Below are 288,358 nucleotides of genomic sequence, written 5' to 3'. Positions count from 1 at the left end.
AAGGCGTGGGCTCATAACAATGCCAGAGATTTATTGTTGCTTAGTTTTAGAATATTTACATATATACACATATGCATGTATACATGCATGTATGTATGTCATACACGTGTTTTCTATGTCACCTGAAGTTAACTGTATGTAATGTTTTAAACAACTATATGCTGAATCAGCACATCGTAGTATGGAACATTCCGTTGTGGCAGCTCTTGCTTTTTTGCACAAAAATTGGAACATTTTAGATTCCAGACTGTTGGGTAAAAGTCATTCATTCAACCTCTATTTACGAAAGTTACTTTTTCCCCCTACAACCATCCCCAAGCACTGTACATCACCTCCCACAAAAATACTAACCATATGTGGCTGGAAATGTTTCTCCTTTGTGAATCATGTTTGAATTTGGAAGGTCTGAACTCCCTTTAGACTTTAGTTAACCTATCAGTTGAGGAATGGCTATATACTGGCAGGTCTGGCTAGCAATCAAATAAATAAATAAATAAATAAATAAATAAATAAATAAATAAATAAAACTGTAACAGCTAAGAAGTTAAACATTAGACATTACAAAATTATTTCCCATGCTTCTCTGCAGAGCTCCTGAAAACCTCTTCTTCCTGGTGAGTACTAGTCAAAACCCAGAGCTGGGCTGGCATCTAGCTCATCCTTCTTATGTATGCTGCCAGACTCCATAGCTACAGAGCCTGGCTGGCTATTCTGCCAACCCCTGGGCTGGCACTGTGAATGGTTCAACTGGACACAGAATAGTAGGTAAAAATGAAGCTCGGCTACATTAGATCATTAGGAAAAATGCACTGCTTTTCAAACTCAGCTGCCTTCAGTTCTCCTCTTCTGAAAACAAGCAGGAAGCAAGCGTGTCCCTAAATAATGCAATCAGACTAGCCCTGCCCCCATGACAGTAGGGTGACAATCTATCCTACAGCTCCTGACTCTCCCCTGAAAGCTTATTTTCAGAAAAACACCACCTGGCTGCCCCTGCCCCACCCCTCTGAACTTACAAGTCACTGCCTGGAAGAAAAAGAAATTCACCTTGGACTGCAACAGACTGACATCCTGATGTACTATCAACTGCCTGGTCACTAGTGAAGAATAAATCCAGGCTAGCCTATGTTTAACAGTTCATCTATCTATCAATAGACAGAGGAGGCAGGCAGGGGGATGCTAGGTAGTTACCATACATGACATTCCTGCTATGATAAATCAAGAGCGGAAACATTCACCGGGTTAGAAATGACAAACCAGGGGAGAAAGCCATCTGCTTATTATCATTTCAAAAACTGACCAGGGTTTGAGCCAGAAACATAGGAAGCAGGATGAGAAAGAACACGGGGAGACACGTCTTTCCCTTGAGAGCTTGACAGAGGGAAATAAATGAGCCTCACTGAAGGCACACCACAGCACTGGAGGGCCAAGGAGGGAGGACCGTATTTGTTCTTTCCAAGGTCTCTGAAACATCTTTGAGATTAGCCAATGGTAGGAGCACTCAGATGAAAGATGAGCAGGCCAACAGTGGCCTCTGGGAACTTCGAGGAAGTCTGCTGTATGTGGAGTACTGGCCAAGCTCCACCAGTGCGGTGCACTCCAGGGCCAGGCAGGAGATCCCAAATCCCAGGTCTAGGCACATCACCTTGCTTGAAAGTGGATTAGGAGAGTAAATGATCTGGATGCTACTAAAAGCCAGCTTCCCTCTGGGAGAGTCACCATGCACAGTGAGCAGATAGGAACAATGAACGAAGGGGAAGCACAGAGTGGAGGTCTGCCAAGCAGCCATCAGCCGTCCTGGGTCGTGATGGACAGGGTGACTCTGGGGCTTATTATATGTACAGAGACACTTCATATTCATGATTATCTCTCTATCTGTGAAGCCAACTGGGAAACTTGAGTGGAGGGGGGAATCATCTTAACTATGGACAATTTCTAGAGAGAGAAAGAGAAAATGGGAAGAGAGGGAGAGTGGTCTCCTTTTATTCTTTCTCTTCCCCCCAAATGTCTATGTTTACATCTCCATCCAATTCAGAAGTCTGGAAGAGTAATAGTAAATCCTGCTCCAAGTTCAGACCCAGAAAGACTAAGGATCCTCTACTAATAGTGTAATGCTACACAGTCAAATGGGGACAGGGAGTGGTTATGTGGTCAGATGGACCAAGTTTGGGATCTAAACTCTGGTACTTGAGTAACCTCTCTGAACCCTGCTTTTCTGGAATCTGAATGAGGCACCATTGTCATGAGGTCTCAGTGTATCAAACATCAGGTGTTGTAATCACACAGATTTACCCCTATCTCTTTCAAGTCTAAGTATCTAGCATAGAAAGAGTGACTAATTGATTCTAGTAGCCAACTGGCATATTTGTCCTTTTCTCTTTCTTTTATGGCTTATGATTTGAACTAGTATAAGAAACTAGAAGAGAGGCTGGGGGGGGGATGTCTCAGCCATTAAGAAACTAGAATAGTACAACCATGATCCATATACCACCACAGTTGCTTCACTGTCTTGTGACCAAAATATTTCATAACCAAATTTGGAAATGTAGACTCCACTAAGTAATGTAAATAATAATATAAGCTATTTTGGGGGAAATAAGGCACACGAATAAAGTCCACAGGGTGAAAATCACAGGGTCAATCTTCTTTAGAAGATTGCAAGGGAGGGAGGGTCACAAAGAGGAAGAAAAAGCTGTCTACTGCATCCTGAGCCCTGCAAGCAGTGATGTTAGGAGTTCACCAATGAATCAGAAGAACAGGAGTGCATATCCTGACCCAGCAAGGACATAGCATTCTTCAGGATTCTGGGAAAAGATGGAAGAGGAGGGGGAAAGAGGGAAAGAAATGGAGCTGAGAACAACCTCAAGGAGAAGTTCTTGTAGACGGCAGTGGTGTACCACCAAAGGCTTGATAACAATCTTCTCAATGCATATTTATTAGTGCTTGCCATGGGCTCCTCCAGGCACCAAATGTTTGAATTTAATAAAGAGTAATGAAAAGCCATTGGAGAGTTTCAAGTGACAAACAAGCTGAAAGCATGATTTATTTACATTTTGGAAGTATTATTCTCACTGCCAGTGGCCAAAGAGGAGTTGGGAGTACCAAACAGGACACTCTCCCTGTAGTTTAGGAATGAGTAAAAGGCAACTTGAACTAATACAGTCTCCATGAATGGGGAAAAATAAATTGAGGGGATATTTGGAGATGGTGCTGATGGCAGTGGGGGTACTAGCTGTGGGCAGAAATACAGGATGGTATGAGGATAATTCTACTCTAAGATATGGATTCTGGGGTTCCGGGAAGTAGCTCTTCCGCGGCCGACCATCGTGTCCTTAGAGCTTCCCCGGCCGCCTGGCGCAGTGCAATGTAGCTGGACGGATTTGCTGACTTGTCAAAATAAAGGCTATGGGTCAGCTCGGAGCATTGTTCGTATTATTGGGAGAACGCTGCCTTTAGGGTCTTGCCGAAGACCTCGTTTTGAGTTGATCCCGCACAGGAACTCTAAGGAGTCTGATGATAATGAATTTACGGTTCCATCTTTTGCTGATGTTTTGTCTGTTGCAAATGAAGAAGAAGCCAGTTGTCTCCGCTTTCGACACAGCCTATGGAAAAAGAAGGCAGAAGGGAAAATTGCTCCTTTTCATCCTTCAAAACTAATTTGGGATCGGTCATCACCTGCTCTAAGACAGAACAAAACAGAGTCAGATGATCTGCCTGTAAGTGAAGCTGCAATTAAGAAGATAGCTGCCCTCGAAGATGAGCTGACTCTTCTCCGGTCTCAGATCGCTGCGATTGTGGCAATGCAGGACCTCAGAGAGAGCAGAGGGACTGGCTTCATCGACTTGAGTGATGAGCAAGTGGAGGCCATCATCAGTGACCCCCAGGCTGAGTGTGGAACCAGAGCACGTTCCGGGTGTGGTGCTCCCTCCTCCTCCTCCCCCCCCCCCAATCTCTTCCTCCCCCTCCCCCATCTCTTCCTCCTGAGTTTTCTCTGCAGCCCCCAAGTTCTCTTCCCATGCAACCCGGATCTGCTAATACACGTGACAGAGAGATTCCGGCTACTGAAATGAAAAGGCAGCTCTCTGGTGATAAGGCCGATGACAGCCATCATTCAAAAAGACAGAGAGTTAGTGATGTCCCAAACATGCTGGATGTTCTAAAGGACATGAAGAAGGTCAAACTTCGGCCTGTGGAAAGGTCACCAGGTGGCAGACCCATTCAGAAGAGGAAAAGACAGAGCTCAGAATGGGATCCGGTGTCTTTAATATCTAAGGCACTGAGGCAGAAGTTTGCATTTCAAGATGATTCCTTTGACGAAGAAAATAGGTCCTGGGAGTGTTCTCCGTTTTCTAGTCCTGAAGCTTCAAGGTTTTGATGTTACATTTCTCCAACAGAAAATCAGCGACCTAAGGGAAGGACTGATAATACAAATGCAGGGTATTATCCAGGGTATCAGAAGCAAGAGCTGTGCTCACACTGGGAAGGACGGATCCAGATGTGTGGTGTCCTTCCCTGCCTGTCAGAGAATTACCACGTCTGTCAGGGTGATCAAGCTCTACTCTGGGACCTGTCTCCACCCAGCCTGAGGAAGACACTTGAGAATGCTGTCCCTGCTTTTGGAAGATGTGGCATTTAACTGCCTACTGAAGAGAGTTGGCTGTATAGATTCCCCCACTTTCTGTGACTGCTACTGAAAATGAAATGCATGGTTTAGTGAGTTTCCTAAAATTATGGCTTCCTATTGAGGCCCCTTTCAGTCTTGTGAGTTGCTGTTTGTTTGGCCTTCAACAGCTTGTAGATTTTCAGTGAGCAGAAGATGATGAATGTTTTTCATTCAGATAGTCACAGCTATGAAAACACAGGATCACCTGAGAAACTGAAGGAAAAGAAAAGTCAGAATTTTAGTCATGTAGGGTTGAACTTTGTACTACACATCGAAGCAGACCCTTGATGAGTTCCAATCACTGGCTTTGCGCATATACGGCTGGCGTGGTCCCTGGATAAGTTTCATGTGCACTGACATTGAGCACACAGATGACTGGCATGGTCCCTTTGTTATCTATTATGTTTGCACCCTATATTTTTTTAAGTAGATTTTATAATAAATGGATCTTTTGGGGGAAAAAAAAAGATATGGACTCTGAGCTCATCAAAGCCTGAGAAATAGACCAGAGCTGAGAGGAAAGACTAAGAGTTATTTGGATACATGAGGTTTTAGATATTTGTCAAGGAATGAAGTAGAAAGACCCAAGAGTATATAAGCCTGAAAAGCAATACAAAGAAAAGATTCAGCATACATTCTGGGGAGTAACATTGAATGTTCATGTTAAAGGAGACACTAGATGCAAATGTACAGAAACTATGAGGAAAGAAAGGAATGTGTTAAGACCACCCTCATTCCCTCATTCCCTTAGTGATCCTAAGAATCATACATGATTATAACACAAACCTGTTCTTTGTGCCACAAAGAACATACTTTGCATATTGTATGGCCTGCCTGTGTCAAGTCCATCTCTGCATTTACATTAAAATATTATCATTTAAAATTAATTTTGAGTGCCCTTTATAGTTAAAGGGTAGGGTAACATTTCTGTGTACATAGCAAACAGTATCACTCATCCTTAAAAATTCCAGATAAGATTGGGTTTCTTTCTTTCTTTCTTTCTCTCTCTCTCTCTCTCTCTCTCTCTCTCTCTCTCTCTCTCTCTCTCTCTCTCGCTCTCTCTCTCTCTCTGCCATGATTTTCTATCTAGTAGAATTTATTAATTTTTTTTAATTTGATCTTTGGTACAGTGTTCAGAAAGTTCTTTTCCATTGCTAAGATTTTAGGACAAAATATAGCCAACCAGAACCTTATGACAGCATTGAATATGATAGTATGTATTTATTTTGTGTGTAGAAATATATGTGTGTTACGTGTAGACATGTGTGTACCAGTTTATCTGTGGCAGTGAGACGATAACTTTGAGGAGTCGGTTCTCACCTTTTACCTTGTTTTGAGGTAGGATCTCCTCTGTTGTTTCTGCAATTGCACAATGTTCCCCGCTAGCTGGCTGGCCCTGGGGCTTCCAGATGATTCTCTTATCTACGCCTCCTATCTTGCTGTAGGAGTTCTCAGAAACAAATTTGTGCCACAACATTCAGATTTTAATGTGTGGTCTGGGGATCAAACTCTGATCAGTGAGCTTGTTGTAATAAACATGTTACCTGCCAAACTATGGCTCCAGCTCACAAAATAGTAATTTTAAAATAAAACTAGAAATCGCCTAAAGACGTAGCAATAATTGACTGCTAAGATATGTGACTTTACAGCTTAGAATGATTTTCAGCCATTAAAAGTGATATATGACCCTATTTTCTGACATTGAACTATAACTATTATGTATTTAGTAAAAAATAAAGGAGAGTAATGGAAAATATAAGTACAAGATGACTCCCTTTTGACCAAGTGTTTTACATTAACAACCTACAGTTTTTGTGTTTCTAAAAACAAAGTGAGGCTTGACTGTTGTCTTTCTATGTTACCTACTTAAAAAGTGACTCAGTTGAATTTCATTCACAATGTCACTTATGTCTTTTATAAAATGCATACTTGTGCTAAAGATGGCTGACACTTATTTAGTACACACTATGTGCCGGGACTCTGTCACATTCATGCATGAGTTGAAAAAAGCAGAGAACTGGCATGAAATATTTCCGCAAACACATAATGAAGTTATCATTGCCTTTTACCTAATTGAGAAGTCAGAAAGCTGGCTGCCGCCTGCCTCTCCTATAGCTGCTGCAGTTCTTTTCCTGGACGCCACAGGGCCCAGAGCTTTCCTGTCTTTCATGACCAGGGGCAAATGTGAAACAATCCAGTATTAACTCTGACAGCCTCCCACCTGTCTTTTTGCTTTATTTCCACATCTCGGCTCAGCAGAACCAGCAATCTACCTCCAGCCTCGGATTCTGTTACTCCTAAATTTCCTTTGCCCCTTCCCACTCCATCTGCCCCAAGTTCTCATCAAGAAATGCCATCTCCTTCAGCAACAAGACATTTCATTTCCTTTGAATAGTGGTACTAATGAGGAACTGTGGGAAAGGCAATAGAAGTCAACTAATTATTCTCTGAAGCATTGGTAGCTAATCATTTCTTTTTTTTACCTTTCTGGAGTTGAATGAAAACTAATGAAAATAAAATTAATGATAAAGGGAGTGAGGTTCTACTACTGGAACAATTCTGATGGGTACAATGTTAATAATATGGCCAAATGAAATGAAGAAATCCTGAGGCCAGTCCTGCTCTGCCAACTGGTCTACCTGAAGATGGCTACATGAAGATAGGTAAATAGGGGTCCAGAGATCAGAAGGAGGTCATCGTCTTTCATGGTGCTCTTAACTTTCACCATTTCTTCACTGTCCTTATCTTGAAAACTCTCAATGTTTTGCTTCTTCAAGACCCCTTTCTCCATGTCTGCAGTTACAGAGGTTTGGAAGGAGAAGAGTGCATGTCTTATGTCAGAAAATGCTTCTCCACAGGAAGTCCAAGACAAAATACAGCATAAGGCAGCCCCAAACCAGTTTGCTCACTTGTATTTTACATCAACCTCACATTTCCTGTCTCCAAAGAGTCTCACCAGATCCTAAGTTGGCCAGGACTTGAGAAAACTGAGAAACCACACTGTCTTGGTCCAGAGAAATAGACACACAGGGCTTACATTTTTCTCTTCCATTAGCGTTCAAGTATTTTAATGAATACCAGATTTTACTATTTGTTCCTAGGGGAGGGTATTTGAGTTTTCTGTGGCTCATTTTATTTTTAATATTTAAAACTTTCCCTCAGTGAGGCATAGCCATAATTACATTTGTAAGAATTCGGCTGTGTTTGGTGTCTGGAACTATTTTCTAAATGTAGTGACAAAAATTAACTACATATTCCTTTTGCAAGGTGCTTCCCCTACTAGTCTCCCCATTTTTTTTTTCAATTTATGAAGACCTTAAGGTTCTGAAGCTAACCTGAATCCTGTCATGTGTGAATGCGGACGCAGAACAGCTTATACTAAACCATTTAAGCAGATACGTACAAAGAAAAACTCATGTACGATATAAAGAGCATTCAAATTGTTCCATCTAACCACAGGGAAGAGCAAATTGTCCTCCAAGTACAAAGTTGCTTAAAGACAGAGACTTGAGAACTAAATTGGAAGCTGACATCTTGACGGGCTCATGACCTAGTTTCAGACACAGAGCTGTGGAAGAGTGACAAACGAGGCAAAATGGGGGAGAGGTAAGCTGTGGCAACCAGGGAGACAGAAAAGCAAGAGGAAGAGGATGCACTGGAAATGAGGAGCAGAGTCAATGCCATGAAGAATAAGATACTGAGCCAAAACAGCATCGCCAGACTGGCTACCTGAAAAACCATTCTTTGGTAGATGAGAAGTCCATGAAATAAATACTGAAAAATTAGGCACTATTGTGATTATGCACATTTTTGATGAGAGACTGATCACTTTGTTGTTTACCAAATTAATAATTGTGATAGTTAATATTGATTATCAACAGGATCTGGAATCATCAAGGGACATATATCTTTAGGCTCATCTGTAGGGGATTTCTAAGATTAGGTTAATTGAAATGGAAAGGCTCTCCTAGATCTGGGTGAAACCATTCCATGGGCTGGGATCCTGGGCTCAATATAAAAGAAGACAGTGGGCTGAGCATCAATACACAATACACATCTCTGACTCCTGCTTATGGTTGTAATGAGACAGGTAGCTCAGGCTCTAACCACTGTGACTCCCTTGACATGGTGGACTGTGTGCCCTCATCTTGAGAGCCAAAATAAGCCTCCTTTCTTTAAGTTGCTTTGTTGAATATTTTATCATGGGAATGAGAAAAGTAACCAATACAAAAATCTCTTGAAGATTGATAAAGAGCAGGCGTGTTTTGTGTGTCTTCCCCCACTGTTTAATATCAGGCTCTGCAGATATCCGAAGATTTAATTTCTGCAACCCTGTGTGTATATAGACACCCACTAGAGCAGATGAACTTTCAGGAAATGGTTCTGAGTCTGTGGTCAACAGATCTTAAATCCACAGTTTTCTTTCAACAAGGGCGGGGGGAGCAAAAAAAAAACATCAAAACACACACACACACACACACACACACAAGTTGGCCTCTTTAATCTCAGTGTCTCTGCCTTTAAAAAAGATAAAAGAAAAATAAATAAGTAACTGGCTTATAAACAAAGCAAACAAAAGGAAACAAATGATCAAACAGATTATGGTGTAAACCAGCCAGGAGCGGAACCTTTGGCACATCCAGATCCTCCATCTTCATCCTAGAAGATGGTTCTCCAGAAAATGTCATTTTGTCTTGTTTTGTTTCATTTTTTCCTAGGCAATCTTTCTATATGGGTGAGTGCTTACTGTGTCTTTATAGAGCTCCAATCAGTTGAAATGACGAATGTAGTTGTTGGAGGTATTTGTTTTTTAGAGCTAAGTGTTTATTTAAATATGTGATATATGTGATATTGGACTTCCATTTAAGATACTCTGCTGTTGGTGTAAACATTAAAGGAATTCTGGAGAATACCACTTACAGCCAACTAAAAACTGACTGAAAGAGTTAGGTTCATCTTATAGGACTGACTCTGCAAGTTTCTAGCAAACATATTCAGGTATAGAATTGTGGCTAGCATTTAGATAGTTCTACCATGTAATCTTTTTAATATTAAAATTTCTCTTTCATAGATTCCTGCCTGAGTTATCGAGGAACATGGAAGAAATTGGTATTTTTAGAACGCCAAGACTTTTCTGGGACTACATTTCTGAATTGTCCTCAGTTTTGATATTTGTGAACATTCACGTACGAACTTCGAAAATAGGGTTTTCCTGCCTCTATTTTGTATAATTCATCTACATTATCATTACTTCAGTTATTCTTCAGGGACGAAGCTATGGGGCTAAAACGCAACACCTTCTTCAAAGAACCCGTTGGCATTTGAAGCTCACTTTAGGATAATAGTAGGGCCAATTGGATCTCCCCGTCTGTGGATCTAATTACTTCTAGTTGACACAAGTGCAAAGGAGTCCTGCTTCATTCCCATAAGGAATTCCTTTATTTAATTTTATTATTTATTTTACATTAAGAATTTGACTGAAGGTATGGTGGTACTCACCTCTGATCCTAGCACTGAGGAAGCAGAAGCAGGCAGATCTCTGTGAGTTGAAGGCCAGCCTGGTCTTCATAGCCAGGACTAGCTAGAGAGACCATGCCTCAAAATAATAATTAATAATAATAATAATAATAATAATAGATCCTGATAGCGGCTGGACTATAGGAAAAACCAGAGTAACCCTAGGAATGAACTCACCACAAGAATAGCCATATAACAAACACCAGGATCTAAGAAGAACATGGGGAAAGAACAGAAATGTTCCTGGTACAGTGCAGAGTTGGTCTGGGATCCTAGCCTGGCACAGCTATGCCTGGTGCATGCACTGACTGTCCCTCTCCTATAAACAGCAATGTCTCCAACTGGAGACAGGAATGGAGATATTCTAACGGGACACTTGTGTCTCCTACTATCAGACTATTAAGACAAGTGTCCTCAAGGAATTGGAATTTCCCCTAGAGTCCTATGCTAGGGGAAGGAAAATGCTGGGGCCTCATAGCAACCAGAGAGGGAAGCTTGTCTCCAAGAAGAGATTATGTACAGTTCTGACAACTTGTCAGACTCCTCACCCGATAGCCTCGAACCGACACAATGGTTTCAAAGGACCACACCTTGACCAGGACTGCTTAGGTATCCATACGTCTTGTTCTATATTTGGAGCTGAAGCTCATTTCAGGATGCTGAAGACGGACATGGTGGAGAGAGGACTGGACCGTTTTGTTCCTCTTCCTAATAGGAGGACATCAAGTAAATCTCCTTTTTCTGCTTTACTCTACGACTTGTTTAACACACCAGGCTCGTTAGGGTTGCCAGAGTCCAGGCACTGACACTAACCACTCCAGTGCCCCAAGGCAACCAGAGGCAAGTCCTGCCTCAAAGGTCATACTACAAGGAATTAGCATTGGATAGTGTACCTTCCAGGACAGCTCCACCCAGGATTAATGTACAGACTCCATAAACAAGCCAGGGGAGCACAGAAACATTAGAGGAACAGGGCTGCAGATTTAGCCACCTACAACAACCAGGAAAGGTCTTAAAGGCCGTGAAAATAGATAGCAAATCAGTGTAAGACATTTACTTTCCCAAATAAAAACTGGACACCACCTATATTGTTTTTCCTTGCTAGTTTTTCCACTAATCCACTCAACTGGAAATTCTGAATACTTTTCTGCTCTTAGTAGCCTCTGAATGTCACAACTCTTTTGTCAATATTCTCCAGATCAGGCCTTCCTCTGAGATGATTTTTTTTTAAGCTATCCTGGGGTTTAGTATAAAAAAAAAATCATATGCCTCCCCCAGATCTAATGTCACCTGGCAGGCTGTCCTTATTACCCGAGGGCCTGTTCTGTGGTTATGTTTTTCTTGCCCCTTCAACAAGGTGTGGAAGAGCAGGGGGCTTTGATGTTTAACGGCTGTGAAATACTACACGTGGGTTTCATTGTGGAGTCCCAGCCTTGGCCCTTCCGTATCCGGTAAAGCAGCATCCTTATTGGCTGTCCAGTGCTTAATTTCCAGTTGCACTTCGTGCCCCTCAAGGGCTTCTCCGCCTGAATGAACTGAAATTTCATTTAAACACAACTCAAGCTCAAGGTTTACGATAAAGTTTGTCCTTTGAAAACTGAAGCCCTAGGGATGGCATATTTTCTCAGCAAAGAAGAAAATTAGGAGAGCTGGTCTCCTTTTGGGTGTGTCTATACTGCATCCACAGAAAACAGAAGCACCCATGCACTCAGCTGAATATTTACATAAATAGCACTGAAACAAAGGGGCATAGATGTGTTACAATAAAACTTTATCTACAAAATCAGGCTGCTGGGACATGGCTTATAATTTATGTTGTCATGTTCTAGTATCTTATATTCTGCATCAGTTGACTTTCGTCTGTCATGTACTTTTTTACAGTAATAACTCTATGAACTGACAGATCCTTCATGAGCAGAGAAAAAATAAATATTGGTATATATAACCTTTAGAACTGTAAAACAGATGTTTTTTTTTTCCTTTATTGCAAGCCAGAGTGGATTGCTAAGTAGAGAGACAAAATAAGGAACTATAAAAACTTTGGTGGGAAAAGCCAGAAGTGATGGTCCAGTATTTAGGATGCAGATAGAATGATGTACCTGAAGCCAGTTTTGACTACACAGTAAGTTTAAGGCCAGCCTGAGATACATGAACTCCTGTCTTAAAAAACAAAACACGCACACACACAAACCCAAAAAACGAAAACTAAAAGAGGCCTGGTGAGATGGCTCAGTAGGTAAGAGAATTTGTGCCAAGTCTTACCACCTGAGTTCAATTTCTAGGAGTCACACAGTAGAAGGAAGAGTGTCAGCTCTCTCTCAGATTGTCCTCTGACTTCCCCAGGCACACAGACAGACAGATGGATGTAATTTAAAAACAAATTTTGAGATGTATATAAACTTTGGGTCTGATAATATCACTGCATGATTTTTTTTTATTTGCAAGTTTTTTTTTTTAATGAGAGAGTCTTATTCAATTTTTTAATAACTGTCCTGAATGTCAAAGATCTCAAATGAGGAAAACAAAACAAGATCTCAGAGTTAAAGTCTTATCATTAAACATTTAAAAATAAAGACATTGTAAGTTCTAAAAAGCCCATGAGTATACACTTTGGAAAGGATGAGTCTGGGCAGACATGATAAAAGAGATGTCCTTACGCTGTGCACTGATGGGAATCTGAAGCACAGACCTACATAAAGCCACATGTCCCAATGTTAGTGGCAGAGCCACATCTTCTGAAAAGGAGTGGGGGTTAGGGGGCTGACAGGCATGAGGAGTCAAAGCCAAAGGAAGAAACAAAACAAATGGCGACCTTTGCTCTACTTCCCTGTAGCCGTAAAATAGGGAAGGAAAACTTCCTGACTTAAGCCACTGGCTTCTCATTAGCAAATATCAGGTCCAAAGATAATACATTAATTTAAACTTTAAACTTTCCTCAGGAAATATTTTTTATGGGCTCACATTTTAGTCAAGACTTTGTTTAAAACTCGCACTAAAAACATGATTTTATTTTTTCATTCCTATCAGGCTAGACTCATGGTTCTATATATAATTTTCCATTTTCAATATAAGAAAATTAGTTTCATTGGAACTTGAAAAGACAAACTGGTAAATTCCTAGTCACTTATATGAAACTAAAATGACTCGGAAGAAGCCCTTTTTGGAGTTAAGTTTGGTGGCTCACTCTTCTAATCCCAGCATTGGAAGAGGACCCTGACTCTAGGTCAGTCTGGGCCCCACAGAGAGGCTGAGACCAGTCTAAACTATGCAGAAAATTCCAGTCCAGCTAGGGATACAGGACAAGACTTTGTTTCAAGAAATCAGAAGAATGGGGTGGGACACAACCTTCAGGACCATTTTGAACACTTTGCTATTTACCTCTTCAGGAAAAAAATAATTGTGTGTGTGTGTGTGTGTGTGTGTGTGTGTGTGTGTGTGTATGTGTGTGTGTGTGTGTGTGTGTGTGTGTGTGTGTGTGTGTGTGTGTGTGTGTACACGCATGCGCAGGCCAGGGAACAGCTTGAATGTCATCCAAGTGAAAGCCGTCTATCCCCTTGGGCCTAAAACTCACTAATCAGGCTTACCATCCCAGGAGCCCCAGGGATCCACCGGCCTCCTCCACCACATTCAGCAGCTGTTACTGGGTTCTAGGGATCAAACTCAAGTCTTCATACTTACGCAGCAAGCAGTTTAACCACAGACCCAGCCTCTCAGTCTTCATCGTAGTTTTCCCTCCAATCTGTATAGTCCCATCTCAACCAAATTCAGTCTTACCATCTTAATTTGATATAACTTTTCTTTCTCCTGCACCACTTTCTTCCTTACTGTACAAGGAATGATTAGGTTTCTAAAGAAGAATGCGACAGTGGAATTAGACATAGAAATGTAAGTCTCTACCAAAGTCTTGGCTTGGGGGGATACATATGATGGCACACTAGTCAGCATGAGCACACATAAACTTGATGAGAGGTATATTTGTTGATATATAGTCACATCTACACTTAGTTAAAGTTCAAGGGGACATTTTCAACAGAGTCTTCTGAGTGGCTGTCACGGATGATTTTCCATCTACCTCTATTTTCTACTGCTGATTAACCAGAAATAAAACAAGGAGAGAAACAGTAGGGGTGCATCTTGGAGTGACCTTATCTTAATGAAGACTTGCTTAATTACATCTAAATTTTTTAAACCCACCCCCGACCAAAACAAAACAAAACAGATAGTATCTACATTTTCAGTATGGCTAGAAAGCGCCCACCTCACCCATTCAACGACTTCATCAATCAATAAATTAGTTCTTCTACGTTTTCTGAAACATTTGTCCTGTGCTATTGATCAAAATCCAAGAAACTAAACTTGTTATTTTAGTATGTAGTAAGAAATGTGGCAGGCTGCTTTTTCACTGTATCATTTTGGAAGTAGAATTGCCCGCCTCACTCTCCTCCCCATTTTGAAATAAAACTATGTCAGATAAAAATAAGATACTATGGTAGGGGAAAGGTCACATGCATCCACATCTGATCTCACTACCTCAGGTAGAGATTTCAGAGCTGTGCTTACATACAACACACCAGAACCCAGACGACATTGCCTATACCCCTCATGTTGATCACAATTATTTAGTTTCCTGACTTAATAGGGAGTACATTTTTAATTGGCTGAGTGTTTTCCCTTTGTCTATGTTAAGCTCTAACATCATCTCTGTTGTACCAACAAGACTGAAGAAAACAAATAAAAGATTCTCCAAAGAAGATTACATTGTTTCTCATTATGATTCCATGTTCAGAATCAGAGTTGTAAAGCTCAGAATGGTTCCCCAGAATGATACCAAGTCCCCTTTTCTTTATCCCATTGCTCTCACTTAATTACATATATTTCTATAACTCTGGGACAGAAAGATTATGAAACAGACCCCGGGGGAAACTAAGGTAATTGCACTTTTAGAAATAGTCCTAATCGTTGTGTCTCCAGTTATGGGTCCACTTGCTCCTCTTGTTTGTGTAAAGAGCTAATGCATCTCCGAGGTTACCAGCCACTTTTCCCCCAGCAGCCATAGCCTAGGAGCCTTGTAAGTCACCAGTCAACCTTTACATGTTTAACAGCAATTCAAGACAGTTTCATGGCCCCATCCTCCCACTCAGTGCTCTGGATCTTGGGGTCCCTGCATAGTTTCTCAACCATAAAATGACTTCTAAACCCCATGCTTAGCTCTTTGAGGCTGTGGAATGGAATGCATCCCTTTCCTTCCCTCCACTTCCATCGAATAACCTCAAGACCAGTCAGGAGGGCTGTGTTAAATCACTCAGGCTGCAGGGCTCTGGGCTGGGGGGATATTAGCCACTGTTTATTTGTAAGCTTTGCTGTCGTCTGTTTTAACGCCTGTCTTGTATACTCCATCTTTATTTCTCTACTGGTCACTGTGACAGAAGTTTCAGCCCAAGTAAAGGTTGTTTTCCTTTATGTTGTTGCATTGAACACATTCTTGCTGAATAATGGCTGCTTTGGATGACAAGTAAAGAACTCCAGAAGCTCATGCCCAGTCAGCCCATGGTTTTGATTCAATTTAGTGTGAATTTTAGTGGTTTCTGTTCACAACCACTGCTTTGTGGGGTGCAGCTCCGGAAGATATTACAATATTCAGGGAGTACTTTTACTATCAGATACAGTGAATGAGTATGAAAATTGGGTCCAGTTTTTAATCTTGTCATTCCACCCAAGCCTTTGCTACGCTGAGAGGAAACTATAGTGCCCTATTCAAAGAGTTTTCAGAGGGAGAGGGCAGCATCCTAGTCAAGGAGCTCCTGGGAGACCTGGAGGCTGCTGAGCGGAAGGATTCATTTGCATACAGGAGAAATAGAGTCTTGTTCAAGGTTGCAATAAGTAGTCAATAAAGAAGGTGTCGTGTCCGCCAGCAGATATTTGGAAAGATGACCTTCAAGAAGGCTCAGTCAAAAGTATTTACTATACAATCATGAGAACCAGAGTTCAGATCCTAGCAAACACAGAGCAAGATGGGCATCCTGCAGAAACCTACAACCCTAGCTCTAAGATGGGTAGAGGCCTGGGGATGGAGAGAAAGAGGGGTCCTGAATATTACATAAAAGCATACATATATTTCTAAGCTGTAGGCCACTGTTGTTTCCTTGTTTAGTTCTCAGTAGGGCTAGTTACCCTACTAGTACCCATTCCTACCCATGACCCCATGATTAGAAAAAGCACTCGTACAAAAGCTGAGGGGCTTTCTATTCGTTCTGCCCAAGTTATTTAAAAGGAGGTTTTCCCTCCCTACATCCTAGCTGAACAACAGCCAGTTGGTAGTGGTTCCCTTCATCCTTGCAGACAGCCTCAGCTGCAGCCCAGGAATTCAAACACAAGTGGAACCGGGAACTTGGCTTGTCTCAGTATCAATAAACTTGTCTTTATAATGAAAGACAAGAATTGCTAGCCAGACCTATAAGGAAAACATATCTGTTTTGTGTACTGCAGACCCCTGGTCCATGGACAATGTCACTGAATGAAGGCAGAGGCCCTCAATGCCGGAAAGGAAAACCCTGGCCTGAGCAGAGGACCGCCTGGTTTTACCAAGTGCTCTCAGATGCCTGCCTTCAAAAGACTGGCTGGTTTTTATCCACCGGTGATTGCTCTTAGCCATGCTGAAGCCCGTGTAAGCTTTACCAGTCACATCACTAGGATCCGAGAGCCAATCAAGACAGCATGATTGATGCTGATTTGCAGTTTACACAAAGCAGGAAGAGTGCATAATTTTCCATGTGATTTCTTTTCTTTTTTCTTATTTTTTTATTTTTTTTTTACAAAGCACATCTGACCCTGGATAAGTTCATTTATCAAGGTTTATTTACTTGTGCTGGCCAGTTTCTTAAAAAAAAAAAAAAAAGAACTCAGTCTTTGTTGTAGAGTTCCAGAAAATCCGCTTTAAAATGGAGCAAGATAGATCTTTAAAAAGAAAAAGAAAAAAGTCCAGATCCTTATACTATCTTAGTAACTTAATTGATTTGTATAAGAGGAAAACAATATAGGAAAGAAACCAAAAAAATCACATTAATGTAGTGATGTAAGTATGAAATTTAAAGTTTAAAAATGTCAGGAAGGCAGATACATTTTAGCTCATGAAAAGCACTGTTCTCTACCTCTCCCCCTCTATTCTTTGTCTGTCTCTTTGTTTCTTTCTGTCTGTCCTTTTTATTTGTTGTTTACTTGTCTTGTTTGTTAAGACAGAGTCTCATGTAGCCCAGGCTGCCCCTGAACATACTATGTAGCTAAGGGTGCCCTTGAGTTTTTAATGCTCTCCTCTCTGTCTCCCAAGTGCTAGGAATACATCATGTAGCCACTGTACATGATTTTATGAGGTGCTGAGGTTGAACCCAGGGCTTATGCATACCAGGCAGGCATTCTGCCAACTCAACTACATCCTCAGTTCCCTGCTCCTCACAAGGTATCATTTTCCCATCTCCTCTCTGAGGATCTGGAGAGGCAACAGGAGCTAAAAAGGAAGGGTTGGCCTTGTTGGAGAACCTGTGCTGGAACACCCTGAGAAGCAGATTCTCCTTCCCCAGTGCTTTACACAACCTTGACTCTCCAGCATTTCATCTCCCTCACTAGAGGCATGAAAAACAGACACCAGAGCTCTAGACTTTAGATTAGCAATCATTTGGCTGGCCCATCTTGTGAGCAAAAGAACTCCAGTTGGCTGGTGCTGCTGAGACCTTGAGCCTAAGAAATGTTCCCCCTTCCCCCCACCCTGAGCATCCTTCTCTCCCTCCCCCACACCACACCCTCCTTGAATTTAATCCTCAACTCAGGCTTTACTCTGGGTAAACTAGAGGGAAAATTGCCAGTTGAAAAATGGAAACAATGACTCCTATCTCAGAAGCCGGTTGAGAAGGCTCAAACCACTGTAGTCCCTACTCAAGCTATTACAAGGTCTTGGTCTTAGCACACAAGATTTTTCTTCAGGCTCTGACTTTGGTATGTTACTCTTAGAGACAAGAGTACATACCAAGTTACAGAATCTGCCTTTGTCCCCTTCTCGATAAAACAAGTTGTGAGGGTGGGCCTTGCCTTTTCAGATACTTGCTTAGAGACAGGGTTTTTGCACTGATTTTTAAAAAAGGGAGAATAGTTCTCATTCCCAGGAGGCACCTGGAAGAAGCCACAGCACACAATAAAGCCTTTTCTGGACTGAAATTAAAAGAAATCAAAGTAAGAAGAGTTGAAGTTTTCTCAGACAAATTTCTCACCAAGACAATGATACTCAGGTTTCTCACCACTACTCCAGACTCCACCTAAGTCAATATTGACTTCCAAACCTGGTTTTAGATGGTTCCCCCACGACCAGACCCCCAAAGTCCTCAGTACAGTGTAAACTCCAAGCCAACACCAGGACCAGCCTCCAAGCAAGTCCTCTCTAGACTCTCTCATCTCTCTGCTCCTCTTCCAATCTCCCATCACAGTTTGAATGTGGAGTTCGGAATCTGACAAGCAAAACAAAAGAAAGCAAGCCACCAGCCACCATCTGATTAACTGGTAAAATCCTTGGACTCCGCAAACATTGAAAGTTGGCTTATGCTCCCGCTGGGCATAACAGTAAATCACCCCAGAATATTTCTTGCCCGACTCTATGGCATGATTTCAAAACATTCTGATTGACAAATAGCACGCTCACAGAACAGTCCGCACTGTGTGTCTGAGGGATTGCAAGCTGAAGCCCCTTTGTCGCCCTTGCTCACATTTGACTGAGGATCGTGATTGCCATCATGACGAACTTCCCCAGAAAGCTCCCCCTGCACTGTCATTTATCTCTTCATTTTTCATTCCCAAAACCTCAGACCAGTTGAAATGACAAAATAAACATTTGTACACACTTTCGTTTAGTTCTTCAGTCATTAACCTTTGGCCACATTAGGACTCCCCGGCTCCCCCATTCAGCCATTTGAAACACATACTATGCACTATAATAATAATAAATAATAATAATAATAATAATAAATGCTTGCAATTCCACAGAACAGGATATTCATTGTCCTGTGTCCCCATTACCACAATCACTTCAGTAACAAGGCAGTGACACTGTGTAAATATCAGGTCCATATTTAAAGTTCCCAAATTATCCCATTTGAAGAATTCCTTCCCGGGGAGGGGTATGTTAAAAAAAAAAAAAACCAAACAAAACAAAATACAAAAACAAAAATATCTGTGCTCCCATCCCCTATAGGAGGTCCTACTGAAAAACCAAAGGGAGCAAAGATCCCCTTAAGGAGCCCGTGAGTTTATTAGGCTTGTGTGCAGTGCATGGGTGACCCCAAAGAAACTTCACAGCAAAGTTTTCACCCAGCACAATGATGGCTTCACCACAGCCACACAGATGATGCCCATTCAGTTAATGCTCCACAGCCCGAACCCTCTCATACCGGCCAAGACACGCCACAAAGGCCATGCGCAATTAGGGCAGAATTGCATGCACATGGCACGGAGGAGCTGCAGGAATCCGTGGTGAGGGTTCAACAACCCTCCTAACCCTTCTTTCATTAATAGTCAACAGGCCTGCTCCCCCCCGCCCCGCACCCCTGCAGCCCTTCGCAAAGAGGCATAACAGCCCCAAATGTTTACTTTATCCTTTTGTCTATGCCCAGGATAGAGTCAAGGTTTCTGCATTATTTCTAGTTTTTACAGCTCTTTTGACATTCCACATTCTGGAACGACTTCTCAGCTTTTAACCTCCAGAACATTAAGAGCACACACTGGCTTACAGAATATCCCAGGGCTATTTGTTATTCGTGCGCGAACGTATGTGTGTATATGTGTGCATCGACAGGGTCTCATATTATCCAGGTTGACCTTGCACTCCCTTGATTCATGGACAAAGGTGACCTGAAACTTTTGATCCACCCTCCCCCACCTCTCTCGTGCTGGGATTACAGACAAGAATCACCACGTCTAGATGCTTTGTGTGTATTTCAAGTGCCTCTTTGTGTATTATTTTATTGTATCTTCAATGACAAAGAAACATAAGTCTTCACATTATTTCCTTGTTCACAGTCGGCTCAACTAGGGCTTCATTTGAAGCTCGTTTTAAAAAAAATATATTAAATGTTATTTTTAAGGTTGTTTTGTTCTTTGCTTTGTTGTTGTTTGCTAGAATGTTACTATGAATCCCCAGTTGATCTTAAATCATTATCCTCCTGCCTCTTCCTCTCTAGTGCTGGGGAACACCTATTCAATTTCTATTTTTAAAGCTGTGGTAATCTAAACTCTGTGAAGAACTCCGAGAACTGCTTAATTCAGTTTGAGCTGCTACAGCAAAGTAATTGTGACTAAGGTTTATAAACAGCAGACATTTCTCACAGCTCCTGAGCTGGAGGTCTAAAATTCGACAAGGTCAGATTCAAGTTCAGGTGAGAGCCTGCTTCCCTGTGACAGACTGCTGGCAATGTATTGCATCCTCATGAAGGTACCCGAGCTCCCTGGGACCTCTGATGAAGACACTAATCCCTTGTATAAATGATAACAGGTAAACAAGATGCTCAGACTCATTTTCTAATCATTAAGGAGATATTGCCCCATGCCTGTTAATATGGGAAGTAGTAAAAACATTTAAAAAAAATCACTTTCCTATTTAAAAAAATACAGAACATAAAACATTCACTGAAAGGTTTGAAACAGCAATCAAAACATATATGTAGATTAAATTCAGGCTGAGTGCCCCTGGTTTATAGATCTCCCACAAAGAAATTATGCTAAATTAGAGGCAGCTCACACTTAAGACACCTTAATGTTTAAAACTCTGCTGGGAAATCGGGTCAAAGATGTAATTCAAATAAAGTCATAGCCGGTGGAAGTTCGCCGGCATTACTTATTCTGTTAGATAAAATTGCTGTTAATTTCCCCTGGAATATAGTAAGAAACAAAGCTGAGAGGAACTCGAGGTACCTTCAGAGTTACACTATCAAATTAAAAGGAAAACGTAGTGCACAAATTAGGTAAAAGAATTTCCCACTGTGGGTAAATGCTACGAGGCCAAATTGAGATGTGGTCTTGGCCTTATTTTCATTGGAAATTCAGAGTGTCTTCCTTCTCTTAGCCATCTCTCTCTGAAGCCTTTTTCCCTCAGAGTTCCCTTCAGCACAAATACTGTACAACTGGCTGCAGGAGTTTACTATTCAACAGCTATAATTAGGATGGGGGAAAGCAATGGAGGCATATTCCCCACAAAGTGAAAAAAACTACAGCTGAATTCATTTTACTTAGCGGCAATTAAAACACATTTGTGAATTTATAAATATTTTGCAGCGTGGTTCTACAAGTGTTTCTAATTTGAGCAATGACAGGTGTTTGTTGTTTAAAATAAATAGCAATCCTGGGGTCTTTTACTTAGGAATCAAAATATGTCTGTGTGGAAGGGCTGAGTTGAATGCCAGCTAAATTTCCTTCAGAAACAAAGAGATCTGCTTATGGCGTATGTCCACAAGTCAGAGTGATGCACAAAGAAGAACCTACTAAGTGCCAGGTGTTAGTATGCCTGCTTGCATTTAATCTTAACAAAATTTTAATAATCCCATGGTGTAGATAAGAAAGCAGAAGTCAGAAAGGATAGATGGGGGGTGGGGGGGGGGGGACTTGAGATGGCTCAGAGGATAAAGGTACTTGCTGTCCAGCCCAAGGACCCGAGTTTGAAACCCAAGACTCTCAAAGTGAAACCAAATTCTGCAAGTTCATTTCTGACCACTACAGACATGTTATGACATAACCTACCCACACACACACACACATACACACTATGTAAATTTTTTTTTTTTTAAGAAAGGATAAATGACCTAGCAAAGACATGGCATCAGTCAGTGGTTATGGTGCAGTTTATACCTAAACCTGACTCTTCCTTGAGATGGTAGTTGGTAACAATCCTTGTCTCTCCCAAGCATGGCTTAGCCATGCGCCTGCAGAGTGACTTGCCACAGCATAGCTTTGCCAGTCTTGCATGCATAGCTTGGAAGCAAGAGAAGTAGGTTTCTACTGACTAGGGCCCAAACACACTCCTGTATTCATGCTAGAAGAGAGTTAAAAGATTTGATTCTAACTTCTGGGTTAGTGTTTATTGTCTGTGACAAATTCTTGAGAAAATTGTGTAGAGAAAGAAAGAGGATTTGGGCTCTGGCTTTATAGGTGTCAGTTCATGGTCACAGGCTTTGTGGTTTCTGGTGAGGCAGAAAATTGTGGTGGGGAGCCTAGGGCAGAGCCCAGTTTGCCCACCTTGTGGCAACTGGGAAGCAGACTGTAAGAGAAAAGACCTGGTTCCTCCACATTTAGCCCACCTCCACATTTTTATCATGTGCCAATAATGCTATCAATTATGACTCCAGTGATTGATAATCCATCTAAGTCAGAGGCCTCAGGAGCTAATAATCACTTCCCCAAAGTCCTATTAGCTGGCAACTTCAAAACACACATTCCCTAGGGTAGAAGTTCTCAACCTTCCTAATGCTATGACCCTTTAACACAGTACCTCGCATTGTGATGACAACAACCCCCCCCCCAATAAACTTACTTCCATTGCTAGTTCACAACTAATTTTGCTACTGTCATGAATCATAATGTAAAATATCTGTTTTCTACTGGTCATAGGCCACTCCTGTGAAAAGGTTAGACCACCCCCAAAGGGGTCATGACCCATAGGATGAGAACTACTTCCCTATGGAGATCTTTCAGACCACAACAGTTTACATTCAAACCCATCACAGCCACTTTGTAGTTCATGAACTCTGTAGGTTTCTACTGGTACACAAAGCCTCAGCACCTCCTCTCCAGGATGAGAATGAGTATGTCTACCCCCATAGGACCACAGTGAGGCTAAAATCGCAGAATCACTATAATTCCCCAGCATAAGATCCAGATTCACCTTAGGAAAGAAAGAGAGAGAGAGAGAGAGAGAGAGAGAGCACAAATGAGCTGGAGAGGATCTGCGTTCAGTTCACAATACCCATCTAGAAGTCTATAACCACTTGTACTGAAAGTTCTAAAAGATCAAAGCCTCTTCTGGCCTCTGTGGGCAGCAGGCAGGCACAGGGGCACACAAACATATATACAGGCACTCATAATTTTTTTAAAAAATCATTTAAATAATCTTGAATATCAAGAACTTTTGGTGAAGCCTTCTGCCTCAAATATCTCTACCTAAATCGACATTGGAACACATTCAGTCCCAGAGTTTAGCGAGCTCTAGTCCTCTTTGAAGAGCTGTCTTAAAGGCTGGAGAGACGGTTCAGTGGGAAAGTATGTTGTGCAGCCATGAGGAACTATAGACACACACACACACAACTGGAGCCATGCAAAGCACATTCCAACACACAGAGGGAACCCCAGTGCTCCTGCTCCAAGATGCAAGGTAGAGATAGGGACATGAAGGCCAGCTGGCCTGACGTATGCAAAGGCAAGTAAGAGAGCCCTCTCTGAATACAGTAGAAGTTGAGGCCTCCCAGTCAAACTTGTTAGACTTCCACACATGAGGCAGGGCACCCACATACATGGATGTGTGCATGCACAGAGATACACAAATTTCTAAATAGTTCCTGCACCAGTCTCCCGTCTGTTATAGTGTTTATCAAATTATGCACGATATTAAAGTCAATTCTCTTGGTTTTGATAGCTGCCCTTGCTTAGGCCGTATGCTGTCAGAAGACAGAGGCTCTGGAGGCTTCCTAAAAGTGCTAGTTCTTATCCTAACCTGCTGAGATAGGGCCTATGTCTGCAAAGCATCTCTACCTGTAAGTCTCTCTGGAAAACCTGAGTGCAGTGGCTACCCATCAGGTGAGGGCCCTGCTAAGCTTGTGGGACACACTTGCCTCTCTTACTGTTATGGAGATCACTGTACTCTTCATCCAGGCACAGAAAGAACATTGGGTATCAATAGCACACACTCCCCATCAGTTCTTAACAATCTGACTGCAGTTATCATTCAACTTTTAATAACAACAAAAATCAACAAAAACTAAAATTAACATAAGCATCAAATAATCAAATTTTGTAATTTCTCCTTTAATACACATGGTCTATGAATATCTACATTGGAGATATTCAAAGAACATCTATACATCTGCTATTGGCCTCCAAACACAGGCACAGCTATAGAATTTCCTTCAAGGAATTAGGGATGTTCTTCAGTTAGTCCAGTTCATTTGGGTACAGTTTATGTTTACAGGGTCAGCCCCCAGAATCCTGCATAGGTAGACAGTAGATTAAAAATAAGAACAAGCTTATCAAAAAGACAAGGGAAAAAACCATACTCCTTCAATTCTGTCACTCTGTCTCCTCCTTGGAAATCTGGTATCAGATATCTATAAACTGTAAAGCATAATGTGAGCCCTGAGTTCACCCAGAGAGTGCACATTTCAGTTTCTATATCAAATACCGAACAGGATTTTAATAGCAACATGACATTGGAATGTATTTGATTTACCTTGTTTTCACAAGAGAAAGAATCAAGAAAATGGTGGTTGCTATTACTTCATATTTGTCCCTGAAATCATCTGGTGGGGGAGGAGAGAACATTGTGAGGAGTCTGTTGTATTGGTCACATGTGTTAGGGAACCCAGGACAAGCTCACTTGCTCTTTGGACCACATTGTTATACAGATTCAGAAAGACTGCACAGATACTAAAAACTCTGGTTGTAATGATTAATTTTATGTGTTTACTGGATAATAAGGATGACAGATGGCTGGTAAAGCACGATTTCGGGGTGTGTCTGTCACAGGGCTCTACAAGAGTCTGGCATTTGAATCAGTACAGAGTAAAGATGGAGGGTGGGCATGGTTCAATCTGGTGAGGACTCTGACAGGAACCTGAGGGAGGAGGATCGACTCTCTGTTGCTACTTCAGCTGGAATACACATCCTCTGTGCTTGGATGCAGAAGTTCTAAGGTCCCAGGCTTTCTACTATACCAGTGACTCATTACATGGTATTCCTGAACCAGAATGGGAAGAGGAAAAACCCTTGTGCCTGGGTCAAACCTACCCCACTCCTCCTCTTCCACTATTCCTAAGAACTCTCAGTCCCTGAACAAAAATTCCTAGGGAGCTAACCCTGCCAATCCCCACCCCTGGCACGCACACACACACACACATACACACACACACTCATTCCTAGACACTGGGCCCATGGCCATTCCTATTAGGAGCTCTCCAAGCTGGTGCATAAAGTCAAGTACAAACAGCAAAGATGTACAGCAAGAGCTAAGTAAACTAAAACTGAAATGCAAAAATGAAGTTACAATGGTATGGTAGTGTTTAATACAATGTTTTCCTCTGGGCTGAAGAATGAAGGAAAGATGGGTGAGGCCATATCAAGGAGTTGGCATCAGGAATGGGTATCAGGGACCTAGCAATAAAGTCACGGCTAGGAGATAAGCAGGCTCCTTTACCCATTGCTTAACCTTCCTGGATCAGAACAGGAATCTCTATTCAACCCAGAGAGAGAGAGAGAGAGAGAGAGAGAGAGAGAGAGAGAGAGAGAGAGAGAGAGAGAGAGAGAGTGTGTGTCTAAGACTTTCCAAGTTCTGGAGTTGACGAGGAGAATTATTTCTTGTTTTTATGTTTTCCTAGCACTGGGTTTGATGCTTTGCAAGCCTTAGGTTAGTCTTCAAGGCCCTCTGGAGAGCTCGTGCAGACTTAGAAGCATATGGAACAAGACCAAGTGCTAGGCTAAACTGCCAGCCCCTCAATAGGGCCAAGGCTGGCCTGACTGAGTTTCCACTGTGGTGCATAGATCTATATGGTCCTTTTGGTACCATTTTTACATAGGTAAAAGCTTACTTATTCTCTGGCTTCAGGGGTCATCAGAGTCTGTATGACAGGACTCACACTGAACTTCAAGGAGGCCATGATACGTCATGTCCCTCTCCAATCTTGTACCACCATTACCTAACCTACCTATAAACTGGCCTAGGACAAACCCAAGTGAGCACTATGGACGAATTATTATGAGCCACCACCTAAAAGGCCACTTCAGCTCACGTGATCATGACCTAATACCCATGCTTACCTCAGCCACTTTCAGACAGTTTAAGACATCTACATTCCCCATAATGTCAGTCTTCTATCCTTGTGTGACTCTATAAACTCCCAGTGTGGCCCTAGAGTCTCCCAATTTGGAAACCACACTCTTGTCATCTCCCTAACCTTTCTACTCTTCCATCTAGAATTCAGTGTGCTATCCAAAGTCTTGAACATCACTATCTTCTGCAAGTACATCTTTCTTCTCACCTCTACTACAAGCTACCCATTATCTGACAGCACGATTTTCCGTACATGCTTTGCTATTGTTCTCACATACCTTGGAGCCTGAACACTGTCATCTCCCTTGTTCCTGTCCCCCTCCCCCTCCCCCAGTATTGACACACTTTCTGGAAGCACATCTTTCAGGCAGCTCTATTGTGTTTAAATAGCAAGGGTCTATTACCCAGCTCTGTTGTGTTTAAATAGCAAGGGTCCATTACCCAGCTCTGTTGTGTTTAAATAGCAAGGGTCCTGTCAAGCCTCCCCAAGCACTGACAATGTTACATCCTAGACTCAGCCAAAATGCATCTTGTCCTTTATTTTAACTCTAGGTTATTGTGCAAGCCAATCACATCTGATTGTTCTCTCCAGTTCATCTTGGCCCTTGGTTCTTTCTCCTGGTCTTAGCAACTGAGATCTCATAATCACGCAGAACAGCGTTACTTCTGTGGCCTTGACTCGGGCGCTGTGCTTTCTGAGCAGTAGCCCTGCTCACTATTCGAGCATCCTTCCTTTTGCACCAAGTCTTTGCTTTCCCCTTTGGACTTTGAACCTATTTCCATTTACATCATTCTCAGCCTTGTTAGCATGCTCAACCTAGATTCAATGAGTCACACAGATTTGCAGGCTCAGAAACCAGAGAGAGGCTGGATTTTCCTAACACATGGCTCCTAGAGTGGGTATCAAGATGCTATAGAGGACTATAACCACCAGAGATCTTGATTGGGACTGGAAGCCTTTTTTTTTTTTTTTTTTTTTTTTTTTTTTTTTTTTTTTAGCATGACACAATGATTCAACGAAATGCACTTGGTGGCAGGAGACTTCATGGGCACATGATGTGGACACCTCCATGATGTATTTTGAGTGTTTTTACAAAATGACAGTGTCATTCACCAAGAACCAATGGCCCAAGAATATGAGAAAGAAATTATAATTATCTTTTAAAAGACATAATTTTATTTAAAGCCACACACCAACACTTCTACCATATAGTTATAAACTGAAGTAGAAGGTGTCAGTCAGTGACAGACGTCACAGAGGAGGGCATTCCTGCAAGAATGGGTCCTCCTGGTGATGTCATACTCATCTTATTTTGTCTGAGCACAGTGCACCGCATGCCTGTGCGACGATGAAATCCCCTGATGACCCTTCTATCAGCATCTACCCATCATGCTGTTTGTTTAAAGGCCAGTTCCCGAGTCCAGAGTAAAACTGAGAAAAGGAAAATTCATTTGAAAGACAGAGTGCCAAATGCTATGTACATATTTCAGAATCACTGTAGCATCTTGTATATGAAGACATTGATGTAGACATGGATCAAATAACGCTTTTGTCTCTTGCTTATATAAAGTACTAATTACTGTATTCTTCTCCAGTTGAGAACTCAAGAACCCAGTGTGCCTTCCTGCTGCAGGCCTGCCATCAGATATACAAAACTTCCAAGGACACATCAAGCCTTGGAAGAGAAAATAATATAGAGCAGTCCTCTGCTTCCTTGATGCTGCAACCTTTTAACACAGTTCCTCAGATTGTCATGACCCCTGACTATAAAATTATTTTTGATGCTACTTCATGACTTTAATTTTGTTACTGTTATCAGTCGTAATGTAAATAGATTTGGAGATAGAAGTTTGACGAAGGGGTCATGGCCCACAGACAAAGAACCACTGGCATAAAGAATGAAACATTCTAGGTTTCTATTAGACCCTCTTTTATCTTTTTGAAGTTCTGGGGATTGAACCTAGGGCTCTGTGTATGGTAGGTAAGCCCTTTACCAGAGTTATAACTCCAATCTGCTCTTTACTTTGTGTTTAAATATTGATATAGGTTCATACTAAGATGCTCAAACTATCCTGAAACTCACTCTATAGCCTAGATGGACCTTTAACTCATAATCCTCCTGCCTCTAAATCTTGAGTAGCTAGTATTTCAGGCCTATGCCACCAGGTCCATACTTTTTCAGATAGACTTAAGGGTTACTTAGTATTATCTCTACTCTAATTCCTTTGCCTAAAACTCATCTCATGGTTTAAGAAATGCAGGGAAATGTAGTCTCAAGTGTGGCTTGATGCCTCACCCCTGCAACCAAAGCATTTTGGAGACTGAGGCAGGAGGATTACAGTTTGAGCCCAAAAAAGAGAAGGGAGGTGAGTTTGGTAAGAAAGTTACCCATTTCTACAAATCCTCTGTTCATGAGTGTAGCAACTGAGGTGTAGAACTATACATATATGTCATTAGTAGGGCAAGACTGTTGGAGAGAAAAGCAAAGCCTGCTGCTTTGGAGATTGGCAAAATACAGCATGTATTGCCAGACGACTTCTGCATTGTTCTTATTCTGAATTGTTTGTTCACCTGTTTACTGAGACTACACACAGGCGCACATACAGTGACTTATTGACACCAATAGGATATTAGATTGTAGAACATATGCAGGAGCTTACACTGTGCATATATAACTCAGCTTGGTCTATTGCTCTCCTGAGTTTGCTATGAGGACACATCTGGATGCACCTCATGTAGCACATGGCCCAGGAAAGGTAAAAGACACTTCATATATACCTGGACCCCTCTGCAAAGTTAACCAGAGAAGTCAATGCTAGGTGAGTAAAACTCCAGCCAAGCACCAGGGAAATGAAAGAGAAACAAATGCTATGCACTCCCTAGACCAGTGGTTCTCAACTTTCCTAATACTGTGATCCTTTAATACAGTTCGTTCTTCATGTTGTGGTGACCCCCCCCCAACCATAAAATCATTTTCATTGTGCTTCATAATTATAATTTTGCTACTCTTAGAACTCATGATATAAACATCTGCTAGAGAGGCTATATGGTAGGTGACCTCTATGAAAGGGTTTTTGACCCCCCAAAGGGGTCGTAACCCACAGATTGAGAACCACTGTTCTAAATAGTTTGTGTGACATTTTTTTATATGGCGATTGCTGATATATCCCTTTTTAGCATTAAACTCCATACTGAGCCAGGGGATAGAACTTTATCTGCATAATTTCAATGCTTTTTCCTCCTCAAGGTCTACCTCAGATGCTCTGTGGACCACAATGAAGTAAGTCTGAGTCCAGTAGCTGAGACAGTGTGATATATCTGATTATGAGCCATCAGCCTAAGCTCCCCGTGAGTCAACTGTAGCATTTCTCTAAAATGTCATTTAGAGGAGCTGGCTCTGGGTAGCTACTGTGCTCAGCATGCCCAAGGCCTGGACGCCATCCCAAGCTCCCTTCCCCACTGAAAAAGAAGGAAAAAAAAAGAAAGAAAGAAAAAGAGAAGGTATTTGGAGATAGAGTTTCAGAAAAGATTTTCATTACCACCTTAAAATTGTAGACTCAACATTTCCTGTTAGAGAGAGGTTTGCTCAAGTTTTCTCTAATTAGGCTCCCATGAATCATAGATCTTTCACATAAGTGAGCTGGCCCCTCGGGGCAAGTGGTATCTTTGCTGGCAAATATTTTACAAAGAAGGCATTTGTTTCAGAAATAAACATTTAATTTGGATAAATTTTAATAGGCACCACACTTGATTCTGATGAAAATGTTTACCAGCGGTGTTTCTGCCTGGGAACCATTTGTTTCTATTATTTTGACAGAAACGGAATTTGGTTGGTAGCTGTTTGGGATTTGAAATGGTTCTGTAAGCATTTCAGCTAGATGCCCAAGCAGGCAGCCACAACCGTTCTACTTCAAATAAATGGAAAGCACTGTTTTGCTATTCATTACTTCAATGAGAAAAGTTTAACCAGGGAAAAGATTTGCAACAGACCAACTCACATAAACCCCAAACAAAAGGAAACAGAAGTAAGCACACTGTAAATATTTCTACAAAAGTTTGGACAATCTTTTCATTCTCAAAATACTTTGTCTGTGCACCGAAAGAACGCAAAAAGTTACAGGGGAAAGCAGAACAAAACAAAAAATCAGGCTTTTCTCAGTGATGACTTGGAACAACAAATACCACTGAGCCATCCTGTGTGCTTCATGACTTATACATCATTGGAAAAGTGAAGTAGTTTCCTGCAAACATATTAAGAAACCCAGAAGTGACTTCTGCAATTATGTCATTTTTCAAATCATCAAAATTGAAAATAAGAGAAAACAACTTCTGAAGAAGTCCAGGGTCAATCAACTAAATAAACTCAAGTCATTTAGCCAACTAGCATTGATTGGATTTGAGCAGGATGGAATTGACTTCCCTCCAACTCCACCCACTCCACAAACTAATTAAAAAAGCACATCACTTACATCTCCAATCAGCTGAGGAAGATAAGTGGGCTTCAAAGTAATCAACTACACAACTGTCAAGAATAGCAATAGATTCTCAGATAACTTTAGGAAGCTGGCTGGAAGTTAGGGATGTCAATCAGAGGAGAGCACCCAGAACTTATAAGTTAGGGACATCTTCTTGAACAAGGATGTTTAAAAGAAAGGGAACTATGCACAGTAGCACACACATCCATCCATTCATACTTATTGACAGACAGCATCTCACTCAACTTCAGGATTCCAAAAATACTCATGTGAGACAAGAAAACCATGCCAGGACCAGAAGGACTAGAAAGGACACTGGGCAAAATATTTCAAATGTCTAGAAATTTATAAGCTCCTAGAGTCCTTAAATTGAGTAGAGAATATCTTAGTTACTGCTCTATTGCTGAGAGGAGACAGTATGACCAAAGCAACTCTTAAAGAAGACAACATCTAATTGAGGAATTGATTACAGTTTTAGAGAGTTAGTCCATAATGATCATGGTGGGAAGCAGACAGGCATAGTGTTGGAGGAGGAGTAAAAGCTTTACAACCTGATTCATAGGCAGCACAGAGAGGGAGGGATGGATGGAGGGAGGGATGGAGGGAGGAATGGGGGAGAGAGGGAGAGAGGGGGGACAGAGAGGGGGAGAGAGAGGGGGAGGGAGAGGGAAAGGGAAGGGGAAAAGGGAGAGGGAAAAAGGGAAAGGGAGAGGGAGAAGAAGAAAAGAAGAAAGGAAGAAGAAAAAGAAGAAGAAAAAGAAGAAAAAGAAGAAGAAAAAGAAGAATAAAAAGTAGACGAAGAAAAAGAAGACGAAGAAGAAGAAAAAGAAGACGATGACGAAGAAGACGACGATGACTACTACTACTACTACTACTACTACGAAGACGACGAAGACAATGAAGACGAAGACAATGATAATGATGCAGGAAGACATACTGCCCATAGGTAGTGAGGCTATTCATGTTGGCCAATAACCTTCCCAATAACAGACAGATATCATTTTCTGTTTCTTTTTCTGCTTCTTCTTCCTCTTCATCATCTTCTCCTCTTTCTCTTCTCCCTCCCCCTTATCTCCCTCCTCTCTCTCTGTTCCTTTCTTCCTGTCTCCCTTCCTTTCCCTCTCATTTGCTCACTTTCCTCATTGCCTCTCTTAAGTTTATTCAAGATTATAGTTACCACATAGATGTCAAAACTTCCTTTAAGTCTCAAAGGAAAAAAGAAACTAATAATCTTCTATGAAATGCCTTATCTCAGCAATGGTGATTGGGGAGTGGATAACACAACTGGCCAGGGGCCCACTGATGCTGCTATGGGACAATGGCCATTTACCAACCACCATGGAAGAATTAAAACCCAGCAATAGCGCTCCAGAACCCCCACATGCATCTGCTGCACACGACTGACTATATATGACCTCCTGTTTCTATTCTGTGTCCTTGGCCCAAGCATTCTTGTATTTAGAAATTCATACCTAGGAATTTAAAGAACACAGAATTTCAGAGTTGAAAGGACTTATGGAGCTGAGGAGGCGACTTAGTGGCTAACAAGCTTGCCATGCAAGTGTGAGCACTTGAGTCTGAATCCCCAGGACAGACATAAAGCCAGGCAAGTGAAACATATCTATCATCCCAGGACCCCTAAAGAGAGATAGGAAGCAGACAGGAGAATCCCAGAAGCTCAGACAGCCTGCCTAGCATATGCAGAAGAGTATAGCAAAGGGACTGCCTTGGATAAAGAGGAAGATGGAAACAGATTGCTAAAGATAACCTCTGACCTCTGAACACATATTCTATTATGTCCATACACACCACTCCCACAACACAAACACACACACACACAGACACACACACACACAGAGGAAGAAAGGAAGAAGGGAGGGAGGGAGAGAAGGAAGGAAGGAAGGAAGGAAGGAAGGAAGGAAGGAAGGAAGGAAGGAAGGAAGGAAGGAAGGAAGGAAGGAAGGAAGGAGCCAGCTACAGATGGTGAAGGTGAAGTCCTATTTTCAGAATACAAATTATGTCACAGCCTCTTGGTCAGCAGGCTCTGTTGGCTGGGTTCAGGCCAGGCTGTCTTCTAAACTGTACTATTTTTTTTTCCCAAAGATATCAAGTGAAGTGCCTATTACACTAAGTAGGTTTTCTATCACTCTAGTCTATAGCTAGGGGAAAATCAATTTCAGGACATCTACCAGGGAATTAAAAATCCTAAGATGTGAAATGTTGGCTCACACACACACATACACACACACACACACACACACACACAAATCAAACACACACATCTCTCCTCCTATCTCACTCCTCCATCAAGGCATTTGGACAGATAGCAATAACGACAACTTATATGGAAATAACAGTTCACATATAATATACATCACCAGATCCATTTTCTGGAAAAGGTATAGGAAGTGAAGGAGGAGACCCATTTGTCTCTAGGTCTGTGTTTGTTCGGAAGACTCCTGGTAGGAAACCTCTATCATGTCAGCAGCTGACAAATCCCACACAGGTCTCCCTATCATTGTTTCACAAGCAATTACAACTTGGGCTAGAGATTAACCCATCCAATTCCTATTTTGTACAATGGAAAAATAGAAGTGATAATGCTATCACCTGGTTGCTGAGAATTGAGTAATTGCCCTCGGACCTCTAGACACAACTTGTGTATGCCCATCCACTCTGCTCTCACACATGAATGCCACACACAGCTCAGAGTAGGACAAGAAACTTAGAACCACTAGATAGTAAATGACATTGAGTGGAGAGAGAGAGAGAGAGCCTGGAGGACCTGGGGGGCGGGCCAGATTTGGAAGGCTAATCAGACTTATGTAGAGGATTTGGCAGTGATCTCCAGAGCCATGGTCATTGTCATGTTTAGGGACAGGCAAGGGGTCATTGTACTCATGAAGGTAAAGATGAGGCCAAGAAGTGGACCCCTCAACTTGGATCAAGTTGAGTCACATGGTTCAGGTCATGAAGATCAAGTCCCCGACTGGGTAAAATGGTGTACACTTTTAATCCCAGAACTCTGAGAGCACAGCAGGAGGATCTCTGTGAGTTCAAGGCCAGTCTGGTCTACATAGTAATATCCAGGACAGCAAAGGCTATAGAAAGACCTTGTCAAATGGACAAACATCACCATCCCTTTAAAGAATATGAAAAATATGAGGCTTTCCCGGGAACATCCCTTATGGGAAAGATTTTAAAGATCATTTCAGTGAAGTAGACTTGGACAGCCAGCCAAGCAAGTTGAACACTTTTTTTTTTTAACCATTGGTGACAATGGCCATATTGATCTTGGTCTGTGCTGGATAGTTTTTGTTGTTGTTGTTGTTGTTGTTGTTTTGGTTTGGTTTTGTCAACTAGACCCAAGCTAGAATCACATGTGAAGACAATGTCAATTGAGAATATGTCTTCATCAGATTTGCCTGTGGACAAAGCACTCATGGAAGGACCTATACCACCACTGGGGGGTGTCATCCCTGGAAGAGTGGTCTTAGGTTGTATAAAAGAGCAGCCGAGAGAACCCTAAGGAAGTAGGAAGTATTCCCCTGGAGTCACTGCTTCAGTTTTTGTCTCCAGGTTTCTGCCGGGAGTTCTTGCTTTTGATGATGGGATGTGCTAAAATAAGCCTTTTCCCTCCCCCAAAGTTGTTTTGGTTAGTGTTTTGTCATAGCAGCAGAGAAACAAACTAGAAGAAAAAGCTAAATGCTATTAGGAGGTAGCCACTGCTGTCTAAGGGGCCATCATATCGGGCAAGCTTTTCATTATCCCTGCACAACGTGCCTACTGAGGAAGCAGGACGAGTAAGATGACATATCACTGAAGTTCTGTGCTATTTCACCTCATCCCTGACTCCAGAGGCACTTGCATTATCCCTATTACTCTGTCCAAGAAGCTGCTGGCTGGCTGGCATTGTAGATATCACCTGGCTAATTTTGCCAAGGCCACCTTTGATGCCATCTCTAAGACTAGCAGCTATCTCTAGTCTAGAAGACTCTCAACCTCTGGAAAGAGACTGTATTCACCAAGTCTCCCCATCAGGAGGTCATGGACCATCTTGGGAAAATCCACACCAGCATCAGGGAGATGACTCAGCAGGTCACAGCACCCACACAGGGTAAGGAGAGAACAAGCTTCCACAAGTTGTTTTCTGCCTTTCATGAGAACCATGGCATAAATTCATGATGCAGAAAATAAACAGATAAATTCAAAAATACCTAAAAATCATTTTAATTTAAAGAAAAGAAAGAAAACTCACACCAGAGTCTCCATGCAGAGGACCCAGGCTCCAGTAGTGGCTACCACATAGGGTTTTTATACCAGAAAACATAAAGTGAATTAAGTCTGTTAAAAACAAACTAAAAAGCTGATATGCAGCTAGCTCATTGGTCAACTTCTGCTTTGGCTGAAAAAATGATGTCACATTTTCTTTTCATGACCTAACTATCTTTCACCAAGTTTCCACATTTTGCAGCCTCCCAGGTGGTCCAACACAAATATGTCTGTCTTCTCTGGACTATATAGCTAATTCCCACTGTCTTAGTCAGGATTTCTATTCCTGCACAAACATCATGACCAAGAAGCAAGTTGGGGAAGAAAGGGTTTATTCAGCTTACACTTCCACATTGCTGTCGATCACCAAAGGAAGTCAGGACTGGAACTCAAGCAGGTCAGGAAGCAGGAGCTGATGCAGAGGCCATGGAGGGATGTTTCTTTCTGGCTTGCTTCCCCTGGCTTGCTCAGTTTGCTCTCTTATAGAACCCAAGACTACCAGCCCAGGGATGGCACCACCTACAAGGAGCCCTACCCCCTTGATCACTAATTGAGAAAATGCCCCACAGCTGGATCTCTTGGAGGCACTTCCCCATCTGAAGCTCCTTTCTCTGTGATAACTCCTGCCTGTGTCAAATTGACACAAAACTAGCCAGTACAATTGACCCCTTGTCAACCTGGCACACAAACAAAGCACTATTAAGTCTCAACCCTTACTTTCTTATTCATCCCCAAGATCTAAATAACTTTAAAAGTCCCACAGTATTTATATATTAAAAAATGCTATCTCTTTAAAATACCCAATTGAAAGGGGCTTAAAAAGAGAGAGAGGAAGAAAAAAGAGAGAGAGGAAGAGAAAAAGAGAGAGAGGAAGAAAAAAGAGAGAGAGGAAGAAAAAAGAGAGAGAGGAAGAAAAAAAAGAGCCATCCTAGATGGCTCACCAAAATGTTGGTTTTTCCAAGCAGCCGGCAGTGCAGGTCACCTGTCCGCCGGCCCGCCCCCACGGGCCAGTGGGGATGCGGCGGAAATGGGCCACAGTGAGGTCACACCAGGCCAAACAGTTCCATCTGGGGCTTTATTTAAGATGGGGTAAAGGAGCAGCAGGCAGGAAGGAAGGAAGGAAAAGAGAGAGAGGAGAAGCGCTACCCAATTATATATGGATGATGACATAAATTACAGATAAAGGTAGGCCCGTTGAATTCTGGGTATATTGCAGCTGTTGCCTTGGCCAAGAGGCCTATAGTCACACTGTGCTAATTGTCGCCTATATGACATCACAGGTCTCGATACTAACACCCATATCTTTTAAAATTCAAAGTCTTTTAAAAATTCAAAGTCTCTTAACTGTGAGCTCCACTAAAATGCCTTCTTACTTCAAGAGGGAAAAATATCAGGGCACAATCACAATCAAAAGCAAAAGCAAACTCCAACTGTCCAATGTCTGGGATCCAATCACGATCTTCTGGGCTCCTCCAAGGGTCTGGGTCACTTCTTCAGCTCTGCCCTTTGTAGCACACACCTTGTCTTCCAGGCTCCAGCTACCTGTAGTCCACTGCCGCTGCTGTTCTTGGTGGTCATCTCATGGTACTGGCACCTCCAAAAACACCACTGTCTTACGCTGTAACTAAGCTTCACCAATAGCCTCTCATGGGCTCTCTTCCTGGGGCCAAGCCTCAGTTCCTTTGCATGACCCCTTCAATCCTGGGCCATCAGTTGCAATTAAAGCTGCACCTTCACCATGGCCTTCCCCGGCCTCTTATAGTGCTGAGCCTCAGCTGCTCTTCATGGTCCCTTCATACCTTCAAAACCAGTACCACCTGGGTGACTTTTACACATTTCCAAGTCCAGCTGCAGCACAAGGTACAACCTTGGATATCTCTGGAACACAGCCTCCGTGCTCTCAGAAAACACTTCCCAGAAGATTTTACCTCAATGATGCTGGTCTCTTCTTAATCACCACTAATTTCTTAGCTCCAGCTAACCAGCATCCATAGTCCCAGTAATGCAAACCTTTGCTTTAGTAGTTCTGGTATCTTGTTAATGACAGCTGATTCTTCAACCCCAGCTAACAAAAACCACAGACTCTTCACAATCAAAATAGCAATGGCCCTGATAAGAGTCTTTAATTTTCCCTTTAAATTTCACAAGTCAGGCCTCCATCTTCTGCACTGTTCTCAACATTGTCTTCCAAGATCCTACACAACATCCCGCAGAGTTCTTAACACCAAATGGATCTTCTATCCCAAAGTTTCAAAGTCCTTCCACAATCCTCCCCAAAACATGGTCAGGTTGTCACAGGAATACTCTACTATGCTGGTACCAATTTGTCTTAGAGTTTCTATTCCTGCACAAACATCATGACCAAGAAGCAAGTTGGGGAGGAAAGGGTTTATTCAGCTTACATTTCCACATTGCTGTTCATCACCAAAGAAGTCAGGACTGGAACTCAAGCAGGTCAGGAAGCAGGAACTGATGCAGAGGCCATGGAGGGAGGATATTTACTGGCTTGCATCCACTGGCTTGCTCAGATTGCTTTTTTATAGAATCCAAGAACACCAGTCCAGAGAAAATGCCCCACAGCTGGAACTTATGGAGGCATTCTTCCAACTGAAGCGTCTTTCTCTTTGATAACTCCAGCTGTGTCAAGTTGATACACAAAACCAATCAGTACACCCACCGTAGCTGCATGCCCAGGCAACTATATTCCATGTCAATCCCTCATTGAAAATACAGCATTCTGCTCGATTTGACTTCCCAAGTCACAACTGGGACAGGATTAGAAAAGTTGTAGTTTACCCCCAACTTAACTGGTGTTTATAGGCTCCAGCAATAATTTAACAAGTTTTACCTTCTTGTGAACAGCAGTCCTGCATGCTAGATCATTGCCCTGTCCACACCCTAGCTTCCTCCTGAGGAAAGGCTGCAAACTCTCACCACTAAAGCAACCTGAATACTCTTGTTACAGAGTTTCACACTATCAGATCTGCTCCATCTTTAACCTCTTTAACCTAAATGAGACACACACACACACACAATTTCCTTCTCTACAATAATGCAAAAGTCACTTAAGGTCTTGCCCTGGGATCTCCTACCTCTGAGGTGACTGACAAGATTTAACTTATCATTCAGAATAATATCATCAACCATCAGGTACAAACTAGCCTGATGGCCCAACCATGACATTCTCAGGCATCAAAGAGTGTTTTCCAATGTCTCTTATTTAGTTGTAATACCATTAAAGACAGGGGTGACTCAGTCCAAGTCACTACAACCCACTCTCTTTCCCCATCTCCCTCTCAGTGTTTCACTTTGCCTAGGATGAGATTCAAAAACACACATGGCTTTTATTTAGGTTTCATGTTTGAAGCTTAGTTTCCCTGTTCCCTCTTCTTTCCAATGGGAAAGTGTGCATGCATGTGTAGGCACACACTTGTACACACATCTGCATGGGTACACACACACACCCATGCGCTGACTGCACAAGGTCAGAATGAAAATATGGAAGGGATTGGTTATAATCAGAAACCTACAAATGCAAGCGAGAGCTTTCCTTTCACACAGCTTGCTGACTTGTATCTGCCATGGAACGTGCTAACCATTGTGCTTTCTCATGTTCACTTTTCACTGCCCTTAGGACTAGTAGGATACAACTGGAGTCATTTGTCACATATGAGCTATGTGAATGAAGATCAGACCCGTGGTGATAGTTGTTTCAGGTTGTGGTGGGGCCAGAGCACAAGGTGGCTGATGATGGCCTAAAAAGTATCTTAAAGGTCTTACACCAAGCTCTTTGGCCAGTTGCAAATGATTGACACTCAGTTGTCAAGTTTCAGTGTTAGAAATAATCACCAAACAATTAGTCTGAAATGTCAGAGCTAGTGCATCCTACAACCAGAATTCATGAACAATCCATTGAGCACTAAAGCCAGTAATCTCCCCAACAGCTTGCAACATGTTCTTCCCTCTGCTGGATATATGATCAGTTCTTACTTGACTTTGAAGATGATGATGGTGGTGGTGGTGGTGGTGGTGGTGATTAATGATGATGATGAGTGGGAGAAAATGAAGTAAGGCAAGGGATTTTGATAGTTTCCTAATGATTTGTATCCATGGGAATATGTTATTAACAAGACAGGGCGCCATTGCAGAGGACCTTGTGGGGCTCCTCCCTTCCTTGCTATATTGTTACCTACAATAAATTCTGGGTTAAGGGCCTAGAAAGATGGCTCAGCATTTAAGAGCACTGTCTGGTCTTCAATTCCCAGCACTCCCATGCAGCTAACAAATATCTATAGCTCTGAACTCTGATTCTCTGCAAGAGTAGCAAGTGCTCTTATCTGCTGAGCTATCTCTCCAGCCCTTGAGGATTTGTTTTGATTCTATAAGCTCATCACCATTTAGAGGAGGGAGGGAGGGAGGGGGAAGGAGAGAGAGAGAGAGAGAGAGAGAGAGAGAGAGAGAGAGAGAGGATGAACTCAATTAAACCTTAATAAAATGGTAAATGAGGTAGCAGTTCTATTATGTCATTCACAAGATAATGCAAAAGCAAGAAAAGCTACAGGCTAATTAGCCTCCTGAGAGAGGCTCTAATATTTCAATAAGTCACAGAGGTAAATCCTGAGCTATTGAAACAAGAAGAAAACTATGAATTGCCATGTTCACCTGCTCATGTTGTTTAAAAGAAAGAAAGAATGTTGCTCGGGGATGGCCTCTTGCCTTTTTCTATCAAGTATTTCTTAAACTTCCTTGCAACTTTTCAGCCCCTCACATTTGCCCTCTGGCTGATTTTAAATTATGCTAATTGGAAGAAGGAAAAATGCTGGTAATAGAATAAAATGGAAAGCCATTTCTTATAGCATCTGGTGCAATCTGAGCCATTTAAAAGTGCATCTTATGGAATAGAGATATGAATGAGCAATGCCAGTCTGATTGCAAACAACATGGGTCTCATTAGGATATGTCAATCTGATTACTAGGTAGTAAGACTCTGCAGATTAGTACAGTAGGCCTTAATTGCATCTTACATATTATGTGTGTAATAGATAGTTTCTCTGGGTCTACATTTAAGCCACTTTCTCGCATGGCTATCTTTTCCAGCTCTGCACAAAGCTGTGTCTGTCTTCTGCTAAGTTGATTTCAGCTGTGCTCTTGGGTCTTAATTCTATTTTCTCCCAAGTAGTCATCAAGTTTTCTCCAGCAGTGCTATAAACAAAAAAACATATCCAGGGTGATTGCCAGAAATCAGATATGTCAGTGGTCTATTACCTATTCAACTGGGAGCTGTCAGTGGCTAGGGGCACTTCCTCCAGAGGGAAAGGGTAAAATAACTGAGGCCTCAGCGCCCCCACTCAGCAATGGGTCTTAATTGGGTCATTGATGTAAATGGGTGGTACAGTTTTTCCATTGTCAAAATCCATTTGGTTCTTTTGTATGCCTGGAAGAATTCAGATATCTTAGCCCAGGTCTTGACTTTGGTGCACACTATAAAGTTTGTGGCTTATAACATCTTAGTATGCTATTGAGGCGAAAACTTCAACAGTCACATTCTGAGGTATCACAATCTCCCTAACCCATGATCCAAATCTCAGATCCTCTGTGGCTTCCAGTACTATAGCTACTTGACCATCAACACAGAACAAAAACACTCCAATTAGCTGAAAATTGGGGTTTGTACTTGGGCATGCCTTGAGATGTGCCTAGAGAATAACAATGCAACCAAGTAGCTCCTATTCAGATCCCAGAGTTCAGTTCCACATCATGTAAGTTCCTTGCATCTCTGCTTACTTCTCCTTGGGTTTTTGTTTTGCTTTGTTGTTTTGTATCTCAAACTCCAGAGAACAGACACTGAAAATGTGCTTGAAAATAGCCTCATGATCCAGAGATATTAAAAGGATTCAAGTTTCAAATATGGTTTAAATTTTCTAGGTTAAAATGGAAAAACCTGTTTAAGAGAGGCCTTCCCATAAGTCGTTGGGTTGGTTAAGTCAAATAAATGGAAGGGGGACTTGTAGGGTATATTGTATGTTGTCTGTTCTTATTCAGCACAGAACCCTGTACTTCCCAGCCCTAGCTGACACCCCTGTCCCAATCATACTCATCAGCATCTTTCCAACTAACCTTTCATCTCAGTGCTAACCTATCTCTTCTGAGCTGTGTTTGGCATCCGTAGCATCCGATTGGCCTCTAAATACATCCACTTGGCACAGCAGGTTTGCATTGATTACTCTGATCTTTCATACCAAATGGACAATACCAGGAGAGTTCACTCTTATTTTATAATCGGAAAAGGGGGAAAGGGACTCTCAGGGAGGTGAAGTGATCCACCTACGGTTCACACAGCTAGAAAGTGGCTGGGTGTTCATATGAAATCTTTTATTCAATGATGTTCCACCTATGCCTCAGTTAATTTTCCTATTATCATGGGACCCATCTCGTGTTTCTGTTTGGGTAATGACTTGCCTCACTGTGTCACAGGCCATCACTGTGAAGAGTGGCATTTGAGATGTGTTGCCTGTGGCTTTTATCCTCAGAACATGAAAATGGTAATTAAAGAGAATCACCACCCCATTCCACCCTACCCTCACTCCATATCAGATGACAGCATCTTAGCTATAGAAGATTATACCTAAACAAAAGGTAGAATGCAGAGACTAATTCTTGCAAAGCCCTGTCTTAGAGAAATATTGCACTTAATCATTTGTTTCATGAAAGCAGAGGGAGGGCAGGAGGGCGGGACAGAGATAGAAAGAGGGAAAGGGGAGAGAGGTATGGGATGGAGAGATGGGGGAGAATGAGCAGAGGGAGGCAAGGAGGGAGGGAGGGAAGGAGGGAGGGAGGGAGAGAGAGAGAGAGAGAGAGAGAGAGAGAGAGAGAGAGAGAGAGAGAAACAGAATGACAACTCAATTTAAAAAATAGCCTACCCAGCAACAGAATAGCCAGGCAGTAACACAGTCAACAGACACTGCCAACAATGGTGTGTTAATGTTGTTGACAGTACTCATCTGGAACCTACTCACATGACAGTATAATCATATTGGGTGGAGCAACTTGGGTACCTCACATAGGGTGGTGAAGAGCCACTTTTAGATCACTGGTTCTCAACCTTCCTAATGTTGCCACCCTTTAATACAGTTCCCCATGGGTGATCCCCAGCCATCGAATTATTTTTGCTGCTACTTCCTATGTGTAGTTTTGCTACTGTTATGAATCATAATGTAAATATGTTTTCTGATGATCTTAGGTGACCCCTCTGAAAGGGTTATTTTAACACCCAAAGGAGTCGTGACCTACAGGTTGAGAACCACTTTTGCATCTTAATTTTCCAATTCAATACTTATCAACAAGATGTCTTAGGACTGGTTATCTAACCACAACACATAGCATTCACACTTACTGATGGGTGTAAAAAGATTTCCTCTTTTTGCTTGTTTCACTTTTGTGGGCTGTTGTGAATATTACAGAAACAGAGCTTAGCACCATGTCTGATAAATAGTGCTCAGAACACTCAAATAAATGAAAGACTGGTGACGGGCTCCACACCAATGCTTTGGGAGACATAGATTAAGGCTTTAAAGCCTTACTCATCAAAAATAAAAGAGTACATGCTGGTAGGACTTTTCATATTCTAGCTGTATCTTTTATTTTTAAGAGAACACTCTTCAAATCAATTGCCAGGGATTAAGGTTTAATTGTGAACTCCCCACCCTTTAATGGAATGGTTAAGACCCTTAAAACTCTACAAAGCAGGCACTTATGTGTAGAAGAGGGTTGTGCTTAGAGATGTGTAGACATCTATTCTGCTAGAAACCTAGTAACATGTGACAGACAGGGGCAAGAATGTGAATGTTCTTGCCAACCTGAGCTGGGCTCAACTTCAGCGACTATGAACTAAAAGTAAAACCCAAAGTTTACATGGCTGTGTTCACTTCAAGGGGAAGTCTTCCCTGAGCTCCTCAGATGCATCGTCCTCCTGTGCTCGCAGGAAGACTCACTGGCCCAATCCTCAAGTTGCAGCTACTCTCCCTGTGCATTTAAGAGTAGATTTCCCAGTGTCCTAGCACCCACATTTGGAACATGCTGAGTTCTGGGTGAGAAAACAGAATCCAGGTAAGTTGTCTTCCAAGGATAGCTGTGGATCTCTGAACATGATTTTCCGTATCCCCTTCCCCTTCTCTCATGATCTTTGTTTGCATAGCAAACCGGGCTGCATCAAGAGAGGACTGGACCCATCACTCAGTGCTGGGAAGAGTTGCCATGGCAACTACATACCCTTCTTGAAATCAGCTCTTGCTCGCAAGGTCTTCTTGCCTGAGATACTTTATAGCTTTTAAGTCTGATATTTTGTGTAATTTTGTCATGGAGCTGGAGAACATCGTACTAAGTGAGGTAACCCAGTCTCAAAAGATCAATCAAGGTATGCACTCACTAATAAGTGGATATTAGCCTAGAAAATTGGAATACCCAAACATAATCCACACATCAAATGATGTCCAAGAAGAACGGAGGAGTGGCTCCTGGTTATGGAAAGACTCAGTGTAGCAGTATAGGGCAATACCAGGACAGGGAAGTGGGAAGGGGTGGATGGGAGAACAGGGGGAGGGAAGAGGGCTTATGGGACTTTCGGGGAGTAGGTAGCCAGAAAAGGGGAAATCATTTGAAATGTAAATAAAAAATACATAGAATAAAAAAAAAAGTGTCATGAAGACAGCACTTCCCTGACAACTAGGTCTTCATGATTTGGTGTCTCCAAACCAATTTAGAACTTGACATTTACAGGACTCCCCTTTCAAAACATATGTATACAAGTAAAAGTAACAATTACATAGCTGGGGGTGGGGTAGTGGGCTGTCTTGAACCTTGTTGAATGTCACTGTCAGGAAAGGACCCATGGATCTTAGATTCAAAGCACAGAACATGCTGCTTGCAGTCCATGGAATCATCTGACTGGGGCTCATGGGGCTCACAGAGACTGGGGAGCCTGTAGGAACCTGACCTATATGTCCTTTGTATATATGAATGGCTGAGTAGTTTGATGTTCTTGTAGGAATCCTGACAGTTGGGGAAGGGGCTGTCCCTGACTCTTTTGCCTACTTGTGGGACGACTTTCCTTCTATTCAGTTTCTTTGTCCAGTCTTGATATGATAGTACATGCCTGATCTTACTGTAGTTTGTTAAGCTGTGTGTGTCCCTAGGAGGCCTGTTCTTTCAGAGGGGAGTTGTGGAGAAACTAGGGGAGCTGGGAGTAGTGGGGATGTGACTACGAAAACAAGAAACAAAATAATGTCTGGTGCTTGGTATCTTGGGTCAGTAACAAGGACGTAAGAGAGGCTTGAAGGTGAGGGGACTGAAGAAGTTGGTGCTATCTGACTGAGAGCTATCATGATCCTACACACTGTCGCAAACATGGCAAAATATTTAACTTTTATAAAAACTCATAGCACTATGATTACCAGTGGTACAAATAAGGAAACAGACCTAAGGCAGGTAAGAATCTTATTCTGTATTGTGTAATTCATAGGCAGGGGATCCTGGACTCTTAAAGTCCACAATCTAAAATGGAATATAGGATCTCAAAATCAGATTTTTTGATGCATGGTTTTCAATGGCAAGTGTAAGAAGCCGACTGTATACATATCAAATTACACTGTACTCTAGAAACATGCACAATTAAACTGACAATTAGTAAATTGGGCATAGCAGCAAATGCCTGTTATCCTATACTCAGGAGGCTGAGATCTTTGAGGCTAAGCTGAGTTATAAACATGGTGAATTTTTTTTCAAACAAAAAAAAAAACACAAAAAAAGTTTTAATTCAAGAATTGATCAAATATTTGAAATCCTCCAAACAAATGCATTTAATTAGGAGTTAAGATTCTGTGTTTACTCAAATGACAAACAAATTATCTACCAAGACCATACAAATGGAACATATCAAAAAGATATAACCAAAGCCAATCAAAGAAGAGTGGTACAAGCTTGTAATCTCAGCTACTAGGGAGGCAGAAGCCAAATGATTCCAAGTTCAAGGGTAGCATGGACTTTATTTAATGTGAGTATCAGGCCATGTTCAGCATTGTACTAAGAGCTCGTCTTGATGTAAAAAGAGGCTGGCTTTAGCTCTTTGTTGAAACATTTGCCCAGCATGTGTTCCCAACACTGAAGAAAAATGAAACAGAACAAAGACAGATTTCAAGTTTGTATACGGCAACTACTTTATTACTTTCAAATGCAAACTTTTTGCATTTAGTTTGCTATTTTACAACTTTACAAACTAGGTATAAAAGACCATAAATAAATGACATAAGTTATGTGTACCTAAAGTTCATGAAGGGAAGAAAAATACCTTGACAAATAAAAACAAAATAGAAAAATCTATGGCTAACTCAAAAGATTGCTCAAAATTTGGAACATGTATGAACCAAGAGATGTTTGGCTAACTTCTTTTTCAGAATGAACTAAATTATAATATGCCTTATACATTCTAATTATAACCACAGTCCTTGCATATTCCAACAGACTTGGAGTAATACAAAATAAATACACTCTTCAGCGTTTATTAATACTTGATGTTATTTGGACAATGCTAAAGGAGTGAAAATATTGCTTCTAGAACTTTCCTTTACTGGTCAAAATTTAAGTGTCTTCAGACAAATAGTTGAGGCTATAGGGTGTATGGATTAATACACGTACCCTTCACAGATGAATACAAGAGGTCTCAGAACACACACAGTAATCATGTTGTGAACACAACCTTTCCTCTATTCTTCAAAACACACCAGAACATTTCATTTATAAGATTGCCAAAAATAACTCAGAGCCTGCAGACACGTGGTGAAACAGCTTGATTTGGTGCAGGGAACAGCTCATGGCTGCTTAGTAGATTTGAATAGATTTTACCCTTCCAGCTCACGAGGCCAGCACTTGCTCCTGGGCTGGACACAGACCCGGAAGTTGACCTCATCCCACCTGACCTCCGGAAAGATGATCCACTCAGAGGTTCACCTTCATCTTTTTTTACACATGTTTTTCAGGCATCAATGCATAGGCACATCCCTTTAAAAATATATTAAGGTCCCCCCCAAAAGGGGTGAATTAACTTTGTCACTCTGGCATAGTTATGAGAATACAATGCCACACACCCTGTCAGAATGCAATAAATATTTATTGGTGATTTTCTTTACTTATTCACAATATATGGTTCAGAATCTTTTTTTCCCCCGTTTTTTTTTTTTAATTATTATTCCCTGATTTGATGTTATAGCTTATATAAATGGCCACAGTATCTGTGACCATAGCTCAGAATAAGCAAGGCAGCCACTCAGGTTAAATAAAATGGCAGTATGCTGGCTGGAGTTTGGTGTACATATCCTGTCAATACTGAATCTTCATACACCAGAACTCCGATTCTAGAAGACTGATGTACTTTCAAGGGCAAAAGTAGTTAGCTGCATATTAATTACCAGAACTTTCCACATGTAATTGGGGAACCTGGAATTGCTAGAGGCCATTTCATCCCAACTACATTAACCTCAAGAGCCACTGGCATGTATGTATTTTTCTGTGACACTGGGACAAAGTATTACTCCAGACACATCATCTCAAGGCTGACACACATATCTAAGTTCATCTCCAAAAAGTATATGAATTGCATATATTTGTTCGCATCCAACAAGTTCATTTATGCAGGGAAACAAAGGCGACTTATACTCCATCTGGGGTCACAATTCGGATTCCATCCCCTTCTCTCTCCATTGTGGAATCGGTGAGTCAGGCTTCTATCTAAAAATCATTCCACCATCGAGGTGAAAACATCTGTCCAAAGAACTGCTTCTTAGGATGAATGTGACAGACACATTACCCTTACAGAGAACATGAAGCATTTCCAAGCATCTTCCCAAGGGAACGGACATGGTTTCCAGGTCTCCGGATAGCATGTGACTCTTTATCTTTGAACTGGTAATAAACCAGAACTCTCCAGGAATAGCATTCCACAACATTCACAGGCAGTTCTAAGCATGAGGTTACAACCCCACCCACACGCACGCACGCGTACACGTACACACATACACGCACACACACATACACACACACACACCACACTCACACACCTATGTACACACATCAAAAGAGATATTCAGGTCATACATATTTTAGTCTAGGAAAAAAAATATATTTATATCACTGCAATGGCACACCCTGGGTAAAATGTCACTTCAGCAATGCGTGATCGGAGGCAGCTTACGGAACTGGCTTTGTTCTGCGTGGTGGCGCCTGACCTGGCGTCCATAGTAAAACCTGTAGCATTTGGTCACTTGCTGCCACACGGATGCAGCAGGGACGTACAGGAATGAAATATGGAAATACGTATAAATAAAACCACAAGGAGTTTGGGAGCAAGGGCTCTGCAGAGCTGGTGCCTGGAGAGAGCACATTCCTCAGTGTAGCTGGAAAGCAGATGCCAACGCTGGGTGTTGTTTTCCTGGGTGAAAGGGGACTTGACACATTTCTTCTGCTGTTCAGGTACAGGTGTTTTGTCGTGTCTTTGCCTCAAAACTGGCAGAGGAGATGCCAAAGGAAAACATTCAGAAGGAACGGGGGAGGGTGTGTTCTAATTTCTTCCAAGGGCTTATGCAATCAACAGGAAGGGCTGTGAGGCTGAGATACCAGAATCTATTCCCTGTAGAGAAAAGAAAGACAAAAATGTCAGCCAGTATTTCCAGCCAGCAGTCAACCAATCAGTTTCGCATCACATTTCTATCAAAACTAGCAGGACGTACACCACTTTGGGTTCACAGAAAGTGACAAGGCTTGGCGAATACTGAGTCCCACTAACATGTGCCTTAAATACAAACTAGTAAGAACAACTCCCTTGTCCATACAGAAGCCGATTATAATTACCCCAACTATTACTGTTGTTATTATTTGAGACAGGGTATCACTATGACACTCTGGCTGGCATTGAACTCCAAGAGATTCACCTGCCTCTGCCACCTGAGTGCTAGGATTAAAGGTGTGAGCCACTACACTTGGCTAATCAAACTATTATTTAAAAATAGAGTGAGCTGGGCATAGCAGAACAACCTTTTAATTTCAGCACTCAGGAGACAGAGGCAGTTGGATCTGTAGGAGTTTGAGGCTACCCTAGTCTACATAACAAGTTTCAGGCCAGGGTAGGCTACATAGTAAGACTGTCTCATAAAGAAAACCAAACAAGACCTAACTAATTAACTAAAACTAACTAACTAAATAAATAAGGAAAAGAAAGGAGCAGGATCTAACATATTGTCTAACACTTCCTTTGTGGGAAGTAATAAGCCGTAGTTTCTGAAACCCGACCAGACACAGACTTCATCAGGCAGACACAGGCTCACATGAAGGACAAGGAGAATATGAACTTGACCTTAAAACTCAATATGCAAGCACACCATATGCATAGGCAACATTTGGATAAAAAGTTTCTTTTGCTATGCCTGTCCCCTTCAGGCTGCAAACCCCCCTCTTCATCTGACGTGGAACTATAAATACCTCTTATGCAAATATATTCACAGTACTGAGTGGATATTGGGGAGGGGGAAATGGTTTAGGTGAAGATGGATATTTAAGGTGAGAAGGAAGAGGTTCTAGTCAACATCAGAGTAAGAATCCAAGCAGCTAGTTCCTTTGTCAAGGGGGTTCTAGAATTGAAGCCAAGGAAGCCATGTGGTCTGTGAAGGGCCTGTGGTACAAAAAATACCATGCAATGTACTTCAATACACAAAACCGCTGCTCTTTTGAGTCAGTCATAGGACATGCAAATATATTTACAAGTGTGTTCTTTAATATTGATTCCTATTGCCTCACAACCTCCCATAAACCAAAGCAAAAAAAACTCCGTCTGCCTGTTGCTCGGCACCTGAATGGCCCTCTGAGCACCAGGTCACAAGCAGAGAACACGTGGTGAGCGCCTGCAGGAGGTGACAGAAGGCACCTGTCCCCCTAGGGAGCTCTGTGCAAGCATAGTTCTCACATGCACACACGTCATGTCGGGAAAGCTATGATTAGGAAGGTATCATTATCTCTCTAATTTACAGGTGGAGGAACAGAGTTAGGAAGCAAAGCGGGGCGAGTTTCCAGTGTCAACGTTTCGGTTGGCTTTAGACGGCATAGCTGTCGGGATGCCAGAGTCTGGCTCGGCGCCCTGGGAAACAGTGTGGCTTTCCGATTGTTCTCATGGCTTACTGCTCAAACTTGAAGAGGCAGTAAACACTTTTACTGCTCCTTGGGTATTACTGCAGACACCTGGGATGCTCTTTACGGGCCTTTCCATGGGCTTTGGCTCTACCATAGGCATACAGTTAAGACTAAGAAAGACTCGGAAGGTGGCCTTTGAATGACATAACTTTCCAAATTATTCCATTTGCAAAGATAACTGCAAAGGATCAGGAAAGGGACCTCAGCACTGTAAACAACGTAACTTGTTAGAATACTTCAGTGAGGCTGGGCTTGGAACACATTCCGTGTTTAGAAAAACATGTCAGACCTCAAGTTGGTGACTTTAAAAAAGGAAACCTTTTAATCATTCAGTACTGGCTGTGAGGTGATACTCTGTTCTCACTTATAAGAGTATGATTCCATCGTGCTTTCTTATTGGAATAGGACTGCAGAGGTTAAAAACAAAGCACTTGGACCAGTGAGACGGCTTAGTGGATAAGAGTGCCTGACGTGCAGAACTAACTTTTGTATGTTCTTGTCCTTTAACCTCCAGATACAGGACAGACAGACAGACAGACAGACATACACCAAAATTCAATGTACCCCCAAACTTCCACAGATTCTTAAAACTTTTTTTGTAAATCAAAACAAGCCGAAAGAAAGAAAGAAAGAAAGAAAGAAAGAAAGAAAGAAAGAAAGAAAGAAAGAAAGAAAGAAAGAAAGACAGCACACACATACCCCCAACCCATATTTGTCAACTTTTAGCATGGAAAAATAGCAAGAACTCCTAGACTTCAGCAAAAGCAGAGATAAAACAAAAATTGTTGGGGTACTTAAAAAAATATATCCCTTGGGAAGAGAAAAGCTTTTTACAACTAATATTGTAAGAAAAGTTTTTACTAAACTGTCATAATTTGACAGCATTAAAGCATTCCTTACTCTGTAAGAAATGGCTTTCAGGGGGAGGGAGGGGGGGAGAGAAAGAGAAGGGGGGGGTGTTTGCCAGAAAATCATTGCTCATTCTTTCAACTTACCTTGTAAATTTGGGAGTTGCCTCTTTAAAGGTGTGTGTGTGTGTGTGTGTGTGTGTGTGTGTGTGTGTGTGTGAAAAATTTCTCCATTCAGGATTGTCTCAGCCCACTATCCATAAGGTAGTTATGATAAGTTTGTAGCATTCCCAAACAAGACTTTATATGGCACAGCCTCAGCCCAAAGAGGCCTCATTTGTCCAGTGAGGGGTAATAGGGCTGGGGAGTTTGCATTTTTTTAAAATCCATTTCCTTTTCTTTCTAGCCCCCACTATGTCATTAAAATCCACTAGGTGTCCTGGGCACTACAGAGGCAGCATCAATGGGCCGAGTGGCTTTCTCCTGGATTTTCTTCTGTGGTATGAACCAAACCCTGACAGGCACCATGAGTCCTTTAACAATGCTCCTGGGCCTCAGCCGGTCTTCATTCTGGTAAGGAGTGATGACTGTAGTTAATGCCACAGATGAAATCCTTCCATTGAAATTCCAGACAGAGAAAGGATTAGGGTGACTTGAAAAGCCGCATATCTGACGGGAAATACAGCATCGAAACTCGGAGGCAGAGTTTTATTTATATAAGTACATGTATTTTACACACCAGCGATGGACAGAGAGTTCTTCTGAGAAATTACTGGCTCCGGGTTTAATTCTGATGATCAAGGTCATTCATTATAAGCCCCACGGTTACAGCAAATCTCTTACACCAAGCAACGCTGCAGATATTTTTGTCTTTTTTGTTTGTTGGTTTTCCTTTAATTTCAGAGGGCGAAGACGAAGTAAAAAAAAGTGCAGTTCTTCGATTAAAGTGCATGGATGAGGTAAACTATTCGAGAGTTTTGAGTCTATTCGGTACTGGCTCAGACAGGGACCATCCTGCCATGCATCTGCTGCATTTGGGTTCGCATCGCCTGGACGCTGCTCAAAATCTTATTCTGGTGCGTAATTGCGGTGATGCCAATTCTTGCCAGGTCACTGCAGGTGGGGCCAAAAGAGAGGGAAAGAAAGTCATGAGGGGTACAGAGAACCTTTTCCTCAAGGCTTCATGCAGACACACATTTGAATCAGCCACAATTAGTACAGTACAAGGCAGGTATATAAATGCTTCATTAAGCCACCCAATACAACAATGTAGGTTATATATATATATATATATATATATATATATATATATATATATATGTATAAATTATACTCAACCAAAATGAGAGCATTCCATGTAGTGGGCTTGGCCTAATGTTTGTATTTTAATGTTAATTTGGGTCCTAAAATTGTTTACACGAAAGAGCCCACACATATGGACTTAAGACACTGAGGGAACCTGCCCCCAGTTGATTCTGATTGGTTAATAAAGACACCGGCAGCCAATGGTTGAACAGGGCAAACAAAGCTGAGACTTTTAGGATTCCTGGGCTTGGGCACTGGAGGGGACAGAGTGCGGCCCAGGGTGAAGCCCAGTGCGCAGCCCAGCTGAGCACCCTCTGGGCCCAGAACAGCCAAGATAAAACACAAAATTTAGTAAGTTGTAGCTCAGAATTCTCAGCGGGAGGTAGATTCTCTCAGTAGTAGAGGTTAGGCAATAGCCCAGCTATTATGCTGATTAAGACATATCAAAACATAAATGTGTGTGTGTTTCATTCAGGAATGTCAAACACTAAGGCGGGTAGTGAACCTGCCGCAGAGATTTTTTTTATTATTAATTTTTAATACAGTAATTCCAGGTATGAGTAGGGAATGATTATGAAGCTCAAAGCACAACAGGCAAATACTATGAAATCTCGATTTACCCTTTGGTGTTACATCGCTGAGTACTTACTCCTGGCTCATGTGAACCACAGCTTCTAGTGTCGTGTACCCGGCGGCCGTGAAGTTGTCTTTATACCGGTCCATCTTGATGGCCTGCAGCCAGTCGCCCACTGACACCACGGCAGAGAATTCAGGGGAGCTGGGGTCTAACAAGGCTGTGTTTGGTCTGAAAAGAAAATGATGAGAGTGTGAAAACAGCTGTAAGTCCGATTGCTTAGGACAGACGGGCGGGAAAACAAAGGTCCAACATTTTAAGCGGAATAGCTGTCATTCAAAATTAACGCGCCTTTTTCTCTCTCTCTCATGACCCTCATTTTAGGTGGACCACTCAGGGGATTGGGTCTCATAGCAGGTCCCTGACCATCCTAACTTGGTAGAGAATGGGGGAGACCTTGTGACTTATCCCTGAACAGTCTTTAGAGAAAGAATCCATTTTCCATCAGGACTATATACCACCGACATTAGTTCAGAAACTATGGACACTTCAGTGAAGCAAAGGGAAGAGAATTGGGAGCTTGCTAGCTGCCAGGCATCATGGAAGGCGATGGAGCAGGGAGAGTTCCGGTCAGGCATGCCCTCGGGGAGCTGTGTGAGACATGCGCAGTGCGCATCCCCACAAAGCCAAGCTAGGGGGAGTTAATCCTCTTTTGAAGCAACCTAGGCCTGACCAGCACACGCAAAGACGGTGTGTGTGTGGGGGGGGGGGGGGGGGGGGGGGCGTGATTGCTCAATGAATTGGCTCCTCAGATTCCTCTGCTAATTACCAAGCCGTCTCTCCAGCCCTAATTTGTTCATTCTTAAAACAGGAGTTCAGCCGGGCAGTGGTGGCACACGCCTGTAATCCCAGCACTCTAGGAGGCAGAGGCAGGCAGATTTTTGAGTTCGAGGCCAGCCTGGTCTACAGAGTGAGTTCCAGGACAGCCAGGGCTATACAGAGAAATCCTGTCTCGAAAAAAACCAAATCCAAAAAAAAAAGACAGGAGTTCCCTGTCAGATCGATAGGTAAGACTGATTGCTGCCTTTCCTCATGATAGAGATCCGCGAGAAATCTCCCATCTGTGTAAATCTTCAAGAGACTTAGAGTCATCTTCATCTTTCTACTGAATGACCACAGGCTAGCCCTTCAAACAGGCATTTTATAACACCTCTATTGTAATTTCCCGCACAGAAACATGGTCTTCTTAAACTTCCCTTTCCCCTTAAAACTACAGAAATTCTGTGTCTGATTTTAACATTTTAGCCTGATTGTGCACAAATATTTAGGTTGGAATAATGTCCTCAAATTAGGGCAAAAACATTTTCTTAAAAAAAAAAAAAATCCAGAAGGAAGTGATTGTGATGTCTAGATTTGCTTTTCTATACAAAATCAATCCAATCCTTGAAAAGCTTTCATTTTTTACCTTGATTATTTTCATTTGCATTATTTTCCTTTTTAAATAAAAACTAATTTTACAGCAATCAATTTTGTGTTTCAATAACTTGTCTCTCTGACCTTCCTCTTATATCTGTCAGTTCAGTTGTCTAATTTTTCTGAGTTAAATTCAGCAACTGTTTACAGTAAAAATCCGCAAGGTCAAATTCTTCCAATTTTGAGTTAATAACATTACCAAGTAGAATTTTATAACTGTCATTAAGTGTGTGTGGGTAGGGTGGGGGAGGAGCCACAGCATTTGTTGTTAAACAAAAACCAAATCATTTGTATTTATTTGTAATTTTAGTCTAGGCTCATGAACAGGGTTCCAATTGACTGACAAGGTCAGAAAACCTCAAGGTGAAAATATCTCCACTGAGTGTCAGTTAGTCACCACCCAGCTTGTTCTGAAGTCTCTTTCCTCTTTGTAGAACACCGCATTTGCCTAATTTAATGCTCAGTCATGTCCCATATTCTATTATATCCTATTATCATCAACAGTGACAGGCATTATTTAAGTACTATTATCAAGAAAAAGTTCAAAACTGAGAAAAACAGATGCTGTAACTCAACCTGCTCTATGCTTTGGTGCAAGACAGGCATTAGGCAGTACTAGTGGCTGAAGAGCTTTTCATATCTTTCTAAATGCTAAGAGAAGTACCAAATACTTTAAAAAAAAAAAAGACCTTAAAAATACCTCCCCCTTGCCTCTCCCCACAAAAGGAAACTAATGAAGGCAAAAAGGTAAGACAGATTCACCCTGGGAACTGAAGAAACTGCTTGACGTGGAAAGAAGGCTTGGGAGCCATTGTAATCTTTCCAAGAATAGGACAAGAAGATGGTTAAAGAGGTCTTTCTTCAAATAATAAAGTTATACACAGTCCCAGCTAAGATTTAGAGTTTAGCCACATTTAGTGCTTTTCCAGAGATTGATACTCACCCGAAGCAAGCCCGAGTCTTATCATTTTGACTTAATCGTCTAACCAACATGCCTTTCTAGCCTGATCTACACCAGATGAGTCTTGTGTCTAGGTGTTCTGCATCTGTTGATAGGAAAGCCCATTCTTTAAGAAAACTTCCTGGGGAACCATGGCCCTGGGACCTTTGTTTTGTTTTGTTTTGTTTTTCACGGACCAATCAGCTTCTTCCAGCTCAAAGTAATCGAAGCAACCACCCAGGTTGCAGATCTCAGAGGTGGCCCGTGACTTTGCAAGGCAGGAATTAGGATGCACTGCGTTCAGTTGTCACAGATGATGTGGTCCCTCATATATCATTATTAGTAAGCATGGCAAACCTGGAACTCTCCGGCCCTGTCCTCTTCAGGCTGTTGGGGTTGCGGATGAGTTTGTCCAACATGTTGACGATCTGCCCAAATTTAGGCCTGTCGCTTCTCTCTTTCTGCCAGCAGTCCAGCATTAACTGATGGAGGGCAATGGGACAGTCCATTGGAGGGGGTAGCCGGTACCCTTCCTCGATGGCTTTGATCACCTAGAGCAGACAAAAGGATGCTGTGGTGAGCTGCCAGCAGCAGGCTAAGCATGGGCACAGCTCCAACTTCTTTACAGAAGCCAAAGCTAGGTATTGCTGGCAACAGGGGAGAGAAGCCAGCTGTTAAATGGAAGTGATGCCAATCTGAAACTTGAACGAAAGACTCATTGATATTCCAAAGTGATTAGGACCCAATTAGATCACAGCATGGTGTCAGAGCTTTGGTGACAGCCTTCCAACATCACAGGGTCCTGTCTGCACTTCACTTTTCAGCCTCAGCACATCTACACACTCCAGTGAAAGCTACCCAGGGCCAGGCATCCTTGAGAAGAAATTCCAATTGCAAGTCCCTAAGCCACCCTGTGTCCCCTTCACTCGGTAGCTACTTTGTCAGCATCAGTGCCCACTTCTAGACACCTCGCCTTCTCTATAGGAGAGCTACACTCTTATAGGTCTGTCTTGGCCACAGTCCTCTGCTGATCAACTCTATTCAAAGTGTTAATAAGTCAATTCTTAAAAAAAATTCTAATCCATTCATATTAAAGGCATATCCTCATGCATAAAAGGAAGTTTCAATGGTAGGTGTTTATTATCTTATTGCTCAAGACCATTTTTCATGGTTTGTCTCCCTGCTAAATTAGATAAAGGAACTGTTCCACTCTGCTAATTTAGTCCTGCTCATGTGTCTTCACAGACAACACATTGGTTTTCTTCCAGTCCCCCCCCCCATCTCTTCTAACCACGTAGTTCAGTTGGCTAGCCCCCCACTCGACATCCTCCTGCCTCAGCCACTATGCTTGGCTCATACTACCTTCTCATTGGCTTTGTCTAAAATCCCATTCCAACTGGGACCTGAGTCCAGTATAGGTGATTTGGCGGGGAAAGACTCCTGCCAACTTCAGGATGGGGAACTCTTGACACAGTGTCTCGGTCACAAGCCTTGTTCATGAGCAGCCTCAGATGTTGGAAGCAGTTTTGTTTGCTACTTTAAGCCTTTTGATTTCTCATTTCCTTTTTCTTTGCCCCTCCCCAAAATGATTGCTGCCAAGGCGACAAAGGACTGCAGCCATCCCATAACCACGCTGGCTCTAATCCCTCAGGGGGCTACTGACCGCTGAGAAATTGGCCCGCTGCAGAAAATAGTCAGTTCGAGTAGATCTAGATTCTAGGCACAAATCTGATGGCTGTCTTTTCAGCCAGCACACTGCTTCAATCTAGCAATCATCTTTTGATGGAAGACCACCTCCCAACTGTATCAGCATTATCTGCTTCCTAAAAGAGATTGTTTCTGCTCTACCTCTTGTAAGGTCTTTGCATTTAATTTTAATTTTGGTAAGCACATTAGGTCAGTTCAAGCCTTTTATTCCTTTTATCTTTCCAAGCACATGGTATTGACTTTGGGGTTGAAGAAAGCATTCTCTGGTGATGAGGATGCAAGGAGCACGGGGCTGATGCCTGGAGAACTCAAACTGATGAGCGTGTTCTCTCCCGGGCTCCTTACCCATGCACGGCCAGCTGGAAAGATGGCTTTTAGGTTAACAAAGCATGTTTTTCAGCTCAATGCTCAGTCTCCTGGGTAGGGGACCACTTCTATTCTTTTTTTTTTTTTAATTACTAAGTTTTGTGTTTTTTCCCTGGTTCTGCCATTGCATCTACCATATGCCCAGTGACGTCATTTACATTTCCTAATGATTCCTCAAATCCAGACAGACAATATGGGAATAATATTATCAATATTATTTGTGAGCAAGAAACGGCCTCAAAGCCACCCAGATGCAAAGTATTGCTCTACAGAAATACAGAAACTGTTAAAATTATTAAGTCCGAAATGGGTAGGGCAGAAATATTGTTCTCTTTCATAGACACGTATTTATCTGGGACTCTCAACTGAAATAAAGGAAACGTAATGGCAAACAACTCAGCATGTGAATTCATGCACACCATGCTTCCTCTGAGGGACTGAATCCAAACATTGTTGAAAGAGAATACTTGAAGACATCTATAAGCTATAATCCCTTTACACCATGGACTCCACAGCATTCACCCCCCTCCCTCCCCCCAGTTTTTATCCATCTTGTAATGGCCCATCATTCTAGCTGTCGCCTTTCATCCTGTCCACTCTGGATCCCTTTTTATGAATGGTAGACGCACAATGCCAGCGCTACAATTTTTTTTTTTTTAAACTGGATAGGCTCAGCAGAGCAATCCCCGTTTGGCCACTTAGATGTGAACACAAGCCCTCCTTCCCCCACCTGCCCCCCATTGCTCTGATCTACCTTCTGCTTGTAGGAACCTGTGGCTCTATTCAATTCATTTGGCCCTTTAACTGTGAGGGTTTTGTAATTTCCTATTGTGTTAGGTAGATGAGGCCAATGGACAAAGTACCACATCAGAATCAAGTTTTAAAAGAAAAGCTATGCGAAACGTAATTTTAAGGTCTCAGCTTGCTCAGTTTACAGCACAGCATGACATTCTCAAAAGCATCATTTTCATTAATATATTAAGTATAACATCGTAAACTCTCTTCTATAATACCCTACCATGAGTAAATACTAGTAGAGTTTGAAAGGTATGGGAATGGGGTGGGGGGTGGGGGGTCACTTCATTTCTAATCCTAAAAATTTTTACCAAAACTAACTAAACCATGTTGTAGGAAATCCCTGATCTGGGACTTACTGTGTTTTGCATTTGTTTTTCCCTTCCTTGCTGGAGATGTCTGTAATTAAATTCTATTAGCCTGGAATCTTATTAGTGTCATTATTGAATGCGTCTCTGAAATTGCATGCAGCCTAGATAATCCCTCCCGAACCAGTCCAGATGGTATGTTTAAAGGGATGTGCAGAATTTACAAAGGGTCATTTAGCGAAGCTTTATTTAAGAGTCCTTGAGGGCCAAGGTCTAATTATAACTATAGGAGCTTTAAAATATTCACAAGGTTTCTTTCAACAAAACTTTTGTGTTGATTTTACCACGTGTGAAATAGGTCTCCTTACAAACTTTGCATTGTTTATCTATAAATCCACAAATTTATTTCTTCCCCTACATTAAACATTAGAAACAATTTAAATTTGGTCTTGAAACCAAGCCACTGATGGGTTATAATGTGGAATGAGGTTATTAGGTATATTTACTTATTCTATTAAGAACACTGACTTTCATGTATTATTTCAAACTCAATGCTTACTTAACCATAGGGTAATATACAACTTCCTGAGGCTCAGGGTAAAAACTCACGTCTTGATTGGACATATCCCAGTAAGGTCTTTCTCCGTATGACATCACTTCCCACATAACAATTCCGTAGCTCCAGACATCACTGGCTGAGGTAAATTTACGATAGGCAATTGCTTCTGGCGCAGTCCACCGGATAGGAATCTTGCCACCCTGTGAACATGTCATTTATCAGTCATTTTCTTATTTTCCCACAGATGGGATAGCCATTTTTGTTTCTGAATGCAGGGACAACTTGACAAGAGAGAGGAGGGCAGGCCTTCCTGAGGTAATGCTCAACAGCAGACTTGTTTATTCGAGCTGAAGCCTTTTAGGTTGAAGCAGTTCTCCCTAACTAACTGTGTTTGCTAACCACAGGGAAGTCAAGGAGTAAGCTGTCTAATTATTCTGAGTGCTGCTTGGGGCAATATTATAGAGAGGAAATCTCAGGTTTTACATAAATACATATGTTATTTGGGGTATATCAAAGGATATGTAGCTTATGTTTGTTTTGCCTTCTTCCTGCCTTTCCCTCATGCGGCCTTGCACAAGGCTGTGCTTAAACGCTGTGATAGAAAACAACAAACAAGAACAAGGAAGGCCAACAGGGACATTTCTATCCACCATACTGTCTCCCTAGTCTTCTGCAGGATGACAAAACATTACTCAATATAAATCTAAAAGGTGATAGGCCCCTGGAAAAAGGCAGTATATTTTTATGAGGGAAAGACCATTATTTAACTAAATTTATTTTTAAAAAAATTAAAAATCACAGAAAATGATAAACTAAGAAATTGTCATCCAAAGAGGAAATGTTTTCCAAAAACAAATCTAAACTACACTAAACACCTTCAAATGTTTCTTGCTTCATTGTGCTTTTTACTTTTCTACTTGGTTCTTCTTGTTAAAAAAAAAAAAAAAGGGGGGGGGTTGTTTGTTTGTTTGTTTTGTTTTGTTTTAGTTAAGTTTCAAATTTCCTAATGTTCTCCAGGGAGAAAGGAACTTGAATTTAGATCCACACATGGTTCCATCGGTCACCGTTTAAAATTTGCCTTATAAATTACTTGGAATTATTTTCCCATTCTGTGGTTCACTATGAAAACCCAGCCTGCTTTGTCCACATGTCTTATCCATGGATGGACATATTCCCTTCCCTTAAATATTTTGCTAAGAGATTTATCTATGTGCATGTATTCTTCTAGAAGCCTCTGTAACTTTTATTCTATTCCAATATTGAAAACAGCAATAAAAAAAAAAAATCTCTTAGTCTAACAGTATAGGGCAAAACCAGAACAGGGAAGTGGGAAGCGGTGGAGGGGAGAACAGGGGGAGGGAAGGGGGCTTATGTGACTTTTGGGGAGTGGGGAGCCTGAAAAGGGGAAATCATTTGAAATGTAAATAAGAAAATATATTAGGGGGGGGGGGAATCTCTTGAGCTCAGCAAAGATATCCTCAGGATTTAGAAGAGGATCCGTATGCATATCAGAATTGCTTGAGGGTGGGGCCTTTATTCCTTTCTAATGTCCTTTTCTGATGGCCAGTCTATGACAGCACACACTCTATCCCTACCCTGAGTCTTCCTTACTATATCCTAGTTCCTGTTTATCAGTACTAACGTGAAAGCCATCAGATACTGGGAAATACATTCTGCACGTAGATTATCAAATTCACTAGCTAATGAGTAGAAATATCATCGCTTTGGCTTATCTAGAGGAAGAAATTTTGCCCTCCAAAGATTGGAAAAGAACCAAGTAGAAAAGCTCAGAAAGGAAAAGGAATACAGAAGGAAAAGGGGAAAAAAAATCAGAAAATCAAGAGAACTTTAGCATTACATAGATATATATTTGGTATATAGAATATATATGCACACATACACAATAAGTCATCCAACCTCCTGATTTTCATAATAATGTATCATTTGTTGAGTAAATTGTCCTTGATACTGGCTTCTGATTTGGCTCAATTTTAAAGATACCCTCTCATTGTTCATGAACACTGTGCCCAAGAAAATTCAGAGGAAAGAGAATTCATTTTGCTTGTAATTTGTGGCTCTATAAAATGGTTACCCATTAGAGTTGGCTTCAAATCCTCTTTTTTTTTTAAGTCATGCTTTTAAAATGAATACAGAAATATGGAGGGGCCTGAGGGATAAGTCAACTTGAAGAAAAAAAAATTAGGAAGAGGTCCAACCTCAAGATGACAAGAGAGGATCAGTTTTATCGGAGTGAATGCCAAGCCAGAGGTGGCAAATGGTCCTTACCCTGGTAGTATAGGCTGCTTCGGGGTCATCCTCAAGCACCCTGGACATGCCAAAATCAGACACCTTGCAGACCAAGTTGCTGTTTACCAGGATGTTCCTGGCAGCCAGGTCTCGATGCACGTAGCTCATATCGGATAAATACTTCATTCCCGAGCCAATGCCACGGAGCATGCCCACCAGCTGAATGACTGTAAACCGGCCGTCATTCTTCTGCATAGGAAGAGAGTGGGAACAATCCCATTAACATTAGGGCAAATCAATTACCACCAAGCATTTATTCCCGGGGTCTTTTTGAATATCTGTATCCGGCGAGCAATGAAACTCAGCATTATTTCCGGGCCTTTCTGAGCAAAGTCACTAATTCAACGAGTAGAGTGTGCTCAAGGAGCTGGGTTGGCTTCCTGTGATGGATGGAAATTGTCCAAGTGCAATGAATCCATGGCTCAAAGAGCGCTGCGGTGTGAGAATAAATCACATACTACCTTCATTGCCCATGGATTATTCAATAGCCTTAAGAATCACATCAGATTCCATTTCTCCTCCTTCTGAACCCTACTGGATAAAGCCCACAAACGCAACTGGACAGAGCATATACAAGGAATCTGCTAGTGGCTGGATACTAGTGTTCCATGGTTTAGTAGAAAGTAGACACATACCCTGAGGAAAGCATCCAGGGAGCCGTTCTCCATGTACTCCGTTATGATCATTACTGGTTTACCTAGAATTTCCAAAAGAAAAACAAAAAACGCTCCATGAGCAGTGCCGTTAATGAGATAAAAATGGGCTGCGCGGAATTTTTACTGCCAAGACACCTGTCTTATGCGATCTAATTTAATTAAAACAAGCCAAGCTTCTGCCTCAGCTGTGGGGAGGGAGGAATGAAATATTCAAAGGACACATAGGCTTACATTCCATCTGGAAGGTTAACCCTTCGGATGGCTTGTTGACAGGGTCCTTAACCAAAGTGGCCTTTGGTATCCAGGGATCACATGAATGGATAATTGCTCTCTTAAACAACAGGGGGAAAAGATAAATGAGCAGGCCTGTTGAAAAGCATGCAGGTGGGGGGTGGGGGATGGGGGAGCGGTTCTTTAGAATTATTCATTGATTTTTATCCCCAGAAGAGCAACTTGTGTGATGTGGAAGTCTGTGGACACAGAAAGCTTCTTCTTTAGGGAAACTCAAGTTTTGTACGAATACTCCATTAATCGTATAACCTGAAGAATACACTACAGAGAACCCTGCTCGCTTCTCCTGCTCTTGTCCTGGGCTCTGGGAGTTCCCGTACTTTCTCACACCACAGGTCTGTTCTATGTGCTTCTGTTAACAACTTATCTTAAAAGACAAACAAATCCTTTTTGGAGAGTTAGTTTGTTTTGATTTTCCATTTTTGTTTGTTTTTTTTCCCTCGAGACAAGTGAACATGAAGTCAAATCAATAGGGAGCTGAGGAAAAGGGGACAGAATAACACCAAATATATTGTCTATATTTTTAATAAATAAATAATAAAATCTTCACAAATAACTTCATCTGAGACAGGAGCTTGAATTCACTGTTGGAGCAAAAGAGAGGTCTATGGGGATTTGGGGGAAATCAACCTTTTCCTTTTGTTTTAGTTCTCCCGGGGACCTTTGGAAAAAAAACCTTTCTTTAATTTCTTACAGGCAAAGAATTAAATTAGGGTCTGAAATTTTCTTTTCAAGGAGTAATGTTACAGGGTGGGCAAGGGAGGGAGTTAGCAAACGTTATAACCCTGCTCTTTTTCCACTAACAAAAAGTGTGGATGGAGCTACTGATTCTCCTTGAGGAAAAAGTAACCCATAAGCTGACGAAAATACTGTTCTTGATGACTGGACTTAGTGATTTAGTCAGAAAATAGGTCGGGCTCTCTCACTGCTGAAAAGCACCTCATTTTTGAAATCTGTGTATTCCCAATCCAAAGACAGAGTGCAGAAAAGAGAGGCACTTCAGAAGCAAGAAGAAATTTTAAGTTTTAATTTCAACAGTCCAATTTATTCTTGGTTGACTGTGTGTGTGTGTGTGTGTGTGTGTGTGTGTACATGGGACTCTCATGTCTAAACCATATTTCATAGGCAAGCACTTTGAACTTTGAACTTAGAGAATGAAGCACCATTCAGACTTCCAGTGAGGAACCAAAGTCAGAACTGTGGCATAGACACAAGGCCACTAAGAACTCCCTAGCCTTCCTTGCTGGAAGGGGTCCTCAGGAGCTCCCTTCTGACCTTGCTCAGTTCAGTCTAAGTGGGAAGAGCCTCATTCTCAGAGCATTTGCCCTCCCCAAGTCCTTGGACACAACAAAATCACCTGTGTGAGTCTTAATCATCCTGCCTCAATCAAAAGATACTTTGTCAACTAATGAGGAAAAGTCTGTTCTCTCAGCCAAGTGCTAACACCTAATTCCGTTTTACCAGTTTCCTCTGGAGCTCTCCAGAAGAGAAGATCCAAGAGAGGGGAGTGGGAAGAATTTATGGTCTCTCCCTCCCACCCCCCTGCCCTCCCATTCCTCTCTCCCAAAATCTAGATAGTTTCTCCAGGGAGCTGGTTGGTTATGAAACAACAGGCTTTGATTGGGCCCTTTTACCCTCACAGTTCCCTGGCCTGACTCCTCCCATTCTACTCAAGATTCCCTTATTCTCTTGTCTGTTTATTAAAAGTATCCATTTGTCAGAATCCTGAAGAGCTCTACAAAGGTGAGAAAAATCAGGCAGGAGTGGGTTTGGGATGGAGATGGCTGCTTCCCTTCAAGAGACAGGGATTCCGAGGAGAGGGGACAGAACGGGAGGGGACCCCAACAACTTCTCTGGTGGAAAATTTAAATCATTTTAATTCAGTGACAACTGCATTATGCAAATGAACCCAGTCGTTTGTAACAGTTACAGCTGTAATAGCTACGGGTTTTTAAAGGCACTGTGGGACTTTAACACAAAGATCCCCTGTTTCTTCTCTCTTCCGCAGAGGTGCTAGGAAAATCACTGTCTGCAGCAGGAAAAACACCCTGAGTTGAACAGAGCCCCTTTTCTAGAAAAGGGACCTGCAGAAGTATTTAAAGGGGATGTTATCTTTTAATTAAAGTAGTGAGGGGCTTGGGCAGCTTCGAAGGCCACAGGCAACAGAAAAATATCCTGTCTGTAAAACCAATCTTAAAAAGCAAATAGAACTATTCTATGCTAATTATAACCTTCACCTGAGGTAGAAAATTATATGTCCCTAGCATCAAATTTCCTTTTTTGAAGAATTCTCAATGTGAGAGATGCACTCCTTCAGACATAATAATACCCGTTAACACTTAAAAAGGAGTGTGTGTGTTTGTGTGTGTGCAATTTGCCACCGTGCAATACAACCAGTTTAAATATTTTTATTTCCTTCCCTAAATAACCTTGCAAGGCAAGAATTATTTATCTCCATTTTTATAGATGAGAACAGTAAAACACGAGCTTGACCAAACCATCAAAGCTATCACCAGCCTCTGATAGAGCTGTCAGCAAACACTTTATCAGAAGGTCAGCTACTCTCCAAATGGATCGTGGACCTGTAACGTTAGCCTCACCTTTTCTGAGTCACTCATAGGAATGAAAACTCAGGTGGTTCTTCCTACCCCACCTGGCATTCAAACTGCTTTAGAGGCCCAGAAAGCGTTTAAAAGCTAAAAGAACACATTTAATTACAACAATGTACTCAGTGCCGTGGGGTGGGGGTGGGGAGTATGTATGCCACAAGGTACTTGTCCTAAGGTCAGAGGAGACAAGCTTCAGGAGTTAAGTTCTCTCCTTCCAGCCAAGCTGGTTCCTGAGCCTGAACTCAGGCCATGGGGCTTGGCAGCAAGCACCTTCACATGCTGAACCATCTAGCCGGCCCCCCTAAGCAGTATTAGAAGACTCCCATGTAGGCTTATTTGTTTAAAGTAACCTTCTGGTTTCTTCTTCCTAAAGATCGTATACGTTTAACTCACTACAAATGTAAGCCGTTCATTCCCCTCCCCTCTCTGTGTCTGGTCCACTGAAGCAACCATTCTGACCCTCCATACGTGTTGATTGACAAGCTTTTCACAGACAGACACCTTAAATCAAGTAAGAGACGGCTTGGCCTCATTGAAGACAGAGCCCCAGGCTTACAAGGTCCTTGACTTGTACTAATTGTAGTTAGGTACCAGGGCTCCTGGACCAGAGCCACCTTAAACACACCCCACTTTGGTGCCCCATCCATGTGGTACTTTATAAGTCTTAGCCAGCCTTACAGATGTACACAGGAGTTGCTTCACAAAAACGCGTCTGTTGAGCTGTGTCGTATTTTTAACTGAAGCATGGTTCACAAGCTCAGTGAATGCTAATGGACTAAAAAAGGAAGGTTCAACCAGGTGTTACTGTAAATAGGTGCTGAATGGCCACAGTCATAAATCAGGCAGAGCAGACAAGCGAATCCCCCATGATAATAAAGATTCCCAAGTTTCCCTCCCTGCATCTGGAACCCAAGTTTCCAATACAAGGTGTGGCGAGGTTTTGCTTTGCTTTATATAAAACTGATTTTGTTTACCATCTGCTCATGCCCACCCCGTGACAATCAGTTTGGTCTAGCAAGGATTTCAAAGATAGAATAGTGTACCCAAAACTCTGCAATATTAATTTCCCCAATATCTCACAGAAGTCGCCTTGGAGACAGGGCATCAGCTGCAGTCATAGACCCATTTAGAGCTGACTGAAAGATTAATGACTTGTCCTGCACTGATTTCCTCTTATTAGTAATCAGTAGGCCTGTCCCATCTGTCATTTCCCTAGAAAGAAAATGTGTATTTAATCTCTCTGTTAACTCTCAACTTAGCTTCCTGAAGGGGAGGGGTATGTGCACGTACATTTGGTGACAACGCCTTCCAGGTGGATTATGTTTGGGTGGTCAAACTGTCCCATGATACTGGCTTCACTCAGGAAGTCTCTCCTCTGCTTGTCAGTATAACCAGCCTTCAGAGTCTTGATGGCCACACAGATTTCTCTTTTGCCCGGCACTTTGAGACGCCCACTGCAGACTTCTCCAAATTCGCCTGTGGGAGAAGGATTCAAGATGCATCAGAAATGCATTTAAGACAAAATAACCTTCGTCGCATGCTTATTGTAGGACAGGTGCCTAGCTAGGGAACCACAGTGACTGGTTTCACTTAGTCCTTCCCAAAGGCTTGTAGGAGGCACTGCTCTCAGAGGCCCCATTTTATCACAGGAAACCCAAGCTTAAGGTAAAGCTCACCAAAGTCTCCCGGCTTTGGAGAATCAGAGCATCCTGAACCCACCCCGTCTGGTTACATGTTTTACAAGCTCATTTATTTTATCCCCATGCTCATTTTTTCCTGAGATTAAAATATGCATCTGCACCAAAATTCCCTACGGAACACCGCATTTATACTCTGATTAAGGAAATCTCAGTGAAGACTATTTACACGTGTAGACGTACATGCAATACACTCATACTAGTGAATGCAGTTGTGTAATTTGCATACATGTTTTACATTTACAAAGGAAACTGACTATCAGATGTACACTCAGATACTTACCAACTCCTATGACCTTTTCAATTTTAATGCAGGATGCATCGATTTCTTTGGCAAATTCTCGAACTGCCTGGTTGGGGTCTTCGTAGGTAAAGGGATCCACGTAAGTTCTAACACCTAAGAAATGAACATGGGATATAAAGTGACTGGGTAAGGGCAACATGAATAAACTTAAAGGGTTGAGGTCTTAAAAAAAAAAAAGCCTTTGGCATAGCAAAAGCTGGGTTAACTATATGGCCATTGACATATGAAAATGTTTAAATGCTTGCTCTGGTTTTCATTAGTGGGTAAACAAAGAATTTGCTAGCTGCTCAAGACGCTGCAGCTCTACTGACTTCCTGGAATGTCCTCACACTTCAAGGATAAGAGTTTAAAAACAATTCTTTCCCTGGAGGAAAAGTGAATCTCTTATCAAAAAATTTGGAATGAGTCGGCGGGCTCTTTTCTCCCAACCAGCGGCTCTTAGCTTCATTGTACTAACATAAAGTCATACCCAAATGCCTTATCAAAGACAATAAATACTCTCAGTTTCCACAGGCCCTGTCTACAGGGTACCACATCTACCCCACAGCTAGACCAACTAAGTATTTGACCAATAATGAACAGACTTAGAGTAAACCTAGATTGATATGCATAGGAAGAATACGGAAGACTTTAAATTGGACCTCCACTTGCACTGTTTTAGAGAGCAGGTTCAGCTGGACGTGTAATACTTCAGTCCAGCTGAATGTTCGGGGTACCTTGGGTTCAATCCAACCAGGCATCAAACTCACAGACAAGCCGGAAATGTGAGCTCTGAGGCAGCTGGTGGCATGCATGACCGACAGCTTCCTTTGGCATTTGCACTGGGGACTTGAGGATGTCCAGTACCAGCTGACCAAATCTCTGTGATTGTCCAAATGTGTCCATCATTTTTTTGTCCATTTCTCCTCCTCAATCATTCTGAAGAACTGAGTAGGCTATAGTTTTCTCACATGACACCATCTTATCTCAGAAAGTCCCCGTGCAAACCATTGACTGCTAGGTCATCTGGTTTCCTTTAAATGTTTTGAACTTCTTAAATCAATGTCTTTGAACTTACTCTTGAAGTCTATTTGTAACCTCAACATCTAGAATCCACTAGCAAATTCTTGATGGCTGTCATCCCAGCAACACAGACTACTATCACATAACTTCCTGTCCTGCCATTCTGCTCCTCCCCCAGTTTTTCATTCACGAGAATAAAATATGGACCCACTGACATCTTGCTGCCCAGCTCCAGAAATGAAGCAGCTAAAGGAACACTTCTAGAGCAGAAGAGGAAATGTGCAGGCTCTATAGAACTTCCTGCCTTTAACCTCATGTTACACAGTTTTGAATCACCAATTGCACCTTGACATCCTTAAAGAATGTTATTTGGATAAGGAATGCATTATATAAATATTCATAGGCATATTAACCAACATTTCTAAGTTAGATAACACAAAGCATGCTCTAAAAATGAAATTACTTTTGGAACCAATTTTATTAATACCTTGATTCAAATGTTTCTCTTCATCTGCTTCTTGTTTCGCTTTGCTGTATTTACTCCGTCTATTAAAATTAAAAAAGAAAAGGAAAATGATTTCCAATATAAAATCTGTAACAACACAAAAACTTAAGTAAATTATTCCTAGCCACCACATAAGTCAGGTGGATAGGCAGTGCACACTTCACATGAGGGAAACTTTAGGGAGAGGTAAAATCATAAAGTTAATAATGTAATCTTTGTTGAGTTGTGGTTAAGAGATGAAGCCACCACAGCGCAGAATCTCTGATTGCCTATTTTTTCCACATAGCTTTCTTTTCTTTTCTTTCCTTTTCTTTTCTGTTTTTTTTCTTTTCTGTTGTTCTTTCTTCCTGTGTGTGTAAGAGGGCATACACACATGGGTATGGCATCCAAAGAACAATTTTGAATAGTTGATCCCCTCATTCTACCTACAAATGGCTTTCAGAGATTAAACTCAAGTGCTTTTTCATTCTAAGCCATCTTGCTGGCCTTGTATGCACATTCTTAATTAAAGTGAGTTTCATTAGTGAAATGGCAATACCGCTCAGTGTGTGACAGATAATGAACACATCTTGTTGCTATAATCATGATAGCTTCAGTAACACCTCATTATCAAGTTAGGTTTCATGGATTGGGGATTTAGCTCAGTAGTAGGGTTCCTATAAAGAACAAGGTCCATGGTTAGGTCCTGGGAGTGGGAGGGTTAGGGGTTGGGTGGAGGGACATATCCTATAGCACATAAAATACAAATGAAATTTAAGAAAAGACAGTATTTGCTTTGTACTTGACTACATTCCAAAAGATTTGGTAGACCAGTAGTAGGTCTTTAAATTATCTTCCAATAAGAAGTACTGGTTTTGAAATTTACATACTACCTGCCTATAACGTGTTGAAGTGAGATTTTATTTTTAATAAAGTTTTGGGAACTCTGAATCTCTAATACATACACATCTGGAGTCAGGAAAACATGAATCACTTATATAAAGTGGAAAAATCAACTCAAGACTTGAAAATTAAAAACAAATATATAAATACATATACCCACATATCTATTCATATGTAATTTTGTGTCTGAGTACGAGGTGCTAGAAATAGAACTCAGGGCCTATCACATGCTAGGCCAGCATTCCACACTAGACTATATCCTTGGCCCTTAAATATACACTTTATGTTCAATGAGGAGAAATTATCTCACATAAAATAATTAGAAAAATTAACTCATTTATTACAGTTCTCTTTACTTTGGGAGACTAAAAGAAAACTAGGTAGTAAAATGTATTAATATATGACTCTATGTAAAATTTACAATAAAATTAATCATTGTGCTTTGAGTATCAAAGGCAAGGTAAGACTCTGTAAGGCCAGAGTGTATTTCTATCAGAATGAGCCATCCTCAACTTGGAACAGGTAGACAGGCTAGATAACCCTACAGAGAAGAAAGTAGTGTAGAGACTAAAAGAGACAAGCAAAGCAAGTGGGCAGACAGCCCACCTCTGGCAGCGCGGCCCTGGGCACATGCGCTGCCCTGGCACATGCGCAAAGCTCCCTCCTACATCCTCTCATTTGTCAGCTATGTAGGCACCAGCTCAGCAATCAGACCCTCAGAGCCCACAGATGTTCCTCTACGTGGATAATTCCCTTGCAAATAATAATACCTTGTGCTCTTACATTGCATTTAACTTTTCAAAGTAGTCTCATTACATACATTATCTCCTCCCCTAGCTGTTTGCAAAGCATGAGCCAGCTTAGCAAAACAGAGACCCCAGTTACCACAGTTAACTGCAAAGTGCATATTTCGGTACCAAATAACAGCCTGTGTTTTCCTTTGCAGTTAGCTTTTCAAAGGGCCTTCAAAGGGTCTATTATTTAATTGCTTGTTCACAACAACCCTATGAAAGGAATCAGGTGGAAACCACATGTTCAGTTCCATTGTACAGATGAGGATAAGGTACAGGCAAGGATGCAGAACCAGGGGCCTCCCGCCCTGATCCGGTACAGCCCTGCACAGTGCCTCTGCCAGAGGAGATGATGTGAGAAGATAAAGGATGAGACTTAATCGTACATTTAAAAGCATTGATCAATTGTGTGTGTGTGTGTGTGTGTGTGTGTGTGTGTGCGCACGTGCACATGGCAGAGTCCAGCTTCAGGTATCACTCCTCAGAGGCTTTCTACATTTTGAGGTAAAGTCTTTTACTGTGTCTTGGGACTCACTAGCTATCCATCTTTTCCTTCCACCCCAAACTGTATGGTATGTATGATTATCAGCATACATACCACCGGTTGACTTTAATTTGGTACTTCTTGGGTTCTAAGACTTGAATGAAGGTCCTTGTGCTAGCAGAGCAAGCAACTGACTATGTGAGCTATCTCTCCAGCCTAATCAGTACATTTTATATCAGCAAACCCACACATCAGACCCAACTGCTCCCAGACGCTTCATCAAAGAAACTTAACAAATATAGATTTAAAGCCGTGAATAGAAAGAACTTTCTATGAAGCATGTAATCCCCTCTTAACCTGCCTCCTCCCCTGTCCTTTGTCCCCTTTAAAAGTCAACAGCAACAGTCAAGAGACTACAGAAACAATATTTGGGGTCTGGAAAACACCAAGACTAAATAAATCCCTAGGGTATGATAGGCTATCTTATCAGAGTTCTAAAAACCTTATCTGAACATATAAGAATATCTTTTAAACCATTTTAGAACTCCAATACTAAAATTAAATGGAATATAGAACAAGGGAGCTTTAGTAACTGCCCCTCCTTTGTTTACCTGTCCTGAGACCCAACACTGAACATAGTGCACGATAGAAAAGCATTCAACCATTGAGCCATATACTTGAGCTCTTGGCATCCATTGGAAATTAAAGAGTTGGTTTTGTTTTCTTAAATGGATATCTACAATAGAAACCAGTGGCCTCAAGACATCCTGAAGCATGGCTGTTTTCACATCAAGCACATTCATTAAAAGTGGACAAAACCAGAGGAAATACCAAATGGCAGAGGTCATTAAGGATAAGGTTGATCCTCCCATTTCATTCTCAGACTTGCCAACATAGAAGAATTATCTGAGCAGTGAAGGTGCTTTTAAAGATCTTTTTAATGTGGAGTGTTATTTGGAGTAGAGGACCCTACAAGGGTACAGGGGATATTGAGAAAGAAACAGGAGGATTACTGTTCAAAGACTAATTGTAGCCTATTACCACGCTAATAATACCTTGACAACAAAAATGCCTGAGTTCTGCTCTACCTCTGTCACCTATGACCCTTTCCCCTTGGGCTCAGAGCTGGACAATGTGCCTCATTATTATCCCAGGAGAGAAAGACCATTGAAGCTTACTTTGGGTGAGCCCTCCTGATGAGCTAAGTCTAAATTGACATCCCAGACAGGTCACCTGAATGGCAGAAGCAAGGCTTTGTGGGAGATTTTCTAATTACAAAGATGTGGACAAGGCGATTAGCAAGGGGAAGTGGTGGAACGGTTTGTTAGAATGGTCCAGGAGGAAACATGGAACCTTGCCACAGTAGGTGTCCTGGCAAAGGGCCCTCGCACTGCAGGTGAAACTTTGAGTGAATGGAATTCTCCCTGTCATCCCATGGACTGGCTAATAAGGGTATTAACCATCACCAGAGGGAACAGCAGGAAACCTTCCAGCCAATGTGCTCTTCCTGGCACCTTGACTACTCAATAAAATAAAGAAGAAGACAGGAGTGTGGCAGGGGCTGCCCATAAGCCTCACTTTTTATCAAAATACCAACTTTCTTCATCAAGTGCACAGATTTGATGAATGTGGTTCACTGTTCCAAAGTTAATTAGTAAAAGGTAAGTAATTTATTCACTAAAGCGCAGATTAAAGATGAAGCCCTAATAAGGAGCATGGCTCCTGTAGGGACTCTTTCCAGAGCTCAGGAGTCTCTCCCACAAAGATTCATACACCACATCCTTCTTCCCCTTCCTCAAGCTGCCACTGTTCCTGCATCAAAAGATGCCTAATGGCTCCTCCCAGGCAGCAATTTGATAGAGCTGGAATTGAACCACTGTGGTTGCTTGCAAGTTGCTTAGAAATGTTTCCCTGGAATCAGCTATGTGACTGTACATGAAGGCATTGGAGTCCATCTGGGCAAGCATCTAAGTGTATATTCATTTCTATGTGAACATGTCATCCCAGAGACGCATAAGAGGGCTCAAGGAAAGGTGGATATAGGCTGAGCAGAATCTCTTTTAGGATTGCTTGAGCTCTCTATCAGTTCCAAAATGCAGAATGTGAACCTTAGGTATGAGACAAATTAACTCTGAACTCGTTTCATATATTCAATGTCACTTATTCAAAGATCATAGGCACTGATAAACATATCTAAATATTTCCATGGATGTTACACTATTTTTTTTTTTAAAAAAATCAATTTGGTTCTTCGTAATCTGATAAAAGGGCCATTTTATAACCGTTGTGCAAATGGAAACTAAGTAGCACTGACCATCATAATTGGACCATCTTGAAATCAGTACGTGTTCTTGGGACATCAGATCATGCTGCCCCTTAACCAAACAGTCCTTTAAAATACCCCAGGACTCTTCCCATGTTTTAGTCATTTTCTTAATATTGTTTCCCATGTTTGAACAATAAAATACTGTTGAGGGCGGGCCAGCAGGGTGGCTCAGTAGTAAAGGTGCTTGCTAACAAGCCTGAGGACCTGTGTTTGTTCTTTGGGACTCCTGTGCTAGAAGAAAAGCCAATTCCTGCAAGCTGTCCTTTGGCCTGCACATACCTGCTGTGACATACATGAGTGCACATATACATGTTAAATAAATACATAAATAAATACATAAATAAATAAATATTAGAGAAAAAGAATAGCCTCAAATAATCTAAAATCATTGCTATCACAGGGGGAGGGTTGTCAGAGAAATTTAACTCAGAGTCTGTCAGTCTGGGAGGTCCTGAGTTTCAAGTTGCATTTAATTATATAACTATTAACAGTCCTTTGAAAGAGATGTTTAAAAAGCAGTAAAGAAAGTGGTTAAACTTGAGACCATGTATATGTGTGTGTGTATACACACACACACACACACACATATAAACATGTAAACAGGGAAATGATGACTTGCTCTTTAAGAGAATGTGTGCATAGTTGGGATAAAAATTCTCCAGTGTCACATCTATAGCAAGGGCAGCTGGGTGCTCTGGAAAGCAGATACCCTCCTGGAATGATAACGTAAGCACAGATCTACAATGCCATAAAATGTAAATTGGCAGCTGTTGAGACAGCTCACTGGTTAAAGGCATCTGCTGGCAAGTCTGAAGACCTGAGTTGGATCCCCAGAACCTTCATGAGAGAAGGAGGAGGAGGAGGAGGAGGAGGAGAAGACAGACTCCTGGAAGTTGTCCTCTGACCTCTACACACAAGCATACACAACAGATAAAATATAAAAAATTGAAAGCACATTAACTTATTTACTTGACGTTATATGGCTTGTAAAAACATCTCAGTCAACATAACTGCCACAGGCAGACATCATTCCATGTGGCTTCCATGTTGGATACTTTCATTCTTTGATAGAAATTCAAAAATGCTCACACATTCAAATTGGAAAAGAAAGGGAAGGAAAGGAGGGAGGAAGGGAAGGAGGGAGGGAGGGAGGGAGGGAGAGAGAAAGGAAGGAAGGACGGAAGGAAGGAAGCTTGAACCTTCTGAATGAAAAAGGGGATTATTCCTCCTTACCTTAAGTTCTGGCTTCTCATTATAAATTAAATGAATACAATAAAATAAATATCTACCAGCTATTTCAAAATCTAGCAATATGCCAATTGTGAGCCTGAGGCAGTTCCCCCTTAAATAACAAATTAGCAACAGAGTTTTCTCCTAGTGGCCCCAAGAAGCTCTCAAACTTTTTCTTCCTGAGTCCTTTTCCATCCACACTGACATGCCAACAATACCCTGAGATTCAGCTCAGCTCAGAGGGGCTCTGCTTCACTGTGGGCACAGGCTAGCCCCAACCTCTCAGTCCTCCTACCTCCGCTTCCCACTGCTGGGTGTCACCAGGCCTGACTTCCACCATCCTTTCCTGACAGCAACATTCTGTGGCTCTCAGAAGCAAGAGATGGTGACAGACAAAGGTAATTCAGCATCTCCAGGCTCAGATGCTCAGTCTGTGACTTCCTCACACTGCTGGCAAGACTGTACCATTTATTACCTGTCATTTGTACTAAAGCCCTGGGTCACACTTCTTTGGAATACCCTTCTCCTCTCTGCTCACCTGTTGTCCTATTTAAATACATGTAGGTATCCCAGATAAACAGTGCAGACAGCCGGGTGTGGAGAAGAATTAGCTGAGAGAGCACCCTGTCCCTGCAGGCCTGTCAGCTACCTGGCTCCAGGCAGCCCTTCCCCTGACAGCTTTATGGCTGGCACTAAGGAAGAATCAATATGAGGGCAAGGGGCTGACATTTCATTTTCTAAAAACTGATCCATTGAGGACCAATCACCGGGCAGTGTTTATCAGCCTTGGGAAGTGACTTTTTTTTTTTTTTAAATGAGGGAGAAGGAGCAGGAATCATCACTGGGTAACTCGACAGGTTCAATTCTCTAAGGTGGGGATGGCCTCATAATTGGAAATCTCATGTATCCCCCACCCCCACTGCTCTTCCTTTATCTAATAAAATGATCAATAAAGGCACAAAGGGAATTGAGTCCTCAGACTTGAGGATGCTGCCTTCCGCAGCCCCAGTTTTTAATATTCCAGCCTCCCTGCATTAGTGTCCTTGCTTTCCTTTCTGCTCACCAAAGCTCACGTCTGACACCGAACAGCCACAGGAGTGGATTAGCTAACTGCTTGAGTCTGAGTCTGATTGCTGTGTTTGGAGACACTTTTAAAACAACAACAACCAAAAAAAAAAAAAAAAAAAAAAGGAAAAGAAACAGTGAAGAAAGAAAGAAATTTTACAGAAAAGCTACACCACAAGATGAGTTCTCAGTGTACAAGATGAGTTCATTTGCCCAGTGTTTGAAATGCTCATGTGCTCCTAAGCATCACACGGTGGCTGGACATTTTTAGGCTATTGCTTTTGAAGTAGAGGTCACTCATGTTTTTCATTAATTTTTACCATTTTGGTACTTCCTGTGCTTATGTTTGAAACACTGAAATACGCATTAATGTAAACAAATGTCCACGTAATTTCTGCTCCCCACCCCCACCTCATTGTTCTCCCTGCAATTGGACGAGTTCAGGCAATGTACCACTTCCTATGCATTATACAATGCATTCTTTACATGACACACATACAGAAGCAAAATCTCAAGGCAGGGCAGCAGATAGGGAAAAGTCTTGATCACCTTTCAAGTTTTTCTGTTCTTGGAGACCTAACTCACAGCTCTCATTGAATACGCCTACTGATAGACTTTGCAAAAAGGAATGAAGTCAATGGCGAACACAGAGACACCACACAGAGCAGTACATCATTCCATACTGTGTTAGCACTGGAGTGAACAAATGGACCTTTGTATATATACTGGGGCACTCTACAAAGCAAGGGCAGAATCAAGATATTAGGAGATGTATGTGACTAGTTCATAGGCCTCTCAGGCAAACTCTTACATCCGTTCATCACCCTAGTGTCAATGCATACCAATGTGAAGTAACAGCATTGTGGCTTGCAAACGTGATGGAGATAGCCAGAGACATTGGTGAGATCATCAGCAGGTGACCTACGGGCCAAGTATGGCTATTGGGGTCCAAACAGAACTCTAACTACAATCATACTAAGATAACGCTTGATCTTCCTTTACATCACTTTTATCCTGTCACTTGTTTTATACTGAAGATCATATTCACAACAAAAGCCCATAAGGGAAACTATGAATGTGGTATGGTGGGTCACAACCACCTATACAGAGCTACAGTGTTCTCATATACAATGAATAAATAAATCTTAAAAAAAAAAAAAAAAGAATCGGCACAGCTGATGGTGAGCATCTGTACCCCGTGACACTACTGATCAGTGTGAACAACTGGACAGAGGTTATAAGAAGAGGATTGCTCCAAAAATCATGCAAATAAACCATCACTATTTCTCTTTCAAGCATCAAGGTACACCTCAAATGCACAAGGGATAAGCACACTGTCCAATCAGATTCTCTTCCAAGAGAGACACACCACTGTGCCCAGAATGATCAATGAGAGTTCTGAAAATGCCGATGTTTTCCGAAGGATGGGGAGGCACAGTGCTCACATTCCTTGCCCTTCTTGTATTGAGGTACCTACTGTGTTACTATGGTAACTAACCCATGTTTATCAAAGTTTCTTGCCAACAACCCTTTCAGACAGGCAACAATCACTGCTATCTTATAGAAGAGAACAAAGACCGCTGTTGCATGACCGACCATGTTCAACTTTTGGGTCTACAGTTTTATACAGCTTATCTGACCTTTAGTGGATGCAGAGTCCAGGCTTAACATGGTACAGGCATGCAAGGGAAGACACAAGCTTCCTGCAGAAAACTGGGAAGGAGCGGGAGGCGCTCTCTGTGCTTACCTTCTGCTGATCACAAAAGCTGCAATGAGGATGACCACGAGGACCACACTGCCAGAGACAGAGACCAGCAGGACAGTGGAGTTGGCTCCATCGCCAATGATCCGGGAAGGCACTGGAAGGACAATGACATGGGGTCATATAGGGGCAATGCTAAGAGGAGGAACTTGTTAGACCATCCATGCTAGCAAATCCATGCCACATCATCTGCTAAGCAAATTCCACATCACCACCCCCAGCCATTCTGCAATGAATATAAAAATATGTTGAGGCCTTAATATCTTTTTGGTTTTTTCTCTTTTTTTTTGGTCAAAAATCTCACATAATGAAAAACGATATGCTTTGGTGAAAAACACATTTGGGAAACTCTTTTGCTCTACCTTCATCCACCTCTGTTAAAATTCAGCCTATAGAGGTTGGCTCAAAGCAACCTCCTTATAGCCTTCCGGTATAACACCAAGGATGCCAGTGTCCCTTACAGTCATCCCAACTTTCCCATCCATCTTCTTCATCCTCACTTAATAATCTGCCAATACGAACAATTTATATCTGTAACAGACATTGAAAATTCTGTCCCAGCATCTCCTTATCAAATAGGTCTGGTCTGGGTTAAGTAACTAAGGAGGTGGAGATCTCTTGCTCAGTAAACTTGTGTTCAGTTAGCCATCCCAGCTCTCCAGAAGACTTAATGTTTCTACAAAGGACTTAAAAACATACAAGCACACTAATGACACTTTTTAAACAGATTCCTAGAAATAAGTAGGAGGGGGAAAAAAGGGTAATTTGGTTCCTTCTTTAATCTCAGGAAGAAAACTCTTTTGCTTAAAGTAGGGTGGCTACAGAACCTTCAATTAGTCAGGTTAGCCAACCCATTATTCATGGTTGGTAGAAGGTTCAAAAGGATAAACACTGACATTGTTTTTCATTCATAGGAAGACAGATGAGAAATTCTTACGAAAAACTTTCTCCTTCAAACAGCACAAGGATTTCTAAGAGGTAGACACTGCCTATTCGGTTTCATGCAAATATCCACAGTGACTAAATGCTTACCTAGCCCCCCCCCCCAAAAAAAAGACTATACACAGCTCTTTGGGTTTCACTAGAGTGGGGCTCAACCTATAAATGAAGCATCTAGGAATGGGTGGCACCTGGGTGATCTCTGTTACCTGTATTAGTAGTGACTTCCAAGGGCTCGCTGAAGTCTCCGTACCCGGCAGCGGTCCTGGCTCGCACGTGGAAAACATAGGAAGTCAGAGGGTTCAGGCCTTTGATATCTGTGTTCCTGGCAGCTGTCCGAACTATGCGATAGCTTCGCTCATTCTGATCCTACAAGAGAGCAAAGCATAATTGGTGAGCTAGGAAATGAGTCCTCTGACTCCAGGTAGGAGGGGGAGGAGAATCCCGTCTCCAGGTAGGAGGGGGATGAGAGTCCAGTCCCCCAGGAGTCTAGAAGCAAGTGACTAGACTCCGGGCACATTCCCTAAGCCCCAAGTTCTCTGCAAGGCTCTGCAGTGTTGAAGTACTGATGTTCCTTTTTACAGGTTAAAAAAGAAAAGTTCAGGGTCATTGTTGATCATTCTATATTTTTTATTTACAATCTTTTGGGGTTTTGAGAATGAAGTCATCTGTTTTTGAAAGCAACATCAAATGATGGTTGAAGTTTTTTCTAGTTTTTTACTCCCCCCCCCCAAATTATTAAGGATTTGAAATTAGCATCCCAATCTTTTTTTTTTCTTTTGGATTTGTTTCCCCCCCCCCCCCCCCCCCTGAGACAGGGTTTCTCTGTATAGCCCCGGCTGTCCTGGAACTCACTCTTGTAGACCAGGCTGGCCTCAAACTCAGAAATTCGCCTGCCTCTGCATCCCAGAGTGCTGGGATTACAGGCGTGCACCACCACCGCCCAGCAGCATCCAATCTTATATTTCGGATCCTTATCCCTTGTGTGTGTGTGTCCTCTGAGTCCTCCTTCGTGTGCAATGGACCGAGACATAAGTGTGCACTGGGAACCACCCATTTCTATTCCTTCTACTTGATTATCCCACCTCCCTTAAGAATATCTCTATTTTGTTTGGAAAGTGGCAAAATATTATAATCTACTCTCCCTTCTACTTCAAATAAGGAAGCCGAGAGATTGCTTTAGTCCCAGCACTCAGGAGACAGAGACAGATGTATCTCTAAATTTGAGGCCAGCCTAATTTACAAAGTGATTCCAGGACAGCCAGGGCTACACAGAAAAACACTTTCTTGAAAAAAACAAAATCTATAAGGGGTGGGGGTGGGAGAAGCTGATTGTTCATTTTTTGGACAAGCTTGGAAGCAAATAGCTCTGTTCAGAACTCTGTCCGCTAAGAGACAAATTATTTGCAAAATTAATGCCTTTCTATAAGGGGCTGAGGAATGTAATTTTCCTTTGCCAATTTTCTGTTAAAAGTCATCAAAACCCACACCTTTATTTTGAACGGCAGTGATCTGCTTAAACATATCATTATTTTAGCAGTTATGAGTCATGCTCCATGATAGAAGGTATATAGATTAGGTCTTGATTTCTTTTACTCAAAAGAAAAGATAATTATATTAGAACATTGTGTGTGTTTTTCAAGATAACGAGCCAAATATTACATTTCATAATCAGATTTGTTGGGACTCGAGATGCATTTGATTTTCTTTTTACTGCTTTTTTCATGATTTCGAAATGTCTAGTGCTTGAACAGCACAGAGGAAGGAACAGAAAGAAAGAGAAAGGGAAGGAGAGAGAGGAAGAAGGCAAAGAAGAAAGAAAGAAATACCTTTTCATAATATTTGACTTCATATTCTAGGATGACTCCATTTGGTCGATCCGGTTCCAGCCAAGCCAGAGCTACACTGTATCTTGTAATTTCTTTAGCCTGAACCAAAGCAATGGATGATGGTGCTATCAGGGAGAAAGAAAGACAGAAATTATAATCTTACGTTAGAAAGAAACATATTTTAGAAAACACTATTCAACAATTTCACTTCAGTTTGACTTCAGTCAGAGTCGCATGCCTTCCTGCTGGCCATGTTGTCCTTCTCCAGATAAAAGCATTTATCATTTCCATTGTCTCCAGACCTTCCTTTGTACAGGGCTTGCCTTGTAAGGAGACTGAAGATGCGATTCTGTGGATAAGCCTTGCTCTGCAATCATGAGGACCTGAATTTGGATGGCCTGCACCCACAGAAAAGCAGGCATTGATTTGTAACTCTGGAAGTAGAGAGGTGCACGAGGAAGGATTGAGGACTGATGGTTTGACTAGGTTTGGCTCCCATGGATTCATGTATTTAAATGCTTAACACTATTAGAACATGTGGCCTTATTGCAGAAGGTGTGCCACTGGAGGTGGGCCTTGTCCAGTGCAAAAGCCAGCCAGCCAACCCTCTGCTCCCTTCAAATCAAGATATAGAACTCCCAGTTCCTCTAGCACCATGTCTGCCTTCAAGTTGCCAAGCTTCCGGCCATGATGGTAATAGACTAAACCTCTGAAACTATAACCCAGCCCCAATTAAATGTTTGTCTTTATAAGAATTGCCTTGCTCATGGTGTCTCTTCACAGAAATGGAAACCCTAACTAAAACAAGGACAGTGAATATTCTTCTACACCTGATGGCCATGGAGAAACTGGACATGGAAATGGGTGTAAACACACACACACACACACACACACACACAAAATCATCTGTGAAGCAAAGGGTTAGTGACTTTAGGAGCCCGGTGTCATTTCCTCCCAGTTCCTGAAACTCCTTTTGCTATTGGGCCATGAGTACAGGATGACTTTTTACAAGTCATCGTTGCCTCAGGCAGAACCTCCATTCAAGTGGAGCAGGCCTTTACCCCCACCTCCAAGGCTTCTTACTGATACTTAATTTTATCCAAGCAGGAGGAGTTGCCATTCTTCCACAGTTACTGTGGGGAATGCTGGAAGGCAAACGATTTACACACTTTCCAATATAAATAAAAGTACTGCTTAATTACAGTAAGACTTTTTTTCTTTTAAGCACGGGCATGCAGATAATGAAGAACACAAATAAAAGCCAGGATGGTCTCTCTGGACATAAATGACATTATGCAACTATTTTACAAGAGGTTGAAGTTGTGCCTGGTGGGCAGCAAACCTTCCTTTCCACCGAGAAAACTATGAAAGCCGCTTGTGTGGGTATGTTACTGGGTGGTGGGGGAGGGGCGGTACATACTAGAGACTTATAAAAACAGGCTGCCCAGTGCTTCCATCTCTCCTCTGTGGGGTTGTCATCTCTGTCCCGCCAGCTGTTAGCAAGCTCTGCTGTGACAGACACGAGCCAGCGCAAATGTGCGATCCCCAGAGAGAAGAGGAGCCTTTCATGAAATCATCTTATCTCACAAAGCTGGCCTCCAGTACCAGAGATGAGGGGGCTTGCTAAATTGAATGCATATTCACCTTTCTCCACACACCCCCACCACCACCACCAAAACTGTGGGAACGTGAGAACAGACTTCCAACAAATGAATGTTATCCTCCCTCGTGCCCGTGGGGCTGCCAGCTCTCAGTGTGGGAAGGAATAAGCAAAATAAGTTAACACCAGAAATGGAATATGGAAAGAATCCAGACCCCGCCTGACCATACACGCTGCTTATGTATCCTAGCGGCAGAGTGGTGTGGATAGACCCGTCATAAATGTTAGACTCTCCATGACAGAGCCAATCCAGCAAGGGTTGTCCCCTAGAGGCAGACACTGACAGCCTGACATCTCTGTTAGGGATGCCCTAGGATGGAAACGCACGGTCAGACATTCCTCCCAATCTCTCTCTCTCTCTCTCTCTCTCTCTCTCTCTCTCCATATCCAAAGCTATTCCAGATTGGAACTCAGGCATAAACACCATTGAAAGATACAGTGTATACACATGGTCTCCATCAAAGGCAAGGCCAAGGTTAGTAATACCCTACTGGATGAACAAAACTGCGCCCAGCAGACATATGGAAGCCACTGAGCATCTGAAGAAAATGAAGAAGGGAAATGTGCTCGTTAGATGAATTCACACACACACCACGCTTTTCTTTTTCTGTGCTGGTTGGCATAGAACTTTCATCCTATAGAATTCAAGGAGCAAGTTTCTTAAATATAGAGGTAGAGAGGCAGCCAGACTCAGGAGGCTGCCTGGCTATGAAAAACCATTTCACTCCAGGTAATAAATATATTGCCTAACAGAGCACTTTAGCATACACTCCATAAAAGGGGTCTCTTTAAGCTCCCAAGTTCAAGATTGGGAATGAAATAGAAAAGTGAACCCATTACAGAAGAGGCAGGAGGGAAGCAAATCAGAAAATTATCAAATGAACTTTCTCTCAGAAACAGTCTGGGTTGGATTTCTGAAAAAAGAATCGACAGAGTCTCTGGGCAACAATAGTCTGGATGCCCCCAGAGAGTACTGCTGAACTAAAATGGCTTCTCTCTGGCTAGGTTATGAGGACACCGCGGCATGGGGAAATGAATCCAATTTCAATTTTTTGAAGTTTGAGCAGCAGCATTCCTGTAGCTGCTCAAAAGGGATCTGAGCACAGCCTGGCTCTCTGAAACTCTCAAGCAGGGAGACAATACAACCCGATCCTGTTCATTAACAGAATAGTCTTAATGCACACTTCCTTAGGAAACTGAGGCACATGCAGCACTGATGGGAAGGAAAATGGGCAGAGTGGATCTTGTCTGTCATAAAAATGCAGGGGAGAGAGAGAGAGAGAGAGAGAGAGAGAGAAGAGAAACACCATGGGAAGGAAAGACAATGACGCCGATTGGATGGGGCCAGTCAGAAGAATTCTGAGTTGATGCTTGCTTGCCTTTGGTACCATCTATGGAAATACAGAACGCATAGCGCTAATTCACCAAAAGTGCCCCCATGATGTGACTATCATATTTGAATTCTTGATTGAACAGCTGTTCTGGGGGGGGGGTGCTGTTTAACTGGGCACAGTGACAAAAGCCATCCGTGGCCTGGTGAGGCTGGGAAACATACTAAGTCAGGCATTAGCACATGGAGCGCTCACACAGAAGAGCTTTGTCCCTCCCCTGGGAAGAGCTCAGGCCTGAGAAAAACGTCGTCTCTGCCATACTGCCAACTTTGGGAAAGAGGCAACTTGGATGTCCTCCATATCACATATGGGCTTGCCCCCTTGCCTTTTTCTACTCTGTTTCCGACACAGACTCCAGTTCTACATCTGGAAGCCATCAGCTTGCGGCGTGTGCTTGCCTGCAGCTCATTTCCCTCGATGAGGCACTTGGCAATGGAATGTCCCAATCGGTCCCTTAGCCCAGTGGTTCCCAAGCATCCATTGGTCTCCTTAACACCACCCATGCATGGACCGACACCCTCCAGCTCCCAACAACTTGTGTCATGAATACGTAATATTTATCTGAAACTGTGTTACATTGAAAGGAAACTCCCCATTCATAAGTTAAGCACTATTGTCACTTCCAACATCATCACCACCACCACCACCTTTGTTGTCATCGTCATCACCGTCATCATAGTAGCGCTAGTGCAGAGCCCTGAGAATTCTTTGCAAGTACTGCACCATCAAACTGTGTCCAAGTTCTACGTATGCTTGTTTTAAAAGCCAGAGTTTTGCTGTGACACACTGCAAGAAGGGATAATGACACTAATTGGTAATATACGGGTAAAGAAAGAGGGGTATGAAACTCACAAGGGCAAGCACGACCAGAGGGTGATATCTAAATAAAGATTTATGTTCTCATTCAATTATGCCCAGAATGTTCAAGGTTTTGTGGCCATATTCTGAATAGCAAACAGATGACAACTGTCTTAGTTTGAGATGTGGGTAATAGAGCAACTTCTCCTTTTAGTCTCAAGGGACTGTCATTTTCTTTAATCCCAAGGATATTCTTCATTTCCTCTTTTACTTACAAACCATGCCGACAAAACCATTCAGCTGTTTAAAAAAAAAAAAAAGGCTGTTTTATGCCTCTGCTCAGGAATTTATATCGGAACTGAAGTACTGCATAGGCCAAGACAGTACTGGGACCACAGGATAGGGTAAGGAGACAGGTACCTTGGGTCACGTGAGACACTGTCTCAATAGACTTGTGTGAGGAGGAAGCAAGTTAGATAAGGGTGAAGCTGAGACACACTAACAGAAATTTTCTCTTTCAGGGTGGAGGAACTCCTCCAATGCATAAAAAAGAAAAAAAGATGATTATTCAATCCATAGACCTCAAATATTCACCTAAATGGCTTACTCAAATGCTTGACTTACTTGAAAAAAAATGGGGGGCAGGGAGGGAGTGTCTCTCATTCTAAAATGTATCGTTTCCATCTTGGAGATGTCCTTATCTTTTCTTGCCTCAGTATTTCATTAGTGAAAGCTTCTAGCCATTGGGCAGTGGTGGCGCACGCCTTTAATCCTAGCACTTGGGCAACAGAGGCAGGCAGATTTCTGAGTTCAGGGCCAGCCTGGTCTATAGAGTGAGTTCTAGGACAGCCAGGGCTACACAGAGAAACCTTGTCTCAAAAAAACTAAAAGAAAGAAAGCTTCCAGTCACAAGCTTAGGCTGCTAGAATGCTGGTCGTCACAGCGGCTCGGGAGTCAGGATGTCTAGCATAGAGCATGTATGGACAGTACATTTTAGTGAATAATAATGAGCTAAATCTTAAAATTGATCTACCTTTGTGTGTGTGTGTGTAGACAGTGGAACATTTCCGGAATATTAAGTGCCAGTCACAAGGCTCCTTCAACTCTCCCCAACCTCAGCATTCACCCCTCATGACCTATGGTGGGTTTAGTTTTGTCATCTAGCTTAACCAAGACATTGACAATAAATAGGCGGCGAAGCAGATGACAGTCCTAATTATAAATGCGATCTCTGTTGGCGAGGTCCACGTGACGTTTCTGAATACTTTTCAAACATGCAGGCTGTAAAATGTCATTCAAATGTAAGTTAACAGGAAAGCCAGGCTTCGCTGCACCTGTTCCAGACATTTGGAGGGACTGCTCTTTAGGATGACAGAGGTGTTGACAATTTACTCACTGTTTCTCATCTGTACCTCTAGCATGGATTCGAATAGTTTTCCTGACCATCTTAATTGTAAGGAAGGACACAGTTGAGATTTCTAGGTCATTTCCTGAAACCCAGAAGGTCCCCAGCATTCCTTTTGTTATATAAGACTGCATGGACCACTGCAGACAGGCAGCTGGAGCGGGAGACATCACTGTATATCCCTGGGAACATCCATCATGCCACATAAGAGGAATTGAGAGCCCTCTGCAGTCAGACTAGGAACACGAAGATTAAACAATTGGAACAGACTCTTTCCTCACACCCATGGAAACAAGTAGAATTATTTGTAAAAAATAAAGCAAAACCTAGAGAAGATAGAAGGGAAAATTCACCCAAGTTTGGAAGTTGAATGAACTGAGCTTTCTAATAGAAAACCAATATAAACTTCACGCATCTCCCCAACTACCGCCAATCCCCATTATCTGACATTCAGAATTCCACATATTCCCCAGAAAATGAGAATTTAGACTCTCCATTTGCTCTGTACCTAAGGTTGCATCTGGTTTGTGAAAGGACCACAAAGCATTCAGAAGGCGCATGTGGTTTTATCTCCGTGTGTGTTTTGGATAAACAGAAACCACATAGATTAGAGGGCTCCATCATTGACTAACGGTGGCACATTTCACCGGGAGGAAGAATTATAGGGGATGCTTTGATGTCAAACAGAGGTGGCTCCCTTTAAGAACATGGTAAATTTAACTTTCTTTGGTTCAAAGCTCAGCAGTTCTCCTTGCGCCCTACTGATGTGAATACTGCAATTTTCTTTTATTCGCTTCCTCAATAACTTGCCATTAAACACCTACAAGTCATTTTACTGCCTCTGTTTGGTGCTTGTGATACCCAAATGGGATGGGGGAAGAGTAAAGGAAGGAGACAAGGAGAAAAGATCCAGGGAAAGATGTACTCAACTCCTGGGCTGTAGTCCATTGCTTTCTTGTGTCTGTTAGAGCATTGTGAGCTATGAATGAAAACTGTTGGGGTGTGGATTTATAAGGGGGAAAAACAGATCAAATAACCCAACTGTTTTACATTCCAGGTTCAACTTAGGGCCATTGGTGGATAAGGCAGGAAATAAACCAATACAATGAAGACAGCACCTATCATGGGTAAGGAAGAGCAAAAAGAGCCCTTCAAAGTTTAGAGGCCTGAATGGGTAGATGCCAATGGTACACTGGCCATTGTATGGCCTGAAGATGATGTAGCCACAGCAAGGTTACTGGAATCTGAATTTAAATAGATGATGTGTACTTAAGGGGTCTCTTCCTGATAGAAAAACTAAAGGCACAATTTATAAATACTTCTGCTTTATTCAAACGGCATATTTAAATTTAATTACTCGCAGCTTAAGGTGGTTTTTGTTCAGTCTTTTCTTTTTCAATTCAACACCACAGCTCTGATTTGCTCCATATCAAAGGTTTGTGCATTTTAAAATGCTGTCAAGCATCAAAATGAAATGCTTCGGAGCACTAATGATATCCTTGTGATTAAAGGTTTTACATCTCAGAGAGGCTAAGAACTCTGGTGCTAGCATTAATTGCTTTCTTCCACACTCAAGGAGAGAGAATTTCTCATGGACTCAGCAGCATCTGTGGCACAAGGATCTAACCACCGAGCAGTTTCTCTAAGAAGAAACTACACACTGTTCTGTTGTTTTTTTTTTAACAGTATTTAACAAGACCAAAACCTACAGACACACACACACACACACACACACACACACGATGTTTGCAACATATTCAGTCAGATTACCCTTGCTATTTCCCCCCAGGAAATTCCTTTCAAAACTCAACTGCCTCAGGACACCTGTGTAAGAACCTTACCCTACTCGATACAGCTCTTACTTAAGCTGTTAAATTACTACATCACATGAGCACATCATCCTTTTCAAACACAGCAGCTGGGCTTCAGGTTGTGTACATCTGTGATCCAGGGGGCTGAGGCACGAAGGTGGCCCTGATTTCAGAGCCATGCAGAGCTTAAGAGTTTAAGATCGGACTGAGTTACAATGTGAGAGACCTTGCCTCAAAAACAAAACCCCACAAACACCCCAAATTGGGGAAAAAAACCAAAGACAACTAAGCAAAAGGTACAGAAAAGCAAAAGTTGTATCATCTGTTGTTTTTCACATTGACAAAAACACACTCCTTGATCTTCAGCCAAACTCTTCCGAAGAGTCTGAATTAAATGACATTTATTTACATTTAAATATGGGAGGATCCATATGGATTAATTTTAAACTTCGAAACACGGGACGATTGCATCTTTCCCAGACAGCAATTTTTCAGAGGGAAGTGCAGCACATATTTTCAACAACACAAGCAGTGCGTGCGAACGTTTATTGAAGGGTACAACTGAACCACGCACCCAAGGATTTTGAGAACCTGATTTTGGAACAGTAATAAGGCTTCAGCCGAGCGGTTTATGTTCTTGGGCTTTACACAAGCTGTCACCCGGTCTTTATGTTTGACTTAATGTGGAATCAAAAGTTTATACAGTTGTCTTAGCACCACCCCCAACTGCCAAGAGGTGGACAGCAAATTTTCAACTCTTTACTTGGAACCAGAGGATGTGATGTTCCTAGCTTTCACGTCAAGGGCTTGTGTGTTGCGGTGGGAGGTGGCAGGACCCTCTCCATTTACTTACTGTCTAGAGATGTGAGTTCCCTTTATCTAAATAGCTGTTTCGAAGATGGAGCTACCCAGCCAAAACCACATTCCTAGACTCCTTTGTATCCAAGGACGATCATATGACTGAGTCTGGGACTATGGAATTTGGTTGAAGTAATTACTTATTTTCTAGACTCACTCATGAATATCCCCCTTGTGACTCTCCATTCTCTCTCATCTGTAATCCGCCAGCTGGAGGTGGATGCCAACCTCAGCCTATCCTGGAGGCCTGACGCCAGCTCTCCCCACATGGCCACCAACTGAATGTCACTTCAGCAAGAAATTATGTTTTATTGCAATAACCCACTTGTGGAGGCTGAGGGTTACAGCAGGTGCCCATTGGTGAGGAGTGGGGCCATTTAGCCAAAAAAGACATTTTCATAACAATGAGCTCAAATGAAGTGTAGTGTATTGTGGCCAAGGAAAGATTGATCTGTGGTCTGAAGCTGCCAGAATGGTGTCCAGGTTCCTTCCAGTTCCTGGCTATGGATGATGGGCAGAAACCCACTCATTTGTGAAAAACTGGAGCATGTTACCCTGGGGTGAGCAGGGCCAGAGGCAGAAGCAGAGGCTCTGCAGGGACACTCGTCTTCTTCCAACAGTAGGCTCAGCAAAAGTAGGCTCAGCAAAACGACAATACTGGGCCAAGGGATTTGGCTGAGCCTGTATCCATATGAAATGGAAAAGACAGTGGGGTTGGGTGAGCTTTTTTTTTTAGAAATAGAGCTAATTTAGTCTCCATTGCATAATTAGCAGCACACAGTTGAAGATGTGGGCCCATGTGGGAAAGAGCTGGTCACAGAAATGAGTGAGAAGGGAGATGTGCACGCTAACTACAAGACACACACACACACACACACACCACCTTTCTCTACCATTAACTACTCTTTGCAGTAGCTATAATTGTATTTCAAATTCAGAAACTCTAGCATAGAGAAATTAAATAATTTGACTAAAGCTTAAGAGTTCAAAATCCAAGACCACTGACTCAAAGGATCCTTTCTTCACACCGCATGCCAATAATGACACACACACACAAAATGAACCCACGTTAGGCAGCAGTGATGTACCAAGTTTTATTCAAAATCCCCTAGACAAATTAATTCCCACCAACACTCTGAAACAGGTAGTGTTATTATACCATCTTATAGATGAGGGGAATATAGGACAAAGTAGTGGACCATCCTTAAGATAATTCCATAAATGGTGAATTTCAGAGCCATATGCTAGCACCCACATCCTCACCCACTGGTCTATAGAAAGCTGCACATCTCCTTTCTTTCTTTTAGGATTTGAATGGGACATGTACTCCCACAGGCTCATGGGAACATTTGCTCCCCAATGGTGGTACCAATTTGGGAACATTGTAGAAACTTTATTATTGAGCCCAAGCTAGCAGAGGTAGGTTGCTGGTCTAGAAAGCAGCCCTGGTTAACCTGGAACTCACTCTGTAGATGAGTCTACCTTCAAATTCAGAGATCTACTGGCCTTACCTCCATGGTTCTGGGATTAAATGCATGTGCTACCTACCATGCCCTTGATTGAGAAGTATACATAAAGGCTAACTTTCCTTTCCACAGTAATAGTAGCAACTACCATGGAGTCATTATGACAATTTCCCCAACCTCCCAAGTCAGTATACATGGCCTCTGCTCACACACAAATCACACGCTCACCTCACATTGAACTAACTCAAAGAACAGAGATAAAGATAACACAAAACTAATAGTATTTGGAGTTGGAGGAAGGGTAAGTGGCACAAGAAAAGTTTTTGGAAGATTCACAGTATTCTGTTCTGTGCTTTGTGGTGTGATAGTCAAACAGGTATCTGCTGCGAGATAAGGTCAATGGGGACATCTTAAGACTATTGCCTACTTTTCTGTGTTATGGACACATGTTTCATGACAACAAGATCATAAAACAAATATTAAGGTTATTAAGGAGTGTACTGGTAGTCAATTACTATACTTATTATTAGAAAGACCGATCCAAAAGTCCCTGGTAAACCTTCCTGCTCAGGAAAAACCTAAACGAGTCAAGAAAGAGGGAAATGTCTGTAGAATTGAGCACAATGCGATCAAAACACTGGCAAACACTGGGATCCCTGTGCTTGGTGAAGTCAGCAGTTGCATTATCATTTCCCTTTTAACAGACACTATTTTATGTGTTACCATAGGGCTGGTTCCAGAATCACACAGGGGGAAATCCTTAAGTGGTCACGTGCTCCAGTATCCCTGCACTGAGTATCTTCTCAACTGTTTGTTTCCGTGCATGTTTCTAAAGAGGTTTGTTGGCACATTCTGACAAGTGTAGACCAACACTCGCCAACAGAAACAAACACCACAGGACTCCACTGATGTACTTCCTGCTAAATCAGAATGCCAGTTTGAGGTAACAGGAAAAGAAACCTTCCCTCTTGGTGGTCTAAGAATTTGCCTGAGCAAGACAACTGTATTAAGATAAGAATGCAGTAAATCTGCTAGCAGCAAAACAGCATAATTTTTTTTTCCACCTTAGATGCTTCTAGTGAGAAGAATACTAAAGCCAAGCTCACCTACACTGAAGAGTTATTGAGTGTTTCAACTGTTCTGTCTGTGGATGATGACTTGGATAGAGAACCCCTTGTCAAAGCCAGGTCCTCCATGGCCCACAAGGCCCTCAAAAATTCATTTGGAATATGTAAGGGAAGCCTCTTGTACAGAGCAGCCTAGAGAGGGAAGGATTAACTGCTATACACCAAGGCTTTACTCCCTCCCTGTCAGCCCTGCTGGAGAGCTCTGTGCCTCCCAAGCCTGCAAAATGAAAAGCTGAGCCATGGGCTGCTTTGTTTCCCAGACAGCTGCTAATCGTCCTGACAATGCTACAACATTTAGCTCTCTGACATCCAGAGCATCTAGACCGGTCCTCAATTAAACATGTTTTAATCACCAAGCTTCTAAACGCCAGCATGATAGATAGATGAGCCCATAGAGCCCTCCTCTTGCCTCCCGATTCATACATTCAAATTTCCACATTTACACACAGAGACTTGAAAACCTTCTCCAGAAACTGACCAAAAATAGAGTCCCCGTTCCTTCCTCTCTATTAGCTGCTTTGCTTTCTTACCTCTGTGATACAATTCTGTAGAGGTTAAGGCACTTAAAACATTGCTAAAGGAGCCTGTGGGTTTTAATAAATAGATCTGTGACTGTTGTTAGTTTGAACTGTTTAAGGTGTGATGACTAATTCAAGACAGTTGTGACTTTGCCACTTGCTATAGGGATATCGGAATCATCTGTGAAGTAAAAGAAGAAGACGAAATGGAAGAAGGAAGAGGAAGAAGGAGGAAAGGGGGCAGGCAGCTAATAGATAAATCCAGAAGATCTCCAGAGACAGTCTTATTCATATAAAGAGTCTCAGGCCAATGTCCCAGTTAGACTAACCCTGGATACAAGTACTAGAGACTCCATGATGTTTGAGTCTTCTTTAATTTTATTCTTTTATATTCCTTTTAGTTTTTGTTTGAGATAAGTTCACATGTAGCCCAGTCTGGCCTTAAACATACTATGTTACATATGATAGATAACTTTGAACCCCTTATTTTCCTGCTCCCACCTTCTCGGTGCTGAGAATGCAGTTGTATGTACTACTGTAACCAGATTAGACTGAAATTTGCTGATAAAGGGGTGTCCTGTTACTTTTTTCATATTGGCCTTCATTTTGTAAGGGCATGAATGAATACAGCCTTATATTCTTTGTCAATAAGCATCATTTGTAGCTATTGTTATGAATACATGATCTGGTTATCCAGCCCTAAACAAAGTACAATTTTTCATAAATGGTATACATTTGGACTGGTGAGATGGTTCAGTGGTCAAGATCACTGACTGCTCTTCTGAAGGTCCTAGAGTTCAAATCCCAGCAACCACATAGTGGCTCACAGCCATCCATAACGAGATCTGACGCCCTTTTCTCGAGTGTCTGAAGACAGCTACAGTGTATTTACATATAATAAATAAATAAATTTTAAAAAATGGTTTACATTTTTACAGGACATTTGAAAAGGAAAGCTCAATGACAAGGCATTAGCCATTCTGAGTTACTGGAAAAATTTTCAAAATTAGATCCTTTGTCCTGCGTCTTGGGCTAAGGGGGCCAGGCAGAGACACGGTACAGGGAGTACCCACTCAGGAAGTTCAGTTTCTTGCCTTTCAAAGAAGCCTGAAGGTGCCACGAGCTGCTCCTTCATTATAACTGTCTCAGAGATGGCCCACTATCTTCCAAGTTGAAACACTAGGAAGTCAATTAGTGTCAGTTATGATATGAGCACCTGTCGGCAAAGACCTGGACTGAAATCAAACCCATTAACATAGTTGCTTGTGACTGCCAAGTGGTCAGGCGTTGGAACAGTTAGGATGTCATCTACATTCAAAGAGGTGACCCAGAGGCAGAAAGGTCCCAAGGCCCATCAGTCCCTGTCTAAGCCATCCAAGTCCCCATCATGTAGACATGATGTATGCATCTGGAACAACACACCTATTTCCTAATGGTCATTTTAAGAGATCACACAAGCTACTCACAAAAGTCAGGGTTACTATAAATTGAGAGTTTGAGTCCCTTGACCTAAACTTTTAAACCTTCTTTTTTTTTTAACGACTCTATCTCTCATTGCCTTTGAAACACAGTCAGAAGAGAGAAAAATTCAGACAGCACTATTTGGAAAAGAACAAAGTCAATCACAAAATTATAGGATAGCGAATATTACTGACAGAGCCTTACTGTCTTAAGAAAGATGCTGGTGAATTTTCCCTGCCATATTGATGTGTTCCCTGCTATGTGGACGCGTTCCAAGCCCCAATGTCACTTGGCTTACAGAACTGTAGGGTTGAAAAAAAATGCTGGCTCTGGACAATGACGTGGATGGAATGTCACAAAGTAGAAAGGAGAGGCAGGCAGAGCAAAGGATGAACACCAGGTGTGTGATGTTGAATCTCAATCCCTCTTTGATTCCACATTATGGAAGTATAGGGGAGTTCTAAACACAAGGGCTGAGATACTTATGGGGAAAAAGCTGTGAACCTGGCTCCCACTTTCCATGTCACTGTCTCTTTTGCTGTGACAGACAGGGCACAGCAAAGCCACCAGTGAGTGGACAAAGAGGCAGAGGCCTTTGAATTAAATTAAACACGGCTCCTTTTGTAAATAGTTCCCCAGAATGGTTAGCAGCATATGGTAGGCTCTCAACAAACAAACAAACAAACAAAAACAGGGCCATAAAGTTAATCTTTCAGCAATCCTCAACTCTGAAACTTTACCTCTTGGACAATTCTCTTAAAAGGCGATATTATACATTAGGAACAGAAGAGTCATTTATAAGAAGGATTTTAAGCTTGGGAATTGGTAACCACAGATTTTAATTTTTTTTATTTTTTAATTCTTTTTATTTTTAGGGTATCAGCCAGAAACAGAATTGTGTATGCCAGATAATTTAAACTCCTACATGCAGTATAAGCTCAGAGTGGAAACAACTGGGCCATTAAAATTTAAAATGTTATTAAGGCCAATAGACGTCTTCAACTAGATCTGTGCTTAAGAATTCAAGATGACTTTTGTAGTCATAAAATATAACAAAGAATGCATTAGGAAAGCCTTAACTGTTTGGGGATTTTTTTTTTTTTAATAGAGGGGTTCACAGCATCTCTCAAGGGCCTCTCTTTAAACACAATTTGCTGAAGTGTGAAATTTGCTGGATCCAGCTCTACCTAGGAGTGAATCCCTAAGTGTTGGAAGAACCTCATTAGAACAACATCTCACCTAGAAATACATCCCCAGCATGGCCACTAAGAAACACATAAAGTTCAGCACCAGTGTGCTGTGGAAGTTATTTTGCGTGCCTTCTGAAATGGAGAAGGAAGAGAAAAACACGGTGCAAAGAGAGGCTCCACTTCAAAAATTAGCACTTATATTTCAAGGGCTTCTCCTCTGAATACCACATTTTAAAATTCTAAGATTTCCAAACTGCATTGTCTCAGGCTCTCGTTGAAGTCAGCTGGCTTCTCTGCAGTGGAGTAAGTTTCCAAATGAAAACTGTAAACACCTTTCTTTCTGCTTCCCTGAGGACAGGCTTTTGTTCAGGGTTCTGCTAGTTTTTTGGTGAAAAATGAAGCAGCAAGGATCCATGCATCCTTACAGTGATGACCCTGCCTCCATTTTAAGTGAGAAGAAATGAAATGATATGGCCCCCGAAATCCAGCATTGGAAGAATGCTTCCTACGAGGCTCCCTCAAAACCTCCATCTCATAAGAACCCTATAGGATCAGGGCAGATTCACTGGGCTTCAACACAATCAAGGAATCCAGCCTACATCAGCAACTCTTGGGATAACCAGCAGTTTTCAGAGCATATAAAGAGTCCTTGACTACAAGGACTTAGTGAAGGCAGAGGATACTAAGTAAGCTTTCTGCTACTAGCATATCTGAAAGACTGGCTTGTTTCTATGCCCTTAGCACTGGTAAGGAAACATGATCAAAGATCTGTTTCTGTCCACCTTAACTTATTATGCCCAGAATATACAGTCACCCTCCCCCTACCCAAAGAGTTGATTCCAAAGGCAGCAGATTTACTGCTTGCACTATATTATCTAGACAAACACAAACTCTCCAGGGAGCCATTGAGAACTGTCCCTTTGCAATGAGTGTTCTTATAGATGGATCTGACCCAAGTGTCCTATATACTGGGAGCCTGCTGGCAGCAGATCCTTATTTAGCTCTCAACTGAGAAGCTGGAGCTGCCCCCTTAAAAGCTGTATGCATATGCTACAGACCAAAGGTACCTTATGAGAACCTCTTAAAAATGATCAATTCTGTGGTTCTTTCATCCAAAAGGTTTTTTTGAAAGTATACCTCAGACTGCCCAAGCAATTTGTATATCTATGGTGTCACTCTAAGGCTTAGCAATTAATTCATCAGATAGAGAAAGAATTTGTGTAAGGGACTGTTCACTTGCTCTCTGTCTATATGGTAACCATTCTGAATGACTGTGAGAATAGATTCTCACAGCTTTAACAGTGACCCTCATGTTGTAATGGCCTTGGCAGGAATGAAGATGGAACAATTTACTATTTTCAAAGAAATGGGATTCCTCCCCACTACACACACACACACACACACACACACAGAGAGAGAGAGAGAGAGAGAGAGAGAGAGAGAGAGAGAGAGAGCTCCTGTTGGGAGAACAGGTATCAGCCAGAGTGAACACAGGAAAGAGATTTCATACAGAGCTAATAACTTCTCAAACCACCTTAGAGGATGGGACTGAAGGCCAGACAATGCAGTCAGTGGTTGGCAGACCACCTCTTGACTGGGATTACTTAGATGCGCGTGTTGACCCTCTATTTGAGGACAGACTTGGGAGTTTACCAGATCTCTTTGCCCCTCTTCCCAAAGAAGCCACATTATTCAAACTTCCTTTGTCTCCCTAACATTACAAATTTGTTTTTTTATTGTTGTTTATTCAGGATGGGGACCAGACCTGGCTTGGGCACTGGCTGTGACGTTCAAGTATCAGTAACAATACAGGAGAGAGTGTCTGTGATATTTCTCAATGAAAGCCACCATGTTCCTGAGGCAGGCAGACACACACACACACACACATACACACACACACACACACACACAACTGTACAGCTGAAAACTTTTGGCACAAGCCAAAGGAGGTTCACGAATTGAGGATGCTGGAGCCAGGTGGATACTACAGAAAGGGTAATTAAAGAACGGAAATGTTCCACCACTAAAGCTTGCTGCTCTGAAGAGCTCTAAATCTAAGGCATTAATTTCTGATCATCTGAAGACTACAGACAATACCTTCCCAAATAGTCATACTCTACCTTTGGAAGACAGGGACGAGGATTTCAATTAGTCCCTGCAGACTTCAGATCTCTCAAGGCAGGATTAGTCCTTCAATGTGACTTTTAGATTTGCGTGGTATTAAAGGCAAAATAAAAACTGGTTAGAGACATCAGCAGGGGGTTAATAGGAGCTTTGATAAAGATTCTCTGGATCTTTTCAGATGTTCTGTTGCAGACTGAACTTGGGAGTCTCCATTGGCTACTTTAAGGAGATGATTCATTTCATTAGTTGGAAGGATATTTAGAGAGCGAAGAAACCTATCTCAGAACTCCTGTGAGCCCCAGGCTCTTCAGTTCTGACCAAGGCAGGCATTTATGTTTTAGATCTCTTGATGGCTTCTCCAGAGCGCATAAGCTGGCAATGGAGTTCAGTGTAACAAGCGCGACGTTGAGCAATGCGAAAGAACGCAGGCCTGGGCTGCCAAGGGCGTGCAGGAGAGTGGATTCCCGTCTCACAGATGAACATGTGTGTATATTTATGTAGGAGCAAAGCGAACGGAGTTAAGAACAACAGTGTTCTCTGGGCTTGGGTGGATAAATAAAAACCAACGTCCATTTTCTGAGAATGAAATATTTACCTCTCTAAACAATGAGAACTTTCACTTATACACAATAATTACCACTAGGCGCTGTAGACATACCATTTGTCTACGCTGCTCAGTCAACCTTGAAGTTGGATAATTTAGTAGATGCCTTTGGAAGGCTTTTCATTTTTTTTCTCTCCTCACCAGGCTTTTATGGTACCAACCATGAACACAAATCCAGGAATTCTGGTTCCCCAAACAAAAAGGCTATATTTTATAGAACTGCTTATATATTTTATTTTAGCATTATAATAATGAATTAATGAGTAAGCCTATTAATTACAGTGGAAGCAACAACATTCAACAAAAATGAAAATATATATTTTTTTGGTATTAAGTTTAACTCAGGAGATTATTTCTTTAAAGAAAATATTGTTCTATGTGCGCTTTTTTTCCCCAAATACACATTTCATAAGGACTATGAACTAAGCCCGGAGCCTGTGGCTGGAGCAGAGCTGTTAATGAGAAAACCACAGCCTGGATCCTCTGAAGACCATTGCATGCTTGGTGAAGCTTATAATGATCCAAACAAACAAGGTCTCTCAACCAGTCGCCCCTTTTGCACCCCTAAAAGTATGCACCAACAAGGAAGGAGGCACAGACCACCTATCAGTGCAACCTCCGTGGGATTTCTTTACAGTCTGAGTTTGTTGGGCAATCTCCCTGCTTCTATCAAATTTTGTAGGGGTAAGGACGATCAAAGCCGACAGCAAATCATTGCAGTGAGAGAACAACATGAACAAACGGAGCAGGTGATTATGTAAGAACTGAAGTGGGAAGGAGGTAAACTGTAAAGAGAACCAGGACTCCTCACAATGGCTCAGAGAGGAAAGGCACTTGCAGAGCAAGACGGACAGCTGGGCTTCAATCCCTGGGACCCATAAAGGTGGGAGGAAAAGACTGACTCCAAAGTTGTCCTTTGACTGTGACATGTATATGTGCCCACACATACATATCATGTATGCTTGCATACATGCATAGATACATACATACATACATACATACATACATACACAGATATAAAAAATGTAAATAATTTTAAAAGCTGAGGTGAACCTGCGCCAATCAGTCAGCATCAAGAGAGGCACATGTAAATTTGAGTTATCAATGGGAAAAGATTTGTGGTCCGAGGAAGCAAAGGCATCTTTGAAATCATAATTACTTCGGTTAATTTTTTTTTAACACAATCAAAACATCTTACAAATAACGTGTCTTGCCAAATACAAACTGTCTCATAGGGATTAAGCAGAGCTCTAAGCCACCACATCCTTCCCCTGAAGCGTCACTTCCCACAAGTGGTGCCGCCATTTCAACATCTTAACCCCGTTCTGACCACGCCCCTTTCTTGATTTAGTATGCCAGAGTAGAAACCAGCTTAGAAAATAAATGTAAAGCCAGATTGCTAATTATGTTTACACTGCTGTCCATTCACTATGCCACAGCTACTAAGCCATGCTTCTGCAGCCGGAAGCCCTCCTACACAACATGTGAACAAATGACTGGCCTCCTGTGCCAATAAAACTTTATTTATAGGTGCCAAAATCTGGATTCTACTGAATACCACAAACTATTACTCATCCTTTGATTATATTTAACCCTTTAGAAATACGAAAGCTGTTCTTAATGGGTGAGGACAGGGGAGGTAGGATGCTAAAACAGCTAACATTTGTGCCTTTCAGATACCAGCAATTTGCTTCTTTCTCTTTTTTTCCCTTTTTTGTGCTTAAAGAAAAGACTTGGTCCCGAGCCCACTTCATTTGAGCATTGTATCCACCATAATTCTTAAGAACAACGGGAACGTGCTTTCTGCTTGTCCTTTGATCTCAAATTCTCTTTCTGGCTAACTTCAGTATGGCCTTCATGGCGCACACCTAACCACTGGCTAGACTCATACTGAGCAATGACCTCGCTTTTCAACACCTTTCATATGAGGCCAAATCCTCCTGTTCCTTATTTTTCCTTGAGCATACTAATACAATGAGCTCCTTATCTGCCAACTGTATTCTCTTTAACCTTGTCAAATTGTGATATAGGAAAGCTAAGAACCTTCATATGGCTCCATTTATTCATTCATTCGTTTATTATTATTGTTATTACTATTATTATTGGTTTTTTTTATTTTGAGCCCTAGTTCTACCCCCTAATCACACAAAACCTATCTAAGCTTCAGACCCCAGAAAACCTGACTTCTTTATGCCCGTGGCAAATCACCTCACTCATTGTCCCAAGACTCTTCTCCCTTCTCCCACCATTCCCCAGAAGCTTTCTTCTGCTGTCTAGAAGACAGGTAGCAATTATACCCAGTGGGGATGAGAATTCCCACTGTTCTCCATTATCCCACTCAAATAACATAATGTGTCTAATTAAAAGATGGCAGAGAAAGAGAGACTGGGAGCTTACCAGTTGAGTAATAACAGACAGTGTGCCTCTTGTACTTAATTATTTTCTTTTCTCGTCTCATTATTTTGGGTTTATTGAATGTATGACTACTAGACAGAGTTAACCCATTTGTTTTTACTGTAAATAAAAGTTAAGTCAACAAACATATTGAATAACGACAACGACATTCAGTACAATGGTATTATGACAAAGTGTCGTGCCAGTTTATTGGTGGTGTGGCTTCCTTCTTACAGTTCCCTTAACTGTGCAACCCTTAAGAACAATGCCAGTCTAACAAGCCCTACCGGTTTGTGTGATGGCAGAGCAAGTGGGAAAGGTCTTCAGAGAGGCTCTTGAAGGCTCAGACAACTGTCTGAGAACAGCAATGACTACTAAATTATGTTCTCAGCCTATCAAATTCAATCAAGGAAACAGGACCCTGCTTCATGCACTACTGCAATCACACAGGAACATGTCACTTGGCTATGGAACTCTTAGGAGATGAGCATCTGTGAAGCCATACCAGTGTGGCAAAGTTATAATGATAATTATACTGAAGCCCTTTAGAATTGCTTCCCACCTTGGAATAGCTCCTAAGGTCTGCTTCTCAACGTCCAGACCTATTAAACTCCAAGGTCATGGCTTTTGACTGTCCATTTGAATGCATAGGATCCCATAGAAAAGACAGCATTAAATAATTGGGCAGGTTTATATAACCTCATAATTTGTAGGCTACGTGAATGCTTCTGGGCTCAGTGCTCCAGATGTTTGCCACTGTTACACTATTGCTGCCAAAGAGGGAGGTGGTCAGCTCTTTCCCACCCAGTTACAGGCAAACATGAATCCAAACTGTACATTGGGGAGATGGTTCAGTAGGTCAAAGTGCTTGCAGCTATCTCCTGGTGGAAAGAGAGACTGGATTCCTGAGGTACTCCACACGAGTACCCTCACGTGCACATCTGCCTGCATGCATACCCTCTCTCATGCATAAACAAAATACTCTTTAAAACATAGATATCCCTGCCCATGGATGAAGTTCAGAGGGGTTAGTAGGAAAAAACTACTTACTCATTGATGTCAGGTTAATAATGATTTAAGACAAACAAAGCACCTTTCCCTCTCAGAATGATCTAGTCTCAGAGCTGACAAACCAAGCCTGAGGAACTTAAGAAATGCACAGTAAAAAGACGTCAGCAATGTTAATGCTGGGTACTCCCATAGGATTTAAGGGAAAAAAAAAATCACAATTCTGTTCCTTAGCCAGAAAACCTTGTTCCATTTACACAGCATCTCCCTCATCTAGGGACACACCCTGTATTCAGGGTCCACTTAAGTCAAAGTAAACTGAAGAAAAGCAAGAAAACAAGTCACCAGCAGTTTGCAGAGGCATTTTTTTTTTTTCAGAAACACAGAGACAATTTCTCAAACAAAAGGCAGATTGGTTGCTACAGGATGGAAGCCACAGGAAGCCGGTGGCTTTACTCCTTCTGTCCATCAAGAAGGACAGAAGTCTGGGAGGAACTTCCTCCTTGCCTTCAAGCTTTAATGTGGTGACACTTTAGGTACATTTCCCCCTCATCACACCCCCACCTCTCTCCCACCACTGACATGAGGACTGGAGTTGTGACAAATCCTTAAACATTTGGTGAAACTAGGTACTTCAGAATATTCAACGCAGACCTCACCACACTTTTCCACTCTTCCGCCCACACTTTGCCCATTCTTCCTCCTCAACACCAGCTGCCTTCCCACAGGACCCTTGTGTCCCACAGGACACAACCAGCATCTCTCCATTAAGCCCGTTTGGTCAGTTACAAAGCTGGCATCCATCACTCAACTTATCAAAAACCAAGTGTCAGATACCCTGACTTCCTTTGTCTTTTGTGTCTGACTTGTTTTTGATCCCAGGGGGAGAGGAAAAGGCTGCTGCTATATCAGGGTTCAAATGGTTTTTACACATTCTTGTGAAAATATGGCCCATTCACACCACCTTCTATCAAAGCTCCTCTAAATCCAAACCTCACACCCCTTTTATCTCACAGTAGGAGCCAGGCCAAGCTGAGTACAGGAAGACCATTGAGGAAAGGCACTATCTACACTAAGATTTTCTCCTTGTTATCAAGCACTTGGCTTGCTTTAAAAAACAAACAAACAAATAACCATGTTACTCATGAGAAACACAACAACACAAAAGAAAACACAGAACAAAACCATGATAAAGGTAGAGAACCATCCTGAGGCTTCTGGGTGCTAAATGCTAACAGCCATTAACATCCATTAATTCTATGTACTCCTTACAGAGTAAACCATCATTGCCTATACAGGTCCTTAAGGAATCTAATTTAATGGAATGATGGAACCAAATGCAATTAGAATATAATTGTGCATATGTAAATATGCTTAGGGGAGCTTTGATAGAGCTGATGACTACAACAGTCACCCAGGAATCTGGCCTACATTATTCACTACCACCATTATTAACAAAGGGTTTGTTAAGCAAAGACAAACTACCCAATGATTTGGAATCTGAACTTCAAAGTGTGGGGCAGGACGCGGAGGCGGCCCTATGCACACGTGTAAAGTTCTGTACTGAGCAGAACCACTTTCTGGCTGGCATGATAGGAGGTCTCTTTATTGAAAGATGTATTTTTAATTTTCAACAGCTTCCCAGCATCCACCTCGATGAAAATTAAAATAAAGAGATGGAATTTTGTCCTATTAAGCAAACCTCCCTGCAGGATCAACAAGACAGGGAAAGTATCACCTTATTGCTCCACTGGAATTACCTGTCCATCTTTCTGCTAGATCTAAAATAATTACAACAACATTTTTCATAAAAGTTCTGATTCTTTCCTCCATTCCTAATAAAGTTCTTGCACATGTTATTCCTGGGGAAGATTTTCAACATGCCTTTCGTTTGCTCTTTGGACCTTTTGGCGTAGTATGGACTGACATAATCTTTTGGCTCGAGTCCTTAAGTATATGAAGAACTATGGAAGTCTCTTCCTAAAAAAACCTGTGGATGTTAAGGCCATCTCCCAAGGGCTGCCCTCTGCCAGAGAATGATTTCAGACTTGACCCTGCATAGCTGTGGCCTCAAAAGGGGCCGTCCTAGTTTTAAATTGGTTAAGAACACAATGTTCTTATTTGTGTGAGGATAATTGAAAAGGTGTAATAAAAGAGAGAGAGAGGACTGAGCTCAGTGGAAGAGCAGTTGTCCCGGAGCTGTGGATGGAAAAAGGATGGAGAAGGACTGAACTTAAAAATATGGACTGGCCATAACCATATTCTTCTATGTCCAAACACAGCTTGGCACATGTTAGCTGCTTCCTATACTGACACCAATTCTGGTCCAAGGAGCTGTGATATATCCATTGCTTTACACACACACATACACACACAAATGGGGAGATGGAGGGAGAGAGAGGGAGGAAGAGAGAAGGGAAGAGGGAGAAAGGAAGAGGGAGAAGCAGAGAGGGAGAGAGATGGACGGATGGACAGATGGATGCACCAACATTAACAATACAACAAAGAAACTTTACTGGTGGTCACATACTCTTACTTGTGGTACCACTAAAATCTCTGACATCATTCTAGTCTCTTTAGAAAAAAATGAAACAACTTCAAACAGTGCGGACTACTACAAGTACAAAATTAAAAGGCCAGGGCCCAGGGCCAAAGCTGTCAGCAAAGTACATGCCTAGAAAGATTAGTGAAGATTGGTAACAGATTCTTATAACAGGAAGGTGGAGATGGGTGGATCCTTTGTGATCACTGGGCAATCAGTGTAACTTATTCAATGAGACAGCCTTCAATAAAGATGATGATGAATCATAATATCAAACTAACAAGATTATACCTGAGGGGTCTATATGTTGTCCTAAGCTCACCAACCTACATGTGTACATAAATGAATGTACCAGACACACACATCTCAACCCATGTGAATATACATAAAAGATAAAAAAGCCTGCCCAGGTGACATACTTATGGTTCATAACTACAATAGACTGTCCACACTTCTTAAACAGCTGATGATTTTTCCATAGTCATTCCTGTTGAAAGTCCCAATTTTTTTTCTTTAATGTATTCTAGGAAATTCAGAGTAAAATGGAAAAAAAAAATAATGGCTCTGGATTAAGTCTCTGATATACTCTTCTTTTGCATCAATTAATATGGATATTTTACTTAACTATGGGAGTCACTTCCTGAAACACTTAAAAGAAAAAGTAAAATATCAGGTAGCAGGGTTGGGGGCCGCTTATTATAATCCTTTTCTAGTCATGCTTGCTATCATAAGAATCTCAGGTCTGGAAAGATAGCTCAGCAGTTAAGAGCCATCTTTCTTCCAAAGACTGCTCTTCTTTCTGAAGGTCCTGAGTTCAAATCCTAGCAACCACATGGTGGCTTATAACCATCCATAATGAGATCTGACACTCTCTTCTGGAGTGTCTGAAGACAGCTACAGTGAACTTAATATAAGAAACAAGTAAATAATAATAATTAAAAAAAATCTCATACATAAGTCAATTTCCTACTCCCCCTCCTCCTGAATTCTTCAAAAATAATAAATAGGGAACCTAGCCAATGAGATAGCTCAGCTAGCAAAAAAGAGCCTGCCAGGAAATCCTGCCTAAACCCAACCCTTGGATTCCATAGTGGAGGGAAAGCCCCCATTTCTGAAGGGTGCTCCAATCTCCACATGTGAACCCTGACTCTCCCATACTTCTCAATATTCAATATTGTGACAGATTGGTAATTAACTCAGCCCAAACTCTCTTCAAGAACAACCAAGTTTTCTAGACATGCCTGTTCTACAAGAAACGGATGGGCTACCATCTCCTGGGCAGCTCAGGTCAACGAAGTTCAACTAGGCAAATGCCTGCAAAATTAGCATGCATCTTCTTTGAGAAAGTGGATGGAATCTGAGAAAGGAAGGGCATGACCATCGCCCAAGCTCCTCACCCTTCTGCCTCCATCATCTAAGTCCTGGGATTATAGGGATGTGTCTGTCACGCAGGATGAGCAAGCTTCCTTTTTTTTTTTAAATTATATATTTTTATATTCCATATTCTTTGTTTACATTCCAAATGAATTCCCCTTTCCCAGTTCCCCCCTCCCCATATGTCCCATAAACCTTCTTCTCTCTACCCATTCTCCAATCACCCCCTCCCATTTCTCTGTCCTGGTACTCCCCTCCAATGCTAGATCAAGCCTTTCCAGGATCAGGACCCTCTCCTTACTTCTTCATGGGAGTCATTTATTATGCTAATTGTGCCTTGGGTATTCAGAGCTTCTGGGATAATTAATATCCACGTATCAGTGATTGCATTCCATGTGTATTCTTTTGTGATTGGGTTACCTTACTTAGGATGATATTTTTCAGATCCAACCATTTGCCTAAAAATTTCGTGAATTCATTGTTTTTAATTGCTGAGTAGTATTCCATTGTGTAAATATACCATATTTCCTGTATCCATTCCTCCACTGAGGGACATCTGGGTTCTTTCCAGCTTCTGGCTATTATAAATAAGGCTGCTATGAACATAATGGAGCATGTGTCTTTATTGCATGCCGGGGAATCCTTTGGGTATAAGCCCAGGAGAGGTATAGCAGGGTCCTCTGGAAGGGTCAAGTCCAGTTTTCTGAGGAACCGCCAGACTGATTTCCAAAGTGGTTGTACCATCTTACAGCCCCACAAGCAGTGGAAGAGTGAGCAAGCTTCTTAAGGCACATTTTGTTTAAGCACAGAAGTAAGATTTACACAGTGGGTTCTGATATAGAGCCATGTATATTATTTATAGTCTTTTACAGTTAAGACCAAGATCCAAGGTACAGCTGCTAATGCTTTTGTTGGATAACTCAAGACATGCCAGGGCAACACCCTGCATTTGTAAAATCAATGTTATGATCCTATGTAATCTATAAATGCTGTGATGCCCACCTGTGGATTTAGGGATTAAGTAGCAAACATTGGGGAGCAGGGGATGGTGAGATGGTTCAGTGGTTAAGAGTGCTTGCTGGGTAATCAGGAGGACCAGAGTTTGGATCCCAGTAATGACATAACAAGCCAGACACTCATCGTGCACCTTTAGTATCCCCAGAATGAAGCAGAGGCAAAAGGATTATTGTGACTTGCTGGCTTCCAGCCTGTCCTAGAAATCACAAACCCCAGGTTTAGGGAGAGATTCTGCCTCAGAGGAAATATAGGAAAGGTGGACATTAGGCTTTTCCGGCCTCTTAGTGTTTTGTGACTCATGGGCTTTTTTTTGTACTTGCATACACACATGCCCCTACACTCACTGATAATAGTTAAATCTCAAAAGACAGAAGAGCCAAATCAAATAAGTGTGCCCAACACCTGGCTTACTATAATGGTTCATCGTCTTTCTTTCTTTCTTCTTTTTTTCAAGACAGGGTTTCTCTGTGTAGCCCTAGCTGTCCTGGAACTCACTCTGTAGACCAGACTGGCCTCAAACTCAGAAATCTGTCTGCCTCTGCCTCCCAAGTGCTAGAATCAAAGACATGCCTCACCACTGCCTGGCTATCGATCACCAAGTCTGATTCACTCTGTGGCCCACAGCTATTCCAAAGCTTTGTGGTAAGCTAGTGCCTGTCCTCTTCGAAACCTTTTGTATTCCAATGCAGCTTCTAGATTTATAATAGGTTCTACAATTCATGATTATTAGCACCTACGACTTTCTCCATCATAAATACTCAAGAGTCACAGTCAATAGGCATCAATTCCTACCTGCTTGATTGGTTGTCACTGTGACAGACACTGACTGGTCCGGGCTGGGGTTGTATTTAGACACTCCATTCACCGCCCAGATCTCAAACGTGTAATTGGTGTGTGCTAGGAGGTCAGTGATGGAGACTCGCGTCGTCTTGAGTCCATTCTGCTGTGGCGTGTAATGGACTCCACTTCCACAGGGCCGGCACTTGCTGGGATCGCCGGCTCCACATTTCTTGCAGACCACATTGTAAGAAATGTCCTGCCGGCCACCCGTGTTCTGAGGACTGCTCCACTCCAAGTTCACCGATGTCTCGTTGACATTCGAAATCAAGTTGAGGGGAGCAGATGGTGGGCCTGGGGAAAAAAAAACAAACTGTCACACGGAGGACCGAGATCCTTTTGGACACCATTAGAGTTTGTACTATCTTCTCTGTAGCTCTGGGGGAGTCAGAAGGCCCATTTGGCAGAGCAAGAGAAAGGCAAAGAAAGACAACAAAAGGGATCCTTTAAAAGGACAATACGATAGAAGTTGTACGAGTGTGTGTGTGTGTGTGTGTGTGTGTGTGTGTGTGTGTCAGTGCCGTTCTACTTCCAGTGCAAATAAACATGCCACTTAGAGACATGGAACCACTCTACAGCAGGCGGGCTGGAAGCCCAGGCCTGCTCTCAGCTGGCAGCGAAGCAGCATGCGTTATCTGGTCTCCATCTTACTTTCTGAGAGTTGGCTCTACAAATGGATTCCAGTTCCCAGGGCTGTGGGGGGCTGGAAAATTAATACTTAGAGACTGTTTTTGAAGACGTGTTCTGATTGCTCAGTAGAACCCTTTATCAATAGCAAATTAAATGATTAGAGCTATATAGAGATAGGTCTGCCACCCCAGATGCAGGTAAGCATTAAACCACTTCTGGGTAATTAGCAGGAACTGGTTTAACATGATTTCAAAGATGTCAAAGAGATATACAGCTGTTGAGAGATCTCAGAGCTAGGCCAGGACTTTTCTTGACTACCAGATACCCCCTCTCGCTCTTTGATAGATTAGGGCTGCACCAGACTATCTAAAAGCACATTCATCCCCACTGACATCAAAAGGTTTCTGATTTGTGAGCAATGATGACTGTCATTATAGACAACTGGTTACTCAAAGCACAAAAGGTAATTGGAAAATAAAAGATAAGACTGTGGACCTTTTAGTCAAGACACTATGTCCTAACTGCTGTCAAGTAGAGACTGGGATTGAAGGAGGGGCTTCCTTGGTCAAATTTAGTTTCAAAAGTTTAACACATGCCTTTAATCTAAACAAAACAAAACAACAAAACAACAGCAAACAAAAAATAAACAAGGTGAAGAACCAATCAATTTTGACAAAAATTTGAGATTTGAGACACACCGATTTTTTCCTAGATACATACAGACACACCCACACCACACATGCATATACACACATACATATAATCACACACATGTATATAGGTATATATATACACACATACCACATATACCCAACCCACATGTGTGGTATATATGTATACATATCTATGTACGTATAATTACACACACACACACACACACACACACACACACACACAGGGTTTTGGGATGGCTGCTATGAAGGTAATCTCCTACACTTGCCTGGAAAAGGTAAGTTAACTGGAGGCCTATATAAAATTGATGCTTTTCCCCCTTAGCCACAATGGAATACTGTATCTGGTCCAAAGGAATAACAGAGACAGAGGTGAAGTGGGTAACCTGTGGACATACAGTCACATTCTACATTTATTACTTGGCTTGCACTGATAAATGGGGCCAATGGATCTGGTGGAAACCTTCTGTGTGGGAAATCTCCCCTTCTTCTCTCTCAAACAGCTTAATTAAAGACCTTATTTTCAAAAAGTAAGCAGCTTCTCCCTGTCTCCCCAGAGACTAATTATCTACAACCTTCTTAGCTGCAAGATCTATCCCCCAACCTTCAAATCTTAAGAAAAAAAAAAAAAACTAACATAACTATTGCAAAATTTGTGTTAATCCTAAGCCTACTTCATAAAACCCTCAGAAACAAACGTTCTCTTATTTAGATTTTAAGACTGAATGTATGGTCTTGAAAAGCAGCTAGGATAGAGTAATAATGAATAAATGACTTCAGAATGTATAAATGGAGTAACTGAAATATCAGACTCCCAGAGCCGAATATGGTGTTAAGTATTAAATGTTAAAGAAGGAAGAAGACGCAGAAAGTAGACATAGCATAAGGAGTGAAAGTTTACACAATATAATTCATGAGAGAATTTTACTGATGCCCCACAGAACTGTGTCCTAGTCTGCTCCTCTGAGGCAGAAGTGTTACTTTAAGTCGGGGTGTACATTTTCTACTCATCAAATTCTGTGACTTGGGGTGACCACCACCATGCAAGCCATCACTGGACCGCAGCTGAAGCTGCCCACAGTTTGTTTTACAAAATGGGTCAGCCACTGGTTCTCACTTTGCTGAGACTTGCAGCGAGTGCAAGAGTGACTCTGAAATCCATTAACCCCCTTGCCAAAGCCCCCCACCCCAACCCCCGTCCACTCTCACACAGGAAAATGAGACACAATGAACCGAGCGCTGCAGAGGTAAAAAGTCAGTGATTAGTATGTAGGACGGGGCTTGGCGGGGTCTGAACAGAGAAGAAATGGAGCAGAAAACTAAATGGTCACAGGATGCGGAGATGTAACACAGCCATGGGGAAGCAGCACAAAGATGCAGGAGGATTTCGGAAGTGGGGGTTGATATAAAAACAAGCAATGAATGGTCTCCTTCTTGGGTATTACAGAAAGCCTGGAGGTAAATGTTTAAAGAAAAGGTGAGAACGAAAGTTGAAACTCAGTGTCACCTCTAGGGCTGGTTTAGAAAATCGCACTCTCGTGTGCTGTATTCTGCCGTCTTAGACCATGATGAGGGCATAGTAGCATCCGTGCACAAATCGGACGATTATAGTTGTGTGATGTGACAAAGGACGGAAATGAAACATGGAAATCCCTGCCCTGTACAATTTCCACACTGGCCTACAAAGACCGGAAAAGACACGCATGCTTTACAAGCTAAAACCATAATGGCGGCTGTGGGATTATGGTTTCTTTTTCTAACTCCTGCCAATTAAAATATGACAAGCATGGAATAAGTGTGTTCCTCATTTTTACCGAAGAGCCACTGTTTCCTCAGGGGGGAAAATATATATATATATATATATATATATATATATATATATATATATATATATATATATATCTTCTCAAGACAATGAGAAGGAGAACATGGACTTGAAGCCAAAGCCAATCTAGGTCTCCAGCTACAGCTAGCCTCACTGTGGCAATCTCAGCCAATAAATAGAAAGCCTACAAAAGAAAGAAAAGCTCTGATAATGACCTATTTTCTCTTCCATTTAAGTTTTGTATCTAAGGATCTAGTAGTCATCAAGTCTCTGACAGCGACAGCCTTCCTGGTGGGAGATGGCCCAACTGTAAGTGGAGTTTCCAGTTCTAAGTGCTGGGGTGGGGGTGAGCTCTCTACACACCCTCTACTGCCAGGGATCTAACCACCTAGCTGAAAGCATTCAAGAAAGACTATGTTCTCCAGACTTCTGTGAGTTTGAGGCCAAGCTGGCCGGCCTACAGAGCAAGTGTTAAGACAGTCAAGGGTACACAGAGAAACCCTGTCTCAAAAAAAAAAGTGTTCTTATGAACATAAACAGCCAACTGTTTTTAATACAGTATAACTACTTAGATAGCATTATATTATAGTAGTTATAATTGTCCAGAAGAATACTTAATATATATGGGATAATGGTATTGTTCATATCACATTAGATATGGGTGAAGACCATCCTTGGATTTTGGAATCCCTGAAGGTCCTAAGCCCAATCCCAAATGCATAGCGAGAGAAGACTATATAAATTTTATATCAGGGCTGGAGAGATGGCTCAGCGGTTAAGAGCACTGACTGCTCTTCCAGAGGTCCTGAGTTCAATTCCCAGCAACCATATGGTGGCTAACAACCATCTGTAATGGGGTCCAGTGCCCTCTTCTGGGGTGTCTGAAGAGAGCAATGGTGGTGTACTCATACGCATAAAGTAAAAAAAAAATCTTTATAAAAAAATTTTATATCAATAAAAGCTATTACAAGATGCTATCATGTTTTCCAATCTTTCTATTTATACCACTCTTATTGAACACACACTGATCCCAGGTTGCTTAAGGGTCACTGTGAGGAACAAAGAGGCTTCTATCAATGCTAGCTAGCCTGGATACAAGGCTGGCATCAAGTAGGGTACCACTCCCATTGCTGTTCCTTGTTTCTGTGGCCCAATTCACTTAGGATGGCTGATGGTGTCTTCCTAGTCAGACATCTGCTCCACATCTGTCCCCATCTATCACCTGTGTCTAAGTCATCCTCAAGGGAATCGGATGTACTCATTATTTCCCATCGTCTACCACTATTTCCTAATATCTAGTTCAGAGAAAGCTCAATACATGTTTGATGAGCGAGTAGATGTATGGATAGCAAGCAAACAAGGTCCTTGAGTATACCTGGTATTGCGGGGATGAACACAGGCTTCCTTGAGTTAAGGTTAAAACATTCAGCTTCTCCTTTAAGGTTCATTAGCACTAAGCCTGTGCAGGACTGTCTTTGACTAACTCATTCCCATAGACTAACCAGACTGGAAAAGGTAGGAAAGGCTATAGCGCCCAATATCAATGGCTACTAATGCTGGAGGGGCTGTAGTGCTTGTATATCCAACAAATATGCATCACGTGCCTCATTTCCTCACCTGCTGGAGGGGAGAGAGGACCTCAATTGATTCTTATGCATTTGTGATAGATTCCTATATAGAAAGGGGATTTATAGAGGAAACAGAAGCTAAGGTCATCTAAATACAAAGAGTGTGTGTGTGTGTGTGTGTGTGTGTGTGTGTGTGTATGTGTGTGTGTGTGTGTGTGTGTGTGTGTGTGTGTGTGTGTGCATTGGCAAGCACACACCCTGCCCTGACCTGTTCTTATGCACTAGGTGACTAGGCACTGCACCTGGGAGTTTAAAAAAGGGCCTTGTCCAATTAAAGCTTTGTCAAATCAGAACTGAATGGCTCCAGTTTCTCTTCTGCTTTCTTCTCCAGTGATGATTTACCATCAAACTAACTAAAATCTCTCTGAAAGAGGTGGATCTTAACATTTCCAAAGGAAGCCTTGGATTTGCCTTTAACAGAATTTTAAGAGCTCCCCTCCCTCATTTAATTTTAGTTTTAATCACCAAATTAAGCCGATTTTTTAAATATGAAATGATCAAATGCCGAAGGCTGGTAAGGGAAGACACTCTGGTTTCATTTTGAATCGCACTTATAAATCTCCCCACGGTATTCACCCACAAGCTCAACCTTCTCTGTCTCCACATCCCAGCATTCCCAAGAATGGGGCTGGCATGTGAAAGAAACGCTTTTAAAGTTTTCACATTTTGAATGCCTTTCTTGTTTTTAATATAATTTAGTGGCACAGATAATAACTATACTACCAGAAACAAAAGGCAAATGTAATAACCTTTAATTTACGAATAGAGCAGGGTCAGCATTCCTCCTTTGTAAGGACATTTTATTGCATAGCCACATTGTAAATATTTTATTCTTTATGGGCCATATGCTCTTGGCAACAACTGTTCAGCATCCACAGCAATGATCTTCACCATGCCGCATGGCTCTACCCAAGAAAACTTGGCAAACGTAGATGGCAGCTGAAATTAGCCATAGCTTGTCAATGATTCCTAGAGGGATTATCAGTGGTTCTCAACCTCCCTAACACTGAAACCCTTTAACACAGTTCCTCCTGTTGTGAAATTAGAAAATTATTTTTCGTTGTTGCTTCATAACTATAATCCCTGCTACTGTTATGAATCATAATGTACCTGTGTTTTCCAATGGTCTTAGGTGACCCCTGTAAAAGGGTCAGTTAAACCCCTGGGGATTGGAACTCACAGGGCAAGTTAGATGTTCCTTCCCCCCATAGGAGGTCTGTGGTGCTATGGCACCCCACAAGCTTGTGTGCTTGTCTTCTCTGGTGATTTGAGGAGGTTGTGGAGCCTTTAAGGGGCAAAGCCCTGCTAGACAAAGAGGCATGCTAAAGTGATGGCTTTGTTCTCTGCTTCCTGGCTGGCACAAGAAGGTAACCAGCCACACCTGTTTTTGTTGCAACCGCAGAGGTCTTGTGACTTGCTACCATGATGGGCTTATTATATCCCCCTTAACTCTGAGCAACAATAAATCATCTCATCTCTCCATAAATCAGGTATTTTGCCATAGCATAGTAAATATAGGTGCCTTCACACACACACACACAAACACACACACACGCGCGCGCACGCGCACGCACACATACACACACATGAATATATTTCTATTTACATCAAGTGCAGCATAAGTCAATACAGGAAGCTCAGACTGGCAAACCACGAGTGATGCTGATTCTAAAACTGGGGTTATACCTGATGTCATTGCCTGAGTAAGGAATGTGGTGCATGGAACATTATTTCCCACTACTCTGACAGAGATGTGCACGGCACCTCTTGCCTCTGTGAAGAAGTTTAAATGAACATTCATTTCCGTCAGTGGTGTGAAACGCTTTCCACATCACCTAGCAGGTGCTGGGGAAAGGTGTTACGAAGGGTAATTATTGTTTTCATGTGGAATGTCAGCTTACATTCAGTGGGCAAGAAGAGTTCGACAGTAAGAAATTATAGCCAAATTACGGCAGATACAAAGGGTTATTGCAGTACATAGTGTTGTATCATAAAATATCATATGTTATATTGCAAAAGGCATTTTCTTCCTCCTACACTAAACAGGCCTTCTCCTTTGGAAAATGGCAGCACATACAGAGGACCTGAATTTGGCTTCCAGCACACATGTCGGGTAGCCCACCTGCCTGTAACTCCAGCTTTCTACTGGTCTCCTCTGGCACTACACTCACATGCATATCTCCTGCATATGCACATATACACACATGACTTTACATCCACTAGCTAACCACGAATCTAGCCACTGATGTGTCCAATGAGGTATAGCCATCATGTGAACTTACTCCATAGGAAGGTAAAACCAGCATAAGAATGGACTCCACCCAACCCCAAATGAACTGGAAATGGACTTAATTCTTAAAGGAACAGATTAATTCTTTAGCTATATGATGATTCCATTTGGATGTGGATTTAACAGACATATGGCCATATGGTGTAAAGTTCCATTAAAAAAAAAAAACTGAAAATTCAATTTCTTGTGACAACTGGCATCAAAGTGTTAACAGACCCTGGGGCAGCCCATCACATAACCTTTTTATTTCCTTCCTGTGAGACTATTAACCTCTTTCTTGGTTTATTACTATTTTTGAGTGTGTTCACATATGTGAATTGAGTGTGCATATTTGTACATGTGGAAGCCAGAGAACATCAGGAGCCCTTCCTCTCACACTGTCAACTTTGATTTCTAGCCAAGGTCACTTATTTTTGCCTAGCTCTAGATAAGACGTGTAGGTTAAGCTGGCTGGCCGGCTGGGGTTATAAGAACATGCTACCATATTGCATTAAAAATAAAATGGGTTTTGGGAATTGAACTCCTATCCTCATGCATGCTGACAAGTATTTTACCAACGAAGCTTTGTCCCCAGCCCCTGGATTGTTTATATTCCCATAACACCCTGCCCTCTGGTGGTATTAACAGCCTAGGGTCTGTTTGCTGACTAAGAGATAGGTCCTTTATCTGGATGGTTGTACTGGCTGGTTTTGTGTGTCAACTTGACACAGGCTGGAGTTATCACAGAGAAAGGAGTTTCAGTTGGGGAAGTGCCTCCATGAGATCCAACTGTGAGGCATTTTCTCAATTAGTGATCAAGGGGGAGGGCCCCTTGTGCGTGGTACCATCCCTGGGCTGGTATTCTTGGGTTCTATAAGAGAGCAGGCTGAGCAAGCCAGGGGAAGCAAGCCAGTAAGGAACATCTGTCTCTCCATGGCCTCTGCTCCTAACCTGCTTGAGTTCCAGTCCTGACTTCCTTTTGTGATGAACAGCAATGCAGAAGTGTAAGCTGAATAAACCCTTTCCTCCCCAACTTGCTTCTTGGTCATGATATTGTGCAGGAATAGAAACCCTGACTAAGACAATGGTACAGCTACCTACATCAGAACCACTACTTCCATATCCTCTGTATGGGGGGGGGGGGCGCAGAAGAGGGGGAAGTTGACAGGAATAAAATACTAAGTGTCAGTCTCATATTAAAATTAAAAAAGAAAAAAAAATCTAGTTGGTAACTAAGGAGTCTCAGTTGACAGAAAAGTCATAGTATCAGGGCTCCTGTGGCACTATTGCATCCAGACCCATTACAGATTTTTAATACTTAACTGATTTTTAATCATCATTTTAAAATTCAACGCCTGAGCCATGAAATTAATTCTGGAAGTAGCAAGGAACCTCCCAGGAGCCGGTGCAGAAACATAACTCCTAACATGATCAATTTCTTTAAGCGCAACTGTCACCCGATAAAATGCCAAGGCAACCAGTTACAAGACATTATCTTCTGAGCAAGAGGCACCTTGGGGCTCCAGTTCCATTCCATAAGGCCTCGTGTAGCATGAACAACTTTTGGGCTGTCAATAATACTTCAGTGTCTTAGCTGGAGAGCCCTTCAACCCTTCAGATAAGCTTTTGTTGTTAATCTCTCTCTGGTTGAGAGACAGTTTGTAAGGCAGAGTAAACAGTTGGGGGGTGTAAGTTTGGACTTCGAAATGAAGCCCCTGCTCTCCCCATGACAGCTGTATATGTAGCCACCGCTAATTGCTTTCTCTTGACCCTGACGGCTGGGTTAGTTTACATAAAGACTGCTGTCCAGGGATACCACGTTTGAGATTTATGAACGGTGCAGAACCTTTTATCACAGCAGTTTATGTGTTTTAACAATGAAGAGTGGAGGCAGAGCTGTCCATAATTTCAAAGCTAAACCACTTGGACACATCCATCACTTGTTGCTGTCATGAAGAAGCCTTAACTTCCCATAGAGGTCAGTGTGCTGACATTCCGTCAAGGTCTACCCTTTCTCTACTTCTGCTCTTGTGCCATTCTCCTCTCCAGGAATCTTTTGTCCTTTCTTTTCTTGGTTTGACCCGATGTTTTGCTGCTGTATATGAGATGCCTAGCATATAGCTGAAGTAGTTTATGGATTCTTAGTTTAAGCACTTGGAAATATACAGGACCAAGGAAAGTGTGATTGGCATTTCATTCAGGAATTAGCTGAGCTGCATATCCTGCCTGTATGTTTCTTACAACACTGTTGCATACTTTATTTTAAATTTAATCATAGAATACAAACTTAAAATAAATATCAGGGTAGGCTGATAACCAAAAATTGCTATGAACAGAAGCTAAGTGGTATTGGAGATGGCTTAGCTTCTAAAGTGTTTTGCTGTGCAAATGTGAGGACTTGAGTTCAGATCCTCAGCAGCCACACAGAAGCCAGGCGCAGTGATATTGTAACACCAATGCTGTAGGTGAAGTATCTCTTCGGGGCCTACTGGTCAACCAGCCTAACTGAAAGGGTGAGCTCTAGGTGTCATGGGGCCTTGTGGCAAATAAAGCCTATGTTGACCTTTGGCCTCCTCTCCTCACACACACACACACACACACACACACACACATAGAGGCACATGTGCATCACACACACACACACACACATACAGGACAGTGAGAGAGAGAGAGAGAGAGAGAGAGAGAGAGAGCAGGCAGCCTAAGAAACCCAGCCAAATTAATATAGCAAATTGGTTCCAGCTTTACCAGAAATTCAGACTCCAGAGCAAAGTGGGGACAGTGTTCTAGTCTTCACGGAGCTTCTCTGCCTGGCTCCTTCCTTCCACTCAACAGGGTACCGAGGAGTTTCTGATAAAGACTCCTTCCCTGAAGATCACAGGAGGGGGAGGGGGAGGGGAGCTTGCAATGAGACTGCATCCTCAGCTCATATTCTGCTGGGCCCTAGATAGCAGGTGGAGCTGGAGTACAGGCTGAGAGGAAAGTCAAAATGCTGATAGCAAGGAAGATCCTCAGTTCTCACCCCAGGGGAGCTTAGAAAAATGTATAATTGACCCTGTTTCAAAGAAGCATGCTGTGCGTAACCACTGTATGGCTTCAGTGAGGACTGTCAGAGATGCCATCCAGAAATGACGGGGCTTGCTTGATGGCAAGCTACTCCCAATTATTCATGGGGGTAGAAAAATCGTAATAACTTGCCTAAATGGCACTGGCAGATTATCCAAGCCTTCTCTCTTGAGCAAAGATCAATGTTCCTCACACCTATGCATTTCCTCCTTAAATATGCAATACATTGTTTATTCCTGTGCATCGAAAAGTAGGTCAGAGGGGAAGATTCAATGAGATGGTAACCGATTTTTATGGAATAGCATGACATTTTCAAACTCTTCAAATAACCAGCTAGGACGAAGCTTGACACCCATCTACTACCTTACATTCAGCCCTTGTGTGGAGGTCAGAGTTCAGTCTCAGGCAGGGCTCCTCAAGGGTTATGCACCTTGGTTTATAGGGTGGCCTAAGCTCACTGATAAGGCCAGTGAAGCATGGAAATAAGTCTTTATCATCTCTCCTTAGCTGGGAGTGCACAGCTATCACCCCTGGCTTTTCTTTCTTTCTTTTTTTGGTTTTTTCGAGACAGGGTTTCTCTGTGTAGCCCTGGCTGTCCTGGAACTCACTCTGTAGATCAGGCTGGCCTCCGTCTGCCTCTGCCTCCCAAGTGCTGGTATTACAGGCGTGCACCACCACTGCCCAGCCACCCCTGGCTTTTAAAATTCAATTCTAGGTACTGAATTCAGGTCCTCGAATCCTGAATGGCGAGCACCTTACTCACTGAGTCATCTGCCCAGTGCCTCCCTCTCAACCTCCTCAATTCCTAATTGTCTTCAAGGAAGGATGCTTAGAGAGAGACAAAGACAGGACTTAGCCAAGAGCTCACATCAGACCTTGAACTTTTGACAGGATGATATCTGTGTCTGGTTCATCATAACGTCTAAGGTTGCTTACCTAGATGCCCATCCGAGCAATAAGCAGTGAGAACATTCACTGTGAACTGAAACCCAGTTATGATGGGGGGAAAGTGGGTATCTCAATTTGATTTCCATCTTAATCAACAAATTGCATTATTACGCTATCTATTTGCTGTATAATATGAAGACTTTTTCCCTGCAAATCTTGGCATTCAAGCATCCTCACACAAAAAGGGATTATTGGCACAGATGATAAAACAGTTAAGGATCACCCAACAGTCCTACTGAAACTCCTTTGAACACTTGTGGGAGTTTTGTTCTTACTCTTTACCAAACTGGTTATAACCCATATTTCCTGACCTGTCCACACAATGGCCTCCCATTTCAGTATTAGCTATTTGCAACCCCAAAGTAAAAAGATGTAGTATACTTGAATCTGAAGGATGCCTTTTATCTTATGGTTTAGACATCAAAGCCTTACTCTAGACATACCTCCCCAAATCCCTAAGCCACATTGCTAAACGTATAACTCTTTGGGGTAGAGGAAGAATTGAACTGAACATCAGGGGCACCTTCAAGAGCTTGTTCAAAAACAGATATGAGATTCTCTAAATCAGAGCAGTTTTCAAAAAAAAGAAAGGGGGGGGGCAGTTTTCTTCTGACCTTGGAAGCTAGTAAGGGCGATGTCATTTTAATTTGCATTCCGATTTTAACAACACAGTCACACAGCACCAGTGGGACCTGCGCTCGGTTTCCACTGAAGATTGCTCCTCATTTCATTATGGCTCATTATGTTGATAACTGCCAGGCAGCATTAGAAGTGAGGGCTCTGAGTAATAGAACTGAAATGGTGATTTTAAAACAATACACTTTCCAGAGGAAATACAGCGGCACGCTAAATTCAATTACAGAAGAGGAGCAGGAATGCAGAGATGGAGTCAGTATCGCTCCTTGTTTGGAGCTCGGCCATTTCATCTTCTTGCTGCCCTCCACCTGCAGAAAGCGGGGTTCTCAACTCAGGACTATTTAGCCTAGGTCTGGATACATTTGTGCTTATTGGGCTGTCTTAAAAGCCGAGATTTGGGGGAGGGGGGAATATTGAAGTTACTAAGTGTCAATCAATCACTCTGAGTTTGTTTGGAACAGCTGATGGAGTTACTCAAGGCCATTTACTCAGAATCAGATGCACAGAGACCCTTTAAGTTAGCAATGGAAAGTTATCATCTTCACGTCTGCAGAGCGCCTCTGATTGTGGACACTGATAAGTTTCACCCAACAAGTTAAACAGAGCAAAAAAGCAAGGATTTATTATTTCAGTTGAAGATGATAGGGACCCACCCTGTGAACAGGACTAAGTAAAGGAACAAAATAACAATGATGGATTTAGATTTTTTTTTTTTTTTAGGTATACACAGCTAATGACTTCCTTCATGAGGTATGTTGCTTACATATTTTGAAATGTATCAGAAATTGCAACAGTTTCCTTAAACATAATATTGGTTGGCTCAGTCTCCTCACTACAATCACTGAACACCAGCTAAGCACAAAGGTCATAAAGGACTTCCTGTTCTTACATGGAAGCCTTCCCACTCTTGGAAGAAAGCCAGACAGCATTTTAGAAGGGAAAGGGAAAGTCAAGGGGAGAAGGGGCTAGGTAGCTTCATCGATACAGAATGTGCATATTATTATTATTATTATTATTATTATTATACCATACCACAGGGAGGTATCTTGAGTCCTGCTGTAATCCCAGGACTTGGGAAGTAGAGGATCAAGAGAGAGTCGAAGGTCATCCTCAGCCAATAGAAAGAGTTCAAGGCCAGCCTGGGCTACCTGACACCCTCTCTCAAAAAAGTAAATTAAAAATAAATAAATAGCCAGGCGGTGGTGGTGCATACCTGTAATCCCAGCACTTGGGAAGCAGAGGCAGGAGGATTTCTGAGTTCAAGGCCAACCTGGTTTTCAGAGTGAGTTCCAGGGCAGCCAGGGCTACAAAGAGAAACCTGTCTCAAAAACAAACAAACAAAACAAACAAAAATAAATAAATAAATAAATAAATAATAAAGTGACCAACTCAGAGTCCATCTTCAGGTTCTGTTTTCTTGGGTGTTTCTTTCTCTCTGTCTACAGGCAACACTGCCAGAAAACTACAGTGCTTTCTTTTTCTCTTCTGATCAAGTTTTGTGAGGGAATGTGAGAGAAGCATTTACATTTCTGCTCTCTGACATCAATCCGTAGGGAGTCTGAAAGAACCACAAAAACCCAAAGGAAAACCATGCATATTGAGAGAGGGGACTTGGTTATATGACCTCCAACTGGATTGGGTTATTTTTCAGAAGGAGACAAATTAACTATTTGATTTTCATTAAGAGCAAATGCTCTGGGTCCTTGAAATGTCCTTCTAGAGTTTCCGCTAGCTGAAAGTTACAGGCATGAAAGAGAATCTATGAGTTCTGCCCTTCAGACAGAGGACATATGTTCACCCGCCAATCACATGGTCACCTTCAAAACTGTCAGAAATGCAGAGTCTTAGGCCTGGTCCCAGACCTACTACCCCATGTGGCTTCTTCCAGTGATGTGAAGTATAACTGCTCTGGCTGGGTTTGGTGGCACCCACCTAGGATCTTGAATTACCATAGCTGGGAGGATGAAGTCTGTGAATCATGAACCTGAGGCTAGCCCACATAATTTGAGAAGATTCCTATCTCCAATTAAATTGAAAAGAGCTGGATAACCTGCTTAACAGGAGAGTTCTTGCTTAGCTTATGCAAGGCCTGGGGTTCAATCCCAGGAAGTGGAAAGAAGGAATAATATTAAAAATGATGATGATGATTATAGTAATAACAAATACTAGTATCAATCTTTAGCTTTAGGTTTCCTTCTTTTGAACAGGTACGGACTACTTTTTTAAATACTCAGACTCAAACATCTCAGTCTGCCTGAACCACATGAACTCATGTTAGGCTAACCAGTGATTGCCTCTAAAGTCCTCCAAACTTTAATTTATCCAAGAGTGTGGACTGTGAACTTTTAGGTGTCTCCTTCGAAATTAGCTGGTGCAACTTGTATTTACCTGGTCTAATTGTTCCCAAAGTGAACAAAAATCTGATTTTACAAGCCAATGGAGCAGAGTCTCACTTTGGCCAGAAGAATGAGTCTCAGAGACTGTGTTTTATTTCTTCATTAGTGTGCCGTCACAGTGAGTGATCACTAAATGCGGGCCTGCATAAGAATGCTTGAGTTAAAGACAGCATAATGAACAAGAAGGTGCCTGATTATCTTGGCTGTCAGCACAAGGGAATTGGGTTCGTCACTTGGCTTAACCAACTGGGAAGAACTGATTAGCTGGAATCCGTTTGAAAGGATCTCCTGATGTTTATGTTCCCTTCCATCACCACATCTTGTCAAGAGAATCCGATAAAGTTGGGAATGGGGAGGATTTGTCTGTGGGATATCTGAACAAGAGGTTCTTTGAAAAACTCCCCCTGTTTCTTCTACTGAACCATCTACTCAAGCGCATGGTAGAAAGGAGGCTTTCTGCAAAGTTAGAAACATCTGTCTCTGCTATATATCCACCAGTGTCTGTAGCAACCTCATGTAGCTACTCAGGTCTGGAAATGTAGAGAGTAGAAAATTTAACGCCACATGTGTCTATTGGCCCTAATCTATATTCAACAGAAAGGGAGAAATCCTCAGACACAGATTCAAATCCTGCTGTCTCATCTAATAATACAGGTCCCTGAGTGTCCTTCTTTCCCAGGAAGACTTCCAAGGTTTACATAATTAATCAAGTGAGGAAGTACTAACTCTGTAGAGATGAGATATCCATCTTAACAGTACAAGTCAGTGTTTTTTTAGTCCTACCTCAGTGATCCTGGGTGCAATGTAGCCACTGAATAACTGAATTGTGTAGTCCAGTCAGGACAACAGTCACAAGCTAGCATAGAGAGTCAATAAAGTGGTGTCCCCACCCTGAGAGGTGGTTTGGCCAAGGTGGTGATCAACTAGAGATAAAAGAGAGAGAAACACTTCTCAGATTCCTACCATGTGTCGGTCAGGCCTTCACAAATATTTTCTTAATTTTTTTTTTTTAACAGCCATAAACATAGAGAGTGAGAATCCTTTCACAGATAAGGAAACTGGGGCCTGAAGACATAAAACACTCTTTGTCAGTAACCCAATTTGGATAGTGCTAAGAGCTCTGGCTGCCTGGGAAGCTGGTGAGCCTGTCATCAGAGCTATTTTGTCTTCATAGAAGCCCTGGGGAGCAAGCTAGCAGGACTCACGGATGGTCAGCCCACAAGCCCGGCCCACAAGACCTCAGAGGGAAGAGAAGAGGCAATTTAAAGAATTGGGAAGAACCCCTGCTGTTCTTTATTGACCTTTATTCACAGTTCGAAAAGCTCACAACTCTTGCTCCTTAATCTTGTGGAGGGAGAGGGGATGGAGTGGGGGGGAGGGGGGAAGGAGGAGACAAAAAAGTCATATCAAATTTTTTAAAAATTTGGTTTCAGTTTATGAGTTTAAAAACAAAACAGTATTTTCGTTTGTTTTTCATTTGTGTCTTTGGGATGAAGCTTACAATTTGTTTCTGCAACAATATGGAATCTGGAATAGCTATGGTGCAGATGGCAAACGGCCCAGCACAACACACACATGACAGTCTCTGGAGGTGCCCTACACTCCCAAGCACAGAGGGACAGTCACTATGTTGGCACAGGGCCTAAGAGAATATGCTCAACAACATATCAGACCTGGGAGAATAAAAAAAACCCTCGGGCAGTTCCACGCTAAGTTTCCTGACATTCACAGCAGTCAAGCCTTACCCAAGAGGAAGGAAGGAGTCTCAGTGTGAGAGTAGGTGGGGTACCTCATACAAATAAAGGGCCATTATGTAAACATCAGCCCGAAATACTTCCTCTTAAGCCTGCACTAGTGCCCTGAGTTCCCACCACTCTGGGACTGTTGTTTGGCAGTGCCTGCACACAGAGGCAGGGCCTTCATTCTTAAATCACGGAAGTTTAACACAGGATATGAAAAACTCAGATTTGTTTGTTTGTTTGTGAACAGGACCTCTCTGTGTAGTCCTAACTATACTAGAACTCACTCTGAAGACCAGGCTAGACTTGAACTATCTACCTCTGTCTCCCTGGAAGTAATGGTGCTGCGCCACCACCTTGCAGCTAGAAATCTCAAGATATAGGTTTAAAAAGCTGGAAGGGAATAGGGATGGCGGGAGACCATGCAGAAAAAGAACTTAGTCTGGGGATGGTTAGTAAAAAGGAAGGGTAGGTAAGAGACTGTCACTGCTATGAAGGTGTGTAAGACTAGAAGAGATCCCTTTGCACTCCTTAATTCTGGAAGTTTAATGCTTGATTTGGGACACCAGGCAAGAGACCCACCCGGAATATATACTTGCGTATTCAGGTAGTGCAGTTCCATTGCTGTGCTGGTCAGGGGCATCTAAGAGCTAGCAGTTTCCGAGTGTATAAAACCAACAAGACCTACAATACGTGTCACTATAATATGTGATCAAGTTTATCATCCAAAGTGCCAGGCATATCGGCTACATGTAGTGTTTGCATCACCTACCCAAGTGTCTGGCACATAACCTACATATGGTGTTACATCATAGTATAGTGTTTATATCACTGCAGTAGGTTCTCTTGTCATTAAAGCCAATGCAGAGCAGTTGGCAATTTCAGCACAAGTCTAGGATAGACCTGAAACCTCTCTTCTTTCTCCGACTGAGGGTGGGTGATTCTTGATTGTGCTACGGAATAAGCAGCCTCAATTACTCAAAAACCAGGAATGACTTCTATGTTCAGTGATGCTGACCCAGGTGGGTCCATCTGGAATGTACAGTATTTCAAGATCAAAATAATAATAATAATAATAATAATAATAATATAATATTAAAATCTAAAGTGAGTCAAATAGAATTATAGATCCACAACCACCATGAGGATATGTAATAACTACAGTCCCCAGAGAGATAGGGAGGAAGTATTCCTAATCTCCAAATTCCAAAGTGCTCTAGAACCTGATGTTGTCTTAGAGGAAGTGATGTAGTAAGGGGACATTTGATGTCACAAGATGGGCTGCAACCAAAACAGAGGCGCACACTCTGAGTACTGTGGGAACTTGCCATCAAGCTATAAAGGTAACTTGAAGCACAAATGACGGCTGGGTCTCATTTCAAATATTTGGGTATATGCAAATATTGCAAAAGTCCCCTAAATTCCAAAAAGCAATGGTCTTCAGAACAAAGATATAGAGCAAATGCTATTATTAGGTCTGTTCAACAGATGGGACAATTAAGACTTCACAGGCTAAGCAGTCACTTTGCTAGTAAACCATGGACTGAGAAACAAGCCCTGCACTGTAGTCCTGTAAGCCACATTACCAGTCCCTGAAAGACAGTCCTCAACTAGTGGAAAATATGAGGGAAACATCCAGGGCCCATCATTCCTGCCTTGGTCAAGGTCACAGGCGCTGTGAGGCCTATGGCAATACCTTGGGAAAACTGTCCAAAGAAGTGTGAGATTTTCCTATCCAGAGTCACACCAGGCTTGCCAACTCCATCTCTTCATTCACCCAGCATTTATTAAGTGCCTAATATGAATTAGGCATTTATTAGGGTCCTGGCCTAAGTGTTACGAACAGCAAACTCTGACAGAAGAAGGAAGAGGTATAATGAAAACCAAAGCAATGACCTCAGAGTACTCTAAAGCTGTTTCTTCTGGGACCGGAACATTCCCAAACTCTGCCCTCTACCTAGTTCTCCTGTGCCTGTCAAATTGCCCCCAGCCCTTGATGCGATGGTAAAGCCATTTATAAATTCCATTCTCAGCTGTAATTACACTGTCAAACAACCTGAACACTCAATTTCTGCTCCACAAAGTAGTCGGTTGGCAGCTGTGCATTTTGAAGGCAACCAGAAACAGTGGAAAAGGAGCCTTTCTTTTCATAAACCTTTCGCCTGCTATGATAGAAGGGGATACGTGCTTGATATCTAATTTGCCCCCTGCAAGGTTATCCTGGGAGAAGTCCTGGCAGCACCCTGCTAGGTGGTAATGAAAGCTACTGGCATCGCAGAAGACAGGAGACAAGCAAACCACTTACGAGTGCAGGGCATAGAGGCAGCATCGTTGTCAGCTCTGAAAAAACCTCGGTCACAGGTGCAGGATGTGGCTCCTTCCCAGACAGAGTAGCTGTGCGGCGGACACTTGGCACAGGTGGCGTCCGTGGAAAGAGCTTTGTAATATCCAATTTTGCAAGCTACAGGGAAGGAGGAAAGAGAAAAGCAAACATGAGCAGGGTAAAGACATAGACTGATTGGTCTTAATGGAACCCAAGCAAACTCTCTATGTAGATGAGGGTGGCCTAAATTTCTCATTCTTCTGCCTGCTCTACCTCTATCTCGTTGAGTGATAGGATTACAAGTACATGCCACCATGCCTGGTTTATGCAAATATGCTGATCAGACCCTAGCTAAGCATTCTGCCAACTCAGCCAGACCCAGTATAGCTTCTCTTCAAGGCCCACTGGGAAATCTGATTATGTGTCAAAGAGCCTCCAAAGGACACTGCCTTAAAACTCAGTGTGATCAAGTAGAGGGCAATCAAAGTTGACTGGAATATCTCGGCGTTAGAGGTACTATCTTGATGTTCCTTACTGTATCCCCTTTCTAAAACACTGCTATCCCTCTGTGCTTTTAAAAGGAAGAATTCCAGCTTTCAGCAGATAATTGCAACTTGTTACAAGTCAGCTTTGACCTCCAAGTCTTCTGCCCCTCCCCCAACTTGGGCATAAAACCACTTACTTTTGAATCTGAGGGTGTGTGTGTGTGGGGGGGGGAGGGTGATCTTTGATCTAATCAACTGGATGAAAATGTGTCCAAAAGCTAACACAAAAGTGGCCAGCGGTTATTTCCTAATTATGGTTACAAAAAGACTCAAATAGAAAAACACAACAAAAACATTTATAAAAATAAAAATAATAGCTATTTAAATGCTATTTATTCGCAAGTGCATGGATTCCCCTACCTTCATTCATTTTCAGTACACATCCTCTGCCCCCTGCAGTGAGCACCCTACAGAAGTGAATTCAGAGCACACAGGTTTTTAGGCACCTGTGATCGGCCTTCCATGATCTCAGCTTTATAAACACCACACGCACGCTGAGGACTACTTTCACTAATGTGGAAAAATTCAATGCTGCTGCGAGACCTCATCATAAAAATTAATTAATAGGGCTTTGCAACCTTCCCCTCTTCTCCCTCCCACACCCTTAATGAATACTCTCCAAACCTATCTGAGCCTAAAATAAAAAAACTGACTGGTCCCATCAAGTATTAAGGTCACAGATAAGGATGCTGATAATTAAGTTATTCCATAACATCTGGGGCTGGGAAAGAAGATGAGCTACACACAATTTCCCCAGCATGATTTTCTCTGTGCTAGCGTCATTTATCATGTTCTCAGGATGTGTCGATAGCTACCAAATCCTGTGTGGAGGAAGGACCCGTTGCGTATTCCATTTGCCGGACATGTAAGACACAGTAGCCATCCAGGGACCTCTCCAAAAGGAATAGATGTGATCCACACACACATGCTGAGTGCTCTGACTATAGTCTGTATACAGACTCAGCAGTCACAGAGAACTGCCACACTGGTCCAAAAGCATCCACCCACACACACCAGCCAGTGAAGCCCGCTGCCTTCTCACCCTATGGCCTGGTCTGCATCAATTTTCCTCCCCTTCTTCTCTAATGACAAGCGGAGAAGGACTTTAGCAGGCACTCCGAAAGGCGCAGTTACTTCACTCTTATTAACTAAAGTAAGTTGTTTATGGAATTCCCTTAACAAGCCAAAACTTTATGGCGTGTGGAGCACCAACAATAAATGTGCTCCCAGATCAATCTCTCCCTTGTTTGCTTTTCGGTCTTTCACTGGACTGGTAGCATCTTTAAAAAAAAAAAAAAAGAAAAAAAGAAAAAAATTGTTTTGGTGGCTGTGATTTATGTGTCTCCAAAGTTCATATGCATCCCATAATTAGGTATGGTTCATCTTGCAAGGTGCTTTTGTTTAAGATGGCCCTAGGGTTTCCATGAAAATCTGCAACCTGGACATTGCAGGAAAGAAGCCTGCTGGATCTTGTGGTCCCACATCACACACACACACACACACACACACACACACACACAACTCCCAGGGTCTCTCACCTGCCTTTCAGTGAGTCACATAAGACAAAAGCAAGTACCAGCAAGATACAAAAGATTTTAAGGTCTTGTGAGCAGAGGTGGGGCTGGTGTGCGGAGAAAGAGCAAGTCTAAAGTCTAGCATTGACCTTGACAAGTTAATAGGCACCAGTCATATGTAAATAAAGAGGCACAAGTTCCTCCAACCAGAGAAAAGGAGAATGACTTCCATTTTACAAATCAGGAACTTTCTTTAAACCCCTGAGGGAATGGGGGCTTTTGTCTAAAAGCTGGCCCTGGGGTACAGAACTTTTTCTTAGGGGCACCTGACAGCAGGCTAATTCAAGCATACTTTCCTTTTTATCAGACATCAACATCTAACCTTCCTTGCACCACAACAGTAGATGGTGGTAATAGAGAGAAATTAGCCAGTGAGATAACAAAAATACTGCATTCTACTGGAAGATGTTTCTTCCAATTTGTTAAGAGCTCAAAACTTACTGTGTACTTCTTCAGTGAATTTAAAGGGGAGAAAAATGCATGAGTTTATATACTTACTTTTCTTCCTCAATGTTCATATCAACATGTTACCAAGGATAAATGAGTTTATTCGGGAAATACAGAGTTCTATACCAATTTAGAAAATTGAAAGCCGCAGTTCTTTCAACACATGGACTATTTTCATCTCTTAACTTCTTGCTTTTACAAGCACAAGTGGGGAAAAAAATACAAAAATTGTCATTGTGCTATTCTCGGCAGCCCCTGACACCCTTAACTACATTAAGACCATGTTATTAATATTTCAGGATTCTTAGAAAGGCTCTTTCAAAATATAGTAGTGGCTTTTCACACACACACAGCCATTTTGCTGCCTACATTCAAAATGACCTGCTAAATTGATGGTTTGGTACATTTCTTTGCTCTGTGTGGTTCAGCCTTTCAGAATTTAGCCCATAGATGCATAAGTGCATCCTGCATCTATTCACCACTCTACTTAAGCATCGTAAGAAGCTCACCATCCCTTTTATTTGCAACATAATTCCCCTGAAAGATGTACTTGGTACAATACACAGTGACATACACTTATTTCTCATTACCCCCCCCCCCTCCCCGGTTGATGTGCTGCCCTGTTTTTTTGAAAGTGAATGACTTTGTAAGCAAATCTAACATGTCTTCTCAAGAAGCCTCTTAATCCTGTATGTCCCAGTAAAGATGGTCAGGGTGGGTCACCTGCTGTCTCTCAAGGGAAGATTAACTCCATACAGCAAGCTTCCATACAACCCCTTTAGCTTCACCTTAATCACTTTTTTATGCTAACATGAAATAAAGGAAAATGGAGGAGAAGAAAAAGGAAAAGAAAACTACAGAAGAGCGAAAGGAGACGTTCCTTTCCTTAGTTTACCTGCAACCAGAACATTAAGAGTCTTCTCCAAAGGTTAGCAGAATATAGCGCTTTTAGTGATCCACACTTTGAAATCTCAAGGCACAGGAATATGGGACAGGAAGAGAAGTCATAAATTCTAGCAGCCTGGCCTACACAATTGAGACCGTGTCTCACACCACACAAAAGCTAATGCAAATTCTGAATTTTTAACTTACATGTTTTTTGTTGTTTTGATTATAGATGCCAATGAGCTGGCTATGCCTACTCTTTAAAAAAAAATACCCTATAAAGAGCATACAGGGGGCTGAAGGCTAGGAGATCTTCAGTTCCAAGCCAGAGTTCAACACACACACACACACACACACACACACACACACACACACACACCTCTGGTATGGATAATTATAACCACTTTTCTTCTAGAATTACAAAAGAGATTCATAGCACCTAGTTGTCTTCATAGTTCATTTTAAACTAATTTGAAAAGTAACTAGTAACAATTTGGTGGCAGATGTCAAACAAATTATTTAATTAGCTGACATAATGATCCAAGTGTTTGAAGTACTGATGGTATTTTCCAGATATGCAAGAATCCAAGGTTGTAAAAGGAAACTCCAGAGCTCATGTCCCCCTAATGGTTTGCATGCACCAAAGTGAGCTTAGGATGAACCTTTCAGCAAAATGTCTGATTCTGATTTACTAAGAGGGTGGGGAAGTATAGCGATGTCACACAGCTTTGGTACAGATTCTCACTGCTGCCATCCCCAGCCATTGTTGTCATCTGTGATCCACTGTCTGGTCATTTTCCTACAGAGAATTTGAGGTGAAAGGTTGGTCTATGAGACCAGCTATAGGAGTGAAATTCACTCCAGACCCTAAGCACCTAACCCCTAACCCCCACCCCCACACTATCTATTGAAATCACAAATAAAATGCCATTACCTTATATTTCATCCTTTACAGTATTTCTTAGGGCTTAGGGACATCACTCATTGACTAAAGTGGCTAACTGCAGCAGCAAGAAGGCCTGAACTGGGATTCCCCAAACAAAAATAGCAAGTGTACGATGAGCCTTTAATGCCAGCACTGGGGAGACGCACTAGACTAGAGCTCCAGGACCAGCCAAGGTAACCAAATCAGCAAGCGCCAGATTCAAAGAGACCTGTCTCAAAACATAATGTGGAGACTCAGTGTAGACCTCTGGTTTCCATGCATGCTTGTGCCTACACATAGATGCATATAAATGCTCACATCACATAAGCATACAAAAACATATATGTACACACTATTTTTTCAGTGTGATCAGTAAAAATCATAAACTTACTCTTCAATCTTCCATTTTATTTCTCTTGTATAACATTGTTCTGCAAACAGTAGCATCAGCTCTGGAGTGTGTGTGTGTGTGTGTGTGTGTGTGTGTGTGTGTGTGTGTACTCACCCTTGCAGAAGTGGGTACTATAAGCTATGGAGCAATACCAGCAGCACCCTGGAACCTTTGTCAAGACACCCAGAACCTACCTCAGAACCTGACCAATTTCCTTAAAACTCAGGTTTCAAGTAGCTAAACTCTCTGTAAAACCTAATTTGAATTACAGTCCAAATTAGTAGTGATGTGGTGTTTGGGTGGGGAGCAGTTAAAGGTTACCTTCCCAGGTAACAAACTGGTTATTTCAAATAGAGCCTCCAGAAGGTCAGAACAGAAATTCCAATAGGAATCCTCTGAGGAGAATTTGAGCCATTTATGTAAACTGGTCCCTAAGGAGTGTTTGGCTCTTGGCCTAAAGGCCTCTCCACTTTTCTCTGTATGTGATCGAGGTGCACACGTTCCGCATTCTGTGTACCAGACACAATGTTTATTTTGGAGTATAAACATCAAAGCCACTTGCTGACCATTCCAATAAATCGCTTCTCTGATTAACTAACTGTTCATTTCTACTTATAACGTAAGAATAAATGATGAGGAACATAATCTGTATGGTAAAGGCTTGCTGCATTCAAGATTTCATAAAAATGTGCAAGCCTCAGTAATCTTTGGAAAAGCTAGAAACATTGGGCAATAACCCTTCTCCCAGCACAGATTGTTAAACTGAGGCACCAAAACAAAACAAAACAACAAAAAACAAACAAAAACCTGACAGCTATTACAGGAAAGAGGCTCTGGTTTAGGACAATCAGACTCTGCCCCACTCCTAAACAGTAAATATGGCCAAATACTGCCAGAAACATAGTATTCAAATCATGCTGCTATATTAATAAACGAAAGTGGACCATTAAGAAGACCTTAAAGATTAGCTTTCATTGGAGTCAGCAAACTCTTCGACAGAGCCAAATAGTAAATAACTTAGGCTTTACAGGCAAGCTTGGAAGAAGAAAGATACTATGTAACAAAATAGAAAACAAATTGTTAGCAGTAAGATTTGAACTAATTGGAATGGTTAATTACTTTTTTGTATTAGATATTTACTAATGAGGAGAACAGAATTCTTTATTGGAGATATAACATTTCTCTTAATTGGTCTTCAAGGAAAGCATTTTCTATTACCAAATCAATTGCAAATGCCATCCATAAAAACATTACTAGCTTTCAGGTCATATAAAAACTGGTAGCAATCTGGGATTGGGCTCAGGGGGCTCTACACTGTCAGCCATGAATTGAGCAGTCTAAAATGAATGCCTTGGCCAAGGTTCCTTTCTGGAGCATGTTAGAAAGGACTGAAATCTACAGCGCCTGCTCTCTTTGTCTGACTGAGGAGCACTCTACCAGTCACTGCAAAATAGAAAACTTCCTATCAACTTAATAATATCCCTATTATCTTAAAGGAAGCACTGATTACAGCCCTACACCACCTTTAAATTGATTTTTTTTTCTGTGATTAAACAGTGTAGACTGGGGGGAGGGAAGGGGGGGCGGGGGATGTTACTCCAACTTCTTATCAGTTTCTTTTAAGCTCTTTCAAAATCCTGCAATTACGGGGCTGATTACCGTCAAATTCACCTTTTCTACCCAGAACAGGAATGGTTCATCTACATCATAAAATATTAGGCTTTGGGTGTGGAGGTGTACGCCTCAGATCTCTAAACACAACTTTCAATCCTAAGAACACAAAGTTTAAGGTCCACTTTCCATAGAGGGGAATTACAGTCAGGTTGGGCTAGACAAGATAAGGATGATAATGAGAAGCAGAAGGAAGAGTAGGGAAGATAGCTCTGCAGTTCAGAGAAGAATGCATATTGTTCTTTCAGAGGACCAGAGTCCCATCACCCAAGCTGAGCACTCACACCTTCGTAGGTAACTCCATCTGCAGGGGACCAATATCTCGGGCTGAGGTAGGCATCAGACTCGAGCGTTACACAGAAACACACACATAATTAAAAACAAACTAAATCTTTAAAACAATAATAGCGGAGCTGGAGAGGACATGGGTTCATTTCTTGTATCTACAATTAGTGACTTCCAGGGACAAATGCTTTCTCTGCCTTGTGCCTGTGGACACAAGCTCATTCCAACCTCAACTCAGACAGGCAGAGAGGGACCTAAGAGCTTGGCAAGATATAAATGCATTATAGTCTTGGGTTAATGCTGGGATTCCTAAACTCTACTTTGTGACAGTAGAGGACCAATGAAGAACTAGAACTGAAGACAATCCAAGACTAAGATCTTGGGATGCTAAAACTCAGTAAATTCTAACTTCAGTTTAGTGTTTTCTAATCTGCCTTACCTAAATGACATGGGTGACAATTAAGTCAAACCCCAGGCTTCATGCTTCTTATTGTCTGCTGGGGGTCCAAGAATGTTAATTCAGGTACCCCATTCTGAGAACTGCCCAGCTATAAACAGATTCATCTCTTAATGTGAGTGTGTGTGTGTATATGTGTGTGTGTGTGTGTGTTAGTGTGATTTGTATGTGTATACTTGTGTCTGTATCACAGGGGGACTTCACATGCCCTACTCTATCACTGCTTTATTCTTTTGAGACAGGGTCTCTCACTGAACTCAAAGCTAAGCTGACAGACAGCAAACCCCAGAGATCCTGTCACCCATGGTCTCCATAATGCTGGAGTGTACAGATAGACAGCCATACAGCCACAATAGGCTTTTGACATGGGTGCTGGAACTTGAACTAGAGCCTCGTGCCTGTATGTATATCAAGTTCATTGAGCAATCACTTCAGCTCCAGACTTATCTCTTAAGGAAAAAGTCAAAGCATAGTTTATAGCAAGTAAATCCAAAAACACTTTTAAAAAACATCTAGAGGACAGGTAATAGGCTTTGCAGTTTAGGAAGGGGTATGTCAGAGATGCGACATTTTTGTAATTCATGAACAATTGATGCATGACAACACTTACATTATTCTGCACATAAAATAATATGCCCTGAATACTTAGAAGACAGAACTTGCTGAAGGTCATGCTCAAAGAGTAGCAGATACCAGGGTGAATATCTCCAGTCCTAGAACTTGAGAGCAGAGTTTCAAGAACCATCTGAGTCCTGAAGTTGAACACCAAGCTGAACCAAAGGAAGGCCTCATCTCAAAACCCAAATCTAAGCAAACATACCAAATAGTGCCGTCTCAGATCAGCACCCCGTGATATCAGCTCTGTGGATTATCACTGTTGCCTTAACACTCTGGACCCCCAAACCCTCTTTTCTTCTACATATTTCTGGCTCTTTTGATAATAAGTTCAGGAAGGTAAACCAAATACTTTTTAAAGGTCACTAAATACATTAACAGTTTGGGGGTTGTCTAGTGCACTATGGGGAATATAGGAAGTCTATACTATTCGTAGAAAATATTTTTCTATGACAATATTTGGACAATCTATAAGGGAAACACTGTGTGGTTTTGAAAGCTCTAACTTGGTACAGGATCCTCAGGACACTGTTTTCAAAGGCTCTCAGGAGGTGGCAGACACACAAAAGTTCCAGACTTTAAGCAAGTTTGCCAATAAATGGCTGGTCCTCCCTTTAAAAAGTTGAGGATATTTGGGACAGAGATGTTTTATAATCAACAACAGCAGGAAGGATGCTATGGACAAAAGCAATGATCTCTTATATAAGAGATTCTATCTCCTTCGCCATCCTTTAAAACTGCAATGATTCCGGCAAAGAACAGTGAGGACTAGATTTGGTTCTTAGTCCATTGAGTCTGGAGAACAAGGCTGCCTGGACTGAGGCAGCCTTGACAAGTTTGGCTGCCAGGCCTCAATATCAGGTAGAGACTAAGGATGGTTAAAAAAACATAAAGAGATCTAAACAATGTGACTTTAAAGGAAGAGAAAAGGGGACAACTCAGGGACCCTCCTACCAAGACCGTTTTGCAGATAATAGACGGGAATCAGGAGAGGAAGAAAAGAGAGGTGGGGCCAGAGTAAGCAGAAACAAGTCCAGCCCAAGGTACCCCCAGGTAGATCCTTTCCTCAATACTAGATTGGTAAAAAGCGGTCCAAAGAAGTCCTGGCTGTCTTACAAAAACAAGGTGGGTCTCAGGGGTGGGTACTTCTGCTTTAGGGTGGGGTCCACCCACCAAAACTGATAACTGTCTATAAACAATGGATTCCTGGAATCCAAGGTAACTCCAGGAGGACAGATTTACAAAGACTTCTCAGTGGCAGGAGGCAGACAGAAGGAAGTAAGATAAAGGCTTCCACCCTGCTTCTCCACCTAGGTGGGTCCAGAAAATCCAAGGAGCCAAAGCACCTTTCAGGTGTCTATTTATTAGATATGTGATCTTGAACAAACAATGGAACAAGTCCACATTCTGATTCTCATCTGCAGAAGTGAAGGAGATTGGGTAAAACAAACCCCCAAAGAATGAAGTACTGTGGGGTCTGGTTAGGTGGCGAGGCTTGCTCAGTTACCTGTTGCAAATACTTGTTGTCTCCGGAATGGGACAAAAATAGGGATAAGCCATACTGAATTCCCCCCCCCCCATATTAGCCTTTATTAAATAAAAGTGAATATAATTTCTATCCATTATAATTTTAGTCTCTCATTAAGTACAACTTATTTAGTTACAAAATAAGTAGCAGGTAATTTTTATTCAACGAAGGTTATAATTGTATGAGTGGCTGGATGAGGGTTCATGTGGGTTCCTTCTTCCCAGCAATATCCAGCTCCCTCTCTTCCTACAAGCCCAGACCTATGTGGGCTCCCCATGTCCTTACAGTCCCTCTTCAGTGCTGGCTTTCAGAAAAAACAGACAAGAGGAGGAAATGACAGAAAGTGTGCTGAAAATTGCCTTGATCTTTCATGAACAGAAGGCAGTATAATCCCATAAATAGGTGGGTAATTCCAAAAATGTCAGCTGTGGATGGTTTTTTCAGGGGAGGTGCAGTAAATCCTCCAGGAGCAAATTCAAATAAAGCTTGCTCATTTTAAATTAACTCCATGAAAGTTATTGCGCACAGGCAAAGAGGAATACAAGGAAGAATTCTTCTGTGGCGAAAAGCTATCCTGTGTCTGTACCAAACTCCAAGAGCGTGTTCAAGGAGACAGATCAGAGGCTAAGCTACAGTATGGTTTCCTCGGGAGAGATCTACCATACTTTGGTGTTTCAGTAGCTCTCTCTCACAGTGGTACCTGGAGCTCATAGATCAGTCAGGATAAGCAGGCCAGTAAGCCTTGGGGGGTTACAAAGGAAATAAGAACTTCGGTATTACACAAGGAAGAAGCTGGGCAAGAAATTCATTTTTGCAGTAAGGATGATGTACCATATCCCAAACCGAAACCAGACTGTGGAGTGCACTGAGGTGCATGCTAGCCTGTCTCATAGGTCCCGAAGCTCAACCTCACATTCTATGGGATTGGCTGTATGGTGAAAGGACTCATTTAGAAAATGAATCCTGGCCAGCCTAGATACCTTTGATAGAAAGAAACCCTTTCTCATAGTAGGGATCTACCTGCCTCCACTGTATCTGAGATTACAGGTCCATGCCTGGCTTTTTGCCTGCTTGTTGGGAATCAAACTCACTCATATTTTAGAGGCAAGCAGTTTAACAACTGAGCCATCTTCCTTGCACATTTGGGTGGGGTAGGGGTGGAAACAAATGGATAAATTGTTTCAACTTGATAAAGTGGTAACAGTTTTAAAACAGAGGCAGACAACAGCAGCCTGTAATTGCAGTGAAGGTTTTTTTTTTCTTTGTTATTTTGAAACAAAAAGATCCCTCACTCCTACTCTAATCTTATCCTCATTTTCCCAATTAGGAAACTGAAATTTTGTTATATAAAAGATGCAAATCGCATATTTGAATAACACTAGGGGTGGGGTGGGGAGAGGGCTGTCTATCAGGCTAGTTGTGTAAAGCATACAAGCTCTTCAAATGTTACATATTTCTCCCCTTTTATGATGGAGTTCCTTCTAAATTTTACATGAGAACCCTATAGCCTTCAGCGGTAAACTCTGAGAATAAACCAAACAAACCAAACAAACCAAAGCTCGATTTTCCTCAACTGTTTTATAAATGAACAGAATTTGAATGACTATAAAAAAATTCAAGGTCAAGAAAAAGATGGAAGCATCCTTTTGCCTAATATACTCAAAGACTGAAGTATTTTAAAGCCACATTGTTAAAAAAAAAAAAAATCCAAGCTGGGGCTAAAAAAAAAAACCCAGCAGAAAGAGTATTTGCAGCTCTTGCTAGGGCCGACACAGGCTCCCAAACCATCCCAAACCCAGTTCCAGGGGATCCATCTTCTGGCCTCTGCAGACATCAGGCAAGCATGTAGTACACATACATACATAGTCAAAATGTCTATTCACATTCAATAAGTAACCTCCAAAAATAATAAAAAAAAATTAAAAAAAAAAAGGATTTGGGATATACTCAGAGACAGAGACCTTTTCCTCACGTGTCCAAGATCCTAGATTTACTACTGCAAAAAAGTTACTAAATAAGTAATGTAAAGAGGTATAAAGAAAGCCATAAGTAATATAAAGAAGTATGAAGAAAACCAACAAATGTCTACCTTTAATTTGAATGTAAAATTACTGATAACATCTGGTAAGACTTCTGAAAGACTTAACTAAGCTACCATCTAAGCTTTCCGTCCTTATGGACGGGGACACATCTGTTACAGCCAGGACACGCCAGTCAAGAGCCACCTTGATCCCCCATGACACTTCAGGGAGCATGGGGCTTTCCGAAGACTTTCTATTGTCTTTGTCCACCTTTGATATTTATGGTGAATTCAGACTAGTTGTCGCTCATTAGAGACCGACTGGTGACCTGAAACAGATCAGGGGAGCTGCACCTCACCCTCCGCCAAGCCCCATTTAATGCCAGGATCAGTGTGGATTAGCATCACTGTGGTTGCAGCCACTCGCTATGAGAGATACATGCTAGTGCAGCCACAAAGTTAGTCAGTGTTTCTACAAGCACTCATTCAACCTTTTCCACGTTAGCAATCCTGAGGATGACTTTATTGAGCACATTCTGAGAGCTAAGAGGCTGAGACTATGACTTTGTCACCAGGGAGGGAGTAGATCACAGCTTACTCTCACATCTTAAGGGCTGCTGTCTAGTAGAGGGGACTTTAGACTTTCCAGAGGGGGGTTTCTTTCTATTCATCTCACCAGGCGATGCAGATGCACTAAGCAGTGTAAATAACAGTAGGGGGGGAAATATGACATAAGACCCCGAAGTATCAGTCAGCTGGAGGGAAAAAAAAATCTTCTCCAGGAAGCCAGCTCCACCATCAGAATCTAAAACAGTAGCTGTTGTCACAAAACCCCAGTAGGGTAGGGTGAGCACTGAAGGTGTTTACTAAGCTGGTGACTGGCAAAAGAACCACCAGTTTACTTAGTTTCTCTGTTTATTTAAAACTAAAGGCTGCATAGGGATGAAATATGTTGTAAAGCTGGGGCCAGAGCAAGAGAAACACGTGTTAAATAATTATTTGATTAACTCAGACAGCATAGCTAGTCATTGTTACCCAAACGACTTTATAGCCAGAGTTGTCACCAGCCATGATTTATGCCTTCAAAATGACTGCAGTCATAACTGCTGGCAGAGTTTCTTTCTTTTTGTTATGTTGATGGGACTTGAGGATTTCAGGGGCAGCAGTAGGAGTAGGGAGTAGGGCGCTTTAAAAGAACTCAATCCCCCCACCCAACGCTGGTAATTAGCAGTGTCTTCTACCTTAGAGGTTGGATCACTGTCACCTTTGTGTCCTTCAAACATTCCCCATACTGTGAACTTCTTTTTTTGAAGGAGAATTTGAACATTCTGGGTCTACGCGATGTTTTAAAAAGTGATTTATGTTAAGCAGATACGATCATGTTAAACATCTGGTTTTGGTATCACATGTTAGCGGATTAAAGATTTTATATAACTATCTGCCAACATTTAATGTTATATGTGTTGGACTAGTCCAGCCTTGCTTTATGTCTGATGAGAAGAACAAAATAAAACCTCTCCGGGAGTTCCCTGAAGAGACCTCGTCTAGACCAAGTGAAATTTATGGAGAAGCTGCACTGTCTGTTTTCAGTTTGATGCGGAGCAGAGCAAGGGGGTCATTGCAAGGACCAGCATCCCAAAACCTGGCCCGGCACTCATGATCTTGCTATATAGAACACAGATATTGCTAGTACCAAACTACCATCTTACCTTCCATCACACTCCTGAAAGCTGTGTGTGTGTGTGTGTGTGTGCTCATGCACACACAATTTTATGCATTACACACTCATCAGCTCAAGTTGACACTGTCCTAAGAACTCAATCTAAATTGCACACTCTAACCTAGCAGCCTTCCAGGAATTTGCCCGTGAGCTCTCTGCTACTGAAGCAAATCCCCAGAGGAGCTGCATTCAAATTCCCTCTTGCTCATTACAAGCTGGCAAGGGGGGCTGGTCCCATTCTCAGGGACCCCAGGAGCTACAGCAACTGCTGCCCCAGGCAGCCCAGCTTTCTCTGACATCAGATTGAATTCCTGGGAAAGGGCAAGATACCAGAAGTGCTTACAGGTGAATTCTTTGTCCCTTTCAAGTACATCTGACTTAGCCGATGACTTTTAACATGATTATCTTTTTGTGGGAAGGACTATCAGTTAGGTCAGAAGATCACATCCAGATGTAAATAATAAATCACAAAACAGGGACTAGCAAGCCGCAGATTTGTTCATTCTCATTTAATATTCCCCATAGCGAGGCAGATATGGGGAATATTAAATATTAAATTCTCATTTCCCCTTATCAAAGCAGAGCAACTGGGAGGAAAACGCAACAACAAACAGGGCATGGTGCTAAATGTTCCCACTGTGTCGGCCACGGAGGAAGGGTAGGGAGGTGCCTTTCATAAGGAGCACCTGGGTTTCCCTCTGAAGGAGGAAGGAAGGGAGGAAAGGAGGAAGACAAGGAGGAAGAGAACAAGGAAGAATCAATGATAAGGAAGCAGGGGAGCAATAAGGAAGAGACAGAGGCCAGGGGGGAGGAGATAGAAAGAAACAAACAGGTATCATCACGAAGAAAAGAGCAAACTTTTGCAAATTTGACAACTTAAAATCACCCCAGAGCTGCACAATACTTATTTACCCGAAGATATCTTTAGACCAGCTCCCAGAAGTGATTATAGACACCACGTGAGGATTTAGTCACAAGATGTAGTGCACCTGGATTTGGGGAGGGGGGGGGGGTTGTGATGTTCAGTACTGGTAGTCCTTCCTTATTCATCCCTGAGCAACTTACAAGGTGCTTCCAGCCAGCCAGACTTAGCAAGTAGATCATCTTTTTGTGTGTTCAAAAAAAAAAAAAAAAACCTGAAACAATAAGTCCTGCATTTTACTTTTTATTTATAAAGATTTATTTATTATTATATGCAAGTACACTGTAGCTATCTTCAGACACACCAGAAGAAGGCGTCAGATCTCATTACTGATGGTTGCGGTCCACCATGTGGTTGCTGGGATTTGAACTCAGGACCTTCAGAAGAGCAGTCAGTGCTCTTATCCGCTGAGCATCATCTCTCCAGCCCTGGTCTAGAACTCTTAACTGTAGAACGGATTAACAGATGGGCCTCAATGCCACAGAGATCCTCCTGCCACGGTGTCCTGAATGTGGGGATTATGGAGGAAAGCGTCCTCACTTTGCTATGGGGTCATTAGACCTGTGCAGGGATCCATGGCATAACATAGGGGGATGCCGCACAGGGTCTGCGTGTTCACAGTGCCAAGCATAGAAGCATGCAGAGAGGGCAGGAGCTGGGAAGTCAGCCTGAGCTGGATCCCAAGCTAAGAAAGGGACAGGAAGGAGGAAAAATACATAAGGAAGCAGGCAAAAGGCCAGGAATGTTGCACCCTGGGGTAAGTGTGGAAGACGATCAGAAAGCAGAAGTTTGCTATTTCGAGCTTTGTTTGAGAGGAATGCCAAAGCTGGGAAGCCTAGAAGACAGAAGCAAATAAATAACAGCCCGAAAGTCTACGGCGCCATCCTAAGAACCCCCGCAATGAGATTTGCGACAGATTTTCCAAAGATCCCATTAGGAATTAAAGATATAGGTCATTGGCAGAGTGTTGCCTTGAACGCACAAGACCCTGAGTTTGATCTTCAGTACTCTGGAAAATGATTCCACCGACTATTGGAACGTGGGCCTCCCTATGTATTACTGGCTGAGAAAGAAGAACCTTCTAGAAGGCTACCCTGAAGCGGTAGCCACGGGATGGGGTGGAGGAGATGGGACTAAGAGTGGAGTTCCATATCAGTGACATAGGAGACCAAGCTGGTTCACCTCACTCTCAGAAAATATTTCCTTAAGTAGACCTGAGATTCCAATCGAGTGACAGCAGGAGTGATTTCTGATTTCCCCTTGGCTCTATCTCTCACAGTGAGTCATGTCTAGAGCCACCTGTGCGGGGCCATCACTTCCACAGCTAATTAGGCTCAAGACGCCTCCCTGTCCTGTAGCCTTACGGAGGTTGGAACCAGGCCTGGTCTTGACCACTTAAGGAGGGCCACACCTTGATAGCAGCCTCATGACAGTATCATGACTCCCAAGGATCCCACCAGCGGCAAGATTCCTGAATATGATTCAAACCGGAATCCATTGCAGCTGCTGAGAACCTGCCGGGGTTGCCAGAACCGGAGGAAGAGTTATGACAGTTTTTGGAATGGCATCAAGTAGCTTACCGGTGTGGGCAGCGTATTGGTAGTCATGTAAGGTATTTCTTTCTGGTCGCCTCACAGACAGGTAACCCAACCTAGCTCTGATAGCAAGTAGCCAGCCAGCTGGTATCTAAACAACAGAGTTTGGTTCCACATACCATCAGTTCTTGATTGCCCCTGCTTCAAGCAAGCTTGTAGAAGTGAGGCCCCAGCCCAGATGCCTGCAGCTAAGTAGGGAGGGGCAGGAAGTCTTATGTACCGACCACTTCTCCCCAACCGTTTTATGGTTGTTTTTGATTTGGTTCTTTCTTGTTTGGCATCTGGGGTTTTGGTTGGTTTATTTTGTTTTGTTTTTAAGACAGAATTTATGTAGCCCAGGCTCCCCGGGGAAACACCTGATCTTCCTGTCCGAACTTCCCAACTGTGACTGACACCAAGCACAGTCTTGGAAATCAAGTCCACGATCCTCTGCTGGACACACTCCACCATTCTCAGCAGCAGCCTTACTTGTTTACTGTTTGAGCTCTGGTGTTTCCAGTGGTTCTTGTATTCGGAGCTGCTCCCAGTCTAGTGATAGAGCCTGCACTGGCTGAGTACAATGAATGAGGCCTCTGCTGGGTTTGGTATCTACATGTCCATGAGCACCCCTAGCACCTGGACAAAAGGCCACTTGGACTTCCCACCTCTTGCTACAAGCTACACAAGGATTTTTTTTCTAGGTTCTCTTTCTTGTTCCTATTGCCTTTGTGACTTACATTTCCCTTCAAATGGCCTGCCAACAGTACAGACTCTGTTGGAAGTTGCCAAAAGGGAAGCGGGGACAATCCCACCCCAGGCAGGCAGAAAGGATTGCTGATAATCCTTACAGGCTGGGAGGGGCAGGGGAAAAGGCCTTTCTATGGCATGGCCTCATGTTAGGGAAGCTTGTCACCTCAGGGTTGTAAGGAGCCTGTGGCTCTGATCGCCCACCAGGAAACAAATGTAGCAAAAAAGTTACCAAACTTAGATATGAATAATTGTCTGAAGTGAGACGGCAGTAAATGTTGAAAGGGGTGGAGCTTGTGGGGAAAGTCAACCCTAACTTGGGCAGGCTTGGGAGCCTAGGAAGATAGGATGAAAGATAAGGCCCCAGCTGGGTTAGTCACACCCTCCTACACACAATTCACTTGGCAAACACTCACTAACAAAGCAGGTCCCAGCTTCAAACAGAAGGCAGTACAGTCCAACACCCAGGGTGCCTAGAAAGGTAATTTTTAAATTTTTTTTTAGGCAAAAGATCTGGGAAAAAAAATATATATTTTTTTTAAAATGAGAATACCCCTGATACTCCTATGGCCACAGAAGAAGTTAAGGTTCCTCCACTGAACTTTCTGGAAAGAGTCAAAGACAACAGAGAGTCTCAGTTTACTTTGAAGCAGAAGACAGATGGTTATTCCAACACAGAAATCCAAGGAAAGGAGAGAGGGGCTGGAGAAGAGGGGACACTGAGAGTCATGGAACGCTACACCCCTTCTTTCTGTTCCCAGGTCAATCCACTAGGATCTCTTCCCCCCACCTCCCATTCCAACTGTAAAGAAATCTTACTTAGGAGTCCTGTTCTGCTATGTATAAGTGTGCCAGCCCTATTATTAGCTGTCTCGGAAAAGGTAGCCCCTCCTGGAATTTAGAAAAAGGGAACAGTTAAAACCAATGTATAGTATATTCTAGAAAAACCAAAATAAAGATCCACATATAGGTCTGCATTCTCGTCTCAGAACCCAAAGGAACAAAAGGTGTTCTTCTGCCCCCAACAACAACCCACAGGGTCCCAGCTCCAATCTCTTGATTCTTTTTCCATGATCTAGAGTCTACCCACTACTGTCTGTCTTTCTCTCTTCCTCTTTTGTGGGCCATTATGTAAATGTAAAGGTAGTAAATATTCATTTGTATAATAAATGAAATGTTCATATATAATTATGCCACAATCCCTAATGCCACCACCACCCTCCCATACCATATGCTATATACAATTCAAAACACGAAGAGGCAAACAGAGGCCCCATTTGGCATCCAGCCCCATTTGTCCCTTAAATGCCACCTCCAACTTGAATAGAAGCAGACTGCACACCGTTTGTTCTTGTTTGGATTAGTGCTCACACATTCGCAATGGCATATGACTAAAGTCTGAACTCCCTCCTGAAGCCTAAAGGCAGGCACTACCTCAACAGTCAAGCAGTATTGCAGTCGGGAATTATAATTCAAATTCACACTTGCATATGCACCACCTCCTGCCTTAATGGTCATGTGCTCACTCACTAGCATCCTTCCCTGTTTAGCACATTCTCTCCTCCATCTCTCTTCTTACTAAGGAAGCTTCACATTCCCTCCAAATGTTCTGAGATGCTCCAATGCAGTCTTCCTCCACTTACCTCCTCTCCCCACAAGACCACTTCTCACTGTGTAGCCCAGGCTAGCCTTAAGCTCGTGACCCTGTGACCCTGTGACCCTCCTGACTTGGCCTTGCATCCCTAGGATTCGAAGTCTGTGCTATCATATTGGGCTTCTAAACTCTTGTTTCTAAAAGTTCATGTAATCTCTGACTTTTTCCCCTATAAGTTGATGGATGATTCTGAACGAATGAAAGAAAGCCATCAATCATCCTTAAGATTCATATTTTATAATGACATGATAACATTTTGATGAACCCCCCTGACAGTTCTACTTTTAGTATGCATTCTTTCAGAAGTATACCATGGCACATTTAATGTCTCTTTAAAATATATTTGCATTTTATTAACTTTTACAGCATCTGCATTCATTTGAAATTTCCTATGGCTCATATTTTATTATATCCTATTCTTTGATGGTTTTTTTCTTTTAAACTGTGTTAAGCTACTTTTAAAAAGGGTGGGGGTGGTGAATAACTTATTATTTCTTACACAACAATACTTGGTGTGTGGAACATTAGCCCAGGGATATTTTACAGGAACCCCTTCTCTATTCTGGGTTTTTCAGACCAACTAACTATCTTGTCTACCACTGTGACTTCCAGCAGTCAACTTCAAACTCGTGTTACAGACAGGGAGAAAGCAAAAGCCAAGACCTATGGACACCCCTTCTGTTTAGATGTTGCAAGCTAAGTTAAGAAGCAGGCTTGAGATTGTTTTAGGGTTTTCAAATGCCAAGATTGTAAGATTATAACTCCAACAGAAAGAGGGGAAACAGAGCCTGTTTTCAAAAGAAGGGTATGAGTTGCTTGAGATATTCAAGTCAAGATGTTTAAGATACAACTGAGAATGCAGATCTGACTGGAGGTCAGCATGCTCACAGGGAGTGGGAAACATCCGTTAATTGCTCAAGTGCCAGGGTCTTACAATCCCGTATTTCTACGCCAAATGGAGAAGATTAAAATAAAAATATTCTTGGTAGACAGCGTAAGTAAGGAGGAAACAAGTGTCCATTTAGCACTATCAGGGACTAGGCTTTCCCTCGGCCTCTCTCACACTGCTACTGTTTACCATACAGCTCTCCAGACAAGGCAAGAATTTCACAGCCAAGGCTACAGACCATTGCTTTATTCACTGAAGAACTACCAGGGAACCTGAAAAAAGCCCCAAGAGATGCTAGCTTCACATCATCACGGGGATGGTAAGGCAGGTAACAACCAGAAGAGACTTTTAAGATGGCTGATGTCAATGATCAGGACCTTTCAGGAATACGGTATCCAAGAACTGGCCATGTTCACTCTGTTCTGTTTGCAAGGGTTTTACCATCAAATCATGGTCCTGGACTGTTAAGTCATGTTTGAGACCATTATAATCTGAAACAGACAACACAAATACAGTGCTCATAATTAAATTATTATTAATTTAATCCCGTGGTAAATTCAGAAACCTCAGCATTGCAGGTAAGCCTCCCACACTGCATAGAAATGCCAGAGACTTACTGGAGTTCTCTATGTCTTCTCTTTCATTATTACTTTCAGCCCTCTACCCTGCTTCCTAATATGTATATGTATGTGTATGTGCATGTGTATGTATATGATGTATATTTATATGTATAAAATATTCACAAATATTAAAATCCCATTGGTTACATTGATGGAGGGACAGGAGTCAGTGGGGAAAAAAAGTGACAGATAGAAAAATCCCAGGTGATGAGAGATACTCTGAGGGGGTAATTAATACATTAATGACATCTTTATTTTTTCCTCCAAAATTTGAGGACTGAAGCACCTAGATAGCACGAGGTTTGTAGAGGGCAATGTACTATTTATGGTGTGGCAGAGCAGAGGTCAGATACAGAAAGCCAAGGCTTCTGGAGCTCTCTACGTGGTACTTCCTATCCCTGCCAGTGCAAGTCTTAGCACAGTGATGTCCCTAAGTAGCAGAGCACAAAGCCCATAGGGTTCCCAGGGAGCACATACACAACACGGCACCAAGCTTCCGATAAAAGAAAAACTTTAGAAAGGAGCATCATTCAGCATCAGCATCATCAATCATAAATAAGGCAGGTGGATAATTACATATCTAACGGCCTGTGGTGTCGGTACACCTCAGTGCTAAGGAAGCTTGGGAAGGAGGATACAAAGGTTGGCCACACAGCAAGTCCTTGTCTTAACAAGTCCTTTTACTTGTTTTATAAAGTCTTTTAAACTTAACATAGGGTCTCACTATGTAGCCCTGGCTGACACGATACTCACAGAAGCTACAGTTAAAGGTATGTGTTCCCTTGCCCAGGCGGACACATCCACGCACACTAGAAAAATCAAGGAGGGAACGGTACTCGGTGGCCTTTCAGAATGTCCCGGAATTCTTAACTATCTACACAAAGTTTATAGAGACCTTAATGGCTTTGCTTAGGCTGGGGAGATGAAGTGCGTAAGGAATTTCTTTATATCTCAAGTGTTTATCCAGGTTACTAAACAACCAGGCTCAGAAAAAAAGAAGAAAAAGAAGGATAAGAATATTGATTTGTTCACATTTTATAGCTACTGTTTAGTAATGAAAATACACATTGGGTATATTTTCTAATACAGGTGTTTAAAGCTAAAATTACTAAGTAATGATCTTATTTTCAAAATCTCTCTATCCTCAAATGTGCCCTTCCTATTGTCTTATTTACCTGAGGGGTGGGAGTTGGGGGGAGGATAAAGAGGTAAATTTTATAAATATGGAATTTTGGAGCCTATTGAAGGAGCTTAATGCTCTTGGGTACTTGCCAAATTACAACCCCTGATAGGAATTTGGTTCATAAAAGAATGTAATAAGGATTGATGTAAATCGGGCCAATCTATCAATTTAGGGCAAAGCAGTTGCAAGTCATTGGTTCCTGAAATGTGGGCACAGAAGGGACAGACATCCTTTATGGTGCAGGAAGCTACCCATTTAGGGGAATGAAACGGGCACCGGGCTCAGTGGGTAATGTACAAGTGTAGTTTAAAGGTTAGTTTTATGACCTGTGGATCTGAATATTAGAAACAGGGAGGAAAACGAGTTGTCCTATGCTCCCTGCACTACTTCTCAGTTAGATAAGATGAGAGAGGTAAGTCCTTTATTTACGTGTGCGTCGGTTCCAGCAGCGGCAGGCTCCCGGCCCCACCAGTCCTGTGTTCCATCAGCAAAGACGGACATGCTCAGAGGTCAGACACACCTGAAATGAGTGATGGATGTGTCTGCCGTGTCAGAGCAGCGGGACATGAAATGTAACCCTCAGCAATGAAATGGAGTTTGCTCATGCAGAGAATAATGGAAAGGGGGGAAAGGGGGAAAAAACCCTCAACCACAAAGTACATACTTGGTATGTACTCAAAATAAGCATTGGGTGTCTGCTTCCTTCATGATCCCAGTGTACTGAGAGTCTTTGAAAGAAAAAAAAAAGCCATTAAGAAAAAAAGAGTAAGAGTGAACACAAAAGATCCCAGTCACCGCTGAGCCCCCTGAGGGGCTGCGCCTCCACAGGGGTAGGTCTCCTTTTGCAACTTTGAATTAGTCTTGGCTTTTTCCCATGGCATTGTCTAGGTAGGAAAACAGGTTCAGCAAAGATTCCGGTTAACTAGGCACAATGAGAGTCAGATTGAGGTTTAGCACATTCCAAAAATACGTATTACTAATGTTTGCAAGAGGGTTATGGCTTGGCTCTTTTGCATACATTGTGGCAATTATTAACAACCCTATGAGTAAGGAAAAAATATTACACCCAGCTTAAACGAAGGAAACTGAGGCAGGTAGAGTTAACCATTGACCTGACTGTACATGGCAAAGGAGTGTCAGTCTCAGAATTTGAATTGTTCTAGAATGACAGTCCCAGTACATGCCTACCTCTAAAGTTCCTGCCTCTTACGAGCTCAGAACATAATGAAGCCCAACTATGATCAAGAAAAACATTCACACACATGCTTAAAAAAAAAATCACAACCGGGAGAGTCCGTGTCTTTAGAATGGCATGAGCGGATAAAGCGTAATGTATAAACTAATTAAATTCAACTCTCCCACATCTTCCATATTCTGTTTTACCCTGAAGGCCTCCTTTAAAGTGACAAGGAACCTTTAATATATGCATGCGTGGGCCCCGCCCCCTGCCCACTCCTCTGACTAGCACCTGTGTGGAGGGGTCTCTGCCCAGTCTGTCACTGCTAAGCATTAGAAGCAATGGGCAAAAAAAAAAAAAAAAAAAAAAAAAAAAAAGAGGGATTAAATATGGAATGGTTGAAAGGCACATAGTTCGCAAGGTTTACAAAACGTCATAATGGCCTGGCTTAGTACAATCATGTAGCTCCGCAGAAGAAGACACCTAAGATGCTTGTGCTCATCCCGAAGAGCTCAAGCTCATCCCTCCCAGTTCATCCCTCATCCCTAGGTCGGAGGGCTCCCAGCAAGGAGATGCACCTGTATTCAGAACTGCAGACACTTAAGTGAAATGTCTGTGACTTCTTAGGGCATCATCTTCTTAAGTCCTTTAAAGGACTTAACAGAGAGCTGGCAACAATCTGCCTCTAGCCTAGCACTGGCCTATATTTATCTCACCGTTGCTCAGAGGGAAACATTATTGCTATTTCCAGTTACGAAGAGGAAATTGAGATGCAAACAGATTAGGGAACTTAACCCTCAATAAGATAGCGTAGACAGAGACAATCTGGCCAGAGTTTCCAGATAATGCCCAGAAGGCCCCTCCCTTTAATACTTCCCCCAATTCCAGAAGCCCAAGTGCAGAGACAAAGACTTTCTTTCATATGTTAAAGGTATTTGTATATCTTTCTCAGGCCCCACCCCCGAGTGCTTCCCCTTCCCGCACTTCAGGCTGGCGAACCTTATCGGTTGTTTAAAGCACTACTAGGCTTGGCCCAGGTACCTCCAGCGTAAATGCAGGGAGATTCCTGATAGGGACGTGTAATCCACAGCAAATGTCTGATAAGAGTCTCTCAGGTAAGAGAGCAAACATATTAGCTTTACTGAAGAATGTACTCACAGGCTCAAAATACACAGATGGAGAAGAAAGAGTGGCCAGATCAAAACAAATACCTGCACAATCTCCTGCACAACAAACAACCCTAGTTCCACGCTGGATATATTAACCACCAGAAGGATCAAAACAACAACAACAAAAATTTCAACAGCCACTGAAACGTTTTCTCTGTTCACCCATAGAAGACTCCTAGCCACCTCTTGCTCACCCACATACGACTCCTGGCCACCCTTTGCTTACCTATCCTGGCTCTCTTTGAATCAAGGAGGAGGCCAGGCCCTGTTGGAACCTCTTCCATTAGAGCATTATTTATTCCTACACAACTTGCTTGCAAAGTGTTCTCCTAAACGGTTCTCATTTAATGAACTGAATCATCAAAAACCCCCAGGAGAATAGGATTTTTCCCATTTCCCAGATGGAGAAATTGAGTTTCAGGAAGGTTACCAATAGCAGGAGGAGGTAATCAAACTGTAACTATCGAGTCCAGTTCAGCTCTGGGACTCCACCCCTGCCCCCTTCATCACCATGACTTCCCTACCCTTCTGAGTTCCATGGTCTTCCGTCACCAAATATTCTACATCTCAGAATTTAAATATTCTCCAAATGCTCCTAAAAATAAAGACATGCTTTGTGCTTCTTTGCACCTCTGATATAAGCAGATAAAAATCAAATTAGCACTTGGAGTCTTGGAGCAATTAAGAGCTTGTGTCCCTCAAAGAATAATCCATCCACATGCCACAAGACCTCTTTTTTCCTCTTCAAAAAGAAAGAAAAAGAAATCACCTCTAACAATACATATAATATAATAATATACTAGTGGTTCTTTCTGAAAGCAGGATTGCATGTGGTTTCCTTCAAGGCAATATTCTATACTTCCTAAATGTCTATAATTAACATATATTACACTGTTTGACATCAGTGGGAAAAAATGATTTTTAAAAATGTTAAGCAATGAAGGCCCTGGAAAATGTCATGTCCCTCAGGGAAGGAGGGGGGAGGAGGATGACAGGGGGGGACCCCTATGGAGAGGGCTGACCCTGTCAGTCCTGGGGAGCACTGCAGAGGGAGACATGCTGGTGGCGAAGTGAGTAGGTGGCTTCCTCTCATACAGGAGGGAACTGTGACTGTTGAAAAACAGCCACCATTTAGGGGCTGCTGCCGTTCAGGCACCTAACATGCCAGGCTGGTACCGTGCACAATGCCAAATGCTGGATCTGAGCAGAGTGGATGCAGCTCAAAAGTGCACCAGACCGAATTAGTAAACCCAGCACTTTGTAGGGTAGCAAATATGACTCCAGTTCACAGGAGACCATCCCACAGGAAGCCCCGGGCTTAACAAAACTGCGGAGAATGCGGGAGGGCATCGAGTCTGGCTTCTGGCTGCTTTTTGCCCAACATCTCACGGGCCATCCTAGGACAAGACACAGGATGTAAAATTCCAACCCCAGTGTCGCAGAGCCTCTTCTCTTAGTGCCTCATCACGGATGGACCACGGAGACAGAGACCAGCCTTTCCCCTACTTTTCTTCACGGAAAGGCAGAACACTGACTACCAATCAAGATGGTATTTTAATACGGACACTGTGTTCATAGCAGAAAACTTGACTTTACACTCAAAAGAAAACAAAGAAAATTCCAACTCAGAATGCAGAATTGTTTCAAGTGTTGTGTGAACTGAGCCTCGAACTGATAAATACACAAAGGAAACAGCGTGGGGGTTGTAAACCACGATGCTCATGGGACCCAACTTCATGATGTTCCTTAGGTAGAAGGCAACTGTGGTACACAACCCGACTAGTACAACAAGATTCAAATATCCTCCCCCCTCTTACACACACACACACACACACACACACACACAGAGAGAGAGAGAGAGAAACAAATCAAAACAACAAACAAACCCTTTGGTACAAAGCCTGGACCTCTTCTTTCCTACAGGAGTACATGTCTGTGCAAGTCACAATCAGCTGCTCTTTCTTTGCAATGCTCTGTGTAAACATTAAGGCGAGCAGACTGACTCATTCCTGGGAACAGGAAGAGAAAGGATGGGAGCTCTCTGTTAACTTTCATCTGTAGTCATGCTCCAGAGGGGGTGGCAGTTAACATCTCTAACGTGAAACACTTGAGTGTGGCAAGAAGCAAACTCTAGCGCAAACCAGTATCGATCAATACCCACAGTTCTCTGAGGGGACTTAGAGAGATGGGGGTGGAGGGGTGGTCACAGGTTCTCTGTCCTGTCTAAGTCCCTAGTAGTCTGTATGGGGTATTGGGACTATTGTTCTCAGAGTCCAAATGGCTGGGGAAAGTGTTAGGCTTGGAATTGGTAACTGAGGGCTCCAGGCTTTGTCTTTGTGTGATCTGGGAATTAGGAACACAGGGATGGAAGTCTGTTCTGCAGCTTCACAGGCAGAGCTGTGCATCTGCCTCAGCCGAGGGAAGGAAGAATTATAGCAGTCCATGTGGTCTGCAGTGCATTCCTGAATCCCCAAACAAACCAGAGACCCAGATTCCAACTCCCCACTGTGTAGTGGGTGGATACGATTATTTCGTTGCTGTTACTTAATTTACTTACATTTTTGACTTCTTATACATTCATGTAAAATGTCAAAGCTGTACTTATGTCAGATGTAGTGGCCCATGCCTTTAATTAATCCCAGCATTTGCGAGCAGAGACAGGAGAATCTCTGTGAATTCAAGATCAGCTTGGTCTAAAAAGTGAACTTCCAGGCAGCCAGAACTACATAAAAAGACTCGGACAAAAATAAAAACAACCTACCCCGCAGAACCCTCAAGACTACAGATTTCTGGGATCTAATTGTGATGCTTGGGAGTCCCATCCCTTCTTGCTCCAAGTCTCAGAAAGTACATGTATCAATCAGGAGTGGCTAAAGACAGCTTAAGGACAGCCTAGAGTAGAGATCGCTGAGTTTTAGGCTAGCCTTGTCTACATAGTGAGTTCTAAGACAGCCAAGACTACACATAAAAACCTTGTCTCAAGGAAGGGGGGGAGGGAGGGAGGGAGGGAGGAAGGAAGGAAGGAAGGATGAAAGGAAGGAAGGATACAATGGGTCATTTTGAGAGGTCTAGGATAAGCTCCACGGCAGTCACCATCAAGTTCACAAAAGAAATAGAGTACTTAGCCGGGCGGTAGTGGCACATGCCTTTAATCCCAGCACTTAGGAGGCAGAGGCAAGCGGATTTCTAAGTTTGAGGCCAGCTTGGTCTACAAAGTGAGTTCCAGGACAGCCAGGGCTACACAGAGAAACCCTGTCTCGAAAAACCAAAAAAGAATCAGAGTACTTGATCATGACAAACAATACCAAGAACACACAAGCTACACAGTACTGAAAGTGGGAAGGCAATGTTAAATTGCTGCAGAAAGAATTCTACACATTATATATATGTATATATATAATTATTTTGCATCCTCAAATCATTAAGCCTGTTTCTACTTGAGAAAGCCAGTCTGCTTTCTTGAGGTAAGAGTCTTGGAGTAGCAACAACCTACTTCCAAAGAACTTTGCCCAAGCAGTGCCTCAAGCAGGAGTCTCAGTTATCAGAAATGCAAGTAGAAAAACAAAGGCTATTCTAATTCAAGGCTGAACCACCATAGAAAGGGAAATTAAGCAAGCCTATCTCCTAGATAGGCAGGACTCAAGACACCTTCTAATTTAGGGCTAGATCTTTGTTTTTTGTTTTTTTTTCTAGACAGGGTTTCTCAGTGTAGCCCTGGCTTTCCTGGAACTTACTCTGTATACCAGACTGGCCTCGAACTTCGAGGGCTAGATCTTAATATTCACTGATAGAAATAAAAGACTTCTTAAAATAATGCCACTTTAAATAGGCTAAAAGTTCTACCCACCTACCTATAGCATAGATATACAGATGCCTGTTTTAATCTTAGCAGTATAGCTAGTGTGTAATATAATAGAATTCTATGGTATAGAGTCCTCGATTTGATTTTGTTTTCAAGCAACCACAAATAGTTCAAGGGGTCTTCAAACAACATCAGGAGCCAGGGTCTATATTGCTGACTCCTTTCCTTTACCAGGGAACAGCAGAGCTCCCTGGGAAGCACACAAGGCAACCCACAAAGATAAATCTAACAAAAAGAGGTGTTTTCTATTTGGATTTATCCATTTAAGATTTAGAGATCTAGATCTGCCTGCTGACCATGCACCAATCCAACACCAGATTACTAGGCAGCATAAGGACAGACAACCATCTTCTAGTTCCTGCCCAAAGAGCCACCTTGTTGCTACTGGGTGAACATCTATCTAGATGGTCAAGTCAACGAGGCCAGTTATAGATCTACAACCATTGCACGGCTCAGGGCTGCTTTCAAAGCACCTTATCTACAATGGAAACCTTATACTTGAGCCCTTAAGAGGCCGATGGTACCCAGGTCTCAGATGGCATATGAAAGGAACAGTTTGTACAAGCTGTCGCAGGACTTGGCACACAGGACCTTTTATGGAAATATGCAAAGCTAATTCCAATCGAAACAGGCACATTTGCCTCAAGACTCAGGACAGACACGTTTCACCCAGGTACCTGCTTTGTTCTTTGATGTTTGTGAAAGGCCCGGGCTGCTCTATAACTTCCTTACCTAGAGCTACTTTTCCTACACTGTTGTCTGAACTTTGGCAGTTGGGGAAGGAAAAACCCTGCTTCTCTGGGGTTGGTTGCCTTGAGCTCTTCAGTGAATAATTACTGATTTTTAAGACTTGTAGCACTTTAGAGATCAGAAGGGAAATCAAGAACAAGCAACCATCTCAACAACAACAACAACAACAACAACAGCAACCAAACCCTGCTTATCCCACCACAGTGAAGCTACTGAATGGCCTTGGCATGTAAAATATGGCATGTCACAGTTAATAACACAGAATGTTTATCTTGCTGCCCAACAATACCTTATCTCCAAGCACCTGCACCCTTCCTGCTGTGGGGTTCAACCTGTTACATCAGGAGCACAGGCTACCTCTCTCACATCTTACCTTCCCCATAGCCTCTCTGGCCTTTCAGTAATGTGTGCATGAGGAAACAAAGGCAGTAAGTAACAATAGCACACTCCCCCTCGTCCCCCAAGTGAGTATCAGTGAAGGGCACAGATGTGCACTGAGCCGAGGTGCCTGGTAACTGGCTTCAAGGGAGCAGGAAATTTCTTCAAAGCGTAAGTTCTAAGGTGTGTCTTGGGAAAGGAAAATGCCGAAACTCTGGTCTATACCGACCTGTGACTCCTAAGATCAACACTGCTTCTAGATACACAGACTAGGGCACACTGAATGGTCTTCAAATTGTAGTTTTCTCATATATTTATATAATGTAACTGGAGACCTGACCCCTTCCAAGGAAGTCCTCCTGATTTCAAATACCAGTTTCACCTCTGTGATTAATCTATTAAAACAGAACAATAAAACAAAAACTGCAGGAAGGCTTGTGTCGGTTGGAACAACTTTTCATAACTAACAAAATGCCATAACAACCTTCAGCAGGGTCATGACTACTACCATATCTATCTGTACAATGGAGATAGAAAGACTTGGGTCTCTTTCAGGAGCCAGGGGCCATTGGTATAAGGTCCAACAGGACTACACCAGAGGAGCCTGGGGGCAGAAGATCCGGCAGATAGAAGATCACCTTTCCCCAGTTTCTCCATGGCATACCCTGTAGTTCACACCCAAATAAATCAAATGCAAATTTAATCAGGCATCTCTGCCGGCCAGTTCTCATTTGTTCTGTCCAGCCTAGGATAAGTAGGGAATGTAACTGTAGAAAGCAATCCAGTCATATGTTGTCTCTTACCTGGTAAGGATGCCTCAGAGAATGACTGTAGAACCTAATGGATTTATACAAAAGCTAACCAGCAATTACTAAGGGATTGGGCAATCTGGTTGTCCACAATGGTTTGGATAAGTTCTCTGACTTGGCTCCTGCCCTTGTTAATGGCTTCTGTTAGTTTTTGTGGCTAATCCACATCCAGCCTACCTCTAAACAAGTTTTTCTCGTAAATCGAGCGCCGTGCTGACTTTTCTTTCTTTGATCAGGTATCTCCACGGTTTTCCTCCCCAGAGGAATGTACACATGTAGTACACACGGCAGAGCTGGGAGAGAATCCACAGCTGCTCCGGTCCTGCTAGGCAGCTGAGCTTGTGCTAGTTCCTTCTCACCTTTTACAAGGAGGCAAACAACTACACGGAGGCTGCCATAGCCTTAGCCAAGGTGTTAGCACAATCAAAAACTCTCAACAGCGCAGAACTTCTGCTCTTCCAGTAGCTCTACCTTACCTGACAATTGTATATCTATAATCAAACTGAGAAGCCTTTCTTATCTGTGTAGCATACCTCCAATTATCCGTTCCTCAAGCAAAGGTTAAGTAGAACAGAGATAAGTAGTCAGTAACTCTCCTTCCCCAGGAGGCAGAACTGCCCTTCATTCAGGGGTACATGGAAATGAATTCTCCCTTCCCCTCTTTTTTACTCCATGTTAGAGTTTGAACTCAAGATCTTATGCATACCAAGAAGGCTTGAAACTTTACCCTTATACTTATAGCTTCAACCACAATTCAACCTTAACCACCCCACCATCCATCCCTACCAGAAGAAACACCTAATCTAAGCACACGTACACTGGCAAATGCTGTCTTCGGAGAGATCGTCCCTGTCTGCTACTTGGGACAGGGATATAAAAAATGCTGCTCTTTTCTTCATGGCCCCTGGGTTCACAGATCTTTTTATTACTACCAGGATAAAAGAAACACCAGGCACCATGATCTAACTCAGAAGGTGGTTAAACATTCACGTGGCTGGGACTGGAGAAGTGGCTCAGCAGTTAAGAGCACTGGTTACTTCTCCAGAGGACTGAGGTTCAGTTTCCAGCCCACACATGGGGAACTCATAACAACTTTTAAGTACAGTTCCAGGGGATATGATGTCCTTGGTTTACCTCTGCAGCTACTAGGTATATATGTGGTGCACAGATATACATGGAGACAAAATACCCATGTACTGAAAAGAAATATTCTGAAAACAAACAAACCAAGCTGGGCGGTGCTGGCACATGCCTTTAATCTCAGCACTTGGGAGGCAAAGACAGAGGCTGAGGCTGAGGCTGAGGCTGAGGCAGAGGCAAAGACAGAGGCTGAGGCTGAGGCTGAGGCTGAGGCAGAGGCAGAGGCAGAGGCAGAGGCAGAGGCCAGGCAGGTGGATCTCTGTGAGTTCAATTCAAGGCCATCCTGGTCTATATAGAATGAGTTCCAAAAGAGCTAGGACTACACAGAAAAGTCCTGTCTCAAATAACAACAACTCAAAGACATACATACATATGCATGTGTGCTTGCATGCACACACACAAAACCCAACTCAGATCAGGAACTCTTAAAAGCTTATTTGGTAGGTGACCTTAAAGTGTACATATTTGCTCTTTGCTCTCCGCTCTCCCATACTCTCTCACCTCTCTGCCCCTGGGGCTCTTCCCCCCCCCCACGTGGTCATGGCCGGCCTCCACTCTCTCTCTCTCTCTCTCTCTCTCTCTCTCTCTCTCTCTCTCTCTCTACCTCTCTCTCTCTACCACTAACTCCCATCCCCTATTATGAATAAACTCTATTCTATACCAAAAAAAAAAAAAAAAAGTGTACATATTTGTGTGGTAGGGCAAGTGCAGTTCCTCACCTTAACTCAGTGAAATACCTGAGTTCAATCCCTAACACCAGACAAACAAGCCATGTACATTTGTAAGAAGCAATTCAAAGAAGGGCCCTAGAGTGCAAACTCCTTTCTGGAACTCCACTATAGCTCATTGTAAAAAAAAAAAAAAAAAAAAAAAAACCCAGGGACCACTGCTCTTCTCCTCCCACTAACTTATCTTTTCATCCAGAAAAGGTAGCAAGCATGTATTGACTTTCTACAACAGTTCCATACTCAGAGATCTCAGTAAACACAATCCTCACATCCACTGGCCTTACAGACTCAATCTACAAGGCAATAAAGCATCAATCAGGCTAAACCAAGGGCATGTCCTTTTCTTCCTCTTCAAACAGCAACCGGTTGTTTTCTCCTTTTGTTTAAATAAAGCCAAACATCCCTTAAATTTAACCCTCAAGTCAACTTTGCTCTGAGGGTTTTCTTATCTTTTCTTGGTATGCTCAAAGTATTCTGATAAACATTGCAAATCCTTATATCAGTGGGGCATTCCCTATTGTGGAGTAAAAAGATCTCCCACTGCAGACTAGAGTACAGAAAGAACCTCCTAGAATCAATAGCTCTCAGAGGCTGGGAGATAGAAAGCAACCACAGAATGTCTGATAAGTTGGCTGAGAGAAAAGAACAAATTCCCACTCCTTGTTCTTCAAAGTCCTTCAGGACAGAGTCTAGGATGGCGCAGGCAACTCCAGATCCTCGGTTACCTTAGGCATTTATCTGCATTTTATCAAGTCTTCTTCTCCTTGGGAGTCTTTCCAGATAAGGCCTGTCCACGAGAGCATTTCTAAAGTCTCTGGATCTTACCATATAGTTTGTACAAGTCTCCTACCACATCTTTAGAGCTATAAGGAAGGCATCAGCAGATAACCCATTTTAGTATTTCACTGGGCACTGAGGAGGGAGAGTGGAGAAACTTCTTCAAGGACAGATAACTAGTAGCTTTCTGAATCTCCAAGAGATTAGAGGCATTTAGGGAACTTGATGTTTGGCTGAGAAAAGGTTGTAAATAATTAGGACTCTGAAATAGACTGTAGTCAAGTTGAGAGCTTGGGATAGGAGGAGTATCAGCTATGGCTTCTCAAACTCTAGGCAGCCACTCTTACCAGAGTTTTCTGACAGACAGACTCATCAATTTCCTAATTAGCTCAGCATCAGAGAATGACTTGCTTAGCACACCTAAACCCCAGGGTTTGATCCCCAGCACTCAAGAATAAAATTTTAAAGAAATAAATAAGCAAATAAGTAAACACCATAGGGCTGGAGAGATGGCTCACTGGTTAAGAGCACTGACTGTTCTTCCAAAGGTCCTGAATTCAATTCCCAGCAACCACATGGTGGCTCACAAACATCTGTAATGGGATCCAATGCTCTCTTCTGGTATGTCTGAAGATAGCTACGGTGTATTCACATACATGAAGCAAATAAATACTTTAAAGGAAAAAAACCATAAACACTATAACGCTTATTTGTTGAGGATAATTTACCCTCCCAGCACTCAAGAGGCCAAGACAGGGTTAGTGGGTGTTTATGGCCAACCTGGGCTGCATAATCATGGCATTACACTTGAGATTCTTGCGGTAAAATATAGGGAAACTGAGAAGTACAATGCAATGTCAACACAATGCTGGGGCTGGAGAAATGGCTCAGGCCTTAAAAGTGTGCAATGCCCTTGCAGGGGACCTAAATTCAGCTACCCACACCCACATCGGGGGCTTACAGCACTGATGATATGCACATACTCATATAGACACATACTTACAGGTAACTAAAAATAAAATAGGATGGATGTAGTGACGCATGCCTTTAATTTTAGCACTGAGGAAACAGACAGGCAGATCTCTGAGTTCAAGGCCAGCCTGGACTACAGCGTAAGATCCAAGACAGCTAGAGAGGGCTACATAGAAAAACTCTGTCTCAAAATATAAAAGTCACTTAAATTGATATATGAAAATTACACACACACACACACACACACACACACACACACACATCAGTGCTTAAAAATAAAATATATCGATATCCTTTTCTAACCCTCCACCCTCAGACGGTCTCTCTGTGTAACCCTGGCTGTCCTGGAATTCACTTTGCAGGCCAAGCCGGTCCTGAACTCAGAGAGCTACCTGCTTCTCTGTCTTCAGAATCCTGGGATTAAAGGTGTGAACTGCTACCATGTGGCAGCAAAAGAAAAAGGAAAAAGAAATAGGTGCATATAATTTGAAGACAGGTCCAGCGTGGTTCTAAGAAAGTAGCAGCAACATTGCCATACACTGCAGACTCTTCCTTTTAAAGATTTCTTTGCAAGAAAAGTCTTTGCATTCTTTTCTTTTTAAAGCAAGAATCTTGTATACAGACTCCTGCATCTAACTGTATCATCCGGAAAGCCGACAGGGAACTAACTGGTTATGCAGTAAGCACAAACTGAGTGATTTATTGGCTTGAACTAAGGAGCCTCAAACACCCTGGAATGGAGCAGCCCTGTGCGAGCCGGGTCGTAAGTCTTCTGTCCTGAGACACGAATGAAAATCTCCTTAGGGATACAGCCCTACCTGTAATTTATTTCCACATTATTCTTATGTGCAATATTATTTTTGGCATGTTAATGTATTGTCAAAGAATTCCAATCTAGTGACATGACAAAAGGTGTATATCATATCAGAACGTAAAAAGTGTAAAAATCAATTGAATTATTTATCAATGACATTCAATAAAGGTAAGCAGTATATTCTGGGTAATGTCACTTCTGCTGAATACATTGCTGCCCTATGAGCTTGTATTAATTACTAGAGTTTTATCCTAACTGTACAGATCAGTTGGATTTGCTGAAGAAAGATGAAAACCAAGAGTCGTCCCTGCTATCCCCTTAAAAGAAAGAGCAATTGGACAGAATCCATGTAATTTAGATGATTTCCCTTTCTTGGCAAGGGACGAAACCTGTAAGTTTACATTTGGCAGATAAAATAAATGCTGGATGTCAAAGTCAGTCTTTGATCTGGTAAATAAACCCACAGAAAATTCAGCCTCAATTACTCTTCAAATTTATTAACATTCAGTATTGTAGCAAGATGGTAACACATGCAGGTTATGTGCTGTGCCCTTGAGTACGTTACAAAAGCCAAGCAGACGCCCGCCTACAAATAAACACAACCACACTGACATCTCCACATTTTCCCTTTCTCATTCACTCATCTCCGTACCTCAGTGATCACTCACTCGGGAGTGCCAGGACTCTGTGTACTGCAGTTTAAATCAGTCCAGTAGATGCAAAGACAGATTAAGTCAGATACCCCAGAAGAGAGCAAACTCTGCCTCAGGAGTGCCATGCACGGTGCAGGCTCTTCACTGGGCAAGAAAGTCCAGCTGAAGGGGAAAGAGAGATCTGACTGGGAGCCTAATTTCTCGGAAGGGTACTGAGCCACAGCATCTGGAAAGTGGTTGGTAGATCAGTAAGAGCTGATGGGTACTGAATGACTGCTATCTCAGGCACAGTTACTCCACATGCTGACTTAAGATCTCTCCACACTGGTCTGATGGAGTCTGTGCTGTTCCCCTATGAGTAGACTAGGCGCAGGGAAATTCACTGACTTGCCTGAACTCTGCCAGCTAATAAATGGGGTTCAATTACTCTCTAAGTAATATTCTGGGCCCTGAGAAGTGAGATAAAACGTTATGAGGAAATTTGGGTGACATTAAGGAATGCAATCAAAATAACTTTGGAGGAGGAGGAAGGAGCAGCGCCCTGCAACCCTGGAAGGTGGAAAGACATTTAACACTGCATGAAAGGAAGACAGGTACAGCCCAGGAATCGGAGAACATTGAAAGGGAGAATGGATGCCGAGGCAGCCGTGGCAGGGCTCCATGCATGGCGCTGTCTGTGTTGAAGTGACCATGTAATCAGTGCTTTCATACATGCCTCTATATGTGTGCAAGTGTGTGCATGCACGCAGGAGGAGGAAAGGTGGATAGATCGTGTGTGTTTTGGTAAAAAAAAGACTTGCGTGTATTGTACACCTGTACTGCGTGTGTTCATGTAAAGAGGTTTCTATGTGCAGGAAGGCATGCATGTGTGCATGGATGGGTGTGCAAATATGTGTAAAGAAGGGTTGGTGTCACCTCTACAGGGAAGGCTGGATGGCAGCAAACAGCAGAGGGACAGTCACTGCCCTACCATCTCCATCTTTACTTACTAATTCTAATGCGTTTCTAAAAGACGGCCACTTTCTTCTCTAGACTCAAAGCATCCAGGGACTGCTGCTCCTGGGGGTTACTCATTCCTAGATATGAATAAAAACAAACCCATCCCTAACTGCTGGCACGCCATTTGCCTACAGCAGCAGGAGCAGGTCCAGCATCTTAGGGGCATGCTTATAATCAATCCAAACAGTGGGGACTCTGAAGCAAGAAGATCCTAAATTGAAAGTTAGCCTGAGCTACCACACTGCCAGTGAGTTGGAAGCCTGCCTGGGCTACAAAAGAAGAGAGTCCCTCAAGGAGCGAAGGAAGAAGAAGTAGCAGGATCAATGTGTAATTTAAATAACCTGGTCAATTCCATTTAAATGATCAAACACACCCGTTTTGATGAACTTTTTTTTCTTTCTATTGATGTGACCTTTATAACAGTTGAATTTACATACCGTGAGGGTGGATAAAAGCTAGGCTCATTTTTCCAGTGAGGAGAGTTCAGAACTGAGAATACAGCAGTTTTGGTTTTGTTTTTTGTTTTTTAATTAAATCTGTTAAGTGGATGGGGATCTACTACATGACAATAACCTCAGAGGGACAAGGGCAGGGCAGTTAGTTGCCCCCTCCCTCTCTTCAGTAAAGGGCACGGGCTAAAGCTTCCCTTTGCTAGAGACTCCCTTCTAGTATCTGACTGAGTGCTTCCCACAGCAAAGGCTTAGCCCACATCTTTGATGGGCTTGCTGTCCAGAAACCTGACTACAGCAGAAGGATATGGAGAAAATATGGAATCAGAAGACTTAAAGACCCTAAAGACCCAGATGAAAGGCCATGTACATTTGCAAAATGTTGGGAAACTTGCTTTGGTCTTCAAACTCTTTGTTTTGTTTGTTGGTTTTTGTTTTGGTTTGTTTTTTCAAGTTCTAGCTGGTTTTTATTAAAAAGCCTTTTACTGTGATTTGATTAATTTTGGTAATGTGGCTACAGAGCTTGTGATTTTTTTTTAAAATCCCTGGCCATCCTAGAACTTGCTCTGTAGATCAAGCTGGTCTTGAACACACAGAGATCCATTTGCCTCTGCCTCCTGAATGCTGGGATTAATGGTATGTGCCACCACTAACTACCCTGAGGGTCTTTAAAGTCTTGAAACTTCTAGATAGAGGGTAGAGAACACGAGCTTTTAGCATCCTATAAAGGTGCCATTCCAAACCTCAAGCAAGACAGACAAGCCACCTTCTAGTTTCTTGTGGTCCTGAACAAGACTCTGGGGTGAAGAGATCATTAACAGAGGATTTCAGAGTTGCAGTCAGAAGTTATGGACCCAGTCAGGAACAACAATCAAGTCCCAGAGACAGAGTGGCTGCAGCTTCTGAGTGTGTGAGAAGCTGCATATCCACGTGCAGGTAGGGACCACTGCTTAGGCTAAGCAAAACAGAAGGGAAATACACAGTAAGGAAATGAAATCACTCCCCAGCGAGTCGGTGGGTCAATACCAAGGTCACCAACAAACCACTAGCTGCTGTCTGCAGGGGCTTCAGAGGAAAAGATAAATGGCACCATCCAAGCAGGGACTTCATACCGAGGCTCCTGCTCCAGGGAACCTTCTTCACCCACGACACCAGCAAATGGGACCTGACCTTTAGTTTGTGTGTCGGGGGATGTTTCTTTCTCTGATCTGTTCCATGCTCATTCGGCCCTATTAACTTTGATGCTAAGATCTGTTCACGTGTTTAGGAGAAACAAATTAAAAACAATATGCTTTTCTTTCATAACTGAGAATACAAAGGATATATGGAGGGTAAATGAATGTTTCAGATTCAAGGAAATGAATGTGGGGGGCTTTCCTCATCCTTAAATGCCAAGGGCTTCCAGACCAAAGCCTCAGTCCAAAAGAGCCAAGGATTGTGGGAGAAAGGGAGAGACGTTTTCCTACATTTTATTTGCGCAATTGGAAACATAACTTGTATGGAAGCCTGAGGGGTTTTAGAAAGGAGAAGTGTAAGACTTGACTGGATTAGCATTCTGAGGGTAACTGGGGCAGGTGTATGCTAACATGATATGTTCATACAGATGACCCAGTTTCAAGGCAGTGATGCTCCAGAGGAAAACAGTATAGATTCTGAGGTCACAGAGACAACGCATGACAACGTAATCATAGCACTTAAGTCGGGGAAGAAAGAAGGAGAGAAGGAGAGTTAAGTAAATCTAGAGACATTTCCAGTCATACTTAAGCCACAAAGTCATTTTCCTTTCTAGTTGGTGAGACCCTCGAAGGCATTTTGTAAAACCATTAGACCACAGGGTCCAGGCAGCTGTATGAACACAAGCTGCCTCCCAGTGAGAGCGAAGGCATGGAGAAGGGCTGACTTCTCTGTACCTGCAGAGCATCTCCTGAGGTGGGGAAAGCTTGAAGAAGACAGTCAGGAGCAATGATTTGCATCAGGCAACTTAAAATACATATAATCCATTATTTTAAAAGGTAGCTGCCAACAACTGTCACGGGTAGATGAGGAATCCTACCTTTGTTTAAAACAAGCTTTAAAAAAATTAATTGATTTTCTTATTTTTAGAAAGGGAATAAAGGCTTTGATGCTAAGAATCTTGAGAGAGTAAAGACTTAGAAGAACTTTTCTCATAAGCAAGCGCTAATGAGTTAAAAAAAAAAAGGACACCTTTACTTTGGAGTTCTCTTCATTAATGGCTGGTGGTTGCAAATTAACATGTGATGACCCAATATTTCTGCTATTTCTCATTACATCTGTCTCAATCCAAGATAAGCATGCATCTCACATTTTTTTAGCATATATGAAAAGCCTTTATGATAAACATATTTAAATAAAATATTTCAGATTTTTAAAATAGTAGATTTAGATTATTTAAATAAAATTCAGATCATTTTAAAACTACTTCATGGTTTTCTGAGAATACTCAAGGAGCAGTGCTAAAAGCCTCAAATGGGGGGAGGAACCCAGTGACTAAATAAATAAAAATAAAGTTGGTGGGGTTAGTTAGATTTGGTAAAATGCTCACTCCCCAAGTATAAGGATCTGTATTCAAGTTCCCAGCACCCATGTCAAACAAACAAACAAACAAACAGGTATTGGGTGCTGGGGGTATTGGGAGCGTCGGAGTTGATTGACAGCTACTTTTGTTCAACTGGTGAGCTCCAGGTTCAGTACGAGACACTGCCTCGAAAAGAAGGTGGACAGCCTGGTCTACAGAGTGAATTCCAGGACAGCCAGGGCTACACAGAGAAACCCTGTCTCGAAGAAGAAGAAAAAAAGAGAGAGAGAGAAAGAGAGAAAAGAAAAGAAGGTGGACAAACACACATCCAACATGCATACACACAGAAAAACATGCATACACACAGAAAAAACACACATCCAACATGCATACACACAGAAAAACATCTCTTCCTTCCTTTCATTTTTCTTAAAGAATTATTTATTTTATGTATGTGAGTATAGTATCACTGTTTTCAGACACACCGGAAGAGGACATTAAATCCCATTACAGATGGTTGTGAGCCATCATGTGGTTGCTGGAAATTGAACTCAGGACCCCTGGAAGAGCAGTCAGTACTCTTAATCACTGAGCCATCTCTCCAGCCCCAAAACATCTCTTTCTTATATATACCTACAAACACAGACACACAAATTAAAAGGTAAAAAAATACAAAACTGAAAAGTGGAAGAAAGGCCAAATCACAGAAAACTTACTGTAGCTATAAAATACTATGTAATAGTTATATTTATCGATCAGGAAAGATATTTTTTAAAGATTTATTTATTTATTATATCTAAGTACACTGTAGCTGTCTTCAGACATACCAGAAGAGGGTATCAGATCTCTTTATGGATGGTTGTGAGCCACCATGTGGGTGCTGGGAATTGAACTCAGGACCTTTGCAAGAGCAATAGGTGCTCTTACCCACTGAGCCATCTCTCCAGCCCCAGGAAAGATTTTATGATCATTACATGTGAGAATAATATTTAGAGTGCACATGTCCTTGTCCGTGTGTGTGTGTGTGTGTGCGTGTGTGTGTGTGTGTGTGTGTGTGTGTGTGTATGTGTGTGTGTGTGTGTGTGTGTGTGTGTGTGTGTGTGTGTGTGTTTGTGTGTGTGTATACAAAGCCTGGAAGCCCAGAAACTAATGGACATGCTTGGTCCTTCACTGTGCTAAGAGTGATGACGACTTTGCCATTTTTACATTTGTCTTGTGTTTGACATTCTAACAAACCATAGGAATTTGTGATTTGCTTTCAAACCCAATAACTGCGTGATTCATATGCTCCCTTGAACATGGCTTTTGGCTATATTTAGACAGGAGAGTTTTCCATGCTATGCTAACACAATAAAACAAGAGTATAATTAAACCTGTTATAGTCTAGTTAAATACTAATCAGTTGAAATAGATTATTGATTGAAAGATGAACACTAAGGTATTCTGTTCAATGACTTCATATACATATAAATATATATAATGTATATATGAAGTGTTAGACTGTACACTTAAAACATACAAGTACACATATATATACATACATGCATACATATGTATATGTATGTATGGAGGTCTCAGACTGCCGGTGCAGGCATGAAGAAAGGTACATAAAACCACTGAAGTCTCAGGTGTGTGGGGAGACACAGTATATGGAAACCATTATATCCTATTTAGTTTTCTGTTCCTATAATAAGACAATCTGATTAAAAGCAACTTGGGGGAGGAGCAGGCACTTTATTTAGGTTATTTATACTTATAGGTCATAATCTATTACAAAGAAAAAGATCAAAAATTATCATTTCGTAAAACTGCCCTTCCTTGAGCTTCTTTGTTTATTTTTCTGGTCCATGAACATAAATTCCCAATCAGTAGGCAAATCCAAGGGAATCCTGTCATCCCCTTATGCTGTGATACAATGTCAAGATAGGAACAGTTATCTCTGGGAGAAGGAGAAATGTCTTATTGGCTTGCTGGGCAAGCATAAAGAACTGAGTTCAGATCCTAGCACCCACATAAGAAGCTGGGCGTGGCCATGCACACACCTATAACCTCAGTGTTGTGTGTGTAGGACTGAAGCCAGAGGATTGCTAGTGTTTGCTGGCTTCTAGGTTCAGTGAGAGATCCTGTTTCAGAAGAATAAGGCAGATAGATAGTGATAGAACAAGAAATTTAACACAGCCTTCTTTCTAGGACCACCATACACACATGGGCATGCACGTGGACACATGCATGCACATCCTGCATACATCTCACATGCACACACATACAGAGGTAGATGATGGAAGAGAGATAATCGCAGATCATACCCAGAGAAATCATGGTAGACAGTTGGAGATCTTGGAGACCTGGAGACTGGGCTGCCCCTTTCTGCAAATCTCCAGGAAGAGTCTTCCTGGCCTGGGGAACTTTCTGTGCCTCTGCTTTTTATCTGGGGATACAAACAGTACCTGTTGTCTAGGACTGTTTCAGGACTGAAGAAGCTAAGACTAGAAGAGTACATACTAGTGATTTCTTCCAAGAACACTTTCCACCTCCATTAATGTTTGTTTGTTGTAGAAATTCCCAATGGAGCACCATTTGGTTTTTGGAAAATAATAACAGCTTTCTTGCTGGCACTGGCAGAAGAACATCTTCTCTTTTCTAAATAGCAAGACCCTGGACCAAGATACCTGCTTTGAAAGACAGTAAATATTTAGAGCTGAGTGCCCCAAATGCTCATCTTAGAAATGTATATGCAAGATGAATATATATCTCTGGGAACTAGGAAATGTGTGTGTGTGTGTGTGTGTGTGTTGGGAGTGTGGGTACTGTCTTATTGCAGTGACTAGAATGATACCCTGAGCTATCAGAGACTACTGAAAGTACTGAATTATCAACAGGGTAGATCTATAATTCTTAGCTGAGAGTTACTCAGTAAGTGGGTCCTGCCCTATTTGTCAGTGGTGCCCACTGAGAAACAGGAGTCTCAAGGCCTCCTTCTCACAGAAACTGGTGGCATGGGTCATCTAGCCAGTGTGAACGCATGCACAAACAAAAGACATGCAGATTGAGTTGTACTCTCGGTTAATTAGAAATACTGACATAGCCAAGCTTGGTGGTCCAGGCCTGCAATCCCAGCTATCCAGGGGCCTGCACACAAATCCAAAGCTTACCTGGACTGTAGAGTGATTCCAAGGTCATTCTGAGTAATTTAGTAACTAGACCATGACTTAAAACAAAGGGTTAAAAGGGGGATGCAGATATAGCTCAAGGGTAGATGACTTGCCTAGAGTGCAGAAAGTTCTGGATTCAATCAATCCTCAGTGCCAAAAAGAAATACTCAGTCCTTCCCTTATGCTGAAGTGGACTCTATCTTCTGGGGATCTACGCACTCACTGTTGCCTACAGAATAATTTGTTTAGTTAAGGAAAAAGAGAAACCTCAAAATTCACAAATCATTTTGTCAAAAGCTGCTGCTTGAAGGTACCCCCCGTGTTTCTACAATCACTCTGTATTCTCCCAGTCTCCCTATGCTCTTTCTCCCCATCTCCTGTCCCTCCATTAATAAGAGGGTGCTACAATCAGAGGAGGTGCACCCATCCCCTGTGCATCACTAGACATCACCTCAGCCTGATGGGATATTAAATATTTTTTGAAGCACATGCCTATCTATCAGCATTCACATTTCTGACTCCTACTAGTTCAACTGTGCCTGTGATCCCCCCTTGGGTTTAACAGTCCCATTACCTTCCTCTTACAAGATTAAAGATCTTCTCATGTAATAGAAGCACCAATGATGAGAGGACGGGCAAGTGGAAAGAGTCGGGGACCTTTGTTTTTCCTCGTGAAGACAGAAGAGGCCGAAAATTGTCTAAGCTGATTCAAGAGGAAAGACTACACAGCTGGGTTTGAAAATCCACTTGTGCCGGGCGGTGGTGGGATTAAAGCCTGTAATCCCAGCACTTGGGAGACAGAGGCAGGCGGATTTCTGAGTTCGAGGCCAGCCTGGTCTACAGAGTGAGTTCCAGGACAGCCAGGGCTACACAGAGAAACCCTGTCTTGAAAAACCAAAACAAACAAGCAAGCAAACAAACAAACCCGAAAATCCACTTCTGTGATTCCAAAGGTCATGTTAGGGTCCCAGAGTTAGGTCTGTTGCTCTTGTGATTTTACAAAACATCTAGCAAAGAGTCTAAATCCCAAGCACAGCACACCTCTGAACCAAGGTTAACAGTAGACTCATGTGCAATAATGTTCTATAATGGTGTCAATGGTGTCTCAAGTTCCTGAACTGACCATGAGAAAAAGCCATATATATATATATATATATATATATGGCTTTCTCATGCATATATGCTTTTTGCATACACACACACACAAACACACGCAAAAAGGAAAGGGGAGAATCATGTGTAGATCAATAAGGTGAGGATATATTTATTGAAAATTAAGAGACTCTGGGCAGTGGTGGTGCATGACTTTAATCCCAGCACTTGGGAGGCAGAGACTGGTGGATTTCTGAGTTCAAGGCCAGCCTGGTCTACAGAGTGAGTTCCACGAGAGCCAGGGCTACACAGAGAAACCCTGTCTTGGAAAAAGAAGAAAGAAGGAAGGAAGGAAAGAAAGAAAGAAAGAAAGAAAGAAAGAAAGAAAGAAAGAGAAAGAAAGAAAGAAAGAAAGAAAGAAAGAAAGAAAGAAAGAAAGAAAGAAAGAAAGAAAAGAGAGAGAAAGAAAGAAAAGAGAGAAAGAAACAAAGAAACAAAGAAAAAGAGAGAGAGGGAAGCAGGGAGGGAGAGAGAGAAAGGAAAAAGAAAATTAAGGGGGGTTGGGGTTGGGGGGTGGGGGTGGAGTCGACATTTGCTGGATACTAAGATATCATTTCCTAGGTGAGGTTCTAGTGTGGTGTACCCACAGGAGAGGTGCTGTCAGTCTCACCGTGTAGGGGAGTAGTGGGAGAAAAAGCACTAATGTTAAATAAGCAGTTAACAGTCAAACACAGTGCTAGTCAGATTTATGGCAACTTGACACAATCTGGAAGGAGGGAACCTCAGCAGAGAAAATACCTCCAGGCTGTGGGCAAGCCTGTAAAGTGTTTTCTTAGTGCTTGATGGGGGAGGGCCCAATTCATTATGGGCGGTGCCATCCCTGGGCTGGTGGTCCTGGGTTCTGTAAGAAAGCAGGCTCAGCAAGCTATCTACGTAGAGCAAGCCAGCAAGCAGCATTCCTCCACTGCCTCAGAATCAGCTCCTGCCTCCAGGTTCCTGTCCTGTTTGAGTTCCTGCCCTCACTTCCTCCACAATGGACTACAAAGTGTTAAGTCCAACAAACCCTTTCCTCCCCAGCTTGTTTTTTGGGCCATGGATGTTTCATCACAGCAATGGAAACCCTACTTCAGATACACAGAGTGGCCAAGCTGACATTACACCTGGTCATTCTTCTAAAGAGCCGACTCATGCCCCAATTCCATTTTGAACAACGAGCAAATTAAAGTCAGGAGGCTACTCTGCATAATTCACTGCACCTCCCAGGACTGTTTCTTACCCACAGATACATAGTTTTTGGACTTATCAAAAAAGAAAATTACTGGATGCAGTAAAACTCATGAAAACAACTCACCAAAAAGTAACTGAAAAATTTGACACTGATTCATCCATTTGATGAAGTGTTTTTAAACTCTGCAAAAAGGAAGCCGGGAATAGTAGCTCATACTTGTGATCCCAACAATCAGAAAGCAGAGGCAGGGGGATTGCTGTGAGGTTTGGGCCAGCATTGACTACATAGTAAGTTCTACATTAGTCTGAGCTATAAAGTGTGGCTCTGCCTCAAGGAAAAATACATAAACAAACACAAAACAAAAAATTAAAAATACAATAGTAAGATAATAATGTGGTACAGTTTAATTATGTCCATTAAATCGAAGTATAAAATAAGAGTGCTCTTGTTCCTCATTACTGTTGATTAATAAACAGCCCAGCAATTTCTAACCCATATTTTAAGGTAAAAATAAAGTCTAAATTTTGGGAGAGTAGGGAAGAAATAAAAGTACAATCACTTTCAATAAAGACTCTTTGTTTTCTAAGAACCCTGGAGTATTAACTGAGACCCCATTAGTATTCACATGCTAGCTCATAAAGAGATTGGGTATAAGATAAACATACAAAAATCGATAGCTTTCCTGTAGATCTATGATAACCAGCTAGAAGATATAATGGAAAATATTGGAAAAACTCAGTGGGCTTGTGTTCCTCCTTCATTATCTATAGCAGGGATAAGTAATCCTTTTGGAAATGTAGGGGTGCTTTTCATTGTTATCTTTCTAAACATGATAGTGTTTTTTTTTTAATTTTAAAATATGTTATTTTTATTTTATGCAGGGTGTTTGGCTTGCATCTATGCACTACATGTGTGTGCATGGTGGGTGGCTAAGGAAGCCTGAAGAGGAGAGTAAATGCCCTGAAACAAGAGTTATGGGACAGTTGTGAGACACCATGTGGGTTCTCTAGAAGAGCAGCTTGTAATTCTCAAAAGATAAAATTTCTAAGGGGCTGGAAAGCCAAGATCTCTAACACACTTTTTTTTTTAATCAAGTATTCGTCCAAATACCCATTTCATCCAAAGTCCAGGTGCACAGATCTATGGTGACCTCTTAAAAACTACGGAAATAGATATAGCACCAAAATTTTATCAAAACAGGTCTTCGAGTCCTTACGACAATAAATTCAGTACTTAGGCTTATTATAGTTAGTGGAGCAATAAGTTTGCCCTATGGAGAATTTCACCCACTCACTATCCTCTTCTCCTTGAGGGCATTTAAAATGGTATTCTTGCCTTTGCAAAAAGGCAGTGCCCATTTTGTTCCTCCTCCAAGTTCCTTTGATTGAAAACTCCACAGGACTTCTTATAGGACTTCCTTGATGCTAATTTTGTAAACTCTGGGATGCAAATCAAGACAGTTTCCCAAAGGAGGGGTTTAGAGCAGTGTTTCCAACCTATCAGATATCCTGCCTATCAGATACTTACATTATGATTCTTAGCAGTAGCAAAATTACAGTTATGAAGTAGCAATAAAGTCATTTTATGGCTGGAGGTCAGCACAACACGAGGAACTGTATTAAAGGAGGAAGATTGAGAATCATGGGTTTAGAGGGATCTGGGAATGAATTACTGTGGAAAAACAGAGTAATAAACTTTCAATCCTTCTCCACACCTCTGAATGGTAAAAAGACATTAGCATGGCTGTGTCAGCTACTTTCCAGACTGCTTTTCAAACCCAGTGAAGGCTGCTGGGCTATCTACATTTTTACTGCACAGACTTACACAACCCTTAAGGAAACACAAACCTGTAAAATATTCTTCTCAAAGCCCAAGACTAAACGCAACAAAACGGAGTGATGCAGGTGAGCTCAGATGAGGAGTGTGCCAGCTATCGATCGCTTATCTCTCCCCACACTTTCCTTCTAATCCTCTCCATAATTACATAAACTGCAAGTGCTTTCTGAAGCTGTCAATTCCTCCTGCATCCATTTTCAAATGGCCAGCGCCGACGTGGGCTGGGCACTAGATCAAGCTGTCAATGTCTCCCACCCCTGCCCCCTACTTGGCTATCGACGGTCCTCTTGGCACATCTGTCAAGGGCCTCCTAGGGTTCTTCAAAACTCTCCCTTGGAAGAGAGCAAGAAGGGTGGAGGGGCCAGAGAAGTTATTGATCCATTCTTTTAACATGCTAATTTGCCTGAGGCCGCCTCAGTCACTGCCAGGACGGACACTTCAAAAGGAAACTGTTTTTCAAACTGGAGATGTCTTTTTCAAACACTCAAACTGAAAACAAATGCATCCAAGGACCAAGTTCACAGTTCAGTGTGAAAGAGGTTGGCCAAACAGAAAAGGCAAGACAGAGAAAGGTGGTGTGTATGTGTGTATGTGTGTGTGTGGTGTAAGCTTAAACCGTTAAAAAACATTTTTTATATTTATTCCTGAGTGCTTTGCCTGCACGTGTGTATCACATGATACACGTGTTTATCACATGAATGCCTGGTGCCTAAGGAAGTGGCCAATCCCCCTGAGGATGCTGGGAATCAAACCGGGTCCTTTGCAAGAACAACAAACAAGTACTTTCAAACACGGAACCAACTCTCCTGCCCAGTTTGAAATGTTTTAAATTTACCCAGCCTCCTGTGCATAAGAATCAAAGAGGGTGTAACCTAGTAAATGACATTAATCTTGGGGTGAAAATGTAACGCTATGAAGCTAATAAGATTACGATAATGTAAAACATTAATAAATTGATTTGGGTATTTCCTTAGTGAGACAGAGAAAACAAAATAAAACCAATTCTTCATTTAACATTGAGAAGGCTAGACAAAAAAAAAAAAGAGGCGTTGGAGAATTACTAAATTATTCAAATTTTGTTAATTGCCTTGTCTTGGTTTTCAGTTAAATACATAATCATTAAAACCTAGTACAGCTGGGCAGGGTGACGCAAGCCTGTAATCCCAGGACTCTGGGAGGCAGAGGCAGGTGGATTTTTGAGTTCGAGGCCAGCCTGGTCTACAGAGTGAGCTCCAGGACAGCCAGGGCTACACAGAGAAACCCTGTCTCGAAAAAACCAAATCCAAAAAACCCCCCAAAAACAAAAAAACAACCTAGTACAGATGAGACTACAACACAAAAGTGAATATCTAAGACTATTAAATAGTAGTACATTATTCAATTTGTAGAAATTAATTCTTCAAAACCAATACTTTTCTGCTGGGAGTTTTCATGTCACATGTCTTGGGGGTTTCGTGAGTTGTGAATGGGATTTAGAGGGTGACGTCACACATAAGAGAATGTAGAGGTCTGCATGGGAGCAACGGTGGGAAACTGGGCATCTTAAATCACCGGCGTTCTTAGGGACAAAGGCTTTAGAGAAAAGCATTCCTAGCTGGATGGGTCTTCCCTAATCATGAGGTTGGGCCATATTTACCTGCCATGGTATTATGGGAGAAAATCAGCATTCTGTTAACCTCTGACCCCTGGATCCCAGGCAGACAAAGGCCCAAGCTGGAGCCCCTGGGCAAAACTAGTCAAATGTCAAACAGCAGGGAAGCAATTGTGAGATTGGCTTGGGCACAGCCGGCTTCACTGGGGCAAACTGCTATTCATAGAAACAAGCCATGAAGAGATACTGCCATAAAATATGAACAAAACGGAACCTTTTCTGCCTTGATTCTAAATTGTTAGTTTTATGGGACTTCATGCTGAACACTATGGAAAAAAAAAATCCAATTTGCTTTGAAGCGCATTAGTCTGTCTAACATCCTAATTATTGTTTACATTGCCATTTGCCTTCTATTAAGAATTGAATAATTACCCAGCACTTCATAGTTTAAAAAATACAAGCAAACAGGATTATCAGGGTAATTAGGAAACTGTACCATGGCTTTGTACTGGTGTGGGAAATATCTGTACTTATGCGGGGAAATGATCGTTATCAATCAACTGACTTCAAATAGCATTTTAAGGATTTTGAGCAATTTGAGCTCTGTAACTTATTATGAAGAGGTTAGGAAGATCACCTTTGAGAAATGCGGGTCTGTTTAAATCCATGCTTGGGAACAAGAGCCAGACCAGCAGCTGAACTTCCTCAACCAATCATGACACCAGAGAACGCATCAAGTGCGTGCGCCGCATTCTTCGAACTTTAATCCTAATATAAGCCATCCCAAATGGACTTTGCATAGCATCATCAAACTCTGTCAGACCACGGGACAAGCTCCCTCAAAGTTCTCCCTCATTTACATCTTGTTTTCTGACATTTCCTCCACGTTAATAAGGATGCTGAGTCTGGCTGGACCTGATTTTCTACCCTGTGAAATTATCGAGAACTCAAGACTATTTAAACTTCAGGAATTACTGCATACAAAATCCTCTTCTAGTTTATAAATGTGGGTGAAGATCGCTGGGTAAAACAGGCAACGGACCTCCGTCCCTGTTTTAGAAAGAATAAGGTAAAACTTGGACCCATTTGAAGATTTGGGGAAAATAAGAAAAGGACTGAATACAAAGGCACCCTAGAACCAGGAGTGCAGACAATATACCTTGGGATGAATATACCTTTGTCAGAAGAATGTTATCAGGAAAATAAGTGAAGTGTTTCTAGACTCGAGGACTGGAGTATTCATTCATAGATACAGAACTGCAGATGACAGATTAGTCTCTGGATATGCTTCCAATACCTATTTGTTGAATGAGAGAATGGACTGATCAGTGGCCTAAAACTTATTTTTGGAACTTCCTGGGACCTGACAGCTCTTATAAAGAATTTTTATCTTTTCCTCCAGAAAGTTCTGAAGCTCTTTGTCAGAACACTTCTAAACATTCCTAGCATAATCTGAATAACAGCTCCTCCTCCCACCTCAGAAAGAACAGCAAGATTCCAACTGGAGCTGTCACTAAGGGCAAGTCTCGGATTCATCTGAGCTAGGGTCCTTTTCCCAAAGGTCAAAATGAAATGAGCAGCAGGGGCTTGGGTTATTTTGCATGGGGCGGGGAGAGCTGGAGAGTTGACAACCATTCCAATTGGGGGCTGGGGGGGAGGGGCTTTACACAAAATGCCCAGTGCAAACAGTCCACTCTGGCCTCCAAGCCCCTAGTCCCCCTAGTCTCTGGAAGCATTCAAATCAAATGGAAGGCGAATTAATTTGCATGGTGTCTAACTCATTGGGTTCTGCATAAACAGACTGGGATTCTGGCTGGGGTTTCCAAAGGCAAAGCCCTAGTTGCCTTTGTGAAAGGGGGAAATGGGTGTGCTGTTTTGCATGAAGGTGCATACAGAATATGCAAATGGAGAATTTGCTGCTCGGAAAGGCAAAGCCATGCAGACAGCTGACGACCCGCATTCACCCCGAAAATGCTGGGTGTCTCCAAGGGGGGGTTGAAAGCCATTCCAACATTTCTGTTTCCCAGGAAGGCAAAATAGACCCTGAATATTCATAGGATGTCCATTTAGTTAGGGGCCTATTAATTACCCTCCAGATCATGGAACCAAGTGACCTCACCTGCTTTTCCTTCCCCTACCAGCTCAGAGGTACCTGTTGTCAACACAATAGGATGAGAGGAATTTTAAAAATCCAAGAGAAAAGGATCCAGCCTCTCTAGGTCTTCCTCAATCATCTCTTCTTATAATAAATCTAAAGAGAACACTGAGTCAGGTTATTGGACACAGACAGCCAGTTTTTAAGAAGCCGAGAGCTATAAACTGCTGCCTAATTTTATGGAAGCATCTATAAAGTTGGCTGAAATGCCACTCTTCCAAACAAACTCCCATAATCTCCCAGATTATGGAACAGATCCCCACCGACTCGCCGCCACGCCAGACCTTCCCAAATCCATTTAAATCAGTAACATGTCTCAACAGCCCACCAGGAGACAGAAGTGCACTCCAGAGTGTCTGACTGCCCAAATAAAAAGGCCCATGGACTGACTCCTGCATTGGTTCTCTAACTTCTTGGCCTTGGAACCCTCTCTTGTCTTAAAAGCTAGTTAGGATGCCAAGGCACTTCTACTGATGAGTTACAGCTGTCTGTATCTACCTTTAGAAAGGGCAAACAAATTTCGAAAGCATTTTTAAAGTTAAATTTAAGTATTTATGTGTATACAGGGCTCTCATGCCTTGTGACGTTCAGAGAACACTTTGGTGGGAGTCAGTTTGCCTTTTTCTGCCATGTGGAAATCAAACTCGGGTCATCAGACTTGATGGCAACTGCCTTCCCCGAGTCCCAGTCTTTTGTTATTTTTAATCATTGAAAAATAACAAGCGGGACTTGGCGGTGCATACCAATAATCTCAGGTCTTAGGACGTAGAGGAGGAAGGCTAGCCACAAGTTCAAAGCTTACTTGGGGAGTTTGAAGAGAGCCAAGGCTGCATAGTGAGACCGGGTCTCAAAGCGGGGGGTGGGGAGGGTGGGTGTGAGAGGAAGGAAGGAAGCAAGCCACTTCCGGCTAAGACAAACAACATATTTTAATGAAAACAAAACAAGTACCCCACCCCACCCCAACACCCTGTGAGTCTCAAATAAAAAAACCACAGAGAAAAGAGGCATAACTTTTCTAATCTGTTTCTCTCTTTCCTATCTCTCCAGATGCCAGACTTACTACTAGACACCTAGAATTTTATATCTGGCTCCATAATCAACTCAATGAGATAGCATGTCAGACAACTCCATTGCTCTTCTGAGAGAATGAGTGGCAGGAGCAATATCTTAGAATGAAGACAGCTTTGACCTTGTGGGCCACAAGAAAAGGGTCTTACGGAAGACTCCATATGGATCACATTTCCAAACCACTGACTTAGAACAGCAGTTTATGAAAGAGTGTGTGTGTGATGTCATCAACTTAGGTAAGACCAGCCTTGGGTCCTGAGAGATGATGGCTCATGGGGAAAGGCCACTGATTGTTCTCCCAGTGGTCTTGGGTTCAAATACTAACACTCACCCGCATAACTCTCAACTGTCCCTAACTCAAGTTTGAGGGACCCAACACCCTCTTCTGGCCTCCTCAAGCATCAAGTTCATGATGTGCATGCATATATAAAATAATTCATAGACATAAAATTAAAAAGAAACTTTACTACTCTGCTGTGTTGTTTTAGCTAGCTTATGTCATACATACACACCTGATACAAGCTAGAGTCACCACTAAGTAAGAAAATGCCCAGTGGTGTGGTGACTGGTGGTGCACTCCTTTAATCCCAGCACTTGGAGGCAGAGGCAGGTAGATATCTGGAAGTTCGTGTCCAGCTTGGTCTATAGAGGGAGTTCTAGGACAGCCAAGGCTACACGAAGAAACCCTGTCTCAAAGAAAAAGGAAGGAAGGGCGAGTCTTACAGTCATATCTTATGAAGCCTCAATTGAAAAATGTCCCCACAAGATGAGACACAGCTGTAAGATTTTTTCTTAGTGATCAATGGGGGTGAGCCCAGCCCATTGTGGGTGGTGACACCCCTGGGCTGATGGTCAAGAAAGCTCTAAGAAAGCAGGCTGAGCAAGCCTCCAGCAAGGCTTCTGCATCAGCTCCTGCCTTCAGGTTCCTGTGCTGTTTAATTTCCTGCCCTCACTGCTTTTGATAATGAGCTGTCACGAGCAACTGTGACTGAAATAAACCCTTTGCTCCCCCAAGTCGCTTTGGCCATGGAACTAAGACATACGCCATCCCTCTTTTCTGAAAAAGTAGCCACTGGCCTTTTGAAAACATCTCTATGCTGAGACCTAGTGTTATTGGTAGGCAGAAACTGACCAAGCAGCCCCACACATTACCATACCCATCCTTGGCAGCAGAAAAATAAAAGTAAAGGTTTCTAACATTGGAGCTAGACAGAGACTTCACTAGTTAGCTTCTCTTCCAACGTTCCCTGTACCATGTTAGACAGCTTATCACTACCTAAGTAGGTATGTCTAGTTCCAAGGGACTCAGTGTACTCTGGTTTCCTTGGGCACTGTATGCACATACACACACAAAATAAATATTTTTAATAAGTATTTTTATGTGATGACTGGAGATAAGCCCTCCATACATAATGCTCCTATGTACAGTCATATAATGGCGTAGGACTGAGTATCACCAACGTACACATGTGAACTTCAGGTGAGGAGGAGAGTTGAGTTATTATTGACCATAATTGCATATCCAGCTAGGTCAAAATGAGAAATTCCACCCAACCCGCAAACTCTCGAGATGGTTTTGAATCATATTATTATGCTAGGTCTGTGCTAACTTCATGAGTAGCGGGCCATGTTCTGGCAGAGATCGTAAAGGATTAAAAAGGGTCTAGCTTTTCCCCCCACACCACTGCAGAGTCTCCCAGAGGAAATGGCTCAGCCTCATCCATCACCCACTGCAATGGCTGAGGAAAGCTTTGATGCTGGAGGTATGCACACTGATGCTGCCTTCCAGTAAGTGCTGCAGGAGTGCAAGCTCATCGTCGATGACCTAGCACAAGGAACTCATGGAGCTTCCAAAGCCTTAGGCCAGCAGCACCACACCCTTTGGCCTGTCCTTGCATCTGATTGGGATGAGCCTCTAGGTCTGTAGAGTGGTGGAGGCACCAATCTGACCTAATTAAGGTTGAACTTGGGCATCTGTAAAAATGATGGTGGCTGGTGGTAGTTGGCGCAGTGGTGGGTAAAGCAAAGGATGATGTGGAAGAGATCTTCAAATGCAAGCAAAGGAACAAACTGGCTCATTTGAAAAAAAAAAAAAAGAGCGAGGAGGTAACTGAAGAATGAACACATAAACTAAGAATTTATGGATGCATTAGCCCACACGCAAAGGACTCGATGAAATATAATTCTCCCAGATAAATGTTTAATACGACACAGGCCAGAATCCCTTACTGGTTTGTTTACTTATTAATTCATTCAATGAACATTTAATGAGATGTCTTCTGCTCCACTGATTGTCACCATGGCAGTGACTGGAAGACACATCACTAATAACCACCACCATCCCGCCCCGCCTCCCCCAACCCTGCTCATCCACTGACATCCTCAAGGAGTTTTACTAAATTTACCTGTTCGAGACAAAACCAGAAAACTATCAAAGCATGGTTCATCAACTGTTTCCAAGTAAACATTGCAAGAATGACTTACAAGTTTAAGTGTTAGCCTAAAGATATTGGTCCGGCTTGGTGGCACATGCCTTTATAACCGGTATTCCATAGACAGAGAGAGACACATAGATCGTCACAAGTTTGCAGCTAGACTGGTCTACATAGAGAGTCCCAAGTTAGCCAAGGCTAGCCACACCATGAGGTCCTGTGCTCTGGAGTGAGTTTGACACCTGAGTACTTCTGTGTATGTGCGAGAGTGAGCAGCTCCCCCTTTTTACTTTACACAAGCCTACACTGGGAATTTTTTTCTGACAGGCGTGCAATTCTTTGGTGATTTTAAACTCATCAACTGAAAGCAAAAGAGGGGGAAAAAAAGAGTTAAAGTATGGCGAAGTTCATGAACGTGAAAGCCAGTTGTACCGGGGCCACCTTTGCTCTGCACCCTGGCAACTACAAAACCATTTAATCAGCCTTTTCCCTAACAGCTCAAGTATTAATAAAAATAATGACATCTTAATTCATTCTTGAAAGGCTCAAGGAAGCTCGGTTAGAATAAAATAAGTCATCAAACCTCAAATAATGTATTTCAAAAATCCCTGACTGAGATAATTCCCAGATGACGCTTTGCAGAACCCAAAATAGACCCCCCCCCCACAAAAGAACCCTAGTCACACAATGAAGGGGAAAAACATTAAAAAAAAAAAAGACCATGGAAGCAAAAGGACAATAATTAAACCTTGCTCCTCTGAGATAAAGAATTAGGTCTGCGAGTGATCACAGACACGCTTCAAAGCTGCAGATAAAAGCAGCTTCATGAGTCAAGCAATTGATTCTTAAAGAAACGATTCAAAGGTAGAAAAAATTTTCTAAAATGAAAGGGTATGGAGGGGCGGTTCTCTGAACTATATTTGAAACCCTTCTGTCCACGGCGTCGTTCTCTGACAGTCCTATCACGTATCAGACAAACACAGCTATCAGCCCTTTGTGATACGGCTTTCTCCTTTGCAGAGGATAAATTTACAATATTTCAACTTCATAGCTGCCGTGTCATTTCTACACCATTCATTCTTGATGAATGCTATAGAACAAGATAGAATGATACAGTTCAAGACAACACGTGTGATATGATATAATATACATCAATACTTTAGTTCATAGTTGCTCTTTATATTAGTTTGCATACTGGTTTGTTAGTATATTAGTTTGCTTTTATTGTTAGGGATGGACCCCACCATCTCTGCTGCTCTGGGAAAATGCTCTATTACTGACCTATATTCCCAGACCGGTAGATTCCTGCCTAAATTAATTTTGTCACTACTATGAGTCTTTGCCCTTGAGCCAATCTTTTCTTTTTTACTAATATTCTTTTTATATGTACATTCTGACAACATTTTTATTAGTACTTCCCATAGAGTAAATCTGGGTCTCTCTTTTCTTTTCTTTTTTTTTTTTAGCTCTTAAACTGAGATTTTTAAAAAATATTATAAGTCTTTTTGGGTCTGCTCAGTTTTCTAAGCTAACAGGAACTGTGCCCTAAACACCAGGCATGTGTGAACATGTCTTTGCTCCCCAGACACAGAAAGAGAGACTACATTATATCTTGATTTTTCTTTGCAGATCCTACTAACCCTGGGAAGCCAACTAGGAGAGCAGAGTTAGAGTTACCCTCTCTCTGCATTGAGTCCCTCCCTCTGCCTGGGCAGACTGGGTCATATAGATAGTCTCGCTCCTTGAGGACAGACAAGTGGCTGACACTCCTCATTGTCCTGGTGAAACCAAACCAAATCGTTTTAGATAGGGCTAGTCCACAGCACAATGGACTCGCAGCTGCTTTAGTCAGCTTAGCATCTCCCAGGGCTCTTGACACCTTCCAGGCAGACCGCATCCCTCTTACATCAGCATGTACTGTTGGCTCTAAGAACTGCAAGAGGAAGTGTAGCACTGTCACCAAGGTCCCTTGAGGACTCTAGAGGATGACCAGGGTTAGACTGGAGACAACAGTACACCCCAGGCCCCCACCCGCCCTGGCCATTTTCACCCAAGGAGCCTTTGTCAAACATTTAAAATCTTAATCAATCTTCCCTCTGACCTCTCAGACCCTGAGGAAGATGGATGAGGAAGTAGGTGACCTTTCACCTGTCCTTCTATTTGTCCTGCAGTAGTGGACCCATTGTAAAGGCAACGGGGAGGAGCCTGCTGCCAGGCTTGTGAGGAGCTGGCCTGGAGTCCTTTATGCTGCTCCTTAAGCTCTCTTTACATTCCCCCTTTTTGTCCCACCCCCAAATCACTGGTCTTTCATTCAAAGGAAAGTTCTTTGCTATAGAGATAGAGAAAGAGGGTGGGGGAAGAAGGGAAGGACACCCTTCAAATGATTTTCACATCTGGGATGTGAAAAGGGGATTTCGTGAAGGATTTAAGGCTGGTTTCCATCTTTAGCCTTGACTGAAGATAGTGGCTGGGAAACGGATTAATTATTCTAACCCAACTCCCAAGGCAAAAGCTTTGACCTTGGGAAAAGCAAGTGACAGAGATATTAACATGTCCACCAATTTAGTGTTTCTGATTTGCAAGGGGACTTCTATTGCTTGGAGTCCTTTGGCAAGTTTGTGAGTTTACGATAATCTGTTTTATGGCTGAACAAACCAGGGCTTAAGAAATATGCTCAAGGTCATATCATTAAAATATCAAACTGAGAGACAGTCCCCAGTCCTCACACGGTCTGACCTATCAGGTGATGCTCTGGGTCCAGTAGTAACATTTTTTTAAAGTCTCACTCAAGTTTGGAATTTCAGAAATCCCCTGTTCAAGTTTTTCCTTCTTTCCTAAATTTACCAGAGACTCTTGCTTGGCAGAAATGGAAAACGGAAAAACAAATGACTGACTTTTGTGCTCGAAGCATCTCCTTGAGAGTTATCCACTTAGTGTGTGTGTGTGTGTGTGTGTGTGTGTGTGTGTGTGTGTGGCAGGGGGGTTGGGGGGGAAGCAAATTCAAATTTAATGCACACAGCCCCTTTCCCCAGCTTGGGTGAAAACACGAAGTTCTCAAAAACATGACTCAGTTGCTGGGGGCGGTGCCACGCACACATAGATAGGCGGCTTAACATTTGGGAGGCTCTGGAGTTCAACGCCATTCGCAGTCGATCTGAAGCCATCCCCGCACTGCACAATTTGTCTCAAAATACCAGATGAAAAACTTGAGTCCCTGACCTCTAATGAGCCAAACCAGGGGCTAGGGAGAAATCTGCAGCATCCACATAAGAACGCTATGTATAGCACACACAGAACTGTAACCCCAGCTCTGAGCAAGGAGGAGACAAGAGGCTGTCTGGGACATGCTAGCTGCCAACCTAGCTCTGGGTTCCTCAAGACCTTGTCTTAAGAGAATGAGGCAGAGACAGTCCTCCTCTGGCCTTTGAATCTCTATCTATCTATCTATCTATCTATCTATCTATCTATCTATCTCTCACCATACACACACACACACACACACCAGCCATCCATCCCCTTTTATTTCATTAATTTTAAACCATCTTAGTGGGTAGCTTGCTCAGAAATGGACAGGGTGTGCAGAGTTCAGCACCTTGCTCCGTCCCTTTTATATATCAGAGGATGACCACACCACACCACACACACACACACACACACACACACACACACACCATAAAGCAAACCACAAAAAATATTCCATTAACTTCATCTCCTCTCTTATTCTCCCCCCCCCACCCCCAATTTGGCTTGTAAGGATCACAAGGAGTTGGAGATAGAGCAATATGTGAATTACCAGGATCTATGACAACTGAAAATCAATAGCATTAGGAAGACCGAGATGAGCTAATGCTGGCAGAGAGAGCATGCTAGCAGGAAGTGAAGGAACAGCAATCACACACAGGGACCTCTGGAAGATGTAAAGTCACAGTTCACAAAAAAAAAAAAAAAAAAAAAAAGAATGGCATCTTTTCTAGAAAGTGTCACCATCCTGGGCATTTGACTGTCTGCTCTAGCTGGTGTGGTTCCTGCACCAGTGACAAGGTAAATGCTTCTTTCATCACGCAAAGACCATGATAGACTTCAGGCTTTCTACCCCCTCCAAGTTTATCAAGTATTCTCCAAGTCAAAAGCAAATCGCACCGCATGTGACAGCATCTTTACAGATAACTTTCCAGTGTGACTTGCAGATTTTCAAGTTGACACCTTAGCTTGGGGAAATAAGGCAACCAATCTTTATCTTTTATTGATAAAGAAATAAAAGAACATTCATAGAAAGCCACTCATTTCTAGAAATAACTATAGCAAATCAGTGAAGGTAGAAAAATTCTCAAAGCGGAATCATGTAACGGGATAACACCGCAATGACCATCAATGCACTTTTTCTTGTGGCGATGCCCACAGACTCAAGGTCTAGCAAGTGGAATAACCTTACACTTGATCCCACCCTGTCATTAGGATGCTTAAGATGCCAGACAAATTGTTTGGCAGTCACATACTTCAGGCTCTTTAATCACCAAATCAGGTGAACCCCGGGGCCTGACTAATAGAAAAAGATTCATCTAATCTGTTCCATAGTTGGCACAATACTTAGCAATGGCCATTACAGAGTAAGGAGGCAGCAGATTGTGGACGATGCCAAACAAGACAGAAGACGCAGGGTGACTGGCTTGTTTGGACATCTTCATCCATCCATCCACGCTATAAGCAAGACCTATAAAATGGATTCTTCTCATCCTTAACTCCAATGCAAATGCAGAGAGCTACCAAGAAACTGGTCCCTACTCTGACAGACAGAGGAAGTCAGGAATGAAATGCTCATGCTCATTTGTGTTAAGTGGGTGAAAAATCCCTTTAGCAATGTAATGACTCGTAATCAATGCAGTAAAAATACACTCTTTTTCCAAAACCCAATAACCAAAATGGATCGCAGTTTACTATCATCATTGCCTCTGACCACAGATCAAATCAGGAGACTCCCGCTAACTGCATTATGATCTCCTAAAAGAAATGAAGAGGTCTTTTGTCAAGATTCATTTTGCTTTGAAACCCTTCAAGGGGTGTTAGGTGGAACAGAGGCACTTGAAGCATCGCCTACTTTACTCTGTTGGGCCACTTCTGCACCGGCCCACGAAACAGGAAAAAAACTAAAGTACTCTCTGTATACAGATTAATTGTAATCAGTGGGCGGGCACCCGGTGAGTCAACATGCGTTTCCCTTTAACTCCTTCACACACAGACACATTCTGCTATTTTCACCACCGAGTCAGGAAACTAAAGCTCAGAAAAAGGTTTTCTGCCCTCTTTTAAGCAAGGATCAAGCAAGCTCATTTCTTTAGCTTGTTCATTTGCATTTCAGAAGGGGCATCAAACCGGCTGGGATCTAAGTGCCTGTTAGCAAATGTGCTTGGCCTTCTGCTGATTACAGCAGCATCGTTTGTTTTCTCAGTATTAGAAATGTCTTAGCCTTGCCACCTGGAGCTACAGCACTTCCTCATTAGATCCCTGTGTCCCAGCACATCCCACAGGGGCTGCTAATTACTGGCTATACTCCATTCAGTCTCATCTCTGATTTAATTACGTGCACTAAGCCCTAATGAGAAGTACAGTATGGCTGTCCTTACCTTGGCATTCGCCATTCTGCTCCTCGTGCCCAGCGTTGCACAGGCAGTTGCCAATGGGTACCAGCCATTCACCATCTGCCCCACAGTACATTTTTGGCACATCCTTCTCTTCTGAGTTGTTGACACAGGAACCTCGAACTTCCACCAGGGAAGAGGTATCGGCCCCAGTGATGGTATCGGGAAACTGTGCTAGATTTCGAACGGTGAGTGGACACTTCTTGTAGAACACACGAACAGACACGAGGGCGATGCAGGCACCCACATCCTGAAATGCCAGGTAAAAGCCCTTCTTGCTCAGTGGTCCTACATCCCGGATCTCGGTGTTGAGCTTCATGATTCGGTCACCAATGTCCACCTGTGTGAAGCTCTCATCCGCCGCGATGGTGTCAATCTTGCCAAACTGGCTCTCTCTGATGAAGCGCTCCTTGTCGTTGTCCGATTCATAGTAGTAGAGGTTAAACGTCTCCTTGCAAGTCCCCATGACGCCCGGAAGACTGTTGCAGTCCCGCAGAGTGAACTTAATTTCAATGTACACCCTCTGCGCCCCTTCTCGGGTGATCCAGTCAGTTCGCAGCCAGTTGCTCTGGCTGGCTTCCATCACGTTGCACACCTGGTAGGTGCGGATCGGTGTATTTTTCTCATCCATGATGCTCACTTCTTCCCACTACAACGATCCAGAGACCACGTGATCAACGAGAAAGCTTCATCAGAGATTCATCCAACCTAGTTCACACTCGGAGGACAGTTATCCTTCCAATAGCCAAGAAAATGACTGTGCGCCAATCCCCCCTCCCCCGCCTCCACGGGAGGGAGTATCTTATGGGCTATTTTGCTATTTTCTAGAGAAACGCCCCCCCCACCTCACTGCAATTCCCCCCCCCCCAGCCCCCATATTGCTCCACTTTTCCGCTTAAAACAGAAAGGCAACAGTGGATTTACTGCTTGTGTGTTCTCAGTGGTTTTTGCGGTGGTCCAGCAACCTCGAATTCACCTATCACAAGAGCTACAGCTACAAGTGGCAACATTTACTTATAAATGAAAAAAAAAAATCTGTCTGTGCATTTGTTTCAACCACTAAACAGAAACCTGCAAATTAAGGGCAGGAAGTGTCGAACTTGCCCAAGGAAGACAGTTATCAGTTAATTAGCAGTGTTCCTGTCAGAACTTTGCTCCCTACGCCTTTTTTTTTAAATGACTTTTTTTTTTCCCCCTAAACAACATTCCTAGTCTTTAAAGGGAAAAAAAGAAAATCCCACCTGGTTTCAGCAAACCTGGGAAGACAGAACATTTCCTGACTACTTTCTCAAATATACTATCACAGGAATAGAAAACTTTTCAGAGCCCACACTGAACTGCTAAGTGTGCACATTTTCTTATTTTTAAAACACACACACACACGCACACACACACACACACACACACACACACACACACGCGTAAACAGAGTGAATGAATGAGTGCTTAGCTTCCAATTAGTCACAGCCAGTTAAAGTAAACTAGTAAGTGGCATTTATGACCGAAAGCCCAGGTAAGAAAATTAAAGGAGCCTGGGCTGTTTTCTTGCATTCTACATCTTGACCGCAGACTCCAATGGTGGGGCAATGACTATGCTGAGGGACTCATTTTGAGCAAAGTACAACTCTTACCCCTCCTATAGTTTAAAAACGAAAAAAAATCCTAAAAACGGAGAGACAGTTTGGGCTACACCTAAACCCTAGCTCCTTCTAGACTGCTAGACAGCCTCCAATTCTTCGTTAACATTTAAAATAATGCGGATTGATAAAGATCTGGCATAAATCAGCTCAAGTACCTAACAAAAATACAATTAGAGCAGAAAAAAAAAGAGAGAGTTTTGAAAAATGTGTCTTCCACAATAGCACATTCCCTCTCTCGAGTATCCTAATGTAGCTTTCAACAGGGGAAACTCTTAATGGATAGAAAGGAAGAGTCACGAAGCATTAAATTCTGTATTTGATTCTTCTGCTCTTGTGAAAGCTGGAGCTGAGGGTGTTGAGTGCCCTGTGGTGATGATGATGATGATGATGATTAATCTAATAGGCAATAAATTATCAGTAGTTTACTTGTTTGAGGGAAAATTCATGTAAATCTAAAAATAGATTTTGCATCAAAAATACCTACTCAGCATTCCTCTCATCTCAAAACAAAGATGAATTGGAAAAGCACATTCATTCTTGTATATGGAAGTTCAGAGTTCTCTCTAGAGTCCCTATAGGGTAACTCAGGTCAGCTGAGCATCTACACATGGTTCTGTGGCCCGTGGCTGCCAGGAATCTTCCCTTAGTTGCCTGTTTCATAACCGTCGAAGAGCACAGCGCACCCGTTTAAATGGGCACTGTCAGAAAGGAATGCCGGGCACGAGCTGCCAGCAGGGGCCAGCCTGCACTTGCCACCATCGTCCTGTTCTTCCTGATTGCTCTGAGACATGGAGCCATCTCCGAGGGCATCTCATGCGTTACTTGGGGGTATTAGCAAATTGGTTTCTTTTAAGAGTTTCTAAAAGAATCTGCTACAAGTGAACGTCACTATTAGACATCCTTCCAGTTTCTAACAAAGATTGGAAAATATTCTGTCTACAAGGAGAGAGCCCTGAACAATCTCAACTTGGACATTTCCAGGAAAACACACTTTTTTTTTTTTTTTTGGCTTTTTTGGATTTGGTTTTTTCGAGACAGGGTTTCTCCCTGTAGCCCTGGCTGTCCTGGAACTCACTCTGTAAACCAGGCTGGCCTCGAACTCAGAAATCTGCCTGCCTCTGCCTCCCAGAGTGCTGGGATTACAGGCATGCGCCACCACTGCCCGGCGGAAAACCCACTTCTAGTTAGTGGATCCTTTCATTTACTTTCATTCTAAACCTGTAAAGGATTTCTATGATTAAAAACAGAGAGATTAACTAAACTTTCATCGTTGATGTTGACAGTTTTCTCAATGGTGGCTATGTGTTTGAGTGACTTTTAAATTAAGGTTTTTTTTTTCCCCCTTAAAGGTTTTACCATCACGTTTGTACACAGATGTGCTATGGTACCTGGCTCTGCAACCTCTGATGCCGCTCTCCTTGTTGATCTCTTTCCTACTTAATCTGTTTTCATGTCACTCACACACACACACACACACACACACACACAAATCTGTGAGTAGATTCTGCATCTGAAAGACAGCACGTGACACCAGGTCTTTCTTTCTCACCACCCCTTCTGTTGTTCCTGCCAGAATGACCAATTCTGATGTATGCTCATAAAATTTCATGTCTGACCTCGTAATCATAATAATAATAGCTGAAATGGCACACACCTCATAATGATGCAAGAGAAAAAAACCTGAGTACTCAAGTCCATAGAAAGTGCTGGGTTGTGCACAGTAAGCTATGCATCGTGGGTTTTGGTGGGGTTTTTTGTTTGTTTGTTTGTTTTGTATATTTAAATAAGAGACTTCAAAACAACGAAAAGTTTCATGTCTAGAATAAGTGACTAAGTACTCTTTCAGCAATTCTACAGAAAGAGGAGAAAAGATGTCTGCATACTAAATTGCAACAAAATTTTTTTTTTCCTAGAAACCAGACAGACCATAGCCTGTACTTTCAAATGTGTCACTCCTTGGATTTACATAAGCCAAGTGTAGACTTCACGAAATAAGCTAGGTTGAACATGATCTTAGCTGTGTATTCTCTCTTCATGCTTGCGGCAAGGAGAAAGGGAGAGGAGGCTTTTACAACTTTTTAATAAGCAGGCTCTCCATCCTCCGTTGTGTTGGCTAGTAGTTGTCATACACTCTAACCCAGGGAGGGTAACTCCCAGTGGAGCCTGGGAAAGCTTCCTGTGGACCAGGGGCTGGTCCAGAGTCTAGGATTAACACCGAGTCTGACTCGGAGCAAGATAAGGCTGAATCTTTCTTCACATTCAAAGGATGGGGGCAATTGCCTGCAATCAGCACTGAATACAGCCTGTCTACACTACCAGAGGCCTGCCAATCACTTTCCCTCTTTCAGGTTAAAAAAAAAATGGTTTGGGAGACAGAATGGAGGTTTTTATTTTGTTTTGTTTTTTTAATCAAAGGCCAAGCCAACAAACAGCAGGCAGTCAAGTTCAGACATAGAGACAGAAAAGCAGGAGGACCTCCATTTTATTTCAGATGGATTGCAGGCCCTGCTTTGATTCCTCAGTTGTCTTTTTTTTTAATGACTATTTAATTGCCTATTCTTAGTTTTGAAACACATATTGTATAATAGTGTCTATGAATCTTTTGATGCTTCTTTGTTAATTCTTTATCCAGGGGTGTGGTGTGGAACACCACACTGGGTGCTGGCATCCCAATGTTTGCCTTGCAAGACTCCTACTGATCTTTGTTTCTCATTGTTTTTGATCAATTGACTCAGTCAGACTATCACATAGGTCAGGGTCAGATGGTTGGCTTAATTTTTTAAAAGGATGTGAGTTATTTCAGTCTGGGCCCACAGTCAGAGATACAAGCTGTCCTGACTTCTTTCTGTAACTGATTCATTTGTGACCTGCTGTTCCTGGGGTGGAAGGGAGGCTGTGGTAACCAAGCAAGGAAGTTTTCTGCTGGGATTGTTCATGGAGAGTTCTACAGTTTCCCTCGCTGAGGTATGAAGAAAGATGCGCTCCGAGTGTGCGGAGATCTAGACTCCAAATGCTTAAACTTTCAAATCGAATGCCTGAAGCCTGTAGGCCTCTGGATTTACAAGCCCTTGGCAGAGACTTCTTTAACCAGCATCTGACTTAAGATTAGGACCACAAGTTAAAGAGGCCAGTCTCCCTGCTGCTTTGGTGTGTATAATTGGAGATGTTTTCTTTCTACTATCTTTTTTATTCTCCTTCTTCATCTGGAAGCAGAACAATTGCTCTAAAATTAACCCTGCCAGGACTCCATGACCACCGGAGTAATAGGCATAAATTCTAATTTGGTCTCCAGATCGGATTTCTTGTCGGTATTTTAGTTTTAAATAGGCATCTAAGTCTATACTTCCACCAGTCTCCTAATTTTGAAGCCCCTTTCTGCCCTTTTGGTTTCTAGCTCTTCCATGACAGAACTATCCAAAGGGAGTATTGGATTTCTCCAACAAAGCGGAATTCACTTCATAGGCCACAGCGGAAATCTGACCCCCTCACCACAATCACCGAGAATCAAGCCATTAAACTCTCAGAAAGTGGCTAATCACTCCTTTTTTTCCCCTCTTGCTTCAGAGAAGGCCTCAGAACTTACCCCTCCTTCCAGAGGGCTTGCTATCCACCCAAGCTCTCCCTGAACAGATCTGGAATCCAATAAAGTAACTGCAAAAAAAATATAAAAAAAAACACAAAGGAAAATAGATTAATTTCCAATTGCAAAAAGCCAATAATACAAAAACCATTTGCCTGAGCGTTTCCATATGTGTTGAGGGTGCGAAGAGCCAATCTGATCAAAACCGAAACTCGCGGCCTACTTATGTAAATAACCACTCCTCACAGGGTCCTCTCCCCTCTTCAAATCCGCAGGTTATTTATTTAACTTGCTTAGCATTTAAAATTCCATCCTAGGACACGATTGATTCATTTTTTTCCCCTAAAAAGGATGACTAGGGCATCTCAAGCACAATTCAAACAAAATAAATCTATCAATGTAGGGACAGCAACACCAGAGAGCAAAGGCTGCGTTCATCTATGTCTGCTATCAACTAGATGTATTTGTTTTTGCAAGCCTCAGATGACCACATAACTCACCGGTGGTGGTGACAGACCCACAAGTGAATGCTATCAGAGGACCCGAAGGGTCAGGGAAAAGGCTCTTCCTCCCTCCCTCTAAGCTCTACCACCACCAAATAAATACAGGCCCCCTGTATGCACCCTCTCCTTTTTAAATATCTAAGTTCCAGCTAGGAGGCCTGCCAGACGGGTAAGGTTAAAATGCAAATGCACTGAAGTAGACTCCTTTTTCCTAGGTCCTTTGGAGGACAAGCGAGATGAGCCTTCCACCCCCAGGAAATGGCTGGTTTGAATTTTAGGTATGGAGTGCTGCCTAATGGATTTAGTATGCCTGCGCTACACCTAACGTTGGGCCGCCAAGCTAGGGGGAAGGGAGAAGCTGCCTCTAGCGCTGTGGAATAAGGCTCCAGGTGCCTACGACATTGAAAGAGAGGCAATGAATTTGAAACCTATCCACACTGCCTTTCCCACCACGATCTTCAGGCCTGGGGTCGAAAGGCCCATCTAAAAGGAACCCTTTGGGTTATTAATTTGACCAGGGAGGCTGGCTCTTCAAGCTGGGGGAGGGGTGGGAATGAGAGGCTCCTGTCCTGGCAGCCCGTACCCCAACTCTCTGTCTCACCCCCAGGACCTGGAATTCTGCCCACCTCTGCTCCTTTTACCCCTTCAAATCCAGGAAGCTAAAAAAAACAAAACAACAACAAAAAAAAAAAACCCAACCCCTTTGCCCTAGCTCTCCGAAAGATCCTTATTTCTGGGGTCTATTAATTATTCTAAAATGTAGAGCCTTTCCAGGGTCGTTCCCGCCTGGAGTTGTGCTCCCTTCTCTTCCCGGTCTCTAGAGAAAAGCCCGCTACATCCACTTGGATTTATGTAAGGTGGATTAGGGACACAAAGGGAACAATAAGACCCAATTTACAAAAAAAGGGAGGGAGTAGAAAGGGAGGGTAAAAGGGAGAAAAGGAAACGTGACAGGAATAAAAAGCAACAAAATGAATTAATTTTTAAAGAAAGGAGGGGCAAAGGGATGCAGCCCCCCTCTCTTTCAACAGGAGTCTAGGGTTCCATCGAGCGCCTTTTTGTCTAGGGCGCCCAGTCTTGCTTCCCAAAGGATAAAAAAAAAATGGGGGAAATTAAAGATTAAAAAAAGAGCCCTAAGTCTAACTGTTTCTAGGTCTGGGGCGAGAGAGGTCTCTGGAGACACTTAACTAGTGTGTAAAGTAAGTAGCCATAGTCAGGAGAACGCGAGGTACGCGGTTCCGCTCGGAGGAAAAGCCCCAGGGACTGAGCGGCGGCTGCCGATGTGCTAAATCGAAGCCACAAACCTTGGAATGAGGAGATGGAATAGGGAAGAGACCACTCTTCTAGCACCACCGCCCCTTCCTCCTCCCCGGCACTGCCTGTGGGCAGGTGTATGACTGGGTCCATCCAAACCTCTGCCCGGAGAGCTCCGGGTACCCTCTGCCTAGCCAAGCCTAAGTTGGTTTTTGGCTCCCTCCTTCGGAACAGAAAAAATGATAGTGGATTGCACAGGAATAGCTAGATGGACTGATGCCTGGGGAGACGGAGGATGGATGGATAAATGGATGGATGTAGGGAGTGGGAAGAATCGATGAGACAGATGCACAGCTAATGCGCGCAGGTTGGAACACGAACATAGGCCGGAGCCCACGTTCACGCACTGCGCACTCGCTTACCCGGCACAAATCGTCCAGGTTCATGCAGACACCCGCGCCAGGCACACATTTGCCCTCAAACACCACACACGCACACACACACACACATACACACACACATACACCACAGGAGAGGAGGAGGAGGAGGAGGAGGAGGAGGAGGAGGAGGAGGAGGAGGAGGAGGAGGAGGAGGAGGAGGAGGAGGAGGAGGAGGAGGAGGAGGAGGAGAGAGACAGACACAGAGACAGAAAGAGACACACACAGAAAGAGACAGAGAGTGCTCTTTTCCCTCCAGGCCCATCTATTATAAACTAAATGGTCACCACCTCTCCCCTCACCTCGGACAGAAAAACATACTAACAATCCTTCCAGCACGTCTCAACAGACAAACAGACAACAGCACACGAATGGGTCCCGTCGGTCATGCCTGTCCTTCTAGACTAGTCCACTACACCATTCCGGATAAAGACGCTTAAAGTGGGCTATGTTTAACTCGCTCACTGGTCCCTTGGGTTTGCTGGATGATCTAAGGATCTGGGGTAGGGGGTAGGGGAGAAGTAGGCCTACGATTGCAACCTCCACGGTATGCGGCCCGATGGAGAAAAAGGTGTCTGAGGCCCGGTGCTAGAAATCAGGTCACCGGCGCCCGACAAGCGGCGCCACCACCGCTGCGCTGCGGACACCAAGCTGCCGGGTCCCGGGAAGCGCAGCGCTGGGAAAACTTTGCAGAAACCCGGGCTCGCACGGCTTGGACGAGAGGCCGGGCGCGCTAAGCCTTCACTGCGCTCTACATTTCGCGTCTCCCTTCTCGCCCATGCTGCTGATGGAGAGGACTTTGCTCACACGCTTTTTTGTTTTGTTTTCAAATCCCGGTGTATCCCCTCGGGGCGCCTGGAGCCAGCCCCGCAGGCGGATGCTGATAAACTTTGGCCTTTCGCTACAAACTTGGGCAGAGTGGCAGCTTGCATCGGTCACCCCTCTCAGTTCAGACTGCCTGATCCTCTTCAGTCCCCACTTAGAGGATCCCCTCTGTCCCGCACCCTTCTCCGGAGTGGGAACGCGAGGCTCACGCCGCGCTTTCCACCCCTCGGCCCCCCACCTTAACTGGTTCTGAGCTCCCGAAGACCATTCATCAGTGAATCACCCCCTCCGGGTCCCGGACCGCAGAAGGGCTGCCAGGCTCTTACCTTCATTCGCAGGGTATACCCTAGAACCGGTGACAGCGTCGCAAATTCCAAAGAGAAACGAAAAGAGGATGAAATAGAAAATCCCAGCCATGGTTCGCCGGTGCCAACGCTGCTCCTGCCGCTTCTATCCCAGTGGAATAAATGCTTAAGTTAGGAGTGCAGCAGTCTGAAGACATTGCCAAGAGGGTGGGCCCGGCCCGTGACGTACACCCGCCAGTCCAGAGCTCGCGACCAATGGCAGCTCAGAACCGGCGCCACGTCTCCACCCCCACCGCGCAGAGCCCACCCCCGAGGTCCCGCCCCCTCCAGCCTCCGCAGGGCTCAAGGTCCCCGGAGGCTGGCTCCGCAGCAGTGATGGGTCTATGACCCCCACGGGAGCCCCCGGATCTTGTCTCGATCCTCGGGGATCGATCCTTTGGACGGCAGAGGGAACTTCGAGAGACTCTGAAAGGACGGAGGGGAAGGCCAGAAAATGTTGGCAGTCCCCGCCGGGCCCCAAGTCCGGAGGTGTGAGAGGGAGAAAAGACTCCTGTTGAGATGAAATAAGTCTGAAGTTAACCTGCACCTTGGCTCTTGCCCCTTGCTGAGGTCGTCGGGTCGCTGCACTGCCCACCCCAGCTCAGGTCGGGCGCTCTCTGCTGCACACAGGCACCCTCTTTGCCAGGTTTTGTGTCTTTATGGCGCTCCTCCGTGGGAAATGCTTTAGGCTGGGGGACTACGTAGCTTGATAATTCCTTTCCTTCTGAGATACCTAGCCAAGGGGATCCGGTCGCCTCCAATGTTTCCCCAGGCAGCAGAGCGCAGCCATTTGTCCCCAAATCTTTCTAACGTCAGGAAGTGATCTCTGGCCAGGACCGGGTGTTCACATCGAGCCCACTACCGGACTATGAAAGGAGAAATCACCTCTTGACGGCTCTAGCTACCGGGAAGTCACTGTGCGCTTTCCAGGGGGAGTCCCTGGAACCGCGTCTAGCCATTCCGGGACACCTAGGTGTAGAAGGGGAAGGGTGTAAGAATGCGAACACCTGCTGCACAAAAAGGGACAGACGGAGGGTCGGTCGCAAGCTGCCAGGGCCAGCTATGATGGCTCTGAGTTCCGACGTCTCCCCGGTGCTGAGGGGAACAGTCTCCCAGGAGACCAAGATGAGAGAGACTCTGCCCGCAGAAACTTGTCCCGCAACCCTGCGTTGTTTTGGGTGCCAACCATCGACTTCCCAGGGATGCAGACAACACCGGGTCCTCCGATGCTCAGGCCACAGAAGAAGCCAACCGCAGACATCAACTCAGCTAGCTACCTGGGGACCTGCCCCGGTTGAAACTGGGTGGCTGGTCCCCAGGCATTTGAAGGGTTAGGATTCCAAAAGATCCACCTTCGATGCTCCCCCCTCAAGCTGCCCCTCCTAGAGTGGAGGCACTTTGCAAACAGCGGGGGCAGAGGCTCTACGTGAGCCAACCGCGCCACCTGCCGGTCAGATGCGGCAGCGCGCGGGCCCGGAGCAAGGCAGAACGGACAAAGACCTCAGCCAGCCAGACAGGTTGTCAGACCCGGGCTAGTAATTTATTTATCGATTTGGCCAGGTCCTCCCTTACTACAGTACAGAGAGTCCTGTCTCACCTCCTTCCACCTAGACTACGAAAGATAGACTGGGAAAACGTTTCATGGAGGAACTTTACATTCAAAGGATTGCATGAGTAGCTTGTCCCCTAAAATGGGAATATAAAGTAAAAATCCAAGTATCATGGCAAAGTGTGGAGCAGGTAGAAAGCCGAGTGTGGCTCCAGGCGCTTTCTGGTTATTGTCATGGAGAACCGATCGCGTTTCCCGTTCAGGGCAGTATAACTGTGATTCCAAACTCAGACCCGGGCTAATCTCACCAGCAACTTTTGCAGTGCGTGAGGGATGGGCAGTAGCTGAGTCGGTTGTCCAGAGGGACAGCGTCTAAGGCTCCTGGCATTTTGACTCTGCGGTTTGGAAAAGCCTATTGGAATGTCACCCACCAGGGAAGTGGATTTCCGTTATTGTAGCTACTGATTTTACAGCAGTGAAGCGCGGGGGTTGGGGAACTATGCACGAGGGAATATATGTGTGTGCATAAATTATTAAAAATAACCGTGCTAAGTCCCCTTAAGAAAAGTCTCAGTTCTTTCATGTGTCTTTCTGGCTTTCACAGAAAAATAAATAAAGATCTAGGTCCCTCTCGTTTGGCACACAGATTGTGAAAGAAAAAGAAGCAACCAGAATTCTTGGAAAACATTTTTAAACAATAGGTGCCAGTTGTGGCTCGGCAGGAGAGTGAGTATTGTGGGTTTTTTTAATAGTTGACATAGAAAACTACCTGCCTGTCTGGCTGAAAGCAGCAACATTTCCAAATCATGAATCCCACCCCATGTGCACACTGAATATTAACTGTCTTTTCCTGCTACAGATGCCCGACAAAGCAAGGCTGAAGCAAGCACCCAGTCTTCCCTTGCCTACCTTTCCTTTCTTTCATTTCTCAGGCCTCAGGGCAACCTAGCTTCGAGGAGAACCAGGAAACTAAAGGCTGACCGGGGGTGGGGGGAGCCTTCCCTGTAACCTCCTCAGTGAGATCACTGGGCAGCTGTCCAAGGACCCCCAAAGGGAACACTATCCTGGCCACTGGGACATTTGCAGGAACGAATACGATTCTTTAACTAGCACAGAATGAAAACATCACACTGGCTCTGGTGACCACCAATGTAGAACTGCCCAGTACAGTATATACTCTAAGACCCTGGGGGTTTCTAGTGTTCCTCTATTTATAACAAACCAGTGGAATCACATAAACACAAGAAAACGCTATAGTTGCAGCTACCACCAAAACCACTTGCTACTAAAATAAAATAATTCACATGGTATGACATACACCTTTAGTCCCAGTACTCCAGAGGCAGAGAGACAAGCAGATAGATCTCTTGAGAGTTACAGGGCAGTCTGATCTGAATAGTGATTTCTACTTACGTTATATAGTATGATCGTGCATCAACACATACAAACATTAACTAAACATAAAATGAAATAGCTGGATAACTTAGTTGAAAGGACCTTACCCATAAGAATTCAGGTATAATATGGGAATGCTAAGAGATGTGTCAAAATGTTTGTGCTAATATGCATACTGAGAAGGATAATTTAGATAACCTTTTGTCTTTTTGGTATTTTGCCTACCGCAAAGATTTGACCTTACAAATTAGACTGTGAATGCTCAGTTGACTTAAAGCTAGATTTTAAAATAATGTGTGTGTGTGTGTGTGTGTGTGTGTGTGTGTGTAAACTATATATTTGAAGGTACCCGTAGAGTCCAGAAAAAAAGCTTCAGATGTCCTGACAGATTGTGAGCCACATGACATGTGAGGCCCAGGAGTAGGAGGAGGATGGGAACCAAGGTCTGATTCTATGGAAGCGCATCAAGTGTTCTGACCCCCTGAGGCATCTCTTCATATCAGCCTTTATACCTACAACTGTAGCTACGATAGCATTGAGAAATCAGTAAGAACTTGAAAGTTCCTTTCCACAAGGACCCTAGCACTCAGACCTTTCTTAGGTGCTGCATGAGAATGGGAGAGGGGTGTGACTCTTACTTCCTGGAATGGGAAGGGATGGAAAACGACCTTGAGTTTCTTCCCTTCTCTCCGAGGCTGACAGAGGACAGTTTGCTTACCTTTGTCTCTTAGATTCTAAATGATTCACCAGGATCTGAGGCTGGGATCTTCTGGGATCGTACTTCCGAGTACAATTGTTTCAAAAACCAATCAAGGAAAGCCAGAGGAAAGGGTGCTCAGGGTTACCCATAGGTCTTGACTCCTCCAGAAAGTCCTTTACATTCTGAACCGCCACTGCACGTATTCCTGGAGCACCCGGAAAGCCAGATGAGAGCTTTCATTCTCAGATGTCAACGTGGTATAGTATCTCATGCAAATGAGAAATGGGGCTCTTATCAGTCCTTGACACCTGAGTGGGAAAGGGGGCCCCAAGCTCAGGTTTTGCTGGATCAAAAGAAGGGGAATAGGCCACAGCAAGAGAGACCTTTGGAAGAAGGCAAGGGCTGGCTGGAGTACTCCAGGAGGTGTTTGGATCCTACTCACTTCAAACCAAGATTTCACTGGTCCCGGCAGTGTACTGACACCTTGTTGATAAGGGGTCATGGGTTCCTTCAATGGCTTGAGAATGTCACCTTCCGTGTGGTGATGTGACAGACCAGAGGAATGGTCACAAATCTCTTCCTTTGCATCCCAGAAGGATGGTGAAGACAGCAAGGGCACAGGCAGGGACCCTCTGACAACCCTATCCAGATCTAGAGCCCTTCAACTAAGTTTCAGATAGTGGGGGAGGGGGACAAAATTCAGACCAGACACTTGGTATCTGTTCTGGGCTACACTGTGAATGCCAGCTTAACATAAGGATTACTTTATTTCTTTAAACATGCCCAAATGAAGGGTAAAACGCTCTTTATTCAACATAGTATCTATGATACCATTTCACTCAGTCAATTGCAAAACCATGAAAGTCAATCTATATGTCACAGTTATTAAATATCTTTTAAAATGATTTACTTATTTATATATTTTATGTATATGAGTGCTCTATTTGCATGTATGCCTGCATGCCAGAAGAGGATGTCAGACAGAGGAGGGCATAAGATATCATTATAGATGGTCATGAGCCACCATGGGCTTGCTGGGAATTGAACTCAGGACCTCTAGAACAGCAGCCAGCACCATTAACTGATGAGGTTGTACCATCTTCCCAGCCCCCATATCTTAGTACTATAATAGCTGAGGTAGGGTTATTAAAAGACTTTTGAGAATTATCATTGTTTTCTGATAATAAACTAATGGTGGTATATGTGAAAAACATAAAGGTCATACAAATTACAAAAGCCACTTTGATAGAGAAATAATTATCTGTTTAGAATTCTAGTTTATAAGCTCAACCGCCACCCCTCCCCTTCTACCCCCTTTCCCCTTTTGGAAAAGCAGCGCCTAGTGGCAGTTCTGCAAGAGAGTAATATTGACCACTAATTACCATGCTGCTTCACAACGAAGATATGTTTAGACCCAGCCACCCTTACCCAGACCCCATCAGCCTAAAGCATGCATTTAATATGCTATGAACATTTATCTCAAACTTTTCAAAGAATCTCTGACTGTCCCAAAGAAGTTGGAAAGGCCAGAATCTGTTTTGTTGTGTGTCATATAAATGTTTCACAGGCTTCTAGATAATGGAACAAGTGTAGTTGTGGAGGAAATATTGCTCTCACAGCTGTGTTTCTGTTTTTGTTTCTTCCATGTAACCGGGTATGTATGCTAGTGTGAAAGGAAGAAGAGGATCTATTTGGCAGAGACAGTGCTTCTTGGGAGATAGAGGCAGGTGGATCTCTGTGAGTTCGAGGCCAGTCTGGTCTATAAAGTGGGTTCCAGGGCAGCCATGGCTACACAGAGAGACCTTGTCTCTGAACAAACAAACAAATAAGCAGACTATTCTTCTGGAAACATTTTGTCAAAAGAACTAAAGCTATGTAGCTAAGACTCCAAGGAGCACGGTGTAGGCTTCCTTGTTTTCCTGAATTATGCACCGCTTGAACTCCAACTGAAAATTAATGGCGGCCTTAATGATTTGGGGAAAAGCAACCCAAATCAAGTCCTCTCTGGAAGTAACGCGAAAATGCAAATTATCAGCTTTGGGGTGCTTGGAGCTGGTGCTGTCTAGAGGCTGGCTGGACACATGGTTCAAAGCAATGAAGAATTCACAGAAGCCTTTGGACTAGCATATGCCTTAGCATTTTACGCTGCCCTCAGTACCCCTCTTACCCATAGATATGCGAGATCACGGTTGACGATGTGTATGTCCTCACAAATAAACTGGCTTAATTCAGGCAATGGATGAGTGATTTGAAGTAGGGAGGTAAAGAGAAACAGTTAGTTATGGACCATTGGTCTCCAACTGACATTTAAAGTCTATCAACTCAAAGCTTGTTTCTCTTCTTTGTATCTAACTCCTCACACTATTCACCCCAGACTTTGCATCTGCTGGGTGATGAGGGTGTTAAAAGTTTAAGTATGGAAATTTGAAGAAGGCCATCCTTGTGAATTTTCTGATTCATTATTTTAGAAAGAACTCCCTTACCTGCCTCTTAAGTTTATTGAAGGCTGTTTGACCCGCGTGGGATAAATCTTTGCTCTGCAGACAGTATTTATCTGCCATACAGGATGCAGAGTTTACTGCATGAGATTGAATCCTCAGTTCTGTATTTATAGCTAGCAGGTGGAGGGATATACAACCATTCCCAGTTTCTAGCTCCTTAATGTCTTGAAACTCTGAATTACAAGGAATTTGAACAATCACACACAAGCGTGAGGAAGTGTGATTCTAACGTACATTCCGCTTAAGAGCAAGGTCTGGTGACTGCTGCTTCAACCTGCCTATTTATATTATGTTAGACACCTATCAGAGGTAATTGCACAGTGGCAGGAAATTAATCAAGTCCTTTCCACTAAATGGTCAGTTTACTGCAGCTCAGAAAAGCAGGCTTCATTTCCTCCGTGTGTCTCATTAGAATCTCACCTGAACCGTTTATGGCTCTCACTTGGATTTTGGCGATTTAAAAATGCACTGATAAGCGGCTAGCTGCAGCGTGGGGGTGGGGGGCTGGGGGGTTAGGGGGGTAGGGAGTGCACCACTGAATTCACAGGCCAGGTTGAAAGCACCATGAGCTGTGGAGGCGATGAGAAAATTGAGGCTGCATTGTGTCTTCCCACTTACAGCTTTCTTTGGTGATGTGCTTCGGTGTCACTTTACATGATGCTGTTGTGTGTTTGACATCTATCTGCTCCTAAACTGGGGGCCTTATTATTCTAAAGATGCCTTAAGATGGGCTGGCTTTAAAGCTCTTTCACATATGTCCTCCATGTGGTTAATGATCACAGAGGTTTGGGCTCTAGATCTGGAGAGGCCTGTGATTTAGAAGCTTCCCCTGACTGTCTCTTGCTTTAATCTGCTCAGCTCTGTCTTCGCCCACCTACACACAGCTGTCCATCTCCCGGAAACCTTTCTGCTGTCAGTCAAGTGACAGACGCCTATAGAAGCTTTGTGTGCCAAGGCCTCCTGAGGCCCAGCACCATATTTAGATGGGAAGGGGAGGGAGATGGGGGAGGGAACACGAGCGATTCTTCCAAATCGGAAGGTTTGAGGGAGGGTGTGTGTGTGTGGAGAAAGGGTAGAGACTACCAGTGGGAGGGCTTTGGTGAAAAGCTTCTTCAGAAACAGCTTTCTCAAACACACAAGAAAATTCAAGCATATATACCAGCTCCAACATCTGCAGACCAGCACTGTAATGTAAAATCTCCGTGGGAAGTTAAGCATTCCAGGGCTGATGGAGCACAGGATAAAGCACCCTTCTGTACTTTAACAGAGCTCCGTGCTCAAGAATAGCCCCCGTTTCTCTCCTAGTATGGGTGATAGAGGTGTCTAGCTTTCTCTTTCTTGGATTCCCTGATTCTTAGCTGATCTGTAAGTACTGTTATGGTCTCTTCCTTCACTTACTCGGGAGCACTGGCTTTGCTAGTTGGATTTGCCAGGGGACAGCTCTGCTTCTGATTTTATATGGATTTCAACCTCTGAGATTTGATGTTTTAATATAGGGAGGAGGTTGCATCTGGTGACAAGACTCCGCAGTACTGAGATGTCTCTATTTATACAGCAGATGACATCCCTTTTACAGCTTTGTAAATGAAAAATGGGATAGGTCAGACTTGGATCTCTAGGAATTGAGACACTGACTTTATTTAAATTACTTTATTTTTTTATTTGATGCCATTCATGCTATTCTGGATATAGCTGTTCTGGTCGGTTTTGTTTTGAGAGAGAGTCACAGTATGTAGCCCCAGATTGCCTAGAACTCACTATGTAGACCAGGCTGACCTCCATCTGGTGGTACATCCTCTTACCTCTGTCTCCTGAGTGCTGGGATTACAGATATGGTCACCATACCTAGATGAAGCATGGCCTTTTAAGTTTACTTCATATTCCCAGCCAGCTGAAACTCAGAATTTTTCTCCAGCATCCTAAATTTACAATAAAATCACCAAAAATCCAGACATTTTTTCTAACAATAAGTAGATTGTTAGAAAACCCAGAATAAAGATAGTTTTTATATAGGAGGAAGACGGATGGTTTCTACCTAGCTGGAAATGAATTATATTTGCTTTTCATTTAAGCTAATAGGAAGGCACACATCACCCCGATATAATTATAATTTAATTCAAGAATATATCTTAAAAACCGGCTGTTTTCACTAGCTGTACTCGTTTTAATTTTCTTCTATTTCTATTTTTGTTTAGTTTAGTTTTATTACGGATAACGGAGGCAAAACGAAATGAGAGAGATGGCTATTTGAATACTATCACCAATATTATTTCTCTCTGGTATCAATCCTCTGTGTGGCTGTGCATCTAGGAATTCTGCCTCTGCTCACAACTGGGTCTCTCATCAGGCAAAAGGCAGGCAGCCATGACTCAGGAGCAACAGTAGCCAATAAGCCCGAGCAAACAGCTTTATAACCCTGGAGCATGCTGGGGATGTGAACACAGATGCTTAGCAAATCCCCACGGAACGCTTGGCAAATGTTTGCATCACCACTGCCGTAAACCTGTTGAGTACAGAGCTAATAATTACCAAGTCACAATAATTTTGTGACTCTTATTTTTTTTCCCCGAAGCATAGTTGATCTTTAAAAACTATTTTCATTGTTTTAAACTCAGTATAAAAATGAGAGGGAGGAGCTAAGAAATGTAATAGATCTTAGGAATCTATATGTGCTCATACACAGGATAGTAAAGAGGCAGACAGCAAAGGCTTTAAATTTTTAAAACTGAAGTCACATCAAGCAGTCTCTTCAAAGATAATTTACCTATTTATTATTCTGTAATGTTTTGATCTTCATGTTCTGATAAAACACACATGTATAATTTAAATCTAATATCGCTTAGAGTTCAACTTTTTTTTTGACAGTTGATTAATTTTCAAAATGATGAAACTGGAGAGAGCAAATTGAGTTGTGCTCAGAATGAATATTTCAAAGCTCTGTGAACACCCCCAATAAATTACACTCCATTCTGGGTAGAAACAGGCTTTTGGGAAAGAATCTTCTCAGGAAAATAACACGAAGGCTAATGGTGGTTTTAGAATTCAGTTGGTGTTGGTTTGGTGTATTTCAATACCCAGTGAACCCAGAGCTTATTTGTACAAACATTATACCCATGTGTGTACACACAGGCACAAATTCCCACAAACCCTGAAATACTGTTTATAAGCCACAGAACTTCATTAGCTTCAAAGAATATGCCTTCCATGCACCACCTGTAGCAGTCTAACCTAGAATAAACAAAGTTGTTTTTTTTTTAAATGTGGGAGGAAGACGGATGGTTAATTGTTAAAGAAAAAAAAAATAAACCCTTTGAAAATCGGCACCTGTAAAAAAATTTGCTTCATATCCTAACAAGTATTGGTTTTTCTCTTTCAGTCTGTCACGCTGGTTTTTCTCTCTGATTCTTTCTTCATATTGTGAAACATACATTTTTTTCCATGTTCATTTAATACATTCATTTTAGAAAATAACCATAACAAATAAATTTCAGCATCTCTACTGTGTATGTGTGTGGGGGATTCCATGCTTGTGGGGGAAGGGCATCCCTGCTCTGTGGGGAAAATGTTCCTATTGTGTGTGTGCTCCTTATTCCCTATTCTTGAATGATCAGGCTCTTATAGGTCTAGAGAGTGTAGTTTCCACCAGATATGGGAAGGTTTAGTTCTTTCCTGTGGTTGCATGAACTTACGGTGCACTGCCTTCTGGGTGTATTCATTAAGGCATTTGGGAAATAGATATAAACGTTCACACAGTCACTTTCCGTCTGCTGCACCAAATGAACAGCCATGTGTCCTGCCATTTTGGACAAATGTGCCCATCTCTGTAAACAGACACCCTGATCTCATTTCCCATTGCCTGGGTGTGATGTCAGGGGCTTGCAGACTGCCGCCTCACACCATGGACTTGGGACGTTGTTTCTTTTTCTAGCTGTTGCTTTTACCCAGCAAAGAGAAGAAAGAAATAAAATCTCCAACGAACACAAAGAGCCTGGCTGGTTAGCAGCCAGTCAGCTGAAGAGTTGAACAGCTTAGACGATTCAGAGTGGTGGTTAACATGAAGTGTGGGAAAACTAGCTCTTTAAAATTTTTACCTTCTTTTCTCTCCGTTTGGCCCTTCTCAAGTCCTACAATAATCAGGCAACATCTAAATTTTACCTTTTTGTGGATATAGCATAGTTCATGTATAGATTTAATCTCCACAGTTTTGCTTGTCTGGAATGAATGATTGCCTGGGGCGTGTGATTCGCAGCTTTCCAGAGACTCACATTTGGATCATGTGCCTTAGACCGAAGCAAAGGAATCATTCATTCCTTGCAAAACCTTCACTGAGCCAAGTGCAACCTCAGCTGAGCCTCTCTGTGCCTGGTCCTCATCCTGACACACATGAATGAAGCAGGTCTCTGCACATGCTTCACGATCTGGGGAATATGGAAGCGAGAATGTCTATTCCTTCATTTGTTAAATCAGGTTGATAACCACGACAACCTCAGGATTATTTCAGAAGTGACATACTTTCCATCCAGTCACAACAGAGCGGTTGACATAAATACTAGTTGTCTCTTAAGAGTGCAGTGCCTTGAACTTGTTCAACAGATGAGGCAACAAACCATTGTGGTAAATCACTTGTTTGGTTAGTATTTGTGTGTGTGTGTGTTGAATGTTAGTGTTTGTGTGCTGTGCATGTGGTGAGTGCATGTTGTGTACATACATGTGTGTGTCAGGCATCATATACATGACAGGTGGAGGAGAACATTGACCCTCCTACTCTCTCCTTCTCACTGCCATTACTTTGAGACAGGGTCTTTCACTGATTCCAGCGCTAGGCCAGTCGCCAGAAAACATTGGGGATCTTCCTGTCTTTACCCATACTGCCCTGCGATTATAGGCATGTTCATGACTACTTACTTTCTCAGCAATTTAGAAGCATCCAGTACCCTTTATAGTGTTATTTATATGTGACTATATAGTCATAAGAATACACCAGATCCTGCCAAACCCTCATTCTTCCTGTCTGAGACTGTGCACTCCTCTATCCTTTTACAGACATCCCCACTTTTAACATCTCGAGCCAATGTTCAATTTCTTCCATGAGTCAGATTGTTTTAGAATTTATACATACTGAGGCAAATGACAGAATTTACTTAGTTTTATTTTATTTTATTTTTTTGTTTTTTTTGTTTTTTGGATTTGGTTTTTTGAGACAGGGTTTCTCTGTATAGCCCGGACTGTCCTGCAACTCACTCTGTAGACCAGGCTGGTCTCCAACTCAGAAATCTGCCTGCCTCTGCCTCCCAGAGTACTGGGATTACAGGCATGCGCCACCACCACCCAGTTTACTTAGTTTTAAAAGATTGAGCGGTATTCCAACATGCACGTGCACACACACATGAACACACACACACATACACATGCACCTACATTATCTGTTTCATTTTTTGATAGATACCTATGTTGATATAGCTTGGCTATTGCTGATAGAATTGCAGACATCTTTTTAACAAACTGATTTAATACCTTGAGGATAAATAATCATAGGTAGGATTGCTGGCAATATTTTTGTTTATTTTTGCTTTTGTTTATAAGAAATCTCCTTGCAGTCCTCCTTAATGGCTATAATAATTTGCATTTCCGTTACCAGTGTGCAAATGCTTTCTTTTCCACATTAGCACTGGTGGTAAACTTAAATACATATGCACTCTCTATTTGGGGGAAAATCTTCTTCCTGTGTTCCTTCTTTAAATAATGTCAGTTTTTAAAAACCAAATTTAAATTTTATTATATCTAATGATGCATATGCACGTATGTCTGTGTGGAGGTGGGTGCACGTAAGTGCAGCTGCACACAGAGGCCAGAGGTGATAAATCCTCTGGAGCAGGAGTAACAGGTTGTGATGAACCAACCAATGTGGGTGCTGAGAGCTACATTCTGATATTCTGGAAGAGTAGTACGTGGCCCTAACGACTGAGCCATCTCTCCAGCCTGCATCTACCTAGATATGTAAATACTGACCTTCATCTACTGCAGGGTGTGTGTGTGTGTGTGTGTGTGTATGTACATACACTGCTCAATGTGCAAGGTATGAATCTTGATTTCTTTCTCATACCTGGCATTCATATTCCATGCCAGTGTCAGCAAAATTGCTCCCTATAAACATAGGTTATGTAAAATTCAAAGAAGAGAAAGTGGGCTTTGCCTATAATGTAACAAAGTAGAGCACAGAACTCAAACAGTTTAACACAGGTGCTGTGAAACCATATTAAACATCAGAGTAATATCACATCAGAGGACCCTAGGTTCTGGGCAGTTTGATGTTAGACAACTTCTTAAGCCTCAGCTTCCAACAGAACATCCAATGGTCCTTTAGGCCCAGAAATAACACATTTCTAGTAGTAGCTCTTTATATATAAATATATATATTGAGACAGGGTTTCTCTGTGTAGCCCTGGCTGTCCTGGAACTCACTCAGTAGACCAGGCTGGCCTCAAATTCAGAAATCCGCCTGCCTCTGTCTCCCAAGTGCTGGGATTAAAGGTGAGCGCCACCACTGCCTAGCACCTATACTTTGTTCTTGAGGAAAAGATGTTCACAATCAGTTGTTTCCAAATAATCATCGACTCCTCATAAAGTAAAAAGCAAATGGGTTGCATGCAATTTGATATTCTGTGGGCAAATCCTTTTTTTTTTCTATAAATATTTTCTAAGAAGAATAGATGAATCTTATTTTGCATTTTAGAGACAGAGTCGGTTTCCCAAAAGTACTTGTTTAAAAAAAAAAAAAAAAAAACAAACTTAAACCTACCCAAGAAATAAAGAAACCACTCATTGTATACGTATGCTGCTTATAATGTTAACCTTTAATGTGTGTGTGTGAATGTAAGCTGGAGAATTTGTAACTCTCACCATTAGAAAGGGTCTTCATAAACAGAACAGCCCACTTAGTTTTGCATCTTCCAAATAGCAAGGCAACTCACCCACCAACAGATGGACGCATTTTTAATCAGTCAACCCATTGCTGTCTTTTGGTGAGAAAAATATATCTGCAGGTTACAACAAAATCTTTCGCTGGGTTAAAAAAAAATAAATGTAAAATCTCCGAATCAAGGGCTTCATGAAAAGAATTATAAATTTTAATACTTTGATAACCTATTCAAATCTTGTATAGTGATAAATTAAACTAAATTATTGGTGGAAAAACAAATCATGCAAAAATAATTTGGGGTTATTGTAAATCTGAGACATGAATAGACCTGCCATCAGTCTCTGGCTCCTTTCATGGTTGTCTATTCTAACTGAGTTAAGTAAGCTGATGTGCTCCAATTCAACTCAAGACTGTTTGTGCAATGCTGTTCAGAGATAGTCTACAATATTGTGCTTCTGTTCTTAATTTGCATTATACTGACAAATAACTTCGGAAAAAGATGCTCTTTGTTTTGGAGAAATTACTCTAAAAATGAGAAGATAATATTTATCAAAGGAAGCCAGATGCAACATGACTGAAGGTTTTCAGAGATTACTTTGGGAGGGTCCCGAATTTAAACGACTCTCTTTTTAAAAAGAATAAAATGGTCTATCAGATTATCCCTTCACACACAGAGCAGAAGGAAGGGGGGAAATGAGGTAATTATTTCCATAATTCAGGCACTTAAAACTTTCCTTTCAAATATCGAAATGATTGATATGATAATTTTGAATGAATAGTCAAATTACTCTTTCACAGTTTGCCTTCTCATTACACGAACAGATACAACCTAAGTGTGGATGTAACGTTTGTAAATGTGGACTACTAAGCTCACAGCTTCCAGGACTTTTCACAATTTTTCCAATTATCCATAATCACTTACCCTTTGGCAACATGGGCAGTAACATTTTATCATCTTCTTCTTCCAGGCACCAAGGTGGAACTCTCCCTCTAAGACCTGAAGCCTGGTTGTACAAGAGAGTTCAAGGCAGAATGGTAGGCCATGAGTACACAATTCACATCAACAGTGCAATCTAGGACAGGAGAGTTGAATGCAGTAATAATTTTTATAGTATCTTCAACTCATTTAATAAAATTGGTTAATGTCAAAATATTGCACACTTCTGCAAAAACTGTGAAAGTAAAAATATGGATGTTAAAATGGAAATTCGTTGATTGATTTTGATGTGGATCTGATGATGGCTTGTATAATCTTTCCCTTTATATAATTGCATAGTTGTATTTTATTAAGTTAGAAAAACAGACTAGAGAAGGGAACAAAACACTTAGTCCTGAATCATCAACTCAGGTATAGGAAACAAAAGAAAGGTAAGTTTCTTCTTACCTTCCTTTCTTCTCTCTCTCTCTCTCTCTCTCTCTCTCTCTCTCTCTCTCTCTCTCTTCTTTCCTCCTGTCAGACCTCCTTTTGCTCTTCACCCCTCTTTTTTCCATACTCCCTTCCATAAAAATCATATGTATAAAACCAAATGCACTTTTTGTCTCCAAAAATGTACGAGGGGCTGTCGAGTTTGCTTAGTGGGTAAGGGATGCCTGACGACCTGTATGTTGGAAGGAGAGAACCAACTAAGTTGTTCCTTTACCTCCACAGTTATAATGTGCACATATATGCAAACACACACTAACACACACACACATTATTTTAAAACACGTAAAATTGATGAGGACATTTTTATTTTGTCACAAACAGGAAAGGACAAAATTTTAATAACAATGAGATGTCAAAAGAATTGGATCCTTTCCTCTTTTTCACTAGGACAAACAGATAGACTTTCAGTCTAGAGTTTCCTACCCAAAGAGAGGGGAGAAAAAGATTGAAAATTGAGATATTCACCCACAGGTTCTGAAATAGGCGACTGCATTCTAAGGTAGTGAGCTTCAACACCACCCATCCCTGTTAGGAAAACCAAACAGCTTACAGGTGTGTCTGTGTAATTGTGGCTGGTCCTTACCTCACCTGAGAACAAAAGAGGTATGAACAAATTTGGTAAGTGACTTGGTACCTTAAGATAGGGAGTTATCTCAAAATAGAAAGCTCAGACTACAGAGATGATCCAGAAAGAGTCCTCACAGGTTGTGGTTAGACAGTTTGGGAGCGAGTCGGGAAGGAAGGGGTCTGTCAGGCATCAGAACCATTTCCCCAAGTTCAAATCAGAGCCATGGATTTCTGTCACTGCAGGCACCGAGTGCCAAGCCGTTGGCTGGTATTATTTCTGCTCAAATGTGTACATCATATAACTCTCTAGTGTGCCTTGATTTTAAAGAGATGGATGGCAAAGTCTTATCCTAAGGAACAAAAGGGCTGTTCAGTTTAACACATTTCTTAGATGATTAAAGAGCCATGGAATGCAACTTTCTTGTGACTTTCATGCACAGCTGGGCAGGCCATCATTTGTTTGGCTGGTCAATCATGAAGACCTGAAATTTTGTGGGTTTTTTTGTTTTTGTTTTTGTTTTGTTTTTTTTTGTTTTTTGTTTTTTGTTTTTTTTTGTTTTTGTTGTTGTTGTTGTTGTTTTGGATTTGGTTTTTTCGAGACAGGGTTTCCCTGTGTAGCTCTGGCTGTCCTGAAACTCACTCTGTAGACCAGGCTGGCCTTGAACTCAGAAATCTGCCTGCCTCTGCCTTCCAGAGTGCTGGGATTACAGGCGTGCACCACCATCGCCTGGTGGAGACGTGAATTTTAAACTTACTCTACTGGCCCAATGGAATAAAAGCAAAATCCCACAGGCGAGTAAAATGCTGGGTTTGACTTTTATGAACCAATTACATAAGTCCATGATAAAGGAATTATAACTCTGTGTCAACTTATGTGGGATAAAAGATGTGATTTTGTTTGTTTGCTTGTTTGTTTGTTATTTGGTTGGTTATTTTGTTTTGTTCCAATACAGAGTTTCTCTGTGTAGTCCTGGATGTCCTAGAACTCCTCTGTAGACCAGGTTGGCCTCTAACTCAGAAATCTGCCTGCCTCTGCCTCCAAGGGCTGGAATTAAAGGCATGTGCCTCCATTGACCAAAAAGATGTGATGCCTATTGAACTGAATATCTTAACATGTGCCAAGAATAGAGAAGATTGTAAAATGGCTGGAGAGATGGTTCAGTGGTTAAGAGCAGCGCCTGCTCTTCCAGAGGTCCTAAGTTCAATTCCCAGCAACCACATGGTGGTTTACAAGCATCTGTAATGGGATCTGATGCCTTCTTCTGGTTTGTCTGGAGACAGCAACAGTGTACGCACATACATAAAAAAAAAAAAAAAAGAAGAAGATTATAAAATGAATGCTGATTTAGACTAAATTTACCAAATTCTAGTATCCCCCTGAGGAGAAAAAGTAGTCCCTCCGGCAGGCTGCCTCTATCACATCTGGAGTGGGTATCCACTTCTGGACACCACATTTTTACAGGGACATTGATAAATGACAAAACTCTGGGGGAAGGCACCAGCGATGTTGAGCCTCGAGGCCATGTCTTCTGAAGGAAATGGACTCCATTTACCAGAGATGCTGAGATGAGCAGATCGTGACACCCCCCGTGACTGAGGACGGGAGGGGCCGACAGCGTTCTTTGCTATTTTCCTCTGGGGTCAGAACTCAGTCAGTGAGTAGCTTTGTGAGGAGATGGATTCCTTGTCAATATAAGAAATGCTTGCTACAGAAATTTGAGGTATTCTATATCTGTCCTTTTGCTCTAAGTGGTGCCCCCAAAGCAGGAACATGATAACCACCTATCAGCACATCTGTAGAAAGGAATTTCTGTGTTGATGGAACCATTGAATTTCTTTTTTCTCTTTTTTTTCTTTTTCTTTCTTTCTTTCTTCTTCTTTTTATTGGGGGAGGGTTGGATTTGTTTTGTTTTGTTTTTTCCCGAGACAGGGTTTCTCTGTATAGCCTTGGCTGTCCTAGAACTCACTCTGTAGACCAGGCTGGCCTTGAACTCAGAAATCCACCTGCCTCTGCCTCCCAGAGTGCTGGGATTACAGGTGTGCGCCACCACCGCCTGGCTACCATTGAATTTCTTAACCTCTATGAATATTTATGAAGTGATGTCTGAAATTAGCAATTTACTGAAAAATCCTAGAAGAATTTTGGAATTGTCACTAAGAATGAAAAGGGCTGTAATGATGAGAGATTTGGGGAAGGTAACTATTATCCAAGACTGTGCAGCAGTTAGAATATACATGGAGCCCAAATATATAATGTCCAATAGCTTAGTAGTCATATCTAAGTAGAAAAATACACTAGATGATTTTATGTATGCATGTGCCTATACATGTATGTATGTACCTATGCATGCATGTATGTATATGTACATATGTAGTTATGTCTGTATGTATATAGGTATATATTTGTATGTGTATGATGTACTCATGTATGTGTACATATATGTGCTTGCATACATGCATGTATATATTTATATGTGTATATGTATGTTTTCTATATTTATATTTGTGTATTTATGCACATGTATGTCTATGTATGTATGTGTGTCTATGTATATATGCATATGTATGCATATATGAGTGAGTATGTAAATGTATCTATCTGTGTACATGTACATGTGAGCTGAAAATTGTTTGCAAGGCCTCCTTCATGAAAGGAAAGTATTCTACTACTAAGTGACAGCCATTGACATTTTTTCCAAAGATTTATTTATTATTATATGTAAGCACACTGTAGCTGCCTTTAGACATACCAGAAGAGGGTGTCGTATCTCATTATAGATGGTTGTGAGTCACCATGTGGTTGCTGGGATTTGAACTCATGACCTTCAGAACAACAGTCAGTGTTTTTAACTACTAAGCCATCTCTCCAGCCCTGACAGCCATAGACTTAAAAATATACTTTATTTAATCCTATGCACCTGAGACAATACCATTTCAACACCGTCTTACAGCAACAAAATTACTAATGGGATGTTTTACAATCTTTGGTTTTTATGAAGTCTTTGAAGTCATTTGCATACATTATGCTTAAAGCACATCTCAACCCAAGCTCATCCTATTTTAAGTGTTCAGTTGCTAGATGGTAAGTGGCTACCATTCTGGATGGCACCGATTGGAAACTTAAGTCTCCAAACATGGAGAGTTAACACTAAAAGGGGTTATTAGCAGAATCGGGCTGAGTCACAAAGGTTACCAAGAAATTCTGGAGACAGAGCCAAAACAAAGAGGGTAGCACCATGGAATGCTTTTACTCTGGCAGCCGCTGGAGTGAGAGCAGCCAGGAACACAGGTGGAATTTGACCAAACAGAGCAGAGACTCCAGTGGAGGCTGAACTGCACCTGCCCCACTCCTGGTTGCCCTGGCAACCAGACTCCCTCCCCATGCTAATGACATTCTAATGAGAGCATCCACATGCAAATGAATTAAGCAGTAATTACCACGGCAGATCCTCACTTGTTCTACTAGTTAAGAGGGTGGTGGCTGAGAGAGGAGTTGGGGAGAGGTTGGTACCTCACAGAGGAGGCTGCAGAAGCAAAGAATGAGTTACCAAATAAAATGGTTATCTGGAAACTCTACAACAGGCAATAGAGTCAAGTGGATTCATAGTTAGGTTGCTCTTTCCTCTTGGCTTTTTCTGATCTTATCATCATGCAGTGACTGAAATCAGCCAATGGAAACAGGGGAAGGCACTGCAGAGAGAAAGAGTGGAGAACTGGAGCCAGGAGTATCCCTGTCCCTCCTCCGCCCACCTCAAAATAAATTACTTAGGAATTGCTGCAGCTCCCAGCTCCTCCATGGGGAGCTACAGCGAAACTCTGGGAAAACTCAGAGAAAAGATGACAAGAAGAAAGCCTATCTTTTATTCCTGCTTTTGCTTTGCTCTTAATTGCTTTCTGTCATTTTCCCCAAGTAGACCACAGTTGTAATTAACAGTGAATGAGTTGAATACAGAATTGCAGAAACTTGATAACCCTGGCAACAGGGTATGGAAAGATGTGGAACATGCTGAGGTATGTACCTTGTAGGGACTCTTAAGTTTCCAGAAGTTTGTGGAGTCTCTCGGGAAAAAGTGAAATTAATATGATGTATACATAAAGAGAACATAGCTGATAATACATTCCGAAGTTATTCAAAATTAATATGATGTATACATAAAGAAAACATAGCTGATAATACATTCCGAAGTTATTCATTTATCATTTAGGCGTGATGACTTATGATCGTAGTCTCAGGTATTTGGGAAGCTGAGGCAGGATGATTATAAATTGAAGCCAGTTTTGGTAGTGGCAGAAAAGACCTTGTCTCAAATAAAATCTTTGACTGAAGATGAAGGTCAGATGCTCATCTTGAGTTCATGAGGTCCTGAGTTCAAGCCCCAGGACAACCAAAGGGAATAAAGAAAAGAATAGGTTAATTATTAATTAAATCAGTTCAAACAGTAGGGAATGCATGGAAGAATACACCAATCATTTGGAGTCCCAGTTTTATGAACATTGTATATCAACATATGGCCTTCAAACAGGAATGTATAAAGAAAATAGTTCTCCACTCTTTTTGGGAGTGACAGTCTAATTATCTTGCTTGCTTTGTACTGGGATGGTTCCCAGTTGCACAGAAGCCCAGGAAGAAAAGCTTTATTGTGAACTCATATTCCAGGTGGAGAAATAAAATAACTTGCCCAAGAGAGGAAGTGGCAGAGCCAAGAACTGAATTCAGAGAGCTTGGCTCCAACATCTTTAGATGTGTATTCTGAGAAATCAAGAGAGAGCTTCAAGGCAATCAATCTGCCTTCACTGGTGGTCAACTAAGCAACTCCACCACCGCTATCTAGCAGGATTACTTACTGATAGAGTGGCATTGGGTAATATGGCAATCATACGCAGAACAAACTGTAGACCATCGAGGAGGTAGTGTGTGGCTGGAATGAATAGTTCCCATGGGGCATGGGAAGGAGGTGTTCACAAGGGCCTGCCAATGAACCCAGAGCAGTGCCACTGGAAGGCTTGAATGTGAGAGACTTGAAGTTAGAGTGTGCAAAAAGCTTTAGGGAATCTCTTTTCCTCTCTCCCTCTCTCCCTTTCTCCCTCTCTCTTTCTTTCTCTCTCTCTCTCTCTCTCTCTCTCTCTCTCTCTCTCTCTCTCTCTCTCTCTCTCTCTCTCTCTCTCTCTCTCTCTCTCTCTCTCTCTCCTGGAACTCACTGTGTAGACCAGGCTGCTTCAAACTCAGAAATCCACCTGCCTCTGCCTCCCAAGTGCTGGGATTAAAGGCTGGCGTATAATCTCTTAATCAAGCAGATGCACATAATATGGTAGAACATGATCTGAAGGAAATAATTGATGAGCAGAATTTTTTTTTCCAAGTCATAGACTCAAGGGAAGCCCTGCGGTAGAGGGAAAGCATAGAAGAGAAAATACAGGTAACATTGAAGAAACCTAGCCTTGGCTAAAGTAACCAGAGGACACAAATGAGGAGGTTTCAGTGCTAGTTAGGACAGTTTCAGTGCAGACACCAGTGGTGTTTGGAGCTAGGTAATTGCTGTGAAAGCCACCTGGTGTCTGGTGTGTGGGAAAGATGTCCAGGAACACCCTGGACTCTAACTAGTTAGGCGCCAGTAGCATCCCTTCCCAGTGTGATAATGACTCCAGATTGCCCCACGTCCTCAGGGATGAATGTGGGTGGCGTAGTGACAGCAGCAACATCAACAATGACAAACAGAGGTTTAAGGAAACGCAGGTTTAGCAGACCAAGGAAGCAATGGGGCAAGCAGGTTACAGAGACTACAGAAGGCCACAACAGTCCATCACTAGGATTCCAGAGATAGGATCAGAGCTGGATCCGAAAAGGGCAATGTGGATGAGACCTCAAAACTGGAGTAGGGATGGGGGTGAGTTTAGGACTGAAAACTAAAGCAGAGAACTCTAGATAAACCAAAACTCAGATGAAAGCACAGGAGAGACAGGAAGCTGAGTTGGCCCTGTGATCACCTCAAAGCTGAAAGGCAGCAGCTGGAGGAGAGGCCAAAGGCCAGTACAGTGGAGACTGCAGACAGAGAAAATGCTCCTAGTGCTTTAGAAAGAAAGGTGACATCAAGATTTCTGGGTGATGGTGGCCCACACCTTTAATCCCAGCACTAGGGAAGCAGAGGCAGGTGGATCTCTGAGTTCATGACCAGCCTGGTCTATAGAGTGAGTTCTAGGACAGCCAAGGCTACACAGAGAAATTCTGTCTTTAAAAAAAAAAAAGAAAGAACAACAGCAACAAAAAAAGTCTGTGTTTTTGTTTTGGTTTCTCTGTCAATCGGTGGTGATTCAGGGAGGTTCCAGTGTCTATTTTGATCTCTCAAACCTAGATAAGCCTTACTTTACAAACTTCCTTCTAGAAACTTCCAAAAGCAAGACGGAACAGAAAATAGAAACAGGGATTTACTTCTTTGTGAAACCAGGCAATGAATTCAGGAAAAAACTGTGAAAAAAAAGGCTTTTCACTGTGATATATGTGTGTGAATATGTGTGTGTGTGTGTATTCATGTATTTATGTGAATGGATATCTTGCCTGCTTATGTGTTTGTGTACCATGTACATGCCTGATATGTAACCACAGAGATCACAAAAAGGCATTTGATCCCCTGGAACTAGAGTTAGAGATGGCTGTGAGCTGCCACATGGGTCTGGAAGAGCAGCCAGGGCTCTTAACCACTCTCTCCAGCTTCGTTTAGTGTATTTTGACATTAACTCATGGAAATGCATATTATTTCTTCTTGATTTTTTTTTTCTTCAAAAAACTGGAATGATGTAGTCATGTTGAAGAAAGGCGTGAGCTGAAAGTGAAATGTACATTTTTGGTATTCTCTCAAAGATAGACGCTGAAATGACAATGTGCATCGTTCTTAAGAATACTGTCTGTGGGCGTGAGACTGTCTGAACCTGGTCTTTTGCCAGTTGCCTGAGTCAGTTGTTTACCCACTGAAGCCAGAGGGCTGGAGCCGTCATAACTAAAAGCAGCAAGAGGGCATAACGCAGACAGTAGGCGAGCAAAGGAGGTTATAGGTCGATGAAATCATTTACTTTCTTTAGTTTGTCCAAAGTGTCATCTCACACCATCCGAGAGAAAGGACTTTTTGGCCACTCAAACCTCGAGCTGTGCAGTTGATGTTCTGTTTTCTGCCAACACTTCTGTCTGTGCATTTGAAACTCAACAGAGTCAGAGCTACGTGTCCTACACACACTTCAGGTTGTTGTGAATTTGCTCTACGTCCGACACAGTCACTTGGACTTTTTAAAATGGTATCTAGAACCTTACTCTCTCTAATCAAGCAGATCTCCCCATTCACCTCTGTCCTTGTCTGTCACCATCAGATGCAATGTCTGCATAAACCATAGGTCTTTTGGGTAAGCAAACTTTGTATAAGAGCACAAAAATCCATGCCAAATACAGCATGCCAATCTGGGATTCTCCTAACTGATTTTTGCCAGCCTTTATTTCTCCAGTCACAGAATAATAACTTGAATATTCCAGACATTTAAAGGATAAGATTGCACAGTGCTTTATCTATAATCTTACCCATTCACCTTTGAGTCGCTCTGTGGAAAGGAACTTACTGAAAGCAGTTTACTAAAAATCACTATTTATGCAAATCATCATGATAATTGATATAAGTTATTAATTACTCAAAGGTAGAGCCTTCTTGTGATGCTTCTTTCGCTTTTCTGCCAAAGAATGGGGCACTCAGATGTACTCACACCACACACACACATACACACACACACACACACACACACTTTTGAGTATCATGCCCTGTGTTGAGGGTGAGACACACACCAGGGGCTAAGGCAGCAAAGTCTGTGCCCTTCTAAAGGCAAACTCCAGTGTGGGTGGAGAATAGCCAAACAAATGAACAAATTGTGTAGTGCAACACATGGAAGAGTCATTGCTGCCCCTGGAGCCGGGTACCAGCGAAGGCTTTCAGGATGAGATGGTTGATGGCTGTCTGGAATACGTTCTCCAGTGTGTCCTCACTGTTTATATATGGCCTGGATGGGATTCTTTGCCACATGTTTTTATGTTGAGTTAATACTTTTAAGGCTGGGGAACAAGATGGCTCATTAGGTAAAGTGCAAGCTCTCCAAGCATGAGAACCTGAGTTTGGTTCCCTAACACCCACATCAACAGTCAGGCCTGGCATAGGTTGCCATAAACCTACAATCCCAACACTAGGAATGGGGAGACATGAGAATCTTTAAAGCCTGGCTGAATCCATGAGTCCCAGGTTCAATGAGAGACCTTGCCTCAAAATGGAGAGCTCAAGAAATTAAGGAAGATACCTGACAACAACCTCTGACCTATATGCAAATCACACACACAAACACGCAGAGGAATGTGTACACTCACATATATCACACACACCAAAGAAAAGGAAAATGCTCCCCTAACTTCTATAATTTAGGATAGGTATCTCCAAATGCCTGATTAAAAAGGAATACATTTGTCTTAATATACACAAATTAACATTTTAACATAACCTTTCCTTAGTCTTCACTCTAGTTAATTAAATTATAATTTAATTCTAAGACATCAATTTTGCTTATAGGAAAGGCTCATTGAGACAATTTTTATTATTCTTAGGTTAGTATGTTTTGTGGGATTTAGAGTTTAAGAATTGACATAGAGATGTTATTTTTCTTTTAAAGGGGCTTAACATCAGATTTGTTCCTAATCATTATAGATAATTATAGACTTTGCTTTGTCATGTTATCTCCTCCAGTTCATATTTGGGCCCACCATTTATGAAGGCCAACTGTGACTTTCCATCAGATAGAGTAAGGACTTGTCCTTGCCCTCAATTCCTTCTTTTCTGGTGTTAACAGACACGATCAATGTGAAATCAGTGCTCAAACAAATAAAAGCTGTTTCAAGATGAAGTAAATATCAAAATTATTGCAAAATATACTGCTCAGGCAGGATGATATTGAGGAAAGGAAATCCTTACTTGTCTGTGGTGTAAATCAATTCATTTTATTGTGGGAGATCCACAAAATTCTAGAAGAAACCAGATCAATTAAAACCTAATTGGGAAGAAGCAATTAACAGCATCAATACAGAAGACATTGGAATAGATTTGAAAACAGCTTTGTGCCTAGATAACAAAGCTCTCCCCAGATAATCTTGACGAGTTAGCTTTAGGACATAACTGGCATTTTTGTGAAGTGATTTCTAAACACTACAATGTATTCAGTTCAGAAAGAATTCCAATTATTTTACACCCAGTCCTTTCTCTAGAGAAGTGTTCCTTTCTTGTAGATTTTTCTGGATTCCTATAAGTTAAAAAGCAACATACTCAGAAGTCCTTCCAGTGATCTGTTTACTCTATAAAGAAGTCTAGGACACAAAGTATTGGCATGACCTTTGGTGGATTAACCTGGAAAATCATTCTGAAAAGCATAGGAACCCAAGGCTATTCACACCCTCAACTCTACACACACCCAACTGTTCCCTTGTATGTCTTTACAATATTGTCCAAGTCAACAATATCTATCCTTGACTGAATCTAAATTGTCTTCAGTTTTCCTATAGGGCTTTGAAAACAGTGAAAAATGACAAACAAACTTAGGAGGCATCAAGAGTCTAATAAGTTATCAACATTTTTGCTGAACCCCTAAGGGCCAAAGAAGAGCCGCTGCCCATGCCGGCTGAGGTTGGAGGGCTTCGGATTTAGACAGACGAGAAAAGAAACAAATAGCATGTAGGGGCTAAAGCAACAAAATATAATACAAGTCCAATTATAATAGTACAAGTCAATTACGGCTCATGCTGATGTTAAATGAGTCTGTGTGTATACACACTCCATGTGGTACTTTGAAATCAAAGGAATACACTTGGATATAAATGTCAGTTAATATTGCACAATATGTAAAAACTTAAGAGTATAATTTTCCTTGCTCATATAAATCTAATCTCTTTCTGTATCTCTCTATCTCTGTGTTTCTCTCTATCTCTCTGTGTCTGTCTTTCTGTCTCTCTCCCATCTTAAAAGAAAGGTAATAAAACCAAAGGGGAGTGGATGGTGGCCTTGGTTCTCTGTATCCCCAGCAGCTGTCTCCACAAGAGCTTCTGAACCACCAAGTGCCCCAGAGTGGCTCCACATTGTTCTGACCTCTTGTAGCAGTTACTCCTGCTAACCCAATTTATGAGAACCTGCAGCATCTGCTGGTTTGGTATCTTTGTCCAGCTCTGAGGGCCCCTCCATGTCAGCAGATGAATGTGCCCTGACTGCCTGTTAGTGTGGATGATAATAAAGCCTGTCTTAGCAAATGTTGGGCTTGGGGGTGAGCAGACACATTCTGGGGCCTAACCATGCAGCGTGGCAGAGTGGCCAACAAAGGAGAGGTGGCCGGATACACAAAAGTGCTTACGCCAGAAGGCCTGACACGCTGCAGGCGGTCCGTGACATCTTGTGGCTTTTGGCTGCTGTTGGGTGTGATGCGTGTCACCATCATGATGGATGACTTTCAGATCTTTCCCATTATATCATATCTGTAAGAAATCCCCTCTTCTTCAAATGTCTTTTTGTCCCCTTACCCTTGGGCTGCAGATGGCACCTGCCCACGCATTCCCATTGTGTACAGCCTACAGAGGACTCCACCATTCTTAAGAGGTTCTGCTCATGGTTGAATTGCTAGCATTCAATTAAGACTTGAAATTATGGCTTTAGGCAGTTTAACCTCTTTCAACAGACTAATGGAGGCTACACTGGCCACTTGGGAACTTCCTGGGGTGTGCCGGATAGATTTCCCTCCTTGAGATCTGAAAGGACTGAGTTGCCCCGCAAAACAAAGGCAACTGTTTCCTTTTATACATTTTGGTTAAATTATTTTCTACAATGAAAAAAAAAAAACATTCTCCTGATGAGTAAAGTCTTATGAATACATGGATGCCTCAGAAAAAAACACAAAATTCTCTCAACTGCAAATGTGGCTTCAACATAGTAATTCATACAACATACAGAGGTTAAACGTGCATAATTGACAGTTAGCATACAAACATGCATGAAGGCAGTTGGTCTTTACTACAGTAATTTATACTAAGGTTAAACATGCATAATTGGCAGTTGACAGCTTCTTTCTCTACGAATTTAATCCAGTGCCATAGATTTTTGCAGCTCTGATCTGTGACTCCCTTCTCTTCTCTTGGGGAAAGCTGCAATGAGGAGTAACGGGCCAAAAGGAAACCAGCTTTACACAGACTTTCTTTTTTTCTTTTTAAAATCGGTATCCCAAGCATTGTGTTAACAAAAGAAACTGCAGCAGTTGTGAGTGAAGTTTTGGGCTTGTTTTTTTTTTTTTTTTTTTTTTTTTAAAGATTTATTTATTTATTCTATGTAAGTACACTGTAGCTGTCTTCAGACACACCAGAAGAGGGCATCAGATCTCATTACAGATGGTTGTGAGCCACCATGTGGTTGCTGGGATTTGAACTCAGGACCTTTGGAAGAGCAGTCAGTGTCCTTAACGGCTGAGCCATCTCTCCAGCCCAGGGCTTGTTTTTTAAGTTATAGAAAAAGCCAAGGTGATAGATACCTGGATCTTCCAAGGTTCAGGGGATGTCGCTCAATCCCTACAACATGTGGGAAACAGAGACTACTGAAATGGGATCTTCTGAGCCACAATGTAATCCTGGGTGTATGGAGGGAGGCTACACCACTCAGGGAGACTGAAGACCATACAAATACCTACAAAGTTCAGATCAGTTTTAAATAATCAGTCACAGACTCCAGGTAACAAACAAACTGGGCTTAACAGAAGGGATCCAGTCATCCACTTTGATGGCTATCAGTGGAATGTTAGAAGTCCCAGGAGGAAGAATTTGTGTGCACAGACAGATAAAGAAGGAAAGGGCTCTTCAGGAAAGTCAGCATCAGGAGGGACCGTGAGATAACGGAGAAGATAAGAAAGTTAAGGACAAGAACCTGAAGATGCACCTGAGGAAGATCACAGAGGAGCCGGTGGTGGCAGACATCATAAACCTTATCTCTCCCAAGTGGGCAAATATCCACTAAGAACTGACCCTGCTGTGTGCTTCTCTGTGCACCGAGAATATATGAGAATATATAGGGGTCTTGAGGGGTGGGTACCCAAGGAATTAATAGTTTAAAATATCTGTTCCAATTTCTGCTGTGTATTTATTTTCTCAAGCATATTAAGTGATTCGATTATGTGAATCCCTGAACATTATCTTAAGATATAGATTCCTAGGCACAATCCAGAGAAGTCTTGATTAGGCTATACAAAAACTTTCTCTCTCTTGTAATCTATATAATTCTTAGTTTTTGGCATTTGGAGACTCTATGGGAAAAAAGCAAACAGCTTCCTGAGACATGTGTGTGTGTGTGTGTGTGTGTGTGTGTGTGTGTGTTTGTGTGTGTGCATGCTCATGGTGTGTGTATGTGTGACTGTGTGTGTGTGTATGTATGTGCATGCTCATGGTGTGTGTGACTGTGTGTGTGTTTATATTTATAGATCATACTTCTATATTCAGGGGTCAGCAATGCAGAAGTGAATATTTCACGCATACTAGGCAGTGGATAGGTAGCACATCTTTAAATACTTGCATGAGAACTTGGGCTGTAGGATCTTACATAGGACAGTTATCCTAAAAATTGAAGGTAGTTTAATGACAGATAAAGGGAATTTTGAGGAAAGACATGGTTGTCCCTTAAACTTTAAATTGTAGCTAATACATTACACGTTACTTTAAGTGACTTCTTAACATAATTCAGTGGATTTTGCCAGAATGTGTGGGCCCAGGCTGACTTCTGAAGACATGATAGGGTCTTGTGTATTTCTTTTAACGAGCCTTGAGACACACCTCACTGCCCATGTAAAACAACTGCCACCACCACCACCACTACCACCACCACTTTGGAGAATCATTTTATTTTGTCACAGAAAGCTACCTTAAACCAACTATATGCAAACTCAGCCGGTGCTTTCTTCCCTATCAGTTATAAATCATGTAGAATTCTGTGAATTCACAGGTACCTGAGTCAAAGAGACTGGGAAAGAGGACATTTGGAGGGGGAGGGACATTCCTGTATAGCAGGTCCCTTACTTAAAAACAAAGAAAGAAAACATTCAAGCATTCTGAGGAAATCAGTTGAACATGGTTGAAAAAAATTACTTTCTTTCCTTGTAAAGGCTGTGATTTTTGAAAATCAAATTATTTTCAAAGTGAAAGCTATTTATAGTTTGTTTCTGGAAAGTCCCCACACCATGAAAATCTAGGAGAATGGTTTGCAGAGTGGCCAAACCAATTTTGGGCAGCAGGCTCCAAAGGGTTATAAAAGTGAAACAGTACCATGAAGACATTTTATTCCTATGAAAGGTTTGGGCTTAAGCCTGTCTGCTAAATTATCAGTCACAAAGGGAATCTGAATATTTATGAAACTCAGAAGAATTTTCAGTACATCACTGGGAGGCTTCCTAAGCATTGTTACCACGGGTATAAGGCTGTTGCCTATGTGATCTGATTATTTTCAAGTCAAAATCTTTGGGTGGAAATGTTCCCATAAACTCTAAAGGCGAGTGGAGGGAAATGGGAGAGGTCCTTTGGAATCGTGGACACTCCTTCATTTTAGTCATCTTGCCATTTGGGATAGGAATGCTTTGGGGACTGGGGAGCTGTGTCATCTCTGCATTCTATGTGCTAGATGCAAGCAGCACTACCCACCCAGCTGTCCTGTGGTAGGGGAGGGAACATTGCTTGTGGTTGAGAAAGATAGTCTAATGTGTCAAAGAAATAAAATTACACTCAACTAGTACTAATACATGCTAGCTTGTCCAGAAACAAAGGGGAGGGGGTTATAGAAGATGTCACAGGTAAAAAAAGTGCTAAACTCTTCACTTCAGCTGAGGGACAATGTCTATTCTTTCTAATCTCTTTTTTCTTCCTTCCCCCCTTTTCTTTGCTCTAGTTTCCCCTCTCCTCCTTTCCCCTCCCCTGCCCTCCTCGCTTGATTTCCTCTCTCCCTTCCTTTACTGTTTTTTTTTTTCCAGAAGTTAATGAAGGGCACTCACTTCCTTATCAGTCCACACCCACTCTTCCAATGAGTGGTTGGATATCCTACTGGGAGGTGATTATTTTTTCTCCCAACAAATGTGTTTTCCCATAAAATTGGAGCTAGGGAGTTATAAATCCCAGCATTTCTCCATGGAGTTGTTACCATTCTAGGTTGTCTTGTATCCCCTCCCTCCTACCCACCTCCCCCACCCCCACTGTCACCCCACCCCCACCACCCCCTCTTGGCCTTGCATATTCCTTGAATGCAGCCATGGTCCTCTTGCTTTCACACCGCAGCAGAAGCTGCACAGTAAGGAATCCTGAGTCTTTTAATAGTGCTTTGAGTCACACAATACCTGCATTTGACTTTTAGGTAAATCATCCAGAAACTCTATTAAACATGTAAAGGCCTTGGGTCAAAACAAAGCCAGTCAATAATGAGGCTCTACAACAGTATAGAAAGATACCTCCAATTCTGCTATACCACTCCTGGGCATATACCCAGAGGATTCCCCAGCATGTAATAAGGATACGTGCTCCACTATGTTCATAGCAGCCCTATTTATAATAGTCAGAAGCTGGAAAGAACCCAGATGTCCTTCAATGGAGGAATGGATACAGAAAATGTGGTATATATACACAATGGAGTACTATTCAGCCATTAGAAACAATCAATTCATGAAATTCTTAGACAAATGGATGGAGCTGGAGAACATCATACTAAGTGAGGTAACCCAGTCTCAAAAGATCCATCATGGTATGCACTCATTAATAAGTGGATATTAGCTTAGAATATTGGAATACCCAAAACACAATCCACACATCAAATGAGGTACAAGAAGAATGGAGGAGTGGCCCTTGGTTCTGGAAAGACTCAGTGTAGCAGTATAGGGAATAACCAGAACAGGGAAGTGGGAGGGGTGGGTGGGAGAACAGGGGGAGGGAAGGGGGCTTATGGGACTTTTGGGGAGTGGGGGGCCTGAAAAGGGGAAATCATTTGAAATGTAAATAAAAAATAATCGAATAAAAAAAGAAAGAAAGATGCCTCTAGCATATATAACATACCAAAATACAAAAATGTAAAAAATAGCCTCAGAATAGACAGATTCATATTTGTTGGGCACATTGATTTTATAAGAACAGATTGCCTTTAATTTGTGCTTTTTTTTTTTTTTTTTTTTTTTTTTTTTTTGGTTTTTCTGAAACAGGGTTTCTCTGTATAGCCCTGGCTGTCCTGGAACTCACTCTGTAGACCAGGCTGGCCTCGAACTCAGAAATCCGCCTGCCTCTGCCTCCCAGAGTGCTGGGATTACAGGTGTGTGCCACCACTGCCCAGCTAATTTGTGTCATTTTTAAGTATTTGAAAAAAAAAACCTCTATTCTAAAAGTTGCAAAGGACGTCAATGTACATATCAAAGCCTAAATGCTATTAGGAAAATATTACTTAGGTGTTTCAAATGGGGAAAAAAAAGTCATCAATTTGAGAAAATTTATCTTTCATGCCATCATTTGATCAAACGCGATTGTGGGCTCTAAGTCTGTCTTTTCTTAGGAGGCTGAATGAATGGAATTGTGGGCTTTCATTTAAGATTCTCTCCTTCCTGCAGGTGGGGGCTTGGGCTTCTGCTCTCTGCTCTCAGATGTTTCTGTTTGTGGTGCTCCCCTTCCTCCTCCCCCTCCTCCCCCTCCTCCCTCTCTGGCATGTTGTTAGCATAGAGTGGCAGAAGAGAGTGGGCTTCATTTACGTAGATGAACGTCCCAAAGGGCTAGAGATAGGGTACTTTGAAAATAAAGACAGAATTACTTCAAACTGAGCAAGTTCCGCAAGGCACCATAAAAGACAACGTGTAAGGAGACCAAGAACTAATTTTCCCTTAAGAAATCAGCTCTCCTTATTTAGTAGAGTGTTCTTATTACTCACCTCAGACAGTGCCCTCTCTCTCTCTCTCTCTCTCTAACCATGGCTTCTCTGAGTGACATCCACCCGGGACTCAAGTGATAAATATTTAACAAAGGGAACTCCCCTCACAGCCTCCTTTCTTTTTTTCCATATGCATTAAATTAATGACTTCATTTTAACAAGCAAAGCTCCTCTCTGAAATGCAGCCTCAAGGATTTCACACTTTTGAAAACTATCTGCAACTGTGTTGATCTACAGAGAAACACCGCAAAAAGTTAAAAGTTTTCAGGGTTAACTCTGGTAAGAAAGGCAAAAACCATAAAAGACCAACTGTTTGCTGTGCCCCGTCCTTTAGTGCTTGTGAGCACGGCCCCATATTTGGTCATTTCAAAGGGATGGCATAGAAAACTTTTGCTTACTGCAAAGGAGAAAATAAAGACATTTTACAAGCTTTGTGGAGAATCTGATTTCTCAGAGACTCCCCCCTCCCTCCCAACCTTTTCTTCTTTTCTTCTTTTTTGGGTAGAATTCTTTCCGTGCTGAAGACATTCTGTTCTGTTGAATTCTGCACTTCGTATTCCTGGCAATTACATTCACGTCTTTGATCCTGGATGAGATCTCTTGTGCATATTTTGTTCTATTTATGTCTTTGATCTGATTTCTTGTGATTTTTTTTTTTTTGAGGTTGTGTTTTTATTCGAAAGCCATTCACCCTAAAATATTTAAAGAGGAAAACAAGGTGACATTTACTTTATCCATATGACATTGTCTTTTGAGGCATATGGATAAATGAGACCGTCTTTATACGTCTCAGCTCCGTCTTCCAATATCCCATAGTTTGTGATTTTCAGCTGTCATAACAGCTCACAATTGGATAGATGGCAATGCGGTTGATCCAGCTCGGCTCTTGGGTTTTGTAATCTTGTTAGTCCATTTGTCTTAAAACAGTCGATTTCCACAACCCGACATTGATGCGGCTATGGCGCATGAAGGAAACTCACAGAGCACTTGCTTATGGAAGGCTTAAGTAGTCTTATTTATTTGCTATTATCACTATCATTTATTTACTATAGAATTGTTTGCTTGCTTCTGTAACATGGTATTTATATTCAGGTTTCAAGAACTTGCCCAGGTAGCTTTAAAAATGATATGTGTTGCTAAGGGGAGATTAAAAAAAAAGAGAGAGAGAGAACAGCTAGCGGTCGCTGTAGTGATGGCAAAGAGCTATGAATAAGGGGGCCGCACGGGACCTGGGAATGCACATGACAAAAATTGGTCACCATGGCAACATTTGAGCAGTGGGAGACAGGGAGCTGAAGTGTGCAACAGAACCACAGTGGCCTGATTGAAAAGAACTGCCTATAATTTAGCTTGACTGACTTGTTATGTAATATGTTTTCTGAGCTATGCAAATGACTGTAGAAATGTGAGAATTCAAAATAGTTTACAAATCCAGACTGTAACAAAAATGGAAAAAGAAGGAGGGGGACACGTACCTTTAAGGGGTAAGATTGTCATTCCAATTTTTAGCAGAGTGTTTCTGTGGCTGATGACCCTAGATGGACCATAGGTATTTTTGTATAAAACCCTGTCTGGAAACAACATTTTTTTTTTTGTATTTCAGAGACAAGAGACATGTTTATACAAATTGCTAAATATTGCTTTTTAAAAAGCAAGTAAAACTAGAATTAGGGGCAAAGGAAAAATGCGGCACAGCGGTAAGAAATTGTAAAGTTGAATAGCTCCATGCTGGGCCTCTTTACATAAAACAGAATCCTGTGAGGCTTTCCACAGAATTTGTTTTCAGTGCACTGTTTGCTTTTTGAGGTATCTGCACAACTGTCATTGTTTTCTTTCTCAGTCGTGGTTCTGCACGCAGTCACCTAGAAAGAAGGAACTCAACAGGATGGTCTGACCAAATGGTTATATTTGCTTTCACATATATTTGCCTCTCATGGACACATATCACATGAGTGCGGCATCAAGAGAGCCAGAATATAATCTATTAAAAGTGTTAGGAGAACACTGACACCCTAGTCCATAAACATCAGAACGGGGAATCTGTTCTGCAGATTTAGCAAGCAATACCTAAGGCTTGCCTATATCACAGTAAGCAGAATTAGAATGAATCAAATCACTTAATGGCAACATTCCTGCTAAGCTGTGCATATAATCATGACAATAATAAAATTAGTAGTAATTATAGAAATGATTACTGCTTAGATTTACTGAGTACTATCCGAATGCCAGATACTCTCGTGCCTCATTTAGGCCTCGCAAAATTGCCACAAGATAAAAACAACTGCCCGCCCTCCCCTCCCATTTAGCAGATAGGGGACTAGAAAGGCTAATGTCATTTGCCTATGGCCATGCAAATAGTACACTGTAGCACCCTGATCAGAATGCAGAGCCATCTATCTCCTGAACATCCTTCTGCAGGCAAGCTTTCTTTTCTGTTGCAGGCCAGATGATTTAGAATGACCTTGCTTTGCTGTTCGTATGGCCAGCACCTTCTCTGTACAAATCATTTTGTTTTGTTTTTTTTCTTTTCTTTCCTTTCCTTTCCTTTCCTTTTCTTTCCTTTCCCCTTTCTTTCTTTCTCTCTTTCTTTCTTTCTTTCTTTCTTTCTTTCTTTCTTTCTTTCTTTCTTTCTTTCTTTCTTTCTTTTTCTTTCTTTCTTTCTTTTCTTTCTTTCTCTCTTTCTCTCTCTCTCTCTCTTCCTTCCTTCCTTCTTTCTTTGTTTCTTTTTCTTTCTTTCTTTTTCTTTTTGTTGAGCTGATCACAGTTCATCACAGTTCTGGTTTATTTCTACTCTTGTACCCAGACACTGGAAAAAAACATATTCTCTGCTTTTATGTCCTAAAAATCCTTACGATGTTGTTACCTTTGCATCTCAAAGTGCCCTCGGTTCAAGGTTCACATCTTAAACGCTTGGTTTGCAGTGGAATAATCTTCAGAAGTGGGGCTTTGCGAAAATGATGGGATCCGGATCATAGGGCTCTGACTTCATCAGCGAATCAATCTGCTGGTGAGTTTATAATCTGCTGGAGATGATGGATGGAGGTAATAATACATTAGGAGGAGATGGATGGAAATTCAGGAATTGGGATGTACTTGAAAGGAGGTGGGTTGTTGGAGGCACGCCCTCAAGGTCTATGACTTGTCCTTGGTTTCTTGTTTTATAACTGCTGCTTCCCAACTGCTAGGAGTTAAGTGGCTCAGTTTCTCTACACAGTCTTTACCATGAAGTTTTGCTCTATCTCTGGTCTGGAAGCAACCAAGGCAAGTGACCCTGGAGCAAAATCTTTGCCACCCTGAACCAAAGTAAACCTTTCCTTTCTTAAGTTGATTTTCTCGGGAATTCTGTTACAGGCATGGAAACAATGTATTCTGATGAATGCCTTGTGAAACCTCTCTTGACAATTTGGTTGATTAGTCTTTGCTTCTAGTATATTTGGCTAAACTAGATTAGGAAGAAGAATGTGTAAATGTTAAATGTCCTCCTTGTGTTGATGCCATGAAAGGATCAAGCAGCAAAAGGAAGTCACGAGCCAGAATTTTCTAGAATCCTGAATTCAGTATGGCTGATTGGTGTGCCAGTCAAGAAATCCTCTCTACTCCCCGTGTATAGCTTTGGTTATTACCGTTATGCTTGAGAGATTCACCTGAGCTGTTTTGTGTAACGGTCACTTTTTCAGAATAGCAAGCCTTGAGATGCAAAAGAGGCTTTAGGCTTTGGATTTATGAACAGTGTTCAGACTGTTAAAGACCTGGGGACTTTCGAAGTTGGACAAACCGTATTTTTCACTATGAGATGGTCATGAGCCTGTGGGGCCAGGAATGGATTGTTACATTTTAAATGAGAAATGACCCCTGTTAGCTCATGTATTTGAACATTTGATCTCCAGGGAGTGCTATTGTTTAGGAAGTGGGTGATGGAAATTTTAGGAGGTGGAGTCTGGAGAAAGTATTTCATTAGGGGTGGGTTTTGAGATTTTATTGATTTGTTCCATGTCCAGTAGGGCACCTTGGGTTTCCTGTGTGTAATAGAAGATGTGGTCTCTCAGCTTCCTGAGATGGCTGTTTGCTGCCATTTTCCAAAATAATCTCTTTCTTTCATAACTTGCTTTTGGTAATGGTATTTTATCACAGCAACAAAATTAACTCATACTGTGAGACATAAAATATGCAAATTTCAATGCATGCCAGCAGACATCTGAAAACATCATTGGAACAGGGTTATTTGTTTTTGTGGGTCTTTTTTGTTGTTGTTGCTTTGTTTTCCATTAGTAAGCAGCATAGAAAATTTTCAGGGGCTATAGTGTCAACAATTTGTGTGCCAAAGGCTTTAAGTTCAGTTATTCTGGAAGCTTCCAGGTAGAATATTTTGGTATTGTGTCATCTGATAATGACGGTGAGTTCCTTTTCATATGTTTGTTGTCTGTGTAGATATATTCTTGTGGAACTATAGCAAGCAACTCATCCATTTCTCTGTATAACCGTCTGCTTTTTTTGTGTTGTTTGGACCAAGAACATTGATTTAAGTTGATAAATCCACGTATTAGTGATAAATCATATACAGGGGAAACTTTTTACTCTTTGGAAATCTTCTATTTTTCATTTTCATTAGCATTTGAGTATTAAGATATGACCTTGTCAGTTTTAGTGATAGGTCTAAAATACAATGGCTCAAAGGAGATAGAAACTTTACATTCTCCTGGCATACTCTCTAAACAGCTGAGATATCAAGTACTTCAGCTGTGCTGGACTGATGTACAGCTTCACTCCGAGTATGAGATCTTAAGGTCATGCTCTTCTCCCGAAGACAGTGTCTCCCTGTTCCACACCCAGGCTTGATGTGAGAGGGAAGAAGCCAGGGGCTGCTTGGCCTGTGTGGAGAGGTGTGAAGGTTATACACTTAACCCACACCTCATTAATTAAGTCCTTGCCTTTCAGCTGAGCCTCAATTACTAAGGGGATGAGAAAATATACTCTCAAAGTAGTGCTTATTTTGCCCAGCTAAAATTTTCCAGTGTAGTAGAAGAAGAGGAAGAGATGGATCATGTCTTCCCCAGGGGGGTGGAATACCCAGGGGAACCCCTACCGGCTCAGAGGAGAAGGGGAGGGAAGTTGAGGGGGAAGGATTGTAAGAGGGAATGACTGGGAGGGGAGCAGTGAATGGAATGTAAAGTGAATAAGTAAAAAACTAAATTAAAAAAAGTGAGTTAAAGCAAAACAACTCATTCTAGCATGTCACAATCTAGATGCACTTATTTGGTACTTTTATGCTAAGAGTGATAGCTCTTTGTTTACTATATTTAAATAATTATATTTGTAAAAAATATTAGCCCTCTCATGATTCATAGTTTTACTTATTGAACAAACTTGTCTGGTCATATACCATCACATTTAAAAGCTGGTATTTCCTCAGAAGTTTGTGGATTTGTTTTAAATTAGTAACTACATACAGTATGACAAGATTGGCAAAATATACTAAATAGCTGATGTTTACTGGAATAACAATTCAGATTTTCAATGAAATAAAGTTTCCCCTGTTGGGGAAAACATTAAAAAGGAACGACGGGCACAGTTGGGCCACATGGCACCAGCAGGGTGTTCTCATGTTGGCAGACTCTGGCCTGGTAGTTCCCAAAACGGCACCAAGCAATTCGCTAAGTTCCCATTGGCAGGTCACTATCTCGACAGCCCCATGCTTCAAAACCCCCATGGCCTTTGTGGTGCACATCAGGCAAACCCACACTTTGCCAACTGTCCCTTTCTCTCTGGAACCCCGACGAGTCACCATGAGAAGGAAAACACCACACAAACTTAGTTCAGAAGCAAGGATAACTCAAACTCTGGGCACAACAACTAGAATCCTAATCTTGTAAGCCATATTAAATCTAATTCCTCTGGTGGAGAATCCTGGCGTATCCGCCAGGAAACTGGGAGACACTAGCAGCTACAATACATTTTGCCTTTTCGATATCTGGAATCCAAAAACCCTTAGCTCTCTCCTGCTTCTTCTCGCCCTCCAATCAACCCGGAAGTCCTGCCTCCATTCAACCCGGAAGTCCTGCCTCCATTCAACCCGGAAGTCCTGCCTACTCCCCCAATGATTGATCTCTTTATTCATTTGGGGAGGTTCAGAAGTAGTCACCTGAATACATGACTTATTCCTCATTCCAGACAGCCCCTCCAAGGAGAGCAGAATTAACATCAAAATGCTGGCATCACAGAGCTATCCACAACCCCCCCAGCCCCCGTGAATACCCAGTCATTGTATTTGCATCTTTCTATATATTTATTGCACGTGTTCTCAAAGCAGTGCCTCCTAAGCAGAGGGGGTCACACTTCTGCTATGCCTATTATTTGATGATGATAATTCTAGACAAATAATCAAGGTATTGCCTTCTTTCTTTGTTTCCTAATTTATGGTGTCTCCCAGTACTTCTGTAATGAATACACAATAAGAGAAAAGCTCTGTGCAAGCCATTGTGAGGTTTTACCTGGTCCAAAGAAATGCTCTTTTGCCCTTTAGCAATTTAGGAACTAAGTAGGGTGACAGCCATCCCAATTCCCAACCCATATGCCAAGGGAGAGAGCTGTCATATGGCTATATAATGAGGCTCACTCTGGAGGTCCTCTCCTCTGCAAGCAAGGAGAACCGTGGCCTGCTCCTGCTTTACACATATTAGATTTGCTGTCTGGAAATGTTGTGCCATCTGGAAGCTTGTGGGGGTGGGCCAAGAAGACCACTGGTGGATTTCCAGGCAGCTGGGTAGCCATGCTGTGTGGTCATAAGGAGCACCGTAACAAAGACCTGACTACATATAGAATTTGGGACGGGAAAGGGACCTTCTGAATATGGGATGAAACCCACGGAATAGAAGACACAGTAGGAGTGAAGAAACACACAGCTATGTGGAGTGGAGGGCCAAAGGAGAGTCGGAGAGGATGGATCTGAGTGGGTGATTGACAGTAGATGATCATAGTTAGCTTTTGTCAATTCACCACAAACTTACACATACCTGGAAAGAAGTCTCACTGGAGGAATTGCTTCCATCGGATTGGCCTGAGGAACATTTTTGTGATTGCTACATGATGAGGGAGGGTCCCATCCCCGCCCATTGCAGGAGGCACCACATCGCGATAGGTGGGCTAGGTAAAAGGTTACTGAGCAAACCAGTGAGCCTTGTTCACAGTCTCTGCTTCAGTTCTTGCCCTGGCTGCCCTTGATGATAAACTGTGATCCATAAGCCAAATCAAATACTTTCCTCCCTGAATTGCTTCCAGTCTGGCTTTTATTATGGCAACAGGGCAACAGAAAATTAAGTTAGGAGAGTGGGCAGGGGTGAGCCTGTGAGAGTGACTTGACTTGACATAAGAACACTTGCAAGAAGGGAGGAGAGAAAGCTATAGAAGGGATCATTCAGAAGAATCAAGAAGTGCAAAGGCTTTAGCACAGCAGTGAGCAAGGAGGCCTGGGCCTGGAACAAAGAGCTAACATGGGAGAACAGTAAATGGATGGAAGACCAACAAAGGTGGGGCTAAAGCATGCTGGGATATGTAGTTTTCAGGAAGCGCTTTAGTTGTAGCTTTTTTTTTTTTAAATAATGAATCAACGGGGTGGCATCAGAACATTCCAAGAATTCCATGTAGAATATACTCATAGATTCAAATAATAATCAAAAGAACAGAGCAGGTATAACAGATATCATACAGTTGGTAACAAGGCCTCAGGCATGGACAGGAGCTTAGTTAAATGCTTTGAACATCTTTGGGAGGATGATCTGTATGTCACTTACAGTGGCCAACACAATCACACCACACTTAAGGTAACTGTACTACTCCTACTCAGAGGAGGCATCAACAGGTGTTGTGTTATCAGTTTCCTGCAATAAAATCCAGTAAGGAGGGGTTACGGGGTCCTCATCCTATCAGTCACCAACTCCAGTGAATGGAGTTTGGGTCCTCATGGATACACTTAAAAGGAGGAAAGAGGATGAAATGATAAAGTGACTCCTGTGGGAATGAGGCAGAGACTTAGGATTGCTGGGAGGGCAGATGACAGTTGTGAAGAAACTTTAAGGAGTAGACGATCGAATGTGTACAATGGGAACTAGCGGAGTCACACACGGCACAAAGAAAAGCTGAGGGGGTAATTGGCAGAGAAAGGAGTAAGATCAGGAGATTCTGACATCATTGGAGCATCACCAATTGGCAAGAGACTGAATAAATGATGTGAAGACAGGGCAGGGGAGATAGCTCTGTAGGTTTGGCCTGGCTTGCACCAAGTCTTGGATGTTGTCCCCAACACTATATAAACCAGGGGAGTGGTGAATGCCAGTAATCCTATCACTTGGAAGGTAGAGGAAGGAGGATCAGGAGTTCAAAGTCACTTTTAGTTTCTACAGTGAGTTCAAGGCCAGCTTAGGATACAGGGGACTCTGTCTCAACAACAAACAACAATATAAACACAAGAAAGGTCGGTAAGAGCCCCTTGCTGATCATAGCACCCCTACCTAGTTAAGAGCTTGTGGCTCTTAATTCTTCAGAGGTACTATCATGCCTCAAGACTATAATTTCATTACAACACCCTCTCCTTCCCCGTTCTCCCCCTATACCTTCCCATAACCCCCTCCCCGATCTCCTTCAAATTCATGGCCTTTTTCTTCTACTAATTGTTATTGTTTGCATATCTGTATGTATAGATAACATATATTCCTAAATATAGGCTGCCTGCTCTCTATATTGCTGCCTGTATGCCTGTTTTCAGGGCTGACTTTGGCACCGACAAACAACGGCTGTGTTCTTTCCTAGGGAGGACCACCCCTCCCACTGGCAGCGGGTTCTCACCTCTGTTCCTTCTTGGAAACAGCCTGCTACCTTAAGTTGATATTATTTTCCCTGGACATTTGCTTATTACAAAAACAGAAACAAACAAACAAACAAACAAACAAACAAGAACATCTATCTCACTTTGTCTTTTAAAGGAATTATTCTTAGGGAGGAAAATGTCTAAACTTTGTATAGTTCAATCACAGGTAAGAAGCCCAGTGGTAAATATTTTAGGCTCTGTAGGACATACATCTCCATGGCTGCTACCCAGATCTGCTACTATAATGCAAAAGTAGCCACAGTATTCAAGTAAACGTGGCTGTGCTCCCGAAAATCTGTATTTACAAAAACAGTAGGCTAGATTTGGCCTTTGTATCATGGCTGGCTAATTCTAGCTTTTATTACCATCTGCCTTTGTTGAAGACTGGTTTTTAACTTTAACTATTTATTTGAAAGAATTCATTTTTTTGTTTCAATTATGTATATAACATTTAAGTCTAATTAACATGAAATTTTCTTAAACATTAAAATCAACAAGTTAAATGCTTTCTTCCTTTCTTTGGTCCTTTTAAAATTTTCTTTTTCCATTCCTAATTTCAGTCTGTGGTGGATGGGTAGGATGGATGTAGGTAATGTTAAAGATTTTAATTGTCTACTTTCTTCTCCCTGAAGAGAATAAAAATCAACATTCTTGTGTTATTTTTATGGTACAGTGGCTTTGTCATTGCTAGTTTACCATGGCCAATGCAATGAAAAAGTGAAAATTAATTTCCTATCGTTTGACTCAAAGTGTCCCCGTGCCTCAATACAGTGCTAAAGCAAAGCTGTAAAGTTAATGGGATATTGTAATCTATAAGATGCTCTTTTGTTTCAGAAACAAAATTGGCTCGTCCTCTATGGTTTGAGAGCCTTATGGTGACCATACCAACTAGACAGAGACGGAGCAACATGGTCCTGTTTTACCGAGAGGAGAAATCTCTACTGGAATACTCAGACCTCTTTTCCCTGTCAGCTTAATGCTCAGGTGAGCAAATGCTCTTGCTTCTACATCTTGAATGCAAAGACACATTTTTTAAAAGAGCAGCATTTATTTGGTGTCTGTCATGGGGGAGGTTAAAATCTTGTCGGCCCACCGGTGTCCTCCAGTTTGGATGATAGCCGCCATCACTAGTGAGCCCCTCCACAGAGCCAGGGTGAACTTTATTGGTAAACCGCTCGACTGAGTCCCCGGCGTTTCACCTCCATTTCACACTTGCATCTGCCGCCATATTTTAAAGCTTTATTTCATCAACTTTGACAAAGGCAAAGACTCTGGTGCCATCTGCGCTTGCTCTACCGCACTGAGGAAAGACTTTCCTAGGACCAGGTCCACTGGCTTTCTGTCCTAGAAATAAAGGCTACATTTCCATCTTTGATTTCTTTTTTTAAATTTTAGTAGCAAACAAACAAATAAGCAAACAAAAATAACACCACCATCACCACCACAAAAAAAAAAAAATCAAACATTTCTCTTTCTTGTATAATCTGCATTTAGGAGACAGAAATTACACCGAGTTATGTTCTCCTATGCAGCAGAAGGGGGAAGGAATGCTTCTAGCAAGCTTCACCAAGGGAGACGGGTAGTGAGCGTCTTTCAGGCGTTCCCAGGCTCACCCCAATTTGTGGAGACAGCCCTGGTACTGTGGCATTTTCTGATGACAACAGCTCCCGGTGCAGCTGTACCAAGGCTGCCGCTGATATATCCATTAAAAAGAGAAGCATGTAAAATCCAGATTTGAAATTCAATAAGGAATTCAGAGGAAAGTCTTGCTTTCAGGCCATCTCCTGGCTAAATGAATAAATGAATAGGGAAACTATTGCATACACACAAAAAAATGTCAAAAGCAACCAAAGGAAGCTTTGCTCACTAATGTTTGAAAATAGCTCCGTCTGGAAAGGTATGCTTTTAGACTAAGAAAGCAGAAGGAAAAAAAAAAAGCCTAATTAGACAAGAAGTAACCGTGAACAAACATGTTAGCAGAACCAATAACTGGAACTGATCAGCTATTTCTCTAATTGTGCCAGCTGGACAGCTATGATGCGCTTAACAGAGCATAATTACTAATTTCTATTCCATACCCCAACCCTTTTCTTTCCTCTCCCTTTTGCAGAAATACCCAGGCATATGCCACTCTTAATAAAATAATAACATTCTGTAAAGGTAAAAAGTGAGTGGGAAAAACAGAGCCTATGTAAGATGACGCTGTGTGAATGACAGGAGGAGGTCGAGTGAGCACAATCCGCCAGTTGTGTTAATAAGATTTTGAGCAATCAAGGAAATGTGTTACGATCTTTAATTTAAAGGCTATTATGTGCTCTCTGGGCTAAGGCCTGCTTCGCTACTAAAAGGACAACTTACATCACTGTGTTAGCACGGGCTTCGTATTCACGGTCTTTCTCACGTGTAGAGGTATGGTTCATTTCAGCTCGAAGCACTGTGTCTCCTATGATGTGAAGTCGTGCAATCTAGTTGTCTGGCGCTGTTCAGGGAAATTAAAATGGACTACGAGTTGGGCACATGAAAGGACTAGAGACGAGAAAGTTTTCCTAGTTAATTCAAAGGAGGGACAATTCCTGATTCAATTGATTTGTACACTCCCCCTCCCACCCCTCAAATGACAGCTAAACAAAGATTTGTAAGCATGTAATAGTCTGGAGAGGCCAGTGTTTAAAGTCCAAGTTTAGCTGTGTATAACCAAAGAAAGCTTATCATTTCTGACATGCTGCTGTGGGAAACAGGCCCCTTCAGGGTACTTGTCACTGGGAAAAGTGACATGTTAAAGGAAATATGAACATAAAGACTGAAAGGCACACCAGAAAATACTAGATCTATAAGGTAAGGATTTACTAAAAGATTTGGTTATTCAGAACTTAAAGGGTTTTTGTTTTGTTTTGTTTTGTTTTTTTGTTTGTTTGTTTGTTTTGTTTTTTTGTTGTTGTTATTTGGTTTGGTTGCTTTTTGCTTTTGTTTGTTTGTTTGTTTTTGCAGATAAGGTTTCTCTGTCCTGTTGTCCTGGAACTCACCCTGTAGACCAGACTGGCTTTGAACTCACAGAGATCTGCCTGTCTCTGTCTCTTTTTGTGTTGGGATCAAGGCATGTTCCACTCCTGCCCGGCGACAAAGTTGTATTTTGCTAAGAGGAAAATGTTTCTTCAATTTATTTTGTACAGAATGAAAGGACTTATAATAATAAAGGCTTAGGTATGTTTCCTCCTAGATATAAAGAATTTGTAGGAAAATTGACAGAAAAATAACATTTTAAGCAACAAAGGGTCTTAGGTCCATGGTTTTGTTTGCTTTTATGTTTCTTTCCTTTTTCCTCTTTTCTTTTTCACCTCCTGGGTAACGGGATTACCGCGGTGTAGTGGTACCAGGTAGTGACCCAATGTAGGAATAGCTCAGGCTTTGCGCATGCTAGATAAGCATTCCCCCGACGGAGCTGCATCCCTGGCTTTTGGGTCCATTTTGCTTTAATCTTTGTGAGTTCCATGGTTCTACAGTGACATCTGCTTTACTGGACAGTGGGAAGACTGAAAATGTGTGGGAATATGGGGTTCCTGGGTTCTACCAGCTCCAGGAAAACAAGTGATTCCTTTTTCTTCCATGATGCTGTAGAAAGAGAATCCTTACACCATCTATCGTCACCACCAACAATATACTTAAACACTGTTGGGTTTAGCTAAGCCCAGTGTAATTTAACGCATGTTTTTACTGAGCAGGTTCTATGGCCCAACCTATTGGAAGGCAGGTATCTTTAGAGAACCTCCCTTCTAGTTCTAGGGGCTATCCATTGTGGGTTTCCTTCATTTGCAGTTCTGTAGCTGCAAAATTAACCCAAGATATCTACTTGAGGTCACTAGCAAGTCTGACTTGGATGATTTGAATGGGAATGGAGTAGAACCCACTTTTACATCCTTAATTTGTGTTGTGTTCTGACTTTGACCAGGTATTGAATATCTCTCGAGCTTCATGACCCCCACGAGATCATGAGGAATTTAATATTTAATTATGTCATTACATTTATTTTGGGGGATGCAAAAAGTAGACTCAGTCTTCTCCAGTAATTAGTGGCTCTCCCACTTAACCAATCCCAAGAGGTCAGCCTTAAGCACAAATGAGCAACACGACAATCTCAGTAAAACATAGGAAGGAGGGAGAAGACACGAGAAGACAGAGAAAAGGGAAGGGGAAGGATGATGTCAACAAAGCACCCATGTATGAAACTCTCAAAATTAAATAAACTGTATTTGTCCCCTTCCCCCTTTTACATGTAGACATCTGATGTCCCCACTATCACTTGTTGAAAGGACATTCTTTCCTTTCCTTACTGAGTGGTCCTGACTCCCTTGTGAAAATGGATTTTACATGCACATGAGGGCTGGCCTTCGTTGCATTCCACTGACACATATGTTTAACTTTTTGGCAGTGTCCTACAGCTTTGATAACAGCATCTATGTGACAAATTTGAAGTCAGGAAGTAGGAACCCCATAGCACTGTTTTCAACAAGATGGTCTTGTTGATTGGGTCCCTGAGAATCTAATGGATGTTAGCATGAAATGCTCTGTTTTTATAAAAAACATCACTGGGATTTTGACAGCAATTAACATTGAATGAGAAGATCACCTTGGGCAGTACTGTCACCTTGGTGATATTGTCCCCTACTTCATGAACATGGGAGGTCTTGATATACATGTAGATAATGAAGTGGTTATAATGGCAATCAAATGGGTGTGTCCTTACCTCACATTTTGTGGGATAAGACACTAAAAATCTACTTTTAGTTACTATCCCAAGTAGAATATAAATTATTAACTTTCTGCCTCTGGGTTATTTTGCTTAGCATAGTGGCTTCCAATTTCATCCATTTCTCCTTTTTTTTTTGTGACAAATGATATATGATCATTCTGCAAAGCTGAATAATAATCTGTTCTATATATGTGCCGTACTTTGTCTGGTCATCTGTTGGTTGCTTCTGTATTGTAAAGTTTATGATTGGTGCTGCACTGAACATGGGTGTGCAGCTATCTAATGAACATGGGTATGCGGCTGTCTATCAGGTAGTGTCTTTCCTTTAGGTAAATGCCCCCAAAGGATTTCTGACTCATACAGTAGTTCCATTTTTTTTTAAATGTTTCTATACTTTTAGTTTCAACCTATTTGTGTTCTTAGATCTCCCGACTCTCTTACAGGCAGCCTACAGTTGGAGTCTATTTTCTCTAATATGGGGTATTTTCATTGCTTCATATTATACATAACTTCCTTTTCTATTTAGTTCACTTTTGTAGGAAAATACTTTAATTCTCTTATTTCTTCTTGTATACATTCAATACATATTTATCATGTTACTGTGGAGATAATATGCAATATCCTAAGGTTACAAGACCTTACCTGGAATCTTCACCATATTGGCTTTTGTGGTGCACAAAGTCACTGGTTCATTATAGAAACATCCTCATCTATTGATATAAAAAACTGGATTTCTATACATCATGTGCCCAATACCATCAACTGGTAATTTTAAGGCATCTGTTTCTTCAATAGAGAATTAAATATGGTATTATAAACTCTACATATAGAAATGCTATCTTCTATAACTACTGTGAAGGTTGTTTTTGACTGAAATTTGTCCCAACTCACCAAACCTTTTCTAGTGTGATTATTTTCTGAGTATGAGAAGGTATCTAGGTATCTCTTACATTCCTTTCTCGTTCTCTCTCTCTCTCTCTCTCTCTCTCTCTCTCTCTCTCTCTCCACATGCCTTTTGTGTAAACATTTTCTGAAGCCAGGAGCTTCTTCTCCATCCACCATTCATCCCCGTTCCCTGTCCGCACCACTGGAGTTACAGGCGCACGTGCAGCTCTGTTTAGCTTTTAAGGGGGTGATAGGGAATCCAACTCTGGTCCTTCTGCTTTCACAGCAGGTGTTCCTAACCAGTGAGCAATCCCACCAGCCCCTACCTCTGTTTCCCCCTTATTCATAGTGCTAGGAGTCAACCCAGGGCTCATAAATGCTAGGGAAGCCCTCTGTCTACGGCTGAGCTGGACTCTCCAGCCCGTTTCTCATATTTTTAGAATTACTAATTCCAGAGACTCAAAGATCTTTCTTACCCCCTTGCCTCACTTCTCTCTCACTGTGATAACATTTGACCCCCTGCTCTGCCCTCTGATTCTGAAGAAGGAAGGAAGGAGAGGGCCCTAGTCCTGGAAAGGCTTGATGTAGCAATGTAAGGGAATACCAGGACAGAAAAGTAGGAGGGGGTTGATTGGGGAATGGGCAGAGGGAAGAGGGCTTATGAGACTTATGGGAGAAGGGAACCGGGAAAGGGGAAATCATTTGGAATGTAAACGAAGAATATAGAAAATAATAAAAAAAATAATATGAACAATGTGTAATACTGTTTTGTATGGATAAACACATCTATAAAATTAGCTATCATTTAAAATCACCAATATCTTTTATAGCTTCCTAGCATTGCAAGGCCATTTATGATTTTTTATTACTTTTGGATTTAATTTTATGAATATATCTTTTGTACTTATAGTATACATTAAAATAAATTAGGATTTATATGCAGTTTCCAGGTTTTCATTTTAAACCACTTTTTTTCCAATGAAAATTACTGTAGTCGTCTTACCTGCAGAGCTTTTCTAAAGAATATATCTATAAATAGAGCCAAGGGCCCATAGAGTGTGTGTATTTTTAATCTGACATGATTTTGCCTAATTTCCCTATGTGAAAATTTGCATCTCTGAGAAGCCTGTAAATATTTTTATTTTCCCATATTCCAATGGCAATGTGAAATGTGAGGATGGTTTTTTTTAGATGAAATCAAGATCCTACTGCTTCATTAACATTTTCCCAGCTAAGCGAGGGGAATTCTCCCTGGAGTCTTGAGTTGTGTATGGCGTGTAGCAGGGTGAAGGGAAAGAGTCCTGTCCACAGACATCAATTTTAGTAACACTTAAGAACAGAGGCCTTGAAGTTGTCCTGTCCCATTGATGTTTCTGTTTATGTCTCTATTTCCAATGTGGTGAGAGATTCAGTATGATGGTTAGTGCTAACTACTGATCTGGCAGGATCTAGATTCACCTGGGAGACGGGCCTCTGGGCATGACTGAGGGGGGTTATTTTTATTATGCTAATAGAAATGGGGTGATCTGCTCCCTCTGGGTGTCTCCATTTCCTACATGGGGAATCCTGGACCGTAGGAAACGGAGACACAGAGCTGAGCACCTACATTATCTCTAGCCGCTTTATAGCCACCCTCTACAGCCAGGCACGACTCCCAGTAGCAGGATGAAGTTCCCCAACCCACCCACAAACCTTCAACCCAAAATTTATCCTGCCTGCAAAAAGCGCAGGGGCAAAGATGGAACAGAGATTGAAGGAATGGACGACTAATAACTGGCCCAACTTGAGACCCATCCCATGGGCAAGAACCAATTCCTGGCACTATTAAAAATACTCTGTTATGCTTGTAGACAGGAGCCTAGCATAACTGTCCTCCATCTAGCATTTGACTGAGGCAAATGCAGAGACCACAGCCAAACACTGAAGGAAGTTTGGAGGGTCTTATGGAAGAGTTGGGGGAAGGATTGAGGGACCCAGAGGGATTAGAGATTCTGCAAGACCAACACAGTCACTAACCTGGACCCTTGAGGGGCTCTCAGAGATTGAACCACCAACCAGAAAGCATATATAGGCTGGACCTAGCCCTGCACCCAATACATAGCAGATGTGCAGTTTGGTGGTCTTCAAGTGAGTCCTTCAACAACTGGAGTAGGGCTGTCCCTGATTATGTTGCCTTCCTGTGGATCCTGTTCCCCTAAGTGGACTGCCTAGTATGGCATCAGTAGGAAAGGATGTGTTTAGTCTTTCAGTGACTTGATATGCCAGGGTCACAGGGTTGGGAGTACCCTTCCTTCTCAGAGGAAAAAGGGATGGGATATGGAAGGAGGGGGGACTGGTAGGAGGGGTGCTGTGATCAGGATGTAAAGTGAATAAATAAATTAATGGAAGAAAACATATTTATTTCTATGGATGTTTTGAATATCTGTGCATCACATGAGTGCCTGGTGTCCTTGAATGTCAGAAAAGAACATTTGATTCCCTGAAACTAGAGTTACAAACAGTTGTGGGCTGCCTCCAAAACCAGGTCCTTTGGAAAGCCATCCAGTGCTCTTAACCACCAAGTTACCTCTCCATCCTCTCTTGCTTCTTCTTGATTACAGATGCTCCCTTGATGACACTTTAACTTTCCTGCCATGAAGAACATAGAACTATGAGTCAAAATAAAGCCCTCTCTCTTAGGGTTTTTTGGTCAGAGTTGTTTGTTTCTGTTTTGTGATCAGGTATCACTCTGTAGCCCTGGCTAGTCTGGAACTCACTATGTAGACTGGACTGGTCTTAAAACTCGGAGATTCACCTATTTCTGCCTTCAGAGCACTGGGATTAAAGGTCTGCACAATAGCTGCAGAATTGGCTCAGTGGTTAAGAGCACTGACTGCTTTTCCAGAGGACCTGGGTTCAATTCCCAGCCCTGACACAGTAGCTCACAATCATCTGTAACTCCAGCTTCAGGGACAAACACCATTTTTAGGCCCCAATGAGCATTGCACATACATGGTGCAAGACATGCATGCACACAAAACACCCACGTACATAAAAATTTAAAAAGATGAAAAGGAAGTTCATTTCCCGTGTCTGCCTAAAAACGTGGTATGTACAATGATATGTCTAAGTATTTTATTATAGTGATTTAAAAAAGAAGCTAGGACAGTAAGCTACCCATAAAGTGTGACCACATGACTGAAGACCTAAGTCTTTAAATTTTATTTGAGCATTGTTCGTGGCTATCATGTCTGGAGGCACGGCCCTAGGCTAGATGTTCAAATACCAGCTTGATCATTTGGTATTTGACCTTAATGCAAGTCACTGGAATCACTGCATTACAAAGCAGAGAGTCTTACAAAATGATTTACTAAGATGAAAGAAGGGGTTAAAATGTCGGGAAGGACTATATGAATGCTTGTTCTTCTTTTACTAATGGTCATACATATTTCTATGCTCAGTTGGCTATTTTGATTTTTTGCTGTGTTTCTCTATATAAAACATTTTCCCATTTTAAGATCTTGTCATTTAAAAAATTGTTTTGATTCATTTCAAATGACATTAATCATGAAGAGTGTTATAGTGCAATGCAGTGTATTTGAGATTCTCAAAGAGAACAAATGGAAAATAAAGTGCACTAAAAATACAGAATAAACACACTTAATATTGAAAATATTTAATGTGTCTAATAAAATTTTCAGAAGAAAAGACCATGAAGAGATTTTAACAAAAGAGAATATTTTTTTAGGATTAAAAACAATATTTTTGGGAACTAGAGCTATGCATTATTGACGTCTGGGTGCAATTTCTAGGACAAAAAAATGAAAATCAAAATAACAAACAAAACCCAAGATATTTCGTGAGAGAAGATATACAAATGGCCAAAGAGTATATGAAAAAAAATGTTCAACAAAATGAATCACTAGAGAAATTCAGATCAAAGTCACAGTGGGATACTGCTTAATGTGACTATAGGTATATAGCTGTAATTGCAGTTCTGGGGGAAGTCGGAGATATGACCATCCTGAACACTTGGTGGCCAAACAGTCTAGCCCTAAATAGCCAGCCTCCGATTCAATAATAGAACATGCTTCAGAAAGTAGTGGTGGAAAGCTAGAGAGAAAGATGCCTGTCTCTGGCTACCGCATGCATAGGTGATCATTCTACACACATAGGAACAGGTACAGAATACACTCACTCACACCCACACCCACCCACACTCACTCACACACACACACACACACACACAGAGAGAGAGAGAGAGAGAGAGAGAGAGGCAATATTTTTTCAAATAAAACATAAATTTAGAAATAATGAATAAAAATTGAAAAGAAAGGAAGAAAGGGCTGGAGAGATGGCTCAAGCCACTAAGAGCTAGGCTCATAACCAAAAATGGCAAAATTTAGAAAAGAAAAAAATCCTTATGATAAAGATATGCCTTGCATATGAAACTGGAAAAATTCGCATAAGGCCATGCCTGAACACCCTATTGCTATGGGCTTGAAACGTTTCTCACAGTATCATGGTTCAGATGTGTGTTTCCCAGCTGCTGATGCTATTTTGTGAGGCCTAGAGGCTTGAAGAGTCAGAGCCTGGCTTCTTGAAGGAGGTCACTGAAAACAAGCCTTTGAAGGAGAACCCCAGTTCTCCTTGTACACTACCTACTTCTTGATTATTGTGATGTGTATAGCCTCAGTCACACACTCTTGCTGTTATGCACTGAGCTGGACCGCACAGATTCCCCCATCTTTGCAAACTGATAATCTCTTAAGTCATGAGCCTGGAATAAATCTTTCTTCATTAAGTTGTTTTTTGATCTATTTTGATTAAAGAGATAAAAAGTAACTTCCTGTGGGAGGGAGAGGGAATCCAAACTCTACTAATCTCATTGGTTTTTGCTTTCTAAGTCTTTGTTGGCTTAGGTTTCTTTTTCCCCTTTATGAAAGATATAGTTTGAGAATTATTTGAGGGGGATCTCAGTGGCTAAAGCACTTGCTATATAGGAATGAGGATTGGAGGTTTAGAACCCTAAAATCCATGTAAGAGTATGGATGCCCACTTGCAATTTCAGTCTTGGAAGGTGCAGGCCCGGGCTACCATAGCAAGATAGGCAGATGGGCAAGCTCGTGTTTGATTGAGAGACTCTGCCTCAATGGGTGATGTGAGAGCCACTGAACATTCCTGGATTCAGTCCGGCCGTCATCTAAATGCACCCCAAAAGCTGCCCGTTTACAACAAACATGAAAACAGAAAAAGGTAATTTTGAACGGATTCTTGTGGCAATTTTTTTTTTGAATGACAGTGTGGCAGAATATTAAGTTCTAAATGGTCCATTACTTCCCTTATTACTAGAGTTGTTAATGCATGGTCTTGTGGCCTGACCTAGACAAGAAGTCCCTTGTCAATGAAATCAACATTCGATGAAGGTAAAATATATCAAAGTTTTAACTAATTTAAAATATTATCTTTTTAATGTATGACAATAATAGCAAATGGTGGCTAAGAATAAAATCCACAGTCACATAAGATCTTTGTGAAGAAAATTATAAAACATCCTCAGAAAGATCTGTGAACCCTCACCCATAGTCTTGTGATAGATATTTATGTATATATGTATATATGACCATGGGTACCCTTGTGTATGCCTTTATGCATTATAAAGGTATATGTGGTTGGTGCATTTCTTCCTATGACAATCGATATCTTGGCATTCCCTTTAAGAAAATGTGGCAAGTTCATCTTATAATTAGAAGGGAATCAGGAAAGGCCAAAAATAAGGCAATTTTGAAGGATAGTAAGAAAGTGAAAACTTTTCCTCCCTTTAAACATATGGAAAATCATATAATGAAGAGAGTGTGACGTTGGTAAGAGGCTAGAATAGGAAATGCGTGGACCAGAATAAGAAATTCCTGTTAATTTATGGTTTGTTCTAGCAGTAAGTTTTCTTTCTCCATTTAAAAGTTAGCTTTGTGAGTTTGCTCGGAGTGAACTTTATTTTATACTTACTTTTCTTTGTCCATGTCTTTCTTCATTATTATAAATGCTGGCTTTCCCATCCTGCCTCCTCACCTCCAATGTTCGAATCAGCGCTTAACATGTGTTGGGGGGAACCTGGCATGAGAAATATTCCAACGGGAATGTCTAACCTTCTGCATGTCTAACCTTTGCCTTGTCTGGGCCACGGTGGACAATGAATTGTCTCAGACCACACATCACAGGCTTAGTACAGGGAGCTGCTTGGTTCCTGGTAATAAGACTGTTAGGACATGGCCTCCTTTAGGGGCTTGGCCCATGAACGCAGTAGAGTCTCTCCTGATTCTCTGCCTTAGGGTCTCAGCCTCCACCTTCCTTTAGAAACTGCATCTTCAGTCACCACCATCACTTTCCAGCAAGAATCCGATAGGCCACAGGAAACAAGAAAAGAAACAGCAGTTTTTGTGGAGTATTTGAATCATTGGGGCAAGATCGCACCTGAGTTGATGGAGCCATGTTGAACAGCAGGTTGTTGAGACTGCTGTCAACTCTCTCTGGAGTTTCTGCCCAGTGAAAGGAGAGAGCAGGAATTCATATCTATGCTATAAAAAAATTATAAAAAACATCTAATTTGAGTACAAAAACTGGAGAGTCTATTGAATTCTAAGCAAACTCAGTCACTCTCGGTGTCTTTGCATATGAAAGTGAGCTCTGAGAAGAAAAGGTTCTTGTTTACCTGTGTTCTTCCAGTTCCTGCATGTCCAAGCTTGGCCTAGAAACCCAAGCATCCATTCTTCTACAGAAAGACTGTGTGCAGTGCTCTCTAAGTTTTGCAGGATCCAAATCAAGGAATTCGGACAAGTCCACTATTGTGTTTGGAGGCTTGTAATAACATTGCATTTTAGAGAGCTCCATCAGCAAATTTTGAATGTGAGAAGTCCAAGCCTGTCATCAAATCCAACTACAAACCATTAAATATGATAGAACCTAAACGCACTCCAACAGTTTAGACTGAAGCTCCCACTCTTCCTCAGAGCAGCTTTTAACAAATGACCATTGTACAATGAGGTTTCGTTTTGTGTGCTTGTGTGTGTCCACACATGTATGTGTATGGAGAAGTCAGAAGTTGATGTCAGATATCTCACTCTATAACTGCCTTATTTTTATTTACTTTTTAGGCAGGATCGCTCACTGACCCTTGAGCTTGCTGATTCAGTTAGACAAGCTAGTCAGTGAGCTCTGGGGAACCATGGGACCTCCTGCTGGTGTTATGGTAATGGACATGGACCTGGCTTTTACACACTTTACCCATGGACCTATTTCCTCAGCCTCAATTTGTTTTCTTAGTCTTCTAATGTGCAATGTGGTCTTTACAGTAATTATGCCATAGGTTTCTATGTTATATGACATCATATATTTAATAAAAAGACCAAGCGTAGAGGTAGATACTTGGTAAATTTCTCTTTCTGGGTAACTGACTTTCTCCCATTTGCCAGGCTTGAAATTATAGAATTTTAGCCATGCTGGGGGGGGGATTAGTATTATAAACTGTAGAATACAGTTCATCAATAGATAAACAATGCTGCAAATATCTGTCCGGAAGCAGCAAAAAACAACCAGGGGCCTCTAATTCCAAAGTATTTTGACTTGAGGTCTAGTCATCTTTCTTGAAGATGTTTAAATGTCCATGTGAAAGTCACCACAGGCAGACCACTTCTCTACACAGCCAAAGGACGCTTCCATTTTTGGTAAATGGGATTTCCAAGGAGCCTAATTCAAGGAACATCGTGAATCAATGTCAGGACATAAAGATCAACTGAACACACTGTTGGTTTGAACCCTCTCCAGGTAACTTCAAGAGTCAGTAGATTTGTAGATGCCATCTTACTCACGATCTAACAATGTAGAAATCCCAGAAAGAAAGAAAAAAAAAATCAGGAGAAATGGAATTGGGCTGCAGGAGCCTCATCTTAGGGGTACTTACAGTGGGAGCTCCGGGTGAGCTGAGGACACTTCATGTTGCTAGGAGACGAGTATTTCCCTTTCATGGTGAAGGATGCTAATGAAGATGGGACAAAGGCATAGTAACTTAGCATTTAGGAGCTTGGCAGCCTCTGACCCAGGCTAAGTGAACCTGTCTCGGTTTTCTCACCTGTAAAGTAGATTTTAATAAACAGTACCTGCCCACACAGAGCTGTTATAAGAATTAAACATTTTAATATTTCAATGGTTTAGCACAAGGTCCAGCCTCTAGTCTAAACAAGGTGTCTCAGTTTACCAGTGAAATAACGAAGGACTCCAGGGCCTAGCCTGACCCACAGAAGTCCACAATTTTGGAAATCCATGCGAAGCTTTCAGCCGGTGATGGCAAAGGGAGCTAGCTTTTCTTCACATCTTCAAAACAGATGGGCTTAATTTCTTCCCCTGCTAAAGATTGTGAGACTATTTCTAGATACATATGAAAACAGCCAACCACAGAATGGCGTTAAATTCATGTTGCTCGCTCAGTGATTTATGCAAGTTAAATGCTTGTAGCTGGAAGAGAAAGCAAATTTAGATTAAATTCTGTATTGTCAAAAAAAAAAAAAAAAAAAAAAAGAAGCCGGAAGTCCTTCCTGTATCTCGTGTGGTGAGAGCTGAGAGCAAAGCGCTCCATCTGGGGAGATGAACTACCTCACAGCAGGCCCAGGTCTCTGCTGAGTATGTTACCTTTTCTAATTAGGAGCCATAAAAGAATGTGTCTTTTTTTTTTTTTTTTTTTTTTGATTCTCTGATTTAAAATGCTCCAATCTTTTGTACCGAATGTAATTTGGTGTAAGTCAAATTAGACGAGTTACCTTGTCTGCCTAAGCTGATCTCACCCAAGCATTGAATTGAAACAGCACCCAAAGAGGAAGCGAAAATAAATCTGCCATGTACGTGCGAGCCGCGTGGCTCGGAGAGAGAGCAACCGAAGTCACGTAATTGTCAGCCAAAAAGCAACAGAACTGTTCAAAGGGCTTCTCACCACCACCAAATTACAGTCTGTCCAAACAGAGAAAATTCAATTAGGCTGCTGATAAATTAAACCTCTACCACTGGCAAGATCGCTCTGCCCTAAAGGAAGTTTTGCTTTGAGGAAATAAGCAGCTTCGATAATATGACAGCTGGATCCAGCTCTAAACTTACACAGCTATGCAGAGAGGGCATCCTCCTCTCTCTCCCCTGCTCCTACCTCCCTCAGAGAGAGTGAAATTGGCACCAGCGGGCTGGTTTTGAATCATGGCTGGGGGCAGGCCTGGCTCTGTACAGGGTGTTGGTGTATCTATCATTTCCAAACAGTGTTTACAAGTTTGTCATGTGAACTTTCGGGAGGTCACATTGGTAGTGTGATATTAGGGAATGTGTTCGAAGGTTTTTCAAGCTGACAAATGGCCATCCACCCTGCCGTTCTTTATAGGCTTGAAATGCTCTTGTTAGAATCCGTTCTTCCGGGCTAGCCTAGAACAGGGCTGGACAAACGTTCCTGTAAAGGGAAAGATAGTAACTAGTTCAGGCATTAAGCATTGGGTAGGGGTTAGGGTGGGGTGGGGGCTTTTGGTCCCTCTTGCAGCTACTGGGCCTGCCACTGTAGCATATGAAAACCATCATATACAATGTGTAAATGAATGACCATGGCTACGTCCTCACAAAAGTATTTAAAGAAAGAAGCAGCCTGCTGTGACTGGTGTGGGTTAGCAATTTTAAGATGGAGCAACAGCGCAAAATCGACAAAAGAAGGATGACTTATTTAGAGGAGAACAGAGGGAAAGCATCGCTTTTCATTTCTTAGAAACAAATGCTGACAAAGACAGCAGGACAGCGGACACTACTACACCTGGAAACCCCATGTTTCTGAAACTGGCAAAGACAGTTCTCCCCTGAGGGAAAAGAGTCAAACATGCTCACATATGCAGACATCCAGAAAATACGGCACCGAAGACCTCAAAAAGCTTAAAGAATTACTTCAGTCCCATAATGATTACATCACAGCTAACACCCAAGAAAGGGAAGGCATTGCAAGTAACAATCATAAATACGAAAATGTAGAAGTCATGCTAATATATGGCATATTACAATAGCCACTTGAATTCATTTATATGAAAGAATATAAATTCTTTTTTTTAAAGATTCATTTATTTTATGTATATGAGTACACTGTAGCTGTCTTCAGACACACCAGAAGAGGGCATCAGATCCCATTATAGATGGTTGTGAGCCATCATGTGGGTGCTGGTAATTGAACTCACGACCTCTGGAAGAGCAGTCAGTGCTCTTAACCACTGAGCCATCTCTCCAGCCCAGAATATAAATTCCTTAAGAGAGAAACATTAATAATACCTTTAGTTTAAAACAACTTTGGGATACTCTTGTCCTTTGAGTCGTTGGTGGTACTTTAAATATGCTTGGCCCAGGGAGTAGCTCTATTAGGAGGTGTGGCCTTGTAGGTGTGGATTTGTTGGAGGAAGTGTGTCACTGTGGGGGTGGGCTTTGAGGTTCCTCTCTCCTGGTTGCCTTCTGATCAAGATGTAAAATTCTCGGCACCTTCTTCAGTACTGTGTGTGCCTGGACCCTGCTGTACTTCACACCATGATGAAAATGGACTGAACCCCTGAAACTGTAAGCCAAGCCCAATTAATTGTGGTCCCTTATAAGAGATGCCTTGTTTATGGTGTCTCTTCACAGAAATGGAACCCCAAACTAAGATGCCATTCTTTACCTCTGATTCTTACAGTCTGCCCTCCGGACACCTCAGAACTGAGGCATGTGTGGACTTCCAAAGACTGTGGTAGCACAAGACCCATACAAGTTCACGTCAGATGGGGTCCCAGCACTGAGAGGAGGAAGTGAACAAAGTAGCCATCTGCAATTGATACCTCCTTGCAAAAGAAAAATTAGTTTTCTCCAATGGAATTTTATTGGTTATATCAACCACACTTCAGGGTAGGCCCCAGGTCTAGAATTAGTCAACACAAAACAAGCTAAATGGTATTTTTGTAGACTTTTGCCCTGACTTCAGTGACCTTCTTCCAGATACTAGCCCCCGCTTCTATGTTCCCACAAATAGTGTCAGAGACCAAACATTCAAAATGTGAGACTGTAGGGAAAGTTCATATTCAAATCACACCCCCTACACACACACATACACACACACACACACATACACACACTCAAGCACACATGCATGCAAGCATACTTATACACACACACACACTTAAGCACACATGCATGCAAGCATACTTATACACACACACAAACACAACACTTTGAAATCTAGATATTGTTAGCAATCATTGAAATAGGCAGAACAGAAAATACTTATAAGGAGACATATATTACCTACAGGCCAATGAGAGAATGATGGATTAGTCAATACTACATCGGGATAACTGACTAGTCACCTAAGAGAAAAAACTCATAAAGGGCTCTGCCTCACAACACATTCAAGATAAGTTACAGAAGGATTGAATACCCAGCTAAAATGAAAACATCACGAGAGAATTTAAGAAAACATCTGTTCAAGTTTGAGGTAGAGGGGAGGGGTGCTTTCCAGTATCTAAGTCAAGCAATGCTTTATTTTTTCATTTAAAAGTTGAGAGATTTGAATATATAAAGATACGCAGGTGCTGAATAAACAAGTGTTACAGTGAGGTAAAAATACTCACATGAAACATAGTCTGATGAATTTGGAATGTGAAAAATTTAAAGACAAAGGCCTACAAAAATAAAACAAGCCAAATCATTCATTAGTCAAACATATTTTGCATAGATGTTGCCTCTGAATGTAGAACCAACTCATTCCTATATACAATTGAACTCTGATTTTATAAAACTATTACACATACACACACACTGAGAGAGAGAGAGAAAGAGAGAGAGAGAGAGAGAGAGAGAGAGAGAGAGAGGCAGGCAGGCAGATACACACACACAGATACGTATATACACATAATCTATAGCACATGGCTCAAATATAAATGTTTCTTTCCCTTTAACTGAGTATGCACGGTGCCCTTATGAAGCCTCACAGACTGTGACAAAAGTAATTCAAGCTCCCAGAAGTTGATATAGAAAGGTTTCCTACAAAAAAAACCCAAAAAACCAAACCAAACCAAAAAAAACTATCCTGATTTTTTTTTTTTTTGTCATAAACAACTTGGTAGGAATGAAACTAGAATACCATTTTCTGAGCAGAGTCTTTTGTGAAGAGCAGGCAATAAATTATGGATATAGAAATAGATGGCACATATCTGGATAAGCAAACTACAAAAGAGGACAAGAGCCTTAGAGGTTTATGATACTCTGCCCAGCAGGAGTCTAGAATTATACCAGACGGGGCATAGTAAGCAAACCCAATTGAGTCGTTCCTTAGAGAAATAAAGGTATGTAATGCATTTGATGAATCTGAATTGCATGTACAGAGAAAGGGCTTTAGTCTTCTTCCATTTGGCTTTATAAGCATGCCTTGGGTCTAGAGTGGTTATGGAGTTGGTATTATTTGATAATCATATGCATCCTGGAAATATACCTCCAACCTTGGCAACAATCTACAACATTTCTGTGAGACCTTGCAGAGTTTCTTATACATACATATAAGACACACACACACACACACACACACACACACACACATACACACACACACACAAATACCATTGCCTACACCTGGAAGTCTTTGTAATGAGATGTGGCTTGGTTCACTCCACATAATGAAGTCGCCCATAATCTCCATTTCATTCCTAGTAGATTGTCTATATTGTCTAACTTTTCTGTAATGACCTTATAAAATTTATGGAATAGAAAAACAATAAAAAGTACTTTGGAATTAAATTTAATTTACAGGCAAATTAATTTTATACATGAACAATAATGCTTCTCAAGCAATTGGGTAATGTGCTTACATAAGCTTTAAAATTATTCATACTCTGACTCCATCATCGTACCTTGGGGAACTGGCCCTAAAACCATTGTCTTCGATGCACAAAAATCTCTCTGTAGAAAGTCTTTTGTCAAAGCTTTATTTACAACAGTTCAGAATTGAGATCAATAGTATCTAAGTTTGAAAATGCCATTTCTTGAAATATTATGGACTAAAAGGTAAAGTATACAAGTGTTGGTAATAATGTGGAAAAACATTTGTGGAAAGAGGTGAACTGCAATTACAGGTTAGTATTATCTTCATGATGAAATATAAGTAAACTGTATATTTAATTCTTTCACAGTTTTAAACATTTATTTTGCATGCCGATTTGTAACACAGTACACATATAGAGATCAGAGGACAAATTAGAGGAGCTGATGTTTTCTTCTACCACGTGTATACAGAGAATGAAACTCAGGTTGTCTTGGCAACAAGTAGCTTCACCCATTGAGCCCCACACAGGCCTCACAGCCTCACAGGCCTCAAACTATCTGTTTAAAGAATAAAAACATAAAGGAGTAGAAGCACCAGGGCTGTACTCAGTTGATAGAGCACTTGCTTCACTGGCCATGGGCCTTGGGTTTGATCCCCAGTAGCCTGTTATGATGTCATAAGTGTGTAATGGCAACCCTTAAGACTCAAAGGCAGCAGTGCCAGACTGTTTTTGGCAACATCAACGTTCTAGGCCAAGATGGGCTATATAAAAGTTTAAGGAGAGGAGGAGGAAGAGGAGGAGGAGGAGGAGGAGGAGGAGGAGGAGGAGGAGGAGGAGGAGGAGGAGGACGATGATGACGACGACGACGACGATGACGACGACGACGATGACGAGATCGAGGACAAGGGTGGGGACCAGGAGAAAAGAAGGAAGGGGAAGGAGAGGAAGGGGAAGGGGAGGAAAGGGAGAAGAGGAAGCAGAAGCATCAGCAGAAGCATCACCATCAGCAGCAATAAGTATCACCCCTGTCACTATTTCACAGTGAGTAAAAATGTTTTTTTTTTCCCATCCTCTATGTGAGAATAGACAAGGCTTGTGATAGCTAATATGTGCAGGTCAAGTATATGTGTCTGTCCAGAGAGAGACAGGTCATGTACAAGCCACCAACCCCTGCAATTGTTCTAGTTCCCTGTCCATTGCTGTGTTAAACATCACAACTTAAAGCTACGTGTGGAAGGGAAGGGTTTATTTGGCTTACAGGTTATAGTTCATCAAGGAAAACCAAGGCAGGAGCTGTAGCAGAGACCACGGAAGAGCAGTGCTCACAGGCCTGATGCCTATGGCTAGCTCAGCAGGATTTCATATACCATGTAGGTCCAACTGCGGGTAAGGAGGTGTGTGGCGTCGTCCAGGGTGGGGCAGGCCCTCCCACATCAATCATTAATCAAGAAAATACCCACAAACTTGCCCAAAGGGGTAATCTACTGGAGGAAATTCTCCAGTTGAGATTCCCTCTTCCCAGGTGACTTTGGTTTGGTATCAAATTGACAAAAGTAGCACAATTGACCCCTGCTCTGCTTGGCACAAAAATGGATGACTATTCAACTATAACTTTTCTTCTTTGCTCCCCAAGTCATGTTGATATTAAGATCAAACACAGTATAACTTTAAAAGTCCCACAATCTTTAAAAAAATTCAAACACTTTAAAAGTTCAATATCTTTTCAAAAAATATCTTGCCTTCTAACTCTTGGGCTCCTATAAATGTAAATAAAGTTAAACACACACACACCCAGGAGGGAAAATCAAGGGCACAGTGATAATCAGACCAAAGCAAAAGCAAATTCCAATAGTGTCAATAGTATCTGATATCTGGAACTCACTTACCAGCTTCTGGACTCCAAAGAGCCTGGGCAGTCAAATTCTCCAGCTCTGCCACCAACATGTGCAGAACTCATGCAGTAGGTTTAGCTTCCATAGACCTGGTAGCACTTCTGAGCCAGGGTCTCCACTGCATCTTAGAATGCATTGTCACAAACTTTCCCTGGTCTTCTCAGGGACTCCAACCCTGCCACATGGTGCCAAGCCTCTCCTCTCCATGAGACCGTCCATCCTGGAGTCTCTATTGCATCCAAGGCTGCAACTTTACCAGTGGCTTGTCCTGGTCTCACGTAGTACCAAACTCAGCTGCTCTCCACTACACTTTCATGTCTTCAGAAATCAGCACCACATAGGAGACCCCAACAATTTACCAAGTTCAGCTGCCTGCCTGATGTGCGGCCTGTGGCCTACAGTGTCTGTGTGATGTCTCTAAGGAAACCCTTCCCACAAGATTTTGCCTCAGTGATACTGGTCTTTTATTAACCATGGCCAACCTTTCAGCGATAGGTCACCAGCAACAATTGTCCCAGGAAAGCAAAGTTTGACCTCTATATATTCCTTTTTTTTCAATTTTTTAAAGATTTATTTATTATATGTAAGTACACTAGTTGTCTTCAGACACCCCACCAGAAGGTATCAGATCTCATTACGGATGGTTGTGAGCCACCATGTGGTTGCTGGGATTTGAACTCAGGACCTTTGGAAGAGCAGTCAGTGCTCTTAAGTGCTGAGCCACCTCTCCAGCCCCCATCATTTAGATGCTTTCAGACATACCAGAAGAGGGCATCCAATCACATTACAGATGATTGTGAGCCCCCATGTGGTTGCTGGGAATTCAACTCAGGACCTCCAGAAGAGCAGTCAGTGGTTTTAACTGCTGAGCCATCTCTCCAGCCCTCCTACATATTCTTAATCAAAATATTTCATGAGTGGTCTGATAGAGTCTTGGCTCTCCTCTGAAACTTCAAGCCAGGTTTCCATTTTTTGCATTTCTCCCAGCTTATCTTCCAAATTCTGAAACAGTTCTTGAATACTCGATGGATTTTACATCTGAAAGTCCAAAAAATCCTCTACTGCCCTCTCACTAATGGTCAGGTCTGTTACAGCAACACCCCACACTCTTTATTCTAATTTCTGTTTGAGTTTGCTGTCTAATTCTATGATAAATGCCTGCTGTGTATCTCTCTGATAAATTCCACAACCAAATGCCAGTTGGGGAATAAAACAGTTTATTTGCCTTACAGGTTCTGAAATCGAGATCCTGAGGGGCAGTGGTTACTGGCTTGCTTCTCATGGCTTTCTCAGATTTCATTACTATACAATCCAGGAACATCTGTCCAGAGGTGGCACCACCCACAATGGGCTGGTTCCTCCCGCATGAATCATTAATCAAAGCAATCCGATACAGTCATGCACAAAGCCTAATCTGGTGGAGACAATTCTTCCACGGAGGCTCCCTCTTCTTGGTGGCTCAAGTTAGTGTCAAGTTCTGCCTGGTTTGTGCTGCTTGTTGCTGTTCATTGCTCCATGGGAACGAAAAGTAGGCAATAATGGGGAGAAACTCTTAGTGACAAGAAGTGCATGCTCAACTTTGGTCTCAGAAATAGGTCAAGAGGTCAAGGGATGACTTTTAACAACTTTGCCTAGCTCTTCAATTTGTCCCAGTGTCAAACCTAGTTCCAGGGCCAGGATGCCACTGAAGAGGAGGTTCAACTTATGTGGAATGAGGCAAGGAACAGCTTTTTAACTGTATTTGTTCTTCTGGGACCTGTCTCCTTGGTATATCTGTGCTCCCTCCCACGTTTAGTTCAGTTCAGCAATATTTATTGAGCAGAAATACACTTTCTGGGTTTTGTCCCTTTCCTCCATAGGTAGATAAGTCACAGATAAGTTCAAGTATTATAAAATATTTTATCCCTGATAAATATTTAATAATGATAAGTTATCAAATTAACTTTAGAAGTACGACAATGTGGAAATGTCCTGTTTATTTTGTTTTTGGAATGAGTTCTTATCTTTGAGGAATATAGACCAAGGTATCTAAGGATAGAATGTGATACTGAGGAGGAGGTAAGACTTGATAAAATGACCACATGCTGCTAATTGCTAAAACCTGAGGAATGAAATGGGAACAGTCCCATTCCTACTTTATGTGAGTTTGAGGACGTGCATAAGAGAATTGTATACTTTTTTCATGGACATAGAAAAACTTAGATGATGTCAAATAAAAATAAATGCCAAAGTGAATTGTAAAATGATGTGAATATTTGAAGATCTGTTCATGAATATTAGGGAACTTGATCTAGAATAGGTATGAAGAAGCCTTGAACTAGAGCTCCTCTGGTGAGGGCTGCTTTATCTAAGCAGTGGAGACTACCTGAGTCTAGATCCCTATGTGTCAGAGTGAGTACAGTACCTAGAACGAAAGGGTCCTTGGATTAATAAAACAATGGATCAACATGAATGATACTAGCTATAGACTTTGGGCAGGCTCAAGCTAATTGATGAGATTTGGACCATTGTAAGAATGTGACTTATTACTGGCATGATCATGTTTCTTTTTCTTTACTTTTTTTTTTTGAAAACATGTTCTTTTATTGAAAAAGGAAGTAAAAATATTTTATGATAAAATTGAAGATTTACATGGAAAATATTTCTGATAAAATCGAAGAGATATATAGAAAAATATGTTAAAATTGACAATTTTCATGGAAAATTAAAGAGTAAAATGGTAGACGTAAAACACATTGCTAAATTGATTGAAAAAGGAAGTAGAAATATTTTATGATAGAATAGAAGATTTACATGGAAAATATTTCTGATAAAATTGTAGAAAAATGTAGAAAATGTTAAAATTGAAGATTATCATGGAAAATTTTATATAGATATAATAATGGTAGGTATAAAAGAATTTCTAAGTTGATTGAAAGTGGAATTATAAATATTTTCTGATAAAGCTGAAGATTTACATGGAAAATATTTCTGATAAAATTGAAGAAATATATAGAAAAACATGTTAAAATTGAAGATTATCATGCAAAATTATACAGATAAAATGGTAGGCATAAAAATAATTCTAAATTGATTGAAAGTGGAATTTTAAACATTTTCAGGTAAAATTAGAGATTTCCATGGAAAATATTTCTGATAAAATTCAAGAAATATATAGAAAAACATGTTATAATTGACTATTTCATGGAAAATTATACATATAAAAAGGTTGACATAAAAATGTTTCTAAATTAATTGAAGGTAGAATTAAAAACATTTTGTGATAAAATTAGAGATTTACATGGAAAATATTTCTGATAAAATAGAAGAAATATATAGAAAAATATATTAAAATTAAAGATTATCGTGAAAAATAATGCAGATGAAATAGTAGATATAAAAAACATTACTTAATTAATTGAAAGAGGAATTACAAACATTTTCTGATAAAATTCAAGATTTACATGAAAAATATTTCTGCTAGTCTATGTCTTTTTATTGGGGAATTGCATCCATTGACATTAAGAGATATTAAGGAATAGTGATTGTTGCTTCCTGTTATTTTTGATGTTATTTTTATGTTTGTGTGGGTATCTTCTTTTGGGTTTGTTGGAAGAAGATTACTTTCTTGCTTTTTCTAAGGTGTGGTTTCCCTCCTTGTCTTCGCATTTTCCATCTGTTATCCTTTGTAAGGCTGGATTTGTGGGAAGATATTGTATAAATTTGGTTTTATCATGGAATAGCTTGGTTTATCCATCTATGGTATAGTATCCTGGGCTGGCATTTGTGTTCTCTTAGGGGCTGTATGAGGCCTGTCCAGAATCTTTTAGCTTTCATCATCTCTGGTGAGAAATCTGGTGTAATTTTGACAGGTCTGCCTTTATAAGTTACTTGCCCTTTTTCTCTTACTGCTTTTAATATTCTTTCTTTGTTTAGTGCATTTTGTGTTTTGATTATTATGTGCTGGGAGGACTTTCTGGTCTGGTCCAGTCTGTTTGGAGTTCCGTAGGCTTCTTGTATGTTCATGGACATCTCTTTCTTTAGGTTAGGGAAGTTTTCTTCTATAATTTTGTTGAAGATATTTACTGGCCCTTTAAGTTGTAAATCTTCACTCTCTTCTATACCGATAATCCTTAGGTTTGGTCTTCTTATTGTGTCCTGGATTTCCTGGATATTTGGGGTTATAAGCTTTTGGCATTTTGCATTTTCTTTGACTGTTGAGTCAATGTTTTCTATGATATCTTCAGCACTTGAGATTCTTTCTTCTATCTCTTGTATTCTGTTGTTGTTGCTTGCATCTATGACTCCTGATTTCTTTTCAAGGTTTTCTATCTCAAGAGTTGTCTATCTTTGTGATTTCTTCATTGTTTCTACTTCCATTTTTAGATCCTGAATAGTTTTGTTCAGTTCCTTCACTTGATTGTTTGTGTTTTCCTGAAATTCTTTAAGGGATTTTTGTGTTTCCTCTTTAAGGGCTTCTACTTCTTGACCCATGTTCTCTCCTGTATTTCTTTAAGGGAGTTATTTATGTCTTTCTTGAAGTTCTCTATCAGCATTATGAGAGGTGGTTTTAAATCCAACTCTTGCTTTTCTGGTGTGTTGGGGTATCCAGGACTTGCTGTGGTGGGAGAACTGGGTAGAGTTCTTGTGCTTGCCTTTTGCCATCTGGTTATCTCTGGTGCTAATTGGTCTTGCTGTCTCTGGCTGGAGCTTGTCCCTCCTGTGAGGCTGTAAGCCTGTGTCTGTACTCCTGGGAGACCAGCTCTCTTCTGGCAGGGACTGTGCACAGAAGGCTGTGGAGTTGCCTGGCTCCCTGGTCCAAATCTTTCTTTTTCTTTTTAAAAAAGATTTGTCCTACTTTTAATTTGTGTGTATCTGTGTATGTGTGTGACTCTGTATGTGTATATCCCATGTGTGTATATCATATGTGTATTTGTGCATCTGTCTATGTGTGTATCTGTCTGTCTGTCTGTGCCATGTATGTTTGTGTATCTGTATATGTGTGTGTCTCGTGTGTGTGTGTGTGTGTGTGTGTGTGTCTGTGTAAGTGTGTCCAAGGAGGCCAGAAGAGGGCATCAGATTCCTTAGAGCTGGTTGCAAGCCTCTAAGCATGGATACTAGAAATTGAATTTGTGTTTCCTAAAAGAGTATTAAGTACTCTCCCATGCTTAGCTTTTTCCAAAGAATATTTAGGCAGTAATGAAAAGAATTTATGAGAATTCAGAGTAGAGCAAAAAAGCAAAAGATTAGAAAAATTCCAACTGTCTGATTGCTTTGGATAGAAGCATGGATTCTCTAGCCATGTTTTCAGTTCCCAGCAGTATTTTTTAGTGAATCTATGCTACTATAATGGAATACCATAGACAGAACAACAGAGGTTTATTCTCACCATTGTGGAAGCTGGAAAGATTAAGGTATCAAATTTACTAGCTAGTAAATTCTTATAGTCTCTGGTTCCTAAATGGTGATGCTTTGACCACTACATCCCTTGAAGGTATAAATGCTTTACCCTCATAAAGTGTAAGTCAGAGAAGTAAAACAAGGGGTAACTTGCTCATTTATAACAGCATTTATTCTACAGTGTGTCGTTCAGTCTCACAAACTTGATTATGTTCTATAGTTCCTCTCAATGTTGATTTCGTCTTACCAACATTGTGATCAGAGAGGATAGGAGAATTCTTTCTTTTCTTTTAAGTATTTGTTAAGATGGTGTGTGTGTGTGTGTGTGTGTGTGTGTGTGTGTGTGTGTGTGAGTGTGTGTGTGTCCCCAAAAGGTCCATTTTAGAAGGTAATGCCTGGGTTTCTGAGAAAAATATGTATTCTTTAGCCCTTGGGTGGAATATTCTCTAGGAGTTAGTCCATTTGGTATAGAATGCCCTTTAACTTTGTTTCTCTGTCTGGGTGAGCTCTATTGTGACAGTGGGTGTTTGACATCACCTAGTACTATTGCCTTGAGGTCACTCTGTGACTTTCCACCCAGGAATGCTTATTTGGCGAAATGTGGCGCATTGTAGTTCAGTGCCTGAATGTTTAGGGTTGTAATGCTCCCTTGATGAATTATCCCCTTAATCAGTGGGAAGTGACTCCCTTTGTCTGATCTAAGTTTGTCTTAAAGCCAAATCAATCAGATTTTAGTACAGTCAAACCTTTATGATTCCTAGTTTCAATTGCCTTGGATTTTCTTTCTGTGCTTTGTTTTGTTTGAGATGGGGTCTCACTGTGTAGCTTTGGCTGGTTTGAAACTATGTAGGTGAGGCTGTCCTCAGGCTCATAGAAATCCACCTGCCTCGGGCTCCCAGTGCTGAGATTAAAGACCTGCACCATCACACCTGGCTGCCTGGAATCCTTTCTCCAGTTCACTCTAAGGCTGTAATTTTCTTTGCTATAAAAGTGCATTTTGGTTTCCTTCTTAAGGCAACAAGTACATGAGTCCTGCTTTAAAATCCAGTCTGTGTCTCTTGATAAGAAAATTGAGACCATTAATATTCAAAGTTATTGTTGAGAGGTAAATATTCATTTCCCATCATTTTGTTGATTTTATAATTAGGTATTAAAGGGAGCATTCGAGCGAAGAAAAAAAACAGGGCAGGTGCAGTGCCTTACAAGGCCTTCCTCTGTCCAGTCTTTCCCCAGGCTGGGGTACAGGCAGCCTCCCACAAGCACAGAGTATGGGTGCAGTACCTAGCATAGGTGAGCATGGCTACTAGTACTGGTTTTGCCTTCGTGTGGTCAGTTAGGGAGGGAGGGCCTGTAGGCCAGGCTCAGCTTGGGTTAGTCTCCTACATGAGGGGGGTGTTAGACTGTAGAGTCTGGCTTTATACAGGTCCTTGTTTGGTCATGATATAGGGTTCTCTCTCTGATTCTCTGTCTCTCTCTGTCTCTCTGTCTCTGTCTCTTTCTGTCTCTCTCTGTCTCTTTCTGTCTCTGTCTCTGTTTCTCTGTCTCTGCCTCTATCTCTTTCTGTTTCTGTCTCTGTCTGTATCTCTCTGTCTCTGTCAATGTCTCTGTCTCTCTCCCTCTCTCTCTCTCTCTCTCTCTCTCTCTGATCCAGTCTGCAGCTTAGAACAATTCCACCCTGTGGGACACTGCACAGGCCTGATTCAAAGTTTTACCCCTCTATCCACAGTATTGTTTTTTTTTTAATATTTTTTATTCGATATAATTTATTTACATTTCAAATGATTTCCCCTTTTCTAGCCCCCCCCCCACTCCCCGAAAGTCCCGTAAGCCCCCTTCTCTTCCCCTGTCCTCCCACCCACCCCTTCCCACTTCCCCGTTCTGGTTTTGCCGAATACTGTTTCACTGAGTCTTTCCAGAACCAGGGGCCACTCCTCCTTTCTTCTTGTACCTCATTTGATGTGTGGATTATGTTTTGGGTATTTCAGGTTTCTAGGTTAATATCCACTTATTAGTGAGTGCATACCATGATTCACCTTTTGAGTCTGGGTTACCTCACTTAGTATGATGTTCTCTAGCTCCATCCATTTGCCTAAGAATTTCATGAATTCATTGTTTCTAATGGCTGAATAGTACTCCATTGTGTAGATATACCACATTTTTTGCATCCACTCTTCTGTTGAGGGATACCTGGGTTCTTTCCAGCATCTGGCAATTATAAATAGGGCTGCTATGAACATAGTAGAGCATGTATCCTTATTACATGGTGGGGAGTCTTCTGGGTATATGCCCAGGAGTGGTATAGCAGGATCTTCTGGAAGTGAGGTGCCCAGTTTTCGGAGGAACCGCCAGACTGCTTTCCAGAGTGGTTGTACCAATTTGCAACCCCACCAGCAGTGGAGGAGTGTTCCTCTTTCTCCACACCCTCTCCAACACTTGCTGTCTCCTGAATTTTTAATCTTAGCCATTCTAACTGGTGTAAGATGAAATCTTAGGGTTGTTTTGATTTGCATTTCTCTAATGACTAATGAAGTTGAGCATTTTTTAAGATGCTTCTCCGCCATCTGAAGTTCTTCAGGTGAGAATTCTTTGTTTAACTCTCTACCCCATTTTTTAATAGGGTTGTTCGGATTTCTGGAGTCTAACTTCTTGAGTTCTTTATATATATTGGATATTAGCCCTCTATCTGATGTAGGGTTGGTGAAGATCTTTTCCCAATTTGTTGGTTGCCGATCTGTCCTCTTGATGGTGTCCTTTGCCTTACAGAAACTCTGTAACCTTATGAGGTCCCATTTGTCAATTCTTGCTCTTAGAGCATACGCTATTGGTGTTCTGTTCAGAAACTTTCTCCCTGTACCGATGTCCTCAAGGGTCTTCCCCAGTTTCTTTTCTAGTAGCTTCAGAGTGTCTGGCTTTATGTGGAGGTCCTTGATCCATTTGGATTTGAGCTTAGTACAAGGAGACAAGGATGGATCAATTCGCATTCTTCTGCATGCTGACCTCCAGTTGAACCAGCACCATTTGTTGAAAAGGCTATCTTTTTTCCATTGGATGTTTTCAGCCCCTTTGTCCAGGATCAAGTGGCCATAGGTGTGTGGGTTCATTTCTGGATCTTCAATCCTGTTCCATTGATCCTCCTGCCTGTCACTGTACCAATACCATGCAGTTTTTAACACTATTGCTCTGTAGTATTGCTTGAGGTCAGGGATACTGATTCCCCCAGATTTTCTTTTGTTGCTGAGAATAGTTTTAGCTATCCTGGGTTTTTTGTTGTTCCAGATGAATTTAAAAATTGCTCTTTCTAACTCTGTGAAGAATTGAGTTGGATTTTGATGGGTATTGCATTGAATCTGTATATTGCTTTTGGCAAAATGGCCATTTTAACTATATTGATTCTACCGATCTATGAGCATGGGAGGTTTTCCCATTTTTTGAGGTCTTCTTCCATTTCCTTCTTCAGAGTCTTGAAGTTCTTGTCATACAGATCTTTCACATGTTTGGTAAGAGTCACCCCAAGATACTTTATACTGTTTGTGGCTATTGTGAAGGGGGTCATTTCCCTAATTTCTTTCTCAGCCTGCTTATCCTTTGAGTATAGGAAGGTCACTGATTTGCTTGAGTTGATGTTATAACCTGCCACTTTGCTGAAGTTGTTTATCAGCTGTAGGAGCTCACTAGTGGAGTTTTTTGGGTCACTTAGGTAGACGATCATGTCGTCTGCAAATAATGATAGTTTGACTTCTTCCTTTCCAATTTGTATCCCTTTGACCTCCTTATGTTGTCGCATTGCCCGAGCTAGTACCTCAAGTACAATATTGAAAAGATAAGGAGAAAGGGGGCAGCCTTGTCTGGTCCCTGATTTCAGTGGGATTGCTTCAAGTTTCTCTCCATTTAGTTTGATGCTGGCTACCGGTTTGCTGTATATTGCTTTTACTATGTTTAGGTATGTGCCTTGAATTCCTGTTCTCTCCAAGACTTTAAGCATGAAAGGATGCTGAATTTTGTCAAATACTTTTTCAGCATCCAATAAAATGACCATGTGGTTTTGTTCTTTGAGTTTGTTTATGTAGTGGATTGTATTGATGGATTTTCGTATATTGAACCAACCCTGCATTCCCGGGATAAAGCCTACTTGATCATGGTGGATGATCGTTTTGATGTGTTCTTGGATTCGGTTGGCAAGAATTTTACTGAGTATTTTTGCATTGATGTTCATAAGGGAAATTGGTCTGAAGTTCTCTTTCTTTGTTGGATCTTTGTGTGGTTTGGTATCAGCGTAATTGCGGCTTCGTAGAAGGAATTGGGTAGTGTTCCTTCTGTTTCTATTTTGTGGAATAGTTTGAAGAGTATTGGTGTTAACTCTTCTTTGAAAGTCTGGTAGAATTCTGCACTGAAGCCATCTGGTCCTGTGCTTTTTTTGGTTGGAAGACTTGCTATGACTCCTTCTATTTCTTTAGGCATTATGGGACTGTTTAGATGGTCTAGTTGGTCCTGATTTAATTTTGGTATTTGGTATCTGTCAAGGAAATTGTCCATTTCCTCCAGATTCTCCAGTTGTGTTGAGTACAGGCTCTTGTAGTAGGATCTGATGATTTTTTTGGATTTCCTCAGTTTCCGTTGTTATATCTCCATTTTCATTTCTAATTTTGTTAATTTGGATACTTTTTCTGTGCCCTTTGGTCAGTCTGGCTAAGGGTTAATCTATCTTGTTGATTTTCTCAAAGAACCAGCTCCTGGTTTTGTTGATTTTTTGTATGGTTCTCTTTGTTTCTACTTGATTGATTTCGGCCCTGAGTTTGATGATTTCCTGCCTTCTACTCCTCCTGGGTGAAATAGCTTCTTTTTGTTCTAGGGCTTTCAGGTGTGTCATTAAGCTGGTAATGTATGCTCTCTCCATTTTCTTTTTGGAGGCACTCAGGGCTATGAGATTTCCTCTTAGCACTGCTTTCATTGTGTCCCATAGATTTGGGTATGTTGTGTTTTCATTTTCATTGTGTTCTAAAAAGTCTTTAATTTCTTTCTTTATTTCTTCCTTGACAAAGGTATCATTGAGTAGAGTATTGTTCGGTTTCCACGTGTATGTGGGTTTTCTGTTGTTTCTGTTGCTATTGAAGACCACTTTTACTCCATAGTGATCAGATAGGAGGCATGGGATTAGTTCTATCTTCTTATATTTGTTGAGGTCTGTCTTGTGACCAATTATATGGTCGATTTTGGAGAAGGTACCATGAGGTGCTGAGAAAAAGGTATATTCTTTTGTTTTAGGATAGAATGTTCTATATATATCTGTTAAATCTAATTGGTCCAAAGCTTCAATTAGTTTCATTGTGTCCCTGTTTAGTTTCTGTTTTCCTGATCCGCCCATTGAGGAAAGTGCAGTGTTGAAGTCACCCACAATTATTGTGTTACGTGCTTGTTTTAAGTCAACTCTGTGACTACAACACTATGATACCTGCTCTGCCTCCCCAGTCATTTTGTGTATATGTGGGAGGAGGGGGCTCAGAGAATTTTTTTGAGCACCAGATCAGTGGGAGTCTTTTGAAAGTGGCTTTTTGCCAGGGCTCTGCATGGATGAAAAAAGGTTTACCCAGCAGGGATCCTCCCTCTGCTGTCTTAGTCTCTTCCTTAAATGTCCTGAAACTGCAAGGACCTTATACCTCTTCCCATCATCTCAGCCATGCACTCAGGCCAGTGTCTGAGGAGAGCATCCCCAATTGGGGGCAGAGCCCTCGGGAACAAACTGTAAATTCCTTTGCTGTGTTTTCCAAAGTTTTCTTCCTTCTCTTTCTCTGTTCCTTCCTTGCTCCTTGTCTGCCTTTTCTCTGTCTCACTGACTACTGTTTTCCACCATCAGCCCTGGTGAAGGATGATTGCTCTCCCAGATCCCCAGTTCACCTCCCGAGATTCTAGCGGTCAAGGAATGTCATCTGCTGTCTTCTCCACATTTAATAATTATTTTCTACTTGTTCTGCCTTTCTAGAGAATCCTGCCAGAATCAAACATACACTATGATGTACTTATAAATAACCACATAGAACAGCAGTTCTCAACCTGGGGTCTCGAATTGTGATCCATACTTCCGATGATCCGATGAACCCTCAACCATAAATTTACATTCATTTCTACCCCATGACTGTAATTTTGCTACTGAGAATTGTCTCAGTTCCTAAGATCATTGGTAATATGTGTTCTCTGATGGTCACGACCCATAGGTTTAAAACAACTGATACAGAGCTGTCCTATGAATACATGACTTATTTCTGCATGGTTATCTTTGCTGGTAGTGTCTGGAAACTCTGAAACTCACATCTCAAACTGGCCACCAACTTCTCAATGCATGATCCCTATTGAGGAACACATCATATCCAAGATTTAACAGTGGTTAGTTTATTCGTGATAGAGTTTTTTCTCATAGCTCTTGCCACTGGGCATGCTGTCAGGACTGCTGTGGGAGAAGGGCACAGTCTACCCTTCTCTTACTCATTGCTGCATCCTCTCTAGGGCATGAGTCTGGCATCCCCACGGGGTAGCAGGATAAAAGCAAGCGAGTCCCTACACTCAGTCTTGAGTTCTTTTATAATCGTTCTCAGCCCACTTATGGGAATAAAGTTATATCTTAATCACTTGTCAAAAGACAAGATACTGAGAATTAGGTTTTGACATGTTTTTGTTGTTGTTATTGATGATGATGATGTTGCTAATGTTTTTACTTAGCCTATAGAATAATGAGTTTCATTATGACATTTGATACATAACGATACATAAATAGTATCATACCTTGATGTACTAGCTGCCTTACTGTACACACACACACACACACATACACACACACACACATACACACATTCTATTCATGCTTAAATCAGCTGCTTCATATAATAGAAAATATGATACTCATCTCGGTAGGTCTGGCTTATTCTAATCATGGTCTCAAGATCCATGCACTTCCTTCCAAATGACATAATTTCAATTTGTCGTAGCTGAATAAAATACCATGCAAATAGCCAAGACCTGGAGCCACCCTAGGCCATCAAGGTATGAATAGGTGAACATTAATTTTAGAGGAAGTATCATCATTCAAATTGTACTGTATTTCTACCAGCTTCCTACAGTGGTAATAGCGTTTCTTGGTGTGTGCATGTGGGTGTCTGTGAGTGTGGGCACACTGGTGCTATACCAGAAGTCATAGGATGGACTTTCCGGGCTTGGATCTTTCCTTTTACTATGGATTCTAGAGATTAAGGTCAGATTATCCACCAGGTTTTTGGAGCATCCCTTATTTCACCAATTCATCTCACCAACCCACCAATGGTAAAACATCTTACAATTATAATACTTTATTAAAACTCAGTATTAATGTCAATACAATCTTACATGTGTGTCTGTATTCACGTCTATGTAACTTTTATTGCATGCTTTTGTGTCTACTACCACACCAATGGAAGATTCATTTGAAAACACCAGCAATGTAAGTTTGAATAACTGCATGTGTTTTAAAAAAGAGGCTTTCTGATGAGCCACTAAGTCTCTTTCATCACCTGTCTTCTTTGTTGTTGTAATTTATCACCAAGGGCTTCCTTGTTTGTAAGCCAGCAGTAAGGCAGTTATGTAACTTTAAGTAAGGGACTTATACTTCTCTTTGAAATCTAGGCTGTGAACCTCATTTCATATAGTTATCATGAAACTTAAGGAAATATTATGTAAAATAAGTCACCCAATTTGCCATGAAGATGCTCAAGAAATGGATGCTGTTACCATAGAGATGATAACCCGGGGTGTTGATGGTAGATGAATCTTAACAACTGCAAGAAAGCGTGAAAGAATTATAAAACAAATTAACAATAATGAATGGAGAAGAGGCATTTCTGATATAAATACTTTCACTAGACATCAAATACCAATTTCATCCCAGCTAGGAAGGAGGATAAAACAGATAGCTTGTACCTCCACCAAGAGAGCATAATGTTAACAAGCAGTCAGGGGTATTTTTTCCCTCAAATCTAAGCATTACACAGAAATTACATGTCTTATCATATTTTTGAGTTAATTAGGAATCAGATATAATCTGATATATACTAAACAGATATAATCTGTTATATATTAAACAATAGCACTAAAAAAAATAGTAAATGGTTTTAACCAAAGCTGAGAGAAATGGCTGTCTCTGAAGTCAGGTTTCTATGTTCATCTTGGCAACCACATTTTAAGAGGACAAGGAGGAATGATGTCCCTTCAGACCTGGAGCATCTAATAAACATAGCCCTGTTCTCAATGTATAGGGGAAGTCTGCACACCACACCCTGAAAAAGATAGCGCTGGCTACCCTCTACCACCTCACCTGCTTCCTTCCTCTCAGTGATGGCCACACCCTTTGCACAGGAAAGTATTGTCTTTGATCAGGAACCTTCTTTTCAGATTCTCTCATATCTATCAGACCATGGTCACATGATGTTGGCTGGGTGGTGGCTTTAAACGTATGTTTTATCTCGCTGCTTGCTAAAACACAGAGTCATTTTCAGGATATTGGGATGTAGGGTAGAGTATTTTCTCAGATGAGGTCAGTTCCTCAAAATTATTGCATGTTGAGAACAACACAACAGAAAAAAAAAAAAAACCAAAAAACAAACCAAAGCCATGCACTTTGGCAGTATGCAATGTTCCAGATGTTCCCAGTGAAACAATTCCAGGAGTCTTACTGAATATAAAACATGGCCTCGTTAGGAGCCCAGGTATCTGCACATGGAACTTATTTCTTTCCCTGTATTTTGAACAATTTAAGAAGCTCATATGCTTCAGATATGGAGAAATGAAGAGATCTCTAGAAGTAAACTTTCCAATGTTTCAGTCTGGGCTGGACCAGATCCCCTCAGGCCTTCTTGGAGCCTGGACTGTACAGAATTAGGTAGGACTTAAGAAATCCTGAACCCGTGGGATGTTCTAGTCCAAGAGCTTTAAGTGGATGTAGCCATCAACAGTAGAAAGAGCTTCCAAAGAGTGAGGAGCTTTTGTTGTGATGGTTTACATGGACTTTCTTAACCTTAGCACCATTGGAAGTTTGGATCTCATAGTCGGTCTTCTACTGTGGTGACATAGTATATACCACCGGATGTGTATGAACACCCCTAGTTTCTACCCTCCAATCCATAATAGCACAAGTCCCATATTGTGACAACCACAAGTGTTTCCATACACTGCCAGGTGTCCCCATGTGGAAGGAAATGAAATCGCACTACTAAGAAAATAACCTGCCCCATTCCAATTCTGTTGGATATAAATTTGTTCACTCTGGGAATTTCTGTCGAGTACTGGATATGTGCCAGGGCTTTGACCTTATTTAACTGTCTGCTCCCAGATATGCCTAGGGTGATATTTGGTGGTGTTTAACCATTCCCCAACAATGACCTTGAATTCGGAAAACCTACTTTGACCACACCGACTTTGAACTGTCATTCCTTCCAAGAAGAATTAGCTATATCTTAGGCAAACAAGCATTTCTCTATAGGCCTTTCAGTTTCTGCTTCAAAAAATGACCGCTGTGTCCAGACTTGACCCTCAGAGCAAATGCCAGCAGCACCATGAAATTTGTTTTCTCTCTGAGTAATGGGCTCCCTCATCCTGTCTCCATGGCATCTGTAAGTTCAAGGGCATTTATTTCACAGCAAATATTAAGGCCTGAACAGCTTACTCCCCACAGAAGGCAGAATCTCTAGGGGAAAATACAGAGTTTAAACAAAAATAAGTCACTAATGCCATTACCCACAACTTCTGGAGTTTGTATGCCAGATCCAGTCCCTCATATGATTGTTAACATTTAGAATATCAACTCAAACACTCATTTTTAAGTAAAGATTACCTTTCACTTCCACTATCTAAATTGGATGGTTAAGATGGTGGTGGTCTGGATGCCACAACCTCACAGGGAAACGTTTTCTATAGATTCTTTTCCCACAGAAGCATCAGAGATCCAGGGCACAAATGCTACTAAGATTCAGGAAAGAACTTTAGTGAAATGGAAAGCAAAGTGACTTCTTTGTACAATAGCCTCTCTCACATGTTCTATGGTGTGGGCTGTTTTCATGAAAGAATTTCTTTGAGCCACCATGTGTTTCAGCCTATGAAAACATCACCAGGAGAAACAGAAAGGTGACTCAAGGTTGTAATGAGGTACTGAGTTAAGAAGGGAGAAGGCAGGCCTGCATAGCCCCAAGCCCAGTGTTATTTATTTTTATTTTTTTGGTTTTATGCGGATTTGGTTTTTTCGAGACAGGGTTTCTCTGTATAGCCCCGACTGTACTGGAACTCACTCTGTAGACCAGGCTGGTCTCGAACTCAGAAATCTGCCTGCCTCTGCCTCCCAGAGTGCTGGGATTACAGGTGTGCACCACCACCGCCCGGCCCAGTGTTATTTAGTACTGAGTTTAAATATGTTTTCAAGAAAGGACAAAAGTAGATCTTTCCTGTTTTTAGACAGATCAAGGACTGCATTAGGAGAAAAAGTTATTGGTGTTCTAGTTTCTCCTTTGATATAAATGAGTCTCATTTGAATATAGACTTCATGAAGTAGCCTTTTAATAATTTATTTAATAATATCATTTTTCATGTCCAGGAAACAGTGTTAGTAAATATGGATACTTATTTTCAGCAGAATTAAAGGATGCACCGAGGGTTTAAAAAAAAAAAGGAAAAGAAAAGAGTATTATTTTCATGAAGGCAGAGAGAAGCATCCTAATAGATACCTATTGGACTAATACATTTATTTTGCAATAAAAATTACATATACATTAGTTTTTAAGGTTTTATTATTGAACTCCTGAATCTTATAATCACTATCAATTTTTCCTATGTTTATAATCTATTGAAAGGTCGCACTGACTGGCACTGTAAAGTTCTTTTAGTTTCCTTCATGAGGGTAGATGTGATTTGAAGTGTATAAATTTAACCAAGAAAGAGGAATTTGGAGATGAAGAAATAGACCATACACTTAATGCATACCTGCAGCATAGTTGCTGTTGATGCCCCAGCCCGTGTCCAGGGCATCCTTTGAAAACCCTCAACTCAAATCCCTCTCAACCCAAACAGCCATGACCACTCAATTAGCCCGGGCACCAGAGAGGAAATCTATTTCCCATTATGGGGCACAGAATTTATGTCATTAGGCGGCAAGAAATCATGGATAACTGAATGGAAAAGATTTCTGAATACTCACCAGGCAGGTGGCCCAAAGGGTCTGAACTGAAAGATGCCTTCAACATAAATTTTACAAACGAGAAAGCTAAGTTTCACAAGGCTGTTCCCTGACAAACTCGGATATAATTGACGACAACCATAAATAGCACGTTTCAATGGCATCGCGGTGAACACCGTCCCACCCGTCAATCAGGAGCATGCATCTGCATTTTAAAATATGCCCATAATTACTTATTATTCGAGTTTACTGTTGGAGAAGCACTCATGGTCCTATATACTCTGAATAATGGCATCTCCTCTATATATTGTTAGATGATTTGCTTGATGTAGACCGCAAGATCCTGGCATGAGATTTCCCTCTCTTCTCATTACTGGCTATTCACAGCATCCATAGACGTGACAGAAGTCCCAACGACGATGCCCTGGATCACTGCCAGGCCTCAGGCACCACAACCATGTTCGCAGCAGTTCTCCCTGCCTAAGTTAGATGCATGCTAAAATAGAGACTAGGATCCCAAAGTAATTGCCTTGGACGATTCAGAAACAAAGGCAACACAACCCAAGGTGGACAGGGAAGGCTTTCATGAACCTTGAAATTGAATTTGAAGTCAATGACATAGGTGGGAAATGACAGCGTTGAATGACTCTGGGTCACTCATTGCAGAGAAAGGAGCCTTATTTCAAAGAAATTGCCCTGTCTTGCAAGATAAAAAGGAGATGTGGCCACACAAAAAGAAGCCAATCATTGGCAGCGGAGAAGATGTGGAAGACCATAGATTTCTTCCATCACCCGGCCAGAAGTGTTCTCTCTTTTGATGAAATGTTGAAAAATAGACTGGCTCCGAATAGTCACCTGGGCCCAATGGGGCCATTTGCAGGAATGGAAAAAGCAAGGCTGTAACATGACTTTGTTCTCTTGCAGCCAGATGATTTGGCAGAAACACATTTGGATCCATTTTGGGCCACACGGCTTCCCATAGATAGAAGGTCTACCCAGAAACACCACTTAGTACGTATTGGATTAGATGGCTAGATTCACATCTCCCTTGTTTTCAGAGATGTGGAGATATTTGAGCAAGAATTTTCTCTCTTGCTTATTACTAGAACTTTCAGTTTCACATTTCACATCTATGATTTATTTGAGTTTCTCTTCTGCGTAGGGTGCAAGATATGAATTGAAATTCGAATTCACACAAGAGCAGCCAACTGTTTCGGCAACATTTGATGAGAGCACTGCCATTTCACCTTCACTTGTTCTTTTACCTTTGAAATGAATCAGTTAACACACACACACACACACACACACACACACACACACACACTTCTACATTTTCTCCTTTGACCCAGTGATTTACCTGTCTATCCTTTTGCTGTTATCATATAGGTTTGATAATGGCACAAGTATAGGAAGTCCTTATAAAATTATTTGTATGTGTGTGTCAGTCAATGTGTGGGTAAGTACATGTGGGGTAAGTGAGTACTTGGGGCCAAAATGGGGCACTGGATTCCCTGGAGCTGGAATTACAGGTGGTTGTGAACCACCCAACTGGAAACCAAACTTCAGATCTTCTGCAAAAGCAATCTGTGCTCTGAACCACAGAAGCATCTCTTTAGCTCTAAAGAATCCTTAAAATTAGTGTACTCTAGATTTGCTTTTGAAATTCTAGTGACTATTGCAGTTCCATTACTGACCATTTGTAGTTCAGAATTAGCTTACACACACACACACACACACACACACACAGAGAGAGAGAGAGAGAGAGAGAGAGAGAGAGAGAGAGAGAGAGAGAGAGAACCAGCTAAATTTCATAATTGGAATTGTATTGAATTTGCGTAACTACATGGATGATTAGTTATTAAGACAAATAGCTTCATGAATTTTATTGCTACTTCCTTATTTACCTTTTCTCTGTGACATCTGTCTGCCTTCCTCAAATCAAGTGGTCTGGACACTGAAGATGATCATATTGAATATTCTGCCATTACTCCTTTACTTCATTCTGTGTTACACAGTTTGTGAATAAAACATTCACAAGATAGCTACTAGCATAGTGACTCACAGTGAATGGAACCTGTTTAGCATATACACCGTGGTTTTACTCCATTTTTAGTAATTCTGCTCCCTTTGTATTTCTGAACACACTCGTTCCAATAGGTAAAATGCTCTCACCTATTATTTTAACTAAAAGATATACATTAAGTCCATTTGACTTAGTTGTACCTTACCTCCTTCAAAACTGGTCTTATGCTGCTCCCCAAAAGGTAAAAATGCAGCTGAGAAAGAAAAAAAGAAAACCACTTCTCTAACCAGAACTTAAATCTATTTCATGAGTCAATGTAATATGTGACTCTATGCATCCTGGATGCCTACTTAGAACACTTAGAAAGTGCTATGTTACATAAAGTATTCTTTTCTTTAAAAAAAAAAACTTTTATAATTATTTGTTTTTTCCTGAAGACCAAATTGAGACTGGTTTTCATCATGTTATTCTAATCGGAGACAAAAAATTGAGATATAGAATAATGGTCTCAACAACAATTTCCCAGATATGCAAAAATGAAATTCATATAAAAACTCATTACTGAAGTGTGACTTGGAAGTGGAAATTTTTTGGTTTCTTTAGTAACCCAGTTGTGTCATGTGATATTTTTCTGGAAGCTGTCTTGTGATAGGATGTTTTATTGAAACTGACACATGAGAGGGCATGTGATGTTTTGCTGGAGCGAAAGCTTGAGAGAGCAAGTGGTGTTTTGAAAGAGTATAAGTAGAGCCCCACAGACGATGAGAGGATGCTCTTGCATGCTATGCTTTGCTGGCCTTTGCTGGCCATGCAACTTTTTGTTGGTCTTCTTTGGTCTTTACTTAGTAGAGAGAAACACGCCAAAGAACTTCTCATGGTTTTCTGGCTGCTTCTGTTGACTCAGGCTAGTTCGGCAGAGACTTGTTTCTGCTGGATTGTACCACTTCTGCTATTTTACGTTTGCCATTGAATGTATGTTTGCCATTGAATGTATGTTTGCTATTGTATGCATTTGATGTTTACTATTGAACTTGACTGCTAATATCCTGACAACAAAGACTGGAATTGCTCCAAAGCACCACTTCTAAACAGGTCCGTAACCCTCTTGTCCTATTAACCAATCTTTCTCCCCTACCTTTGGTCAGTGGGCTAGAAGGGAGGTTGAAGCATTTAAGAACACTAAATAAAGTAGGCTTTGAAAACTCTAAGCCTACATGAATCAGTAAAACAGAGATTTATAGGAACAGGTCTTATACTTTGTTTTAGAGAATCCTTGTTAAAACATAATATAATTTTCCTATTATGGTATACCCCTTACCTAATCTGTTATACATATATACATTTAACATATATCCTTTGTATACTATATATTAGCTTTTTGATACTCAGATAAAATTATGAAATATTTTAAAGAAGGAAGGGCTTCATTTGGCTTACGGTTGGAGGGAACATGATCCATAAGGGCAGGAAGTGACAGTAATGAGAACAGGAGGCTACTGGTCACATCATAGCCAGAGACAGAAAGCCAACAGGACAGGAAGTGGGTCCAACTTCTAAAGCCAGACTACTTCCCTGGGACCTCCCTCAAGGTTCCATTTTCTAGAAGTTCCACATGCTTCCCAAATGGTTTCATCAGCCAGAGACCAAGTGTTTCAATACTAGAGGTGACAAAGCATAGAAATCTATATTGATATTGATTTTTTCGTAAGTAGAATTTCCCTCTTACAAACACATTATACAGAGCTGTAGCTGACCCTTTGAGACAAGAAAAGACATTTGAAAGTCATAGCCAGCTACTCTTCGAAGTTTTCCAGAGACTTTGCCTCCACACGTATGCCATGTTCAAACAAACCTGGCATTAAAGTATGGGTGCGGCAGAGAAAGAGGACATTAGTTGCAGACACAATCTCATGGCAAGGAACTATGAATGCATGAAAAGGTTGGTGAGAAAAAAAAGATGGTGAGCAGTTCATGAGGAAGAAAACAGTTCCTTAAAAGGTCCAGTCCCACAGAGAAGCATGTCTGTGAGGTGTCTCAGCGTCTCAGTGTAGAAAAGGGATGGTGAATTAATGGACAGTAAATACAATTCTAGAAGAGAGACCCACATTAAAGACCGTGTAGGTAAAATGAGCATCAGAGTCTCTGCATTCCCCCTCACAGGGGTAAAATTCTATCTTGTAAAAATGTTAATCACCAAAACATTTCTCATGTTGTCCCTGCTCCATGCTCTTGCTTGACCAAATAGAACTCCTTAAAATAGGAGGATGGCTGGACTGGAGAGATGGGTCAGTGCTTAGGAGCACTGACTGCTCTTCCAGAGGTCCTGAGTTCAATTCCCAGCAACCACATGGTGGCTCACAACCATTTGTAATGGGATCCCATGCCTCTTCTGGTATGTCTGATAGCTACCTACAGTGTACTCATATAAGTAAAATGAATTAAGTCTCTCAAAAAGGGGAGGAGGTATAATAGCTTGTCCATTCTCAGGTAAACAAATTCCCATTACTTGTTAGGGACCAGTGGGCTCTCTCAGAAATTTCTGGGTTTACAAGGCAAGATAATCTCAAATTTTAATGAAATATCTCTATCTCTTGCCTCTTATTTCAGGACATAAAAGGTATTGTGATAGCTTTTTTTTGATGGTCAGAATTAGAAACATCAAGGATTGTATAGGGAAGTGAGAGAGAAATCCTGTAAATCTTCAGTCAGTTGGTCTATCAATCAATCAATCAATCATCAATCAATCAAAAAAACTTATTTCATTTAGGTCATTCCTGGATTTTTTTTTCTGTTAATCAATCATGTTGTGTGCCCTTCTGCCACCCATACTTGATGCAAGGACACAAAACTTAATGGAAGAAAGGGGATTCTAGTGGCTAAAGACATCAAGTTAATTTGCTGGTGGGTATGTGTATTGGGCTTCCAGCCAACACTGATTTCTTTACACTCTTTTCTTTCAACTAAGTAAAAAAAACTATTTAGTAATTTATAATTTAGTAATAATTTAGTAATCACAGATTACTAAAATTTTACAGTTGGTAATAAAAGGTCCTCATTAGAGAAAAGATTCATTACCTACAGGGAACTTAGGGCTTCCCTTAAAAATATGATGTCATCGCTTCTCAGTGAAGTAAGGGAGAAAGTTTAATATATAGTGGGAGAGACACTATATATATTGGTTTGGAGCCTCAGGCTGGAGCTCAGTATTTAGTCTACTGTATAGGTTCTGTGATATATTGGTTGGATCAGTGAGCATCATTGGGTTTCAAGTGTTTCAAAACAGAGGTAATAAACTACTCCTGAGAGAAGAAGCATGAGCTAGTGCTCTCTGTGTCTGACTTTCTCTCTGTCTCTTTTCTTGCTCTCTCTCTCTCTCTCTCTCTCTCTCTCTCTCTCTCTCTCTGTGTGTGTGTGTGTGTTTATAGAATCCCAAGTGGGCTTTGCTACATCAAGGATCCACTTCACACTTCTCTAGCAGGAGGCTTACCTTTATGCAGCCATGTGTTCATGCAGCAGCTATAAGATAACGGGAAGTATTATTCCCTCTGGCTAAGAATGACCCTTGTCAGCCTTCTTAGGGAGAGGGAATTAGGGACCTGTGTTCAGAAGACAATGCACTGGCCTCAGAGTCCGAGCATCCCAGGTCCTGACAGCTCCAAGCCACAAAGAGCAACAGCTAGGCAGGTTTGCCTTCCACCTTCAGGCAAGACTTTGGCCTAAAATTACAGATGTTATTTATATGGTCAGGAGCAGAAATGAAAGAGATGCTTTCTATATACTTCTGCCCTCACTAATCCCTGTTGGTTATGGCCCAAACATCATACCAACATACCATTAAAGAATAAGCGCTCTCTCTCTCTCTCTCTCTCTCTCTCTCTCTGTCTTCCTCTCTTTGCTGACAAACAGAATCAGATGGTAATCCATAGGAGTTTAGTTGGCAGAGATGTCTTGCTTATCATTGAAATTATATCTAGATCTTCTTGGCTTGATGGTAGGAATCTTTCTGATGGGAAGCTCAAATGTTAAAAAAAAAGTCATCATTTGCTTACTAGAAAAAAAAAAGGGAGCACCTGGGACAGAAGTCTTCCCGCTGTCATTGGCACCAGGGAGCCTGGAGACTCCACAGCCTTCTGTGCACAGCCTGCCAGGAGAGAGTGATCTCCCAGCAGCACTTTCACTTCTGAGCACAGAGGTGAGATCTCCACCTTCTCTCTGGATGGGACCAGTGAGGAGCACACAGGGCCTAAGATCAGTGGTGTAGCTAGGATGGAAGTCTTCCTGTCGCCATTTGCACCAGGGATCCAGGAAACTCCACACACAGCCTTCTGTGCATAGCCTCCCAGGAGAGATCTCCCAGTAGTGCTTTCACTTTTGATCTCAGGTCCACAGGAGGACTAAACTCCAGCCAGAGACAACAATACCAACTAGCACCAGAAAAGGGGAAATCATTTGAAATGTAAATAAAAAATATATCGAATGAAATAAAAAAAATAAAAAAAAAATAAAAACAAAAAACAAACAAACAAACAAAAGCCAATACCAACTAGCATCAGATGGTGAAAGGCAAGCACAAGAACCCTACCAACAGAAACCAAGGCCACATGGCAACACCAGAACCCAGTTCTCCCACCACAGCAAGTCCCAGATACCCCAACACACCAGAAAAGCAAGAGTTGGATTTAAAATCATATCTCATGATGCTGATAGAGGGCTTCAAGAAAGACTTAAATAACTCCCTTAAAGAAATACAGGAGAACATCGGTCACCAGGTAAAAGCTCTTAAAGAGGAAACACAAAAATCCTTTAAAGAAATACAGGAGATAATGGGTCAACAGGCAGAAGCCCTTAAAGAAGAAACACAAAAACCCCTTAAAGAATTACAGGAAAACACAAACAATCAAGTGAAGGAACTGAACAGAATCATCCAGGATCTAAAAGAGGAAGTAGAAACAATAAAGAAATCACAAAGGTAGACATCTCTGGAGATAGAAAACCTTGGAAAGAATTCAGGAGTCATAGTTGCAAGCATCAACAACAGAATATAAGAGATAGAAGAAAGAACCTCAGGTACTGAAGATACCATAGAAAACATTGACTCAATAGTCAAAAGAAATGTAAAATGCATAAAGCTGGTAACCCAAGACATTCAGAAACTCCAGGACACAATGAGAAGACCAAACCTAAGGATTATAAGTATAGACTAGAGTGAGGATTTACATCTTAAAGGCCCAGTAAATATCTTCAACAAAATTGTAGAAGAAAACTTCCCTAACCTAGAGAAAGACATGCCCATGAACATACAAGAAGCCTTCAGAACTCCAAACAGACTGGACCAGAACAGAAAGTCCTTCCGGAACATAATAATCAAAACACCAAATTCACTAAACAAAGAATATTAAAAGCAGTGAGGGAAAAAGGGCAAGTAACTTATAAAGGCAGACCTATCAGAATCACACCAGACTTTTCACCAGAGACAATGAAAGCTAGAAGATCCTGGGCAGATCTCATACAGACCCTAAGAGAACACAAATGCCAGCCCAGACTACTATACCCAGCAAAACTCTCAATCATCATAGATGGAGAAACCAAGATATTCCATGATAAAACCAAATTTATACAATATCTCTTCACAAATCCAGCCCTACAAAGGATAATTGATGGAAAATGCCAACACAAGGAGGGAAACTACACCCTAGAAAAAGCAAGAAAGTAATCTTCTTCCAACAAACTCAAAAGAAGATACCCACACAAACATAAAAATAACATCAAAAATAACAGGAAGTAACAATCACTATTCCCTAATATCTCTTAACAATGGACTCAACTCCCCAATACAGACTAATGAAATATTTCTCATGTAACTCTTCAATTTTATCAAAAAATGTAATTTCCCTTTTAATTAATTTAGTAGTGTTTTTATGTCTACCATTTTATCTGCATTATTTTTCATGATCATCTTCAATTTTAATATGTCTTTCTATATATTTCCTCTATTTTATCAGAAATGTTTTCAATGCAAATCTTTAATTTTATCACAAATGATTCTAATTCCACCTTCAATTAATTTAGAAAGAGATTTCATATGTAAAATTTTCCATGAAATAGTCAATTTTAACGTGTTTATCTATATATTTCTTGAATTTTACCAGAAATATTTTCCATGTAAATCTTCAATGTTATCTGAAAATGTTTATAATTCCACTTTCAATCAACCTAGAATTATCTTTATGCATATCATTTTATCTACATAATTTCCATGACAATCTTTAATTTTAACATGTTTTTCTATATATTTTTTCAATTTTATCAGAAATATTTTCCATATAAATCTTCAAGTTTATCAGAAAATGTTTATAATTCCATTTTCAATCAACTTAGAAACACTTTTATGCCTACCATTATTATAGCTATATAAAATTTTCCATGATAATCTTCAATTCTAACATGTTTTTCTACAATTTTATCAGAAATATTTTCCACATAAATCTTCAATTCTATCATAAAATGTTTCTATCGCATATTTCAATTAATTTAGCAATGTTTTACATGTCTACCACTTTACTTTTTAATTTTCCATGAATATTGTCAATTTTAATGTGTTTATCTGAAATATTTTCCATGTAAATCTTTAATTTTATCATAAAGTGCTTTTACTTCCCTTTTCAATAAAATAAAAACTCATATATACCCACCCCCAAAGCACTCAATCAGGCAAGCAGATAAGCTAAAACCTCATTGTCACTGAGCTGCCACCCAATCTTGTCACTCTGTTAACGCTGTAGCCTCCAGTTCTACACAGGCAAATATGACATAAATAATTTCCTTAATGTAAGTTCCCCCCCCCTCCAGTGGTCACTCTCAAAGCCAGTAGGAGCTCAAAGGACTCTGTCCCAGTGACACCCTTTATCAGGTCTGTGATCACAACTGACCCTTTCTGTTGGATTCAATGGAATTACTCATCTGCCCCTATAGCTTTTGCTTACCCTTCAAAGAGGGCATTAGAATTTGCTAACAATGGGCTTCCCCAGGTGGGCTGACTTCCTCAGAATTCCTTCAGCCATCTGGCAGGGCCATCAGCTAGAGAGAAGCTAGGTTGAGTTCCACACTTTGTTACTGAGCTAGACCTAATATGGCACACCAAAAGCCTGTTACTCAGTTGCTCACTTGTTTTCTCCTCAATAGAAATATAGATATGAAGGAAGGCTCTGTGAAGAGAATGGTCATAAATGGACTGTGAGAAGACCTCAGGCATGGCAGAGCTCTGTCTCTAATTTCCTAACCCGGTGCTATCGCAAGCTCTCTGTAAATTCTGGCAGGTCTCCATTGTTTTCTTTCTATTTCAGTCTTTCTTATTTGCACTTCAGGCTCTTGGGATATTGACATCAACCCCTTCAACTTGGTGGTGTCAAACTGAGTCTAAGTTTCTAGAGCCTGCTGATGGTCACAACTACCTATTCTATAGCATCTTGATGATCAGCACTGACCATGCCTAGGATGAGGCATGGTCAATTTTATTTGGTTTTTGTGTTTGCTTTTCTTTTCAGACAGGTTTCACTCTGTAGCCTTGGTTGGCCTGAAACTCACTATATAGACCAGGCTAGACTAAAACTCAAGAGAGATCCAACTTCCTTTGACTTCCAGGTTCTGGGACCAAAGGCATGCACCACCACCCTCAGCTCTTTCATCAAATATTAAGAAGATAACACAGTTGGGTTAAAAAGATAACACACACACACACACACACACACACACACACACACACAGAGAGAGAGAGAGAGAGAGAGAGAGAGAGAGAGAGAGAGAGAGAGAGAGAGAGAGATTATTTATGACTTAGGGTGACCAGAACAGCATATAAAACTGCTATCATTATTTTTACCTCTCTGTAGAAACTCTCTTGAGGTGATCAAGCCTTTAAAACATAGTATTTTGGGTGTTTTGAAATTCTTACCCCCAATCCTTTCCTCCCTCCCTCTTTTCCTCCCTCCATCCTCTTCTCTCTCTCCCCTCTCTCTCACTCTCTTTCTCTCCTCCATGTCCTCATTTCTTTCTTTTAGCTGCTTACATATTTCATATATACTTATTTTCACAGAAATCCTAAAATAAATAGGACAACTAGAATAATACCTGAGGGTAACAAATAGGATTAGTGACTTTCTCAGGCTCAATGAACTAAGAGATACATCAGAGATCCAAATGCACAGTTTTTGATATCTGATGCAAGGCTTTCTTCAAGAATAGCTTGATCTCCATATAATCTAAGGATGAAAAGTCTAGTGGTCAATGCAAACTGGATGGATGCATTCACAAAAATCAGTTGTATGTATGAAAGTCTGTGCAAGCAAAAAAGCATATTGAAAACAATTTCAATTCTGGGAGAAGTACCAAAAATATCAATAAGAATAAGCATTTTCTAGCTTAATCTTTCACATAAATAGCCAGTACTGCTGACAGTGTTTCTCTCGGAGCTGGACTTCCCTCTGTCAGCAAGACACATGCTGAGATATTTCCAGTGATTGTATTTTACATAACACTATCTCTATCCTCCTAGCTCTCTCAGCTTTCTCTATGCAGAGTGGGACAAAAGGCTTTATCATGTAGCCGTGACCTCAAAAGCCCCCCAGTGGCTCAAGGGGACACTGTCAATGTGACAGTCAGTCTTCAGCTTCTACTGTTTTGAATCCTGCCCTGACAACTAGATGGATGGCCCCATCTGCACTTGTGAAATGTTAGCCTCAAAGCTGAACTCGCATCTTAGATACAAGGAGTGTTTACAGTTGCCTGCATCCTGTGCACTGTTGGTGCTGACCATCGTGCTCAGACTAGAGTAGGAAGGAGTGACCGCCAGAAGGCTCCAGAGACTTAGACTCACACTGATACCACCAAATCGAGAGGATCAATTGTCAATATTCCAAGTGCCCGAACTACAAACTGGAAAGAGTGGGATAGAAAGGAAACAAAGGGACCCCTCAGAGTTCACAGAGGTTGGGCTAGCACAGGCTTAGGAAATGAAAGGGAGGAGTCTGCAAGAACATCTCTCACAGACCTTTCTACCCCCGCCCCTGCCCCAACCTCTGGTTGTTTCATCCGATTTCTTTGCAGAAATGCTAACATCTGCTTACTCAGAGAACCCTCTCTGAGTAACAACTGTATTGAAATTCTTACTCAGTGTGGAATCAAGCAACACCAAGCTGCTTTTGTGTTCTCAGGCCAATGTCACAACAAATGGACCCCAGCCCTCTGCACTGAATGCAGCCTGTGCTCACTAATCTTGCAGGCTCCTTCTGTGCTCCCAGGTTCTGGTTTCATACTTCTTTGAGAAAATCATTTTGCTATGTACCCATCTTGTGTCCTGTTTATAACACCCTCAACATAGGATCATCTCTGTCTCCTTGGGGTCCTCTGTTTTGAGACATCTAACAGTCATTGTTTGCAAAGCTGTTTTGCCCTTGCCCTAAGGTAAAAGAAGTAGGCATCTGGCCATGTTTGAAGCATTATTTTATTGCTACAAATGCATGGGTGGTTCCTGAATGGATGCTGGGAATTCTTCCAAATGCCCCACAGTGTCCAGAAAAGTGTCCCACTTCCAAGGAGTATTTAACCCAAAACATAAGCAGTTCTGAGATTGTATAACCTTGTTCATGAAACAAACTGCTGTACTCAAATATATTCATACTTATTTCTCCAACTGATTTTCTTAGACTGACATGACCAACATGTTTGTGAGGAATAGCATCTAAACCTAAACAAACACATTTCCAGCAGCGAATGCCACTAACATTGGCTCAGTTTATCCTTTTAACCCTTTGTGAAGCTTGCTCTATAGGTAGAATGTCATATTTTCATTTTGTAGCTAAGGGAATTGAGATGGAGGAAGGCATTATGTTCATGAAGATAGTGCAGACTTTGAAGCTTAAAACTTTATCTTCATTGTTGAGGAGAGAGAAGATTAAGTAAAGGCATAAAGTTTAAAAATGCAGGGCAGGGTGAGAATCCAGCCAGCAGCAAAGGGCTGCTAAACCTTAGGATGTAATACAGGGAAAGAGAAGAGACAGCTGGTTTAAGGTCAGAAGGTTGAGCCCATAAAGCCTTTAGAAACACTGTGAGCCTAAGGGAAATGGAACTTTGGAATAGAGAGCAGAGCGGATGAGTAGAAAATTCTTTTTGGAAGAATAGATTTGTCAGAGGGCAGACTTCTGGGAGATGACCACGGTTCTTTGATCCTACTTCTAAGCACAATGGGATGATCACACAAGAGACAAACTTAATGCTCAGGGCAGCTGAACTTGTTCATGTTCAGCACCAGATTATACCCATGTCCCAGGCACTGGTGTTCTAGGCCAATGGAATCGATCATTGCGAAGATAACTGGTTACCTGTGGAGTCACTGTTAACATTTTATGACTAGGCTACCATATATTGCAGACTCTTATGGCTGTGTTAAATTTTAGACCAATAGCAGAGGTATATATACTCTGTAGAACTATTGCTTAGACCTGCATGGTCTTAATGTTTAATAGAGAAGTAACACATTCACTTCCAAGATCCAAAGGCAGCATTGCAAGAACTTGCCACTTCAATGACTTGATGGCCTTTACTAATTAAGTAACTCAGTGCTGTCTTTTCCTCTGTAAAGATAAAGGAAGTAGTGGGGTTTTTTCCTAAGAGTCAGAGCTTGATGTGAGTTTTGAGATGAAAATGATTCTAAGCAGTTAGCATCTCAGGGGTGTAAACACGTTCTCAGAAGAATATACAAACAGCCCTGCAGCCGCCCACCACTTGTACCTGAGTGAAGTGTACGTTTCTGCAAGTGTTTCTTAACCTCCCACAGATGAAACAGAATCCCATGTCACCTGTGATCTATTTCTCCTTTAACTGATGCTGGCAGCTTGTTTTGCATTTTTTTCACCTTCTTTTTAAACATCAGACTAATCCATCATGAACCGACTGCTTTCATTGTATAGGCCTTTGAATTTCGGAATGCTTAATTTGTTTATTTAAATGAAAAAGAGTTTCCAAAAGAAAGTGGGAAAAGCTGAGAAGGGGTTGGGCTTCTTCTTTGTAGTCAAACATTAATTTTGCTTCTAGGATCAGCATTTTGAGTACCAGCACGATTGCCTACATTGTGGGAAAGGCTCATTCCAGGGGGTTTCTACTTTAAGATGGCCCAAGAAGCTGGCTGACCACCATCACCCCACACGATTTTTCTTTAGTTACTGTATAAGGACTTTTTCTCAATCCTCTTAATTATGAAACAAGTGTTTCCTCCATGTGATATTGTTCTGGATTAATGGTATCTAGAAAAAACTGGGAACAACTCAAACAAAAGGAATGATACTGATCAATTAGCAAGGTCTTTCTGTCATGTAGCAGAACATCTCAACTTTACACTCCTTGCACTTCAGTCTTAAGTGTGGAGACAATTGTGTTAAGCAAGACACAGCCTCTGTTTTTATTCCATCTATCTATCTATCTATCTATCTATCTATCTATCTATCTATCTGTCTGTCTGTCTGTCTGTCTGTCTGTCTGTCTGTCTGTCCGCCCGTCTGTTCATCCGTCCATCCGTCCGTCCATCTGTCTGTCTGTCTATCTATCTATCTATCTATCTATCTATCTATCTATCTATCTATCTATGTTTTTCCAAGACGGGGTTTCTCTGTGCAGTCCTGGTTGTTCTGGAACTCTCTCTGTAGACCAGGCCAGCCTCCAACTCTGAAATTCGCCTACTTCTGCCTCCCAAGTGAGGGGATTAAAGTCAAGACCCATTGTACTCAATTATTGTTCTCTTTTTTTGAATTATTAAAAAATTATTTGGTTATTTTGACTTTATGTGAATTGACGCTTTGCCTACATGCTTGTCTGTGTGAGGGTGTGAGGATGCCCTGGAACTGGAGTTACAGACAATCATGAGCTGCCACATGGGTGCTGGGATTCAAACATGGGTCCTCTGGAAGAATAGCCAGTGCCTCACCGTGGAGTCATCTCTCTAGCCCTATTTCTATTGTTTGAGGCAGGGTTTCCTGTAGCTCAGGATGGCTGCACGTTCACTCTTTGACCTCAGATGACCTTGAACTCATTATCTTTCAGACTCAACCTCAAGAATGCCAGGATTAAGGGCATGCACCATCATTTCCAGTTTAAGACATGAATCCTCAGACATATCATATGAGTGATCAGAACATCAAGGATAAGCAGAACATGAGGAGTGATCAGAATACCAGAGAGCAGAATTCCTGGCCACAGTGCTATTCTCCAGAAGAGTATTCTGCAGATGTGAAAGAGTTCAGCAAATCTTTTCTCTAGGTAGACAAGGCATAGTGAGGATGGTCAGTTGCATTGGTTCAAATTATGGATCTGTGGATTATCTCTAAAAGGAATTTATTGGGGTCCTTTCCTACTAATATGCTACTGCCTATGATAGATATCTGTTTATCTATCTATCTATCTATCTATCTATCTATCTATCTATCTATCTATCTATCGGATCTATCTATCTATCTATCTATCTATCTATCTATCTATCTATCTATCTATCTATCTACCTACCTATCTATCCACCTATCTATCTATGTACCTACCTACCTACCTACCTACCTACCTACCTACCTACCTACCTACCTACCTACCTAGTGTTGGGCACAGAATCTCACTCTACCACTGAGCTACATCCCCAATCCCTTGAACTAAATTTTAAGCTTTAAATACCATTAAGAAGAAGGAGGCAACATTTCAAATTGGGGGACAGATAAATAAAATGTTGGTAAGATACAATATGACGGGGAGATGGGAAATTGTTGGGGTCAGCAGGAGGTTTTTCTGATGAAAATGAGAATTTGTGTGTAGGCAAGTAGAGAGGAGAAGCAGAAAGATAGAGGGCGCAGATTAAAGGCCTTTGTCAATGTAGCAGAGGACTCGGGACTGGAAGCCATGGAAGAGAGGCTCATGTGGAGGGCTACCTAGGAATAAGATACCAGTGCTGCCAGGACCAGATGGTTTCAGTGCAGAATTCTACCAGACCTTCAAAGAAGAGTTAACACCAATACTCTTCAAACTATTCCACAAAATAGAAACAGAAGGAACACTACCCAGTTCCTTCTACGAAGCCACAATTACGCTGATACCAAAGCCACACAAAGATCCAACAAAGAAAGAGAACTTCAGACCAATTTCCCTTATGAACATCGATGCAAAAATACTCAATAAAATTCTTGCCAACCGAATCCAAGAACACATCAAAACGATCATCCACCATGATCAAGTAGGCTTTATCCCGGGAATGCAGGGTTGGTTCAATATACGGAAATCCATCAATACAATCCACTACATAAACAAACTCAAAGAACAAAACCACATGGTCATTTCATTGGATGCTGAAAAAGCATTTGACAAAATTCAGCATCCTTTCATGCTTAAAGTCTTGGAGAGAACAGGAATTCAAGGCCCATACCTAAACATAGTAAAAGCAATATACAGCAAACCGGTAGCCAGCATCAAACTAAACGGAGAGAAACTTGAAGCAATCCCACTGAAATCAGGGACCAGACAAGGCTGCCCCCTTTCTCCTTATCTTTTCAATATTGTACTTGAGGTACTAGCTCGGGCAATTCGACAACATAAGGAGGTCAAAGGGATACAAATTGGAAAGGAGGAAGTCAAACTATCATTATTTGCAGACGACATGATTGTCTACCTAAGTGACCCAAAGAACTCCACTAGAGAGCTCCTACAGCTGATAAACAACTTCAGCAAAGTGGCAGGTTACAAAATCAACTCAAGCAAATCAGTGGCCTTCCTATACTCAAAGGATAAGCAGGCTGAGAAAGAAATTAGGGAAATGACCCCTTTCACAATAGCCACAAACAGTATAAAGTATCTTGGGGTGACTCTTACCAAACATGCGAAAGATCTGTATGACAAGAACTTCAAGACTCTGAAGAAGGAAATGGAAGAAGACCTCAAAAAATGGGAAAACCTCCCATGCTCATGGATCGGTAGAATCAATATAGTTAAAATGGCCATTTTGCCTAAAGCACTATACAGATTCAATGCAATACCCATCAAAATCCCAACTCAATTCTTCACAGAGTTAGAAAGAGCAATTATCAAATTCATCTGGAACAACAAAAAACCCAGGATAGCTAAAACTATTCTCAGCAACAAAAGAAAATCTGGGGGAATCAGTATCCCTGACCTCAAGCAATACTACAGAGCAATAGTGTTAAAAACTGCATGGTATTGGTACAGTGACAGGCAGGAGGATCAATGGAACAGGATTGAAGATCCAGAAATGAACCCACACACCTATGGCCACTTGATCCTCGACAAAGAGGCTGAAAACATCCAATGGAAAAAAGATAGCCTTTTCAACAAATGGTGCTGGTTCAACTGGAGGTCAGCATGCAGAAGAATGCGAATTGATCCATCCTTGTCTCCTTGTACTAAGCTCAAATCCAAATGGATCAAGGACCTCCACATAAAGCCAGACACTCTGAAGCTAATAGAAAAGAAACTGGGGAAGACCCTTGAGGACATCGGTACAGGGAGAAAGTTTCTGAAGAGAACACCAATAGCGTATGCTCTGAGAGCAAGAATTGACAAATGGGACCTCATAAGGTTACAAAGTTTCTGTAAGGCAAAGGACACCATCAAGAGGACAGATCGGCAACCAACAAATTGGGAAAAGATCTTCACCAATCCTACATCAGATAGAGGGCTAATATCCAATATATATAAAGAACTCAAGAAGTTAGACTCCAGAAAACCGAACAACCCTATTAAAAAATGGGGTACAGAGTTAAACAAAGAATTCTCACCTGAAGAACTTCGGATGGCGGAGAAGCATCTTAAAAAATGCTCAACTTCATTAGTCATTAGGGAAATGCAAATCAAAACAACCCTAAGATTTCATCTTACACCAGTCAGAATGGCTAAGATTAAAAATTCAGGAGACAGCAGGTGTTGGAGAGGGTGCGGAGAAAGAGGAACACTCCTCCACTGCTGGTGGGGCTGCAAATTGGTACAACCACTCTGGAAAGCAGTCTGGCGGTTCCTCCGAAAACTGGGCACCTCACTTCCAGAAGATCCTGCTATACCACTCCTGGGCATATACCCAGAGGATTCCCCACCATGTAATAAGGATACATGCTCTACTATGTTCATAGCAGCCCTATTTATAATTGCCAGATGCTGGAAAGAACCCAGGTATCCCTCAGCAGAAGAGTGGACACAAAAAATGTGGTATATCTACACAATGGAGTACTATTCAGCCATTAGAAACAATGAATTCATGAAATTCTTAGGCAAATGGATGGAGCTAGAGAACATCATACTAAGTGAGGTAACCCAGACTCAAAAGGTGAATCATGGTATGCACTCACTAATAAGTGGTTATTAACCTAGAAAACTGGAATACCCAAAACATAATCCACACATCAAATGAGATACAAGAAGAAAGCAGGAGTGGTCCCTGGTTCTGGAAAGACTCAGTGAAACAGTATTTGGCAAAACCAGAACGGGGAACTGGGAAGGGGTGGGAGGGAGGACAGGGGAAGAGAATGGGGCTTACGGGACTTTCGGGGAATGGGGGGGGGGGCTAGAAAAGGGGAAATCATTTGAAATGTAAATAAATTATATCGAATAAAAAAAAAAAGATACCAGTGCTGCAGGGCAGGGATTGGTAGGTAACTTGGAGAATGCATTCACACAGCAGAGAACAGTGTGTTCATATCTACTAAGGAGAAGGTGGGAAGGCAAATGCCTACTAACAGAATGAGGACAGGAAGGGGGAGGCCATCACTGGCAGCAACCGTGACTCGAGATGGAAATGCTACCACCCATGGAGAGATGTGTTCCCAGGGGTAGGCAGATGCACCTGTCTCTCTGCCCAATAGGAGTATCTATAGATTTCCAAAATGACGGCCAAGAAAGAAACAAAGAATAGCAACGGTGTTCTGTTTGTTTGTTTGTTTGTTTGTTTGTTTTGAGACAGGGTTTTTCTATATAGCCCTGACTGTCCTGGAACTCAGTAGACTACGCTGGCCTTGAACTCAGAAATCCACCTGTCTCTGCCTCCCAAGTGCTGGGATTAAAGGCATGTGCCACCACTGCCTGGCAGCAACTGTGTTCTTAAAGCCAGTGGAAAACAAAGTGGTATTTTTGAGAATAACTCCTTCAAATATGAAAAGTTATTGATTTTACAAATTGTCTGCTTTAGTCCATTTTGTGTTTTATTATAGCTATATCATTGAAATCATTTAAATTTCTTTTTTGTTATTTAAGACAGGGTTTCTCTGTGTTGCCTTGGCTATCCTGAACTCACTCCTCTGCCTCTCTAGTGCTGGGAATAAAGGTATAAACCACCATGGCCTTTTACTGAGTTATTTTTTTAAGAAACAAAATTGGTAGGAAGAGCAGTGAGCTCTTCCTAGCTTTGATCATTAAACCTCGGTCCATGCTAATGTGGTCTCCAGTCCCATTGGATAGCTTCACAGCCCCCACCATTCATAAGAACCTTTCCTACACAGTGTACTGAGAACCAAACAGATGTCCACTTTATTTTTAATTACCACTCTCAACTCTCCACTTTCCTCCCAAGAACTCTTTACTCACTGATCTTGGTATAGACAAGCTACAGTTTCCAGAGCATGGACAAGAGGGTTTACTAGAAAGCTGCAACATTTAGAGCCCTAATGTGCTTATTTTACTCTTTTTACTCTAAGGCAGAGGTCCAATCTATCTAAAGGAGTAAGACCAAAGGAATTCATCTTACAGAGCTCTCTAATATACTGTACATTGGAAACACTTTGTAATAAATGTAGAAGGGCATATTTAAATATGTAAGTGCTTCACTTCTTCTTGTCTATTGCTTGCTATTAATGTTACAATTGTCCATCCATTGTACTGATACAACATTTCTCCTGTAGGAAATATCCTAACTGCAATGAGCTTGGATTGTTGTCTTTCAAATGAAATCAGTTATGTTCCCAAACAGAAGAAGATGAACAGGAGTGAAGGCAACAGGGGGGCAGAGCCTCTGGGTGGTGGCAGAGGTCAGTCCCCAGAGAAACTGGATTACTTGAGCTGATTCATAGTTGAGCTGATCTGGTCCTCACCAGCCCTTGCAACCATTTCTTTCCTGATTGAGTCAAGTAGAAAACCATTCTTCACTATGTAGATGAAATCCAGCCTATGAACACACGCTTTCAACTTCTCTGGACACTGTTAACCTGTCTCTCAGGTAGATGTGATCTTCAACTCTTGGATGCTAAGGTCAGACAGCTCTGACATCCAAGTCCAGAATGGAACCTCTGGGGACATTCGGGAAGACCAGCTGAGACTGAATTCTCCCTCAACGGCAAAGCAGGCATTATGACCTTACCTAAGTCATGTAATAGTCTGTATCTAGGTCTTTTTTGTAAAATTTGAATAATAATTACTAATTGGTCACCAGGAGAATTAAATAAGAGTGTATTGAAAGGGCTTAGTAAGCACCTGATAAAAAATTTAGCACCCAATAAATATTTAGCAGTGAATAAAATATTAGTATTTGCTATTGTGTTCTGTGAGCTCTTCATGAGCCCGAGGACCATCTCCGGGATGATGAAGAGCAAATATGCTTCATTTGTTCTGTACAAAGGACAACTTTTCCAGCAAAATCCCTCCTCCCATTGCCCTTTCTTGATGAATAGCATCATCTTTCCAGCGGCTCGGGATGGAGACTATTGGGTTTTTCTTTTTTCTTTTTCTGTTTTCAAGCCTGTCAACTTTCACTACCTTAAATCTAGCCAATGAATCCAGTACCACTACCAACCATTTCTCCTTGGAAAAAAATGGTTTTTCCAATTTTTCATAGTGTATAAACTTTTTAGGTACTCTAAAATCATGAAATACTCACTATAGAATACTACATAGAAGTCTAATGAATTTTGTGGACAGTTACAGGGATAAACTGGTCCTCCAATGCCCACAATGGCATTCACTACACTGTCAGAAAGCCAAAACTAGAACTACAGCAATAAATATTCTTCAAATTTAAGGATCCTTCAGAGTTCTCTGGCATCTTCTTCAGTTCCAAACCTTTATCATGTTTGACATGACTCTCACTTGGTCTTCTCCAGTTTGCTTCTTCTGTCACCAAGACACTAATCTCTACCTAATAACTTTGTTACTTCTTTTTTTGACACAGTGTTTCATTGTGTAACCCTGGATGTCTTTGAACTGACTCTGTAGACCAGACTGACCTCAAACTTACCAAGCTGTTTCACAGGCCTCTGCCTCCAGAGTGCTGGGATTGAAAGCATGCCCCACCACTACCCAGCCTGTTACTCTTCTTTTTTGAAGGCCTAAAGTGTTGATACAGAGTAAAGTCTTCTGAGGTGGTTTCAGTACAGTGATCCCAGAGCATACTGTACTGATGTGTTCCTCCAGGGACAGGATATCAGTCCCATTCTTTGATCCTGACTTTGATTAACCTACCTTCTATTATTTTCACAACCTGGGCACACTCCGTTTTCTGCTTTGCTGTTTGCCCCTCATTTCAGGAATCAGTCTTTACTGTCATGAATTTGTTGGAAACATACTTTATAAGTTGAAATCACCCTGTACAAATAAGTTGTCTAGAGAGTTGTCTTTCAATAACTTCCCCACCCAAGATAATGATGCATGCCTATTTCATTGTATAGATGCACAAAATTCTAAAAGAATAAATAAAATTACTACAATAAAATTCTCAGGCAAGACTGTGGTGTATCTTTTTTCTAATCTAGAAGCCTTCAGAATCCTAAATTGACCTCCCACAAATGATTGACAGGTATGTGCATCTCTTTTCACTAGACTATTCAATTCTATTAATCGAATAGCATTAACTCTTGGTAGCCGTGTAAGTGAATGGGCTTCATTGTAATTCCTTCATCCATGCATAGTCTCCATATAACCTAAAAAGCAAGAAACAGAGACTCATATTTGGTAGTCTTAAAATGTTTGTAAAATGATCAAATTCATTTTTAAAAATAGATGTTCCACTCTTATTGAAATAGTATAGTTATGCCCCAGAGTAGCAGATCTCATATGGCCAGCATAGACACATCAGTTACTATAATGCAGAGCTGTCCTATGTGCTGGAGCCAGCCAATTTTGTGCAGGAAGACCACCTTGTGGGTTCCTTTCCAACTTGGAGTTTAAGGATGTCTTTCAGGAAGCTTGAAACTGGTCACAGTGATAGTATTTGTACCAAGTAAATGGGCAAATGCTACACATCATGACTTGTTTGTTTAGGAGGAGTTGCCAGCACAGTACTGTCACTGAGCAAAATAGTCATGTGATTTCTGATTTGCCATAGAACCTACTATTTCAGGAAAAACCTTCAGTATAAATACAAAAGGCCCAGAATTCTACACTGTGGTGTAGAAGGAAAGAAGGCTCTATTTAGAAGCCATGAGACAAATAGCAAACTGTTTGAGCCTCTGGGGAAACCCCAATGTTGTTGTAGATCTATATGATACAAATATTAATGGCATCCTCTACATATTTCAGAGGCTCCCTGAAGGAAGCCATGCATAAAAACATAGAAACATTTTTAAAAGTCGCCATTAGTCATCAAGTGTGTGTGTGTGTGTGTGTGTGTGTGTGTGTGGTGTGTTTTCCCAGTAAGCTTCAGTTTTACTTGGGAAGTCCCAGCTAGTGAGAGAGTGACAATTCCCCCATTCATCTTCATTAATCAGTCTAAGTTCATGAACAGTTAGGTCATACTTAAAATGCTATATGTGCTTTCCTTGCCTTTCCACAGGCAAGGAAAACTGCAATAACATCAGCGAAGTCAGAGACCTAGCCTCTGACTTTCCTAGAGGAAATTCTCTGCTATTTCTATTGAATTTCTTGTCCCTTAAACTAGTAAACACTAACAATGTCTGATATTTATCAAAAACTTTTACTAGAATACAGACTAACTTTTTAACTACCCCCCTCCATATCCCATAATACAGAAATAAATGGCATTGATTAGTGATTGACTTCAAAGTGAGTAATTGGGCTTTAATGGGTTTATAAAAGGGATTGAAATCAAGGCAATAAATTAAAAGCAAAATAAAAGAGTAAACAAGAAAGGATGTTTTACAACTTGGTTCCATTATAGTCTATGCTAACCGGATTAAAAAGTAATTGCCATGTCAAGAAAAATTATAGTGGCTTCTGCGAAATGAAAGAGCAGTGGGCTCCCTTTGTGTGCAGGGTGCAAAGCAGACAGAGAGCAAAGTGAGTGCGTCCAGGGAGCTGGGGAGAGGGCAGAATGCTTGCCTCTGATGGCCATTATGCTCTCAGTATCAGAGATCTCTCAGAAATAGACATTACCATCCACATGTGCTAATGAGCTGCAGTATTTCAACTAAACTCTATAGTGTCCTCTATTATCTTTGCA

The 288,358-nt window shown here is 41.8% G+C and overlaps 1 protein-coding gene, 1 long non-coding RNA gene and 1 pseudogene across 4 annotated transcripts; 2 read left to right on the top strand and 1 right to left on the bottom strand.

The window, feature by feature from the left end:
• The first annotated feature begins 1,717 nt into the window (after window positions 1-1,717).
• On the top strand, window positions 1,718-4,663 carry LOC127692843 (mitochondrial fission regulator 2-like; annotated as a pseudogene).
• A 40,608-nt stretch (window positions 4,664-45,271) lies between these two features.
• Epha4 (EPH receptor A4) lies at window positions 45,272-189,267 on the bottom strand. 2 transcript variants are annotated; one of them, XM_052193347.1, is made up of 18 exons: window positions 189,108-189,267; window positions 185,766-185,833; window positions 180,528-181,191; window positions 122,470-122,625; window positions 104,312-104,650; window positions 78,772-78,896; window positions 77,152-77,311; window positions 75,989-76,100; window positions 67,446-67,504; window positions 65,936-66,049; window positions 65,246-65,431; window positions 61,035-61,096; window positions 60,379-60,588; window positions 58,143-58,292; window positions 54,715-54,908; window positions 52,020-52,175; window positions 50,213-51,178; window positions 45,272-47,664 (listed from the first exon to the last, which is right to left on the bottom strand). In XM_052193347.1, the coding sequence occupies exons 1-17, from the start codon at window positions 189,196-189,198 to the stop codon at window positions 51,064-51,066; spliced, it is 2,961 nt and encodes a 986-aa protein (XP_052049307.1). In that variant the 5' UTR covers window positions 189,199-189,267; the 3' UTR covers window positions 45,272-47,664; window positions 50,213-51,063. The 2 variants fall into 2 exon arrangements, with proteins under 2 accessions (XP_052049307.1, XP_052049308.1); XM_052193348.1 differs by lacking the exon at window positions 45,272-47,664 and having other exon boundaries at window positions 51,101-51,178; window positions 51,991-52,175.
• A 33,752-nt stretch (window positions 189,268-223,019) lies between these two features.
• On the top strand, window positions 223,020-285,451 carry LOC127692974 (uncharacterized). Of its 2 annotated transcripts, none has more exons than XR_007979565.1 (3): window positions 223,020-223,163; window positions 229,851-230,000; window positions 284,871-285,451. It is a non-coding gene; the product is annotated as an uncharacterized LOC127692974 (long non-coding RNA). The 2 variants fall into 2 exon arrangements; XR_007979564.1 differs by lacking the exon at window positions 284,871-285,451 and adding an exon at window positions 245,354-246,802.
• Window positions 285,452-288,358: the final 2,907 nt, after the last annotated feature.

This window comes from Apodemus sylvaticus, chromosome 9, assembly GCF_947179515.1.
Source record: "Apodemus sylvaticus chromosome 9, mApoSyl1.1, whole genome shotgun sequence".
In the NCBI taxonomy this organism is placed as follows: domain Eukaryota; kingdom Metazoa; phylum Chordata; class Mammalia; order Rodentia; family Muridae; genus Apodemus; species Apodemus sylvaticus.
This window is presented reverse-complemented; position numbering and strand designations above follow the sequence as displayed.

Coding starts and splice junctions, on each gene's coding strand:
- Epha4 (XM_052193347.1), bottom strand. CDS start 189,198: ATGGCTGGGATTTTCTATTTCATCCTCTTTTCGTTTCTCTTTGGAATT. Junction 65,432..65,935: donor TGAAAAGGTCATAGGAGTTG/GTAAGTATCTGA, acceptor CTTCTCCCACAG/GCGAATTTGGAGAAGTCTGC. Junction 60,589..61,034: donor CCCTGGATGCTTTCCTCAGG/GTATGTGTCTAC, acceptor CTTCCTATGCAG/AAGAATGACGGCCGGTTTAC.